General features: G+C 42.9%; 4 protein-coding genes across 13 annotated transcripts; 2 read left to right on the forward strand and 2 right to left on the reverse strand.

Moving 5' to 3' along the window:
• Window positions 1–53,462: 53,462 nt before the first annotated feature.
• slc25a47b (solute carrier family 25 member 47b) lies at window positions 53,463–74,142 on the forward strand. Of its 2 annotated transcripts, none has more exons than XM_078234114.1 (6): window positions 53,463–53,635; window positions 61,860–61,903; window positions 61,987–62,058; window positions 62,767–62,949; window positions 65,374–65,656; window positions 66,336–74,142. In XM_078234114.1, exons 1-6 carry the CDS (start codon window positions 53,599–53,601, stop codon window positions 66,623–66,625), a joined length of 909 nt encoding a protein of 302 aa, XP_078090240.1. In that variant the 5' UTR covers window positions 53,463–53,598; the 3' UTR covers window positions 66,626–74,142. The 2 variants fall into 2 exon arrangements, with proteins under 2 accessions (XP_078090240.1, XP_078090241.1); XM_078234115.1 differs by lacking the exon at window positions 53,463–53,635 and adding an exon at window positions 58,469–59,547.
• Window positions 74,143–83,221: 9,079 nt separating this feature from the next.
• Window positions 83,222–105,502, reverse strand: wars1 (tryptophanyl-tRNA synthetase 1). The gene is made up of 11 exons (XM_078234126.1): window positions 105,364–105,502; window positions 104,982–105,134; window positions 101,010–101,223; window positions 99,387–99,495; window positions 98,629–98,748; window positions 97,677–97,859; window positions 96,666–96,766; window positions 95,921–96,033; window positions 90,249–90,422; window positions 89,895–90,035; window positions 83,222–85,671 (listed from the first exon to the last, which is right to left on the reverse strand). The coding sequence occupies exons 2-11, from the start codon at window positions 105,072–105,074 to the stop codon at window positions 85,513–85,515; spliced, it is 1,407 nt and encodes a 468-aa protein (XP_078090252.1). The 5' UTR covers window positions 105,075–105,134; window positions 105,364–105,502; the 3' UTR covers window positions 83,222–85,512.
• On the forward strand, window positions 105,401–189,774 carry wdr25 (WD repeat domain 25). Of its 9 annotated transcripts, none has more exons than XM_078234124.1 (8): window positions 105,534–105,643; window positions 113,155–113,942; window positions 158,787–158,934; window positions 168,945–169,075; window positions 173,280–173,450; window positions 176,712–176,852; window positions 180,602–180,853; window positions 188,428–189,774. In XM_078234124.1, the coding sequence occupies exons 2-7, from the start codon at window positions 113,217–113,219 to the stop codon at window positions 180,821–180,823; spliced, it is 1,539 nt and encodes a 512-aa protein (XP_078090250.1). In that variant the 5' UTR covers window positions 105,534–105,643; window positions 113,155–113,216; the 3' UTR covers window positions 180,824–180,853; window positions 188,428–189,774. The 9 variants fall into 9 exon arrangements, with proteins under 9 accessions (XP_078090248.1, XP_078090249.1, XP_078090250.1 ...); XM_078234125.1 differs by having other exon boundaries at window positions 188,916–189,774; XM_078234118.1 differs by having other exon boundaries at window positions 105,617–105,819.
• Window positions 187,840–216,756, reverse strand: begain (brain-enriched guanylate kinase-associated). The gene is made up of 6 exons (XM_078233122.1): window positions 216,631–216,756; window positions 215,320–215,348; window positions 205,587–205,730; window positions 201,878–201,944; window positions 192,459–192,566; window positions 187,840–189,171 (listed from the first exon to the last, which is right to left on the reverse strand). Exons 1-6 carry the CDS (start codon window positions 216,754–216,756, stop codon window positions 187,840–187,842), a joined length of 1,806 nt encoding a protein of 601 aa, XP_078089248.1.
• Between the last annotated feature and the right edge of the window lie 71,602 nt (window positions 216,757–288,358).

Consider the following 288,358-nt stretch of genomic DNA (forward strand, 5'->3'; position numbering starts at 1 on the left):
TCAACTGATCCAGGAGTAATACAGAAATTCATTTTGACCCAAAACGCTGAGGGCCTGATAGTTTGGAAGCTGAGTAAGGCATCATTTATTCCTAAATTAATTCCTTAATAAAGAGTTAAAGGAGGAAATTTAAAATTTGGCTGCTTCCCAGGAAAATATTTATTGGAATTCACCTTACTTACAAGATATTTTTGGGAAAATCCAGTTACTATTCCTACTCTGGCCTCTGACTCTTATTTTCCTTTCCAAAGCTGGTCCTGGCATTTTCCCCACTTTGCCACTCTTGCGCAGATAAGAAATAATTCCTGCTGAGAACTAAGATTATAAGAAATAGGAGCAGGAGGCGGCCATTCAGCCACTTAAGCTTGCTCTACCATTCGATAGGATCAGGGCTGATTGGATTGCGAGCTTAACTCTATTTTCCTGCCTGCCCGCCATAACCCTCAACTCTCTTGTAGATCAAAAAGCTGTCTAACTCAACCTGTATTATGTTCGCCAAGGGAAAAAATGCTAAAGACAACAACCCACAGAGAAGAAATCCCTTCTCAATTCTTCCTTAAACTGTGTCCCCTAATTCTAGATTGCCCCACGAAGGGAAGACATCGTCTCAACCTTTACCCTGTCAAGTGCTCTCAGAATCTTTTTTATTTCATTAAGATCACCTCTCTTTCTACTAAACTCCAACGCTATAACATAGGCTCAATCTACTCAACCTTTTCTCATTAAACAACCCCTTCAACCCAGGAATCAGCTGAATGATCCTTATCTGAGCTGATTCCATTGCAAGTATATATCTCCTTAAGTAAGGAGACCAAAACTGTACACAGTAGTCCTGGTGTGGTCTCACCAATGCCCTGTATAGTTTAGAAAGATTTTTCTACTTTCATGCTCCATCCCGCCTTACAATAAAGGCCGACATTCCATTTACCTTCCTAATTCTTTATAGCTGCATACTAATTTTTAAATGATTCATGTATCGTGGGGACAGCAGAGATAATGTTGTCAGGACATCATTGCAGGTGATCCTCTGGCTGTAGTTGGATAGGTAAGAATTGAATGAGGCTAGGGCAGTTGACAAAAGGAGAAGTGTTGGAGGAGAAGGAGATGGTCAATCAGGTCAAAGGATGCAGACAGATCAATTCCTCTTGTCAATCAGTATTGTTCAACCTGTACTTAGCCACAAGGAAATCAAAGCAAGACTTTGGTAAATTGGCAATTATGACAAGGCAGACAAAAGATTTTCAGCAAATTTGTACAGATCTAACTTAGAAATTTAGCTTCAGGTAAGAGATCTGTCAAGATGTGCCAATGTCAATCTACAAATTGTGATTTTATTGATTTATAGCACAGTTAGAAGAGTACCCTCAAGATTCATGCAATCAAGATTTCTCTTATTGCATTTTTAGTGAGCTGTTAAACTGGGGTTTATAGCTTCCTTAGATAACGTCAGGTCATAATTTTGATTTGATTTATTGTCACATGTATTAGTATACAATGAAATGAATGTTTCTTGCATGCTTTACAGACAAAGCATACCGTACATAGGGAAGGAGAGAGTGCAAATGTAGTGTCACAGTTGCAGCTAGGGTGTAGAGAACAGGGTAGGTTCATTCAAAAGTCTGATGGCAGCAGGGAAGAAGCTGTTCTTGAGACGGTTGGTATGTGACCTCAGAATTTTGTATCTTTTTCCCGATGGAAGAAGAGAGTCCGGGGTGCGTGGGGTCCTTAATTATGCTGGCTGCTTTTCCGAAGCAGCGGGAAGTGTAGATAGAGTCAATGGATGGGAGGCTGGTTTGTGTGATGGATTGGACATCGTTCACGACCCTTTGTAGTTTTTTGCAGTCTTGGACAGAGCAGGAGCCATACCAAGCTGTGAAACAACAAGAAGAATGCTTTCTATTGTGCATTTGTAAAAGTTGGAGAGAGTCATAGCGGACATGCTCAAAAAGAGCTTTGGATATTGCAACACACTAGTTGTATTTTCTTGGAAGCATGCCCCAACATTGTTGATGTTCTTTCCATGACCTGCTGCTGTCTGTCACTAAAAATATCTTTTTTCTCTAACACCACCCCTCACTTGAATGATTAAATCACCATGAGGCTTTTGTGTCAATGTGTAAATGCATCACGTGCTATGCTTTATGAAAATACCCTGGGCAGAATTTTATTGATGGCACACTGTTCCAGACAGTGGAACCATAACTGTGCACCTTTTCCACTCTCTTGTTCTTTGTCCTATTTCCCACACCATTATAATTAGAATTTAAAGTGCCAATGGCATACAGAGGATACTTGTGTGAATCCACAGGGAAGCTTTTCAGAGATACAAACCACCGTCAGCTGACAATGCAGCAAATATGGGTGAGCTATAAAAGAGCCTCCGAGTCAAACAGGGAGGCTCTGCATCATAGCAAAACCTACCCGCCCAACTCCATTATTATTAATATAAAGACTTGGAGAACAAAAAGGGTGCAAGGGTGTATTTTTTAAAATTGAAATTTTGCATGTAAATATTTAATGTTATATTGACTTCATTTTATTCTTGCATCCATCACTGTTATTTGTTGAGACTAGCTTAGTTAGAGTTACGTGCACTGACATGCCTCATGGCATGCATTGATGACTCCAATGGAATTAGAGACATTTCTTTAATTGTGGAAGAAACAATGTTGTCTTTTTAATGTTCAACCTTTATTGAATGTTCAATGTTGTACTTGCCACTCTGTGGGATATGGCTAAACTTACAGGCTCAGCTGTCCCTCCCTTCTATGCATTGTAAAGGACAATGTCTGAGATCACTCTCAGCAGGGATGATTGAAATGTTACAGGTGAACTTTAAGCTCTGTACAGACTCTGCCAGCTTGAGGAGAACCCATGTTTGAATAGTACTGAAAACACCCTTGCGGCCCCTCATTTTCTTATCTTGACCATCATCTCTCCTCTTACAACAACCAGGATGCCAGATCCTTTCCACTTCACTCATCCATGCCCCCAATCCCACCCTCTGTCCTTCCATAGATCCCTCTTCCACTCCCCCATGCACCCGAACCCCATCCTCTCAACCCTCACCCCTGACTTGCCCATTCTGATCCCCAACCACCCTGCAAGCTGCATTCTCCTGCTCTCCTTCCCTGTCCGTCTGTCCTGTCTGGAGACAATACACATCTCTTTAACCTGTGCTTAATGCTCCCTCCACTCACATTGTCTGTATCTTTAAGACCTGGCTGACTGTAGAGATTCACATTCTAATCAGTATTCTGTAACTTGACTTTGTGTCTCTGTATGCCTTGTTTGAGAGCAGATATCCACTCCATCTGACGAAGGAGCAGCGCTCCGAAAGCTAATGGCATTTGCTACCAAATAAACCTGTTGGACTTTAACCTGGTGTTGTTAAAACTCTTACTGTGCTCCTTCCTTGTGCCAGAGTTCCTACAAAACTCATCTCCAAACTCCGTGGCCTGGGCCTCGGCACCTCCCTCTGCGACTGGATCCTGAACTTCCTAACTCACAGACCGCAATCAGTAAGGATAGGCAACAACACCTCCTCCACGATCATCCTCAACACCAGTGTCCCTTATTATACTCCTTATACACCTATGACTGTGTGGCCAAATTCCCCTCCAACTTGATTTTCAGGTTTGCTGATGACACCACCGCAGTGGGTTGGATCTCAAACAATGACGAGACAGAGTACAGGGAAGAGATAAAGAATCTGGTGAACTGGTGTAATGACAATAATCTCTCCCTCAACGTCAACAAAACAAAGGAGATAGCCATCGACTTCAGGAAGCATAGTGGAGGACATATCCCTGTCTATATCAATGGGACGAAATATAAATGGTCAAGAGCTTCAAGATTTTAGGTGTCCAGATCACCAACAACCTGACCTGGTCCCTCCATGCGGAAGCTATTGTCAAGAAAGCCCACCAACGCCTTTACTTTCTCAGAAGACTAAGGAAATTTGGCATGTCTGCTACAACTCTCATCGACTTTTACAAATGCACCATAGAAAACATTCTTTCTGGGTGTATCATAGCTTGGTTTGGCTCCTGCTCAGTCCAAGACCACAAGGAAATACAAAGGGTCATGAATGTGGCCCAATTCATCACTCAAACCAGCCTCCCACCCATTGACACTGTCTACACTTCCTGCTGCCTCAGAAAAGCAGCCAGCATAATTAAGGACCCCACGCACCCCAGACATATTCTCTCCCACCTTCTTGCATCAGGTAAAAGATACAAAAGTCTGAGGACTCATACCAACTGACTCAAGAATAGCTTCTTCCCTGATGCCATCAGACTTTTGAATGGACCTACCTCGCATTAAGTTGATCTTTCTCTACACCCTAGATATGGCGGTAACACTACATTCTGCACTCTCTCCTTTCCTTCTCTATGTATGGTATGCTTTGTCTGTATAGCGCGCAAGAAACAATACTTTTCACTGTATACTAATACATGTGACAATAATAAATCAAATCAAGGAGTAAAACCGCTGATCTCGGACAAAACAAAAAGCTCACCTTTAAACAAATATGAACCAGCTGCCACAAAATCTTGAAGGTAGGACCTAATTTAAAAGTGTTGTGTGCTCATGAGTATTAAAATGTATTACAAGTACAAACCTGCCACAAGACAGTGTGAGACATGACACAATGCAAACATGTAACTGAATAAACCTCTGCATCTCAAAATCACCATTGGGAATCAGAATTTCTCATGCTGCCTAAACAGTAATCTTGCATGCTGCTTTTCCTGCTCTTACAGAACAATAATATTCTACCTGATGTCGTTATTTATCTCAACCCTGTTAATTTGAAAGAATCAAGGCTCAAGCTTGATTATGGTGCTTCTTACAAGTGAGTAGTCTATTAATACTTACTGAATTTCGTAGCATTAAAGAATTGCTATTTTTTTTTGTTCACTCTTGAGATAAGAGCAAGGACATCATTAATTGCCACTTCCTAATTGCCCATGAGAATGTGGTTGTGAGGCATCTTCATGAACCACTGCAGTCCATGTGGTGTAGGTACACCTGCAGTGCTGTTAGGGAGGATCAAGTTTTTAACCCAGCAACAGCAAAAGAATGGTGATACAGTTCCAAGACATGATGGTGTGTGACTTGGAGAGGGATTTGCACGTGGTGTTCCCATGTTTCTACTGCCCTGGTCAGTGTTTGCAAGTTTGGAAGATGTTTTGGCGAGTTGCTGCAGTACATCTTGTAGATGTTTACAAATTCATAAGACATAGGAGCAGAATTAGGCTATTCGACCCATCGAGTCCGCTCCGCCATTTGATCATGGCCGATATGCTCCTCATCCCCATTTTTCTGCCTTCTCCCCATATCCCTTCAACCCATTACTAATTAAAAATCTGTCTAACTCCTCCTTAAATTTACTCACTGTCCTAGCATCCACTGCACTTGGGGTTAGCGAATTCCACAGATTCACAACTCTTTGGGAGTAGTAGTTTTTTCTCAACTCTGTTTTAAATTTGCTATCCCTTATCCTAAAACTATGACCTCTTATCTAGAATGCCCCACAAGAGGAAGCATCAGCTCCACGTCTACTTTATCCATACCTTTTGTCATCTTGTATACCTCAATTTGAGCTCCCCTCATTCTTCTAAATTCGAGAGAGTTTAGGTCTAAACTGTTCAATCGCTCTTTATACGACAAACCCCCTCTTCTCTGGAATCAATCTAGTGAACCTCCTCTGAACAGCCTCCAATGCCACTGCATCTTTCCTCAAATAAGGGGACCAAAACTATGCACAATACTCCAGGTGCGGCCTCACCAATGTCTTGTATAGTTGCAACAATACTTCCTTACCTTTATATTCTATTCCTTTAGCTATAAATGCCAACATTCCATTCGCTTTCTTTATTATCTGCTGTACCTGCATGTTAGTTTTCTGTGACTCTTCAATGAGGACACCCAGATCCCTCTGCACTGGAGCACCCCCGAAGTCTCTCCCCATTTAGGTAATAAGTCACCTTCCCACTGTGGCCAAACGGGCCACCTAAAATGGTGATTTACAGAGCATGCTGGGATAATTGGACAAGCACTGAAACAGCAGACTGCAGCTTAACAGACAGAGATAAACAGGCTGCAGCTCAAGGTGACTGAATACACAGGAAATAGGCCATCCCAAAGACAATGGACACTCTCTGGTCAAACAGACTTGTTTACCAGACAAAAGGGAGCCTTAACCCCTTATTTGGGAGGAAGGTGTGTTCCCTACGTGCCCCCAGCACCTACAGACATGGCCATTGGGGACACACCCAGAGATTGATGTGGCAGCACCCGATTGGACATTATCAATCAGGGTGATCAAGTCCTGATTGATTGATTGGCAATGGCCAAAAGGGGCGCGAAACCCAACAGGGTATAAAGGGTGCTGCACAACCAAGAATCTCTCTCTCTGACCCCACGAACGAGCTACAACAACGGTGACGGTCGCCAGCAACGACCAGCATGAGGACAGCCACCATATCCAAGAAGGAAGGAAGACCAGAGCGCCAGACCAGAGGACTTCCGAGGTACCACTACGCAGAGGACTACTGAGACCAGCGCACAGATAAAGGCCAATATCTGCTTGGATACTTGCCAGTCACGCAAAGTTGTCAAAGTCTAGTATTGGACTTGAACTTTAGTATTTTCTGTAAGATAATTTATTGTTGGTTGGGTGGGTGATTATTAATTGTGTGTTTTAAATAAATATTGGTTGTACTAACAAGAAGTCTACTCGCAATTCTTTGCCCATCGTATAAGGGTTAAAATAGACTGTGCAGCAAGCACAACACAATTTTTCCAACCAAAATGCATGACCTCACAGTTATCCACCTTAAGTTCCATCTGCCACATTTTGGCCCACTCTTCTAACCTATCTATATCCATTTGTAAGGTTCTTATTTCCTCAATGCAACTTACTGTCCCATTATTTTTGTGTCATCTGCAAATTTGGCTATAGAGCCTTCTACCCCTGTATCCAAGTTGTTAATATAGATTGTAAATAGCTGGGGCCCAAGGACCGAATCCTGTGGCACCCATTAGTTACTTCTTGCCATCCAGAAAAAAAATTATTCTCTGTCTTCTGTCCATGAACCAGTCACCTATCCAAGCTAATAAATTACCCCTCATCCCATGTGATCTAACCTTGTGAATTAACCTTTTGTGCGGCACCTTATCAAACACCTTCTGGAAATCCAGATATACTACAGCTACAGGATCCCCATTATCCACTTTGCTTTGTCTGAAGAACTCTAGCAAATTAGTCAAACGTGATTTGCCCTTCATAAAACCATGCTGACTCTGATGGATAGCGTTTCGACTTTCCAAATGCCCTGATATTTCTTCCTTGATAATTGATTCTAACACTTTCCCAACAACAGATGTTAAACTAACTGGTCTGTAATTTCAAACATTTTGCCTCCCTCCCTTTTTGAATAAGGGTGTTACATTAGCATTTTTCCAACCCACTGGAACCTTTCCCATGTCCAGGGAATTTTGGAATATTATAACCAATGGATCCACTATCTCTCCTACCACTTCCTTTAATACCCTAGGATGTAAACCATCAGGCCTGGGTGACTTATCTGCCCTGAATCCCAAGTTTGCTGAGTACCTTCTCCCTATCGATGTTAATTGTTCCAAGTTCTACCCTTTCTATTACCTCTGACTTGCTCGTTCCTATAGGAATAGTACTAGTGTCCTCCACCGCGAAACTGAGGCAAAGTTTCAGAGAATAGCATCTCTGCCATTTCAGTGTTCCCCACTATTAACTCTTTGGTTCCATCTTCCAAGGGACCAACATTCACCCTAGTGACTCTCTTCCCTTTTATATACCTATAGAAGCTTTTGCTATCCTTCTTGATATTGTGCTCTAGTTTTCTTTTGTAATTTACCTTAGCTCTTTTTATTACATTTTTAGTATCTCTTTGTTTATGTTTGAAAGTTTCCCAATATTCCACCCCCCCCCCCCTTATTATCTTTCTTCCTTACTGGGATATATTTTAGTTGTGAGGACTTGAGTATCTCCTTAAACAACTGCCACTGCTCTTCCGCTGTCCTACCTTTTAGCCTTCCTGCCCATTCTACTCAGGCCAAATCGGTCCTCATGCTGACGTAATTTCCTTTGTTTAATTCCAGAATGCTAGTGTGGGACTCCACTTTCTCACCCCCAAACTGAATTTTGAATTCTATCATACTGTGGTCACCACTCTCTAGAGCAGTGGTTCCCAAAGGGTGCGGCGTGCCACACTGGTGCGGCGAGAGAAGATGGCAAGTGTGGCGGGAAGATTCAAGGACAATCAAAGAAACATTTAAACATGGTTTAAACAAGCATTGTTTTATACTTTCTGGATGTCCCATGATCATATTATAAAGTAGTTGTGTTTTATGTTATGAATCAAGCACTGCTAGGAGTTGTTTTTTTTTTGAATGTATTTATCATCAATAAAAAATTCGGTGTGGCGCAAACAAATTTTTATTCTGAAAATGCGGCCCAGTGAAAAAAGCTTGGGAACCACTGCTCTAGAGGTTCATTAACTATGAGCTCATCAATGAATCCCTTCTCATTACACAACAACAAATCCAGAGTAGCATGCTCCCTGGTTGGTTCCATAACATACTGTTCCAAGAAATAATTTCTAATACATTCAATGAACTCTGCCCCCAGGCTACCCTTGTCAATTTGATTCTTCCAATCTATGTGCATATTAAAATCACCCATGATTATTTCTGTACCTTTCTTGGTTTATACTGTGCCCCACTGCAGAACTACTGCTTGGAGACCTGTAGATTACTCCTATCAAATACTTTGTCCCTTTGCTATTTCTTATTTCGACCAAGACTGATTCCACATCTTGATCTCCTGTGCTTATGTCATTTCTCATTAAAGCGTCCCTAACATCGATTCTGGACCCCATGAAGTCTCATGGCTTCAGGTTAAACATGGGCAAGGGAACCTCTTACTGGTTACCATGTACCATCCTCCTTCAGCTGATGAATCAATACTCCATGTTGAACAACACTTGGAGGAAGCACAGAGTGGCAAGGGCGCAAAATGCACTCTGGGTGGGGGATTTCAATGACCACACCAAGAGTGGCTCAGCAGCAGCATTACTGATCAAGCTGGACGGGTCCTAAAGGATATAATTGCTAGACTGGGTCTGCAGCAGGTGTTGAAGGAACCAACAAGAGGAAAAAAACATACTTGACTTCATCTTTACCAATCTGCTGCCTGCAGATGCAACTGTCCATGACAGTATCGGTAAGTGTGACCACCGCACAGTCCTTGTGGAGATGAAGTCCCGCCTTCACATTGAGAATAACCTTCATCGTGTTGTGTGGCACCACCACTGTCCTAAATGGGACAGACTTTGAACCGATCTAGCAACTCAAGACTGGGCATCCACGAGAGGCTGTGGGCCATCAACAGCAGCGGGACGGTACTCCAGCACAGTCAGATCTGCAACCTCGTGGCCCAACATATCCCCCTCGCAACCATTACCATCAAGCCAGGGGATCAATCCTGGTTTAATGGAGAGAGCAGGAGGGCATACCAGGAGCAGCACCAGGCAAACCTAAAAATTAGGTGTCAACCTGGTGAAGCTACCAAACAGGACTACTTGCATGCCAAACGGCAAAAACAGCAAGTGATAGACAGAACCAAGCGATCCCACAACCAACAGGCCAAATTTAAGGTCTGCAGTCCTTCCACATTCAGTCGATAAGGTGGTGGACATTTAAACAACTCACTGGAGGAGGAGGCTCCACAAATATCCCCATCCTCAATGATGGAGGAGCCCAGCACATCAATGCAAAAGATGAGGCTGAGGCATTCGCAGCAATCTTCAGCCAGAACTGCCAAGTGGATGATCCATCTCGGCCTCCTCCAGTGATCCCCAGCATCTCAGATGCCAGCCTCCAGCCAATTCGATTCACTCCACATGACATCAAGAAACAGCTGGAGGCACTGGATACTGCAAAGGCAATGGGCTCTGATAACATTCCAGCAATAGTACTGAAGACTTGTGCTCCAGAACTTACCGCTCCCCCGGCCGAGCTCTTCTAGTATAGTTACAACACTGGCATCAACCCAACAACGTGGAAAATTACCAAAGTATGTCCTGTACCCAAAAAGCAGGACAAATCCAAGGCAGCCAATTACCGCCCAATCAGTCTACTTTCAATCATCAGTAAAGTGATGGAAGGGGTCATCGACAGTGCTATCAAGCAACACCTGCTCAGCAATAGCCTGCTCAGTCATGCCCAGTTTGGGTTTCACCAGGTCACTCAGCTCCTGATCTCATTAGAGCCTTGGTTAAAACATGGACGAAAGAGCTGAATTCCAGAGATGAGGTGAGAGTGACAGCCCTTGACATCAAGGCCACATTCAACCAAGTGTGCATCAAGGAGCCCTAGCAAAACTGGAACCAGGAAGCAAACACTCCGCTGGTTGGAGTCATACCTGGTATATAAGGTGATTGTGGAGGGTCAGTCATCTCAGCTCCAGGACATCGCTGCAGGAATCCGTCAGGTTAGTGTCCTAGGCCCAAACATCTTGAGCTGCTTCATCAAAGACCTTCCCTCCGTCATGAGGTCAGAAGTGGGGATGTTCGCTGATAATTGCATGATGTTCAACACCATTCGCAATTCCTCAGATTCTGAAGCAGTCCATGTCCAAATGCAACAAGATCCAGGCTTGGGCTGACAAGTGGCAAGTAACATTCGCACCACACAAACGCCAGGCAATGACCATCACCAATAAGAAACACTTTAACCACCACCCTTGACATTCGCTGGTGTTACCATCACTGAATCCCCCACTGTCAACATTCTTGGGATTACCATCGACCAGAAACTCAACTGAACTCACCACAAAAACACAGTGGCTACAAGAGCAGGTCAGAGGCTAGGAATACTACGGCAAGTAACTCACCTGCTGACTCCCCAAAGCCTATCCACCAGCTACAAGGCACAAGTCAGGAGTGTGATGGAATACTCCCCCCACTTGCCTGGATGGGTGCAGCTCCAGCACCACTCAAGAAGCTTGACACGATCCAGGACAATGCAGCCCAGCTGATTGGCACCACATCTACAAACACCCACACCCTCCACCACTGACGCTCAGTAGCAGCTGTGTGTACTATCTACATGATGCACTGCAGCAATTCACCAAACATTCTTAGACTGCATCTTCTAACACATGACCACTTCCATCTCGAAGGACAAGGGCAGCAGATCATGGGAACACCACCACCTGCAAGTCCCCTTCAAGCCACTCACCACCCTGACTTGGAAATATATCACCATTCTTTCGCAGTCGCTGGGTCAAAATCCTGGAATTTTCTCCTGAACGGCATTGAGAGTCAACCCACAGCACATGGACTGCAGCAATTCAAGAAGGCAGCTCACCAACATCTTCTCAAGGGTAACTAAAGATGGGCAATAAATGCTGGCCAGCCAGCGATGCCCATGTCCCACGAATGAATAAGAAAAAAATTAATGATAGTAATGGCATTAAATGTCAATTGGTGATGGTTAGATTTTCTCTTGTTGGAGATGGTCATTACCTGGCACTTGTGTGATGAGTGTGCAATTGATATATTTTATATTTGAGAACTTCTAAAAATTCAACTTTTTTTAAAAAACAGGAAGTCGGTATTTCTGGAGGGAATGTAGCTCAGATGCTGGGAAGGCAGGATAATTAGTCGTTTTAGCCATTTACTTAGAGAGCTAATGGATTTTTGTTTATCGATGAAGATTTCCCCTGGGGTTTAGATTAGGTTTAGTGATAGGGTCATATGATTAATAGGAGCACCTAGGTCTGTGGCAGAGAAAAACAGCTTTCGGTTCTGGTTTAAAGACAGGTCTGCAAGCTGCTCCGATACTTAAAATCTCTCCGAACGCTTCAGGACTGACTATGTCTCTTATAGCAGGTATATTTATGGTTGTTAACTGTATTTCAAGTGGAAACTTAAGTCTGTAAGAGAATGTTGTTTATTTGGAACTGAAACAGTGATAAGTTAGAAATTAAAGTTGTTTCCTTTCATTTTTAAATTATTATTCGTCTTTTACTATTTAAGCTGCTTCATTCTGTTCGAGTTATACTTAAACTGTGTTATTAAATACTGTAAAAGATCCCAAGTGAAGCATTCTATCCTCACATTTTTACCAAAATAGAAAAATTGTTGGGGGTCTAGTCTGGCTTCCCAAAGTTTACTTGCCAGTTGTCAGCTAAAGCATGGATATTGTCCAGATCTTGCTGCATTTGGACATGGAGTGCTTCAGCATCTGAGGAGTCATGAATGGTGCTGAATATAGTGCAAATATCAGTGAACATCTCCACTTCTGACCTTATAGAACATAGAACATAGAACATTACAGCGCAGAACAGGCCCTTCGGCCCACGATGTTGCACCGACCAGTTAAAAAAAAAAACTGTGACCCTCCAACCTAAACCAATTTCTTTTCGTCCATGAACCTATCTACGGATCTCTTAAACGCCCCCAAACTAGGCGCATTTACTACTGATGCTGGCAGGGCATTCCAATCCCTGGGTAAAGAACCTACCCCTGACATCGGTTCTATAACTACCCCCCCTCAATTTAAAGCCATGCCCCCTCGTGCTGGATTTCTCCATCAGAGGAAAAAGGCTATCACTATCAGGAAAAAGGCTATCACTATCAGGAAAAAGGCTATCACTATCAGGAAAAAGGCTATCACTATCAGGAAAAAGGCTATCACTATCACTATGATGGAGGGAAGGGAAGATGGTTGGGCCTAGTATACTACTCTGAGGAATTCCTACAGTGATGTCCTGGAACTGAGATGATTGGCCTCTAAGAGCCACAACAGTCTTCCTTTGTGCTAGGCATCACTCCAACCAGAGAGATTTCCCCTAATTCCCATCGACTTCAGTTTTGCTGGGCTCCTTGATATCACACTCAGCCAAATGCTGCCTTGATGTCAAGGGTAGTCACTTTCACCTCGCTCTGGTCTAGTTTAGTTTCTAGTCAATGACAACCATGCATAATGTTGCTGGTGGGGGATTCAGCAATGGTAAAGCGTTTGAATGTCAAGGGGAGAATGTGATATGCTCTTTTGCTGAATATGGTCATTGTATGACACAAATGCCACTTGCTGCTCATCGTTCCAACTCTGAATATTGTCCAGGTCTTGTTCATGCTGATGTGAACTGTGTCAGTATTGGAGGAGTTACAAATGGTTATCAGTGAAAATCCCCAGTTCTGACCTTATGATAGGGAGAAGGTCATTGATGAAGCATCTGAAAATGGTTGGGTCTAGGACACTATCCTGAGGAACTCCTGCAGCAAACATCTTTCTTTGCGCTAGGCATGATTTCAATCGGTGGAATCCAATTCTGAGTGACTTCAATTTTGTTGGGCTCCTTGATGCCACATTCAGTAAAATGCTGCCCTGATGTCAAAGACAGTTAGTCTCATTCCATCACTGTTATTTGATTCTTTTGGCCATGTTTTAATCAAGGTTGTAATGAGATCTGGGGTTGAGTGGACCTGGCAAAAATCAAACTGAGCACCAGTGAGCAGATTTTTGTTGTGCAAGTACCACTTGACAGTACCTTTCATCATCTTGCTGATGATTCGAGAGTATACTGATGGGGCAGTGCTTTTTGTGGATAGGACAGAGCTGGACAATTTTCAACATTGTTGGGTGGATATTGTTGTTATAGCTGCAGTGGAAGAGTTTGGCTAGGGATTCAGGTTCAAGTTTTCAGTTACAGCAGGATTGTTGTATGAGAGATTGTGTTGACTAGGTCTGTATTCACTGGAGTTTAAAACATATAAATGTCTGACAAGGCTGGGCGAACTGGATGTTGGGATGATATTTCCCCTGTCTGGAGGATCTAGAACAAGGGGTCAAAGTCTCAGCAAATGGGGTAGGTCATTTAGGGCTGAGAGGAGGAGAAATGTCTTCACTCAGAGGGTGGTGAACCCATGGAATTCTCTACCACAGAAGGCTGTGGAAGCCAAATAATTGAATATATTTAAGCAGGAAATATTTCTAGGGATTTCTAGACTCTAAAAGGTGTCAGAGAGTATGGGGAGTGCGTGGGAGTATGGCATTGAGATAGAGAATCAGCCATGATCATACTGAATGGCAGAGCAGGCTTGAAGGGCTGAATGGCTTGCTCTAATTTTCTTTGTTTATATGCTGTCAGGGTCCATACCATTTGCTGCATCCAGTGCCTTCAGCCTTTTCATGAGATGGTGTGAATCAAGTTGTCTGACGACTGGCTTCTGTAATGCTGGGACCTCAGGAGAAAATCAAGGTGGATTAACATTTGACTTACTGGCTGAGGATAATTGCAAATACTTCAGCCTTGTCTTTCGCACTAATATGCTGTGCGCCCTCTCATTAAGGTTGGAGATGCTCGTAGAGTTTCCACCTCCAGTAAATTGGTTAATTCTCCACCACCATTCACGACTATGTGGCAAGACTGCAGAACTTGGATCTAATCCTTTGGTTGTAGAATCAATTTGCTCGTAGTCCTGTATCGTAGCTTCACTAGGTCAGTACTAATTTTTAGGTATGTTCAGTGCTGCTTTTAGAAAGTATTTTTTTAACTTCATCATTGTACCAGAGTTGATCCCCTGGCTTGAAGGTAATGGTGGAAAGGGGTATATGCTGGGCTGTGATATTAAAGATTTATTTTGAAAACAATTCTGCTGCTGCTGACGGTGCACAGCACCTCATGGATGACCAGTTTTGAGTTATTAGACCTGTTTTGAGTCTATTCCATTCCGTACAACGTGATAGAGGGTATCCACAATGTGAAGATGGGATGTTGTCTCCACTCAGACTGTGTGTGGTCACTCCTACCAATACATGGACAGATGCATATGCAACAGGTGGATTGGTGAGGGTGAGGTCAAGTCTGGCAGATATGTCCTTCAAAACTTGGTAAGAAGTTTAACAACACCAGGTTAAAGTCCAACAGGTTTATTTGGTAGCAAAAGCCACACAAGCTTTCGAGGCTCTAAGCCCCTTCTTCAGGTGAGTGGGAATTCTGTTCACAAACAGAACTTATAAAGACACAGACTCAATTTACATGAATAATGGTTGGAATGCGAATACTTACAACTAATCCAGTCTTTAAGAAACAAAACAATGGGAGTGGAGAGAACATCAAGACAGGCTAAAAAGATGTGTATTGTCTCCAGACAAGACAGCCAGTGAAACTTGTGTCAAGACTGCCAGACTTGACCTCACCCTCACCAATCCACCTGTTGCATATGCATCTGTCCATGACTGTATTGGTAGGAGTGACCACACACAGTCTGAGTGGAGACAACATCCCATCTTCACATGTCTTGTCTGGAGACAATACACATCTTTTTAGCCTGTCTTGATGCTCTCTCCACTCCCATTGTTTTGTTTCTTAAAGACTGGATTAGTTGTAAGTATTCGCATTCCAACCATTATTCATGTAAATTGAGTCTGTGTCTTTATAAGTTCTGTTTGTGAACAGAATTCCCACTCACCTGAAGAAGGGGCTTAGAGCCTCGAAAGCTTGTGTGGCTTTTGCTACCAAATAAACCTGTTGGACTTTAACCTGGTGTTGTTAAACTTCTTACTGTGTTTACCCCAGTCCAACGCCGGCATCTCCACTTCAAAACTTGGCCAGCTCAGTCAGTAATGGTGCTACCTAACCATTCCTGGTGATAGACATTGAAGTTCCCTTCTCAGAATATAATTTCTATTTTAAGTGTCCTCAGTGCTTCTTCCAAGTGGTGTTCAATGCGGAGGAGTACTGATTTTTCTGTTGAATGAGCATGGTAGATGGTGATTAGCAGGAGGTTTCATGGCCCATGTCTGACTTGATGCCATGAGATTTCTTGGGATCCCAAGCCAAGGTTGAGGATCTGGGGTCGCTCCCTCCCAAATGTATATAATAAATCAAATCAAAGTATACCACTGTGCTGTCACCTCTGGTGGATCTGTCCTTGTGCATCTGTCAGAATAGGCAGCTACTGGCCAAACAGTTGAAGACAAGTTCTGGAACTTTCTCCCTATCTTTTTCCCTTCAAGTACTGCTTAAAATCTCTCTCTTCCACCAAGCTGTTGTTCCTGTGTCCTTGTGTCTTCTTTCCTGATTTGGAGTTCATTTTTGTCTGGTTACATTCCTAAAAAGGACTTTGATATATTTTACTACAATAAAAGTGCACGGTAGAAATGCAAGTTGTCGATTAAATAAATCAGTCTGGGGAGCAAACATATTGCATTGATTCACAATCTCATATCATTCAATGCTGCTGCGATATATTTTTTAAATATTCCTTCATGGGACATGGGTGTTGCTGGCTGACAGAGGGTATTTAAGAATCAACCACATTGCTGTGAGTCACACATAGGGCAGACCAGGTAAGGATGGCAAATTTCCTTCCCTAAAGGACATCAGTGAACCAGATGGGTTTTTATGACAATCATTTCATGGTCATTATTAGACTTTTAATTCCAGATTTTTATTGAATTCAAATGTCATCATCTATGGTGGGATTCAAACACAGGCCCCAAGAGCATTACCCTAGGTCTTTGGATTACTAGTCCAGTGACAATACCACTATACTATTGTCTCTCCTTTACAAAGAAAATGCTGCAGGATATCTTTTTTAAGATTATCAGAAAAAGGAGCAGCTTGTTCCACCATTCAATAAGATGACGACTGACCTGATTGTGGCCTCAACTTTATTTCCCTGCCTTGACCTTTATATTAGAGCTAGGCTGCTCAGAGGTCATGTCAAAGAAATTCTTCATTTAAGGGTAGTGGAAATCTGGAATTTTCTCCCCATAAATGCTGCTGAGACTGGGATCATTGGAAAACCAAGATGGATAGATCGTTAGATAAAAGGTATGGATCCAAGGCCATCATCTAATTGAATGGTGGAACAGTCTCGAGAGATTGAATGACCTAGTGTTCCAATGTTACTAAACGTGAGGCGATATATTTTAGTAAAACCGAATAAGAATTGCACTTTTAGTCAGAGAAGGCTGGCTGATGAAGAAGAAAATAGGATTTGGAGGATTTGTGATTCACAATATATTAAAATCAACATCCCAAGCAGAAAATGCACAGAAATAAAGTTGGGTTTCACAATAAACAGTGTAGGATATAAAAGTTGACATGTAATGGTGAACCTACATAAAACCTCCCTCAGACCACAGTTGAAGGAGTGTGTGTAATTCTGGGCTCAATACTATAGGAAGGATGGTTAGGCAATAGAGAGGGTACAGCATAAATTTAACAGGATGATGCTGCTATGTGGAAATAGGAATATCCAAACTTGAATTGGGCCATTTTTTATTGGCACTGCGAGGTGATTTGAAAAAGTTATTTAAAATTCTGAAGGGATGAAGATACATACTCTTTCCGGTGATTAAGGGTCTAAAACGAGTTGCCTAGCTACAAGATCAAACTTAAAAGATTTAAGGCAGAGAGCAGGAGAAACATTTGCACTGCTAGCATTAGTGATTGAAACACAGAACAAACTGAGACTAGATTAGATCGATGGTAGAAGGTAATTCGAATGAAGGGATGTAGGAACAAGATGGACAAATGCATAAACCAGAAATGGGAACAGTAAACAAGGTCACTTTTCACATAGATTCTTAGCAATCAAGTGCAGAATATATACATTTTGTTGCTAAATAGTATGTTGAATAAAGTATAGTGAATTGTTACAATTGCATTTTATATCATAGTCATAAACGCACTGAGGACACCATTTGGCCCATTGGTTGCATGCTGGCTCTCTGTAGAGCAATCCAATCTCTCCTATGCCCCATCACTATCCCTGTAGCCCTGCAAGTTTATTTCTCTCATCCAATTTTCTTTTGAAATCATTGATCATCCTCACTACTCTCTTAGGCAGCAAGTTCCAGGTCATTACCAGTCGCCATGTAAAACAGCTTCTCACATCCACCCCTGCATTTCTCACCTAAAATCTTAAATCTGTGTCCATGTGTATCATGATATGGAGATGCCGGCGTTGGACTGGGGTAAACACAGTGTGCAAGGTAAGAGTCTCTGTGCCCTGTTTGAGAGCAGATTTCCACTCCATCTGACGAAGGAGCAGCCCTCCGAAAGCTAATGGCATTTGCTACCAAATAAACCTGTTGGACTTTAACCTGGTGTTGTTAAAACTCTTTCCATGTGTATCAGCAGCTAATGGCAACATTTTTTCTTTGGCTAAACCTATCATTAGTCTTGTACACTTCCATCAAATCTCGTCAATCCTCTTTGCTCCAAGAACAACTCCAGCTTGTCCCACCTAACCTTGCAGCTAAAATCTCTCATTCCGGAACCGTTCTGGTAAATCTCCTCTGCACCCTCTCAAGGATTCTCACACCTTCTTACTAGAAGGATCAGATGTGGGCACAATACTCTGTTGTGGACTAACCAGAGCTTTATATAGGCTCAGCATAATTTCCCTGCTTTTCTACTCAAGTTCTACTTATGAAGTCTAAGATCACGTATGTTTTGCTAACCACCCCCTCATTATGTCCTGCTGACTTCAAATACCCGTGTACATCTACCCCCAGGTCTCTCTTTAGAATGGTGCCATTGAGTCGGTATTATCTCTTCCTATCTCATTGGCAAAAAATGCATCACCGAATACTCCACTATTAAATTTCATCTGTCACTTGTCTGTCTATTCTGCGAGCCCATCCATGTCCTGTTGCAGTTGATTTGCATTATCGTAATAATTTTTCACTCTTCCAACTTGGGCTGTAGTCCAAGCATTGACCTTTGGGGAACACTGCTGTCTACCATTCTCCCAGTGTGAAAAGTAATCATTTTCAGTGAGGATATCCGAAGAATAATCTTTTTAGACTCAAAATGTTAACTGTTTCTCTCTCCACAAATACTGCCAGACCTGCTTACTTTTATTATCTCCTTAAATATCACATTTGCTCCAGCATGCCTCTGGAATTTGCTTTGGGTAAATGTTTTTATTCTGTGCAAGGTAAGTGTATTAGATAACTTGACGTTTCAATTAACAGTTAAAGAGGTGGGTGTGACAAATGTAAAAGGTGATTCTTTCACATACTTCTAACACTGACATATGCAAATTTATCTCACTTCAGTTTCCTTGTCCTAGACATAATTCAATCATCCATTTGATTTCTGGACAGTGTCATCGATTCTCAACTTTCCTGCTGCTAGATTTCTATGGGCCTCCTGACATTCGCTGTTAAATCTTATACATGTAGAGTAACTCCCTGTTTACAGCAATCAAAGATGTTTTTGCATTTCTAATACCTTCTTGCTTCATTTATTTATTTAATGGAATATGCATTCAGAGTACAATCCTAACCAAATTATGAACCACTACATCCTCTCGTTTCCTTCTCTACGAACAGTATGCTTTGTCTGCATAGCAAGCAAGAAAAAATACTTTTTACTGTATGCTAATACATGTGACAATAATAAATCAAATCAAAAATCCAAAGTGATCCAATTTAAAGGTGAGCCAAGTTCAGGTTCATTCACAATCATAATTTAGTTTGCAACTTAATTTAGCCTATTTTTCTAATTAATAGAACTAGCCATGTGGACAGGTGACTTCCTAGTTACAAAAATCAGTTTTGGCATTTACTTGTTTTTCAAGAAAGGAGAGTCCCTTTGTTCTTCCAGCGATAACATTGAGGCTCTTCCCTGTTCAATGGGCAAAATATATAGTCTGTTGAAAGTGAAAGGTAGAATAGATGCAATGGTCCTGTCTGAAATGCTGGGCCAGCATTTATTGCCCATCCCCAATTGCCCCTGAGAGGGCAACATTAGAAGAAAGTAGCTGAGAAAAGATTGAAATATTATGGAGATCTATTAAGGAGAGAGAGAATGCCTTCTTGAATCAATGATGTGGAGATGCTAGCGTTGGACTGGGGTAAGCACAGTAGGAAGTCTCACAACACCAGGTTAAAGTCCAACACGTCAAACCTGTTGGACTTTAACCTGGTGCTGTGAGACTTCTTACTGTTCTTGAATCAAAGCAAGGATTAATCCTCCACTATACAACTGTCAACTAATTATCCTTCTGCATTCCCTTACCGCTTGTCCACCATGTGCTTTAGCCTGTCCAATAATTCTATGCAGTGCCATCAAGCATTGGTGGCATGGCTGGTGAAAGTTTGCTGACATAATGGAGATGAAACTCCCAGAAAAGGGAACAGAAAGGCCTCAGACCAGATGGAAGGATGTGTTGGGAAGAAAATTAAACACAGCAGGATTTGAAGAATGGGGACTGACAGCAGGAATGGAGGAGGGTGACCCCCAATCTGCACTGTGGCAACGCCAAGTAAAATTGGAGAAACTGAAAGAAGAATATTGTTCTCTTCTGATTGTGTTTTTGACTGTTTGTAATAATGAGGACCAAACAAGGAATACTGCCAATGTTAAAATTTTATTAAAAAATAAGAAATGGAAGAAAATGGAAAATCAATCCTTATGGTTGGAAAATCAATTATTGAGAGGAAACAGGAACCTGTTCTGCAAATACAACCAACAATAGGGATAAAATGTGGTTTTAAGATAAGAAGAAAAGTTGGCACAAAAGTAGATAATTAGATTTCTGAGAATTAAAAAAGACTTGTAAAGAAAACAAAAGGTAAAGGCACAGTTACACCGCAGCATTAAAGAGGACATTTCAGAACAGGAGAGAAGTGGCTTAGAGGCAAAAACTATTTGTTCTGTTAGAAATTCTGCTGACCACCTACATATGGACATAAGAACAAGGAGCAGGAGCATGCCAATAAGCCCCATGGGTCAGAAATCTACTCCAACACAGATCAATTTGGATTTATCAACTGAACACACTGCTTTATTTGGTAGGCCTCATTCTGGACAACATTACTGATGGACAGCAATCAATGAATCTTCAAATTTAGCTGAAGGTGTTTATGTTTAGGGAATAACAACGTTTAGGAAGCAACAATGTTTATGGAGTAACAAAATTATGTTTAGGGAATAACAAAATCCTTGAAAAGGCTAAATTTAATAAATGTGTCCAGCAGTCAGGACAACCTGTAGACTCATTCATTAATGATCTACACAGGGATGGCTAAAGACTGCAAATACAGAGACTTAAAATCTGAATCAATTAGCGATAGAATAGTTGTAGGAGTAACGGATGATGCACACAGACATGCTGCAAGTGAAGGAAGATCTGAACTTTGAGAAAGTTATCCAGATTGCTGGGCAGCCTGAACTCTGTGTGCAGCACAGGTCCATTTCAAGAGACAAAAGTAAACCATGGTAGAACGCAAACCCCCAGTCCAGTTAGTTAAACAGCACAGAAACAGGAACAGTCCACGCCACATAAAGCAATACCCAAATCTACCAGTAGAGTGACCATGCCAGTGCTGTGGAGCAGAGTCCCCACAGGCAAGATCAGTGTCTTGCAACTTCAGCCCAAGGCTTTCAATGTAACAGAATTAGGTTGCTCGGCAAACTGTGCAAGGCCAAAACATTTAAGAGGACCCAAAGATGATTCATGAGGTTGAGACTGCAAACTAAAAGGACATACAGCCTAGGGCGGGGTCAAAAAATCCTGGAAATTTGTTTTGGAAAGCAGACATTTTGGTTAATGGCCATCTTGAAATTGGACAGGGGAGCCAGTGTTACAGTCCAGTCGGACAGAGAACTATGGTGCACAATCCAATGGCCGATGCCATCCGCAACACACCTATACAGAACAGGAGGCATAAAGCTCCTGATAAAAGGCACCCTACAGGCAACACAGGTACAAGGACAAAAGAATCTGAGGGGCCCGGTTTGTGGTCCACAACCTAAGTCACAAACTTTACATCAAACATAACCTTCTATATAATATTGACGATGTCAACCAACACTTTGGTGCCAGAAATATTTCAATGTCGGCTATTTTGCAGGGCCTCAGGAGGTAATTTGTTACATTTGACAATTTATTTGATCATGGTACAATGGTGGATAAACATGACAAGAGACTCAGCATTCTTAGAGCACCTGCAGGAAGCGGGGCTGACACTGAATGAGAAATGTGAGCCCTCCAAAACACCAGTTTGGTTCCTGGGCCACATCGTTAGCAATAAGGGCATCACAGTGGACCCATAGAAAACTAAAGCTCTTCGCGAGTTCCCAACACCATCCTTGACTCCAGACCTCCAGCGAATCTGGGGGACGGTGAAGCAGCTGGCAAGATATTTACCAAATGTGGCACAGGTCACAGAACCGTTGAGGCATCTGCTTAAGAAAGTCCAAGGATGGTGCTGGGACTCAGACCAAGAGCAAGCATTCAGTCACATCAAGGCGATGCAACTCTCCAGTGACATTCTGGCCCAATCTGACCAATTCCTGCCCACCACCATTGCAACAGATGCTTCTTCCACAGGCTTTGAAGTGGTCCTGTTACAGGAATAATTGGATGGAAGTCACTGAGTGGTGCACTGTGCTTCTAGAGGACTGTCAGACATGGAGTCGGGATACACTATTATAGAAAAGTATATCCGCGCAGTCATGTTGGAATGAAAAGTTTACAGACTACATCATTGGCCTCAAGGTCACAGTCAAAACAGACCATAAGCCATTAGGGTTACTGGGTGAGAAGGAGCTGGCAAAGATGCCTCCCAGGATTCAGAGTTTCCACCTACAGCTCACGAAGATCACCATTCAATATGTCCGAAGTAAAAACCAAGCAACTGCAGACACACATTCCAGGGCCATTTCAGTCCTTCCAACAAAACAGAACATCAATCCCATCAAAAAGCTGAAGCGTACTCCCAATTGACAAGGAGCCAGTCAGTGACCACAAATAAACCGCAACAGATTCACCAGGAACAAATATGTAATAAGGATTGTGTCCACATTTGCCATTACAAGAGTATGGTCTTTGTTGTGGTACTATGAAAGCTTGGTTCGAACAACAAAAAGAGAAACACTTTGAACATCCCATTAATACTAAAGAATACAGGGGAGGAATTAAGTACAATCACCATCACTTGAGGAGTAGTTTTAGGCAAACTAATGGGGCTAACGGCTTGCATTCTAGGATCCTAAAAGAAGTAGCTAGAGATAGTGGATGCAATGCTTGTAATTTTCCAAAAATCGTTGGATTCTGGAAAAGTACCAAAGGATTGGAAAACTGCCAATGTGATACCCCTATTCAAAAAGGGAAGGAGGTAAAAAGCTGGCAACTCAGGAGCAAGCATTCAGTTGCATCAAGGCAATGCAGCTCTCCAGTGATATTCTGGTCCACTCTGACCAATTCCTGCCCACCACCATAGGAGTGGATGCTTCTGACATCTATTGCTGGAATCAATTATTAAGGAAGAGCAGCACATTTGAAAAATCATAATTTAATCAAGCAGGATCAGCATGACTTCATGAAAAGGAAATCATGTCTGACTAATTTATTAGAGTTTTCAGGGAAGTCTCAACCAGACTGGATAGAGGGGAACCAGGAGATGTGTTATATTTAGACTTCCAGAAGGCGTTCAACAAACTACCTCACAAAAGGTTAAGTCATAAGATAAGAACCCATTGGCATGGATAGAGAATTGGCTCATGGGCAGGAAACAGCGAGCAGGGATAAGAGGTTCTTTTTCAGGTTGGTGACTGTAACCAGTGGGGTTCCACAGGAATCAATGCTGGGACTGCAACTGTTTACAATATATATTAATGACTTGGAGGAAGAAAGCAAATGTACTGTAGACAAATTTGCACAGGACAACAATAGGTGGAAAGGCAAGTCGACAGGGATACAAACAGTTTACAAAGAGACATTGATAGATTAAGTACGTGGGCAAAAAGTTGGTAAATGGAGCATAACGTGGGAAAATATGAAGTTATTCATTTTGGAATGGAGAACAAAAGAACAGAGCATTATTAAATGGAGAAAACTGCAACTTAAAAAGGGACTTGGGGGTACTTGCGCACGAAACACAGAATGCTCGCGCACAGGTGCAGTAGGTAAACAGGAAGGCTAAAATCCTGCTGAAAAAATCTCATACCAGGAGTTGGTAACCAAAGATTACCAGGACATCCAAGCAAGAAAGCAGGCCTCTAGAAAGAAGCAGCCTCCAACAAAAGATACCGCACTAGACACTTGCCACAACTATGACAAGATGACAAAGTCTGGATAAAGACCTTGAGAGAGAGGATACTATCATCAGGAAGGATAGTGATCAACCTCGGTTCTCTCTCATTGTACCTACTGTGGTGCCAGTCAGAAGAAACAGGAGTCTTCTTCTCATCCCTAGACCGCAGTACAGTGAAGAGACATCGAGGAAGATATCCAAATATCAGAACAATCTCCAAATCAACTGAGTTTACCTGCAACAGCAGAGTCCACCACTCCTCCAACAGCACTGCGAATGTGTTACATGGCCTCCAGACCACCTGAACCTATGAACTCAGAGACTTGAAGGGGAGAAATGGAGTAGTAATAATGATAAAAATACATGGGGTAAACTAGAATAACTTGAAGTACTTTGAGTAAAGACTTGCAGGTGGGTGTAGTATAAGGTTCTGTCAATATAGGGTTAATATAAGCGAATACATGACTCACGGCTAGGGGTCAGTTTGGTGTTGGGACAGAGATGAGTATGCAAGCAAGCTTGACTCCCCGCCATTCAGGATAAAAAAAATCTACTCCTCAGTATAAATGATCTGACCTTTGAATAATTTCAGAAGCGCAATTCTTTAACAATAATGCACAAGACTCAAGAGATTAAATAAAGGAAGAGTTTGAAAAGGAGATAAAATTGAAAAAATTCAATACAATGCCATCCCTTGAAATAGCAGGCAGGGAATTTCCAAAACATTTTAACTCCCAGCATTGTCATTGATAATTATCTACTTTTATACTGGTTTCCTTTATTTTTCTTTTGAAACAACATTATGTTCCTGTTCTTGGTTGTATTTACACATCGGATCCCGGTTTCCTCCACTAGACATTTGTTTTTCCAATCTCAAAGTTTCACTTTTGATTTTGAAAGCCGAATCTTCCTTTAGTGGGATTTGATTTTTGGCATTATTCCTTGTTTCAGTTTTCATTACTCAAAACAGTACTCGAGAAGTAAGTAATACCATATTTGATACAATACCATATTAGATAATAGAAGACTAAGGATGAGAAATAGAAGGACAAGTTTAGAATGCTTGTATGTAAATACACAGCGGTGAATAAGGTTGGTGAACTACAAGCACAAATAGCTATTTGGGAATATAATTTAGTAGCAATAACAGGATACAAAGTGTTCAGACGAGACAGGGAAGGAAAGAAGGGTGGTGAATGGTGGTACAGATTACAGAAGGCATTGTAGCTTTGAGAAAAAAGGGTGTCCTTCAGGAGACAAGGGCAGAATCTATTTGGTTAGAGCTGAGAAGCAAAAAAGATATGACCATACTAATAGTGGCATTTTATTGGTCTTCAAATAGGGAGAGCAAAATAGAGGAGCAAACCAGCATGGAAATCACAGGGAATATGTGAGGACTACAGCAAAGTGATAAATATTAATTAGGATAACATTAGAATAAAAGGTGAGGAGGAGGAGGAATTTATGAAATGCATTCAGTAAAGCTTGCTCGACCAGTATATTCTTAGTCACACAAGGAAGTTATTGTTGGATCGGTGCTAAGAAATGCAGTGGGCTGAATGGTCTAATTATCATTGGGAGAACACTTGGGCAAAAATGATTAAATTTAAGCTTATTTATTAGTGTTACAAGTAGGCTTATATTAACACTGCAATGAAGTTGTGATCATTGCATGAAAATCAACAGGCACTTGGAGAGGTTTGAGTTAATTAAGGAGGGTCAGCACATATTTGTAAAAAGCACATCATACTTGACTAATCTAACTGTATTTCTGATGAAGTTACAGAGAAGGTTGATGAAAGATGTTGTCTATATCGATTTTAAAAGTGTTTGACATAAAAGGCTGCTTAACAAAATTGAGCTCATAGAATAGTAGGGTCAGCTTCAGCTTGAATTAAAAAATGGCTTAAGGACAGAAAACAACAAGTAAATGGTCATTTTTGAGACTGGAGGATGGTGGACCATGGTGCTCATCAAGGTTCAGTTCTGCAATTATTGGTTTTCTTAATTACATATAAAGTCAAATTTCAAAATTTGCTGATAGTTCCAAACTTGGAATATTAAAAGTATAAATATTACTTGTGGCTGAGATAATGATACCAATTGACTGCAACAGAACATAGGCTAGCAGAATAGGCAAACAAGTGGCTGATGGAATTTTAAACATAGAAGTGTCAGGTAATGCATTTTGGCAGAAAGGACAGGGAGAAGCTCAATGACACAATTCGAAAGATTGTGGAGGGACAGAGGGACTTCGGGTTAAAGGCTGCAGAACATATAGAAAGAATAATTAGCAAAGCAAATGGGATCTTGGGTTTCATAAATAGAAGGTTTGAGAACAAAAGAAGGGAATTTATGCTGAATTTTTATAAAGCCTTGATTAGACAAAAATGCCCAATTCTGGTCACCACATTTTATGAAGGATGTGAGGGCCCCTGAGATTTACCAGAAGGGTTCCAGGGATGAGCAGTTTCTAACTTCAAAGTTAGGTTGGACAAGCTGGGATTGTTCTCCATGAAGCAAAGGAGACTGAGGGAAGATTTAATAGAGGTATACAAGATTATGACAGGTTTAGATGAGTTAGACAAAAGGAAGGTTATTCTCGCTAATTGATACAAGGTATAGGGGACACAGATTTAAAGATTTGGGCACGAGATGCAAGGAAGATCCCATGTCCCTTTTGACCTCCACTGCTTCGAGCTTCTCATTGTTCAGAAAATACTCTGTCTTATCCTTTTTAGGTCCAAAGTGGATGACCTTACATTTGTCTACATTGAAAATCACTAACGATAGTTTTGCCCATTAACTTAATCTATCAATATCTTTTTGTAATTTTACACTTCACTACACTGCTTACAATACCACCTTTGTATCAATGGCAAATTTGTTTGTTTTTCTATCCCATCATCTAAGTCATAAGAACATAAGAAATAGGAGGAGTAGGCCATCTAGCCCCTCGAGCCTGCCCCGCCATTCAACAAAATCATGGCTGATCTGAAGCGAATCAGTTCCACTTACCAGCCTGCTCCCCATATCCCTTAATTCCCTTATCGATCAGAAATCTATCTACCCGTGATTTAAACATATTCAACGAGGTAGCCTCCACCACTTCAATGGGCAGAGAATTCCAGAGATTCACTACCCACAGAGAAGAAGTTCCCCCTCAACTCTGTTCTGAACCGGCCCCCACTTATTTTGAGGCTGTGCCCTCTAGTTCTGGTCATAAATGAATACAATGAATAGGCGATGTCCCAACACAGATCCTTGCAGGAAACATCTAGTCATATTTGGCTATTTATAGTACCTGCCCAATATTTCTAATCTCTATCTTCTTCCACTCAGCCAATTTCCTAATCAGATCAATTCACCTCCAATTCCATGAGTTTCAACTTTAGCTAATAATCACCCGATCCTCAGTTAGAGATTCTTACAATTTTCCAGCAAGAGATGTTAGGCTAATTGGTCTAAGATTCGCGATTTCCCTGTCACCTTTCTTAAATAACAGTGATATGTCAATTTCCCCAACTAAAGGAATGGTTTCCAAATGGAGAGAATCTTGGAAGTTATAGTTGAGGCAACTGCAATGCTCAAACATACTACTTTTAAAACACAGCAATGGAAACCACCTGGTCCTGGGGATTTGCATCTTTAGTGCCAGTAATTTCACCATTAGTTATCTTGCTTACATTGATTCTGTTGATTCATGTCCCTGATTCAATAATAGTTTCCTTAAGAATCTTTGGCATGTTAACCTCTTCCTGTGCTATAAATAATCAGCACGTCCACCACTTATTTTCATTTACATCACTTAACAGTTTTCAAGGGGCCCACATTGATTCCGATCATCTGTTGTTTAACCCATTGTTTCTTAACCTAATTGTAAGAGTATTTTGTGTTGATTTTGATATCCCTCAAGTTTCTTTACATATTCCTTCTTTACAGCTCTCATTATTGGGTTTGTTATCCTTTTCTGCTCTTTGTTTCTTTCTTCATCAGAAACTGTGTTTTTCTTACCCAATTTTGTGTTTTTTCTCTTTTAGTTTTATAGTCATTGGGCAGATTTTCGTGGAGGCGTAGAAACTCCATGGGGCTTCAAAAATGCATAGGTTCCAGGTCCAGAGGTCCAGCCCCCATTTCCAATGCATCACATTTTTTACTAGGACAAGACAGGAGGCAGGGCATAATTCACGAGGGAAAACCAAACTCAGCTGGGCCATTTGAACTTGGTGCTGGGTTCAAACAGACCCTATCTTTGCTATAAGCCAAGACCTTGACCCAAAGTGTGGGAGTCACAAATTATTTGTGTTGTCATAAAGGCTTCAGAAGGGTGGATAAGGTTTGTATAACTGTCGTGATGTGAAGCTGTTTAAATGCCCAACCCTTTAAGAATGAAAAAGGCTGCAGGTGTCAGTGAGAGGAAAAACACCCCATTCCAGAAGTTACAATTGCTGTTTATTGACAATTATGAATGCTTGGTTGATTCCAATAATGTGGAGATGCTGGCGTTGGACTGGGGTAAGCACAGTAAGAAGTCTCACAACACCAGGTTAAAGTCCAACAGGTTTATTTGGTAGCAAATACCATAAGCTTTCGGAGCACAGCTCCTTCGTCAGATGGAGTGGATATCTGTTCTCCAACAGTGCACAGACACAGAAATCAAGTTACAGAATACTAATTAGAATGCAAATCTCTACAGCCAGCCAGGTCTTAAAGGTACAGATAATGTGGGTGGAAGGAGCATTCAACACAGGTTAAAGAGATGTGTATTGTCTCCAGACAGAACAGCTAGTGAGATTCTACAAGCCCAGGAGGCAAGCTGTGGGGGTTACTGATAATGTGACATAAATCCAACATCCCGGTTTAGGCCGTCCTCATGTGTGCGGAACTTGGCTATCAGTTTCTGCTCAGCAACTCTGCGCTGTCGTGTGTCGTGAAGGCCGCCTTGGAGAACGCTTACCTGAAGATCCAAGGCGGAATGCCCGTGACTGCTGAAGTGCTCCCCCACAGGAAGAGAACAGTCTTGCCTGGTGATTGTCGAGCGGTGTTCATTCATCCGTTGTCGTAGCATCTGCATGGTTTCCCCAATGTACCATGCCTCGGGACATCCTTTCCTGCAGCGTATCAGGTAGACAATGTTGGCCGAGTTGCAAGAGTAGGTACCGTGTACCTGGTAGATGGTGTTCTCACGTGAGATGATGGCATCCGTGTCGATGATCCGGCACGTCTTGCAGAGGTTGCTGTGGCAGGGTTGTGTGGTGTCGTGGTCACTGTTCTCCTGAAGGCTGGGTAGTTTGCTGCGGACAATGGTCTGTTTGAGGTTGCGTGGTTGTTTGAAGGCAAGAAGTGGGGGTGTGGGGATGGCCTTGGCGAGATGTTCGTCTTCATCAATGACATGTTGAAGGCTCCGGAGGAGATGCCGTAGCTTCTCCGCTCCGGGGAAGTACTGGACGACGAAGGGTACTCTGTCCACCGTGTCCCGTGTTTGTCTTCTGAGGAGGTCGGTGCGGTTTTTCGCTGTGGCGCGTTGGAACTGTTGATCGATGAGTCGAGCGCCATATCCTGTTCTTATGAGGGCATCCTTCAGCATCATGGTGAGCAATCACTGAAACAACTATATGATGACATCAACAAGTTCCATCCCACCATCAGACTCACCATGGACTACTCTCCGGAATCAGTTGCATTCTTGGACACACGCATCTCCATTAAGGACAGTCACCTCAGCACCTCACTGTACCGCAAGCCCACGGATAACCTCATGATGCTCCACTTCTCCAGCTTCCACCCTAAACACGTAAAAGAAGCCATCCCCTACGGACAAGCCCTCCGAACACACAGGATCTGCTTGGATGAGGAGGATTGCAACAGACACTTCCAGACGCTGAAGGATGCCCTCATAAGAACAGGATATGGCGCTCGAGTCATCGATCAACAGTTCCGACGCGCCACAGCGAAAAACCGCACCGACCTCCTCAGTGGATTATAAGTGATCATGAGTTGGCATGAAGAATATGAGGAGCATGGGGAGTGGATTGTGGGTGGTTGGGGGGCGATGTAGTGTGAGAGCTGAAGTACTTAAAATTGAACAAAACTAGGGCAAAATTCCAGAGAACCAAGACAGGCCTTTGAAACAGCCTGTATTGGCACTCAGCCACCCAGTTGGCTGCCTCTGATCTGCTGCCAAGGATGACAAGTCCAACTCTATCCTGCAGCTGAGCTCCAGGAATGAAATCTGGGTCTGATGGGGCACATTATACCAAGCTGGATTTACTGAGTCAAGATATTTCTCGATTCAAGCTACCTGCCTTGGTAAAGATCTGGCCCATATGGTGTCACTAGCAGCACAGCTGTTTCTGGACTCTTGTCCATGGCTATCTTTTTTGGAAAGTACAATTCCTGTCTTCAAAAGGTGTAAGCAAGTTCTATATCACATTAAATTGTTATCTGAACATTTTCCACTGATCTGTCATTTTATTCAGAAACAAATCATGCACAGTAAATAGTCATTAAATAGTTTCAGATTTAGCTTAAAAGACAAGGAGCATGTCAAGGTCATTGATAAAAAGTTGAAAAAAGTTAAAAGATTCATGCCATATGGTGAATATCACCAAATTCATGAAAAAAGATAGTAATTTGTTTCATTCAAAAAATGTCCAATTTTAAAATTGAACTTTGGTCAGTTTGAAAAGCCTTCTTTGCTGATGCCAGCAGAACCAGAAAAAATTGCAACTTGGAGCAATGGAACTAATTTTGTTCTTACATCAAAAGGGAGAAGTGAGCTGGAATCCAAAGGATCAAAGACTTTTGTTTTAGAAATAACCATGTGTGTGTTTAAGACGTGGAGATGCCGGCGTTGGACTGGGGTAAACACAGTAAGAAGTCTAACAACACCAGGTTAAAGTCCAACAGGTTTAACCTGTTGTTAGACTTCTTACTGTGTTTAAGACAACAGGAATCAATAAACAATGACAACGGGCTCCTAGTAAATAGCCTAAATATGTAAGGAGATAAAGTAAAGGCAATGCAAAGATGAAAAGTTATTAGATTGGGCCACACTGCTATATAACCTATCGCTACTTACTTACCAAATCAAACTCAAGAGACCCAAAGAAAACTTTTAAATGGGTGCACCTAAACCAACTCAAATTGTATCATCCTCATAAAAATAAAGTTACCCAATTAGAAGATGAGGAATGAGCTGTTAATTAATCACTGATTTTATTATCAGTTGCAGTATAACATTGCTATCTATCTTAAAGTTTTAAAGTTAAAGTTTATTTCTTAGGCTTACATTAACACTGCAATGAAGTAACTGTGAAAATCCCCTAGTCACCACACTCCAGCAACTGTTTGGGTACACTGAGGGAGAATCTAGCATGGCCAATGCACCTAACCAGCACATCTTTCGGACTGTGGGAGGAAACCGGAGCACCCAGAGAAAACCCACGCAGACACGGGTACAACATGCAAACTCCAGACACAGTGATCTAAGCAGGGAATCGAGCCTGGGTCCCTTGCGACATGAGGCAGCAGTGCTGACCACTGTGCCACCATCCCGCTCTTCATCTTATTTTTTATATCAAACAAACAGCCTAATGCTTACTCTAAATTGTACTTGGATCAGGTCTTCCATCTACAAGTGTGTTTTGGAGAATCCTGGCTTTGCAATTAACAATTGCAACTTCAAAGTATAGCACTCTAAAGTGATGAGGGCTGCCCATGCTTTCTGAAATGCAACAAATGGTTGGGAGATATTGTCACTACAGCAAACACACTTTAAGATTACCCTAGTTTGAAGATAGCTTCCTGATTATTTTGCTGTTGGTGGTGAAATGATTTTGCCTAACAATATCTATTGATAACTATTCTCATGAGATTATCACAGGTAACAAGGAAGTTAGATAAAGGAGAAACGGTGGACGTGATTTATTTAGATTTCCAGAAGGCATTTGACAAGGTGCCACATATGAGACTGTTAAATAAGTGCCCATGGTGTTAAGGGTAAGATCCTGGCATGGATAGAGGATTGGCTGACTGGCAGAAAGTGGGGATAAAAGGGTCTTTTTCGGGATGGTGACTAGTGGTGTGCCTCAGCAGTCACTGCTGGGACTACAACTTTTCACACTATACATTAACGATTTGGAGGAAGGAACTGAAGGCACTGTTATTAAGTTTGCAGATGATACAAAGATATGTAGAGGGATAGGTAGTATTGAGGAAGCAGGAGGGCTGCAGAAGGATTTGGACAGGTTAGGAGAGTGGGCAAAGAAGTAGCAGATGGAATACAATGTGGAAAAGTGTGAGGTTATGCACTTTGGAAGGAGGAATGGAGGCATAGACTATTTTCTAAATAGGAAAATGCTTAGGAAATCAGAAACACAGAGGGACTTGGGAGTCATTGTTCAAGATTGTTAAGGTTGTTCAAGGTTAACGTGCAGGTTCAGTTGGCAGTTAGGAAGGCAAATGCAATTGTCGAGAGGGCTAGAAGTTCTGAGGCTGTATAAGGCTCTAGTCAGACCCCACTTGGAGTATTGTGAGCAGTTTTGGGCCCCATATCTAAGGAAGGATGTGCTGGCCTTGGAAAGGGTCCAGAGGAGGTTCACAAGAATGATCCCTGGAATGAAGAGCTTGTCGTATGAGGAATGGTTGAGGACTCTGGGTCTGTACTCGTTGGAGTTTAGAAGGATGAGGGGGGAGCTTATTGAAATTTACAGAATACTGCGAGGCCTGAAAAGAATGGATGTGGAGAGGATGTTTCCATTAGTAGGAAAAACTAGAACCAGAGGGCACAACCTCAGACGAAAGGGACGATCCTTTAAAACAGAGATGAGGAAGAATTTCTTCAGCCAGAGAGTGGTGAATCTGTGGAACTCTTTGCCGCAGAAGGCAGTCGAGGCCAGGTCATTGAGTGTCTTTAAGACAGAGATAGATAGGTTCTTGATCAATAAGGGGATCAGGGGTTATGGAGAAAAGGCAGGAGAATGGGGATGAGGAAAATATCAGCCATGATTGAATGGTAGAGCAGACTCGATGGGCTGAGTGGCCTAATTCTGCTCCCATGTCCTATGACAGTGGGAGGACACTAGAACCATCCCAATAGTAACAGGTAATGCAGAGGTTATTAAAAATGGGGAGCTTAAAACAATCACTAGGGAAAAAGTACTGAGCAAGCTATTAAGATTAAAGGCAGACGAGTCCCCAGGGCTTGAAGGCCTACATCCCAAGGTCCTAAAAGAAATAGCAGCAGAGAGGCGGCATTGGTTACAATATTCCAAAATTCTCTGGATTCTGAAAAGGTTCCAGTGGATTGGAAAAAGCTCAATCGCTGGGCAGCCAGGTCCGCCGCACTGCTGCCCCTCCACCAAACTCCGGCCCGATCGCAGTGTCCAAAACCATTCCCAGGCCAGCCCCGACCCCCCTCCCATCCCAGAGCACCCCAATCTTCATCCCTCCCTCCCAACCCAGAGCACCCAATCTTCATCCCCCCCTCCCATCACAGAGCACCCCAATCTTCATCCCCCTTCCCCCCCCCCCCCCCAAGTAGTGACGATCCACTGGCAGACATCCCCCCCCCCCATTCATGGGAGGCAGACACTGCCCCCCCATTCATGGGAGGCAGATCCCCCTACCCCAGCAGACCACTCACCCCACCCACTCCGGCAGACCATTCCCCCCCAGCCCGCCCCCATCACTGGCCTCCAACCCCAACCAAGCTTGTCTGCAGAGTGGCAAGGGACCCACCGATCACTTCTAGACCCTACCCCCTTGGCACTGTACCCTAGGCCCTGTCCCCTTGACCAGAGGATTCCCCTGGTCATGGCACTTTGCCCCTTGGGCAGTGCCAGGGTGCACAGGCTGGCACTGCCAGGGTGCCCATGCCCAGGGGGCACCCCCCGCCACCCAACCCCCTGGGGGCCCCTCCGATTGCCCCCCTTCACTCCAGCAGGGTCTCCCACTAGTTCCCCGAAAGTGGGGAGCTACTCTAAACCCCAGAGTGAAATAGTACTGGCGGAGTGGGAGATGCTATCGGGCCCGATAATGACATTTAAATAACATTAAAAATAGATTAAGATAATTTACTTGGTGTTCCTGCACGAATCTCACGTATTGGCGCACGGGCGCATCTCCCAACCCACCAAAAAATTAGCGGGTCGGAACGGGAGAATCGCCCCCAGTGTCTCTGGACTTCCAGCAGGCATTTGATCAGATACTGCGTAAAAGGTTAATACAAAAGGCAAGATTAGATAGGGTTGGGGGTAATTTTTGGCTTGGATAGAGGATTGGCTACCCATCAGAAAACAGAGAGTGGGGATAAATGCGTCTTTTTCTGGTTGGCAAGCTGTAACTAATGGTGTTCCACCGGGTTCAGTCCTCCAGCCGCAACTATTTACATTCTATATTGACTTGGATGCAGGAATAGCATGTACTTTAGTCAAATTTGCAGGCGGCACCAAAATAGGTGGGAAAGCAAGTAGCAATAAGGAAATAAGAAATTTCCAAACAGATATAGAGAGGTTAGTGGGCCAAAACTTGGCAGATGAAATTTAACGTGAATAAGTGTGTTATCCATTTTGGTTGGAGGGATAAAAAGGCAACTTACTATCTAAATGGGGAGAAACTTCAAAACCTTTGATGCGAGGGATCTGGGTGTGCCCATGCACAGATTGCAGATAGTATGCAGGTGCAGCAGGTAATAAAGAAGGCAAACGGAATTTTGGCATTCATTGCTAATGGAAGAGAATATAAAAGTAGGGAAATGCTGTTGCACAGGGCACTGGTGAGACCACATCTGGAGTACTGCGCAGGATTTTGGCCCCCTTACTTGAGAAAGGATATAGATGAATTAGAGGCAGCTCAAAGAAGGTTCACTAGATTAATTCCAGGGATGAAGGACTAGTCTTATGAAGAGAGATTGAGCAGTTTAGGCCTATACTCGCTGGAATTTAGAAGAATGAGAGATCTAATTGAGATACACAAGATGTTAAAGAGGATTGGCAGGGTAGACATAGACCAGATGTTTCCCCTTGTTAGATATTCTAAAACAAGAGGCCATAGTTTTTGGCTAAAGGTGGCAGATTGAAAACAGAAATGAGGAGGAATTGCTTCACTCAAAAGTCATGAATCAGTGGAATTCTCTACCCGAGAGAGCAGTGGGTGGCAGAACACTAAACAAATTTGTGATAGCTAGGTTTTTAATTAGCAGAGGATGAAGAGTAATTGGAGCGGGCAGAAAGCTGGAGGTGAGTCAAAGAGAAGAGATCAGCTATAATCGTTTTGAATGGTGGAACAGGCTCGAAGGGCTGAATTGCTCCGGCTCCAATCACCAGACCTACCTCTATTAAATGTGCATAGTAGTTACCTGTTTGTTATAAATTACAGATTGACAGCAATAAAAAAATGTCGATTATGAGCAAGATATAAGATAGATTCACATGCAAGTAAAGTTTATTTGTCACAAGTAGGCTTACATTAACACTGCAATGAAGTTGCTGTAAAAATCCCCTAGTCGCCAAACTATGGTGCCTGTTCAGTTACACTGAGGGAGAATTTAGCGTGGCCAATGCACCTAACCTGCATGTATTTCGGACTGTGGGAGGAAACCGGAGCACCCGGAGGAAACCCACGCAGACACGGGAAGAACTTGCAAACTCCGCACAGTGACCCAAGCCAGGAATTGAGCCCGGGTCCCTGGCACTGAGGCAGCAGCGCTAATCACTGTGCCACCCTTGTACTTATTCCTGTACTTTTGGTATGCCATTCCATTCAATTATGTGTGCCTGATTAGTTGAAAATCATTGTGAATTTTCTATATTTGTTATATCTCTTTCAGCCAAATAAAGATTGTATTTAACAAACATTGAAGTGATTACATATTGTGGGAGGTACATCTATAATAACTTACACTTCCTTTGCTATGTTAATGCATAATCCACTAACATTAATTAGTTTGGTTTGGAATGTAAAGGTTAACCTTTGAATTCCAAGAGAAGGGTTATGTAGTAAGAAAATAAAATGAAATTTTGTACGAAAGGATGAAATTGGTTCCAGACAGACTACTGTCAGAGAATTGCTGATTCACACTGCGTGGCAGGTTTAGCGTCAATACTGATATAATCAAAATTAGTTGATGCAAGTCATAATTAATTCTTAAATATAAACCGGGTGGTGAGCCACAGAAGGTTCTTGATGAGGAGAAAAAGCTAAAAAAAGGTAATTGGCAAGAGTAAGGCTTTTGGAGCTGGGGGTTGTATTTAACATGGGCGGAGGATTGGTTATCAGAGAATGGGCATTAATGTGGCTTTTTTCAAGAGAATCAAGCAGTGTTGCGGCACTCCGATATTCAATCAATCAGTGCGGGGCCTCAGCTATTTACAATCTATATAAATGATTTAGATGGAGAGACAGAGAGGACAAAGTGTAATGTATCAAAGTTTGTTGATGATACAAACCTAGATGGGAAGGGAGGCTGAGGGGAGGACACAGAGTGCAAAGTAATATGGATGGGTTAAGTGAAGGGGGCTGACAAGATGGCAGATGGCAGAAGTAGTGAAGTGTGAAGTTATTCACTTTGGTCATAAGAATATAAAAGCACATTTTTTAAAAAAGCAGTGAAACTTATAAGTGCTGATGCTCAAAGACTCAGGTGTTCGCGTAGAGGAATGCAGAAAGTTAGCATGCATGCAAGCAATTAGGAAGGCAAATTAAATGTTTGCCTTTATTGCAAGGGGACTGTAGTATAAGAGTACATCTCTGGGATGAGAGGGTTGTCCCATGATGAGAGGCTAATTAAATTGGGTTAATATTCTCTGGAATTTAGAAGAATAAAAGGTGATCTCATTAAAAAGTATAAAATTCTGTAGAGGTGTCTACAATGAGATCGTCTCTGCTGGTTGGGGAGTCTAAAACACAGGGGCACAGTCTCATTTCAGACTGCGATGAGAAGAAATTACTTCACTCAAAGGGTTGCAAATCTTTGGAATTCTTTGCCCCAGAGGGTTGTGGATGCACCAAAGTTAAGTTAATTTAAGGCTGGAAAAGACAGATTTTTGGTTCTCTCAGGGATTAAAGGGATATGGAAAGCATATGGATTTGAAGTCCATGTCCAGCCATTATTGTACTGAATGGCAAAGTAGACTTGATGGGCTGTATGGTCTATTCCTGCTATTTCTTGTGTTCTTGTAAAAGTTAGCGATTAGGGATTTGCCTGGTATAGTAATTCCACACTACTTCTCTAATCACAAGATTGTACCAGTAAAAACAGACAAGTATTTTGTTCAGTATGACATAACATATTTACCTATACTGACAATTTGCAGTGGAATGGAGTCCATGCCAGATTAGTTATGAATTTGGCAGTACAAACAAGAGATAAACAGATTACAGCACTTAGACATTTTGGGATGGAGTTCCAGGATTTTGACCCAGGAACAGTAATGACAATATAGTTCCAAACCAGGATGGGGTGTGGCTTGGAGGGGAACTTGCAGGTGTCGGTGTTCCAGTGCATTTTCTGCCTTGTCCTTCCAGGTGGTAGAGGTTGTGTGTTTGGAAAGTGCTGTCAAAGATCCTCAGGTAAGTTGTTACATAATACTTATGAAACAATTAGCAGTTTTATAACCAGATAAATACATTTATTTTAATTGTTGGCCACAGTCACACATGCAGTCACTAGCTGTAAACAGTTTTGGGTGCAACTTTGACATGTCATGTAATCCACGCTGCATTTTTATATATTTTTATACAACTGGCAAAGCAAGTAATCCATAATCTTGGTTTATTTGGGGTATATTTAATGACATTTCAAGCTATGAAGCAGGATCAAAACAAAATGGAAAGACGAATAAATAGAAACACTGTACAAATGGTTAACTATAATCACAAGTGATTAGTGTTCATAGACAAGGAAAATGTTTTGTTTCAACATGTGATGGTTGCATATTGATTTTTTTTGTTGCTGGTGTTATTGCAGCCATTTTGCAAGGGAGTAATAAGCTCCATTACACACTTCAATGCACCTTAGAGATTGTTCTGCATTTCAGCAACATGAATGTGACTTTAATTGCACCCTTGAAGAAAAAGATAACTTGTTTTGCGAGAACATTGTTTTTAAACAAAGTAGGAATGAGTGTATAAGTATTTAGTTTGTATTTGCTCTTTACTTCTTAAGAAACTGGCATTTGCTTAATGCAGCCCAGAAATATATAGATTCACAAAGGAGCAGCACTCATGCTCCAATCACACCAACTAAGAGAGGGCAAGAGGTGCATTTGATGCGAAACCACGTTGGCAACAGTGAGACCAGAAAATCCTGCCAGTTGCCCAATGGTGGCTCACCTGCCACTGCCACGAAAGACATAGAAACATAGAAAATAGAAGCAGGAAAAGGCCTTTCGGCCGTTTGAGCCTGTCCCGCCATTCATTATGATCATGGCTGATCTTCCATATCAATAGTTTGATCCCACCTTCCTTCCCAAGTGCTTCTTCAACTATCCGATTGCTTCTTGAAAACATACAATGTTTGGCATCAACTACTTTGTGGTAGCGAATTTCACAGGCTGACCACTCTCCGGATGAAGAAATTTCTCCTCATAACAGTCTACCCGGTCAATGGGCGGCATGGTGGCATGGCTGCCTCACAGCACTAGGGTTCAATTCCCGGCTTGGGTCAATCTCTGTGCAGAGTTTGCACGTTCTCCCATGTCTGCATGGGTTTCCTCCAGGTGCTCCGGTTTCCTCCCACAGTCCAAAAGACATGCTGGTTAGGTGCATTGGCCATGCTAAATTCTCCCTCGGTGTCCCCGCACAGGCGGCAGGCGGAGCGTGGCAACTAGGGGATTTTCACAGTCACTTCATTGCTGTGTTAATGCAAGTCTACTTGTGACATTAATAAATTAAACTACCCTGTATCCTCACTGTGGTCCTGGACACCCCCACCATTGGGAACATCCTTCTTTCATCTACCCTGTCTAGTTCTGTTAGAATATTCTTCTGAACTCCAGCAAATACAATCCTAACCAAGTCAATCTCTCCCCATACGTCAGTCCTGCCATCCATGGAATCAGTCTGGTAAACCTTCTTTGCACTCCGAATAGAGCAATAGCCTTCTTCCTCAGATAAGGCGACCAAAACTGCACAAAATATTCCAGGTGTGGCCTCACCAAGGCCCTTAAAAATTGCAGCAAATCAACCCTGCTCCTGTACTCGAATCCTCTCACTGTGAAGGCCAACATACCATTTGCCTTTTTACTGCCTGCTGCACCTGCATGCTTACTTTCAGTGGCTGGTGCACGAGGACACCCAGGTCTCATTGCATAGTCATTCAGATGGTAATCTGCCTTCCTGTTTTTGCTACCGAAGTGGGTAACCTCACATTTATCCAAATTATACTACATGCGCCACTCAACTTGTCCAAATCACACTGAAGCATCTCTGCATCCTCCTCACAACTCACCCCCCCCCCCCCCCCCCCCACCCAGCTTTGTATCATCTGCAAATTTGGAGATATTACACTTAGTTTCACCTTCTAAATCATTATATATGGTGAATAGCTGGGGTCCGAGCACTGATCCCTGCGGTACCCCACTAATCACTGCCTGCCATTTGGCAAAAAGACCCAATTATTCTGATTCCTGTCGGTCAACCAGTTTTCTACCCATCTCAATACACTACCCCAATCCCACACGCTTTAATTTTACACACTAATCTCTTATGTGGGACCTTGTCAAAAGCCTTCACAAGTTCAAATAAACCACATCCACTGGCTCCTCACCAACTCTACTCGTTAGATCCTCAAAGAATTCCATTAGATTTGTCAAGCATGATTTCCCTTTCCTAAATCCATGCTGACTGTCTGACCCTGCCACTGTTTTCCAAGTGTTTTGCTATGAATTTTCCCCACTACCAATGTCAGGCTTACTGGTCTACAATTCTGTTTTCTCTCTACCTCCCATTTTAAATAGTGAGGTTACATTAACTATCCTCCAACCTGTAGGAACTGTTCCAGAGTTTATACTTTCTTGGAAGATGACTACCAACGTATCCACTATTTCTTGGGCCAATTCCTTCAGTACTCTGGGCGATAGATCATCAGGCCCTGGGGATTTATCACCATTCGATTCCATCAGTTGTCCCAACACCATTTCTCTACTAATATTGATCTCCTTCAGTTCCTCCTTCTCACTAAACCCTGTGTTCCCCAACATTTCTGGTATCTTATTTGTGTCCTCCTTTGTGAAGACAGAGCCAAAGTATGTATTCAGTTAGTTAGTCATTTCTTTGTTCCCCATTATAAATTCCCCTATTTTTGACAGTCAGGGACCTGCATTTGTCTTCACCAATTTTCTGCTCCTCACACACTTATAGAAATGTTGAGTCACTGTTTATGTTTCCCGCAAGCTTACTCTCGTACTCTATTATCCCTTCTTATCAGCCCCTTGGTCCTCCTTTGCTGAATTTTAAACTGCTCCTAATCCTCAGGTCTGTTGTTTTTGTTGGCCAATTTGTATGCCTCTCCCTCAGATCTAATACTATCTCTAATTTTCTGCTTGGCCACCTTTCCAGTTTTACTTCTGCGCCAGACAGGAATAAAGAATTGTTGCAGTTCCTTGAATGTTTGTCATTGCCTATCCACTGTCATCGCTTTAAGTAACATTTCCCAATATATCACCAACTCACGCCTTATATCATCATAGTTTCCTTCAAGATTCAAGACCCTAGTCTCAGAATCAACTATGTCACCCTCCACCTTGATGAAAAATTCTATCATGTTACGGTCACTCATCCCCTAGGGGCCCACACAACTAGATTGCCAATTATTCCTTTCTCATTACACAATAATCAGTCTGGAATGGTCTGCTCTCTAGTTGGTTCCTCAATGTATTGGTCCAGAAAACCATCCTGAATACACCCCAGGGATTCCTCCTTTACAGTGTTGGGACTGATTTAATTTACCAGTCTATATGCAGATTAAAATCATCCATAATTATAGATGTTCCTTTATCACATACATCACTAATTTCCTATTTTTCATTCACAACATCACCACTAGTTTGATGGTCTATATACAACCCCTACTAATGTTTTTTGCCCCTTGGTGTTTCTTAGCTGTACTCATACAGATTCCACATTGTCGGACCTGATATCCTTCCTCAGTAAGGTATTAATTTCCTCTTTAACCAGCAATGCATCTCCACCGCCTTTATCCTTTTATCTGTCTTTCCTAAATACAGAAAACCCCGGATGTTCGGTTCCCATCCCTGGTCGTTCTGCAGCCATGTCTCCATAATCCCAACTATATAATACTAATTTACATTTATTTGCATGATTAATTCATCCACTTTATTGTGAATGTTCCATGTGTTAAGGCACACATGGCAGGTGGGGCAGTAAATCCGCCCCCTTGGGTTAGTTATTTCAACGCTGAGGAAATTAAATCAAGTTCAGTTTAGATATAGCCATTAATCTACGGTGCTTGAGTGAACTTTTGTTTTGGCTTTATGTTTATTACAGTACTTGAAGCAATCTGAAACAGTGGTTCCACCAAAGTACTTCCTCAATTTCACCAATACTTAACATATAAACTAAAATAATTTGAAATGCAGAAATGCACAAAAATTGCTACCAATTACGATTCTTTAAAAATATTTGATTTTGAAGATCATTTTGTGGCATTTAACTACTTATGTGGTTACACCCTTCTATGATTCTGACAAAGAATTTATTTAGAAAGTTATATTTATTTATTGCCATAGTAAAAACATTCAATCTTTTTGCTGTTATTAGAGTATTGACGCCAGTAATAAATGAAGGTCACTCGTGTGCTTACTAGCTTACAGTGGCTCCTGGCAACATCTCGCATTTAAAATTCTCACCCTGCTGTTCATATTCCATCATGGTTTGACCCCTTATCTCTACAACCTCCCCGACCTCTAACACACTCCTAAAGCTCTGGGATTTTCCAATTCTGAGCTCTTCTGCATTCCGATTTCCTTTCCTCCACTGTCGGCCACTATGCATTCTGCTGTCTCAGCCCTAAGCTTTGGAATGTCTTCCCTAAATCTCTCTCCCCCTCACTCCTTCTTCGAGATGCTTTTTAAAACTTCTTTAACCAAACTTTTGGACACTTATCCTAATCTCTCCTCACACGGTTTATTGACAATGCTCCTGTGAAGTGCTGTTGGATGTTTACTCTATTAAAAGGTGTTATACACATGAAACAATCAGTTCTATGCCAGGTGATGAAGGGAAGCATAATTTGTTTCATTAACACCTGCAATAATGCCATTGCTACATTGATTATTTTCAAATCACAAGGTAATGGCACAAAGGTGTCATTCCATTGTCTTTTTAAAGCAATGTTTAAAGTTAAGGAAAAGTTTTCAATATTTTTGTTGATGAACTTTTCAGCCCACGGCATTTGTACCTCTCGTCAGTGTTTACCAAAGCAAAATCTTTATAGTATTACCCTATCTATAAGCAATTGCATATTATTGTTTTACGATTTAAATTATCTACAGAATTTCCTGACAATCAACTGCAAGTTATACTTTGATAAACATCTGGTCATTAATATCATATGTCAATAACATGGAGTATATCAGTAGTCAGTATTTATATTGGCAGGCACTTGGTTCAATAATTGTTCAAAACTTAAAACAAATAAAATGAGCAGTTAAAGTAACAGATATTTCAAAGTACTATAGTAATCTTCAAGCTGTAAAGCAGTAAAGCTTTTTGATTAGATTGCTACCTTATAATCACACCCAAGTTTCTATTACCTAAGAAACAGAAACAACGTAACATGAAGGCTCTGGTGGAACTTAATCATTTGGACTCTAGCAGTCTTTTATAGTGGAGTTAATTACATTGCTGGCTTTGATAATTGTACAATTATAGAACAGGTAGATCAATCAGATCACTTGCAATTCAAGAAGTTTCAGATATTCTGGGTCAGCCATTTATTTCATGGAATCCCCACAGTGCAGAAGTTGGCGACCCAGCCTAACGAGTCCACACCGGCTCCTCGAACAGCATCCCACCCAGGCCTTCCTCCCCAACCCATCCAGGCCTTCCTCCCCAACCCATCCCCGCAATCCAGTGCAACCAACAAAACCAATCCACCCAACCTACACACTAGGGGCAATTTATCATGGACAATTCATCTAACCTGCACATCTTTGAATTGTGGAAAGAAACCGGAGCACCCGGAGGAAACCCGCACAGACACAGGGAGAAAGTGCAAACTCCAAGTCACCCAAAGCCTTAAACTGGGTCCCTGGCACTGTGAGGCAGCAGTGCTAACCACTGTGCCACCCGTTTTCAGCTCATATCATAACATGCTAGTATTACAGCAACAGCTGTAGATGGCAGCAACAATCTTATTAACCACATACAGGGTAGTCCCAAAGTGAAAAAAATCAAAATTGTCTGTATTAGTAGTTAGTAGCAGCATAGTGGTAATATTACTGGACTAGAAATCCAGAAACCCAGATTAATGCTTTGGAGGCATGAATTCAAATCTCACCACGACAGCTAGAGGAATTTAAATGGAATTAATGTGGTTGACTCTTGCACGGTGTCATAGTGGTTAGCACTGCTGCCTCACAGCGCCAGGAACCCGGGTTCGATTCTCAGATTGGATCACTGTTTGTGCGGAGTTTGCACATTCCTCCCGTGTCTGCGTGGGTTTCCTTCCGGTGCGCCGATTTCCTCCCACAGTCCAAAGATGTGTGGGTTAGGTTGATTGACACCAAGGGGCTAAATTGCCCCTTAGTGTCAGGGGGACTAGCAAGGGCAAATGGATAGGGTTACGGGGATAGGGCCTGGGTGGGATTGTGGTCGGTGCAGTCTCGATGGGCCGAATGGCCCCCTCTACACTGTAAGGATTCTATGATACTAATGGATAAACTTGGAATAAAAAGTTAGTCTCATCAATGAAAGACATAAAACTATCAGATTGTTGTAAAAACCCATCTGGTTCACTGATGTCCTTCAGGGGAAAATTATCTGTCATCCTTACTTGATCGAGCCAAATGTGACTCCAGACCCACAGCAATGTGGTTGACTCTTGCACGGTGGCACAGTGGTTAGCACTGCTGCTTCACAGTGCCAGGGACCAGAGTTCAATTCCTGGTTTTGTTCACTGTCTGTGGAGTTTGTAGGTTTTCTCCATGTCTGCATGGGTTTCCTCCTGATGCTTCGGTTTTCTCCCACCGTCCAAAAGACATGCTGTTTAGGTGTATCGGCTATGCTAAATTCTCCCTCAGTGTACCCGAGCAGGTGCCAGAATGTGGCGACGAGGGAATTTTCACAGTAACTTCATTGCAGTGTTAATTTATGCCTACTTGTGACACTAATAAATAAACTTAAATTCTTAACTGCCCTCTGAAATGGCAAAGCGAGTCTGTTGTAGATGGCTCAGCACCAACTGCTCAAGGACAATTAGTAATGGGCAATAAATACTGGCCTTGTCAGTGACACTCACATCCAAGAGAATAAATTTTAAAATGGCAGCTTTATTTGTCTTTGCTTCCCCATTCAGCCTTTGTAGCAAACACTCCTCTACCACTTCCCTCACTACTGTTCGATATTCCCTTAGTCATGCTGAAATTTCTTTTACCTTTTATGTATAGCATCTAAAATTATTTTTGCTGGTCCAACATAGCTTCCTTTTCTCCAGCCTCTGTAACTCACCCCCAATTTCTCCCCTCTATTTTTCCACATGCTCTTTAAGATATTGACAATGTAAAACTCTTTTCTACAGATGTTGCAGGCTTGACTTTAAAAAAAAAATGCTTTTTTTCCCCTACTTTTCCAGATACTCCCTGCCACCACTGTCTCTTTTAAATCCCAAAAAAGTGTATTTCACGAATACTCAAACTGCTGCTGCAATCGAGGTCTGGACCTCCCTTCTACAACACATTGAAGAAATTGAGAGAAGCTCCAGGCAGAGGTTCACTGACTTCATTGCTGGAAGACGACTGCTACTAAGCAGACCAATGATCATGCCGAAGCAGCATCCTCAGCAGGTTATGGAGCAGTATTGAATAGTGCTACTGTCTCTCAAGTTAAGGCCATATCTCGGTAGCCAGTCCCCCTCAATCTCCTGACATGAGTAGTTGAAATGCTAGAAAGTGGACACGATCTGCCAGCCATTGATGTTGCACGAGTATGTATAAAGGGGGATGTTTAGGAATTGCAGATGAATAAAGGGAAGCCAGCTAATTAGTTTTCAGTAGGGGAATAACAAATTTGGAGGCCCGGTCAGGAAGTTTACAAATTAGGGGATCTTGCCTGGGGACCACACGTAATAAAGTGATGCATAATCTAAATAGTCAGGGAAGACATATGATCTGTTACAGGCAAGAACTAGTTTACTGGTCCCGGATTGGACAAACTAATGGGAGAAGCAAGGAAATCTCCATGGTGGCAGTCTCCTCAGAATGGTTTCTGGTCTCAGATCGGATGAACTGATGGATGAAGCTGATCGCTATCACTGAAATGGCAGTTTCCTGTTTTCTTCAGTCTACTTGAGCTAACTGAGGTGTTAGACCGGAACCAGCATTGTTCTCTCTCAAGAGTCCATTTATATACCTTATTATGCAATCATTTATTCAACTGTCCATTGGCAAGGAACGGATAAAAGGTAATTCCTTCTTTTCCGTTGAAAGATCATGAAGTCATCTGTGGTCTAAGTCCTGTTTCTCCCAAACAGGGACCTCAGCCACCTGGTTCTTGACTACTCTTATTCAAAATATCAGGAGGCTGTGGCCAGGGAAACAAGCCTATTTTCCTGCATTCTACCTGAAGTATCACCCCAGGGCTTGGCAGGAGAGGTATGACGGTGGCAGTAGTCCCACAGATCTCCCACTCACCTGACGAAGGAGCAGTGCTCCGAAAGCTAGTGGTGTTTGCTACCAAATAAACCTGTTGGACTTTAACCTGGTGTTGTGAGACATCTTACCATGTTCACCCCAGTCCAACACCGGCATCTCCACATGGTGGCAGTAGTACTAGTAATAACAGTCATCTGCCTAAGGCCAGGTCCGCTGCATATTTCTCTATGCCTCGTGGTCTTTAGTAATGATATTATATCCTGGTAAACATTCTTCAAGAATGCACCCAAATGATAGTACTCTGCTACACTGCGTTCACAAACAAAGTACACCCTTTTTCAATCACGAGATCTCTGATGCCAAGAAAAATACACATCAAAAGATGTTAAAAGTAATCATTTATCATTGTATAAAAAATAATTCCTAGTGAGAAATCAAACCCTGAAAGTGTTTCCTCAAAATTCTAATATGCAACAGCCCTTTTACAACTAATGGCTAGCAAATATTTCTGAAGATAATGCAAGCTTCGTGTTTAACATATTTTCTAATGTCAACTGGGATAGGAGGATGTGTGCTTTAAATGAATGTTAAAATCACTACAATAAGTCATTGTTCTACAAAGTGATTAAAGAGGTTAAAAGAGATTAAAATTTCTGGTTGCATTTGTAATTGAATTTGTGCTCTTAATTATGTGTTCTGAGCAACACAAAACCTGCTGTATTGTTACAGATTCCATTCTACTCCATCTCAATTACAATTGAATTAGGTCAATGCTACATTTATTAAAATACTAAAAACCTGGGCCTTGAATTTTAATCTGCTGAGTGGGCCACATATGTTTCTTCATGCATCACAGGTAATTGAGAAGTTACTAGGTGGCTATGCAGCTTTTTTCAATTGGTCTAGATTCGGATTGGGAATCTGAATCTCTGTAAATGGAGCGCCCTTCAAAAACACATAACCCCAAATTTCTTTGGTCATCAATCTGTCTGATGGCTAGATGTTTGACCAGAGATTCCCCCCCCCCACCCCGGTAACAGGTGAGTGACAGTGTAATAAACCATGTAAATTGGAGAATTGAGTAACTCTATCAGCCAATGGTCATCCCATGGTAGCTGAGTCCCTAGGCCATATGTTCCCAAGCTGGCATGATCCTGCAGCCACTCAAGGCTAGTTTCACAATTCCTCCTGGCCTCAACACAAAGTTGCCTATCAATGCTAGCCTCTCCAAGTGCGGTTGAAGGAATCAATCATTGCTGGTGTCACTGTAAAGCAATCTACCTCTTAAAAGGGGAGTTGCACCGTGGTTGCAAGCAGCATCAGTAGATGTTGTCTAAGAGCAAAGATGGCTGCAAGAGCTGTAGCTAGGCACTCAATCTTTGCGGGTCCCAACATGACAGCAGGGTCAGACCATGGCTACAGCAAGTGAAAATGCTGGTAGCAACCCCATCTCCTCCTTGTATTCTGTATGACAAACTGCTTTCAGCAATTATTCAGCTTCTCGCTTATCTGTTGCACTAAAAGCTAATCGTTATTTCCCTTTTATTCCAGGTGCAGAAAAAGTCAAGGCACTTGAAGAGAAGGGCAACCTTATTTCAGATGCATTCAATTTGTCTCAAGCATGCACTAGCTCAAACTGGCATCATGTGTACTTTGAACTTATCAGTGTGACCTGGCAGTCTGGAACACAGGTAGACTAGAAGGCTGGTGCAGAATAATTGAATTGTGGCTGCTACCAGGAAACTGGGCTCAGAACTGCATATTTATGTTTTGTCTATGGTCGCAAATCAAGGGATTGGTATTCCTTTCAAATGAGGAAGATATCAGCTGGTAGTGGTGAGCATGCAGGATAATGCGAGTACATTCGATGATCTTCTAAACTCTTGTGAAGCCTGCAATGTGTGCATCTGTTTCATTTGGTTCATGGAGGAAGAGCATTATGCATTCCTCCACGAGAAGTCAGCATTAGTTAATTCCCCAATGCAGCTTAACTGCAGGATGTCACTTGCTGCAGCTTGGAATGAGCTTGTGTTAAGGGACACACTAGCCTTGCTAAGCAAAGGTCTGATGCCCTCATTTGAGGCATCAGTTGTAGGCACTCTCCATTCCAGCCTCTTTGGTGAAGCACAGTCACTTCACACATTTTATAACAACCCACAGAGGTAAAAAGTGTTGAAGTTCAGCTGCAGATCAGGCCTCCTACCTTTTCACTGCTGCTAGTTCTCCTCCTCCAGCCTGAAAGACAGACCACGTGTGTGTGAAATTCCCAAGACAGTTATTTGGATAATCACAATAAATGACCCGAATGCCAATGTAAGTCAGATAACCAAGCTTGATACGAGTAAGTTTTGGATGACTTCAAGTTTAGAATGGTAGAAATAGGAGGGCAAGCAGGAACACATTGGAATAGTCCAGGATGAGTAAAATGCAAATCAAACTAGCAATTAATCTGTAGGGAGGAACTAAACACTTTAAATAGTGCTCTAGTATGGAATTGCCTAACTCTTGGCACCATGGTTACTGTGCTAATTTATCACATAGGTCAGACATTGTTGTGATTTATATCAATCAGGTTTCTCCATACTTCCGACACACTCCCCGAATGCCAAAAGAGTGTCGTAAGCAAAACACTTCTACGCTGGCACAAACATGCACATCACTCACCATGTTGGATCCTAAAGGTCCCATTTAATTGCCAAAAATGTGAATACATGGGAACCTCCAAAGAGCAAATTACATCTCAATAGAAGGGTAGTTAGGTGATTTCATGGGGTGTATAATAAAATAATCACGTAGACAAAGTGAACAGTGCCACCTAAAAGTGGAGCATACACAAAATAAAATACATCGTTCCATTCTACAAGATATTTTATGCTTCGAAATTGTTATTGCGGATCGAACACGTCAATAACAGTAATTTCTGCCATTAAACGCAAGGCCGATTAGTTGCAGTTTTTAGTTTCAATTTCAATAGCTTTTGCTTATTCAATTGGGTACATCATTACAAGCTAAATGGCACAATTGAGGACAAATTAATCAGATAAATAAGACCCACGCAGTTATTCGATTTAAAGGCCATCTATTGTGATTACCCAAATCAAATACATTGCTTCATTTAATGTAGTAACTGATTCAAAAACGCAATGGTATCTGCTACTACACACTAAAATCAATTTGTACAAAGAAATTAATATATCCAAACTGATGTGATGCAGATGATGGATATAAAATTTGGCGAATTAAAATAAATGTAAGTCAATAAAGATGTAACAATGTTAACAAAAACGTATTCTACCCAAGTTCAAAAAATCTAATTCATAAATCATGTGTATTACACAGCAACATTAGTTGAAATTTAGGTAATAGCGTATCTCATACAATCTGGACAAAGTTTGCCCAACCGCATACTCGTTCATTGCACCAGGCCGGTCCTTATCCCACCTTAACCATATTTCAGAACGAATTGCAGCCCTAGACTACCCTGCCGCAGTCATACATCAAAGCGCACTGCAGACGAATCCCATCGTAACATCAGACTACACAGCAGCCATTACCTGACTGAGTGCCTATTGTGGCTGACTCTCTCTCCACTGACTATTTGTAACACGAATGTTTCTAAATCGGGATATTTGCTGCTCAAAGAGCGAGTATCTACTAAACAGAGCAGCCGCATGTGAGACCGATCGCATCTTTTCCCAACTACAGCGTTCTCCCTGTTTCCCGCAGAACAGAAACCAGCCTGGGAATCCTGGGCGTTACATGATTATTTCGGAAATCCACAACTGCCATCAATGTGATTAGAATAAAGGGTCAGACTTGGCGAGCGGTGTCAATGTAAAACAGCTGGAGCTGTTTTGTTTTATTCAAGATCTGAACTTTTTAAGTAACATGCAGATATAAAGAAAAGCGATGAATGCAGTTGCATTTATCTCGAAAACAGAGGCTGGTTAGGGCGGGATCCGTGTCCAAGGGGCGGGGTCAGGGCACTGGGGGCGGGACCAGTGTTCATAGGGAGGATTTGATTTATTGTTGTCACATGTATTGGGATATATTGAAAAGTATTGCTTCTTGCCCGCAATACAGACAAAACATACTGTTCATAGAGTACATAGGGAAGAAGAAAGGAGAGGGTGCAGAATATAGTGTTACAGTCATAAGCGAGGGTGTACAGAAAGATCAACTTAATATGTGGTAGGTCCATTCACCAGTCTGATGACAGCAGGGAAGAAGCTATTCTGGAGTCAGTTGGTACGTGATCACAGACTTTTGTATCTTTTTCCTGATGGAAGAAGGTGGTAGAGTATGTCCGAGATGCGTGGGGTCCTTGATTATGCTGGCTGCTTTTTCAAGGCAGTAGGAAATGTAGACAGAGTCAATGGATGGGAGGCTGGTTTGCAAGATGGATTGGGCTACGTTCGCAACACTTTGTAGTTTGTAGGAGCGGTATTATCCTGGGGGGAGGTCAGGGCACTGAGGGCGGAACCAGTGTCCAGAGTCAGGATCAAAACATTGGGGAACAGAGACAGGGCACTGGAGGGGTGGGGCCAGCATCCATAGGGAGGAGCAGTGTCCTGGCGGCATGGCCATCTTACTGGAGGGCAGGGCCAAAATGCACAGGAGATAAATTCCAACCACAAAGAAAAATTGCAAAGGGAGACACACCATCCATGGTTAATTTAAAAACAGTTAAATGACAGTATCAAACTGAAAGAAAAAGCATGTAATTGTGCAATGATGCCTGGCATGTCAGACGACAGAGCAGAATATAAAAAACAGAAGAGGGTGACTAAAAGATTGAGGGAAAGTTAGAGTATGAGTGAAAGCTAGTCAGAGATATAAAAATAGATAGTAAGAGTTTTTACAGATATTTTAAAAAGAAATGAGTTAACAAAGTGAGTGTCCTACAGAAAGAGTTTAGGGAATTAATAATGGAAAAATAGGAAATGGCATATGAATTACACAGGTATTTGTATCAGTCTTTACTCTAGAGGATACAAGTAGCATCCCAGAAATAGCTGTAAATCGGGGAATGGAAGGGAGGAATTCAGTAAAATTACGATTACTAGGGAAGTGGTATTGAGAAAATTGTTGGAGCTGCAGGTTGACAAGTCCCTGGGTCTTGGTGGGCTTTAACAGAAGTGGCTAATGAGATAGTTCATAGAACTCTCAGAATCCCTACAGTGCAGAAGGAATCCAATGGGCCCATCGAGTCTGCACTGCCTCTCTGAAAGAGCATCTTACCCAGGCCCACCATCCCTTGCCCTATCCCCGTAACCAATGGCTAAACCACCTAACCTGCACATCTTTGGATTGTAGGAGGAAACTGGAGTATCTGAAGGAAACCTGATGCTGTGAGGCAGCAGTGCTAACCATTGTGCCACCATGCTGCCTGTAGTTGATGCATTGGTATTAATTTTTCAAATTCCTGAGATTTGGGGCAGATTCTATTAGATTGGAAAATAGCAAATGTAACTCCTTTATTCAAAAAGGGAGGGAGCCAGGAAGTAGGAAACTACAAGTCAGTTTAACATCTGTCTTGGAGAAGATGCTAGAAGCTTTTATTAAAGATATAGCAGGGCAGTTAGACAAATTCAAAGTAATCAGACAGGCTACACAGTTTTATAAAAGAGAAATAATGTTTGACCGATTTGCTGGAGTTTCTTTAGAGAGTAACAAGTGCTGTGGATAAGGAGGATATTTTGTACTTAGACTTCCAGAAGGCATTTAATAAGGTGCCAGATCATAGGTTATTGCAGAAAATAAAAGTTCATGGTGTAGCAGGTAACATATTAGTATAGACATAAGATTAGCTAATCAACAGGTAACAGAGAGTAGACATAAATGTGTAATTTTCCGGCTGTCAGGATATAAAGAGTGGTGGGTCACAGGGATGAGTACTGAGGCCTTAACTTTTTACAAATTATAAAAATAATTTGGATGAAGGGACTGAAGGCATGGTTGTTAAATTTGATGATGCAAGGAAAGTAAGCTGTGAAGAGGACACAAGGAAACTGCAAAGGAATATAGATAAAGCAAATGGTCAAAGATCTGGCAAATGTAGTATAATGTAGGAAAATTAGAAATTATTCATTTTAGTAGGAAGAATAAAAACAGCATATTATCTAAAGGGCGCAGGATTGTTGACATCTGAGATGCAGAGGGATATGGGTTTCCGTGTGCACAAATCACAAAAGCTTAGTGTGCAGGTACAGCAAGTAATTAGGAAAGCTAATAGAATGTTATTGTTTATTGCGAGGGGAATTGAAGAGCTATACAGGGCATTGGTGAGATGACACTTGGAGTACCGTGTACAGTATTGGTCTCTTTATTTCAGGAAATATGTAAACGCGTTGGAAGAACTTCATAGAAGGTTTACTAGACTACTACCTGGCATGGATGAGTTGCGTTATGAGGAAAGGTTGGACAGGCTTGGCTTGTAACCGCTCGAGTTCAGAAGAATAAGAGGTGACTTGACTGAACCATCTTAAGATCATGTCTAGTCTTGGCAGAATGAATGTGGAAAGGATGTTTCCTCTTGTGGGAAAATCTAGAAATGGGATCACTATTTCAAAATAAAGAGTCACCTATTTAAGACGGAGATGAAGAGATTGTTTTCTCTCATAGGTCGTCAGCCTTTGGAACTCTTCCTGAAAAGATGATTAAAGCAAAGTCAGGATATAATATTTTTAAGGCAGAGCTAGATAGAATCTTGATTTACAAGGTAGTGGAAAAGTTATTGGGGAAGATGTAAATCTGGGGTTGAAGTTACAATCAGCCCAGGGTCTGAAATACAATCTCTCGGCAGATGCTGTTAGACCTGCTGGTTTTTTCCAGCATCTTCTGTTTTTGTTTCAGATTCCAGCAGTATTTTGCCTTTAACTACAAACAATTCTCTACTTTTCACTGAATATTTAACCTTTTTAGTACCGCCGCCGATTAACAGTTGTTAGCATTAACAATTAAGGTTTATTACCAATTCTACCTCCCCGTCGAAAAATGAAAACGGTTTCTAGAATTCAAATGGCAATCTTCCCGCCATATTCCCTGACCGAGGGTTAGCCCGCACTCGGCTATTCCGCCGTCAGTCGGATATTTCCGTCCACACCGGGTTAGCGTCTCCCAACACTCGGCTATTTCCGCCCACGGCGTGTTCGTGCGTCCCAACGCTCGGTTTTTTTTCCGCCCATCGAGGGTGAGTGCCTCCCAACACTCGGCTATTTCCGCCCACTGCGGGTTCGGGCGTCTCAACACTCGGCTATTTCCGCCCACTGCGGGTTCGGGCGTCTCAACACTCGGCTATTTCCGTCACCTGTCGGCTATTTCTGCCCGTGGCGGCTTTGAGCCTTCCAACACTCGGCTATTTCCGCCATCTGTCGTTCGAGCCTCCCAACACTCGGCTATTTCCGCCGCCGAATAAGGCATTGCATGTTTGTTTACGCCATCACTCGGCTGTTTCCGCCAGCGGACGGTCGCGGGATCAGTTTCTGCGGCAGTGCTTTGTCGGGTGTTTATTAGCATGCTTGCAGACTGTGTTACATAACTGAAGTTAGTGGGACTGCCACTGTGGCTAGGCCTTTGTGTGACAGTTACAAACTGTCCATCACCCCGACAGAGCTTTGGAGAAGGAGGTGACATTTGGCACAAAATGCATTTACTTGACTTCCTAGCAGGGTGGGTTGCAGGTAAGAGATGCCAAACTTCAGTAAGTGCTTCAAAGTCAGAGAAGTATCCCCAATTTATTCTACACACGGAGTTATTATTCAAAGTTTGTTGTTAAAATGAGAAAGTTTTAAATTGATACACACGCGGAAAATATTCACCAGTTTTGATGTGTTCTGGTTATTATTTCAGCTTTTTATGGATTCGCTAAGAGCCTGTTCTTAAAATAACATTCTCAAGAATGTTTTTTGTTAATGAAGAATCTGGTCATTTTAAAAGCTGAATGGAACAAACGTGTTGGAATGAATTGCTTGCGGTTAGATTTGGTTTATTCAGTTATTGTTGGCGTTTGAAGGTCACCTGAGCAGCTGTGGATATTAGATATCTACACTAGTTTGTAAATGTTGTCATGTTCAGGGACAGTTTAAACCATTTTCCTAAGTGGCATTGATTCTTAGTTTGTGCAAACCCATCTCTTGTTATTGATGCCCTCCTTCCAGGGAGAGGCGTTTAGAAGCTGTTATGTAAAATGGATTTCACAAAGTTCTGCATGGCAGGTTAGCCATTAAACTCAAAGTTGGGGAAATTCAGGATAAATCTTGAATAGTGGGAAGAAATGGGGTGGTTAGCGGGGTCACGTCGGAGTGCGAGGAAGCTCTAACAGGGTTTCTCAATGCTGGGATCACACTGCTACTAATTAGTATCACTGGCTTATGTGATAACATAAGAAGTAAGGGCAGGAAATGTGGAAAATAGGAGGAGAATGCTCTTTGGCCCTTCGAGCCTACTCCGCCATTCAATATGATCATGCGGACCCTTTATCTCAACATCATTCTCCAATGTTCTCCCCATACCCTTTGGCATCTTTAAAGTCCAGAAATTTATCTATTTCCTCCTTTAAATATATTCAGTGATTTGGCTTCAACAGCCTTCCGTGGTAGAGATTCCAAAGGTTCAGCATCCTCTGAATGAATAAATTTCTCATCATCTCAGAGCTAAATAATCTATTCTGTATTCTGAGACTGTGACCCATTGTTCTAGCCATCAGCCAGAGGAAATAACATCCCTGCATCCAATATGTCCAGCTCTGTCAGAATTTTGTAAGTTTCAATAAGATTCCCTCTCATTCTTCTAAACTCAGACCTAGTTGATCCAATCTCTCCTCATACGACAATCCTGCCATCCCAGGAATCTGTCTGGTGAACCTTTATTGCACTCCCTCTATGGCAAGTATATCCTTTTTTAGATAAGCAGACCAAAATGGCACACAGTATTCTAGGTGTGGTCTCGCCAAAGCCCTGTACAGCTGCACTACGACATTCTTGCTCCTGTACTGAAGAAGTCTTGCAATGAAAGCTAACAAAGTATTTGCCTTCCTTACTGGGTGCTATTGCTGCATGCTTGCTTTGAGTGACTGGTGTACTAGGACACCCAAACTCCTTTGTACATCAACATTTCCCAATCTATCACTATTTAAATAATACTCGGCCATTCTGTTTCCCTGTCCGATGTGGATAACTTCACATTTACCCATTTTATACTGCATCCGTCACTCACTCCATTTATTTAAATAATCTTTAAGAATCTTAACTCCTCTCACATTCCCACCAGGTTTCGTGTCATCAGAAAACTTGGAAATATTACCTTTGGTTCCCTCATCCAAATCATTGATGTATATTATGAACAGCTGGGGCCTAAACATTGACCCCTGTGGGACCACTAGTCTGCCTGACACTTTGAAAAATACCCAATTGTTCCTACTCTCCATTTCCTGCTAACCAATTCTCAATCCATGTCAATATATTACCCCTAATCCCACGTGCTTTAATTTTGCACACTAAGCTCTTATGTGGAACACACACACAATCAGCATTTTCCTATTGGGGGATGGAGGAGTAAAGAAGGGGATGATGGTGATGACGAGAGGGTGAAATGGGGTGAAGGAGGGGATGGGGCATGAAATATGGGGGTAAAGAGGGGGATATGGGTAAATGAGGGGGGAATGGGGGTGAAGGAGGGTGAGATGGGGCATGATGGATAAGGGTGAAGGAGAGGGATGGGAGTGAAGGGGAATACGAGTGAAGGAAGGTGAAATGGGGTTGAGGTGGTTAAAGAACTGTGGTCCTGTGCCCACCATCCGGGTCTGACATTTACCCGTGCACACCTCCAATTGCAGCCCTGCCTACGTGACAGTTGTTTGGGTTCACGCTTTCTCAGATTCGAACTCCCAAACGCTGGGCACTAAATACTGCTGTCCATGGCAGAACTATGTCTCCATGAGGCACCAGGGGCTGGGCCTCCCTCTGATTCCACACTGATATTCTTCACAGTGCCACAAACCGCATGGATAATGTAGTTCCGAGCGGTGATTATGTCAGCAAAGAATTGTCCCCTCCTCTTTGATTGGCTCAGCAGAGTAATTGATATGTAAATTCTGGAAAGAATATCAAATTAGTTAAAGTTTATTCATTAGTCACAAGTAAGGCTTACATGAACACTGCAATGAACTTACTGTGAAAATCCCCTAGTCACCACATTCCAGTGCCTGTCCGGGTCAATGCACCTAACCAGTTCTGTCCCTGATTGGTTGTGAGAGACTCGCTCATCACTTTAGGGCTCCTTGTCGTTTGGAGACCCTTTGCCCAGGCACAGTGTGTTTCAATGTAAATCTGCCCCTGAGCTGGCTACAATTAATAAACAATGTTGTCTCAAACCTTGCTGGGAAAATAATGATGAGTTCTTGCTGCATGCCATTACTGATACTAAATTGACCAGCACATTCTGCCAATAAAGAGCTACATCAGTACTTGCTGGGCAGTTTGCTTCATTCTGCTGCTCGCCTTGCACAAACAACACCTCACTCTCAACCTCCCTTTTTCCAACATCATAATGCTAATGCAACCTCCCCAACAGAAAGGGAACCATTTAAACCGTTGAGTCTCATTCCTGCATGCAGTAAACTGTTGCTAAAGATTTTTTAAAATTTAAACTTTTAAGGGCATAAAATTAACAATGGGCTGTAGCAGCAGCCTGGGCTGGGCCAGAATGTTGAATGGTTATATCATGCCTTGATTCTAGTTTATGATGCTCACGAGACTAGAGTTAGATGATCGCTTGTACCTAATTGGGTTGTGGGGATGGGAGTGTTTACAGAGACAGGGAGAGGCAAGGCAATGGAGGGATTTGGATACAAAGGATGAAACTTTTAATATCATGGTGCTGCATTTCCGGAAGTCAGTGTAGATCAGCACACGCCAAGATAATGCGTGAATGGGATTTGGTGCAGATAAGAACATGGGGTAGCAGAGCTTTGGATGACCTCTAGTTTACAGTGATAAAACAGCCAGGAATGTGTAACATGTTCAAATCCAGAAGTAACATTGGCATGGATGAAGATTTCAGTAGCAGATGGAGGAGCAGAGTCAGGTGATGTTACAGAGGTGGAAATAGTCAGTCTTTGTGATTGCATGGATATGTGGTCAAAAGTTCGCCTTTGTGTCAAATTTGGCACCAAGGTTGCTAACAGTTTGGGTCCTGCCTCAGACAGTTGCCCGGAAGAGGGTTTGTAGCGAGGGAACGGAGATTGTAGCGAGGAGTGGAGATTATAGCGGGGTCTGAAGACTTCAGTCTTCTCATGTTTAGTTGAAGAAAATTTTTGTTCTTCTTGAAGTACTGGCTGTTGGACAATCAATCTGACAATTTATAGACCATGGAGGGGTTGAGAGAGGTGGTGGTCAGGTAGAGATGATTGTCATCAGCGTACAAGAAGATGACAGTGTTTTTGGATAATGCCAAGGGGTAGCAAATAGGTGGGAAGTAAGAGGGAATCAGGAATAGATCCTTGGAGGATTCCGAGGTGATGGTGCAGGAGTGGAAATAGAAGTCGTTGCAGGTGATTATCTGGCCATGAGTGGATAATTACGAATGGAACCAGGTGAATGCAACCCCATTGAGCTGGATGATGTAGAAAGACACAAAGGAGAAATTCAACCTTGATCCCTGATGCTGGAAGTGTTGATGTGGAGATGCCGGCGTTGGACTGGGGTAAGCACAGTAAGAAGTCTCACAACACCAGGTTAAAGTCCAACAGGTTTATTTGGTAGCAAATACCATAAGCTTTCGGAGCACAGCTCCTTCGTCAGATGGAGTGGATATCTGTTCTCAAACAGTGCAAACAGACACAGAAATCAAATTACAGAATACTGATTAGAATGCAAATCTCTACAGCCAGCCAGGTCTTAAATGTACAGACAATGTGGGTGGAGGGAGCATTCAACACAGGTTAAAGAGATGTGTATTGTCTCCAGACAGAACAGCTAGTGAAATTCTGCAAGTCCAGAAGGCAAGCTGTGGGGGTTACTGATAATGTGACATAAATCCAACATCCCGGTTTAGGCCGTCCTCATGTGTGCGGATCTTGGCTATCAGTTTCTGCTCAGCGACTCTGCGCTGTCGTGTGTCGTGAAGGCCGCCTTGGAGAACGCTTACCTGAAGATCCAAGGCTGAATGCCCGTGACTGCTGAAGTGCTCCCCCAGACAATACACATCTCTTTAACCTGTGTTTAATGCTCCCTCCACCCACATTGTCTGTACATTTAAGACCTGGCTGGCTGTAGAGATTTGCATTCTAATCAGTATTCTGTAATTTGATTTCTGTGTCTGTTTGCACTGTTTGAGAACAGATATCCACTCCATCTGACGAAGGAGCTGTGCTCCGAAAGCTTATGGTATTTGCTACCAAATAAACCTGTTGGACTTTAACCTGGTGTTGTGAGACTTCTTGCTAGAAGTGTGAGACATGGGGAAAGAATTGAGCTTTTAAGCCTCAAAAGGAGATATCTTGGGAGGTGATCTTGCGTCAGTGAATGATTAATTAAATGAAAAAGTAAATCTGGACAATTACCTTAAATTTAAATTCCTTTAAGTTGAAAGAGTAGGTCAAGGACCATGGATTCAAATAGTGGTCTCAAACTAGTAAAAATCAAATTTCGAAGTGCTGTCAGGAATGTCTACTTTGCACAGAGAGTAATTGATGTATGGGATGGATCCTGGACTAATAGAAGAAAAAAACTCTAAATCATTAAGATATAATTCATTATGTAATGGGAAGATTTTAGGATCATTTTGGGTGGATCGGTTAAGATGGGCCAATTGATCTTTCTTAGCCTTAATTAATTGTAATCCCTTCCTAATACCATTGGTCTGAATAAACTCCAGGGACTTGTTACAAATATGAACACAATCCTGGAGGCTCCATGACTAAACTCCTGAAAGATGCAATTAGCTACGCAAAAGAAACAATCTTCATAATTAATAAATAGCATTTTTAAAAATTACTGTGAAAATCCCCCGGAGTGTGGCGACTTGGGGATTTTCACAGTAACTTTAAAAAAAAATCAAAATAATGTACTAGCAAGTTAAAAAATATTAAAAGTCTGACACCCTGGTAGACTGCAATCTGGAAAGCTGAGATTTGTATCCTGTACGTGATTTGCTGATAACTCGTGCCAAAGCCACAAGCACATTGTTTGCATCCCCATAGCTTCTCTGTGCAATCGGCCATTTTAAGTGTTGGGTAAGTAATTAGAGTGGTTCATTTTAATTGAGATGTAACTTGATATTTTAGGAAAGTGATCACATTATATAAATGGTGATATTATTTATCTGTTTTTATACTGAACTTCGACTCATTAAAAAAATAATTTCAGCATGTGGTGACCCACTGTAACTGCATGTTGTATGCCTGGACACACCCCTGCTGCGCCTGACTCGAGACTCCTCCCTTTCCACCTGATCGAGGTATAAAGGTAACGGTTCCTCCCCTCTGCCTCAGTCTGACTACAAGGGTGTGTTCCAGTTCTTTGTGATTAAAAGCCTGTTGTATTTCACTCACTCGCTGGAGTCCTCGTAAATTGATGGTGCATCACAGCACAAAGTAGACTGTCATCTTTTTAAGTGGCACGCTAAAGGCAAAATTCATTTTGGCATTGTTTCCTTTTTCTAACCTTTTTCATTTTGGTTTCTCAGTAACATTTCTTGTCACGTTTTCAGATGATTTGTTTTTTGCTTGAGGGATCTATATCATTTTACAGATACTGTTAATTGCTGGAACATTCGGATGCAAAGTAAATGTGCTATGGCTATTATTAAAAAGGAGTTTGTAACTTCTGTGCACTTTCTTTTCTCTGGCATAGTCACTATGCACTTTTCACAGTGGCTTTTACAAACATTTATGCATCATTTCATAATGAATGACACAATATGTTGCAGAAACATTTTTGTATTCTTTTGATAGTTTTATTTTATTGTGTTTTTTGAATTTTTTTGCAAAATAAAGAATCAATATAATTTAATAGTAAGTTAATACAATTTTTTATCCTTTTGTACAGTACTTGTGTGCATCTTAACCCACAAGCTCTGTTATGTACTCTCATGTATTGGAAATAGTTGGTCTGAGGTTGCCCAGTATTGTCATATTGTGACATATCCTAAAATAACCTCAGCAGATTAACTACTGGTAAAATGTCTGATTTATCTGCAGGCTTGATATCTTTTGTTGAGTTTCCTATTTTTTTTGTTGCTATTGAGGGAAATCAACAGACCAGTTGAGTTAGGTACAAGGAATATCTATATTTTTATTCTAGCAATTGCAGCATTTGGAAACCAGCATCAGTAGTTTCCTGTCAATGAAAAGCCTGAAAACGCGTGAATTGCAATCCATCATCATAACCGTGACATCTCGGGGCGATCCTTCATTGTTTGCATGTACCAGTTACCCTATCTGGATTGCAGGAACATTAATATGAAGGAGAGAGACAACCCTGGTAGAAGCAGTGCTGATTTAAACCAGGACAAATTTGTCAAAACTTCTAATTTGAGAAATTAAAACATTTTTTGTGATTATTTTTGTGTTCATTAAATACGATTGTATTTGAGAATGATACAGTTTTTAAAATTCATTCATGGGACATGAGCTTCACTGGCTGGCTAACATTTATTGCCCATCCCTAATTGCTCTTGAGAAAGTGGTGGTGAGCTGCCTTCTTGAATCGCTGCAGTCCACATGCCGTGGGTTGACCCACAATGCCCTTAGGGAGGGAACTCTAGGATTTTGACCCAGCGACTGCGAAGGAATGGTGATATATTTCCACGTCAGGATGGTGAGTGGCTTGGAGGGAAACTTACAGGTGGTGGCGTTCCCATGTATCTGCTGCCCTTGTCCTTCTAGATGGAAGTAGTTGTGGGCTTGGAAAGTGCTGTCTTAAGGATCTTTGTTGAATTGCCACAGAGATTCTTGTGGATAGTACACACTGCTGCTACTGATCGTCGATGGTGGAGGGAGTGAAGTGGACCTTTGTGGATGTGGTGCCAATCAAGCCGGCTGCTTTGTCCTGGATGGTGTTTTTCATGTTAATGCATGCACTAGATCCAGAGTAATGACTCCCTCTTTTTATAATTACATTCTGGTAACTGGAAAATGGCAAAGGCTCTGACTCCAGCTGATAACCGGGTACCCGTACTGTCAGCCACTGGATTGCTAGGGGTAGCTGGGGTACTTCTAAAAATGTGCCTCAACCAATCTTAAGCTGTGTAGCAGACCAACCATCACTTTCTGGGAACAGTGTGAGACTTGAACAGATTTCGCTATGTATAGAGCATTACTGCACAGAAGAGGCCCTTCAGCCCATCATGTTCTCACTGGCCATCAAGCACCCATCCATTCTAATCCCATTTTCCAGCACTTTGTACTACTTCGATCAATTAGAAACAGTAAGAATTAATGCCACTTTGCTTAACACCCTGGAAAACTTTTCTAAAATCATAATTGAAATTTGGTTTCTGGAGGTGAAAGAGCAGATTGCAAACTGGGTTAGTTGAAGTTGAATAGAGGAAGCCTTGCTCTGAAGGAATGCAGAATGCAGGGCAAAACAAGGACCATCACTGAGTCAACACATGTACACCACTTGGGCTGGGATTCTCCAATCTTGTTCACCCTGCCCCTGCCAGCGAGAATGGAGAATTTAGCACTCAGCGAAAACTCCATTCACTGCAGCGGCACCGGAGAATCCCAGCCAAGGGCGAGAGCGAGAATTCCAACCTTAGTTTTTTTTTAAGTTTACAGACTGCAGTTAGTTAGTTTAGAAATGTTATGCAAGATGAGCATGTTGAAGATTTTCTATCGTGTAATGTTTACAATTAAAGTTCTATTTTGTATCCACTGATGTGAAATCTACATTGCCACCACAGGTGGACTTGCTACTGCTGTGGGATATCCTTTGGATACAATCAAGGTAGAGTATTTATTTGGGCTATTGACAGAAATTGTTCGTGCTTATACCCATGATATTGGAGTTAATAGCTGTTGTCTCACCAGGTGAGAATTCAGACACAGCACATGTACAGTAGTGTTTGGCACTGTATTCAATCAACATATCAAAGAGAGAAGGTAAACCTGAGTTTTTGTCAATTTGTGTATAACTTTGTGAAACAAAGAATGTTTATTTTAGAAACCTTCCATATCTTTACTTCTTTGCCTATGGCTGTCTTGGATATAACTGTGTTTAATTTGAAGTATTGCCAGAGGTTGAGCATTACAGTTTTCTAGTTATGAAGCAAACCCATCCTCCTCTGAAATCCATTTAGTTTCTATAAATTTATCACAAACTGTGTGGCCTTCAATTTGGGCCAACCTTCAATGAATCATTCCCAGTGTCGAGTGCTGAAATATCATGTTGCAACCTCAACCAATATAAATCTGTCTGCTCAACTAGAAGGCCAGGTACTACGCAATAACTACACAATAAGGTTTGAAATAATTTTTATAATTTGGCAAAAAGATGTTTTTCAATTTAAATATGCAAACAGGAACAGGAGTCAGCTGTTTAGCTCCTCAAATCTGTGCAGACATTCAATGAGATCGTAACTTCCTCCATCTGACTTGACTTCATATCCCTTAAAACACTTGGCGAGTGAAAATCTATTGATCAGAATGAAAATGATTAACTCAGCTAACTGCTTTTTGTGGGAGAAAAGTTCCACACTTCAACCATCCTTTGCACAAAGTATTTCCTAACATCTCTGCCTGATGGCCTGTCTCTGAATTTAATGTTTAATGAGAAAATCTTCAGTAATATTTGTTGTGCCTTTTACTCAGGTCTATGGATTTTATAAAGGAATGGCATTGCCTGTTCTGTCAGTGTCTGTTTGCGGTTCAGTTTGCTTTGGCACGTACAGAAATTGCCTCCATTTTTTAAGTCAGTTGCGACATAGTAGCTCAGATGTGAAACCAGCCAGACTTGATGTCTTCATCGCAGGTTGCTCTGCAGGGACTGCTGAAGTAAGTAACTTGTATGATAATTGGCAAATGAGTTCATGTATTGTCTTTTTTGTTGCTTAGGGTTACAGCCCAAGTTTTTTAAAATACTTTTCCAATTCAATCAAATCAAATCCAATTCAGAGTCTCAACAAGTTGAGACATTTCAGATCCAGGCTGACAAGACAGGGCGAGCGACCAAACCACCCTGTCCTGGGCCTGATCTACATGAGCCAAGCTGATTGGAGAAGGGGGAGGTTCCTCCTCCAAGACTTGAGCTCATTTGCGTCTTAGCCAAAAGGCCGAGATGCCGCTTTTAAAAATTGCTTCATATGAAACATATGAAGCTTCAATGTAACCTAATGACCTCAACCAAGTGCGGCCGACCATGGGCTGCCGACCATACTACACTTGATCTTAGCCAAAAGGCCTAAATTATCTTGAAATATCAAGGAGGGTAGTTGCTAAGACCATAAGTTGTAGAAGTAGACCACTACTCTGCCACACCATTCAATTAGATCACAACCGATCATCTGATAATCCTCAGGGTGCCATGCCCTCGATGTTCCGCCGACCAGTGGAACCAATCTAAAGCCCCTCTAATCTACACTATTCCAATATCATCCACAGCCCAAGTTAATTAGATTGAAGTTGGTTAATTCTGTACTAATGCATAAATTTGAGGGAGGGTGGGATCGTGCCATATATGTGCAACTGTCCTGTGAAACTTGTGACTTCTGATAAAATGTGAAGTGATTTCGGTGGCATGGTGGCACAGTGGTTAGCACTGCTGTCTCACAGCGCCAGCAACCTGGATTCAATTCCGGCCTTGGGTGACTGTGTGTGTGGAGTTTGCATTTTCTTCCTTTGTCTGCATGGGTTTCCTCCGGGTGCTCCAGTTTCCTCCCACAGCCTAAAGATGTGCGTATTAGGTGGATTGGCCATGCTAAATTGTCCCTTAGTGTCCCAAGATGTGTAGGTTAGGGGGATTAGCAGGGTAAATAGGCGGGATTATGGGGATGAGGTGGGCCTTGGTAAGATGCTCTGTTGGAGAGCCAGTGCAGACTCGATGGGCCGAATGGTCTCTTTCTGCACTGTAGGGATTCTATGATAAACGTTTGTCTTGAATCAGGTGATCTAGTGTATCCTAGCTAACTAAATTTGTAATGACATGATACTCTATACTTGTTTGCAGTATATCTTTCATCTTTTCTCTTAAGAATGTATCTGCTGCCAGTACTAAATTGGATCTATAAATTACCATAAGTTCTCCATTTTATTTTATGTAAAATGCTTCCTGATCACTGATTTAAACTGTTAACAAATCAGTAAGGGACTTCACAATTTTGTGTATATCTGTAAATAATTGCAAGCTGACCTTATGTACAGCAACTTTGGCTCAATGGTGGTATTCTCATACCTGAGTCAAAAGGTTTTGGGTTCAAAGCCAAACCTCATCACAACGTAGACTGACTCTAAATGCAGTACTGAGTGCTGCATTGTCAGGGTTTCTGTTAATCAGATGAGACATTAAACTGAGGTGAGCAGGAAACTATTTGGCCACCATGAGGACATGAAATGTGCGTGACAAATGGAAAATCATTCCGACTTGCAACCAACCATTCCAGGCATCCCCATCAAGTTCTTGAATCTGTGGGAAACACACTGTAGAAGTTTAGTTTATTTTGGATGGACAGAAAAGGAGGCCACCCTGATAGAGGGAAATATCACATTTAACCACACAAGGGAGTCGGTTTAGCTCAGTCGGCTGGGCAGCTATATTGCAACGCAGAGCAATTCCAGCAGCGCGGGCTCAATTCCCATACCAGCTGTAGTTATTCATGAAGGCCTGCCTTCTCAACCTCGCCTCTTGCCTGAGGTGCCATGATCCTCAGGTTAAATCACCACCAGTCAGCTCTCCCCCTCAAAGGAGAGACAGCCTGTGGTCATCTAAGACTATGGTGACTTTACTTTATTGTACACTAATTTGTTTAATATTGTATGGTTTTGTAGATTGGATAACTCTATGCAAATTAAGAGATTTTATGCAACTCCATATATGAACAGAACAATCTAAGGCACACAAAGTCCAGTGCTTAAGTCATAGATAGTTCTCGATAACCAATATTTATAAATTGATTTTTAAAAATGCTTCTTTTTAAAAATATTATGAATTTTGTCCTTAGCCTAATTTCCTCACAGGACACCGATTTTTAAAACCAAACCTAAATGTTGTAATGACTTCAACAAGGCACGTGAGGTTGGCCTCTTGGAGTATGAACTCCCTGATCAAGGTCATCACAAAAAGATGTCCCTGATCAAGGTCATAATTGCCTGCTCAATTGGGAATTCATACTCCAAGAAGCCAACCTCATGTGGCTTGTTGAAGTCATTACAAATGTATTCTTTATTATATTGTCATTTAAAACATTTTGATTTTTTTTTCAGGCTATGGTGTTTGCTCCTATTGACCTAATCAAAATAAGGCAGCAGAATCAAACCCATCCTCATCAGTCTTACCAAGGTCCTCCATCTCGTGACCTTTTATCAAAGCCCAAATACAGAGGCCCAATCCACTGCCTAATAACAGTAATCAAAGAGGAAGGAGTTTTAGGATTATACAGAGGTATTACTGCACTGTGGTTAAGAGACATCCCGTGTTTTGGATTATATTTTCTGGCATACTCCATTTTCACCGAATGGCTGACTCCACAAGGACAACATAAGCCAGGTATTTACAAATTTGCAATTGTTTCAAGTTCAGTTCAACAGATGATTTACCTAGGATAAAAGCAAATTACTGCAGATGCTGGAATCTGAAACAAAAACAAAAAATGCTGGAAAATCTCAGCAGGTCTGACAGCATCTGCGGAGAGAGAATAGAGCTAATGTTTTGAGTCTGAATGACTCCTTGTTAGAACTGAAGACAACAGAAACTAGGATGCGATTTATACTGTGGGGGTAGAATTGATAAAGATGTCATAGAGAAGACAAAGGGAATGTAAATGGTGGTGATCATGGCTAAGAAGGGTGCTGATGGCAGCCATTCGGAGATTATAGATCTCGGGTTGTCCTTTGACATTCTGCTTACCTTTGTTCTGCCATTTACACATTCTGATCTCTTAACTCTCCCACTTTGATGACCATGTCTTAAACCATTCATCTTCCTTTAAAACTCTCTTTAAAACCCATCTTTTTGACTAACCTTTCACATTTCTCCATTTTTAGCATCTATTTGTGTCTGATTACATTTCTGTGAAGCCTCTTACAAATCTTTTCCATGTTAAAAGCACTATGCAAATGGAGGGTGAGGTCTTTCAGATTTGCGTGAAATGGGATAGCAAACATATGGAGAAATGATTTTACATGTTGAAGATATCTCGAGTTAAAAGCTTTTTCTTCCTCATCAGATTGGTCAGCCATGTTGTTAGCTGGTGGATGTGCTGGCATGACTTACTGGACATTGGCAACTCCAATGGATGTCATGAAATCCCGAATGCAGATGGATGGCATGGGACAGCAGAGATATAGTGGTGTACTGAATTGTATCAGCGAAAGTTTCAGACAGGAAGGAACAAGAGTTTTCTTCAAGGGTTTGAGCTTGAACTGTGTTCGTGCATTTCCTGTTAATGGACTGACATTTGTAATTTATGAAACTGTTCTGGCATTCCTCAAAAAAACAGACTTAAAAGATTGGTGAGGTTCAAGAATCTCTGAAAACAGTATATCTTGCTGGTTTAAAAAAAATTCAAAACCAATAGGAAATGAATTTGATTTCACAATTATTTTTGGAACTAATTTTGACATTTGGAGAAATGTTACCTTGTTATTTTGAATGTTATATTTATCAGTGGTGATTCTTGGCACAGGCACCGACTGCTGTGTCATCTGTATGTGAAAGTCTCAGGTTAAAGTCCAACAGGTTTATTTGGTAGCACGAGCTTTCGGAGCGTTGCCCCTTCATCAGGTGAGTGAAGAGTTCAGTTCACAAACGAGCATATATAGACACAAACTCAATTACAACATAATGGTTGGAATGCGAGTCTTAACAGGTAATCAAGTCTTGACAGATGCAGACAATGTGAGTAGAGAGAGGGTTAAGCACAGGTTAAAGGGTGTGAATTGTCTCCAGCCGGGACAGTCAGTGAGATTTTGCAAACCCAGGCAAGTCATGGGGGTTACAGATAGTGCGACATGAACCCCAGATCCCGGTTGAGGTCATCCTCGTGCGGAACTTGGCTATCAGTTTCTGCTCAGCGATTCTGTGTTGACGTGTGTCAGAAGGCCGCCTTGGAGAACGCTTACTCAAAGATCAGAGGCTGAATGCCCTTGACTGCTGAAGTGTTCCCCGACAGGAAGGGACCACTCCTGCCTGGTGACTGTTGAGCGGTGTCCATTCTTCCGTTGTCGTAGTGTCTGCATGGTCTCGCCAATGTACCATGCCTCAGGACATCCTTTCCTGCAGCGTATCAGGTAGACAATGTTGGCTGAGTCACAAGAGTATGTACCATGGTGGGTGGTGTTCTCACATGAGATGATGGCATCCATGTCGATGATCCAGCACGTCTTGCAGAAGTTGCGGTGGCAGGGTTGTGTGATGTTGTGGTCACTGTTCTCCTGAAGGCTGGGTAGTTCGCTGCGTAAAATGGTCTGTTTGAGGTTGCGTGGTTGTTTGAAGGCAAGTAGTGGAGGTGTGGGGATGGCCTTGGCGAGATGTTCATCTTCATCGATGACACGTTGAAGGCTCCGGAGAAGATGTTGTAGCTCCTCCGGGGATGTACTGGACGACAAAGGGTACTCTGTCCGCCATGTCCCGTGTTTATCTTCTGAGGAGGTCTGTGCGGTTTTTCACTGTGGCACGTTGGAACTGTTGATCGATGAGTTGAGCGCCATATCCTGTTCTTACGAGGACATCTTTCAGTGTCTGTAGGTGTCTGTTGCAATCCTCCTCATCTGAGCAGATCCTGTGTATATGGAGGGCTTGTCCGTAGGGGATGGCTTCTTTAACGTGTTTAGGGTGGAAGCTGAAGAAGTGGAGCATCGTGAGGTTATCCGTGGGCTTGTGGTACAGTGAAGTGCTGAGGTGATCATTCTTGATGGAGATGCATGTCCAAGAATGCAACCAATTCTGGAAAGTAGTCCATGGTGAGTCTGATGGTGGGATGGAACTTGTTGATGTCATCATATAGTTGTTTCAGTGATTGTTTGCTATGAGTCCAAAGGAAGAAAATATCATCAATGTATCTATAACACAGATTATGCCGAGAGAACACTTCAGCAGTCACGGGCATTCAGCCCCTGATCTTCGGGTAAGCGTTCTCCAAGGTGGCCTTCACGACACACGACAACGCAGAATCGCTGAGCAGAAACTGATAGCCAAGTTCCGCACACATGAGGACGGCCTCAATCAGGATCTTGGGTTCATGTCACACTATCTGTAACCCCCACGACTTGCCTGGGCTTGCAAAATCTCACTAACTGTCCTGACTAGAGACAATACACACCTCCTTTAACCTGTGCTTAACCCTCTCTCCACTCGCGTTGTCTGCATCTGTAAAGACTTGATTACCTGTTAAGATTCATATTCCAACCATTATCTTGTAATTGAGTTTGTGTCTATATATTACTCTGTTTGTGAACTGAACTCTTCACTCACCGGATGAAGGAGCAGCGCTCTGAAAGCTTGTGCTACCAAATAAACCTGTTGGACTTTAACCTGGTGTTGTGAGGCTACTTACTGTGCCTACCCCAGTCCAACGCCGACAACTCCACATTGTGAATGTCCGGGCATCCACTACAACTGTTTTAGCACCATCCTGTGGACTCTGTTAGAGGATTGCTGTCTTCACATCTTCTAGATTGCACATTCCCTTGCCCTCCATGAGCTTTTTGTGGATATCACTTTGTCATCATGACTTTAATGGAGACATGAATGAAAAGTGATGATACTTATCCTCTTACTGCAACTCCCCTGCATGACTATACTTTTCACCACGTGCCCTGCTCAAACTGTGGCAGTTGTGGCTTAATCCTTATCTTTAAACCCGTGTTGGTCTGTCTCCTTATTCCTCTGGCAATTTCTTTTTTAAGCATCCCATCTTGTTTCATCCCAAGATGGAGAAATTGTCAAAGTGACAAATAACATTTTTTATCCACCCACGTCGTTATCAATCTATCGCAACCTCTGACACAGTTTATCACACCATCCACCCCCAGTGCCTCCCATTTGCTGTCTGATTAGGTGGACCTGCCCTTGTTTGTTTCCATTCTAATCTATTGAGTTGCAGCTGGAGAATCATTTGAAATGGCTTCCCCTCCCAGTCCTGCACTGTTAGCTTTGGAATTTCCCAAGGATCTACCCTTGCCCCATCTGTTTCTTACCTATAAGCTACCCCTCGGTGATATCAATTGAAAACACATCAGGTTCCATGTGTACGCTGATGACGCTTAGCTCTATTTTTGCTCTAATTGTTCCACTGTCTGATTTGTCAGCTTGTCCCACATCCAATATTGAATGAGCAGAAATTTCCACCAACTCAATACGGAAGATGTCTTTAGCCCCACCACAAACCTTGTTCCCTGAACTCTTTCCATACCTGGCAACTCCTTTTGCAAGGTGGGGCTGTGTTTGAGCCCAGATGGCTGTCCAAGCAGATATCCATATGGCTTACACCCTTCATAACATCGCTCCATTCTGACCCTACCTTGACTCACATAAAACCATCAGCCATCCTCTTGTTACCTTTAGGCTCAACTATTCCAATGCTCTGCTGGCCACTCACCTTCATCCTACATAAAGTTGTACTCTTCCAAAACTTTGCTGCCTATATCTTAAATTGTTCCAAATCTTGATCACTCATCATCACTGTGCTTGTTGATTTTCACTGGCTCCTGGTCTGACAACATCTCAATTTTAAAATCCTTATCCTTGTTTTCAAATATCTCCTTGGCCTTGTCTTTCCATATCCCTTTAGCCTCCACCAGCCCTTCAAAATCTCTACACTCTTCTAATTTTGGCCATTTGTGCATTCTTGATCTTATGGAAGGATTAGTGGTATGACAGAAAATCGGTCAGATTTTAACAATCAGCAAAGAATGACAATACAATTAATCAAGAGGGAGAAAGTAGAGTATGAAATAAAGCAGGCTAGTATGATATAAACAGATAGTAAGTGTTTCTGCAGTATTTAAACAGGAAAAAGGTAACTAAAGCTAATGTTGGTCCTCTAGAGAGAGTCTAGGGAATTGATCATGGGAAACGAGGAAATGGTGGAGGTATGTTGTGTCTGTCTTCATTGTAGAAGACTTAGTAAACTTTCTAAAGATATTTGAAAATTAAGAGATGCAAGAGAGGGAGAAACTGAAAACAATTGCCATCACCAGGCAACAAGTGCTGGGAAAACTATTCAATCTAAAGACTGACAAGTTTCCAGGACCAGATGGCCTGCATCCTAGAGTCTTTAAAGAAGTGGCTGCAGAGTTAGTAGAAGAATTGGTCATAAGCTTCCAAAATTTCTTAGATTCTGGAAGGGTCCCACCTGATTAGAAAATGGCAAATGTGACACCTTTAGTCAAAGGCGGAGATAGGAAGCAGGAAACTGGGCCTGTTAGTCTAACATCTGTCATATGGAAATTGCTAGAATCCGTTATTAAGAAGGTTAGAGCAGGATTCTTAGAAAATCCTAATGGGATCAGACAGAGTCATTATGGTTTTATAAAATGGAAATAGTGTTTATTTATTAGACTTCTTTGAAGATGTAACAAAGTGGATAAGAGGTCACCAGTAGATGTGGTGTACTTGAGTTCAGAAAGGCATTTGATAAGTTGCTACGTCAAAGGTTATTATACAGGATAAGAGCATGTAGTGCAGGGAGTAGGCATAACTGGGTCTTTTTCGGGTTGGCAAGCTGAAACTAATGGGATGCCACTGGAATTGGTGCTGGAACATCAATTATTTTCAATTTACATCAATGACTTGGATGAAGGGACTGAATGTTATGGTAGTTAAATTTGCTGATGAGAACAAGATAGGTATGAGGAGGAGGTAAATCGTCCACTGAGAGATATAAACCAGTTAAAAAGGCAAATTTGGGAGATTGAATACAAGATAAATGGTCAACATTTGACAGATCGAGTATAATGTAGAAAAGTGTGAATTTCTCCACTTTGACAGGAAGAATAGAAAAACAGTATACTATTTAAATGAAGATAGATTGCAGATCCCGGTGGTCTAACTATAAGGAGTTCATGGACTTTTTTGGTCACTGAGATCATCTGTCGTTGCCACATCCCACCCTTCCATTGGGCCAAATCTCCTCTATAGTTCTCTGCTACCTTAGCCCTGAACTCATATCTTTCTCTCGTGTTTCTCCTATTTCCATTGTGCCCTCTGTAAACTCAACTTGTCCATGAGATGCATTTCCTGCTCTTCGACTCTATTCCCATGAAGCCACTGATTACCCTACTGCTCTTCCTTGTCTTCATGTTATCAAATATTGTTAATACTTTTCTGTCTTCAGGCGCTGTCATCACAAAAAGATGTTCCTTTCCTCAAGTACCAACTCTTGATCCCTATTATCCTTACAAACCTGCACCATCTCAAACCTCCCTTTCCTCTCCAATATCCTTGAATTCTCAAATTCATGCCCATTATCAATGGAACTCTATGGTTGAATCCCTCCAAATAGATTTCCTCCTCGCCACAGTATCAAAGCAGCACTTATCAAAGTCACACATGGCATCCTATGTGACTGTGACAAAAATAAGCTGTGCCTTCTTGACCTGTGTGCAGCCTTTGACATGTTGGCTATATAATCCTTCTTCAACAATCCTCCATCATCTTCCAGCTGAGTAAGACTGCTCTTACCTGGTTATTCTTATCTAATTAAAGCCAGAGTAGCATTGGAATGACTTCCCACCCATTGTGTCTCCCAAGGCTGTATCTTTGACTCCGTCCTATTTCTCATCTACATGTTGCCCCTTGATGGCATCATCTGAAAGCGCAGCATTGGTTTCCACAAGTACGCTGACAATGCTCACCTCTAGCTCATCACCACCTCTCTCAGCTCCTTGACTGTTGTTAAATTATCAGACTGCTTATCCAATAACCAGTACTGAATGAGTAGAAATTTCTTAAATTAAATATCAGGACCACTGTTTTTGGTCACAACTTCAAATTCTGTTCCCCAGCTACTGATATCACCCATTCTCTGGCATCAGTCTAAGACTAAACCAGCCTTTTTGCAAACTTGTCATGTTTATCCAAACGATGATCTTCTGCCTACATTTGCACTATCGTTAAGGCTGCCAATTGCCTATCTCAGCCTGATTAAAACTTGTCTCAGCTCGTTTGCTGCTGAATTCATGTCTTTGTTGCCAATAAACTTTGCTATTCCACCACTCCTGACTTCCCTCTGTAAATTTGAAGTCATCGAAAACTCTGCAACCTATGTCTTAATTTACATCATGTATTGTTCCTCTGTCACCTCTGTGCTCCCTAATTTACATTTCCAAGTAAAGTCTAGGGGGGTTTTTCCCGTCCCACCCGCCACATGAATCGTAGTGGGTGGAGGGAGGGGCAGACCATGCAAAGATCCATTGACCTCGGACAGGATTTTCCTGTTTTGGGGCGAGCGCAGCTGGAAAATCCCATCCTAGATTTTAAAAGTCTCATCCTTGTTTTCAAATTGTTTACCCCTCCCTATCTCTGTAATCTCTACCAGCCCAGAACTCTCTTCTAATTCTGGTCTCTTGAGCATCCACAATTTTAATTGCTCCAACATTAGTGGCCGTGCCTTCAGATGCCTTACACCTTAAGCTCTGGAATTCCCTCTCTCCCTTTCATCTTGCTATCCACCTTCTCCTTTTAAAACTACCTCCTTAATCAAAGTTAGGTCATCTCCTGAGGTGACATGGTGTTGTATTTTGGTTTATAACATCGCTGGGATGTTTCTTGGGATGTTTTGTTAAGTTACAGGTCCTATATAGATATACATTGTTGTTCTTGAGTGGTCTAAAACTACAAAAGGAGTTACAGAGACCATTTATATCCTTAATCTGTGTGAATATTCACAAGTATTTTAATGTTTTGCAATAAGGACAAAGGGATTGGTAAATGTTAATATACATTGACAACTATCTGAAACTTCAGTTTATTTTTACAGTTAAGCTCTTGATCAAGCATTGCCTCAGTTTTAAAATTCTCATCCTTGTTTTCAAATCTGTCTGTGGCCTCACTCCTCCATATCTGTGTAATCTCCTTCAGCCCTACCTTCCCTTTGATCTCTGTCTTCCACCAATTCTGGCCTCTTGAGCATTCCCAATTAGAATCATTCCACCATTAGTGGCCATATCTTCAGTTGCCTAGGCCCTAAGCTCTGAATGCCCTCCTTGTTTATCTCCATCACTCTTTCCTTCTTTGAGGTACTCCCTAAACCTACCTCTCTGACCAAGAATTTGGTGAACTGACCTAATATCTCCTTATTTGGCTTGGTGTCAAATTTTGCTCCATGTAAAGTGCCTTGGGATGTTTTGTTATGTTAGAGGCTATATAAATGCAAGTTATATATTTTATAAATTACTTTCTAAATATTTGAATGTTAGCTTTATCTTTGTCTTTCTCTTTATCTTTGAATGAAATGGTCCTGGGTTCAAACCTCACTCCAGGATTTGAGTTCATATGTCATGATGCTCATTTGGAAAGCTGGTGTAAACATGATGGGCTGAATGGCCTCCTTCCATGCCGTAACAATTCCTAAGATTCTGTGATAATCTCCATTTTGAATTAGGGGAATTGCTGCACTGCCATAGATGCTATCTTTTAGTTCAGCGGAGGGCCCACTGCCTGATAACATGTATGCAGAAGTTCTCCATACCACTATTATAAACAAGAGCATGAAATCCTCCCAATTTCCTCCAATATTTATTCCTTCACCAACATAACAAATATATTAGTTATTTATTTCAATTGCTGCATGAGGAATCTTGCTGTGTGCAAACTGGCTGCTATTTATGCATGCAAAATGACAGTGTTTAGACTTGAAAGTAATTAATTGCTGTGAAGTGCATTGGGGCATCCAAGAATGTAAAAGGTACCATATAAATAATTGTTATTGATCAAAGACTGTACTTACAGAGGCAAGAAAAACATTGTTTATTTTCTGTTCCAGCTTTTTACAATGTAAATTTATAATAAATATACTTTGTGTTGCTTTTTCACTATTGGTCATTTTGGAATTTGAAATTACATTTGTGAGCATTTTAAAACATGCATCAGGTTGAATTTCTAAACATTAATGAAGAATATCGCAATCATGTGCGGCATTTTCTCACTGTGTCCTTCCTCTGCACTTTGTGACACCTGTACATACAACGTTTCACAAAACTACAATTTATTATCTTTCACACATTATTGCGAATCAAACAGGCAGTGCAAACAGTGTTTGCATATAAATTAAGACAAAAATGTGTTTCATATTATTTAGAAAATAATGTAAATGGCACAAATGGAAAATAAACAATTTTCACAACAGTTCCACTATATACTATACCTTCCACACATTGTAGGGCACAATGTAGTCTATTATCCTCTGAGGAGCAATTTCTCCCTGACCTGTCGAGGGAACCTATGAATGTCAGGGCATCAGTTACATTCCATGTAGTATTTGAAGGTATTTTTCTATTCTTATACTGGCACAGTGGTTAGCACTGCTGCCCCACAGCGCCACAACCCGGATTCGATTCCCACCTTAGGTCACTGTCTGTGTGGAGTTAGCACATTTTCCCCGTGTCTGTGTGGGTTTCCTCCAGGTGATCCGGTTTCCTCCCACAGTCCAAAGATGTGCAGGTTAGGTGGATTGGCCATGCTGAATTGCCCCTTACTGTCGGGGACAAGCTAGGGTAAGTGCATGGGGTTGTGGGGATAGGGCCTGGGTGGCATTGTGGTCAGTGCAGACTCGATGGACTGAACGGCCTCTTTCTGCACTGTAGGAATTCTATTCTATGATCTTCCTTTTTTCTCAAACAGTCAATAGCATTAACACAGGATGCACTTTACATCACATCAAATACAAGGGAGATCGACCAGTGGGTGTCATCCTGTCATTTCCATTTGTTCACATATGCTCCCTTTTCCCAGGTTGAGTTCTGTTGACAGAATCACAGAATACTAGTGTAGAAGAGACCCTTCAGCCCATCGAGTTTGCACTGATGCATGAAATGCTCTGACCTGCCCACCTAATCCCATCTGCCAGCACCTGGCCCATAGCCTTGAATGTTATGGCATGCCAAGTACTCATCCAGGTACTTTTTAAAGGATGTGAGGCATCCCACCTCCACCACCCTCCCAGGCAGCGCATTCTAGACTCTCACCACCCTCTGAGTAAAAAGGTTTTTCCTCAAATCCCCGCTAAACCTCCCATCCCCTCACTTTTAACTTGTGTCCCCTTGTAACATTTCCCTTCAACTAAGGGGAACAGCTGCTCCCTATCACCCTGTCCATGCCCTTCATAATCTTGAACACCTCAATCAGGTCGCCTCCCAGTCTTCTCTGCTCTCAGTCTTCGCTTCTCTACTTGGGGAAGATGGCTACATTAGGCCTGATGCTAAGCACCTGAGATCTTAAATGAAAGGATTTTATGTCGGATGATGGCATTTGATATTGCTCCCCATAATAAATGATCAGCGTAAGTAAAAGTACATGTATCATTGTGACATATTGATGATTGCTTGGGAGGTGGGCGATGGAATGTAGCAATAAAGGATACTCTGGTCCCCACAAGAGATGTCACTATATCTATCATGGATGGGGGAATAGAATGTTTTATATCCAATTTTTCACACTATACCAGATGTCGATATGAGCATTAAGTTACAAAGTGACCCAGTTTAAGTTGGTGAGCAAAACTGGCAGATGGAGTTCAGTGCAAAGTAGTGTGAGGTCATCAATTTTAGATTGTAGCAAATTGAGGAACAAAAAGATTTGGATGTACTTGTACATAAAACATTTAAAGCTACTGCACACTTACCTAAAGTACTCAAAAAGGCTAATGAAATGTTGACCTTTATCTCAAGGTGGTTGGAATACAAGATATGATTCAGTTATATAAAGCCTTGGTCAGAACCCATCTGAGGTACTACATTCACTTTTCAGCACTAAACAAGAAGGATTTATTGGCCTTGAAGGGGTTGCAATTCAAATTTCCAAACTGATACTGGAGCATAAAAGGGTTAAACGATTCGGATAGGTTACATAAATTTGGATTGTTTTCTTCGAGATTGAAGGATGATCCAATTGAGGTATTTAAAAGAAAAAGAGGATTTAATTGGGTAGATGCAGAACTCTTTGCTCCAATGGGGAATCCAGAATAAGGGGATACAACCTTAAATTGGACCTAGGCCACTTTGGATTAAAATCAGGAAGCACCTCTTTTTTCCACAAAAGCTAGTGAAAATCTAGAACTCTCTCCTCCAAAGCTATGGATGTTGGGTAAATTGAAGTTTTCAGGACTGAAAATAGTTTTAAAAGTTTATTTATTAGTGTCACAAGTAGGCTTACATTAACACTGCAATGAAGTTACTGTGAAAATTCCATAGTCGCCACATTCCCGGGTAATTATAGGCCGGTGAGCTTGACGTCCGTGGTGGGGAAGTTGTTGGAGAAGATTCTTAAAGATAGGATGTATGCGCATTTAGAAAGGAATAAACTCATTAACGATAGTCAACATGGTTTTGTGAGAGGGAGGTCATGCCTCACTAACCTGGTGGTGTTTTTTGAAGAAGTGACCAAAATGGTTGACGAAGGAAGGGCCGTGGATGTTGTCTATATGGACTTTAGTAAAGCGTTTGACAAAGTCCCTCATGGTAGGCTAGTGAAAAAGGTTGGATCCCATGGGATAAAGGGGGAGGTGGCTAGATGGGTGGAGAACTGGCTTGGTCATAGAAGACAGAGGGTGGTAGTGGAAGGGTCTTTTTCCGGCTGGAGGCCTGTGACTAGTGGTGTACCGCAGGGCTCTGTATTGGGACCTCTGCTGTTTGTGATTTATATAAATGATCTGGAAGAAGGAGTAACTGGGGTGATCAGTAAGTTTGCGGACGACACAAAACTGGCAGGACTTGCAGATAGTGAGGAACATTGTCAGAGGCTACAGAAGGATATAGATAGGCTGGAAATTTGGGCAAGGAAATGGCAGATGGAGTTCAATCCTGATAAATGCGAAGTGATGCATTTTGGTGGGAATAATGTAAGGAGGAGCTACACGATAAATGGAAGAACCATAAAGGGTGTAGAGACGCAGAGGGACCTGGGTGTGCAAGTCCACAGATCTTTGAAGGTGAAGTCACAGGTGGAGAAGGTGGTGAAGAAGGCATATGGCATGCTTGCCTTTATAGGACGGGGCATAGAGTATAAAAGTTGGGGTCTGATGTTGCAGATGTATAGAACGTTGGTTCGGCCGCATTTGGAATACTGCGTCCAGTTCTGGTCGCCACACTACCAGAAGGACGTGGAGGCTTTGGAGAGAGTACAGAGGAGGTTTACCAGGATGTTGCCTGGTATGGAGGGGCTTGGTTATGAGGAGAGATTGGGGAAACTGGGGTTGTTCTCCTTGGAAAGACGGAGGATGAGGGGAGACTTAATAGAGGTGTATAAAATTATGAAAGGCATAGATAGGGTGAACGGTGGGAAGCTTTTCCCCGGGTCGGTGGTGACGTTCACGAGGGGTCATAGGTTCAAGGTGAAGGGGGGGAGGTTTAACACAGATATCAGAAGGACATATTTCACACAGAGGGTCGTGGGGGCCTGGAATGTGTTGCCGGGCAAGGTGGTGGAGGCGGACACACTGGGAACGTTTAAGACTTATCTAGACAGCTATATGAACGGAGTGGGAATGGAGGGATACAAAAGAGTGGTCTAGTTTGGACCAGGGAGCGGCGCAGGCTAATTGTTCCTTGTTTCTCGTGGAAGTGGAAATGACTAGGGTTGGGAAGCATTTTCCGATCAGGGCCATTGTGATCTCCTGGACTCGTTTCGATCGCCTCGGGGTCGGAGAGGAATTTCCCAGATTTTTTTTTCCCCATATTGGCCATGGGGTTTTTCACTCTGGGTTTTCGCCTCTCCCTGGAGATCACATGGTCTGGAATGGGGGGGTGGGGGTGAGTTAATAGGTTGTAATGAACAAAGCATCGTAGCTGTGGGGGACAGCTCGGTGGATAGGATATTGGTATGTAGATAGGCTGGAAAATTGGGCGGGGATCCTGGATTCAGGATTCAATCCTGGACCGGGGAGCGGCGCGGGCTTGGAGGGCCGAAGGGCCTGTTCCTGTGCTGTATTGTTCTTTGTTCTTATTCCGGCACCTTTTCAGGTACACTGAGGGAGAATTTAGCATAGCCAATCCACCTAACCAGCACGTCTTTCGGACTGTGGGAGGAAACTGGAGCACCAGGAGGAAACCCACGCAAACACAGGGAGAAAATGCAAACTCCACATGCAGTCACCCAAGGCCAGAATTGAACCCAGGTCCCTGGCGCTGTGAGGCAGCAGTGCTAACCACTGTAACACCATGCTGCTGAAATCACTCGTATTTTATCAGCAGTCATAAGTTTCCCAGGACTGTTGCACATATATGGCAGGATTCTCCCCCAGCCCCAGGAGGAAACCCGCACAGGGAGAAAATGCAAACTCCACATAGACAGTGATCCAAACTGGGAACTGAACCTGACACTGTGATGCAGCAATGCTAACCACTGTGCCACCATGCTGCCCACTGTGCCATCCAGGTTTTAGTTAGGTAAGGATGTCAAATGATCTAGCTCAAAGGCATGCACATAGGGTTGAAGTAGAGATCAGGCACTATTTTTGCTCAAAGGGCAGAATGTTCCTATGCCAGGTGTAGTGTGGAAATTTGATATCCTTAAATCAGTTACTGATAAAGGCACACCTAATAATAACTTGTCAGTTGACCTTCACCAATGCTCCATTTACAGGATGAAGGCGAGTATTTTAATCATCAAACCAAAATGAAGCAGTAACCTAATTTTAAAAGTACATTTCTTTTTGTAATGTAACTGCATTTTTTGCACCTGTCAGTTTCATGGTACAGTATTATAAATTGATGTGTAAGGGTGGTTGGTATATTATGAACCTATTGAATCATATCTTAAAGCTACTGCCCCAGACTCCTCCATCACAATTTCTGAATATGTCCTGTCCCATTTGCAAGACAGACCCAGCAGAGGTGGCAACACAGTGGGAGGGAATGGCCCTGAGAGGCCTCACATTTACTCTCAATGCTATGAAGTCTCATGGCATCAAGCTAAACATAGACTAAGAAACTTTCTGCCTATTGCCATCTATCCCCCTCCTTCGGCTAATGAAGCAGTACTCCTTCATGTTGGACATCACTTGGAAGAGGTAGCAAGGATACAGAGTGCATTCTGGAGAGGGAACTTTCAGCCTCCATAGCTAATAGATTGGTGGCACTACTACTAACAGAGTTGGCTGATTCCAGAAGGACATATCAGATTGATTCAGCCAGTGGCACGTGCTGAGGGAATGAAGAGGGAGCCTACTTGACCTTGCCTTCATCAATCTACCCTTCACAGATGCATCTGTCCATAGTAGTATTGGTAGGGGGTGACCACTGCACTTTGCACATGGTAAAGTCCCATCTTCACACTAAAGAGATCCTCCATTGGGTTATGTGGCACTGGTGGCAACCTTCCATCTTGCCAGATGATGGTTTGCAGCATGGTCATCAACTCTGTTAAGCATTGCTTAGTGTTACTCACTGACATGGCAGTCTATACTGCAGATGGCAGAGGAAGTGGGCTGAGAAGGTGCAGGATTCAGTGGCCACTGTTTTCTGAGAGCCCTCTTGATCTGCTGAGCCAATATAATAATTCATGTTCACCAGTTAGGTAAATAAAAACTGCAACATTTATTTACGTATAACGATAATGCAGAGGCTTTGCATCCTCATAACTGTCAATTTCCAGAATTGAACTAATACAGAAGCTTGTGCTTGCTAGGGCAATCCCCACCCTGATCCCTGAGGCTCACATGACCCTCCAGTAGCTCACCCCTTAAAAGGGAATAAATACCCCTTGCACTCCTAACAGCTTTATGCTAGTAAAATCAACAGTTCCTGGAACAATTGCAGTAAAATCCACCCTAACTTAACACTGTAGAACTTAGGTTGTTAAGCACTATTGTTGAATCAGCTTGTTAATTCTTATCTAGTTATTGTTTCCTCTGTGGAAAACTACTGCATCTGTATTGAAAAGCTCATTAACAATTTTTAAACAAGTCTCAACATGCAATGGCATTTAAAAACATTAAACAGTTTTATTTCTTTTTCATGAGCAGGGCAATAACCAGGAATAATGTAGAGGAAGAAAACCTGCTTGTCAACTTGTCTCCCTGTTTACCACACATTGAAACTCTGTTAAACCCAGAAAACAGTCCCTCCCTGAGTATTCCTTTGGTAAAGCTGCAGCTGTTACTGCACTGTCAGGATGAGCAAGGTCTAACATTTTGAAAGGAAAGATTTATGATCCATGATCTGATCTAACAAGGAGGGGACCTTGAGAGAACATCTTTAATGTGTCTTTCTTCCTGCTGATGTTTACATTAGGAGAAGTAAGGATCAAATGAATTGTGGGTAAAGGTTTAGTAACTCTAACTAAAAGTTTTCAACATGTGCCTGTGAAAGTAATTTACATAGCTGATTCGACACGATCAGTCAGGTCACCTGGAAGTGAGACACAACAGTTAGCGATCAGGCATTGTTCACATAACAATGTTCTTGAAAACTGCATGGTTGTTAAGGGGGCGGGGCGGGCGGGGGGGGGGGGTAATGTTTAACAATGTTAGATTGTTTCTGAAGGAGTTTAGATTAAATTAGTAGAAATAATTCAAAGACATAAAAAGACATAAGTTTCTACATAGAATTTACAAGGCTGTAACCATAAGTTCATAAGATATAGGAACAGAATTAGGCCATTCGGCCCATCGAGTCCTCTCCGCCATTCAATCCTGGCTGATATGCTCCTCATCCCCATTTTCCTGCCTTCTCCCCATAACCCTTCAACCCATCACCAATTAAAAATCTGTCTAACTCCTCCTTAAATTTAATCACTGTCCCAGCATCCACTGCACTTTGGGGTAGCAAATTCCACAGATTCACAACCTTTGGGAGAAGTAGTTTCTCCTCAACTGTTTTAAATTTGCGACCCCTTATCCTAACATTATGACCTCTCATCCTAGAATGCCCCATAAGAGGAAGCAACAGCTTCACATCTACTTTATCCATATCTTTTATCATCTTATATTCCTCAATTTGATCTTCCCCCATTCTTCTTAATTCCAGAGTATAGGCCTAAACTGCTGAATCTCTCTTCATACGACAAACCCCTCATCTCTGGAATCAATCTAGTGAACCTCCTCGGAACTCCTCCAATGCCACTACATCCTTCCTCAAATAAGGGGACCAAAACTGTGCACAATGCTCCAGGTGCAGTCTCACCAATCAATGCCTTATATAGTTGCAACAATACTTCCTTACCTTTATATTCTATTCCTTTAGCTATAAATGCTAACATTCCATTCGCTTTCATTATTATCTGCTGTACCTGCATGCTAGTTTTCTGTGACTGAGAAAATACAATGCAACTCTGACAGAGAAACAGAGGAAAGAAGAAAAAGACTTTGACCACAATCACACACTGCATATGTGCAGCAGAAATATGTCCAACTCAGTCCTTGACGCAAATTCAGATTGCATTTTGGAATTGGCTGTGGGCAAGTTGGAGAAATACACTCCACTGGTTGGAGAGAAATGTTACTCAAAGGAAGATGGCGGTCGTTGTTGTTGAAGACTAATCATCTCAGTCCCAGGACATCATTGCAAAAGTTCCCCAGGGCAGCTTCACAAGCCCAACTGTCTTTAGCTGCCTTCCATAAGGTCAGAATTGGAACTGTTCACTGATGATTGCACAGTATTTAGCTCCGTTTGCAATTCCTCAAATAACAAATAACAAAGCAGTCCACATGAGCAAGACTAGGGTATCCAGGCTAAGGCTCATTAGTGGCTTTAAAATCCATGCCAAACAAGTGCCTGGCAATAAAATCAGAGAATGCTGGAAAAACTCAGCAGATCTGGCAGCATCCATAGGGAGAGCAAACACTTTTGAGTTATTATGACTATTCGGAGCAAAAGCGAGGGAGAAATTGTATTGAATTATATAATGTATAATAGGAATGGAACAAAGTAGAATTTCAGTGATTAATGCGACTGGGAGAGATTGTAACAATGATGTAGCAAACATCATTGTAGGTGACAAGTGGCCCAGTGCGGGAAGAAACACTTTGCATTGGGACAAAAAAATTTTTGTGATTATATAGGAAATGTTAAGATGGAGGAGAAGGGTCACAGTCTAAAGTTGTTGAATTCAATATGGAGTCTTGAAGGCTGCATTGTGCCCAATTGGAAGATGAGGTGTTGCTCCTCCTGTTTGTGTTGGGCTACTTGCAGCATTCAACGTATTCCACAAAGTGGTAGCCCAGTCTGTTTTAGTTTCCCCAATGTAGAGACGACCACATTGGCAGCAGTGAATACAGTAGACCAAATTGAAGAAGGTGCAAATGAAAGTTGGGGCCTTCAATAGTGAGGTAAAGGGGCAGGTGTTGCATCTTCTACAATTGCAAGGGAAGATGTCGTGGCAAGGGGATGAGGATTTGGGCATGATCGAGGAGTGCACCAGGGTGTCACGGAGGGAACAGTCCTTGCAGAATGCTAATGGGGTGGTTAGGGAAAGAAGTATTTTGTGGTGGCATCATGTTGGAGTTGATGGAAATGGTGGAGGATGATCCTTTGAATGCAGAGGCTGGTGGGGTGGAACGCTAGGAGAAGGAGAACTCTATCACATTTCTGGGAGGGAGAAAGGATGAGAGTAGAGGTGTGGGAAATGAGTCGAACCCGGTTGAGTGCCCTGACAGCCACAGGAGGGGGAAGCCTCGGATAAAAGGAAAAAGACAGACAGGTCAGAAGTGCCATTTACGAAAGTGGCATCATCAGAACAGATGTGGTGGAGGTAGGAGAAACCAGGAGAATCTAATTACATCCCTTGACATGGATTCAGTTACACACAACGCAAAGGTGTTTTCTTAAAGGTGGGCCCAGGTTCCTAAGCAACAGCTCATTCTGCCTCCAAACTGTTGTTTACTTTTCACATCATAAACTCTAAGCACACGAGAGAGACAGTTTAAAATTAAATCAAAAATCCCCATATGTGCAAACTCCTTTAAGAATGGATTTAATCAGAGTTTTAACCCATTTTTACACAGAAACATAAATTCATACCTTATTTCTAATATTCAATAATACAAACAGATTACTTAAAACTACCTCTGCTTCCTGACACATAAATGACATAGATACAAGAGTAGGTCCATAGGCTGGATATATTCAGTATTGAGTTGCTCATTATCCGATTCCCCCCCCCCCCCGCCCCCCCTGCAAAACCAACCTCCTCCCCGACTCTAAGCCTTTCCATTACCTCTAATGCAGCAGTCCAGAGTGATGGAATACTCAGAATTTACCTGGACAGGTGCAGCTTAAACACTCAAGCAACTCAAAATCGTCCAGGACAAAAGCTGTGCACGCGATCAGTTTCCCATTCACTATCTTAAACCTGTACTTCCTCAACACCCAGTGGACTGTGGTTGTAGAGTCCAAGGCTTCTTTGATATCACTTCCCAAACCCATGATCACCAACACTTAGAAGGACAAAGACAGCAGTGCATAAGAACACCATCATCTTCAAGTTCCCCAAGTCCTGCACCATCCTCACTTGGTCATATATTGCCAATCTTCAATCATCACTGGATCAAAATCCTGCAACTCCTCACCCAACAGCACTGCAGGAGCAACTTCACCACATGGAATGCAGCAATTTAAGGGAGTTCATCATTACCTCCTCAAGGGCAACACGTTTTCAGGAATAAATGTTGGCCTTGCTACTAACACCCATATCCCAAGATTTAGCCTTCATATCCTTCAATATTAATTAAGGTTTGAAATAAGAATTAGTCTATGAAGTCAAACACAAACAAACTAGATCTCTTTCTTCTTTAGAGGAAAACTGAATTGAATTGCAAGCATTGTTTCTTGCAAGTTATACTGACAAAACATACCGTTCCTTGTAGGGGAGAAGGAAAGGATAGGGTGCAGAATATAGTGTTGTAGTTACTGATAGGGCAAGGAGAAAGATCAGCTTAATATATGATAGGACCATTCAACAATCTTATGGCAGTAGGGAAGAAGCTGTTCTTGAGTCGGTTGGTATGTGTTTTCAGACTTTGGTATCTTTTTCCAGATGGAAGAGAGTATGTCCAAGCTACTTGGGGTCCTTGATTATGCTGGCTGCTTTCCCGAGGCAGCAGGAAGTGTAGTTGAAATCAATGGAAGGGAAGCTGGTTTGCGTGATGGACTGGGCTACGCTCTTTGTAGCTTCTTGTGGTCTTGTTTAGAACAGGAACCAAACCAAGCTGTGATGCATCCAGAAAGGATGCTTTTTATGGTGCATCTGTAAATATTGGTGAGAATCATAGTGGATATACCGAATTTCCTTAGCTTTCTGAGAAAGTAGAGGTGTTGGTGAGCTTTCTTAATTATAGTGTCAGCGTGGAGGGACCAGGACAGAGTGTTGGTGATCCGAACACCGAGAAACTTGAAGCTCGCGACTATCTCCACTTCATCATCTTTGATATAGACAGGGGCATGTCCTCCATTGTTTCCTGAAGTTTGATGACTATCTCCTTCATTTTACTTGCATTGAAGGAGAGATTATTGTCATTGCATCATTTCATCAGGTTCTCTACCTCCAGTTAGTCAAACTCATTTGCGCTTTCCCTACAGTCATGCAAGTTTCCCATTTTTCAGAAAATTAGCCAATTCTCTGTTTGTTTCCCTGCACAACACCGGAGACCCTCCAAAGTGCAGTAATGCACACAAAGGCTAACTGAGAGATGGAGTTGTAATTATCTACAAAGGTGACATTTTTGTTCAATGGGATAAAAGAAATGGTGCCTTATTATTCAGACTCCAGGGATTACGGATGTGCATACCAGTCACACAAGTGTAACAAACCTTTCTAAAGGGACCAATGTGAATGCTTTATAGAACACAAATGGTTTTCCTATTGGTAATTTGTGATGTTGATCATCTTTTAAAAACTCTATGAAACAAAAGTATGAAAATGCTGATTTCAGATATCTTTTCTGATCCATAACTTGGGTACCAAAGTGTAATCCTTTGAACCATGAAATACTCTATGAAAACTATTAATTAAGCATGTAAGAATCTATAGCAAGGCAAACCAAAAACCATTCAACTACAAGAGAAATCATTAAGACACTAATCACTATTTTTCTGGAAATAATTGGTTATAATTTAGTGATATTTATTAATATATTCTAAACATTCATCCATAATAATGTTACACATAACTTCAGCATAATGGTAAGTTTCTGATGAATTAAAATCGACTTGGTTCTCCATATTGAACTTCATGAATTCTGAAACTTGTCATTAAAAGTCAAACGCCAGTTTTCGGGGAGTCATGAACTGTTTCACCATTTCATCGGTCACCTGCTTGCGTCGTGTTTGGTGTGCTGCTATGATAGGCTGCAGTGTCTCAACGAGAATCTTCTTCAGCTCTCCTGTAAGAAGCTTTCCACTTGAATAATCCTAAATAAAAGAATTCTTAGAAGTAATTAATATGTATTAAAATTACTAAGATAATTATGGATGAAGGCGGCCAATCAGCTTATTTTAATTCAACCACCCTGAAAGATCCAGGGCAGGATTTTCCGGACTCGTCGCCCCGAAACTGGAAAATCCTGCCCAAGGTCAACGGACCTATCTATGGTCCGACCCTCACCCACTCTGATTCCCATGGCAGGTGGGACGGTAAAATCCACCCCCTTATAGGCTTTCCTTTGCAGCATACAATTCTTTAACTAAAAGTAGAATTTTCGCCTCACCAATATTTCTTTCCAAAACAAAAAGCCCGAGTTGCTTCAGTTTTCATAACTCAGACTACTGTAGATAGGTGCAAGCCATATGGCTGTTTGCATTATCTCTCATGACCGGAAATGAAAGCAGTATTCAAGTTGGAGTCTAAACAAAGCTGATAAAACTTGATTATTATCTCCTCTGACTTTTATTAGAGTGTTGACAATTTAGTTCAACATTCTAGTGTTTGTTGATGGCTTCGCTGTTTGACATGTTGACTGTGGTGTCTTAATAGTGTCTTTAGATTGTGAGAAACAGGAGCTGGCCATCTGAGGCTATTCTTTAAAATCATTGCTGGCCTTCTATCTCAACTCCACTTTCCCACATTGTACCCGCTCCATTGGTATCCAAAAATCTATCCCTCTCTTGAACATGCTCAACTGAACATCCACAGCTGTGCATGAGAATTCCAAAGATTCATAACTCAGAAGAAATTTCTCATCTCAGTATTGAATGACCGACTCTCCTATTCTGAGATTTTTAACTTTAGACTCCCCAATCATGGGGAACATCCTCCCAGCATCAACCCTTGTTTTAAATATTTCAAAGGGATCACTTATCATCCAAACTCCAGGGTATATGGGTCAAGTCTACTCAATTTCTCCTCATGGACCAATTCCCCATTTGGGAATCGATCCAGTGAATTTTTGTTGCATTCCCTCTGTAGCAATTATCTCCTTCCTCGGGGAAGCAGCCAAAGAAACTGCACACAGTACTCCCCCAAGTGTGATCTCACTAAGAACGTTTATATAATTGCAGGAAGACTTCACTCTTACACTCCAATTATTTTGTAGTAAAGGCTAACAATACCATTTGCTTGTATACAAGGACACCCAACTTCCTTAGATCACCAACATTTTCCAATTTCTTACCATTTAGAACAAGATTCCATTTTTCTATTTTTCCCGACCAAAGTGGATAACTTTACATTATATTGTATTCCATCTGCCACTTTCCCATTCATTTACTTTATATCCTATTGCAGACTCCCTGCGTTTTCCTCACAGCTTACTTTCCTACCTACTTTTGTATTTTGACTCATCCAAGTTGTGAGTCTCAATTGTAAATAGCTGAGGTCCAAGCACTGATCAGTGGGGTACCTCACTAATTACAACCTACCAAACTGAAATTGACCTGTTTGTTTCTACTGTTTTCTGATCATTAACTAATCCTCAATATGCGCAAATATATTATTTCCTACCCCATGAGCTCTAATCTTGCGCGGTCAAATAAAAGCAAAATACTATGGATGCTGGATATCTGAAAAAAAAATAGGAAGTGCTGGAAAAATGCATCTGGTCTGGCAGCATCCATGGAGATCAAAACAGAGTTAATGTTTCATGTCCAATGTGACTGCTTTGGAACTGAAGAGGGGTAGCAATATAACGGGTTTTACGTTGTTGAAAAGGGATGAGGGGGAAAAGGCAGGTGAAAAGTTTAAAGTTTATTTATTAGTCACAAGTAAGCTTATATTAACACTGCAATGAAGTTACTGTGAAAATCCTCTAGTCGCCACACTCTGGCGCCTGTTTGGGTACACCTGAGGGAGAATTTAGCATGGCCAATGCACCTAACCTGCATGTCTTTTGGACTGTGGAAGGAAACTGGAGCACCCGGAGGAAACCCACGCAGACACGGGGAGAATGTGCAGACTCCGCACCAACAGTGACCCAAGCCGGGAATCGAACCTGCGTCCCTGGTGCTGTGAGGCAGCAGTGCTAACCACTGTGCCACCCCAACTAAAATAGGGATAGTTAGAGGATGGGGGAGATTGAATGAGAAAGATGTCATGGAACCAAAGGCAAATGGTATTAATGAGAGTACGAAAGTGTAACACATTCTGCTTTTTGTTTCCCGACAGCACTGACCTTTATTCCGATATTCTTACCTGGACCAATCCTTTGTTTATTTAAAACTGTGTCATTGCCACTCCTTTTGGCTTTGGGTTCATGACAACTTTGTGATTTAATCTCTCCTGCCCTGTAATTTATCCTTTGTTTTTCTTTCGCTCCATCTGTTCCTCCCCCCTTTTCAACAGCATAATAGCAATCCCAACAACTCTGCGCTGCCAGACATGCCAAGGTTTTTTCAGCACTTTCAGTTTTCATTACTCTTGTGCTGTATCTTAATGAATGCTTTTTGAAATCCAAATACATTAATTGTTTTTCCCCTTATCTAGTCTGCTATTTACCATTTCAAAATACATAACATTTATCAAACATGCTTTCCCTTTTATAAATCAGTGTTGAATTAAACTCCCTGACATCAAGTTCTAACATTTGCCAAGTTGCTGATCTCAGGCTAACCAGTCTATAGTTCTACTTTCTCTCATCCTCCATTCTTGAATTAGCAGTGTTACATTTACTACCTTCTGATCTGACCAATCTAAAATCTGGGGAATTCAAGGAGGGGGATCGAAAACAGGAAATTGTAGGCAGCAGTATTACACAAGCTAATGGGGCTAAGGGCAAACAAATCTCCTGGTCCTGATGGCTTGCATTCTAGGATCCTAAAAGAAGTAGCTACAGAGATAGTGGATGCCTTGGTTGTAATTTTCCAAAAATCCTTGGATTCTGGAAAAGTCCCGGAGGATTGAGAAATCCCCAATGTGACACCCCTATTCAAAAAAGGGAGGGAGGCAAAAAGCGAGTAACCACAGGTCGATTAACCCTACGTTTATAGTTGGAAAATGTTGGAATCGGTTATTAAGGAAGTAATAGCAGCACATTTGGAAAATCAGTTAATCAAGCAGAGTCAGCAATGCTTCATTAAAAAATGTCTGACTAATTTATTAGCGTTTTCAAGGAAGTCTGAACCAGAGTGGATAGAGGGGAACCAGTAGATGTGTTGCATTTGGACCTCCGGAAGGCATTCGACAAGGTACCTCACAAAAAGGTAAAGTCATAAGATAAGAACCCATGGTATATTGGCACGGATAGAAAATTGGCAGGAAACAGTGAGTGGGGATAAAGGGTTTTTTCCAGGTTGGCAACCTGTAACAAGTGGGGTTCCACAGAGATCAGCGCTGGGACAGCAACTGATTACAATATATATTAATGACTTGGAGGAAGGAAGTAAATGTACTGTAGCCAAATTGCAGACAACACAAAACTAGGTGGAAAGAGAGAGATAAACTGCAGAAAGCTGCAACACAAAGGGACTTGTGCAGTTTGTGTTGGGGGAACTTGTGCACAAAACACACAAAGCTAGCACACAGGTGCAGCAGGTAACCAGGAAGGCTAATGGAATGTTGGCCCATATTTCAAAGGGATTGGAGTATACAAGTAGGGATGCCTTGCTGCAACTGTACAAGGTACTGGTGCGGCCACATCTGGAGTACTGTGAGCAGTTTTGGTCATCTTGTTTAAGGAAAGATATTGTTTAATTGGAGGCAGTTCTATTTTCCCTGAAGTTACTTTGATGACTAATGCCCTATAATGTTTGTTATGCTCCAAGTTCCTTCCTGTCCTACTCTGTTTAATTTGATCCAAATAACTGCCTTGTTCTCCAGCCTTGACATTCATACAATTGGTTTTGAATTTATGCTTCCCAGAATCTTTCCCCCACAACCAATTCACTAGTTTAAAGCCCTTTTATAACCCTGGTTACACGAGTCACTAGGACATTGGTCTCATTAAATAGAGCCCATCCCAGCAAAAGAGCTCTCTCTTTTGCCTGTACTGGTGCTGGTGTTCCATGAATCAAAACCCCTGCCTTCCACACCACTCTTTCAACCACTTATTTAACCACTTAATCTGCTTGTTCCTTTGCCAACTTTTTACCTGCAAGGTTCTGTGCTTTAATTTTGACCAGATCAGAATAAGATAGAGTGCTGGGGGTGGGGATGAATACGTAAGTGCTTAAAAAAGTTTTGGTATGAAATAAATTACACTGACCTGCTTTATTTTTTCCAGTTTCTCATCATCTTCTAGGAAAAAGGTCAAATACATGTAAGATACATCCACGTCACAATTCCCACCAAACTGTTGGTGTTCTTCAATAGTATCCTTACCACCTGAAAAAGCATGCTTGTTGACCTGAGGAAAAAATACATATAGTTGCGCATAAATATATTTATATTCTCTGGTTCACTTTGAAAAAAAAACATTTTTGACTCATACCTTCAAAGAACAGTATCACAACACAAGTTTGGACTAAACCTTGCTTATATGCAAGACGAACCACTGTCTTGATCACCAATTAAGGGAATAAATTTCTATCTTACATACTCAATATATGGTGAACATTACCTTTGTTTTGATCTGCTTTGGAGTATCTGTGAGGAAGATGGATGAGTTTGCATCACTGGCACTCATCTTGGTTTGTGCTCCTTGCAGAGCAGGGAAGAAGACAGAATGCAACAGTGCTGGTTTTGAATAGCCAATTCTTGGTGCAACATCCCTGGTCATCCGAAAATATGGGTCCTACGAAGAAGTAATACAAGTGGTTAAATAGAATTGGGGTTTTGCTCTCAAAGCTAATCTTAGAGCATGGAATATTAACAGCAGTCAAATTTAAGCAATTACAGGGACATAGTTATAATGGAAAGTAAACTTAGAAACATGAGATGAGCAGTGAGACACGAGGATAAAAGGAGCAGTAACTCAAGACTTGAGTTCAATAGCAGGAGTGGAACCAGAGGCAAGCAACAAGGATGAAAGCAGTGGCAGAGCGAGAACAAAATGAAAATTTAAAAGGTGTCTAGCATCTTTGAAAGTGGATAAATCACTAGGTTCAGAGGAAATGTATCCCGGATTGTTAAGGAAGGCAAGAAAATGAATAGCGGGAACTCCAATCATTATTTTCCAATGCTTTCTGGCTACAGGCATGATGCTGGAGAACTATTAATATTATACTATTGTTCAAAAAGGAAAGAATAGCTCAAATAATTACAGGCTAGCCAGTCTAAACTTGGTGGTGAGAAAATTATTGGAACAAATTCTGAGACATAATACTCACAATATAGAAAAGTGTGGACTACATAATGGACAGTTTGCATAGATTTGTTAAGGAAAGGTCATAGCTGACTAATTTGAATACATTTTTGTGGTGGTAATAGGGACTGTTGATAAGGATAGTACATTTGATGTAGTCAGCACAGATTTTAGCAAGGTTTTTGACAAAGTTCCATGTAAACTAAATGCTTCTGGGAATCAAGTGAAAGTGGTAAGTTGGTTCCAAAATTGGTTCAGTGGCAGGAAGCAAAGGGTTAAGGTCAATGGTTATTTTTATTGACTGGAAGGCTATTTCTAGCAGTGTTCTCAGGGCTCAGTACTAGGACGCAAATTGACTAATTAGGTGGGCAGGCAAATGGAGTTCATTCTGGAGAAAAGAGAGAGATTTGGAATGTTCGGGCAGGAAAAATAAGGCAAGGGAATATGCAATTAATGGTAGGATACTGAAATGTATAGAGAACAAAGGAACTTGCAGTTCATGTCCACAGGTCCCTCTGATAACAGGACAGGTAGATAAAGTATTCAAGAAGGCTTACAGAATTAATTTCTTTATCGACTGAGGCTTTGAATCAAAGAGCAGGAAAGTTATACCAGAAATGTATAAAATGCTAGTTTGACCCTAGCTAGAGTACTGTATATAGTTCTGGTCACCACATTACAGGAGGTTTTTGATCACGAGACAGTATACACAGATTTACGAGGATGTCGTCAGGAATAGAGAATTTTTGGATAGGTTAGAGTAATTTTCTTTTGGACAGTGGAAGCAGAGGGGAGATTTAATTGGTGAATCAAATTATGAGGTACATAGATAGAATTAGAGGGGAATGGAGTAGAAATGTGGGGGTCTGGAAAAGGGTAATAAGAGGCAGAAAGCTTCATTGCATTTAAAAAGCACCTGGATACATACCTGCGGTGCTGTAATCTACAGGACCAAGAGCTGGAATGTGAGATTAGACTAGATAGTTCTATTTCAGCTGATGGCAAGATGGGACAAATGGGCCTTCTACATCAAATCTAGGTTTCCTAAAATCTTGCATTTCACAATGTTTATTTACAACAACGTTGGCTTGCAAAACTAATCACTTTTTGTTAAGCTATGCAAAATATTATTAGATATAACATAAAGTCCAAATCATTTTAAGTTAAAATAAATTCAAATCTACGACACCAAAATTATACTTGAACCTAGTTGTGTAGAACAACTCTCTGCACCACCAAGTAGCAATATGAGAGACGAGAAACAGAAAATAGGAGCAAGGGTAATCCATTCGGCCCTTCAAACCTGCTCTGCTATTCAACATGATCATGGCTGATCCACTATTCAATGTGATCATGGCTGATCCTCTATCTCAACGTCTTTGACACCTTCAGAGTCTAGAAATCTATTTCCTCCTTAAATATATTCAATGATTTGGCCTCCATAGCCTTCTGTGGTAGAGAATTTCATAAAGTTCACCACCTTCCGAGTGAAGACATTTTTCCTCATCTCAGTCCCAAATGGCCTACCCCATATCCTGAGAATGTGAGCCCTTGTTCTAAACATCCCATGATGTGGAGATGCCGGCGTTGGACTGGGGTAAACACAGTAAGAGTTTTAACAACACCAGGTTAAAGTCCAACAGGTTTATTTGGTAGCAAATGCCATTAGCTTTCGGAGCGCTGCTCCTTCGTCAAATGGAGTGGATATCTGCTCTCAAACAGGGCATACAGAGACACAAAATCAAGTTACAGAATACTGATTAGAATGCGAATCTCTACAGCCAACCAGGTCTTAAAGATACAGACAATATGAGTGGAGGGAGCATTAAGCACAGGTTAAAGAGATGTGTATTGTCTCCAGACAGGACAGCCAGTGAAATTCTGCAAGTCCAGGAGGCAAGCTGTGGGGGTTACTGATAGTGTGACATAAACCCAAGATCCCGGTTTAGGCCGTCCTCATGTGTGCGGAGCTTGGCTATCAGTTTCTACTCAGCAACTCTGCGCTGTCGTGTGTCGTGAAGGCCACCTTGGAGAACGCTTACCCAAAGATCAGAGGCTGAATGCCCGTGACCGCTGAAGTGCTCCCCCACAGGAAGAGAACAGTCTTGCCTGGTGATTGTCGAGCGGTGTTCATTCATCCGTTGTCGTAGCGTCTGCATGGTTTCCCCAATGTACCATGCCTCGGGACATCCTTTCCAGCAGCGTATCAGGTAGACAACATTGGCGGAGTTGCAAGAGTAGGTACCGTGTACCTGGTGGATGGTGTTCTCACGTGAGATGATGGCATCCGTGTCAATGATCCGGCACGTCTTGCAGAGGTTGCTGTGGCAGGGTTGTGTGGTGTCGTGGTCACTGTTCTCCTGAAGGCTGGGTAGTTTGCTGCGGACAATGGTCTGTTTGAGGTTGTGCAGTTGTTTGAAGGCAAGAAGTGGGGATGGCCTTGGCGAGATGTTTGTTTTCATCAATGACATGTTGAAGGTTGGCTATAGAGATTCGCATTCTAATCAGTATTCTGTAAATTGATTTTGTGTCTCTGTGCCCTGTTTGAGAGCAGATATCCACTCTATCTGACGAAGGAGCAGCGCTCCGAAAGCTAATGGTATTTGCTACCAAATTAACCTGTTGGACTTGAACCTGGTGTTGTTAAAACTCTTACAGTCTAAACATCCCAGCCAGAGGAAATAACATCCCTGCATCGTCTGTCCAGCCCTATTAAAATTTTATATGTTTCAATGAGATCCTTCTCATTCTTCTAAATTTCAGCAACTCAATCTCTACTCATATGACAATCCTGCCATCGGAGGAATCAGTCTGATGAACTTTCGTTGCACTCCCTCTATGGCAAATGTGTATTTTTTTTAGATAAGGAGACCAAAACTGCACACAGTACTCCAGGTGTGGTCTCATCAAAGCCCTGTACAGCTGCAGTAAGACACCCTTGCTCCTGTACACAGTCTTGCAATGGGCAGCACAGCGCCTAGCACTGCTGCCTCACAGCGCCAGGGACCAGGTTCAATTCCCGGCTTGGGTCACTGTGCAGAATCTGCACCTTCTCCCCATGTCTGTGTGGGTTTTCTCCGGGTGCTCCAGTTTCCTCTGACAGTCCAAAAGACAGGCTGGTTAGGTGCAATGGCCATGCTAAATGCTCCCTCAGTGTACCCAGACAGGCACTGGAGTGTGGCGACTTGGGGATTTTTCATAATAACTTCATTATAGTGTTAACGTAAGTCTACTTGTATCACTAATAAATAAACTTTAAACAGGCCGTTTGCCTTCCTAACTGCTTGCTATAGCTTCATGCTTGCTTTCAGTGACTGGTGTACTACGACGCCCAGGGTCCTTTGCACATCAACATTTCCCAATCGTATACCATTTAAATCATACTGACTTATCTAATCCCATTGACATTTTCTAAGTATCGGTGTTATCGCATCATTTATAATAGCCTCCAGCATTTTTTTTAAAAAGCAGGGTTACATTTGTCACCCTCCAATCTGCCAGGAGTGTTCAAGGATCTACAGAATTTTGGAAGATGACAACCAACACATCCACTATTCCCATGGCCTCACCCTTTAGTATCCTGGGATGTAGATTATTAGGCCCTGGGGATTTATTGGTTTTCAGTCCCATTCATTTTTCACCACTATTTTTCTTTCTCATTAGACCCTTGATTCCTTAGCCTTTCTGGAAAGATATTTTTGTGTCTCCCTCTATGGAGACAGAATGAAAGTAATTGTTCAATTGCTCTGTCATTTCCTTGTTCTCTATTATAGATTCTCCTGTTTCAGGCTGTAAGGAACCTACATTTGTCTTCACTAATCTTTTTATTTACGTGTAGGAGCTTTTACAGCCCACTTTTATGTTACTTGGAAATTTATGCTCATACTTAATTTTTCCCCTCTTAAATCAATTTCTTGGTTCTCCTTTGCCGAATAGTGAACTCTTTTTCTCGCAACTTTATATGACTTTTCGATCTATTAACTTTAATATATTTTGTAAGCCACATTTGAGCCACTTTTCTTGTTGCATTTTTATGCCAGAAAAGAAAGGAATGTGTAACTGTTGCATTTGTTCGTTAAATATTAACCAATGCCTATCCACCATCATGCCTTTTAATGAAGTTGCCCAATTTATCTAGCCAACTCATGCTTTATACCTTCACAGTTTCCTTTGTTTAGATTTAGGACCCTAGTTTCAGATCGCATGTCTTCACTTTCAAAGCCAAATAAAGAATTCTATCATGTTATGGTCACTGTTGCCTAAAGGACTCCACACAACAAGGTTATTAATTAACCCTTTCTCTTTCCACAATGCCAAATCTAGTACAAAATGTTCCCTAGTTGTTTCCTCAACATACTGGTTTAAAAAGACAGCTCAAACACACTCTAGGAATTCATTTGCCATAGTATTGTTGCTAATTTGATTTGTCCAATCTATATGTTGATTAAGTCGCCCATGAATTCTGTAGCACCCCTGTTACATGCATCTCAAATTTCTGTTTAATGCCACCCACTACCTTACCCCTACTCTTTGGAGGCTATACACAACTCCCACTGACGTTTTCCACCCCTTATTGCTTCTTAGCTCCACCCAAACTTTGAGCCAACTATCCAAAATGGAAAGCCATTTCCAGGCTGATCTTCTGAACATCTTAAATAAATACTTTATATTTATTTAGCACCTTTCACGAGCCTCAGGACATTCCAAAGTATATCACGTTGTGTTAATGTAGGAAAATGTGGAGCCAAATTTGCATAGCAAGATCACACAAGTTGGTAAATGACCAGGTTTGTTGGTGTTGGACGAAGAATAAATGTAGACACTCTTTTGAATAATGCAGCTTAATGGTCATTGTTGCTGTGGTTTTGTCACAGATCTGGTGTCCTCTGAGCTCCTAGCCTCCAGGAAGTGTGTAATGAAAACTCACTTATAATTCAAAGGTGTGACACATTTCAAGCACATGTATTTTCCTAGCATTTAGCTCTGACCTGGTCAATAGCACAGGGAATGAGACACTGAATATCCTTTCGGCCATTAAAGATTTGTGGAAACGAGGTGCTGAAGGATGGAGCTGCCTGGATAGCAGGGAAACTGATCTTTCCTGTCAATTAAAAATATTGAGTTAGAATTTTAAAAATGCATTTCTTTACAAGAGCAGTCAAATGTAGTGATTAACAAAGTTAGATGTCTACCAGAAAAGACCTAATGTGATATGTTATCCTAATATACTTCAAAGAACACAGGTTATGTATATTTATATGGCTGTAATACACATGTTTATGTTCACATTGTAGCTCAAATATTAAACAGTCCCCAGACACGATGCAATAATTGTTCTCAGTTTAAATTGGTTTAATCGGAGATAATTAATGGAATGTCCATGGCATAATTATGAAAGATAAGGTTCTTGCAGAAATGAAAAAAAAATTATCTTGGTAGATTAGTGATGAGAACTTGGTGAAGTTGAACAAAGCTTTTAACTCCGAGGTCACAAGTCTGTTCATGGGGTTATGCAGTAGTTTTCAGTTTAAATGGTTACCAAGAGGTCTTCAAGTATGCTCGGAGAAAACATCCGATAGAAGTCACAATAAAACAACTGAGATTTAAATGGGACTCCCAGGGTGGGAGCAGACGCATAAGAAGTCTCACTGAAGATGACATGAGAATGATGGCTTCATTACACAAGGTCAAACTTTCAACTAAAATTTTGGAAATAAGCACCATTAATCTTACCTATACAGTCGCTATCTCCAAAGCCAAAGATCCCCTTCACTTGATTAAAAGTAACATGTTTCTGGATTTTAACCACACTCTGATAGAATCCTGGGCTCTGTCTGCAGCCAGAAGAGAATTAAAATATTACACTGTGTAGAACTGGGGGCAGGAATAATAAACACTTGATTTATAGTTAAAGAATAAGCTCAGTTCTAAAGTCACAAATTTTGATGTCATAATCTACCCGACTATGGTAGGGTAGTGTTTAGGTGTGTATCTTAGTGGTACATTTCTTGCACAGTGCACGGAGTTCCTACACACTGTGCCATGGAGTCAGGTACATTTTTGATTTCACTGAGAAGAGGCAGTGTTATCTGGGTTGACTTCACATACTTCCAGGAAGCCTGCTGTTGGAGGCTTGGGAGCAGGCGTCCAACCTGTTCCATCAACCAGGTAAGGCTTGGGTACACAGGAGCAAAGGAGGCCATATACATTGTAATAAATGCAATGTAGCACCGTTGACTCATACTTTGGTGTAGATTTCAATTCATTGCTTTAACGGCAAAGTAATTTTAATCACTTTCATGCTTTATGAAGTGATAATTCACTTCAATTATCTCTTTAAGGTAATAGTCTTCAGGTTTTTCCACAGATTATTTACAGTTTGGCAAAATTGTCTTCATTTTGGGCAATTTCCCATGCATTAAGACAAGACATTATGGCAATATTTCACTGTATGCCAAGTGGGGTGAGGAGGGAAGGTGCACTGTTACAATGTTACTTAAAACAAAGCACATTGTGGAGGACTAATCTCCAGAGGTAAAAGCACCATGCTACATTATTTTATTCAATAGTGTTAATAATTTCAGTATCACAAACACAAAATACTCTTACTTATTCCAAACTACACTTCATACTGAACATTTTTATATCGGTTACCAAATACCCTATATATTTCGAGTAAAATCATCTTTTCCAATGGAAAATATCAATAAAAACAACAGTGGTGTAATACTGCAAGGAATATACCCCATGTAATCCAGATCGGAGAAGATGAAGGTCTTATTCACATCAAAGCCACAAGCAATGATGTCTTTGGTATTCTCAACAGCATACTTATAAGCCTGTTCCAGTGTTATGTCTTTCCACAAGTATTTTTCATCGTCAGTCAGCTGAATTACAAGAGGTACATCAAAAACATCTTGGAGCCACCTATTTGATAGAACATATAGGCATGAACAACCCAAGTCCTTTTCATTGGAAAAATACAATCAATGGAATATCACTTCACTGGTCTTAAATTTTAAGTCAGCTGGGAAAACATTTCAAATGGCAGTAACAAACAATACTAAGCTTATACCTATAAAAAGCACCTTGCAAATTATTTACTTGTAAATTGATGGTCATGACCAAGTCAGCAGACTGCTGGATCGAAAATGAGTTTGCAAACTCTACACGTAGTATCCTCACAAAACTAGTAGCTTCTTCATGAGCATGGTTATAGAAGATCATTTGGAGCTCTGGAGCCAAGGTTGACTTAGCTTTTCAGTGGCCACCAGGTGGAGTAGTACATCAGCAACCCACCACATCTGGAAGCGGAAAGGGCTAAGCCAATTTGAGGCTCATTTAAGCACCGCCCTTCTAAAGGCAGCTCATCGCATTCAGGCTGGTGCTGTTATTCCGCAGCATGGAAACCAGCCAGCTGACATCAAATCTAGTCATGCTCCTCCTGGCCCCACAAAAATCCTAAATGATAACTGGGGTCATATTTCGCCAAACAGGCAGATAGATATTTGATTGCCTAAAGGTAAGCCCCTGGCAAAGATGTCAGTGGACAAATGTGGTGTTAATAAGGAAGTAAAGTTACCATTTCAATGCCAATTTCAGGAAGTTAAATCAAGGCCAATGAATATCAGAAGCATCCATAGGGGTTGCTCTCTTAGTGTACATATGTATTTGCACAAGTATTATCCAAACTTACTTTGTGAAGATAAATGGAATAAGGTGGCCCACATGCATAGATTCTGATGAAGGACCACGTCCTGTATACAGGTAGAATGATTTTTTTGTTTTAAAAGCATCAAGGATCTGGTGCATATCCCTAGGAAAAACGAATAGTCAAAAATACAACTTCAAAAATACTTTCCAGCTTTTCAACACAGATAGACAAAGTCACGGGCAATTTTCTGGTGTTGGGAAATCACGAAACAAACCAATTTTCAAATAAGTGGCATCAGTCTAATAATTCCATGCATCTTTAATTAATAATTAAAGTGCACTCCAGTTGAATTGATTACAGTAGCATTTTACTAACAGCAAAGTTACAGGATTCTACTGAAATAACTATTAGATTCACTTATTTTCACATATGTTCAAAGTATCAAGTGGCTAACTATATATCTTAAGGTGATGCTGAAACAGTCACTAAAAATGCTACAACTAAGTAACTTCATGACAGTTTACAACGCTTAACAAATGAGGAAGAGTGGCAGTTAATAGGATGGTGAACGTGTATCATGTCATGTTCAAGTATTACTAGTTTTACCCTTTGGTCTCAGTAATTCAGAACAGAAGATTATCTGAAAATAAACTAGTTCAGAATGTAACAAACTATAGTCCAGGCAAATTTAAGAAATGCCAGTTACTATAGTAACAACCTAAAAGAAAAGTCCAACCATTGGGAATAAGTCACATGCACTGAAGATTCATATATACACACAGAGATAAAGTTTTACCAACCGATGGGAGAAGAAGATGCCTCTGCGAAGAAAACGATGAGCTTTTTGACCAGTGACATGTTCTATTTGGTTAATCAAATCCTGATCAATTTTGCTGCTTCCAAACCGAACTGTAAAGAATGAAGAGGTTTTCAGAATCACTCGATTAGTGCAGTATAGTATCACAGGTATTGTAACAAACTGAGGAAACTTTAACCCCATATACTTATCCAAATTACAATGAAAGATAAAAGAATTAGTTTGATTTTCCAGCAGTGTGCAATAAGGCTGCAAATTAGTGAACAAAAATGAGGCACAGCAGATACCTTCCAGATACCTCCATGCACAAGTCTTATGATTGAAAGGTGCTGTAGCAACAATATCGGCATTAAAAGTCTGTAAGTGCCAGAGGATTTTTAAAATTTTGATAGCACATACAAAGTGTATTGTTTACTTTCTAATTAACATTTTTCTCCCTTCTCAAAATATACTTAAAAGATCATTTATCCTTTTCACATCATTCTTCATTAAAAGGTTTAGCTTTATACCAAATAGTTGGTTTGTAGCCAGTCATATCTATAGTGTCAACTGTAGTTGAATTGGTAGCACGTTCATCACGTAGTCAAAGATTGTGGGTTCAAGTCCCATTCCTATACATGAGCACAAAATTAACGCAGACACTCCAGTGCATTACTGAGCGAGCTCCGCACTGTCAGTGGTGCAGTCTTTCAGATCAGATGTTAAACCATGGCCCTGTCTGACTTCTCGGATAGATGTAAAAGATCCCACTGCATTACGAGGGAGTTGTTCTCTCTTCTTTTCCCACACCTCCACCACCCCCCAATCCGTGTCCTCGCCAATCTTTATTCCCCGTCAACACCATAAAAAGCAGATTATTTGTTTATCACCACAATGCTGTTAGTGAGAACTTGCTGTGTTCCCTATATTATAACGGTGACTACACTTCAAAAACATCTATTTGGTTGTAAAGTGCCTTGAGACCATGAAGGCGACATATAAAGGCAAGTCCTGTTTTCAAAAAGATAGAAAAATATCATTACAAATTATGGGAATTGCAGTTCAAGGCTGGCATTTATTGTCCATACATAATTCCCTGAGAAGGTAGTTGAAGTACATCTTCTTAAACCACTACCGCTTTTGTGGTAAATGTGCTCTAGAACGCGCTTAGAATTTGCAGCAGTTTGATACAACTGATTACTCTCTAAATTAGCCTAGCGAGTCAGTTAAGAGTAAATCACAAGGTGCAGGATTGGAATTACATCTCAGACTGACTGGGTAAGGACGGCAAGTTTCTTTCTCCACTGGTGAACTAGTTGAGTTTTCAGTTACCAATAACTCCATGGTCACTTGTATTGACACCGTCTTTTTCCTAAACAGAATTCAAATTCTCAAACTCACTCTCTGGAGTGAGAGCGAGTTAAATTAAAAAATAATTTAACGACTACATAATCATTCCTTCAGTACGCACTATTTTTTCTTCTACAAAGCCTTTGTGTTGTATGTTTTTTTGTTGCATTTTAGTTTCGAAGTAATGCATAACACTTAGCTAACATTCATTTCACAATGCTAAAATGTGCAAATTTAGATCACTTCCTATAACAATTAAAAGGAGAGAGATATTCACCAATCAACTTGTCATAGTCCACCCCTTTGGCACTGGATGTCTGCACAGTCCATGGATCCACATAGTCACCACCATGTTCTTCAACAGCCAGGCTGTTATTATTAACTGGTGTGCTGTTAGTGGGTGGAATACCAACCTTGTACTCCTGGCCTGTCAATGTTTTATAATCCAATTTCAGTGCCAACAGTTCCTTCACTGCTGCATCAATTTCTTCCTGCAGAAAAAGTGGCAGTTTGAAAAATGAAACTGAAAGAAAGGATTATGGATTATCTGCATTTCTTTAGTTATTTTCATCCTCCCTTTAACTTCCAAATCTACTGACTATTAGGAAGTCAGGAAGATGAACTAGTGACTTAATCCAGGCCTCTGCTCTACAACTGTAGAATTATCTCAAAGTACTTTTAAAAGGAAACAAAATATGTCATAAAATAAATTTTAAAAAGAATGGGCAATAAATATTCACTTTGATAGTGACACCTATATTCCAGGAATTAATATTTTAAAATGTGGTCAGAGGGTGGTGTGTGCTGGTGCACCTTTCAGCTTTAATTCACTAATAAAAAGGCGCAACTTCTGCCAACTTTTCCTTCCGAGTATAAAAATAATCTAAGTAGGAACCCAACTTCAGAGCACTCAGCTGAATGTTTAGGCCCCTTCAGGAATGGTATGGAGTTCAGTGGGTGCATAAATTGGTGTGGCTAGCTGCATACTAAATTCTCTGCACCATCCTACTCCAGGCCATCTTCCTAAATAGCAAATAGCCACTCACTTTGTTAAAGGTTAGTTAAGGCTTATTTTTGGAGGCCAACTGGAATATCCCATTGGGGGTGACCTCTTGGCAATGGACAGGGGGAAGTCCTGCTCTTTATTACAGTGCATCAACTTTGGTTGCTGTTATATGGTTATACAATTCAAGTTCTTGAAATGTATAAGCAGAGAATCACATTGTATCAATTTCCACCACACTATTATTGAGACATCCTCAATGTGATCATCCAGAGTAATCTTCAGCAATTAATTCCTATCCATTCCAGAATCCGCTCAGGTCCAGTTTTATAGATTGTTGTACGAGAGGAAAAATTTGTGTGGGTTTGCTGTGATTGTCACTGTGTGTTCTGGAATGAGGCAAGACTGGCTGTGTTAGAAATAAACTTGAACTGTTCCAAGCATAAATAATAAAATTTAAAAAATTAAACTACCCTAAAGAAGTGGAAGTACAATCTTTTACTTTAAAAAATATTTGTCGTGCACACTGCTCCTCTAACACTTATGTTAACCTTTGATAACAAATACCGCAAAAGCAAATAATTGAACAGAAATCTGATTGCAACTATACAGTTTTATAATCTGATCTTCTAGTTAAAGGAAACAAAGTTAATAAAATAGAAAATGCTGGAAATATACTCAGCTGGTCTGGTAGCATCTGTGGAGTGAGAAACAAAATTAACATTTCAGGTCTGTGACCTAAAGAGATGGTGCTGCAGGTGTTAGAGAACTGGAAAGAAGCCAGCAAACAGGGCCTTAAGGTAGTAATCTCTAGATTATTCCAAATAGAAGAATATAGCTGATGAATGCATGGCTGAAGAGATGGTCCATGAGGAAGGGCTTTAGATTTTTGGGCATTGGATTTGGAGAGGTGGTACCCAATACAGGCCAGAGAGGGTTGCACCCGAACAGAGCTGGGACCAATGTCCCTGCAGGGTAATTTGTCAGCACTATTAAGGAGTGTTTAAACTAACTTGGCAGGGGGATAGGAACCAGGAGGTAAAACTATAGTGTACTAATAATGCAGGGCTTTAATTATCCTAACACAGACTGGGACAGTAATATTGTGAAAGGGTAGAGAAGGAGAAGAGTTTCAGAAGTGTTCTTAGGAGATTTTTCTGGATAATATGTTTCAGTTCTACTAAGGACGAGGACTTTACTGGGTCTGGTGCTGGGAAATGACTAGGTCAAGTTGATGAGGTGTCAGTAGGGGAACGTTTACGTGCTCTTTTGGAGAGTTGGTGCAGACTCACAAGGTCAAATGGCCTCTTTCTTCACTGTAGGGATTCTGAGAAAGGTTGCCGGGACTGAAAAATTGATAAAGTGACCAGAACCAGAATAGATGCATCTGAGGAAAATGAGGAAAGTAAAGAAGGAATTGTAGCACAGGCCAGAATCTTCTAATCCTCCTTGAATACAAGGATGTGCCAGAGACTGGGGAACAACATTAGTCAAGAAAGGACGCAAGGCCAAACCCAGCATCTACAGCAACCAATTTATTGGGTGATGTGAAAGCTTTTGGAATCAATAATCCAGGACAAAATTAAAAGCCACTTAGACAAATGTGGATTAATTAAGAAAAGTCAGCATATATTATGGGTAAATTATGTTTAACTAACTTGATTTGTGTTTTTTGATAATATAACAGAGAAGTTGATAAGGGTAATGATGTGGTGTACATGATGTCCAAAAGGCATTTGATAAAGAGACACATAATAGGCTCGTCAGCAAAATTGACTCCTATAATAAAAGGGACAGTGGCAGTATAGATACAAGGTTAGCTGAGCGAGTGACAGGGGAGGACTGTAGGCAGTAGGGTTCCCAAGGGATCAGTATTAGGGCCACTGTTTTTCTTCAACCAAACTAATGACTTAGATAGACTTAGGTGTGCAGGGCACAATTTCAAAATATGCAGATAACACAAAACTTGTAATTGTGAACCGTGAGGACGATAGTGATTGAAGGGGTTAAACTGAAAGGGTTAAAAGTAGTAACAAGCAGGACAGAGGAGTGGGTCGGATTAACCACAGGTAGTCAGGTGCTGGAATGTATACATGCCTTGGGAGTGACTGGATAATACAACATTGTTTCACTTTCGATGATATTGGAATAGTGTAGATTAGATGGGCTTTAGATTGGTTTCGCTGGTCGTTGCAACATCGAGGGCCGAAGGGCCTGTACTGCGCTGTAATGTTCTATGTTCTATGAAAAAGAGCAGCACTGTGTAACTTGCCGATTGGTGTAATCACTTCATGTATATCATTATACATTATATGATTAATGAGGCATATAGAATCCTGAGCATTATAAATAGAGGCAGAGTACAAAACGAGTAAGTTAGGGTGAAATTCTTAATAATACCCCAATTGAAGCTGAACCAGTATTATCCAATTCTGGGTACCACACTGTGGGAATGATGTGAAGACATTCAGGAGGGTGCAGAAAGGATTCACAAGAATGGTTCCAGGGTGAGGGACTTCAGTTAGGACAGATAAGGTTGAGATATTTTATAGAGGTGTTCAGAATCATGAGAGGTCTGGACAGAGTAAGGGAGAAACTGTTTCCATTGGTGATAGGGTCAAGAGCCAGAGGACACTGATTTAAAGTGTTTGGCAAAAAAAAGGGAACATGAGGAAAAACGTTTTTCAGAAGTGGTTAGGTTCAGAAATGCTGAAGAGGTCATTCGATCGTAGTTTTTAAAAGGAAAGCAGATAATTAACTTGAGAGGATTTGCAAGGTTGGGAGGAAAAGGCATGGGAATGGGTCTAGCTGAGATATTCTCAAATCAAGCAAGCACAATCACAATGGGTCAAATGACTACTTAATCTATAATTCTAGTATGATCTATATCTTCCAATTTATTATTCTAAAATGAGAGATTTCTTAAACATTCAAGATAAATTTTACTTTTTTCTAGTATTTTTGTGGTGATCAATGGGTTTTCAGAGTTCAAATAATTAGTTTTGGTGTGGCAGTATGGCAAGAGGGGGGAGTTATGCTCCATATATTCATATAAACAGTACTCTTTATAAAAAAGGTTAAAAATTAAATAAACAGTTACTTAAAAATTTAATGAATATTTCACATTTCTTTAATCATCTTTATAAAAATGAAAGGTTTTGTAACATCAGTCCAATTTAAAAATCTAGCCAGATTTATCGAGGTTGTCACTAACTTTAATGTATGAATACAGTGCAGGTATTTCACCTCTGTTGCTTTGTTTGACTTTAGCAATCGGACAGTATCCCCTTGGGCAGCCACTTTCCCATACAATTCCATGGAGGTTGTGGGCGAAGACATTTCGCAGACAGGAAAAAGGGTTGACACTCTCTTCAAAGATCAGCCGCTGAAGGTTCGGACCTGTGAACAAGCCAGATGTGGGTTGTTAGCACTGCCAGAGATCCAGACTGTCAGTAAAAGCAACGTACTGCGGATGCTGGAATCTGAAAGAGAAAATGCTGGAAAATCTCATCAAGTCTGACAGCATCTGTGGAGAGAGAGAGAGAATAGAGCCAGAATTCTCCCAGAGGGAGAAGGACTCTCACTCCCTCCCTCCTTAACTCCCTCCCTCCCTCCCTCCCTCACTTACAGCCCTGATTGCATCAGAAAAGTGCGGATGTCGCGGCCTAGACGCTCCGAAATGAATCACCGCAACGCCGGTTAATCTTCCCCGCCACCGCCTCTCCCTCTCTGCCTCGGCGATGCGAAGGTTTCTTTTTCTAACGAAACGTTTCTCCGCTCCGATGCGGACAAGTTGGACCGGGACCCCCTGAGGGAGACGCACTGACATCCGGAACTGAACTTAAATCGGGTTTGTTGCTGGGGGGAAGGCGGGAACCGGAACGGACAGGAGGAGGGACCGGAAGTTGGTGGGTTTTTGGTTGAAGATTTGCTGTTGTCGGTGATAATAATATCTTAAATGTTTCCCAACACCTGAGGGATCCTATTGTCCTTAGTTTCAAGACTTTCTTTTGAAAATGGATCTATTGAATGGGAAGGTGGAGCGGGCGGTGTCAGCCCCAGTCTGAACTGGTCACAGAGTCAGGTACTCGGTGCTTGTATTAAGGATGAACACATTCGGCTCATCCTACAATGTAACTCACTGTCGCGTAGGGGCATCCTAGTAGATCTGATAGGCAAATTGTTCATAAAATAAAAATCAAAGCACTGAGGATGCTGGAAATCTGGAACAAAAACTAAATGCTGCTAAAACTCAAGAGGTTGGGCTAGTATTGTTAACTCTGTCTCCACAGAATGCTCATGATGTGGAGATGCCGGCGTTGGACTGGGGTAATCACAGTAAGAGTTTTAACAACACCAGGTTAAAGTCCAACAGGTTTATTTGGTACCAAATGGCTGATCACACCCAGCTCTACCTCACCACTGTATCAATTCCTCCATTGTTGCAAAATTGTTGGACTGCTTATCTGATACCCAGTACTGGATAAGCAGAAATATCCTCCAATTAAACAATGGGAAGATTGAAGTCATTGTTTTCAGTCCCTGCTTCAAATTCTGGTCCACAGATGCCAACATCATTGCCCTCCCTTTTGAGATGAAACCAATCTGTTTGCAACCTTGGTGTCACATTTGACCCAGAGATGAGCTTCCATCCACATATTCACACCATCACAAAGAGATTTCCACCTATCTGAACCAGTCACTTATTTTGTTTAACTGAGTTTTATGCTGGCAACCAATTTAAGATTAAAAACAAAATACTGCAGATGCTGGAATCTGAAACAAAAACAGGAAATGCTGGAAACTCTCAGCAGGTCTGACAGCATCTGTGGGGAGAGAATAGAGCCGACACTTCTACTCTAGCTGACCCTTTGTCAGAGCTGATAGCAAAGAAAATCAGCAGAGATTTATACAGTGAGGGGGGTGGGGATGGGACAAAGAGAATATAAATGAGGATGCAGAAGTCTACAAAGGTGCTAAAAAGTGCCCATTCAGAGGGCACTTCTGAATGCAGTGCATGAATAGCAGAACAGAGGTACAGATTGTTAAAGGACTGCCTGAGGAATGTGGCAATTGCCCTGAAAGAGGGAAGGGGGGCTTAAGAAGGAGGGCTGGAATGGCAAGTAGAAAAATGGAAGTGGGAAAGACGGATGATAAAATGGACGAATAGGATGAAACAAAATGAACTGAAATAAAATAAATAGAAACGGGGTGAAGGTGGAGGAGAGAGTTGTTGCTCTGAAGTGTTGAACTCCATGTTCAGTCCAGAAGGCTGTAAAGTGCCCAATTGGAAGATGAAGTGCTCTTCCTCCAGTTTGCGTTGGGGTCTACTAGAACATTGCAAAAGGCTAAGGATGGACATGTGGGCAAGAGAGCAGGGTGATGTGTTGAACTGGTAAGCGACAGGAAAATCAGGGTCCTGCTTGCGGATAGACCAAAGGTGTTTAGCAAAGTGGTCACCCAGTCTACGTTTAGTCTCTCCGTTGTAGAGTAGACTGCATTGGCAGCAGCGAATGCAATAGACCAGATTGAAGAAGGTACATGTGAATCGCTGCTTCACTTGAAAGGGGTGTTTAGGACCTGGGAAGGTGAGCAGGAAGGAGGTAAAGGGGCAGGTATTGCACCTTCTATGATTGCATGGGAAGGTGCCGAGGCAGGGGATGAGGTATTGGTTGTGATGGAGAAGTGGATCAGAGTGTCCTGGAGAGAGTGGTCCCTGCAGAATGCTGATGGGGGATTGAGGAGAAGATGTGTTGAACAGTGGCATCATGCTGGAGTTGGAGGAAATGGTGAAGGATGATTCTTTGAATGCGGAGACTAGTGGGGTGAAAAGTGAGGACAAGGGGGACCTATCCTGGTTCTGGGAGGGAGGAGACGGGGTGAGAGCAGTGGTCCGGGGGATGGGTTGGACGTGGTTGAGAGCCCTGTCAGCCATTGTGGGTGAAAAACTACAATTGAAGAAGGAAGACATATCGGCAGCGCTATTTTGGTAAGTGGCATCATTAGAACAGATGTGGCGGAGGTGAAGGAACTGAGAGAATGGGGTGGAGTCCCTACAGGATGTGAGGTGTGAAGAGCTGTAATCAAGATAGTTGTGAGAATCAGTGGGCTTGTAATGGATACTTTGATTTGAATTTGATTTGATTTATTATTGTCACGTATTCAGACAGTGAAAAGTATTGTTTCTTGCACGCTGTACAGACAAAGCATAACGTTCATAGAGAAGGAAAGGAGACAGTGCAGAATGTAGTGTTATAGCTATGGTGTGGATACTAATGGACAGTTTATCACCAGAAATGGAGACAGAGAGGTTAAGGAAGGGAAGAGAGGTGTCAGAGATGGACCATGTGAAGGTGATAGAGGGGTGGATATTGGAAGCAAAGTTGATACATTTTTCCAGGTCCAGATGAGAGCATGAAGTGGCACCAAAATAGTCATTGATGTACCGATAAAGGAGCAGTGGGAGGGGACCGGAGCAGGATTGGAACAAGGAACGCTCCACATAACCCATAAAGAGACAGGTATAACTGGGACCCTTGCGGATCCCAGAGGACACCTAATTTAAGATTGTCAGTTGGGCTCTTAGTGTGGCGCATTTGCAGGTGCTGGGAGCTATATAAATATGATGTGGAGATGCCAGCGTTGGACTGGGGTGAACACAGTAAGAGTTTTAACAACACCAGGTTAAAGTCCAACAGGTTTATTTGGTAGCAAATACTATAAGCTTTCGAGGCGCTGCTCCTTCGTCAGATGGAGTGGAAATGTGCTCTCAAACAGGGCACAGAGACACAATATCAAGTTACAGAATACTGATCAGAATGCGAATCCCTACAGCCAACCAGATCTTAAAGATACAGACAATGTGGGTGGAGGGAGCATTAAGCACAGGTTAAAGAGATGTGTATTGTCTCCAGACAGGATAGCCCGCAAGTCCAGGAGGCAAGCTGTGGGGGTTACTGATAGTGTGACATAAATCCAACATCCCGGTTTAGGCCGTCCTCATGTGTGCAGAACTTGGCTATCAGTTTCTGCTCAGCGACTCTGCGCTATCGTGTGTCGTGTAGGCCGCCTTGGAGAACGCTTACCCGAAGATCAGAGGCTGAATGCCCGTGACCGCTGTAGTGCTCCCCCACAGGAAGAGAACAGTCTTGCCTGGTGATTGTCGAGCGGTGTTCATTCATCCGTTGTTGTAGTGTCTGCATGGTTTCCCCAATGTACCATGCCTCGGGACATCCTTTCCAGCAGCGTATCAGGTAGACAACGTTGGCCGAGTTGCAAGAGTACTCTGTCCACCGTGTCCCATATTTGTCTTCTGAGGAGGTCAGTGCGGTTTTTCGCTGTGGCGCGTCGGAACTGTTGATCAATGAGTCGAGCGCCATATCCTGTTCTTATGAGGGCATCTTTCAGCGTCTGGAGGTGTCTGTTGCGATCCTCCTCATCCGAGCAGATCCTGTGTATACGGAGGGCTTGTCCGTAGGGGATGGCTTCTTTAACGTGTTTAGGGTGGAAGCTGGAGAAGTGGAGCATCGTGAGGCTTGCAGAACAGTGAGGTGCTGAGGTGACCATCCTTAATGGAGATGCGTGTGTCCAAGAATGCAACCGATTCCGGAGAGTAGTCCATGGTGAGTCTGATGGTGGGATGGAACTTGTTGATGTCATCATATAGTTGTTTCAGTGATTGCTCACCATGACTCCAAAGGAAGAAAATGTCATCGATGTATCTAGTGTATAACATCTCCGTTAAGGACGGTCACCTCAGCACCTCACTGTATCGCAAGCCCACGGATAACCTCACGATGCTCCACTTCTCCAGCTTCCACCCTAAACACGTTAAAGAAGCCATCCCCTACGGACAAGCCCTCCATATACACAGGATCTGCTCAGATGAGGAGGATCGCAACAGACATCTCCAGACGCTGAAAGATGCCCTCATAAGAACAGGATATGGCGCTCGACTCATCGATCAACAGTTCCGACGCGCCACAGTGAAAAACCGCACTGACCTCCTCAGAAGACAAACATGGGACACGGTGGACAGAGTACCCTTCGTGGTCCAGTACTTCCCCGGAGCGGAGAAGCTACGGCATCTCCTCCGGAGCCTTCAACATGTCATTGATAAAGACGAACATCTCGCCAAGGCCATCCCCACACCCCCACTTCTTGCCTTCAAACAACTGCACAACCTCAAACAGACCATTGTCCACAGCAAACTACCCAGCCTTCAGGAGAACAGTGACCACGACACCACACAACCCTGCCACAGCAACCTCTGCAAGACGTGCTGGATCATTGACACAGGTGCCATCATCTCATGTGACAACACCATCTACCAGGTACACGGTACCTACTCATGCAACTCGGCCAACGTTGTCTACCTGATACGCTGCAGGAAAGGATATCCCGAGGCATGGTACATTGGGGAAACCATGCAGACGCTACGACAACGGATGAATGAACACCGCTTGACAATCACCAGGCAAGACTGTTCTCTTCCTGTGGGGGAGCACTTCAGCGGTCACGGGCATTCAGCCTCTGATCTTCGGGTAAGCGTTCTCCAAGGCGGCCTTCACGACAGCGCAGAGTCGCTGAGCGGAAACGGATAGCCAAGTTCCGCACACATGAGGACGGCCTAAACCGGGATGTTGGATTTATGTCACATTATCAGTAACCCCCACAGCTTGCCTCCTGGACTTGCGGGCTGTCCTGTCTGGAGACAATACACATCTCTTTAACCTGTGCTTAATGCTCCCTCCACCCACATTGTCTGTATCTTTAAGATCTGGTTGGTTGTAGGGATTCGCATTCTAATCAGTATTCTGTAACTTGATTTTGTGTCTCTGTGCCCTGTTTGAGAGCACATTTCCACTCCATCTGACGAAGGAGCAGCGCTCCGAAAGCTAATGGTATTTGCTACCAAATAAACCTGTTGGACTTTAACCTGGTGTTGTTAAAACTCTAGCTATATAAATACACAGGGCCATGTTCTTTGCAGACAGAAAGAATTTGTACACACATTGTGCCTGTTTCAGCTAAACAAAATAAGTGACAGCCATTCACTGATTCATTCCTTGGTGAAATGCCTTGACTAATGAGTCAAACTGCCTGGTTTAAATTTCAAACAGTGCTTGGCAATTAACTTTCAGTCAACATCAACTGGCAACACCTCTACCAGTCAGAGTCCACTTGCCAACCAATCAGCACTCTCTTTTCATACAGTATAAATTCCTTGTTTTCCTTTACATTTGCATTCTTGCAAATTATTCTGATGATTGTAAGATGAAAAGCTTCAACAAAATGTCTCTTTTTTTCAACAATATTTGACAAACAGCAATTTGCTCATCTCCCACTGAGCCCTAATACCCCTGTGATGCATTAACCCTTCATCTTCCCATGATTCTTTTCCTTCAAATCACTCACATTCACTGCCTGCTCATTCCTGTATTCTCTCCTTCCTCCACTGTCACTGATCATAGTCTTTAAGTCTCCATTTAGTTTCCCCATCACTAGTCCACCTTACTGATTTTGAATGTGTTAAAGAACTGAAATATTTACTGGAACTATTCCATCCTCTATCCTTCCCTTCTCTTGAAATAATTAGTTGGCTTGTGAAATCAACTGTTTTTTGGACAATTTAACTAATATGCAGCAAAGTTGCTCTCTTACTCTTCTCCCTTCCCCCAGATTAATACAGTTTATAGATTTTATCAAACACTTAAATACAACAGAGGTGCAATTAGTTCACTGCTATTTTGTTTAGAATCGTAGAATTCTATAGTGCAGATGGAGGCCATTCAGCCCATCAAGGCTGCACTGACCACCATCCCACCCAGGCCCTATCCCCATAACCCCATGCATTTACCCTAGCTAGTCCCCCTGATACTGAAGGGCAATTTAGCATGGTCAATCCAGCTAACCTACACATCTTTGGACTGTGGGAGGAAATCTATGCAGACACGGGGAGAATGTGCAAACTGCAAACTCCACAAAGATAGTGACCCAAGCCAGGAATTGAACCCAGGTCCCTGGCGATGTGAGGCAGCAGTGCTAACCACTGTGCCACCCAAGCTTATACAAACAAGCACATACACGTGTCTTTAAATAAACATTTAATGTAACCTTTATCATATCAAAGCTTTTGAAATTTGTCTCTGTCAAAATTATTTGAAAGTCTTTTATGTGGCACTTTATTAGGCGCCTTTTATAAATTGGTGTATGTACTGCATTTCTTTATCAATATAATTATTTCCTCAAACATTTCTAATACATTTGTGAGTTTTTATACATCCTGACCTTCATTCATGTTGTGCTTTCTGGGTGAGTTTTAATTTGATCATGTATTATGGCCTCTAAAAGCAATTATACTGAGTTTAAAGATCTGCAGTTAAATCGATTAACTCAATTTTCCTCCTCCAGTATATTTTAATGGATTTTCAATCTTCTTGTCCCTAATGGTTCTATGGGGTCACTTTTAACTATGGTTCTATAGAACTATGGTTCTATGGGATCACTTTTAACATTTAAGAAAAATTTGGATGGGTTCATGGAAGAGAGGAGTGTGGAGGGATATGGTCCAAGTGCAGGTCAGTGACCTAGGCAAAAAATGGTTCGGCACAGACAAGAAGGGCCAAAAGGCCTGTTTCTGAGCTGTAATTTTCTATGGTTCTAATACTTTCCTTTCATGGCAGTGAATATGTCGTAAAATTTGAGTTTGGGTTTTGTGAATAGAGCTAATAAAGCATGGGACTAGTGAGTGTTCTATGTAGCCTTGCATTTCTGTATGATCTTTTAACATCTGCACAGCTGAGTACTGTTACAGCAGGGATATCTGGTTAGCTTACTACATTTGCTTCAAACACAAAAATCGCCTGGTCTCTAATGAAACAATGTATTTTTATTAGAAAGGAGAAAGATAATCCATATGTTAGTTTAGTTTATTTATTAGTGTCACAAGTAGGCTTACATTAACACTGCAGTGAAGTTACCATGAAAATCCCCTAGTCGTCACATTCCGGCGCCAGTTCTCATGCACTGAGGGAGAATTTAGCATGGCCAATGCACCTAACCAGCACGTCTTTCGGACTGTGGGAGGAAACCGGAGCATCCGGAGGAAACCCACGCAGACACGGGGAGAACGTGCAAACTCTGCACGACAGTGACCCAAGCTGGGAATCAAACCAGGGTCCTTGACGCTGTGAGGCAGCAGTGCTAACCACTGTGCCATTGTGGTAGAAAAATGGGCATGCAAAACATTGTCAATACTGCAAGCACTTATTTATTTTAGAGGTTAAGATAACCTTTTAGAGTATAAATATTAAATGAAGACACAAAAATCGTTTAATTTAAAAAGAAGAAAATTGCATCATAATGTCTAAGACGACAACTTTCAATCTTTCAATTAATGAGAATGTTATAATTGCAGGAAGCTCCATCAGATTCGCGACCAGAAACAGAGTGCACACCCTACCGATTACAGATTGCCATATGAATTCTCTGGTTGCCTATGAGTCTTCAGATTCTGAGACAGACAATGACAAAAATGAAGAAGCAACTTTTCTTCAGCGAAAAGATGATTTTGTTGACTCTAAATTTCAATTTCCGCAAGTATTTCCAACTGTCACAGGATCAGAACCTTCTCAATGTGGTTTAGAGCTCAAAGTTGCAGCCACTGGAAGTAGCAATGAGGAATACAACTGGTGGAGTAGACCGAATAATGCACAGAGACACTTCGGTGTCTCTCCTAGACCTCCAGACATGTCTTTGAAAGATGAGACATATTTTCAGTTTTCTAAAAGCAAATATAAAAATGCATTGGATCTGGTGAAGAAATCTGACAGAATTCCTACAAATATGGTGTCCTCAGCTCAGAAGAGATTATTTCCACACTCGGTGCCAGCTGCTGAAAATATTAAACCTTACATACCCAAAAGACTGAGGCAGAAAGAAGAAGTAACTTATGAAAGCAAAGACAGCACAGAAGTTGTAAACTCTGACATAAACCAGGCTGAAGAACAGCAGTTAAGTCGATTGAGTAGAATTTCGGACTTCATTAAGCCCTACCTGGAAACCCAATATAGAACTTCAGACATACCAAAACACTTGGTGTTTCACATCTCTCAGCACAAGGGACCAGTGACTACAGTGCAGTGGTGTCCTGTGCGGCAACACAGTCACTTGCTGCTCTCTGCCTCCATGGATAAGTCTATAAAGGTAGAGTTCCATTATGTAGAAAATAATTGCTGGGTATCAGTTTGTACTCAAAAGATGAATGATTAATTCTGTTAAAAGCCTCACTGGCCAATTAATACCTAATATATTTGGAAATATGAATTTTCATAATATTCAATTCAACCTAATTCACTTTCTTCCCTCTTCAAATGCATTTACAACTGGAATTTGAAACACTAATTTCATTGCTTTTGGACTAATATTGTAAGTAGTTTCATTTTTGAAATTCCAAAGCAACTGCTAAGGGCATGTGTCAAAAGAACACACGATATGATTGTAAGAACATAAGAATTAAGAGCATGAGTAGACCATTCACCCCCTTGAGCATGCTCCTTCTTTCAGTCAGATCATGGCTAATCTACCTCAGCTACCCCTTCCTCCTACACTCTCCCTATATCCCTTGACTCCCTTCATATCTAAAAAAATGTTGATCTGTGACTTGAATATGCTTATTGTCTGAGTATTCATAGCTCTCCAGGATAAAGAATTCAAAGCATTCTCAACACTTTGATTGAAGATATTCCTCCTCCAGTTAATCCTAAATGACTGATTCCTAATTCTGAGACAGTGAGCACTAGTCCTCGAGTCTCCAACTGGAAGCAGCTACCCTGTCAAGTTCCTTAAGAATCTTGGGGGTGATTCTCCGAGCCCACTGCATTGCTCCAGCAGCGCAATGGGCTGAGAGACATCAGGGAGGCTGTATAGCGGACTCCCCGCTGGGCGCCATGGCCTCCAGCCCCCAGCACAGAGCTGATCTCCATATAAAAATTCTGGTTTGAATATAATTGGTGGACCCGGGACTGAAGTCTCTGGGCTCACTAGCCACTCTCTCTCTCTCTCTCTCTCCCCCACCAACCGTGGCCCCCAGCCAGGAGTGGGTCACTCTAGCGGGGTTTACAACAGCACTCCACTAAAGGGGAGTTGGCGACCCAACCTTGCTGGAGTGAAGGGAGACCATTGAGGCCCCCCAGAAGGTCGGGGTTTGGAGGGGGTGGGGGTGCCCTCTGTGCATTGCCAGCCTGGCCCACTGGCACTGCCCACCGGCCTATGGGGGGTAGATCTGTGGGGGGTGGGGTGGTAGTGGTCGGGGCTGGCCCAGAGATGTCTGGGAAGCCAGCAATCGGGGCGTGGTGGGATTGGAGGGGCAGCACTGTGCTGGCCAGCAATCGAGAGGCCGTCAGTGTGGGGCTACTGCGCATGTGCCGATCTCCAGTCTGACAGATCGGCACATGCGCCGTGGCCTACCCAACACTATGCTGCCAGCCTCTTCAGCGAGAATAGACCCCGCCCACAGCTTTTTAGCGTAAATCTCCCTGAGGCACTCTGCAGTGTACAGACTGTGGGAGATTCATTCTGAAAATCCCGTTTAAAAATCCAGCGTGAGTTACTCCAGTTTTTATGCGAATTTGGCAGTTAGAATTTTTTTGGGACAATCCGGCCCTATGTTTCAGTGAGATCTACACTCGTTCTTCTAAACTCTAGCCAACAAAGGCCTAGTGTAGTCAATACTCCTCCATAGGACCATCCTATCATCCAAGGAATCAGCCTTGTTAACCCATCATTGCACTCCAGCTAAGGCAATCATATCCTTCCTTGGGTAAGGATACAAAGCTGAACAAATTACTCCAAGTATAAGTCCTATACACGTCCTTGGGTCTCCTTTACTCTTGTAACCCAATCCCTTTGTAATAACGGCCAGTTTGCTTTCTTAATTGTAATGCTTCAGTACGGTTTTATATACAAACCTATTATTACACTGCAGAAAGAATAGTTGAAACGTTTTTTTCCAGAATACACACAAGAGGTTGTGGTAACACCATGACTTTGAATCATGATCTATTATTCTATAAAAAAATACAACTCTGACTCTAATTACAGCGAATTAATGGTATAAAGAAATAGAACTGTCAGCCATGTGGATGTGGCCAGGTACAGATTTTAAACTGCTCCAGATTATTCTCTCCAGTCCTAACTTAGACCATATAATTATTGACGGGAAAAAATGCATCAAATTGTTACATTACTTTCTCTCATTATTTAAGTAGAATTGAGTTTGGATTGTTTTCAGGTTAAAGTTATTCTGGAACATTTTATAGAATTCAGAAAAGAAAACAGACTATGACTTTGCATCACGTCTAGTGATATCTTTATCCTTAATATAAAAACAAAATACTGCAGATGCTGGAATCTGAAACAAAAACAGAAAATGCTGGAAAATCTCGGCAGGTCTGACAGCGTCTGTGGGGAAAGAATAAAGCCGATGTTTTGAGTTTAGATGACCATTCGTTAGAGCTGAGAGCAAAGAGAATCAGCAGAGATTTACACTATGAGGGTTGGGGGGGGGGGGGCGAATGGGACGAAGGGAATGAGGATCCAGAAGGCTGAGAAGATGCTAAAAGTGTCAATTAAGTGATCAGAATGTATGAACGGCCCTTAATGTCCACTTGTCCCTTAATGGAAGAATGACCTGGCGAATAACTGAATGATGGCAGAGAAAATAACTGAAATAAGGTTATAATAAAATGATAGTGAAGCAATGTTACATGATTTGAAGGTTATAATGTTGTGCAGTTAATATAAACTGGACACCTTCCTTTTCAAATGTGCAAATGTCTTGCAGTGTATCTAGTGCCTTCAGAAACCTGAAACTCAGCTCCCTCAGTTCTTTCATATCACCTAGCTTTCCCACAGTTAAAATATTACAATTTCAAGCTGTGATATAAAATCATTCATAAATACCTTACATTCTGCAATGCTAATCGGAATCAGTTTCCTGTCGTATATTACCATATCTTTAATCTTTGGGTGATTCTTCGCTATGCTGGAAGGAGTCAATATGTTCATAATACTTGATTCTAATTTTAAAACTATTGAATCAATTCGTATGTTACCTGCAACTTCCTTCATTAAAATCTTATTTTAAAATTAAGGTTATACAAAGATGACATTCAAGGTGATTGCCAGTGGTATCTTGTGGTCATGAAACTTGTATGTTAACATATATGTCACATGAGGAAAAACATTTTTATGCAATGAATGCCTTGGATTTGGAATGACCTACCTCAGAGTGTGATGGAGCCCAATACAACTGGGGTTTTCAAAAGAGAATTGGATAAGAAAATGCACAGTTAAAGGGAAAGGACAGAGTAATGGGAAGAGCTATAAGACCATAAGACATAGGAGCAGAATTAGGCCACTCGACCCATCGATTCTGTTCCGCCATTCAATCATGGCTGATATTTTTCTCATCCCCATTCTCCTGCCTTTTCCCCATAACCCTGATCCCCTTATTAATCAAGAACCTATCTATCTCTGTCTTAAAGACACTCAATGACCTGGCCTCCACAGCCTTCTGCGGCAAAGAGTTTCACAGATTCACCACTCTCTGGCTGAAGAAATTCCTCCTCATCTCTGTTTTAAAGGATCGTCCCTTTAGCCTGAGATTGTGCCTTCTGGTTCTAGTTTTTCCTACTAGTGGAAACATCCTCTCCACATCCACTCTATCCAGGCCTCGCAGTATCCTGTAAGTTTCAATAAGATCCTCCCTCATCCTTCTAAACTCCAATGAGCTGGGTTGCTCTTTCAAAGAGCTGACACTGACACAACAGGCTGAATGGCCTCCTGTGCTGTAACCCCTCCATTATTCTATGAAACTTTAATTGGCTGTGAATCATTTTGGAACATCCCAAGATCATGAAGTTGTTAAACAAATACAAATTCCTTCTGACACCAAGTAGTCGCCGATCTGCATGCTCTCCGTTGCTGTAACATCCTTCTGTCAAATGTGAAGCCCAAAACTGCTCACAGCAGTTGTTTTACTAAGCATTTGTATAGTTTCACTGTCATTTCCTGACCATGATATTCTATACCACTTGCCGAAGTATACAGCTCACATTTTTTATGGCTTTACGTGAGATGGTTCTTTTAATGTCTTGTGAACCTGAAACTCAGCTCCCTCAGTTCTTTGCTATCACCTAGCTCTCCCACAGTTAAAATATAACTTTGTTGAAGCAAAATGTCAAACCACTTATTTACCCACATTAAATTGAATTTTTTCCCCATTCTTGGATCTCAAACCCCTTTGAGAAACACCCTTTACCCTCTATTCTCTCTTTCCTCCCTTGTAACCAGTTCTTAATCCAAGCTACTATTCTAATTTCATAACCTTAAATCTTCTCCAATGGTTTCCTAATAGTACCTTGTGCTACCTGCATCACATAGAATCTCAGAAGGAGGCCATTCGGCCCCCGAGTCTGCAACAACTTTCTGAAAGAGCACCTTGCCCAGGCACACACACACACACACCCCCCCCTCTCCCCACCCCCGGCCGCCTATCCACATAACCCTGCGCATCCATCACGGCTCATCCACCTAACCTACACATCTTTGGATAACGATTAAAGAGCAAATAACTATTTAATACTTTTCTAGTCTAAAAAATAGATGCGTTTCTCAGATGTGCTGAAATTATTTGTATCTTACTCGCCCTTAATCCTTTAGAATCTCTCAGTGCAGAAAGAGGCCATTTGGCCCATTGAGACTGGACCAACTGTGTATAAGAGTATCCTACCCAGGCCCTCTGCTCCTCCCTTTCCCAGTAATCGTGCACATTTACCATGGCTAATCCATCTAACCTACACATCCTTGGACATTAAGGGACAATTTAGCATGGCCAATGCACATCTTTGGACTGTGGGAGGAAACTAGAGCACCCAGAGGAAACCCACGCAGTGACTGTGTGGAGTTTGTACAGTCACCCAAGGCTGGAATTGAACCCGAGTCCCTGGTGCTGTGAGGCAGCAGTGCTAACCGTTGTGCCACCGTGCTGCCATGTATTGCAATTCCCATTTCACCATATTTGTCACCTCAAATTGCCAACTGAGGCATTTCTGAAATATTGTAGCTTAGAGTCATAGAGGTTTACAGCATGGAAACAGGCCCTTCAGCCCAACTTGTCCATGCTGCCCTTTCTTTTTTAAAACCCCTAAACTAATCCCAATTGCCCACATTTGGCTCATATCCCTCTATGCCCATCGTACCCATGTGACTATCTAAATGCTTTTTAAAAGACAAAATTGTACCCGCCTCTACTGCTACCTCTGGCAGCTTGTTCCAGATACTCACCACCCTCTGTGTGCAAAAATTGCCCCTCTGGACACCTTTGTATCTCTCCCCTCTCACTTTAAACCTATGCCCTCTAGTTTTACACTCCCCTATCTTTGGGAAAAGATATTGACTATTTAGCTGATCTGTGCCCCTCATTATTTTATAGACCTCTATAAGATCACCCCTCAGCCTCCTACGCTCCAAAGAAAATAGTCCCAGTCTATCCAGCCTCTCCTTATAACTCAATCCATCAAGTCCCGGTAGCATCCTAGTAAATCTTTTCTGCACTCGTTCTAGTTTAATAATATCCTTTCTATAATAGGGTGACCAGAATTGCACACAATATTCCAAGTGTGGCCTTACCAATGTCTTGTACAACTTCAACAAGACATTCCAACTCCTGTATTCAATGTTCTGACCGATGAAACCAAGCATGCCGAATGCCTTCTTCACCACTCTGTCCACCTGTGACTCCACTTTCAAGGAGCTATGAACATGTACCCCTAGATCTCTTTGTTGTGTAACTCTCCCCAACGCCCTACCGTTAACTGAGTAAGTCCTGCCCTGGTTCAATCTACCAAAATGCATCACCTCGCATTTGTCTAAATTAAACTCCATCTGCCATTCGTCAGCCCACTGGCCCAATTGATCAAGATCCTGTTGCAATTGGAGATAACTTTCTTCACTGTCCACTATGCCACCAATCTTAGTGTCATCTGCAAACTTACTAACCATGCCTCCTATATTCTCATCCAAATCATTAATATAAATGACAAATAACAGTGGACCCACTGAGGCACACCGCTGGTCACAGGCCTCCAGTTTGAAAAACAACCCTCTGTAACCACCCTCTGGCTTCTGTCAAGAAGTGGAGATGCCGGCGTTGGACTGGGGTAAACACAGTAAGAGTTTTAACAACACCAGGTTAAAGTCCAACAGGTTTATTTGGTAGCAAATGCCATTAGCTTTCGGAGCGCTGCTCCTTCTTCAGATGGAGTGGATATCTGCTCTCAAACAGGGCATACAGAGACACAATCAAGTTACAGAATACTGATTAAAATGCGAATCTCTACAGCCAACCAGGTCTTAAAGATACAGACAATGTGAGTGGAGGGAGCATTAAGCACAGGTTAAAGAGATGTGTATTGTCTCCAGACAGGACAGCCAGTGAAATTCTGCAAGTCCAGGAGGCAAGCTGTGGGGGTTACTGATAGTGTGGCATAAACCCAAGATCCCGGTTTAGGCCGTCCTCATGTGTGCGGAACTTGGCTATCAGTTTCTGCTCAGCCACTCTGTGCTGTCGTGTGTCGTGAAGGCCGCCTTGGAGAACGCTTACCCGAAGATCAGTGACCAGGAACAGTGACCACGACACCACACCACCCTGCCACAGCAACCTCTGCAAGATATGCCGGATCATCGACACGGATGCCATCATCTCAGTGAGAACACCATCTACCAGGTACGCGGTACCTACTCTTGCAACTCGGCCAACATTGTCTACCTGATACGCTGCAGGAAAGGATGTCCCGAGGCATGGTACATTGGGGAAACCATGCAGACGCTATGACAACGGATGAATGAACACCGCTCGACAATCACCAGGCAAGACTGTTCTCTTCCTGTGGGGGAGCACTTCAGCGGTCACAGGCCTTCAGCCTCTGATCTTCGGGTAAGCGTTCTCCAAGGCGGCCTTCACGACACACGACAGCGCAGAGTCGCTGAGCAGAAACTGATAGCCAACTTCCGTACACATGAGGACGGCCTAAACCGGGATAGAACAAAGAACAAAGAACAGTACAGCACAGGAAACAGGCCCTTCGGCCCTCCAAGCCTGTGCCGCTCCTTGGTCCAACTAGACCAATCGTTTGTATCCCTCCATTCCCAGGCTGCTCATGTGACTATCCAGGTAAGTCTTAAAAGATGTCAGCGTGCCTGCCTCCACCACCCTACTTGGCAGTGCATTCCAGGCCCCCACCACCCTCTGTGTAAAAAACGTCCCTCTGATATCTGAGTTATACTTCGCCCCTCTCACCTTGAGCCCGTGACCCCTCGTGATCGTCACCTCCGACCTGGGAAAAAGCTTCCCACTATTCACCCTATCTATACCCTTCATAATCTTGTACACCTCTATTAGATCTCCCCTCATTCTCCGTCTTTCCAGGGAGAACAACCCCAGTTTACCCAATCTCTCCTCATAGCTAAGACCCTCCATACCAGGCAACATCCTGGTAAACCTTCTCTGCACTCTCTCTAACGCCTCCACGTCCTTCTGGTAGTGCGGCGACCAGAACTGGACGCAGTACTCCAAATGTGGCCTAACCAGCGTTCTATACAGCTGCATCATCAGACTCCAGCTTTTATACTCTATACCCCGTCCTATAAAGGCAAGCATACCATATGCCTTCTTCACCACCTTCTCCACCTGTGTTGCCACCTTCAAGGATTTGTGGACTTGCACACCTAGGTCCCTCTGTGTTTCTATACTCCTGATGACTCTGCCATTTTTTGTATAACTCCTCCCTACATTATTTCTTCCAAAATGCATCACTTCGCATTTATCCGGATTAAACTCCATCTGCCACCTCTCCGCCCAATTTTCCAGCCTATCTATATCCTGCTGTATTGCCCGACAATGCTCTTCGCTATCCGCAAGTCCAGCCATCTTTGTGTCATCCGCAAACTTGCTGATTACACCAGTTACACCTTCTTCCAAATCATTTATATATATCACAAATAGCAGAGGCCCCAGTACAGAGCCCTGCGGAACACCACTGGTCGCGGAACACCACTGGTCACAGACCTCCAGCCGGAAAAAGACCCTTCGACCACTACCCTCTGTCTCCTTTGGCCAAGCCAGTTCTCCACCCATCTAGCCACTTCTGCTTGTATCCCATGAGCCTTAACCTTCTTAACCAACCTGCCATGTGGGACTTTGTCAAATGCCTTACTGAAATCCATATAGACGACATCCACGGCCCTTCCTTCATCAACCGTTTTTGTCACTTCCTCAAAAAACTCCACCAAATTTGTAAGGCACGACCTCCCTCTTACAAAACCATGCTGTCTGTCACTAATGAGATTGTTCCGTTCTAAATGCACATACATCCTGTCTCTAAGAATCCTCTCCAACAACTTCCCTACCACGGACGTCAAGCTCACCGGCCTATAATTTCCTGGGTTATCCCTGCTACCCTTCTTAAACAACGGGACCACATTCGCTATCCTCCAATCCTCAGGGACCTCACCCGTGTCGAAAGGATGTTGGGTTTATGTCACACTATCAGTAACCCCCACAGCTTGCCTCCTGGACTTGCAGAATCTCACTGGCTGTCCTGTCTGGAGACAATACACATCTCTTTAACCTGTGCTTAATGCTCCCTCCACTCACATTGTCTTTAAGACCTGTTTGGCTGTAGAGATTCGCATTTCAATCAGTATTCTGTATCTTGATTTTGTGTCTCTGTATGCCCTGTTTGAGAGCAGATATCCACTCCATCTGATGAAGGAGCACCGCTCTGATAGCTAATGGCATTTGCTACCAAATAAACCTGTTGGACTTTAACCTGGTGTTGTTAAAACTCTTATTCTGTCAAGAAGCCAATTTTGTATCCATTTAGATACCTCACCCTGGATTCCATGAGATTTAACCTTATGCAACAACCTACCATGCGGTACCTTGTCAAAGGCTTCTGAACATCAAAAGGATTTTGGTTTAAAAGAACCAGTGTAAAGAGTTCTCCAAACATGCAGTTAACTTGAGAACCATTTACTCTTAATTCGCTGGCAAAATGCAAGTGGCTTCTTCAGGGTCATAAGAACATAAGAAATAGGAGCAGAAGTAGGCCATCTAGCCCCTCGAGCCTGCCCCGCGATCATGGCTGATCTGAAGTGGATCAGTTCCACTTACCCACCTGATCCCCATAACCCCTAATTCCCTTACCGATCAGGAATCCATCTATCCGTGATTTAAACATATTCAACGAGGTAGCCTCCACCACTTCAGTGGGCAGAGAATTCCAGAGATTCACCACCCTCTGAGAGAAGAAGTTCCTCCTCAACTCTGTCCTAAACTGACCCCCCTTTATTTTGAGGCTGTGCCCTCTAGTTCTAGCTTCCTTTCTAAGTGGAAAGAATCTCTCCATCTCTACCCTATCCAGCCCCTTCATTATCTTATAGGTCTCTATAAGACCCCCCCTCAGCCTTCTAAATTCCAACCAGTACAAACCCAATCTGCTCAGTCTCTTCTCATAATCAACACACCTCATCTTTGGTATCAACCCTGGTGAACCTTCTCTGCACTCCCTCCAAGGCCAATATATCCTTCTGCAAATAAGGGGACCAATACTGCACACAGTATTCCAGCTGTGGCCTCACCAATGCCCTGTACAGATGCAGCAAGACATCTCTGCTTTTATATTCTATCCCCCTTGCGATATAGCCCAACATCCCATTTGCGTTCTTGATCACCTGTTGTACCTGCAGACTGGGTTTTTGCATTTCATGCACAAGGACCCCCAGGTCCCTTTGCACAGTAGCATGTTGTAATTTGTTTCCATTTAGATAATCCAATTTGCTATTATTTCCTCCAAAGTGAATAACCTCGCATTTGTCAACATTATACTCCATCTGCCAGATCCTCGCCCACTCACTCATCCTGTCCAAATCTCTCTGCAGAGCTTCTACGCCCTGCACACGATTCATTTTTCCACTTATCTTTGTGTCGTCTGCAAATTGCTTGGGACCTGTGTTTGTGACAAAAGTTGTGTTTCGAGCTGAATGTTTTTCTGCCCTTCATCCTTATCTCATTTCCCAATCATCCTTCCCCCTAAATGCTGGATGTAAAACCACGAGCACCAGTTGCTCTCTGGTATCTTGTTGTCATTCTTCACATGATTTTAGCATCAGCATGGTTCTGGGAGCATCTCAAGTCAGTTCAGTTTTGACCTCACCTCATGTCCATTACTTGTAGGGATCACTGAATAATGACCAGCAGGGACCAGACTAACTTATTTTGCCTCCAAGGAACAGGAGCCAATTGCTTTGCTGCCACTTGTTGCTCTGGTTGGGATTGGATAACCCAGCGAGGATTGAACCTGGGATCTTTCTAGCACTGCCTTAGGCATCAAGACATTGAGGTTCCTTTGTACTTTAAGATGTTGGTGAGTTAACTGAGAACAAAATGCAATGAGGGTTCAATTGATTGTTGTATTTATTTGTTTTTGTGAGTTGTCAACCTAAGTTTTATGGAGAAATTCTTACAAAATTCTTCATATTGATTTGCTTGTGTTGAGAGAAATCCCTGCTAGATGCATAGAGAGGTAAATGCATTTGACACTTTGCTGCTCATTTTCAGAAAGCAACATCTATATTTAGTGTTAGAAGTCTAGCATCAGATGTACACTTCCTTTCTGTATTTTTCTGTCAACATATACCATTGTAAATTATTCTGTCATGTTTCCCATTCAAACTTAGTCATTTGTCAATGAGTAGTTGCAAATTCAGGCCACGAGATGGCTCTCTCTGTGCATTAATTTGAAAATAATTTCTATGAACTCTGTCACCAAATCTGTGCATTAAAAATGCTATGGGCATTTTGCCAGTTCCTCTTGAAAATTAGGACTTTTCTTTATAATGGTATCTGATAAGAAAGTTTTGCTTTGGTATCATGTTCCACTGATTGTTGAATCTTATCCCGTTTCTGGGTGGATGCAGTTTTTGTGGTTTAAGAATCTGAGTCCTAGCGCTGATGTGATGAAATCTTTTTATTACACCTACAGTATTAACCTTTCAGTATGTGATGTTCTTCATGCAGGAATGATTGAGACTTTTTAGATTGTGCTGCTTAATGTGAATCTTGTGATATGTGAAAACATCATTTCAAAGTCAACCTAATTAAAAACTGTGCTTCTATTGAGAACTAGCACAGGTTTGTGGTGGATATTTTACAGCTGTTTGATACCACTGTTGACCAATATTACCATGTCCCTCAAGGCAAATGCACGAACTATCACAGTTTTTGGTTTTGAAGGAAGTAGTATTAAGTTCTACTTTTATTGGCCACAATCTTCCCAGTCCAACAGGAGAAGTTTTCAAGTGGGGGTCAGGAGGAGTATCTAAGGAATATGTATCAGGTCAACCTTCCTGGAGTTGGACTAGAACCTGCAAGAGGCTATCTGCCTGGCAGTGACGCAGCCAATCAGCATAATCAAATGTAGACGGATTTAACACACTGTTGGGATCTTCCTGATGATGGAAGGGCTTCGCACTGAGGGGCTTAGAGTGGCTGGCCTGAGTTGGTGTTAGGTGGTGGGGAGCAGCAAGGCAATGTACATATTCTCCCTACCCCCACACCCTACCAATACTGCTTCCCACCCTGACTGACCTGCTCGTCACATCCTCCCGTTCGCTATTTCCTTCCTGCTCACCTCTTCCCTGCTGCTTCTCTCCTCATCCTCCTACTCACAGCACAGAGAACATGAAGAGCTGATGCGCATGTTAGAGTCTTTTGACCTTGATGACAAGGATCTTGAGAGATAAGAAATCTTTATTGGGAACAAATTGAAGGCGTAAAAGTTGAGAATGATCTAAGCAATTTTATGAAGGTTAAAAGAGGGATTAGTTTTCTTCCGGATTTATCCAATTTGCATAGGGAAATTATTCATGGAGATATAGAAGACCTTCCTGGATTATTAGTTGGTGGTTACAACTTTGACAATATAAGATACGTCAATGATACAATTCTTATTGCCAATTCTGAAGAGAAACTGCAAAAGATTTTGGATAGAGTGATGAGTGAAAGTGAGAAGAAAGGATTAAGTATAAATCTTAAGAAAAGAAAATATCTAGTAGAAGCCAAAAAAAAAGCCATACTGGACTGTAAGATCACAATAAATAATGACAAGGTCACACTTGTTACCTGGGAAGTATGTTAACGTCGGATGGTACATGTGGCCAAGAAATCAGATGAAGGATTGGAATGGCCAAAGCTGCATTTCAAAAACTGAAAAAAGATTATGATCAACTTAAAATTAGTCATGAAAGAAAGCTGAGAATTCTAGAAATGCCACATTAACCACATTAACAAATGCCACACTAACCAATCAGAAGCGAGTTTTGGACAGAAAGTGAAATAATGCAGAAAAGAATTGAGGTTATGGACTTGTGGTTTTTGAGACAAACAACTTGAACAAGTGACAATACCAATGAGGAGGTGTTAGTAAAAGTACTCTGCTGACCAAAATTAGGAGCAGATAGTTGGAGTTCCTTGTGCACGTAATAAGGAAACATGATTAGAAAGTCTGATGCTGACAGGAAGAATTGAGGACAAAAGAGATCGAGATAGACGAAGAGTGATCTTTCTAAAGAGCCTCACAAACTGGATGAATGCACCATCGACGAAGGTGGTCCACCCCTTGAGAGCAAGATTGACATGGAAGTCCATGGTTGCCAACGTCCTCTTAGGACATGGTACCTGAAAAGGGAGGAGTTAGAGTTAGTGTTTTAGAGTTAGAAGTTAGACGTTTGATCAGTTAATGCCACTGATCTAATCATTCTGCTGCAGCTGCATTTGTAGAATTATTAAAGGAAGTTTGACCCCAAGTTTGACATGTTAAAAACAAAGGCATTTTAGGAAACTTTTGAAAAGTTTTAGATTCCTAGCCCAGATTTCCAAATAATAATGCAACGGTTCTTGTAACGTTTAAAATCATACATACTTCCAAATGGTATGTATCCCCAATTTACTTCTGTATGCATTATGCGATGCACTTCCTTTAAAAGTGGTGAACTGGTTTATTAGTTTATAATTCATAGATAGTTAATCTGAAATATCTGTAGGCGGAATACATACCACTACTTCCCCAAAAGCGGCCTCAACAGTCATTCTCATCACCACAACACACTCTGTCCCTGTTCCCCCTTCAATATTCATTAATTTACAGGAACAATGTGTCTCTCTGACCTTCAGTTTACACAAGCTAACCTTTCTCCAAATTCATGGAGACATTTTACCTTGCCTGATTATTATGTTTGTTGATGTGATGAAATGACTCGGCTATTTTCCTCATGATTCATAGCAGTTTAAGCTGAAGGAAACTCTCAATAAAGCTGAAATAATAAAGGTTGCTTTTTCCACATTTTCTATCAATTCAAAAGCAAACCTCTTTTGCTCTTTCTATTTGGAGCTTGTCAAACTGAAACAAAAAATCCTTGTTTTGAGCCATCATTACCAATCAACTTTCCTTCTGTCAAATGACTAAAATACAAGCTGCAATATCCAAACTCATGTGAGTTTGGAAGAATCTAAGAGTCATCACTATATCCTCATTGGGCTTGTGAACAAGGTAAATGGGTGTTTTTCTGGTTGGCGTTCAGTAACTAATGGTGTGCCTCAGGGATCAGTGTTGGAACCGCAATTGTTTACAATTTGCATAGATGATTTGGAGTTGGGGACCAAGTGTAATGTGTCAAAATCCGCAGATGACACTGAGGTGAGTGGCAGAGCAAAGTGTGCAGAGGACACTGGACGTCTGCAAAGGGATTTAGATAGTCTAAGTGAATGGGTGAGGATCTGGCAGATGGAGTACAATGTTGGTAAATGTGAGGTCATCCATTTTGGTAGGAATAACAGCAAAATGGACTGTTATTTAGATGGTAAAAAATTGCAGCATGCTGCTGTGCAGAGGGACCTGGGTGTCCTTGTGCATGAATCACAAAAAGTTGGTTTGCAGTTACAGCAGGTAATTAAGAAGTCAAATGGAATTTTGTCCTTCGTTGCGAGAGGGATGGAGTTTAAAAACAGCGAGGTTATGTTGCAGCTGTATAAGGTGCTGGTGAGGCCACACCTGGAGTACTGTGTACAGTTTTGGTCTCCTTACTTGAGAAAGGATATACTGGCACTGGAGAGGGTGCAGAGGAGATTCACTAGGTTGATTCTGGAGTTGAGCAGGTTGGCTACTGAGGAGAAACTGAGTTGACTGGGACTATATCCATTGGAATTCAGAAGAATGAAGGAAGATCTTAAAGAAACATATAAGATTATGAAGGTAATAGATCAGATAGAAGCAGGGAGGTTGTTTCCACTGTCTTGAGTAGATTTAGGACTGAGTTGAGGAGAACTTCTTCACCCAAAGGGTTGTGAATCTGTGGAATTCCCTGCCCAGTGAAGCAGTTGAGGCTACCTCGTTGAATGTTTTTAAGGCGAGGATAGATACATTTTTGAACAGTAAAGGAATTAAGGGTTATGGTGAGCGGGCGGGTAAGTGGAGCTGAGTCTACGAAAAGATCAGTCATGATCTTATTGAATGGTGGAACAGGCTCGAGGGGCCAGATGGCCTACTCCTGCTCCTAGTTCTTATGTTCTTATGTGAATAATGACTTAAGTGGCTCAATAATAGGCCTAGTTACCAACAGGTTGGTTTCCTGCATCGGCCCATTCTCACCAAGAACCTAATGGAACCCAGTTTCCCTGACAATGGGAATGGGCCATGCGGCTTCCCTGTGATTATCTGGACCCCACCCGCCATCCAGCCTGGTCTGGCAGGCTCCATTATATTCCATGTTTCAGAGTCAAGTTTTCTGGTTAATGGCTAACCTTATGATTTGTTATGGGGTTAGAAACCCTAATTTCCAGCAAGATGTACATTGCAGAGTGAACTTAACAGTATCAGTGAGAATACAAAGACAATGTTGCAGAATTATATATATGCAATTCTACATGTATTTGCTTGAAAGTTGTAATCATGACTTACATTTGTAGCCATGAGTTAAAACTACATTGCTAACCTATAGTGTTGGAACGAATAACAAGAGAATACACGGTCAAAAATTGTGGTGCCTTCCACTTTGCATTTGCCTCCTGAGGAACAGCGAACAATCAGCTTTTCAGAATAGTTCCCTGGAACTAGCATTACCTCATTTCCCACCTAGCATTGCTGTGAGAATTGCTATCAATGGCAACACTAAAATAAAAGTTGGTTGTACAGAACTCGATTATTGCTGTAACAAGAGACATGCCGCAAAGCTTTTTATCTAGCATGCATCAGGACAGACACAAGAATGCCAAATTTCAAAGGGAGCATACAAACATACAAGTTAGAAGCAGGAGTAGACTACTCGGCCACTCGAACCTGCTCCGCCATTCAGTGAGATCATGGCTGACCTGATTGTAACCTTAAGCTCACATTCCTGCCTACCCTGATAATCTTTCATTCCCTTGTTAATCAAGGATCTATCCAGCTCTGCCTTAAAAAAATTCAGGAATTCTACTTCCACTGAGGAAGAGAGTTCCAGAGACTCTCAAACCTCAGAGAAAAAAATCCTTCTAATCTCCGTCTTAAATAAGTAACCCCTTATTTTTAAACAGTGACCTCTACTTCTAGATTTCCCGACAAATGGAAACATCTGCTCCATATCCACCCTGTCAATGCAGGATCTTAAAGATCTTGAAGGTTTTGATCAAGTTGCCCCTCTTCAAAACTCTATCGGATACAAACCTAACTTTTCCACATAAGACAACCCACTCATTTCAGTATTAGTCTAGTAAACCTTTTCTGAATTGCTTCTTAAGCATTTACATCTTTCCTTAAATAAGGAGACCAATACTGTACACCATACTCTCACTGTACACAGTATTCCAGGTGTAGTCTCACCAATGCTATGTACAACTGAGGCATAACTTCCCCACTTTTGTAATCGTTCCCCGAACATTCTATTAGCTTTCCTAATTACTTGCTACACCTGTATAACAGCCTTTTGCGATTCATGTACTAGGACACCCAGATCACTCTGCACCTCAGAGCTCTGCATCTCTCACAATTTAGATAATAAGGTTTTTTATTCATCCTCCCAAAATGGACAATTTCACATTTGCCCACATTACACTCCATTTGCCAGATCTCCGTCCACTCACTTAACCTAGCTATGTCCCTTTGTAACCTTCGCATCCTCTTCACAATTTACTTTCCTACTTATCTTTGTGTTGTCAACAGCAAATTTAATGACTATCCCTTTGTCCCTTCATTCAAGTCATTTATATAATTTGTAAAAAGTTGAGGCCCCAGCACTGATCCATGTGGCACACCACTCATGATATCCTGCCAAACAGAAAGATACCCATGTTTCCTGTTAGATAGCCAATGTTATTCCTTGCACCATGAGCTTTTATTTTCCTCAATAACCTTTGATGTGGCACCTTATTGAATATCTTCTGGAAATCTAACAGTACATCGACCGGTTCCCTTTTATCTAGAGCACATGTGACTCCTTCAAAAATTCAATAAATTGGTTGCAATCGGTTGATAGAAGTCTATAAGATTATGAGAGGCATGGACAGAGTGAATAGTCAGAAGCTTTTTCCCTGGGTGGAAGAGTCAATTACCAGGGGGCACAGGTTTAAGGTGCGAGGGGCAAGGTTTAAAGGAGATGTACGAGGCAGAGTTTTTACACAGAGGGTGGTGGGTGTCTGGAACTCGTTGTCGGGGAAGGTAGTGGAAGCGGATATGGTAGTGACTTTTAAGGGGTGTCTTGACAAACACATGAATAGGATGGGAATAGAGGGATATGGTCCCCGGAAGGGTAGGGTTTTAGTTAAGTCGGGCAGCATGGTCGGTGCAGGCTTGGAGGGCCGAAGGGCCTGTTCTTTGTTTGTTCTTTGGTTAAATATTATTTTTCTTTTACAAAACCATGTTGACTCTTCCTGACTGCCTTGAATTTTTCCAATGATGCCTTCTTTAATAATCATAGAAATCATAGAAACCCTACAGTGCAGAAGGAGGCCATTCGGCCCATCGAGTCTGCACTGACCACAATCCCACCCAGGCCCTACCCCACATATTTACCCACTAATCCCTCTAACCTACGCATCTCAGGACTCTAAGGGGCAATTTTTAACCTGGCCAATCAACCTAACCCGCACATCTTTGGACTGTGGGAGGAAACAGGAGCACCCGGAGGAAACCCACGCAGACACGAGGAGAATGTGCAAACTCCACACAGACAGTGACCCGAGCCGGGAATCGAACCCAGGACCCTGGAGCTGTGAAGCAGCAGTGCTAACCACTGTGCTACCGTGCCGCCCTAACATTTTCCCTATGACAGGTGTTAGGCTAACTGGCCTGTAGTTTCCTACTTCCTGTCTCTCTCTCTTTTTGAATACAATTCAGACTGCATGAGAAGTTGGTGCTGATTGGTTGGCAAGTCATAGAACATAGAATATTACAGCGCAGTACAGGCCCTTCAGCCCTCGATGTTGCGCTGACCAGTGGTACCGATCTAAAGCCCCTCTAATCTACACTATTCCAATATCATCCATATGTTTATCCAATAACCACTTGAATGCTCTTAATGTTGAAAATTAAGTCAGTCCTAATTGGTCATAGCATGCCATGGCGAATGCACCAGGGATCTATTATACCCCACATTTTTGTTTAATTTAGAAACAAATGCCTGGACATGTGCCTTTGGCCTGGAGAGGATAGGTTCCTGTGTGTGACAATATGTAGCTTCCAGCAAGCATAAGTGAGCCACATTGCAAACCCAACTGATTAATTTTAAATTAGTTATTAATAATTCTCAGCACACTCGTGTCTTTTTTTTCAGCAATAAAGTGAGTTCTAATTAAGACGATAGCAATATTTATTCTAGTGAAACTTTGGTGGTGCAAAGGCTGAAATAGACCCCTCAATCAGTCAGGCCTGCACAGTTATACAAGTTACAAAACCTTTTATTACTCTGGTCATAAAATCAAATCTTTCAAAACAAGGATTTTGTCCTTGGGTTCTTTGTAATCACAATCATTCAGTTATATAGATCATGTATTTATATAGTGAACTTATTGTAGTAGAAAAATGTCTTGGCATCATAAAAATGCATGATCAATATAACTTAGTGATGATAAAACTGAAGAACCTGAGGATGAAATCCTTGAATTAGAATTCTGATTTTATCACCAGAGCTATGAAATATTTTATATCTGTACTTGCCTGTCTGCTGGAAAAGTCAGCCTCAGTCTTCATAACAGCGAAAATTCATTGGATTTGATTCTGTCTGATATTGGTTCTCTATAATAGATGAAATGATGGTCATAAAGTTCCATTCTAATCCAGATGATATTTTGATAATACCAAATATGACTTAATCATCAACCTTATTCATATCTCTCTCTCCCCACATATTGACACAGTGGCTCAATTTATGCCCAAGAAAATTTATTTTGGTTAACTGTGCATGCTATAAGGTTTCTCTGGTATGGTTCTAACTGCATTTAATATATCATGAAGTAATAAAGCACAGATGGAGACCAGTTTTTTGCACCTTGCAGTATGAAAGGTATCACTTCTAAGAAGCAAGATGTAGTTCCACTTTTAATGCCCTGCATTGACATCAATATTAGATGCGATGCAGTGCAGTTTAGAAGTTGGGTGCATGTTTGCTGGATTAGGGGTTTAGATGCTTTCACACCTCTGATATTCATGATCAAATTTCATCTGAATTAGTGGAATGTAATCTCCACTGTTTGCTAAGTGTGCCAAGCAGAATTCATTTTGGCAGCATTCCTAATGTTAGGATCCCAGTTGATGTTATAACTGGACGGGAAGATTCCAGAATGAAACCCTGGCTTCATAAGTACTTCTGATGCTTGAAGTTCCCCAAGTTTTAACTGAAGATCAACATTTACTAAGTTTACTTTTTCAAGTTTATCCCATAGACAGTTCAAATCCTTGATGAAATGTTCCACTTTGTTATAATGGAAGATCTTAGGCCTCCGATTGTCACTTTCACCCTCACCACCTTCCCTTTTGATCTGAGGTGAAATTTCCTGATCATTCATAACTGTTTCATCTTTTCCTTGACTATTTGTTTTCTTTTCTCCTTCCCACCTTCCATCTTTCTCATGTTTAAAATGATGACGGAAAAATGGTTTGGTTCTATGGACCAGTTCGTAATCATCAGCCAGCTCTGCTGCCTGTCCAACAATTTTAACATTTGGTTCTGCAACATGTGTCCTAATAAACAAAGGAAGTGAATCTTTAAATTTTTCCAGAAGAATCACCTCTCTAAGGGTTTCATATGTTTTCTCTATCTTTACTGGCCGTTTCCAACGGTCAAAATTATTTTGCTTCACCCTCTCAAATTCAATATGAGTTTGTCCAGGCTGTTTTCTTGCGTTTCAGAATTTCTGCCTGTACACCTCCGGAACCCAACCCATACGGACCAAGGACAGCTTTCTTTACTACATCATAATCAACAGATAAAAGCAAAATCCTGCAGATGCTGGAATCTGAAACAAAAACAGAAAATGTTGGAAAATCTCAGCAGCTTTGACAGCATCTGTGAGGAGAGAATATAGCCAATGTTTCAAGTCTAGACGACCCTTCGTCAGAGCTGAAAGTACACAAAATCAGCAGAGATTTATACTATTGGGGTTAGGGGGGCATGTGGAATTGGATAAAGAGAATGTAAATGAGGGTACAGAAGGCTGAGCAGGTGCTAAGAGTGTCCATTTTTCCACCAACTTCAACATGATGCCATTACCCAACACATCCTCCCCTCCCCTGTCAGCATTCCCAGTGACTGCTCTCTCTGAGACACCCTATTCCACTCCTCCATCACACCCAACACTTCACCCCCTGCCCATGACACCTTCCCGTGCAATCGTAGAAGGTGTAACACCTGCCCCTTTACCTCCTCCCTGCTCACCGTTCCAGATCCTTAACACCCTTTTCAGGTGAAGCAGCGATGTGGTCTACTCTACATCGGAGAGACCAAATATAGACTGGGTGACCGCTTTGCTGAAGTACTTCTGTCCGTCTGCAAGCAGGACCCAGACCTTCCTGTTGCTTGTCACTTGTCACTTCAACACACCATCCTGCTCTCCTGCCCACATGTCCGCCCTTGGCCTTTTACAATGGTCTTGTGAACCCCGTGCAAACTGAAGGAACATCACTTTACAGCCTTCTGGTCTGAACATCGAGTTCAACAACTTCAGAGGATGAACTCCCTCCTCCACCATCACCTTCACCCCATATCCATTCATTTTATCTCATTTCATTTAATCTCATTCATCCATTTTATCATCCTTCTTTCTCACTTCTATTTTTCTACTTTTCCATTCCAGCTCTCCTCCTTTCCACACCCCGCCACCCCCCTTCAGTGCAACTGCCACGTTCCTCAGACAATCCATTAACAATCTGTACCTCTGTTCTGCCATTGCCGCATTCTGGTCACTAAATGGACACTCTCAGCACCTTCTCAGCCTTCTGTATCCTCAATTACATTCCCTTTGTCCAATTCTACACCTCCCTCCCACCCCAATAATATAAATCTTTGCTGATTCTCTTTGTTCTCAGCCCTGATGAAGTCTCATCTAGACTTGAAACATTGGCTCTATTCTCTCCCCACAGATGCTGTCAGACCTGCTGAGATTTTCCAGGATTTTCTGTTATAAATCAACAGATACCTCTTCCTACAAAGATGCATATAACCTCACTAACTCTACCTACTAATTTACTTTGAAAAAATAACGTCTAAATTTCTTTTGGCCATTTCATCTGCTTAGCTACATTTTTAAAAGAAATAAAGAATGCTTCCACATCCTTTTTCTCAAGTTTTGGAAGAGCTTGTATAAATTTAAGTATTTCCCCACTAAGTTCATGTTTAGAACTATGTCCTACCTCAATGTGCTCTAGTGTCTCTGCTTTAACTTCCTGCATTTTAAGCTGAAATGCTCTCCTTTTCCCTTTCTCCCATTGCTAACTTTTCCATTTCCAATTCTCTTTGAAAAGCTCGCTTTTTCCCCGCATTTCAGATTTCTTCATTTCTATTTTTTCTCTCTTTTTCTTTCATTTTTAATTGTTTCATTCATCATTGAATTTGAGCTAATTCAATTGCCTCACTTTTTGGAGAACTTGGTCTGTCTGACAGCTCTTGTACATTTAAATACTTCATTATACTTTCAATAGTGTCAGCTTTACTTACCCATGCATGTAATCCCAACTCCAATTTATCTGCCAATTCAGTTAACTGGCTCTTGGTTACTTTCTGTAAACCAGTCAGAGTTGCATCTTCCATCTTTAGGAAAGTCTTAGCAATTTCCAATGCCAGTTTGGGCTGTAACCTATACAATATGCCTCACGGTAACTCCAGTTCCTATGTCCAGTATCTCAGTACCCCCACTTACATTTTTTTACAGATTCAAATAATAAATCTAACAATAAATCCCAGACCAATTTTTACTATTCAGCATCCAGTAACTTGCTTTCCACATTTCAAAATAGCCCAGCTTATTACTACTAATCAGCATCCAATAACCCTTTCTCCATATTTTGAAATCCTGCAAGAGCCCCCCACTTTTGTTGCAATCCCAGTTGATGTTATAACTGGATGGGAAGATCTCAGAATGGAGCCCTGTCTCAAAAGACCGTAACTGTTACTTTGTTTTATTAAACATGGGGAATCAGAGTCACAGGACAGCTAATTAAGTTTATGTGTTTGTTAGTGTCACAAGTAGGCTTACATGAACACTGCGGTGAAGTTACTGTGAAAATCCCCGAGTCTCCACACTCCAGCGCCTGTTCGGGTACACTGAGGAAGAATTTAGCATGGCCAGTGCACCTAAAGCATTTTGTTTTTATCTGTTGATTATGATGTAGTAAAGAAAGCTGTCCTTGGTCCGTATGGGTTGGGTTCCGGAGGTGTACAGGCAGAAATTCTAAAACGCAAGAAAACAGCCTGGACAAACTCATATTGAATTTGAGAGGGTGAAGCAAAATAATTTTGACCGTTGGAAACGGCCAGTCAAAGATAGAGAAAACATATGAAACCCTTAGAGAGGTGATTCTTCTGGAAAAATTTAAAGATTCACTTCCTTTGTTTACTAGGACACATGTTGCAGAACCGAATGTTAAAACTGCTAGATAGGCAGCAGAGTTAGCTGATGATTACAAACTGGTCCATAGAACCAAACCAGACTGTGGGAGGAAACCCACGCAGACATGGGGAGAATGTGCAGACTCCGCACAGACAGTGTCTCAAGCCGGGAATCGAACAAGGGTCCCTGGCACTGTGAAGTAGCAATACTAACCACTGTGCAACCGTGCTGTCCCTAAGTTTTGGCAACAAGACAAAAAATGTGTTAAACATGAAAAAATTGGATTATTCCTCTTCTCGCCCCTTAACTTAAATACACACACACTTTAAGATTAACACCGGTTTAATAAGAACATAAGAACTAGGAGCAGGAGTAGGCCATCTGGCCCCTCGAGTTTGGTCCACCATTCAATAAGATCATGGCTGATCTTTTTGTGGACTCAACTCCACTTACCCGCCTGCTCACCATAACCCTTAATTCCTTTACTGTTCAAAAATGTATCTATCCTTGCCTTAAAAACGTTCAATGAGGTAGCCTCAACTGCTTCACTGGGCAGGGAATTCCACAGATTCGTGTGAAGAAGTTCCTCCTCAACTCAGTCCTAAATCTGCGTCCCCTTATTTTGAGGCTATGCCCCCTAGTTCTCATTTCACCCGCCAGTGGAAACAACTTCCCTGCTTCTATCTTATCTATTCCCTTCATAATCTTATATGTTTCTATAAGATCTCCCCTCATTCTTCTGAATTCCAATGAGTATAGCCCCAGTCTACTCAGTCTCTCCTCATAAGCCAACCCTTTCAACTCCGGAATCAACCTAGTGAATCTCCTTTGCACCCCCTCCAGTGCCAGTATATCCTTTCTCAAGTAAGGAGACCAAAACTGTACACACTACTCCAGGTGTGGCCTCACCAGCACCTTATACAGCTGCAACATAATCTCACTGTTTTTAAACTCCACCCTCTAGCAATGAAGGACAAAATTCCATTTGCCTTCTTAATTACCTGCTACACCTGCAAACCAACTTTTTGTGATTCTTGCACAAGGACACCCAGGTCCCTCTGCACAGCAGCATGCTGCAATTTGATAATGAGAAAAAAAATTACTAAACATGAAAAAATTGGATCATGATACTATACCGCTTTACTCCCACCTTAACAAATGCACACGTATTTTAAGACTGGTTACAAAGTACATCTTAAACTACAATGGTCTCATTGACACAAAGTCCCTTTAAACACAGAAATTTGTTGCTGTCAAACACACACACTCCATTCTGAACCCAAGTTAGTGTCTGTGGATTTCTCCTTAGAATTTCCCAAAACTATGCTTTAAAACCTTCTTCCCAACAAGGTTTTCCGTTAGCAGTTTGCATTTTGAAATCCAGTCCAAATGACTCTTATACATAGCCTCTCCTCCACTTTTAACAGCAAATCCAGGTTTTACATCATCCCCTTTAGGATTTATTTGTCTTGGCTGCTGTACAAACTATTCACAATTGCTTTAACTCTCAATTCCCAGATGATGTCTTTAAAATGGCATCAAACTTTTGACTTACCTCTGAAATCTGCTTTCCTACTTTAAATCTGGTTGGTGCAATGGTCACTTTAACTTTGAATATTTTGTTTACTGTTCCCAAATTCTTATGAACAATACCTCGGTCTCTGTTCTCTTAACTTCAGTTATTCGAAGACGTTCTTTCTGTCCCTATTCCCTGGTTATCTGGTCAGTAATGGTTCTTTGGAAAGCCTACCGCTTTGCTGCACCCATCCTGTCCAGCCTTTCTTCTGACAGAGTTGAAAGATGTTCACTCCGTGGTGTCTTTCTTCAACTGTAATATATCCAGCTGAAACTAAAACTTAAAAGCTTTTCTACCTTACAAGACCCCTTACTACTAATTTATTTACTCTTAACATCATAGCCCTTTCTAAGTACAATAGAAACACTGTTGGAATGAGTCAAGCCCTACACATACAAACACCTTTGTCCAGCATGAATCTAACTATAGGTTTTACCCTTCCAGGCACAGAAACATTAAATTAAACCCACTGAAAACTGTACTTTATTATCAATGTTTACAATACAAATATAAATCCCTTAATTTATTTTCCTAAACTTATGGACATTAAAATTCCTCTAATTTACTACAAATTAACAATGATAATACCAGTTTTTTAAAAATTTAGGACAGTTGGGTGTGAGCCTTGCTATAGCTGATCAGGTTTGACATTAATGCTGTGCATTTCCTGCAAAATTTCTGTTTTCCATAGGACCCAGTCTGGATTGAATCCCATTTTCTAGAGGTGAAAATACACTGTATTTACATTGTCTACTCACTGGTTTGAGTTTGTAAAATCATCAAGCTGTATAGTTTACTCAAATGCTCATCAAATATTTGTGGAAGTCTTTTGAATATAATATGAAAAACATGGGCTAGAATTCTCCCCCAAAAATTCCAAGTGTCGAATTCTTGTGAAAACTGGAGTAAATCACGCTGATTTTTTTCAGCAGGAGTTTCAAAATGAATCTCCCACACTCTGTGCACTGCAGAGAACACCAGCGTGATTCACTCCAGAATTGAGTGGATGGGGCCTGTTCCTGCCCGGGAGGCCGGCAGCAGAGCGCTGAGTGGGCCACTGTGCATGGGCTGATCTTTCAGATCGGTGCATGCGCAGTGGCCCCGCGCTACTGGCATCCCAATTGCTGGCTCGCCCCGCGATCCCCACATCGCCGACTCTGCACCCCCCCCCCCCCCCCCCCCATTCCCGCCCCGATCACTGGCCTCCCTCCCTCCCCCACCGATCTCTATGCAGAGTGGCAGCGGGACCCCTCCACTCCCACTGATTGCACTGCCCCCAATTAGCAATGCCACGATGCTCCCTGGGCATTGGCAATTTGCCCCTTGGGCATTGCCGGGGCACAGACTGGCACTGTCAAGGTGCCAGTGCCCAGGGGGCACCACCTCCCCTGTCCACCCGACCCTCTATTGCCCCCCCTTCACTCCAGCGTGGTCGGGCCACTAGTTCCCCGAAAGTGGGGAGCTACTTTAAACCTGCTGGAGTGAACCACTGTGACGGGGGTGGGGGTATTGCGGGGAGATGCTAGCGGGCCTGGAGACTTCAGTCCTGGCCCTGCTAATCTCATTTAAAATCTATGGTAATACACATTACCATAATTTATGCACCTCCCTGCCAATTTCCGGTGCGGATATGATGCTGCCGGAAATCTGGCTCTGGGAGACGCCAGCAGGCCAGGATGCCCAGCGCAGAGTCTGCACATCAGGCCCTGCTGGAATTTCCTGGCCCTCTGCGTTAAATAATTAGTAAGAAGTTTAACAACACCAGGTTAAAGTCCAACAGGTTTATTTGGTAGCAAAAGCCACACAAGCTTTCGGAGCTCCAACCCCCTTCTTCAGGTGAGTGGGAATTCTGTTCACAAACAGAGCATATAAAGACACAAACTCAATTTACATGAATAATGCTTGGAATGCGAATACTTACAACTAATCAAGTCTTTAAGAAACAAAACAACGTGAGTGGAGAGAACATCAAGACAGGCTAAAAAAGATGTGTATTGTCTCCAGACAAGACAGCCAGTGAAACTCTGTGTGGGTTACAAATAGTGTGACATGAACCCAATATCCCGGTTGAGGCCGTCCTCGTGTGTGTGGAACTTGGCTATCAGTTTCTGCTCAGCGACTCTGCGCCGTCGTGTGTCGCGAAGGCCGCCTTGGAGAATGCTTACCCGAATATCAGAGGCCGAATGCCCGTGACCGCTGAAGTGCTCCCCAACAGGAAGAGAACAGTCTTGCCTGGTGATTGTCGAGCGGTGTTCATTCATCCGTTGTCGCAGCGTCTGCATAGTTTCCCCAATGTACCATGCCTCGGGACATCCTTTCCTGCAGCGTATCAGGTAGACAACGTTGGCCGAGTTGCAAGAGTATGTACCGTGTACCTGGTGGATGGTGTTCTCACGTGAGATGATGGCATTTGTGTCGATGATCCGGCACGTCTTGCAGAGGTTGCTGTGGCAGGGTTGTGTGGTGTCATGGTTACTGTTCTCCTGAAGGCTGGGTAGTTTGCTGCGGACAATGGTCTGTTTGAGGTTGTGCGGTTGTTTGAAGGCAAGAAGTGGGGGTGTGGGGATGGCCTTGGTGAGATGTTCTTCTTCATCAATGACATGTTGAAGGCTCCGGAGGAGATGCCGTAGCTTCTAATTAAATAATTAGCGCAACAGGATGGGAGAATCACCCCCCCATGGTTTCTGACAAAGCTACTGATGAGTACAGAAGAATAAAACTTAAAGTTTATTTAGTAGTCACAAGTAAGGCTTACTTTAAGGCTGCAATGAAGTAACTGTGAAATTCCCCTAGTCACCATACTCCGGCGCCTGTTTGGGTCAATGCACCTAACCAGCACGTCTTTCAGACTGTGGGAGGAAACCAGGGCATCCAGAGGAAACCCATGCAGACATGGGGAGAACATGCAAACTCCACACAGACAATGACCCAAGCCAGGAATCGAACCTGGGTCCCTGGGTGCTGTGAGGCAGCAGTGCTAACCACTGTGCCACCGTGCCGCCCCATATATGTTGTTTAATTCAGTAAATAGGATGGGCAGAGTGAACAAAGGCTAGTAAAGGGACAACATTGTTGAGTGTTTAGTATATACTTAAATACATTAAGTGAATAAGGCAAATGAGCTGAGGGCAGATAGGTATTTGAAAGTATGACGTCATAGCCATTTCTGAAATCTCTTGCCCAAAATCTTGTGTCCCCTAGTCCGTGTACTGTCAACCAATGGATTCAGCATTTCCATGTCTACCATATTCAAACCTGTCATAAGTTTGTACACTTCTTTCAATTCTCTACTCAATCTCCCTTGCTGCTCAGAGATTAACCCAAGATTTTTCAATCTATCTTTTAACTAAAATCCCCCAGCACTGAAGCCATTCGGGCACATCTCTTTTTACCCTTTCTAATCCTACTTCCTAACTCTTGGTCCATAGTCCTGTAGGTTATGTAAATGCATATCTAATTTTTTTTTTTTGGCTGCCGCAGACATGAAAGCCAAAAGGCTTCCTTCTGTGCCTTTGATTTTTATTTTTTTTTATTTCTTATCCTGAAAAACCAGGAGTGTTTTTGAGTTCAGCTAAGGATGATCGTTAAAGTGAATTTAAAAGTTCTCTCCAACTGCTGGTGAGATGTTATCATCAGGGAAGAGTGAATCATGTATTACAGACACAGCTCACTTTATTAATCTAAAGTGCACTTCACAGTGTTGTGTCAGATGGTGTGTAATCCTGGGACTGACAAGCGGTAAATGAGAATTGATATTTTTTTGGCATGCTGAAAATGTGGGGAATACAAGATGCTGTTACATTTATTTAGAGAATCCTGCCTAATTCAGGAGGTGCAAGCTAACAGTCATACTTAGCTGATTAAGGGCTAAAACACTGGTGAGATCATCAAACTTTTGTAATTCATTGGTAGCTACTTGGTGTCTATTATGAATTGCTGCACAGTTTATATTGAAAATATCTACTCATTTCAATGATTAAGTGCTTCACTGATTTTCTCTCCAAGCTGAACAATTTCATCATTAAAAATGTTTGCATTAAGTCTAAAAAATGTGAACTAGTAAAAATGTCCCACTGCAGATCTCTTGTCAATGCTGGATACTTGGAATTCAGTTATTTTTTCCAAAAAGTCTGTAATGTGTTGAGTACCCCAGTCGAGAACCCAAATATAGGACCTAACATTGACTTAATGATTTTTCTTCAATTGATTGCTGACTCACCTCCCAGTCTGCTCCATCTTAAAGCTTTATGGCCACACTGATTGGAATCCTGCAGATGCAGTTGACCAGCAATAGAAACTGTAAAAGGAAGTTGGCTTTTTTATAGCACAATAAATCTGGCATGTTACTATGATTCACACAGCAGTGATGGACTATAGTCAAAATGTTAAATTACTGAAACTGCAAATTGAGCAGTGGCATTTGATGGAAAGACATGCCAGCAGATTCTGTCACTTCTGTAAATAAAATTGCCTGTTGTGTGCTTAGATTGAAAAATCTGATCCATATTTGTGCCCTTGAGACGGGATTGTCATAGCCAAACATCTGATTACTAACGAGTGAGTCAGCTATGGAAATGCCATTCACGGAAGCAATGCCTAGTGAATAAATTCATCCTAAAAGATGACCATGTTGTTAAAATGGTTGTTGACACACTGATGGTAGAGGAGTTGGTGCAAAATGTACAATTATTTTTTATTGGACCATTAACCAGGTACACTTTGAAAGTGAACATCATCTCCAAAAAAAGTGGTCGCCACTGATAAGGAATTGTGTAAAATTATAAAATATTGACTCAGTGTTAAATAACTATTTAAAAACAATTTGAATGCCTGTGTGGAGGGAGTGGTTACGGGTGGAATTTTCTCAAGTGGGGATGAAGGGGGGGCTGTGGGGGAGACAGTTAATCTCACTGATCATTTAACTTTGCTGGTTACATGACAAGTTGGCACGTTTGCTTTCACAAGAACAATACAAAAGTAATTCATTGACTCTGAAACACTTGAGATATCCTGAGAATGTGAAAGGCACCATGCAAAGGCAAATTGTTCCTTAGAAAGGGTGTTCAACTGTGCCACAGTCAAAGATTATTTCTGTTTTTTGTTGCGAGTGTGATTGCAACTAATGGGAATAAAATGTGAGAACTCTGTCATTAGACAAATTACAACTGCCATTTTCCTATGCTAATGAATTGTACACCCTGTGATGCAAAAGGAGCTATTTAAAGAATTCTTACATCCACTAATAACCAGAACTGGCAACTCATTCTTCACTTCAGTATACAACATCTCTGTTCCATTATTTTAATATCTCGGCTTTCAGATGAATTTGGTATGTTAGTCTGATACATTGATTTAAACTTGCTTATTCTATTTAGTGTTCTTAATCATGATGAAGTATTATATATGTTTACACATTTATTGGCTCAGGCCTAATTTTATAAAATCTATGTTCCAAGCTTACCACATTATAAAGGATTCCAGAGAAACAGTTTGGGTTGTATGTAAATGAGAATACTCATCTTTTTATTAAATGACGGGAAATACATTGTACCGAATTTGGTTGACATTTTCTTAAGAATTGGAGAGTGTTTTCACAGAGGTTCAGGCCCACGTGTTTAATGCTGTTGTTTTACTTCTGGATGCAGCACAGTGAGGGTGCATTAAAAATTTATCACCTCAGTTGTGTTGTTTGTGTCCTACTCCCCCACAGATAAAAGTGATACCAGACACTTAAGATCCTGAATTTCCTGTAAAACTGCAGGAGCAGATCCAAGATGGAGCGGAACTGCCTTCCTAGTGTTGAAGTCCATGAGCTGTTCAGAAATCCTGGGGTCAGGGGAATTTAAGCGTTAAAGGCAAGTGCGCTCACCGTTCTGATTCAGTTGGATAAATGGAGAGGATAAGAATTTGTCTAGTCAAGTATTTTTGGTACCACAGGGCCCAGGGCGGAAGGGAAAAAGTAAAATCAATAGCTCTTGTAATCAGGCAAATTGTAAACTCAGCCTCCTGTGGTTTTTACAATAGTGGATGCCAGAGGCTCGCTGTAAATTATGAAAGTGTATTTTGTCTTACTGGCCTCGGTTGCATAATATTATAATGCTGCCCCGGTGGGCAATGTTAAAAGAACTGTTATTGTGATGGGGCTGAAAAGGGACTAACAGAACACTGGGTTCCACCCCAAATCTGACTATTCACCTTCCATCCCAACTGTCAATTAACACTACCATTCCCAGCCCAGCTATTGGGGCCTCAAAACTCCAAGCATTCCTGTACACTGGTACGATTCATTTTATTTTATTCATTCACTTAATGCAATAGACACCTATTAACCAGCATGAGCTACTAACTAGAACTAGAAGAACATTTATGAATTTGTCTGGTGCATTGATCCTGACTCCAAATAAAGAACAGCATGCTATACTCTAGTACAAAATAAGGTTGTAAAATATAGTATGCTTTGACCATAAATTTAACATAAGCACATTAATTTAGTTTAAATTATTTTAACTTTAAATTAAACTCAAATAATTCTTTATCTCATTGCTTATTTGTTGATCTTTGCAAGAACAACATATTAGGGGTACCACTGCTGCCTCACAGCGCCAGGGACCTGGGTTTAAATCCGGCCTGGGTGACTGTCTGAGTGGAGTTTGCATGTTCTCCACATGTCTGCGTGGGTTTCCTCCAGGTGCTCTGGTTTCCTCCCACAGTCCAAAAATGTGCAGATTACGTGGATTGGCCATGCTAAATTGCCCCTTAGTGTCCCAAGATGTGTAGGTTAGGGTAATTAGCGGGGTAAATGGGTGGGGTTACGGGGATGGGGGTGGCAGCGCCTGGGTAAGATGCTCTGTCGGTGAGTCGGTGCAGACTTGATGGGCCAAATGGTCCCCTTCTGCACTGCAGGGATTCTATGATTGTACTCTAGCAACGGAGTTAACTATAGTGTATCCATCTTGCCTACTGTTTCCAGAACTTTATAATAAGCCACTGCCACTGCAATGTCTATTTTTAGAGTAGTTTAAGTTCCATTTGCTCCATCCACCTTGAAGCCTTTTTTTAATGACCTAATAAGGATGTTAGCTCAGTCGGCGGGACAGCTGTTTCATGATGCAGAGTGAAGCTAATAGTGCAGGTTCAATTCCCATACCGGCTGAGGTTATTCATGAAAGCTCACCTTCTCAACCTTACCCCTTGCCTGAAATGTGATGATCCTCAGGTTAATACATCACCAGTCAACTCTCCCCTTCGAGAAGCAACCCATCGATGTCTGGGATTATAAAGACTTTACCTTTACCTTGGATACACCTTTGGCAAATAAAAATATAACGTTTGCTCAAATTTTAAGGGAGGATGGCTGAATGGGTAGTACAAATTATTTCAAGATCATCAAATATATTTCATTTCACTTTATTTAAAAAAAATTGTATTTCAGAGCAGACTTTTGTCCCATAATTTTAAACTAGACCGAGAGGAGATAGCGTGATAACCTAATACATTCCTGAAAAACAAATGTGTTGTACTGAAAGATCATGACAGTGTAATTCCACTTTAGCTAAATACTAAATATTGACAATATGTAGCTGAGAAAGTATTAAAATAAAGTAACTAAATACAGTAAAGAAGATTCATATTTTTTGCTCTCATTGTTCTCATTGCCTGATCCATTGTCTGGCTCCCTGGCACGGACCAAGGGACAAACTGGCAATGCCCAGGGGGCATCTTGACACTGCCTACTGGGCATCTGGCAGTGCGGGGGATTGGACCTATTGGGGGCAGGGCCTGTGGGGGTGAAATCAGTGGGGGAGGAGTGTCCCGCTTCCACTCTGCAGTCAGGATCGCAGGCAGAGGGAGGGAAGGGACTGATCAGGCTGGCCATTGGGGTCGGGAAGGGGATCGGGACTGTGGAGGTGGTTGGGACTTTGGGGGGGTGTTCGGGGCTGCCGGTGGTGGGAGGGAATCAGGAGATCGGGACTGCCGTTTGGGGGTTCGGGGCTTCCCAGAGCCATCCAGGAGGGCAGCGATTGAGGCGGGGAGGTGGTCGGAGGGTTAGTGTTGCAGGGTCGCAGGGCTGGACAGTGATCGAGCTGCCCAGCAATCGGGAGGCCGGCAGTGCGGGGCTACTGCACTTGTGCCCATCTGGCCTCTTCAGCGGGAATAGGCCCGCCCACTGATTTTTAATGTGATTCATGCCAGGCTCTCTGTGATGCACAGAATGTGGGAGATTCATTTTAAAAATCTCGCAAAAAAACCAGTGGGATTTACTCCAGCTTTTACGCCAATTCGGCACTTAGAAGTTTTTTGGGAGAATTGCGCCGAGGACTTTATTTCTGCACAGTTGCGGAATATAGCAATATTTCATATTTGCCGACTGATTCTGCTTCTTGGGTTTTAATTGTGTGCAATTCTGTTAATATTTAACATCTTGGCAAGACATAATCAAACAAAGTAGAGCTTAAGCAATCTGCATGGGGAATTTTATCTTATTAAGTGAACTGAAGCATGTTGATATTAGGGTCGTAAGTGCGTAAATTACAATTTATGAACAAATGAAGGCACTTGCAAAGTGAAGCCATTCATCACAGATTTGCATCAGCATGTTAATGCAACACATTAGTAATCTGTCTGCACATTTAAGAATGCAATATTGGAATGGTATAATAAGAAGCAATGCTTTTGTCTCTTTATAACAATGAAGGTGATTCCTTTCAGGGAGGGGTGACAAATGCTACATAGCATTTCAGTTCTGAGATTTTATTCACATTTTTCTTGCTTAAAGTACGTCATTCTGTAACCAGTGAAAATGGTTTGATTTAGAACAGCATGCAAATAAAAAGTCTTTAAATTACCTTATTTTTATCAGAGCTACAAGAATAAATTATCGTCTCTAAGATATTCAGTTGTTTGGTGAACATTAACAGTGAATAATGCTTGGTATTTTATATTCGTACGATAAAGGTCAGATACGATAATATCAAAGTCTGAAACATCTAATTTTCTGAAAATGTCACACAATTAATCATCTTTTCTCCCATTGTTTGAGTGTGACTGTGTTGGCTAAAGCAGGTCTAAATGACATTGTTAGGAGAAGGTGTTTCATCTGTCATTGTAATGCTGTACGTAGCTCCCTCTTTATGACATTCTGATGGCTATCTTGTCTCACAGGAAATTATTCATTTGTTTCAGTATCATAATAGTAATTTGCTTTTTAATACTCCAGGCAACGTTTCCAATTTAGCTTATCGGCTTTCTGCAATATATGTTGGGGGAAATGAAACCCTGTTTCCCCAATGTACAGGAACTTAGTTTTCAGTTTCTAAAATTTTTCCTGAGGACATGAGGAGTGCAAATGAGACCAGCATTGATTGCCCAACCCAAATTTCCCTTAGGAGTTGACAGTATGCTGCCTTCCTGAATTGCTGCAATCTGTGTGGCAAAGAAGCTACAATAATGTTGCTGGAGGTGGCAGTTTGATAGAATTGTAAGACTTGCTATGACACGACAGAGCGCTGTTAGTAATCAACCACTTTTGGTGCGAGAACTGTTGCACATAAGCCAGCTGGGAAGATGGTGGTGTAGTGGTGTTATCACTGGCCCAGGGTAATGCTCTGGGGACCCGGGTTCGAATCCCACCAAGGCAGATGGTGAAATTTGAATTCAGTAAAAATCAGGACTTAAAAGTCTCATGATGACCCTGAAATCATTGTTGATTGTCGTTAAAAACCTATCTGGCTCACTTCCTTCCCCCTTTAGGGGAGGAAATCTGCCAATCTTGCCTGGACTGCCCTACATGTGATGCTAGATCCACAGCAATGTGGTTAATTCTTTAAAACCACTCAGTTGAAGGGCATTTAGGGATGGGCAATAAATGCTGGTCCTTGATGCCCACATCCCATGAACAATTTTTTCAAAAGTCAACAGATTTACCTTCCCAAAGGACATTAAATAACCAGTTGGAGTGGGGTTTTAAAACCATTTATGACAGCTTTGTTTTTTACTGATGCCAGATTTTTATTTTGAGATTTTAAAAACTAAATACAAATTCTGAAACTGTCATAAACAATTTTTCTGAAAAATTAGTCATATTATAAAACAGCAGCTGCTCTATTCATGTCTGATTTTTATGATGTGGAGATGCCGGCGTTGGACTGGGGTAAACACAGTAAGGAGTCTAACAACACCAGGTTAAAGTCCAACAGGTTTATTTGGTAGCAAACGCCACTAGCTTTCGGAGCGCTGTCCCTTCGTCAGGGACTCACTTTAACCTGGTGTTGTTAGACTCCTTACTGATTTTTATGAACCAGAAGTGGGAAACATAATGGGCCCTATTTTACTATTTTGATCCTGAATGCTGGTTGGATTTGAAACTGGGAGTGTTTTCAGATCCGACTTTTAGACCCGTTCTTAGGTGCCCCCATACGCACTCTGCCTGAAAAAATATCAGCAATTCCGAATCACGCTGCAGAAGCCTGTAGGCGGGGCTTGATGTGCCTGACATCCTGCAGCTCCGATTGGCACCTCCAACAGCGCATGCGCAGAAAAAAAATGATAGAATGTGGCTCCCCTGCCACATCCCTCCCAGGCCAGCTAATGCCTCCCCCTGGTCCCCACAGACATTGCCCCACCCACCTCAACATTACTGACCCCCTTATCCCCCCACCTCCTGACACCCAGACCGATCGTGGGTCCCTCCCTCCTCCTCCCCCCCCCCCCCCCCCCCCCCGATCTCGGTCAGAGTGGCAGCAGAACCCCCTTGCCCGGTCCTCCCCACCGATCTCAGGCATAGTGACAGCGGACCCCCCCTTCCCCTCCTCTGATCTCAGGCAGAGTGGCAGCGGACCCCCCCTCCCGCCCACTGATCTCAGGCAGAGTGGCAGCGGAATCCCCTTCCCCCTCCCCCCACTGATCTCAAGCAGAGATCCGTTAGACGTTAGTTCCGTACCTCTTCTCTAACTGGAGCGCCCTAGTCTGACTTTTATGGAGCATGTCTGTTTCGTGCCGATTCTGGATGGGCGAACGCGGTGGTAAAGGGGAAGTGCCGGTAAAGTTGGGCGTGCAGCCCGTTAAGTCAATTTAAATGCATGCAAATGGCCGTCACGCCTGTTTCAGTCCCGTTCACGGCCATTTTCGGGCCTTGGAAAAGGGGGAACCGGCGTGAAGGCGGGCGTGGATCGCGCTACTCGCCTCACGCCCAACTTTATCAAGTTTTCGCGTCCGAAAACGGGTGCAATGCGATGGTAAAATCGGGCCCAACATGTGCAGATTAGACTTGGTGGGCGCAGGTCTAAATTTTGGGATGTAGTCCTCTTCAGGGGGCCTGAGTGGAGGGATCTGAGGGGGAGGTGGGGGGTCTGAGTTGGGAGGGGAGGGTCAGGTCAGATAAACCTCATGTCTGCATGCTGTAGGGGGGAGGATACTTCTTATTGCTGAGGGGGTTGAAGGTGCTTCTTTGATCTTCAGTGTCCAACACGCCAGGCTCTTGCTTGTGAGGACTTGTACCAAAATCTGCCCGATGCAGATCCCACTGGGCAGGCGGGTGAACAGCAAGGGCCATTTGACTCGGGCTTCAAGCCAGCTAGTTATATATAAATGTGTGCTTTTTAATATGCATCGGGTTCCCGCCTGCTCTAGCTAGGAACCTGATCGGGGCTGGCTGCGTGGCCTGGAAGGGTCGCAGAGGCTGGCAACTGGTGCAAAATCCTTTTTCCCGCCAACTCCTGATCCTGGGGGACATCACAATTTGCGATTGGGGCTAGCGAGCCATATAAGTGCTGTGATTGCAAATTTGCTATTTGCCTGCAATTGTCGGTGCCCTTCAAAGCAACTTATCATATGTGAAATACTTTGAGATCTTTATGGCCTACTCACTCCTTACGGTTTAAGTGTCTGATCTTATCTGTGCCATTATTGATTTGAAAGGCATGTACTTTAATGCAACAAAGAAGGAAAATTAAGAACAAAATTTATTTTTTCCCCTCCTCCATCATCATTGTAGCTGTTTGAAACCTGTGGAAAAAGGAACAAGAATAACTCCCTCCATCCTGTTAATTAAAAAAAAAATCTGAGAAGAATCAACCACTGTACGGTTTAGCCCTTTTTCCCATCATTCTTCTGAGGAAAGAAATTGCTTTTACACAGCACATTATTTCCTTTGGCTATCCCAAAGTTTTTTGCAATCAATGAATAGTTTTGAAGTGTAGTACCTATTGTAGCTGAATGTGGTAACCTTTCTGCACACAGTAAGATTCCACAAAGACCTTAAGATCTGTATAATTGAAAGTCATACAAAAGTCATACGTAAGGTGCATTGCATTAAATATTTAGGATGTTTATAAAAATATATTGGAAGGGCATTTAATTGTCATAAGAATGTAATGTTCTGGTTCAAGTTAGGAAGTTAGCCATGTTAAATTGCAGAATTTGTTCTTCTTCAAAAGGATATATAGCTCCACAAGTCACAGCCTAAGCACACTGAAATAAATAATTCACATTAAAATTGTGGAAACAACCATAAAGATCCAACAAAGAAAATCCCCCACAGAGCCCTGCCATTTTCCCAGCAGTCTGCAGTTGAAGTTTGGCTTCATTCCAGTGTTGGATATGTCACCCAAGCCTTTGTTGTTGGAGATTGCCAGACATTTGGTAATTTCTATATGTGAAGGAAAGAAGCATCATAAGAATTGTAGATTTCACCCTGATGTTATTGAATTAAAATGTTCTCCACGCACCAAGCTGACTAGGCAGAAGATTTACGACCAAGAGTGAGGCATAAGTATCAAAGAAAATCAGTGAATTAAGAAAAAAACATTTACTCAACTTAATTTGTTAAATATGGATTTGCAGTAAAGGTGTTTGAGTCGAGTTTTTTGTGTTGATGACATTTTTTTCATAACAAGGCTTCAGCAACTTGGCACTGAACCTAGGCACTGCAGTGGGGATCAGTAAGTTAGCTATGTCCACACCTTGGACATTGATCACTTACTTAAGTTTATAGTTGCTTGAAATTTAGTGGTGAGAAGGACTTCCTTGGTGCATGCAACACTAAGAACTGTAAAAGCAGTGGGCAGTAAAGATTGGGTCCAAAGATGTGCAGGTTAGGTGGACTGGCCATGCTAAATTGCCCCTTAGTGTCCCAAGTTGTGTAAGTTGGGTGGATCGGCCATGGTGAATGTATGAGATTACAGAGATAAGGCGGGGGAGAGGGCCTGGGTAGGGATGCTCTGTCAGAGAGTTGGTGCAGACTCGATGGGCCGAATTGTCTCTTTTGCATTGTAGGGATTCTATGATTCTATGTATCTGTCATAGCCATGAAAAAGTTGAGAAAAGATTTTTGGGGATGGAAGAAGGAAGACTAAATTGAATGAGTATCCATGATGATGCAGTTCATTACTTCACTGGTTCATTATTAAGTGTCCTGAGTTGAAGCTTTAATCATTATTTACTTTATTTTCCCCAGAGAAGTTTTGATTGTTAATATCCGTCGTAAAGCCACAACCTTTATTTGAAATTGTTGAAGAAGTCCAGATCTTTGTATGTTCAGCATGTAAAACCGTTATGAAGTATCCTTAATGATTTCTTATTAAAATCTTATTGTTAGCCTACATTAATTGCTCAGGTATATTTATTTTGCTTCTCAGATTGCTAATTAAATTGTGGCCATTAATCCGGGAACTAACACCTTAACAGCACTGTGGGCGTACCCAAAAGACATGGATTGCAGCGGTTTAGGTTGGTAGCTCACCACCACCTTCTCGAGGGCAATTAGGGGTAGGCAGATAATGCTGGCCAAGCCAGCGATGTCCACATCCTGTGAAAGATTTTTTAAAATTACCATAATCATACTGCTACAGCAAAACATTTTCTTTTCTGTGCAAACAAGTTGAGTAAAGAAAATACGTAAGTATAGAAGTAGTCTGAAGCGCTTAAGTATTTATGAAACTTAGTACAACCCACCAAGCACCTTTATTTGAAAGATGTGCCTTTTGTTGTTGAAGATGAAATATAATCTGTTTCTTCTTTAAACACTATGTTCAGTTGTCCTTAGCTAGGTAAAGCAGCAAGTGACCGAGCCATGCAAACCAGCAAGGTCCTAGTTTTTATCAGGATCTATGCTGGGTTAGTTGATTTCAATTTGGTCAGTGGAAATAGAGCTGCAGCAGTCTCTGTACTCCAGGGTTAAAATGAGCTGTAACCATCTTAATACCTACTAAAACTATCGCTAATTCACGTACATAAATCTTTGTTGAGAACAGCTTCAGGTGAAGCCCTGTGTTTTTATTCTTGCATTGTGGTTGATGCTATCACGACAGAATTTATCTACTTTTGTCTACTGTTTCTAACATTATTAAGATTCAGCCATGTATTATTGGTTTAGGGTCACATGTAGACCAGATACGTTGCCTCCCCTGGAGTACACTACAAGGCAGTGGTTCCCAAACTTCGATTTGTGAACCCCTTGGGGATGGAGCTCTCGGGTAATTACCTGTATTTTAAGTTTCATGTTTCCTGTGTTCCCTTTCCTTAATGACCTCTGGTCTAAAATCCTGAAGGTAAGGTGAGAAAATTGGACTGCCCTTGGTCAGGGCCTGGGAGAGGCAGGTCCAGATGGTGACAAACATCAGGAGCTAGTGGCGGATGTGGGCTCAGTGTTGTAATGGCATCCAGAGTGACGAGCCAGACCTGAAAGACTGTTTTTAATAAATGGAACCATTAGCCTGAGAGTTCCAATTAAAAGCCAGTTTCTCAGGCTAGTTGAACAGCTAGCCACTGCTTCTGATCTTTGGCAGCCTCATGGTTCTGATTTTGAAAAGATACCAAAAATGCAAAGGGCTGGAAGGAGAGAAGCAGCAACTATGAGTGTTCTTGGTTAAAGATTTATTCAAAGGCTGGTCTTTGGGGGGGGGGGGGGGGTGTGTGCGTGTGTGCGTGTACGTGTGCGTGTACGTGTGCGTGTACGTGTGTGTGTGCACGTGTGTGTGTGCGTGTGTGTACGTGTGTACTTGGGGTGACGTTTGAGCGTGCACTGAGATCCAAGGGAAAAGTACTTTGAAGGCGAGACTGAGACCCGAGAGGTGGATTCTTGTTGAAGCTGTCCGAATGGGAGTGACTTTTGGAGAGAATTCCAAGGTGAGTTCTTCAAATGTGGAGATTGGAAACTCTTGTTTAAAAAAAGTAGGTTTCAGTGACAACAGTTGGCTCAGGGCGTGACAAGCATCTGGATGGATTGTTGGGAAACACGCAGAATTTGCTTTGGTTACATCTGCCATTTACATGGAGTGAGGTATGTCTGACCACAGTTTGCCAGTTGATAGGTTTTACATACCTGTCCGGACTATTAAGAGCAAAAGATAGATATGGTAGATTGTTTTATCTTTCTGAATTTGTATGTGACTGTAAAGATATATCTGGGGTGAAGGAAACTGAATATTTGAACCATTTTCTTGTGTTTGTATTGTGATTATTCCAACCTTTTTGTCTGGTGTAATATAGTTCATTTTTCTTGTTTGATAAATTTTTAATTCTTTGTATTAAAAGTATATCTGACTCCTGTGAATTTGTTCAGTAACTTACCTCCACAATTTCTAAAGAGAATAAAAATTAGAATCTGTCTTGTCCAGTAATAAAATTGGCTGGGATTGTAACAAGTGTGATGGAATATCCTCCACTTGTCTGGATGAGTGCCACTCCAAAAATACTCAGGAAACTCGATGCCAACCAGAAAAAAGCAGCCTACTTACTTGGCACACCATCCACCAGCTTAAACATTCATTCCCCCTCACCCCCACCACCACCGATGCATTGGGCAGCAGTGTATTATTGACATGATGCACTGCAGCAATAGCCAAGGCTCCTTCAGCAGCTTCTCTCTAATCTATCACCTCTACCATCTAGAAGGACAAGAGCAGCAGATGAATGGGAATACGACTGCCCGTAAGTTTCCCTCCAAGTCGCACATCATCCTTATTTGGAAAGTTGTCTCCTTTCCTACAATGTTGCTGGGTCAAAATCCTGTAACTCCCTAACAGCACGGTGGGTGTATCTAGACCACATGAAGTGGTTCAAGAAGGCAGCTCACTACCACCTTCTCGAGCACAATAAAAGGTTGGGTAATAAATGCTGGCCGAGCCATGAGGCTCACATCCCATGAAATATCATTTTTTAAACAATTATTTGGAAATGATTTGTAATCTGCCAATCCTGGTTATTTGGCAAGTATTAAAGAAGAACTCCAGGAAGAAAGGTAGTTGCTTACAGATAGTGAAACACTGCATTGTTCATAAGAATGAGAATAGGTTGTTCGACCCAACCACCTGAATCTTCATGGAAGTCCATTCTCAAACCCAGTCTTCTTTATTTTGCAAATTGGATCTTGATCCAAATTGCTTTTGCATGTTTCAAATGATCTGGGATTTATTGCACTTGTTGGCACCCTGTTCCATAAGGCATTCATAATTATGAAAAAATTTGATTAAAACTCAGAAAGCCCCTTCTATTTCTATAATATGGCCCAGTACCCTTGCTGTACATATCTGAGAGGTTTATTTGGCATCAATCAATAATTGTCAATGTTCTCAACTGAGACTAATCACATCCCAATGTGATATACGCAGCATGTTTTCTGGAATGATTTACTGAATGGGAATGTCAGGAATGGGAATGTGTCTGACTTTTATTTATGTTCCTTATCCCAGGGACACTAACGGCTAATTAAGGCTCCTCCATATTTATTTCAACTAATGTTTGCTACCTCAGCTTAGAGCTTGGCTCAAACCTCGAGCAAGCTCAGTACAAAGCCATATGGTACATTGACCTAGTAAAACATTTGTAATGACTATTTTTCACAATCCATAAAACACATTTTATATTGTGTGATTATGGATGCTTTGATATAATGGCTGGAACTCTACCACCTCGCCCGCCATGGAATCGGCACGGGCGAGGGTCCGTCAACGGAAATCTCCGTTGACCTCGGGCGGCAATTTCCGGTCTCGCCCGAGCGAGGCTGTAAAACCCCGCCCTATACATTTTCAAAGCACAAGAACTAATTTTTCAAACATTATACAGCTTTCAAATCAGTAGGTAGCAGGACAGAATGATTTATGGCTGAGAGATTCAAAAAGAACTTCCAACCAAGAGAAGAATTCATTAGTGACCTAAAGATCAAGCCTGTTGTGTTTAGAAGCCAATTTAACAGACTTGGTTATGATGCATTGAGGTCACATTGAAAACAGCACATTTTTAACTTGGTGTTTGAATAATGTTGCCATGACAGAAAACAGCATGTCTCCATAATTAAAGGCTGGCACCTTACTGCAGCATTTGAGGTTGATGATAAAGGCGCAGATAGTCTTTTTTGTTGTTCAGGTAGTAAAGTAATTAAATGCTTATACAATAGACCATAACACTTTCAGGGCTTTCATCAATAGTAGTGGAGGTTAGAAGCCACCATATGCACTTCATTTGGGTTGCATGAACGTTAACATTGAATTTTTTTAAAAACTGAATATCTTATTCAGTTTAGGAAGTTTTATTTATATAATGCAACTGAAATTATACTACATTCCTGAGACCAAAGCAGGTTTTGCACTGCAACAGTTGGAGTGACCTAAGTTATACCAACCCCTTAATTAAAGTTTTGGGTGTGTGAAAATCACAGACTTTGTTCATTTCTGCAGTGCAGGGACATTCAAGTGATGATGCTCGCATGCTTCTATATTCATACACATTAGACGCGTTGTCAGTGATTAATATTGTGTGAACAATGCTATAGTCTTGTCAGCTACAGCTGTGGTTTTGCTGATAGCACTCTTGCTTCTGAATTACATGGGTCTGGGTTCAAGTCATATTCCAGAGTTTGTGCACAAAAATCAAGGCTGACACTACTGAGAGAGTGCTGCGCCATCGGAGGTACAGTCTTTCGGATAAGATTTTAAGCTAAAGCCCATTTGCTTGAATGGATGCAAAAGATCCCAATGCATTATTTTAAAGAAGAGCCGAGGAGTTATCCTTGGTGTCCTGGCCAGCATCCCTCAATCAACTTCACAAAAGATTATCAGTATCACATGCTGTTTGTAGTTTTTTCAGCACATAGAGCTGTCATGTTTCCTACATTGCAACAGTGACTACACTTTAAGAAGTACCTAATTGTTAAGCGCATGAGAAGTGCTATATAAATGTAATTTTTTTTTCTTGTACAGTCAACGAGCATCACTGGCATTCCAGTATAATATTAGAGGCCTGAGGATACTTTCTTTTCTCTTTGCCAATTTGGTCCATTCCACTCCTTCCTGGGTATATTTCCATGGGCACCATCTAGTAACTTGCGCACACAGCCATCAGACATTGTGTGTGCTGACAATGATTGCTATCAGACTACCTAAACACAGCGGCACCCCAGCAGTCTGCTCTTGTTCTCACCTGACAACAACATCCAAGTTCAGCAGCAGCTGCTAGACAGTGTTCAGTTTCTCCCCCTACTACCCACGGGTGCTGAAACCAAGTGTTGCTCCCTTAGCGTTGCTCTGCTTGAGATCAGCTAACTCAACACAGACTGGGAATTGAAGCTGGTACTTTTCTGGCAATGCGTAGGCTCGTTAATCTTAGCACTTGAGTGCTTGACGTTAGTCTTTCTGGGTCACTGGAATGACCCCGAAAGACTAACATCAAGCACTCGAGTGAGAAAAAGGAAAAACATTTTTCTACAAGAATGCAAAGTTAATGCCATTATTATGTTCCTGAAATGGACAGCAGTGGGCTTTGTACGGCATAAATATGTTGTCCGTGGAATTGCAGCAGATGTCTGCCAGGAAGGATTGGTTTTAATTTGGTGTAAAAAAAATAATCACTAATTATCTCTTCGCAGTCCACAAGCAAGTTGAATGATGAACGTCTGTATCTGCTTGGTTTAAATTGTCATTGTGATGAATTGTGCATACAGCAAGCAGTCCAATCATGGTGTTGTCATACACCACAAATTGCTCACTTGACACACTTGTACTTGGCAGCTTTTTAAAAAAAATGCAATGATGTACAGCAACAGGAATTGTGAATTGGTGCCAGAATTCCACTACAGTTCAAATTAAAATTTCATAATGGCCTCTCTCAATTCAATATAAATCAGTGCAAAATGTTAACATGTGAAGTGAAAATCTTCATGACTGAATACCATCTGAAATATTATAAACATTTATATTCTGTGCTTTAATGAACACAACTAGATTTCACTTTATGCTGAAGACTCTTGACAGTAACCAAAATCAATGAATACCTTTGATTAGTACACAAAGATTTAAATTAGTTTTTGGATTCCGATAACATTGTTAATCCATACAAGCCTCATGGTTTGACATTTTTTCAATCTATATAAGTCACTGCCTGCTTTTATGTTGTATGCATACGACTGCATTTTCCAATTAATTCAGTTCTTCTGCTTCTTTGCAACTCACTGGATAACAACAGTTAACCACAAGTGCAATGTCTGCAGAATCCTATGTGCCACAAGTAGAAATAAATGCTCATTAACTGCCAATATTTTCAGTTAGAAAAAGCCTTTTGGACTGACTGATGTTCAGAACTAATTTAAATCTGTGTACTAATCAAAGGTATTCATTGATTTTACAATGATTTTTACAATGAGAGAGGCCATTATGAAATTTTAATTTGAACTGTAGTGGAATTCTGGCACCAATTCACAATTCCTAACTTTATATTTTGGCCAAACAAAGCAATTAAAATTTCAAGTTTATTTTGGAATATTCATCAATTTCCATGACATTGCAAGAAACCTATTTCATATATTCTCGGTTTGCAAATATGAACTTATTACCTCATGAAGTTTTTACTCCTATTTTAACATATAGGAGATCTCGTTGTGTAGTTTACTTAGATCATCAAGGTATCCAATTTCTACATGCTATTCTTTATTACAGGAAAAAGATGTATTAATTTTGTTAGGGAATACAATAGAAGCCATGAATCGTACTGTTCATTATAAATTAGATTCCATAGTAATCATACTGTCTGAAGCAGTGAGTTGACGAAAAAAGGCAAATTCAAATTTCACAGAGTATCAGTGAGATATTAATACAATAATTACATTCTAAAGTAAAACTAATCATTGCAGTTTTGGTTGTTGCTTTTGCAATTTATTCATGAGAAATATGTATCAAAAGATCTATGTGAATCGTTATTCTTTGCATGTTCACGAAGGTTGAAATAATGTTCATCAAAATGCTCAGTCATGCCAGTTCATTGAGCAATTTCTTTGGAGCTCAAGTGAATGGCACTGATGGAGAATGTAATGACTGTTGCTGAACTGGTGGAGAGTTAAAAAGTTGTTTGAAGAACCATGCCCCTTTTGGTTGTTAAAGGTTCCAACCTCTATCCCTCAGCAAATTTGTATTTTCTGTATTCTCTGTCTTATGTGTTGCAATTACATTCCACACGAGTAGAGCCATAAATTGCAGCTGACATTTTCATTTGACTTTTAACCTTTTGCATTTGATGCTCCTCCCTTATTGCTTGGCCTGGACAGTTCACTTTCTCAAACTCCTTCACAGTAAGGGCAAGTACATCAACATCTAAAGCAAATGTAATAAAATAAACCTATTCAGTATCCTTGAAAGGGCGGTTTGACCATGGACTTAAATTTGTAATTGTTTTCCTGTCGTTTCTTGATTTTGAATTGTCAGCATTTTAGGGCTTTGTCAGCTTTTTGAAAGTTGCTTGTCAACATTTCTAGGTTCTCCATGCAGCGAATCTTTCTCTATTCATAACTTTCCACAATATTATTGCCATATAGTATTGCTGGGGCTTAATCTTAACCCTAACCTTAATAATGCTGGGGCAGCATGGTGGCACAATGGTTAGCACTGCTGCCCCACAGCGCACGGACCTGGGTTCGATTCCTGGCTTGGGTCACTGTCTGTGCGGAGTTTGCACATTCTCCTCGTGTCTGGGTGGAATTCCTCCGGGTGCTCTGGTTCCTCCCACAGTCCAAAGATGTGCAGGTTAGGTTGATTGGCCATGCTAAATGCCACTTAGTGTCAGGGGGACTAGCAGGGTAAATACATGGGGTTACGGGGATAGGGGCTGGGTGGGATTGTGGTCGGTGCAGACTCGATGGGCTGAATGACCTCCTTCTGCACTGTAAGGATTGTATATCCTATTGTACTGGACAGGTTGTCTTCATGGGTCTGTTCGAAGTAAGTTTGAAGTAGACTGTTAGATATGAACGTAATTAAAAGTTATATTTCTAGTCTCTTGTTTGTCCTTCCTGTAGATATGGGACGCTATAGAAACAGGCAGATGCTTGAAGACTTACTTGTGCCATTCAGAGGCCGTTCGTGATGCTCAGTGGTCATTGTGTGGAAGACAGATCCTCAGTGGTGGATTTGATTCAATGCTCCATCTGACAGATATTGAAACAGGTACAGTGCTGTCATCACCATTATAATTTTCACATGTTTTCATGTTAATGTTATAAGTAGTTCCTTAAGCTGATCAAGTTAAGACTGTTAAGGATGAAATGAAAGGCCATGCACATATTTCCCTTCCAGACTTTATTTTTCTTTCAAGCTTGAGATTGCGATTGCTTCTACCCCTGACTTTGAGATTCACGTGGCTGAGCTGTGAAGTTCTAAAAATATAATTATGTTTGAAAACCACATCTGCCTGGCAGATTTTATCACACTGGATATTTTCTCAGTGTTGGTCTGAAAGGATTAAGAGGGTAGTTTCTTGTCAAAATCTCTATCTTTAAAATATTTTCTCTAATTCACCAGGCTACATCTGCCATCGTGTGTCATAGATATGCAGGCTGAATTTTCATCTATGAGATGGGTAGAGGAGGTTAGCAAAATTCCAGATTTAGTGCACCCGCCTGGGGAGGTAGTGCCCGCAAAGGTGGGATCTTCATTGCTTTGGCGGATACAGGCTGCAGTCAGGCCAGTTGACCTGGGAAAGAGGTCATAGGCAGTGAAAGGCAATGCCAGGTGCCAGGCTGTTTAAAAGGTTCACTTTTGTGCTGTGGGACCTCATCCCAGTTGTAATGAAAAAAATAAGGCCCTCTAACCGTCACCTCTCACACCTCCTCACCCCCAACACACTCCCTAGCTTCTTCCATGCCATCGCATGTCGATCCACCCACCTCCATGACCAGGTTATTACCCTTGATCCACCTCCTTGGTCGTTCGTGCACCCATGCCAAGCTATGCCTCCCCACCCACCCTAACATGGCCCCTGATGTCTCTTATATCAAGCTATGGCACTTCCATGCCCAATGACCCACTGTACATTATAGAAGCGAATGAACCCTATTGTGACAATAGGATGTGTAAAAAGCATTCATAACTTTCCACAATTTTAAAAAGGAAATGTCCTTTGATACTTTTATTGCCCTATTGTAATCGCACCTAGTGCCCAACCTTTTTGCATGTGGGACAATATTTTTGTATTTTTTCTCACTCGAGGGGCCAATGAGCAAATTTTGGAAAGATAAGGTTTGACGCAATATTAAAATTAATTTTAAAAGTAGTGGAGGTATAAAAAAAAAGTCAAAGCAATAAATTGGTAATTAAAAAAATTAATAATTAATAAAGTTGACCATTTTAGTATGAATAAGTTTGTGCGTGTGTGATTGATTGATTGTATCTTGCTCACTCAGTCTCAAGGTGCTCACTCAGTGTGCATGGAACTGCCATAGTTTGACATGGGAGCATGAGGGACCATGGGGTGAGCTTGGCATTGGAGGCATGGGAGGTCATGGGGAGGTGGATGGAGGTGTATAGCTTGGCATAGGGGGCATGGACTTGCCTTTGATAATGTTCCTTCATGCAGATTATGGTTCACGACACCTTTGACATGAATCACAACTCTTTGAAAAGCTATATCGACTCCTTGAAAATTGAAGAGGACTTGGACATGCTTATGTCCACAATGGAGCCATCAGGGTTGGAAGTACAAGATGCAGGCTTACGCCCTAAATCAGCATGCACCCTTAAAAGCACTGGTGAAAATTGGAAATGGGGTCGGGAATCCCAGAATCAGGGTCCAGCCTCTGTTTTTAAAGGGTTCCCAAGTCATCATGACTTGGTGAAAATCCAGGCTGCCATTTTATAGAATCATAGAATCTATGGCACGGAGACAGGCCCTTCGGCCCAAACTGGTCCATGCTGACCAAAATGCCCATCTAAGCTAACCCCATTTGCCTGAATTTGGCCCATATCCCTCTAAACCTTTCCGATCCATGTATCTGTCCAAATGCCTTTTAAATGTTGTCAATGTCCCTGCCTCAACTACTTCCTCCAGCATCTCATTCCACATACATACCACCCTTCGTATAAAAAAGTTACTCCATTAATTCTTTCCCCTCTTAAATTAAACCTATGCCCTCTAGTTCTTGATTCCCAAACCTTGGGAAAATGACTGAGTGCATTCACCCTATCCATGCCTCTCATAATCTTATACACCTCTATAAGATCACCCCTTAGTCTCCTACGCTCCAAAGAAGAAAGCCCTAGCCTGTCCAATCTCTCCCTATAATTCAGTCCCTTGAGTCCTGGTGACATCCGTGTAAATCTCTTTTGCATGCTCTCCAGTTTAATAATATCTTTCCTATAGTAAGGCGACCAAAACTGAACACAGTACTCCAGGTGCAGCCTTACCAGCATCCTGTACAATAGCAACATAACTTCCCAACTTCTATATTCAGTGCCCTGACTGCTGAAGGTCAGCATGCCAAAAGCCTTCTTCACTGCCCTATCTACCTGTGACTCCACCTTTAGAGAACCGCGCACCTGAACTCCAAGGTTCCTCTGTTCCATGATACTCCCTAAGGTCCCACCATTCACCGTGAAAGTCCTCCCTTGATTTGACTTTCCAAAATGCAACACCTCACGCTTATCTGTATTGAACTCCATTTGCCATTTCTCGGCCCACTTCCCCAGCTGATCACGATCCTGCTGCAATTTTTGACAACCTTCCTCACTGTCTACAATACCATCCTTTAGTGTCATCTGCAAACTTACTGATCGTGTTTTGTACATTCTCGTCCAAATCGTTGATGTAGATAACAAACAGCAATGGGCCTAGCACTGACCGCTGAGGCACACCACTAGTCACCAGCCTCCAGTCCAACAAGCATCCTTCCACCATAACCCTCAGCTTCCTACCATCAAGCCGATTATATATCCAATTTGCCAGCTCTCCCTGGACTCCATGTCTAACCTTCCAGAGCAGCCTACCATGTGGAACTTTATCAAAGGCCTTACTGAAGTCCATATAGACTGCATCTACCGCCCTGCCCTCATCAACCTTCCTGGTTGCTTCTTCAAAGAACTCTAACAAATTTGTAAGACATGGGGCCGTATTTTACCATTTTGATTCTAAGTGCTGGGCAGACTTGAAACTGGGAGTGTTTCAGATCCGACTTTTAGACCCGTTCTGAGGCGCCCCCATACGCACTCTGCCTGCCAAAATATCAGCAACTCTGAATCGTGCTGCAGAATCCTGTGGGCGGGACTTAATGCGCCCGAAATCCTGCAGCTCCGATTGGCACCTCCAACTGCACATGTGCAGAAAAAAAATGATAGAACGCTGCTCCCCTGCCGCATTTCTCCCGGGCCGGATAATGCGTCCCCCTGGCCCCCACGGACATTGCCCCACTCCCAAAACATTACTAACCCCCTTATACCCCCACCACCCAGACTGATCGCAGGCCCCTCCCCCCACTTCCCCCCAATGATCTCAGGCAGGCTGGCAGTGGACCCCCCCCCCCCCCCGGCCCACCGACCTCAAGGAGAGAGCTGTCGGCACTTACCTCCTCAGTAACCCTCACTGATGGAGCACCCGAATCGGACTTATATGGAGCATGTCTATTTCGTGCCAATTCTGGATGGGCGAACGTGGTGGTAAAGGGGGAAGTGGTGGTAAAGTTGGGCATGTGGCCCATTAAGTCAAGTTAAATGCATGCAAATGCATGCACCCGCCGTGGAGAATAGGACCCCTCAAGGACCAATGTGGAATTGCACCAGTTTCAGGCGCAGTCCCAATTACGGCCATTTTCAGGCCTTGGGAAAGGGGGAACCGGCGCGGAGGCGGGCACAGCCCACGCTACTTGCCTCACGTATGATTTTACCAACTTTTCTTGCCCAAAAATGGCACAACGCGATGGTAAAATCAGGCCCATTATCTCCCATGCACAAAGCCGTGCTGACTACTCCTAATTAAACCCTGTCTTTCCAAATGCCTGTATATCTTATTCCTCAGAAGCTTCTCTAGTAACTTACCCACCACAGATGTTAGACTTACCAGTCTATAATTCCTACGTTTTTCTTTGCAGCCCTTCTTAAATAAGGGCACAACATTTGCTACCCTCCAGTCTTCTGGTACTTTATCGGAGGCCAACGATGATGCAAATACCTCAGCTAGGACTCCCGCAATTTCTTCTCTAGCTCATGCAGTGTTCTTGGATATACCTGGCCAGGGGCAAGAGATTTATCCACCTTCATACATTTTAATACGTCCATCATCTCCTCTACTGTAATGCAAACTGTCTCCAATATATTGCCATTAACTTTCCCAGGTTCCCAAGTCTTCATGTCTTTCTCCACGGTAAACACAGAGGAGAAATATTCATTGAAAACTTCAACCATCTCCTGAAATTCCACTTTGGTCCTTGAGGGGTCCTATTCTCTCTCTAGTTATTCTTTTTACTAATATATAATTTACATAAAGAATCCCTTTGGATTCACCTTAATCTTCTCAGCCAAAGCTACTTCATGCCCATTTTTGCCCTCCTAATTTCCTTCTTGAGTATACTCCTGTATCCCCTGTACACCTCCAGGGAATCCCTTGATTCCAGCGGCTTGTACCTGAGCCATGCCTCCTTTTTCCTGGCCAAACCTCAATATTTTTGGTCATCCAGGGTTCCCTACTCCTGCCAGCCTTTTCCTTAACCCTAACAGGAATATATAGACCCTGAACTCCAGCTATTGCACTTTTAAAGGCCTCCCACTTGCTGGAGGATTCTTTGCCCTCAAACAAGCTACTCCAATCAATCCTTGCACGCTCCTGTCTAATTCCATCAAAATTCACCTTGCCTAATTTAGAACTTGCACCTGTGGACCAGTTTTGTCCCTTTCCATAACTATTTTAAAATTAATAGAACTATGGTCACTGGTCCTAAAGTAATCCCCTACTGTCACCTCAATCACTTGCCCTGCCCTACTTCCCAAGATGTGGAGATGCTGGCGTTGGACTGGGGTGAACACAGTAAGAAGTCTCACAACACCAGGTTAAAGTCCAACAGGTTTATTTGGTAGCAAATACCATAACCTTTTGGAGCGCTGCTCCTTCGTCAGATGGACATTTCCACTCCATCTGACGAAGGAGCAGCGCTCCGAAAGCTTATGGTATTTGCTACCAAATAAACCTGTTGGACTTTAACCTGGTGTTGTGAGACTTCTTACTACTTCCCAAGAACAAGTCAAGTTTTCCCCAGTAGGACCCTCTACATGCTGCCTGAGGAAATTTTCCTGAACACACTTAACAAATTCCACCCCATCTAAGCCCTTAACACTATGGCAGTCCCAGTCTATGTTAGGAAAATTAAAATCCCCTTCTATGACAACCCTATTACTCCTGCAAGTCTCCCCACTCTCCCTGCATATTTGTTCTCCTAATTCCCGTTGACTATTTGGGAGCCTATAGTACAACCCCAATAAGGTCACCACCCCCTTCTTATTTCTTAGTTCCACCCACAAAGCCTCGCTGGATGATCCCTCAGTTATTTCATCTCTGACTACTGCCATGATGCTTCCCTTAATCAAAAATGCAACTCCCCTCCTCTCTTTCCTTCACCTCTGTCCTGTCTTAAGCACCTGTACATTGCAACATTAAGCTGCCAGTCCTGTCCCTCCCTTAGCCATGTTTCAGTTATGGCTATAATATCCCAGTCCCACATACCTATCCATGCCCTGCCTTACCTGTCAGCCCTCTTGCATTGAAACAAATGCAATTTAATCCTACAGATTTTACCTTTTTATTGCCTGAATTTAATAACAGTCTTAACCTTCATGGACCTAAAGAAGCAAAGTCTCAAAGATTCAATATCAGTGCGATTGTCTTCTTTCTTGTCATGTCTTTTTATCATGGGCAGCTTTACACCTCTTGTTGGGACACTTCCAATCATGAAAATAGACTCTTCTAATTTGTATTCTTGTTTCCTATGCCTTACTTGATTGGTTCTCTACTTGTGAAACTGAAATTCATGATTATACATGATGCATGTTTTGATTTAATCTGTATGATTTATACGTTTAGTGTCTGCAACTGCACACCGCATCATCTTGTTAGCTCGCTCTCCATTAAGTTCATGACATTTTTGTTAATAAGAAAGTACATTGCAGTTTGAAGGCATGGATATGTCGCACAGCTGATTTGTTCAAATCCTTTTTCAGAACCTCTGGTGATACTCATCCATCTCACCATAGCCCGGCTTGAGATCAGTAGTCAAACTCATTCTCGTCACAGTGGGGTTATTTGAAAGGTTATTTCTCTAGAGGAAATGACTCGTTTCAGGGCAAGAACAACTACTGGCACTCAGCTTATGCTCGTGAGAATGAGACTGGAAAAGGAATTTACAAGAAGCAGCTAATTGTAGAAGAGACTTGATTCAGTACCTTGTATGATCTAATTAGGATGCAGTGATCGTTAGCAAGCTATTGCGTGGAAGTAAAAATCACTTGAATAGAAATTTATTTTACTGTTTATAGTAAATTGAAACCAAAAGCAAGAAGGCCATTAAAATAATGTTGTGTTTCTCATTATATTCAATTAATTTATATCACAGCAGTTCAAATTTTTCTGAGGAGGGTACATAAGAACATAAGAAATAGGAGCAGGAGTAGGCCATCTAGCCCCTCAAGCCTGCCCCGCCATTCAATAAGATCATGGCTGATCTGATAGTGGGTTCAGTTCCACTTACCCGCCCGCTCCCCATAACCCTTAATTCCCTTAATGGTTAAAAATCTATCTATCTGTGACTTAAACACATTTAACGAGGTAGCCTCTACTGCATAATTGGGCAGAGAATTCCAAAGATTCACTTCCCTCTGGGAGAAGAAGTCCCTCCTCAACTCTGTTCTAAATTGACTCCCCCGTATTTTGAGGCTATGCCCCCTAGTTCTTGTTTCCATTGTAAGTGGAAATAACCTTGCTGCTTCTACCCTGTCTAGCCCCTTCATTATCTTATATGTCTCTATAAGATCTCCCCTCAACCTTCTAAACTCCAATGAGTACAGGCCCAGTCTACCCAATCTCTCCTCATAAGCTAACCCCCTCATCTCTGGAATCAACCCGGTGAACCTTCTCTGTACCCCCGCCAAAGCTAATATATCCTTTCTTAAATATGGGGACCAAAATTGTACACAGTACTCCAGGTGCGGCCTCACCAGTACCCTGTACAGTTGCAGCATGACCTCCCTGCTTTTATACTCCATCCCTCTCGCGATAAAGGCCAACATTCCATTTGCCTTCTTGATTACCTGCTGCACCTGCAAATTGAGGTTTTGTGATTCATGCACAAGGTCCCTCTGCACAGTAGCATGTTGTAATTTTTCACCGTTTAAATAATAGTCCATTTTACTATTATTCCTTCCAAAGTGGATAACCTCACACTTACCAACGTTATACTCCATCTGCCAGGTCCTTGCCCACTCACTTAGCCTATCCAAATCTCTCTGCAGACTCTCTGTGTCCTCCACGCAATGTGCTTTCCCACTCATCTTTGTGTCATCCGCAAACTTTGTTACCCTACACTCGGTCCCCTCCTCCAGATCGTCTATGTATATGGTAAATCATTGAGGCCCCAGCACCGATCCTTGTGGCACACCACTAGTCACTGATTGCCAACCGGAAAAGCACCCATTTATTCCGACTCTGCTTTCTGTTGGATAGCCAATCCTCAAACCACGCTAACGCTTTACCCCCAACTCCGTGTACTTTTATCTTATGCAGCAACCTTTTGTGAGGCACCTTATCGAATGCCTTCTAGAAATCTAAATACACCACATCCACCGGTTCCCCTCTGTCAACCGCACTCATTATATCCTCAAACAATTCCAGTAAATTAGTCAAACATGACTTTCCCTTCATGAATCCGTGCTGCGTCTGCTTGATTGAACCATTCTTTTCCAGGTGTCCTGCTATTTCTTCCTTAATGATAGATTCCAGCATTTTCCCAACTACGGATGTTAAGCTAACCGGCCTGTAGTTACCTGCCTTTTGTCTACCTCTTTTTTTAAACGGTGGCGTTACATTAGCTGTTTTTCAATCAGCTGGCACCTCCCCAGAGTCCAGTGAATTTTGATAAATTACAACTAATGCATTTGCTATTTCTTCTGCCATTTCTTTTAGTACCCTGGGAGGCATTCCATCCGGACCAGGGGACTTGTCTACCTTTAGTCCCATTAGCCTATCCAGCACTACCTCTTTAGTAATAGTGATCGTTTTAAGGTCCTCACCCCCTACAGTCCCATGACCGTCAATTATTGGTAAGCTATTTGTGTCCTCCACTGTGAAGACCGACACAAAAAACTTGTTTAAGGCCCCGGCCATTTCCTCGTTTCCTATTATTAAATCCCCAGAATTAAACTGGTGTGTAGTGATGTACGCAATCCAATACGATTGCTGACTAAAAGATAAATTGCTTATCTTACAGTAAACTCGGGATCTTTGTGCTATAGCTTCACTGAATTCAAGATGAGACCTCTCTAAAATCTTCCAATTCAGCAAAACATTCTTTCAGCTTTAATGTCATGTTTATTTTTCATATTTGCAAAAATGGTTTGGTTCTCTTTTAATTTGAGAAAAAGTTTTTTCAGCCCTCCCTTTCTAAGCAAGGAGAGATGGAGGGTGGTGGTGGGGAAGGGAAGAATAAAGTTTATTTATTAGTCACAAGTAAGGCTTACATTAACACTGCAGTGAAGTTACTGTGAAATTTCCCTGGCCACCACACTCGGGCGCCTGTTTGGGTCAATGTACCTAACCAGAATAAGAAGAAGCCACTGCTGACCACAATATACCAGTCCTTGCCTGCTGAAAAGTGTGCTTTTGTGGATGTTGGGGACAGGATCAAAACAGCTGTGTTATCTCCATGACTAAATAAACCACTGCAGTTGATGTTTGCTCCACAGGCTGGTACACAAACAAAGCTTGATCAGAGAGTGTCATGGTTGCTTTTTAAAATTTGGTTAACATTACAGGAAAAAATTATATTAACTGTAGAGCTGCTGCGTTGGCTTATGTTACAGGCCATATCAATACTGTTTACACCAGTGACAACTGATGAGGAATAATACTCCTGTAGTAAATGGCTGACTCTCCAGCAGGATGCATATTGTAAACGGCATCACAGAATAACAAAACAATAGGTTTTCATAAACTTCATAAATAGAATATTGGGGAACATGTGTGCATAGTGTATGACCAGTTGCCTCGCAGTTCTGGAATTTTCAACCATTTTGCAGGTTTTTTAATTACCAGTACTCCCTTTTACATAACCTTAACCTTAGAGGTTGTTGAATTCACAGTCTTCAGTGCCACCTGGTATTTCATGATGTGTGCAATGGCCTCCTTCCATCTACAAGAGATGATGGACATACAGCAAACAATCCATTTATGTGAGGTGCATTCATTTGGTGCACCTTTGCTGATAGCTGTGAAGACCAATCTTTGAGAGGCAGGCTCTGCCACAAGTGCCACACCTGAAACCACAAGCTGATGCTGGTTGCTGTTTCTGGCTTTGGCACCTTTTGCCAAGCAGCTGTAGCCAGCCATTGGTCATTGTGATGGTGTGTGCCAGCCCACAGGAGGTGTTGCCATTTCCCTCTTTCACCAGCTAGTGACTCCCAGACACAGTAGTCGATTTTTAGGGCCTCCATGTTTCTCTCCCAAGAGTTCCCTCACCATATAGAAGATCCTTGGATATGCGACCATCTTCCATTCTGCGCGCATACCTTGATCCACCAAAGCCACCTCTGTTTGATAAGTGCCGGCACACTTGGGAGCTCTGGTTTTGAGAGGACTGCTGCACTTGTGATTTTATCCTGCCAGGATATATACATCACGCACCATATAGAGTAAAGTTGCAAATTATCGAGCTTCTTTTCCTGATTGCTATAAGTCACCCATGTTTCATAATCACACAGCAAAGTGCTGAGAACACAGGCCTTATAAACCATCAGATCAAATGGGACTATTAAACCACAAGAGGAGTTTTTAAAGTTCTTAATTTGCAGTTAACTGCAGTGGCAGCTCATCACCACCTTCTCGAGGGCAATTAGGGTTGGGCAATAAATGCTGGCCTAGTTAGCAATGCCCACGTTACCCTGTAAATAGATTTTTAAAAATTAATAACGTCTAATTTTTGTTACTGCAGCTAAACAAATCATCAGTGTTCACAATGGATGTCAAATCACTTGCTTGGCTTTCAATCCTGAGAACCAAAGTGTCTTCTTGAGTGGAGGATTCAGCTCAACAGTGAAAGCATGGGATACAAGAAATGGTCAGGTACAATCAAGCTTTACCACTTACACACCCTTTTGATCTGAAATAATTTGAAGCAGCTAAGATTCATAGAAATTCATAGAAACCCTACAGTGCAGAAAGAGGCCATTTGGCCCATCGAGTCTGCGCCAACCACAATCCCACCCAGGCCCTACGCCCATATCCCTACATATGTCCCCACTAATCCCTCTAACCTACACATCTCAGGACACTAAGGGGCAATTTTTAGCATGGCCAATCAACCTAACCCACACATCTTTGGACTGTGGGAGGAAACCGGAGCACCTGGAGGAAACCCACGCAGACACGGGGAGAATGTGCAAACTCCACACAGACAGTGAGCCATGCCGGGGATTGAACCCAGGTCCCTGGAGCTGTGAAGCAGCAGTGCTAACCACTGTGCTACCGTGCCGCCCTGAAGTGAGATTTAATACTCCATCAGCATAGAAATATAAACTTTACAGAGGCATTGAGGCTCTGATGGAAGCACCAAAATAAAATTTAAAAAGCTAACCGTTTCTCCCTTTTTTCTATTATACACACAATTCAATTTCAAATATTGGTTGATGTAGTGGTTCAGCACAATGCCCTTGGCACTTTGGAAGCTGACTTCAGATTCAAGACTGATGTGTTGAACAACTCCTGGCTTTGAATATTTATGTTGGACGCAGAACCACTGTACATAAATTCTCTTAATCCAGCACTGAATTGGCAGATTCACTCAGGCCATGAGGATATTTAGTTTGGGAATGGTTATTGGAGGCTGGGGTGGAGGAATTAACCTGTTCTGAAGATTAAGGCAGACTGCTAGTTCAAAAGTGACTTTCATTCATATACTGTGTTTGAGATTATTTGATGCTGCTGTTGTGCATCCAACTGAAGAGGATTTTGTACAAGGATGTCTTGTACTTTGAAGAGCACAAAAAGCCATCAAAACAACCCCTGTGTTATCTTTTGTACCTAAGTGTTATATCATTAATTTAATGCATTGATCTTTTTATACTTCAGCAACACCTGTGTATATATATTAGAAGTCTTACATCTAGTGCGTGCATCATAGTTCAGAGTTTAATGCTTTATGATTGGCTCAAATATCATACTCCTAAAACAATAACAATCCACAACTGAAATACTTTCGGTTTGGTTGTTTTTGATATACCCAGGCCTATCCAATAAAGACAAGAAATTAACAATTTAATGACCAACTTCCCTGAGCAACACCAATTGGCTTCTAATTGACCTTAAGTTTGCCTCTGTATGATGCAGAATTAACTGTGACCAGCATTATGCTTTAAGCACTGTTTATTCATACTTTATGCCCCTAACATGAAAATGGATGGCAGGAAACAGAGTTATGTTCATATAGTCATAGAGGTTTACAGCATGGAAACAGGCCCTTCGGCCCAACTTGTCCATGGCGCCCTATTTTTGGACCACTAAGCTAGTCCCAATTGCTCGTGTTTGGCCCATATCCCTCTATACCCATCTTACCCATGTGACTGTCTAAATGCTTTTTAAAAGACAAAAGACATTTTATTCTGAGATTTTTATTTTTAAACCTGCTGCAGGGTTATTTTACAACCACATATTCAATTTTTTTGAGAACAGAATTGAATTAAGGCAAACACATTTATATTAACTTCTGAACCTAACAGCCCTGTGGACTAGCACTGCAATGACAGCGATTCAGGAAGGCAGCTCACCATTATCTTCTCAATGGCAGTTAGGGATTGCCAGCAAGTTCATATCCCATGCTAAAAGAAAATGCTGTTCTTTAAACGTTAAAAGCCATGTGTTTTGAATTTGAGGTACTTCAGGGTAGGAGGTGAATGATTAACTTAAATATTTATTATAAAATGTTATTTTAGCTATGTTTAAGGCACTTTCATTTTCAGAAGTGGGAGAATAAAAAAACTTGGGTTTATATAGCATTTTTCGCAACCACTGAATGTCTCAAGTCGCTTTACAGCCAATGAAGTACTTTTTGAAGTACAGTCACAGTGGTAGGCCTTGATGCACAGTGGGTAGTGTCCCTACCTCTGGACCAGAAGCTCCGGGTTCAAGTCCCACTTCAGGACTCAATGGCCACAGAAGCTGTGTTCGTAACGTGGTCAGACTGGGTGATTATCAGCCTGTAAATCCTCCCCATACACCTGATGACAGGTGATAAGATCAAGAGAGTTTTCTGGTCAGCCAAAATGCAGAGGTCTATGGTAAATCAGTAAACTACCTTCAAGCATATTCACGGACCAGTCTAATAGAAGTCTATGGTCGCCAAAGGTCTCATAGTGGATGATACATGAAGGAGGATAGTTATTGTTCTAATGTAGGAAACACGGCAGCTAGCTTGCACTCAGAAAACTCCCACATTTAACAACAAGATAATGACCAGATAATCTGTTTTTCTTCTGTGATGTTAATTAAGAGATAAATATTGGCCAGGATATTGGGATTAACTTCCCTACATGTCTATGAAATAGTGCTTTGGAATCATGCCTTGGTTTAATGTCTTATCTGAAAGATGGCACTTGCGACAGTGTTGTTCTCCCTCAGTACTTAAAAGGGTTATCAACCTTGATTTTTGTGCTCAATCCCTGGGGTGGGCTTTGAACCTAGACCATTGTGATTCAGTAAGAAGTCTCACAACACCAGGTTAAAGTCCAACAGGTTTATTTGGAATCACGAGCTTTCGGAGCACTGCTCCTTCATCAGGTGAGTGGAGAGGTAGGTTCACAAACACGGCATTTGTCGGCAAAGACACAATTGCAGATTGGAATTCCAACTTGTATCTTTATGCCAGTGTATGTGTCTGTTGTCTGTGTGATGTGTTTGTTGCAACAGTCAGGACGAGACATGTGTTTACCTTTTTTAATATTTTTACCTGGGTGGGGTTTTAGCACAATAAAATCTAACCTCTTTCTAATAGTGTCCATGCGGACACTATAGTTCAGAAAGCCACCACCACCTCTACTTTCTCAGGAGACTAAGGAAATTTGGCATGTCTGCTATGACTCTCACCAACTTTTACAGATGCACCATAGAAAGCATTCTTTCTGGGTGTATCACAGTTTGGTATGGCCCCTGCTCTGCTCAAGGCTGCAAAAAACTACAAAGGATCGTGAATGGAGTTCAGTCCATCACTCAAACCAACCTCCCATCCATTGACACTATCTACACTTCCCGCTGCCTTGGGAAAGCAGCCAGCATAATCAATGACCCCACGCATCCGGACATTCTCTCTTCCACCACCTTCCATCGGGAGAAAGGTACAGAAGTCTAAGATCACATACCAACTGACTCAAGAACAGCTACTTCCCTTCTGCCATCAGACTTTTGAATGGACCTACCTCGCATTAAATTGATCTTTCTCTATGTCCTAGCTATGACTATAACACCACATTCTCCATTCTCTCCTTTCCTTCTCTATGTACAGTATGCTTTGTATAGTGCGCAAGAAACAATACTTTTCACCATACATGTGACAATAATAAATCAAATCAAATTAAAAATTTTAAACTGAAGGAACCCTGCCTGACTTAGTTTGTTGCATTCAGCAACAAGTACATACACTGAATTGGCACATTCATCTTTATAAATTTAAATAAACTGATAAAGATTAACTAAGGAGGGGAAAAAAGGGAGAGTCCTTGCACTCTTCCTCACCTGGTCATAACACAGCCTTGGTCCAAACTTGGACAAAGGAGTTGAATTCCAGAGGTGAATTAAGAGAGTCCTTGACATCAAGGCAGCATTTGATCATGTGTGACTTCGAGGAGCCCTAGTAAAATGAGGTCAATAGGAATAGGAGCTGCAGTTTATACCAACTGCAAGATGCACTGCAACCACTCGGCAAACCTTCTTCAACAGCGTATCTGAAAGCCATGACATCTATTATATCTAGAAGGAGAGGGCAACATCTGCATGGGAATACTAAGTTCATGTTCAGGTAACACAGCGCCCAGACTTGGAAATATATTGTCATTCCGTCATAGTTTGTGGGTCAAAATCCTGGAACTCCCTCCCCTACAGCACTGTCGGAATTCCATCACCATGTCAACTACTTCCCCAGTACGAAAGGCATGCTTTTCAAAAGCTCGGCTCGTGGCAAAGGAAAAATATTTTTTCTGAAAGTTTCTTGTGTCTGGGGTGATGGGAAATAGATGTTTTCAATGTGACCCTATAACTTGGATTTAATATTTCATTCCAGGTGGTGAATGAATACAGTGCTGGAATACAGCAAACGCTTGACATTCTTTTTCTTCCGGGTGGAAAAGAATTTCTTACCAGCACAGATGCTGTAAGCAGAGACTCAGCAGACCGTACCATCATTGCCTGGGATTTCCAGACTTCTGCAAAAATATCCAATCAAATATTCCATGTAAGCTTAACAGATGTGTGTTTTTATTTATGTATTGAGATCAGTTGAATCAAGCATTTTCTGTTAAGTCGCACTACAGAAGTGCACTAGGGCGGCCCTGGAGCTGTGAAGCAGCAGTGCTAACCACTGTGCACAGTGGTAGCACAGTGGTTAGCACTGCTGCTTCACAGCTCCAGGGACCTGGGTTCGATTCCCGGCTTGGGTCACTGTCTGTGTGGAGTTTGCACATTCTCCTCGTGTTTGTGTGGGTTTCCTCCGGGTGCTCCGGTTTCCTCCCACAGTCCAAAAATGTGCGGGTTAGGTTGATTGGCCGTGCTAAAAATTGCCCTTATTGTCCTGAAATGCGTAGGTTAGAGGGATTAGTGGGTAAATATGTAGGGATATGGGGGTAGGGCCTGGGTGGGATTGTGGTCGGTGCAGACTCAATGGGCCGAATGGCCTCTTTGTGTACTGTAGGGTTTCTATGTTTCTATGTTACAGAGAGATGTGATGTGCTAGAAGGGTATAACACTCCAGCTGAACTGTTGCCCTATAGTTGTCTAATCAATTACGGGCGACACAGTGGTTAGCACTGCTGCCTCACAGCTCCAGGAACTTGGGTTCGATTCCCGGCTTGTGTCACTGTCTGTGTAGAGTTTACACATTCTCCCCGTTTGTGCATGGGTTTCCTCCGGGTGCTCCAGTTTCCTCCCACAGTCCAAAGATGTGCAGGTTAGGTTGATTGGCCATGCTAAAAATTGGGATGTGTATGTTAGTGGGATTAGCGGGATAAATATGTGGGGTTTTGGGGATAGGGCTTGGTGAGATTGTTGTCAGTGCAGACTCGATGAGCCGAATGGCTTCCTGCACTGTAGGTTTTCTATGATCTATGAATTGTAGCAACTACTGATTGTACAGCAGTAAAATGTTGCCAACTGACTTTTAGGGGGGGTTTTCCCATCCCGCTCACCATGGGAATTGTAGCGGGCAGGGGGTGGACCATGCAAAAATCCGTTGACCTCAGGCGGATTTTCTGGTTTTGGGGTGAGCGTAGCTGGAAAACTCCCCCTAAAAATCAGTTGGTAACATTTTACTGCTGTACAATCAGTAGTTTTAATATGATCTCAAATATTAATGCATTTAACTTTTTCAGTACTGCATGGGGAAACCACAAGACACCTTAGCTGAGAGGTCAATAACTGGGAAACCAATATTTAAAGTAATTTCTGAAAAGATTAGAGAATGTTTAGGAATATTTATTTCACCCAAAGCGGAGTAGACATCTGAAACTCATTGGCTGAAAAGGTGGTAAAGTTAGAAACCTTCATCACATTTAAATAAACAGTTGGATATGCACTTGAAGTGCCTCAACCTACAAGGCTTTGGACCAAGTATTGGAAAGTGGGATTAAGCTGCACAGTTCTTCCAGAAGGTGTAGACATGATGGGCCAAGTGGCCTCTTCCTGTGCCTTAAATTTTCCGTTTCTAAGTAAGTGCGTGCTAAGATATTGGCCCAGATCTAATGCCAAGATAATGGGCAGTTTAATGCACATGTTGTTATTGATGTATAAACCAACCAGCAACTTGTAACAGTGAAGTGCTACCCCATGAATTGTGAGTCATGACAAGCTACTAGATGCTTTGTGTCACTGCATCATTAGCCTTCAACATCCTTAAGTGTCAAGAAATTGGTGCACTTGCACAATAATTGCCTATTAAATATCCGCCACAGCAAGTTAGGGCTAGTACTTAGATTATAACCACCTTTTTAATAATGAGGTTATGTTCCTGCAGTGCTGCTCAACTTTTCCTGTCCAGGCAAGGAATAATTTAAACTGCGGAACCTCGTTGATGAAGGTTGTAAATTACTATCACCAGACTTTTAAAATTTAAAGCTTGAAATTTTTCCTCTAGATTCTGTTTTTCTTCTCTCTATTTGGGGTAAGTTTTCCAATCCCACTTGTCGCAGGAACCGTCACAGACTGGACAGAAAATTTGACTGCATCGAAAGGTCCATTGACTAAAGGCAGTAACTTCTAGTTTTGGGTGGGCGGGACCAGAAAGCTCCACCATTTGTCTTTTTGTATCTGATTTGATTTTAATTCATGCCATTCCCTTCTTTGTTGTCCCTCTATATTTCTCAGAATCCTTAACTCTTATTGGTTAAAAAAAATAAACTGTTGGCCCTGCCATTCAACCTTTTACAGATGCACCATAGAAAGCATTCTTTCTGGTTGTATCACAGCTTGGTATGGCTCCTGCAAGAAACTACAAAAGGTTGTGAATGTAGCCCAATCCATCATGCAAACACGCAAATTCATTGACTCTGCCTACACTTCCCACTGCCTTGGCAAAGCAGCCAGCATAATTAATGACCCCACATACCCTGGACATTCTCTCTTCCGCTTTCTTCTGTCAGGAAAAAGATACAAAAGTCTGAGGTCACGTACCAACCGACTCAAGAACAGCTTCTTCCCTGCTGCCATCAGACTTTTGAATGGATCTACCTCGCAATACGTTGATCTTTCTCTACACCCTATAACACTACATTCTGCACTCTCTCATTTCCTTCCCTATGAATGGCATGCTTTGTATAGCGCGCAAGAAACAATACTTTTCACTGTATATTAATACATGTGACAATAATAAATCAAATCAAATCAAAATTCATCAAGGTCCTAGATGTTTTCTGGCTTTAGTTGTGCCAATATCAATTCATATATTTCAGCATTATGAGATGTCCAGTTCCAACAAAATCTGGGCCAATATTTAACCATGCATTGATTTTGCCAAAGTGTGGCAAATGCTGAAAGTAATTCTTCCGTTCTGGCTTTACACATTTAGAAATGTTAATTATACCTTTATACAGTACTTAATAATAGAAAATGATATAAAATTATGTTTCCATAATCAGTACAGCATAACGAGTGCAAATTTGTGAAGCTGAGAAGTACATTTTTGAAGTCAGGATGGTTAATTGCGGAGGATAAGATAAATGGCATTCTATTGTCTAGAAATCAAAATACATTTTCATTGCAATTTTTCAACCCACACTAAGCTCCTTTGCCAGAATGGAAAGAGGGCAGTGAGAATTTTTAACAATGATATTTAGTGTGTACCGAATAAATTTTGCTGCCCTATTTCTCTGAAAGTAGCTAAATTACAAAGCCCTGAAGGAAATGGGCTTTGTAGCCTTTATCTATTTAAATGCGAAAACTGTTTGAGGCAGTGGATTCACATAGAATTTAATAGATTTTTTAAAAACTCCTTTTTCCCCTGTAGGAAAGATACACTATCCCATGTCTGGCTGTTCATCCCAAAGAATCTGTCTTTGTTGCTCAAACCAATGGCAACTATATGGTACTATTTTCTACGCAGCGACCATACAGGATGAACAAAAGGAAACGATATGAAGGACATAAGGTATTGTTAATAGATTATTTTGATTTTGGAGGAAAAAGCACCAAACAAAAATCTGCTCAGTAAATGCTGACTCTTCTCATTTGTCAGACCATTCAATAAGAGCATCATCAATAAGTTATGATGAGATGACAAGCTAGGATTTAATGGATTATTTTCCAACTACAAGCATAAAAATTGTTTATTAAACAGCTTTTCCACCTGACATCTTCCAATATTTCAAAGGGAATAGATAGACATTAAATACTTTGCACCTGTTTTTACAGTAGAAGGCACAAAAGAATCTTGTAAATATTGGGAGACCAAGGGTGTAGTAAGAATGGGAAACTTAAAGATACTAGGAAAGCTATAGTACTGGAGAAATTAATGGGATCTAAAGCTGACAGATCATAGAATCCCTACAGTACAGAAAGAGGCCATTCGGCCCATCGAGTCTGCACCGACCACAATCCCACCCAGGCCCTACTCCCATATCCCTACATATTTTACCCACTAATCCCTGTAACCTACGCATCTCAGGACACTAAGGGGCAATTTTAGCATGGCCAATCAACCTAACCCGCACATCTTTGGACTTTGGATAGATAGCCCACACCCAAAAGTTTAAAAAGAGGTGGCCACAGAAATAGTGGATGCATTGGTTTTGATCATCCAGAATTCCCTAGATTCTACAATTGTTCCCATGGATTGGAAGATAGTAAATGTTAACCCAGCATGTAACGAGGGTGAGAGGAACAAGGAATTATAGACCAGTTAGTCTGACACCAATAATAGTCAGCAAAGGGACATGATAACTAGCCTGTTTGCCCAATCATATTATAATTTTCAGAACATGGATTTCTGAAAGGGAAATCATGTTAGATATATCTGAAGATGGAGATAGCAGGATAGATAAGGGGGAACCAGTGGATATAGCACATTTAGTTTATCAAAATGTAATCATTCAGGTGCTGCATGAGTGTATTACGCAGTATTATGGCTCATGGGATTGGGGTAATATAATTATTGGAAAGTAACAGTTTAGCCTCCTTCAGATTGTATTACCCATTTTGATAAAGTTAGGCATTTTCTCCTATATTCACATTAGGACTTTTGGTGAAATTTATATTCATCAGAACTTTGAAACATTTTGCTAAACGTAATTCCTATATTATATTCTGTCTTTTGTTCTGACAAAGCAGTGACCTGAGAAGTAAGTGAGGGAATGTACAGGGTGTTCAAATATCCTCTAAAATTTCTACCTTTCATATTGGATTGCTCCTTATTTTGAAACATTTGATCGAAACACAGAAGACACCAATTATTCTTCCAAAGCTAATCCTTTCCATAGTTTTATCAATGAAAACAGATTAGTTATTGTTTGTTGGAAAGTTGCAGTGGATAGTAATGAAGTTAGTGATAGAATTTGTGCTTTCGAGTTTTTGTTTGTCGTTTGAATTGTTAGGCTAATGGAAGTAATAGTATTTCTACTTAATCGTTAATGGAAATATAAACCTTCCTGAAGTAGTTTTCTTCCTATCCAAACACCATTCTATTTTAAAAGAAAATCCTGCTATGACACCCAGGTCTCCCTCCAGCAACACGCTTGAGACAAAATTATTCTGAGAGATAGTTAGTACATCCCATATTCCACTGCTTATGTTGCATAATAGATTCAGGGTCCATGACACTGATGGTCTGTTCAGCAATGAGGATAGATTGGAGTGAAGAAAGCCAAGTGGACTTTTGATAGAGATGTCCAAAAGCATGAGGGGGATGGACGGAGTAGATAGGGAGAAATTGTTCCTGCTTGTAAAAGGATCAAGAACAAGAAGGCGCAGATTTAAAGTGATCTGCAAAATTAGCAAAAGCAATGCGAGGAAAAACATTTTTACACGAATGGTTCGGGCCTGGAATGCACTACCTTAAAGTGTGGTGTAGGAAGATTCAAGCACGGTATTCAAAAGGGCATTGGATGGTTATTTCTATTTAAACAACGTGCAAGGGTACAGGGAAAAGACAGGAGAGGGCACTGAGTCATAATGCTCATTTGACGAGCCAGTGCAGACACAATGAGCCGAATTGCCTCCTCCTGCACCATAGCATCTCTGTGATTGTTTTTTTTGTTGAGAGCAATTGGACCCATCATCTCAGCTTGGATCATTTGTTCAGGTATTTCAGGTAAATGAAGCTGGAATTTCTAGACTATTGGGAAGAATGGTTATTGAGATTTTAAGTGTCCCATATCAGTTTACTTAATTAGTATTCATTTGAATTGTGTGCTTGGAAGATCAATTTATTCAAAATTTGCACTCTACTTGGCTGAAAATTGGCTTCAGGAGTTGTTTTACAGCCAGTTAATTATCAAATGTCAAAGATGCTACTCTCAAGCAGTGGGGCTGTAGAGAAGTTTAAAAAATAAAGTCGGATAGTATAAAGAAGTAATTATAGAAATGTATTAGTATCTGGACCCACAGAGCTTCAGCAGAATCCATCCTTCCTGCCCTTTTCTAGTTGTTGTAATATTTTATCTTTAATAGCCACATTATTTTTGTGGTACAGATTGTTTTTGGTATTTTTTCCTTTCTCTTTTTGACTTACTCACATTCTAATTTCCCTACTGTTTCCCTTTCTTTCCCTCACTTCGCAGAGTCATAGAGGTCTACAGCACAGAAAAGGCCCTTCGGCCCATCATGTCTGCGCTGATCAAAGACAAACCACCCAACTATTCGAATCCCATTTTTGCAGCACTTGGTCCATGGCCTTGCTACAGTTTCTGTCAAATTTTCTCTTTGAGAATGTTTGGTTTTATCCGCCTTCTCTCATTCTTGCTCCTGCACTTTTCGAACTCTGCCTATCTATATGTGCACACTGCATATCAATATTTCTATGAAAATTTGTGCAAACACATTTAGAATGGAAACGGCCTATGTATTTGACAATTATTCCTAGTAACCCCTTGGGACATTTTATTACATTAATAATGCACAGTGGCACAGTGGTTAGCACTACTGCCTCACAGCTCCAGGGACCTGGGTTCGAGTCCCGGCTTGGGTCACTGTTGGTGTGGAGTTTGCACATTCTCCCCGTGTCTGCGTGGGTTTCCTCCGGGTGCTCCGGTTTTCTCCCAGAGTCCAAAGATGTGCAGGTTAGGTTGACTAGCCAGGATAAATTGCCCTTTAGTGTCCCGGGATGCATAGGTTATCGGGATTAGTGGGGTAAATATGTGGGATAGGGCCTGGGTGGGATTGTTGTCGATGCAGACGGGCCGAATGGCCTCCTCCTGCACTGTAGGGATTCTATGATAAAGCTGCTACGTAAATGCAAGTTGCTGTTCTTCTCTCTTTTTGGAATTGATCTGTGATGCAAGTGCTTATCAGCAGAAGCCCAGATGCTGTCTCCTGTTTGTTGCCTGCAAGCAAGGACTGCTTCATTATTTACAGACTTGCAAATGTTGCTGAACACTGTAGTGATCAATGGACGGCCTAATTTCTGACTTCGTGATGGGGAGAAGAACTTTGATGATGCAGCAAAAGATGGCTCTGAGCATTAAACCATTTCATCTTCCAAACCTTTTGTTTTTCTAATTGGATCCCTTGTGACAGACAAAGATTTAATAACTTAAATATTCTGATTTGGTTTTGCAAATTGCAAAATTCAAGTAGAATAGAAAACTTTGCTTCAATATGCTGCACTAACATAAAACATATGCAGTGACAGGGCTACATTAACCAGCAACATCATAATTGGTCATTTTTCTCCATATTTTTCAGGTGGAAGGATATGCAGTGAGCTGTGAATTTTCCCCTGATGGGACTCTAATTGCCACAGGAAGTGCTGATGGGACAGTCTATTTTTACAACTATCTGAATTCAAAACTAGTTCATGCTTTGCCTGCCCATGAAGAGGCCTGCATTGATGTCTCATTTCATCCTGTACACCCATCTATTATTGCAACTTGTGACTGGAGTGGAGAAATCAAAGTGTGGCAATGATAGCCTGAAAGTGGAAGCTGTATTTCAGCTGTAAGTGTACATTATCATTAATTATTCTGTCCCCTAATTACAAAAAAAATCACAATTGCCCAGAAAATTAGCAAAATGCAGTATTAATTTCCCTTTATTCACTGAGTAATTCACAGATATTAAGTTTGAGGGTCAAACAAGCCGAAAGAACCAGTATACTAAGGTCAGTGGTCAAGATGGATTGAGGCCAATATATCCCGACTCTTGCAGTGTGGGTAAGGCTTAGGCATATAGAATACCTACATTGTTCTGTAGTCTTAAATTATGGTCATGATTAAGAGAATCAATACTACTTTGCGATCATTTTATGCATTAAAAAGCACCAAAACAGTGAAACAAGCCAACATTTCAACAGATTGCGATATTAAGCAAGTTGTCTGAGTTGTGTATACTTGATTTAGTAATGAATCCTTCACAACAGAAGCTGGAATCCTACCTTGCAGCTATAACATCAAATGCCTGATGTCTCATGTATTTATAGTCTCGTACATTTATAACCGTCAACAAGCAATATATCATTGTTGAAGTGGAAACACAGTAAGAAGTCTCACAACACCAGGTTAAAGTCCAACAGGTTTATTTGGTAGCAAAATCCACTAGCTTTCGGAGCTCTGCCCCTTCGTCGGGTAAGTGGGAGTTGTGTTCACAAACAGGGCATATAAAGCCACAAACTCAATTTACAAAATAATGGTTGGAATGCAAGTCTTTACAAGTAATCAAGTCTTAAAGGTACAGACAATGTGAGTGGAGAGAGCGTTAAGCACAGCTTAAAGAGATGTGTATTGTCTCCAGACAGGGCAGTTAGTGAGATTTTGCAAGCCCAGGCAAGTCATGGGGGTTACAGATAGTGTGACCTGAACCCAAGATCCACACAATGTACCATGGCTGTCACCGTATGTCAGTAGATGACATTGATCCATTAGCTGTTGTACTGTTGAATCCTTTTTAGTGCTACTTTTGTTAACTGGTTCAGCAATTTGTGGAAACGCTTGCCATATCCCTGTGACCTGCAATGAACTGAGTGGAAGAGTCGGTAAAGGCAACCATCTGCTTGCTGGGCTGATCAGCAATCAAGATTCAACGATGGGCCTTGTACTGTGCAATATTAAAAATTGATTGTTGAACCTGGCAATATAAAATTAGGTTTTCATAAAACTGAATAAATGATGAATTGTTTGATTTAAAGAAAGAAATTAAAGTCTATATTAAGTATTTCTTAAATAATAAAACAAAGCAAATCCATCCATGGAAAATGATCACAAATGTTAAAAGGAAAAGCCCTGTGTCCCACCCAGGAGTCAGGAAGAATAAAACACATGTATGTCACTCAGCCAGTTACTTTATAAAATTATATCTTTTTCCTGTTTTACAAAATGGACAATTGCTGGGCTAAGATAACTGCAGCTGGTCACATGCTACTTTCTGGATGTTTCTGAGCAGTTTGAAAGCAAAAAAAAAGGCTAACACCTGACACTCCCTGCAAACATTCCAGCTACGCCAACACAGTGGGTTAGTAAATGAGAAGTGTGCCCAGCCAGCTACGGTCAAATGCAGCTGTTTGTCACTCCTAATGTCCATTGTGTGGTGTTAACAACCACACCGTTACCTGCTCAAAAACACAATGGGCATGATCTCACAGAAAAAATTCAAAGTGCTGGATGAGGGCGGCACGGTAGCGCAGTGGTTAGCACTGCTGCTTCACAGCTCCAGGGTCCCGGGTTCGATTCCCAGCTCGGGTCACTGTCTGTGTGGAGTTTGCACATTCTCCTCGTGTCTGCGTGGGTTTCCTCCCACAGTCCAAAGATGTGCGGGTTAGGTTGATTGGCCCGGTTAAAAATTGCCCCTTAGAATCCTAAAATGCGTAGATTAGAGGGATTAGCAGGTAAATATGTGGGGGTAGGGTGGGATTGTGGTCGGTGCAGACTCGATGGGCCGAATGGCCTCCTTCTGCACTGTAGGGTTTCTTTCTTTCTATGAGCAAGAAAACGGGAGTTATTTGTGCCGGTTTTTTAATCCTTTGGTCACAAACCAGCTGAACATTCAGGGAGTGGAACCCTTTCTGATCACGAACCACAGTTTTGGGGACCGCAGGACAACGTGCGTGCAATCGATAGCCCCCTGCACGTTCAGCATCCCAAGATGGCAGTGAAGCTTCCTGCTGGGCCTGGCCCACAGCAAAATTGATGTACTGGCCTGCTCGGGTGAACAGGGCTTCTGTCACCTCACGGACACACTTGTGGACCAAGGACTGTGAAATCCCACAGAGGTTCCTGCTGGCAACCTGAAAGCACCTAGTTGCGAAAAGCTTGAGGACTGCTGTGACCTTCACTGTCCCAAGGAGAGGGTATCCCCCCTGTCCCTCGAGGTGCCAGGTCTGCAAAGACCTGAAACAGGTGGCACACCATCTCTTTACTGAGCCGGAGCCTGCAGTGGCACACAGCGTCCATCAGTTCGTTGAAGGACACGTGTGTCCTGAAGTGTCAGGGTCACTGTCTCCTCTGTGTGTCCCTGCCCCCACCCCCGGGCTGATGGGTGCCCGCCTACTGTCCCCTAACCTGCGGCCCCCTATCCTTCTGCTGCAGCCTCTGGCGTAGGCTGGCCTTGCAGTGGCCAGATGTCTCCCTTCTCCTCTGCAGTCTCAAGAATGACCACCAGGACTACTGGCTCCATTCAGAAATCCACCTGGATATCGAGTGCCGTGGCTTCCAGGAATGGCTTGTAGTTCAGATCAGACGGTGCAGAAGCTCCCTCGTAACTATCACGGGATGGGTTTCCATCGAAGGCAGCATTGCAGAGTCCATGCACTGTGAGGAGCTATGTTAACACCTGCCGAGTGATAGAGCTGCTGCTTGTTACTGTCAATGAGGGTTGGGATGGAATGTCTGCAGTCAGTTACAGAGCCTGTCCAAGAGATAGATGGCAGGGTAACCGTGGTGACATCAGCGGGGTTGGGAGTCAACCTCACCTCACCTGGGGGTCGTTCAGTGGGCAATGGAGAATGCACGCAAAATGAGCCCCAGCCTGCAGCAATCCCCAACCGCTAGACCCCCAGACTGGCACAAGTCCACCCAAACCTCTGCACCCATGCAAGCCCCCCACCCGCACCATGGCAGTGGCTGAGGACCCCCCACCCCTCCCCGCAGCCTGGAGGTTGGTGCTCAGTGTTACTCCCCTCAGTCACTGCTGTGCGTGAACCACACTTATATAGAGCAGCTGTAATTCTTGCTGGCATCAGGTCTCACCAACGAGGTGGTTAATGTAATTGAGGGGTGATATAAGAACATATGAAATAGGAGCAGGAGTAGGCCATCTAGCCCCTCAAGCCTGCTCCGCCATTCAATAAGATCATGGCTCATCTGATAATGGGTTCAGTTCCACTTACCCGCCCGCTCCCCATAACCCTTAATTCCCTTAATGGTTAAAAATCTATCTATCTGTGACTTAAACACATTTAACGAGGTAGCCTCTACTGCATAATTGGGCAGAGAATTCCAAAGATTCACTACCCTCTGGGAGAAGTCCCTCCTCAACTCTGTTCTAAATTGACTCCCCCGTATTTTGAGGCTATGCCCCCTAGTTCTTGTTTCCATTGTAAGTGGAAATAACCTCGCTGCTTCTACCCTGTCTAGCCCCTTCATTATCTTATATGTCTCTATAAGATCTCCCCTCAACCTTCTAAACTCCAATGAGTACAGGCCCAGTCTACTCAATCTCTCCTCATAAGCTAACCCCCTCATCTCTGGAATCAACCTGGTGAACCTTCTCTGTACCCCCTCCAAAGCTAATATATCCTTTCTTAAATAAGGGGACCAAAATTGCACACAGTACTCCAGGTGCGGCCTCACCAGTACCCTGTACAGTTGCAGCATGACCTCCCTGCTTTTATACTCCATCCCTCTCGCGATAAAGACCAACATTCCATTTGCCGCCTTGATTACCTGCTGCACCTGCAAACTGAGTTTTTGTGATTCATGCACAAGGACCCCCAGGTCCCTCTGCACAGTAGCATGTTGTAATTTTTCACCGTTTAAATAATAGTCCATTTTACTATTATTCCTTCCAAAGTGGATAACCTCACACTTAGCCTATCCAAATCTCTCTACAGACTCTCTGTGTCCTCCACGCAATTTGCTTTCCCACTCATCTTTGTGTCATCCACAAACTTTGTTACCCTACACTCGACGATTGCGTGCTGCACTTAATAATGATATTGAAATCCATTCAAATGCATGCTAATGCGCGTCTCACCCACGAAGCTGTTCACGCCTGGAAAATGTGAACTGGGTGCATTTCCAATTTTTCACTTCGCACACATTACCACCCTCGCCATGCTGATCGACAGGCAGGACAAGGTCATAAGATCGCACTCAATGGGTTACAAGCAGGGGCCTCATTAATTGATTAGCTCAACCCGAAACCACCCTGTCACATGACCGAGACTTGAGGCCAAGTCTCATGAACTTGAGGTCTCGAGACACTGATTAAAAACCCAGCCGCGTGTGTAGACCCACAGCTATGAGTTTCAGAACTGCCAACTTGGCATGGTCGACTTGATCCCTGCAATGGCCAGCAGCTAGAGAATGCTTAACCAGCGATTAGCTATCTGAGCTTCTTTGACTTTTATCTTCAGTCACCGTTTGAGCTCAGAAGAGAAGCAGGACTCCAGGCAGCAGCCTGGAGCAGCAAGAAGGGTCCATGTCCAGGTTTAAAATTACCTGGCCCTCATTTGCACTGTGAACTACTGGAATATTGGAACTTCTGTGTCTGTGCCTCCATGTCTAATTCATCTCAATGTACCTTCCCCCATCATGGAAGTCCTCACTTCTGCAACTGTAAGCCTACTACGCTCTGAAGGAACAAGTCATTGGACTTTTGACTCTGGGTTGATGTAAAACTGGAACGCTTATTTTTATCATGGCCTTTCCCTGTGCCCTTTTCTTTCCCATATTCCTCGGTTAGGATCCCAGCTGATGTTACTACTGGATAGTCAGGTCTTAGAGTGGAACCCTGGCTCGATAGGTCGTAACTTTTATCTTTTGTTTAGAGACGCAGATGAACACAGGTGGAGAACAGCCAATAAACTTTTAACAAAAGAATAAAACCTTTATTAAACACATTGCTCTTTCACCCCACCATATCTTTACAGATGTACACGGATTTGTAAGGATAACACGTTATCAAAATAAATCTTATATTCTAATATAATACTCTAATATTCTCAATAAGGACATACAGTCCATGTAAACCAACAGGCCAACTGTGGTCAGACACACCACACTCTGAAACTAAGTGACAGATGCCACCCAGTTTCCAAACTCCACACTTGAAGAACAAACTTGGAATTTTCCCCTAAACAAAACTTTATCTCAAATGCCTTCACCAAGGACCCACCTCCAGGATTTCAATCCCTCCTTTCAGTATTCCTCTGCCTTAGATAGTCACATGCATTCAAGCTTCCACACAATCTCTCAGCTACCCAGCCATGCCAACGAAATACTACTGCTTCACAGGCTGTAATAAGATGGCTGGCTGGCTTTTCACCTAGCCAACTTTAAATCATTCTTGCAGCTGTCTTTAACTCAGAGGACTTTCTCTGATATTTTTAAATTTGCTGAACAGAACCTTGATCTGATTTCTCCACATTCCCACTATCCCCAAAACCTTCCATCCCCTTATCAAGAATTTATCCAGTTCTGCCTTTAAAATATTCAAAGACTCTGCTTCCATTGCCTTTTAAGGAAGCAAGTTCCAAAGATTCCCAACCCGCTGTGAGAAAAGATTTCTCCTTACTTCTGTCTTAAATTGATGACTCATTTTTAAATGGTTCTAGATTCTCCCAGAAGAGGAAATGTCCTTTCCACATTCACACTGTCAAGAGTCATCGGGAACTTCTTTGTTTTCATCAAGTCCATCCTTATCTTCTAAACTCTGGTGGTTACAAACCTAGCCTGTGCAATCTTCCAACGTAAGACAACCCACCCATTCCAGGTATTAATCTAGTAAATCCTCTCTGAACAGCTGCCAATGCATTTGCATCCTTCCTTAAATAGGGCGACCAATACTGGACACACTACCCCAGATGTGGTCTCACCAATGCCCTGTAGAACTGAAGCATAACAGTATTCAATTCCCCTAGTATCTATTAGTCTTAATTACTTGCTGCACTTGGATACTAACCTTTTGTGATTCAGACACTAGGACATGCATATCCCTCTTCAGCTCAAAGCTCAGCAATCTCTCACCATTTTGATAATATGTTTTTTCATCACTCATGCCAAAATGGACAATTTCACATTTTTCCCTATTGTACTGCATTTGTCAGATCTTTGCCCATTCATTTAACCTATTTATATTCCTTTGTGACTTCTGTGTCCTCTTCACAACTTTCCTATCTATCTTTGTGTCATCAATAAATTTAATAACCATGCTTTTGGTGCGTACATCAAAATTATTTATATAATTGGTAAAGAATTGAGGTCCCAGCACTGACCCCTGTGGCACACCATTCATTACATTTTGCCAACCAGAAATTGACCCATTTATGCCTACTTTCTATTGCCTGTTAACTAGCCAATCTTTTATCCACGCCAATATATGACTTCATACATCATAAACTTTTATTTTCCGCAATAACCTATTAACTTTATATTTGACCTTCGTAGGTCTCTTAATTAAGAACTAGCAAAACAAACTCTGTAACCTATTTACTCAGTAACAGAGAGAATGATTTATGTATTAAATGCAGACAGCTTTATCATTCATTATATGTAAGTGAAATTTCATTTGTGATCTAACATAAGAATTCAACTTGTTCAATCTGGTGGAATAAGAGTCTCTAGGAATTGTTTGTTAACCTCTACATAGGGATCAAATATTTCCAATCAATACATTTACAACCTCAATCAGGTAATTTTCACTAATGTGCTCCATTTGTGATTCTTTTGCATTGAAACACACAATACGTTATTTCCAACGTCATTGCATTATTAGTTTAGTAGATTTCCATAAAGTTGAGCCTTCATGAGGCTGTCCTTCCTGTAAAGGCCACTTACCTTTGATGGTTTTTCTTGTTCGCTGCTTGAAACAACATCACCCAAGGAAACATTATGGACCACAAATATCTTAATGGGATACCGGCGCAAGGACTTTACTGAAATGTTTGGAGCAACATCAACAATTCTTTTAATGTCAGCAACATTATCTGTATTTTTGATGTACGTTTGAATTGCATTCTTTTCATTTGGCAAAGTTTTAGGGTCATCTTCTGTGTCCTTGAGCCTAGATACGGAGAGACTCGCTTGTTTCTTGCAATCAATTTCTGAATAGGGTTGGCAGCTCATGGTTCCAAAACCGACCTCTGGAAAGTTATTCTGGCTGGTATCTTCTCCATCAGGGAAGCTATCTTCTCGAGTGAAAAACTGGTTTTCTTGGTTATTTGTTTTCTTCATCAGATGATTACCAAGCTGTTGTTTGGTATGGCTGCTCGATGAAATCTTTTCAGAAACCCTGTTTGAAGAAATATTTGTATAATGCATGTTGACTTTCTTACATTGACCCACTCTATTTTTTTCTAGATGGTGTACATTCCCTTCATCACCGTATAGTTTTGGGACTCTTACATCCTGAATACTCATCCAGGACACGTGCGGTGGTGAATCACTGAAATCTATTGGAAGAGTTGCAGAGCAGTGCTGAGTGCTATCCTGATAACCATGTGCCACATCTATGAATGGCTGTAGTGGCCTTGCCTGAATAAAACTATGCGTCTTGTTTCCTTGCTCTTCTGAAGAGTTGCATTTTCTTTCATAAACATTAGCTCTCAAACCAACTTGTTGGGTGGGACTCAAGGTGGTTTTGGCTTGTGTGGTCCCTTTGTTCTCAGCTGTCATGGTGCAGCTTAGAGAGTTGGAGGAACTTGATGTTGATGCAGCATAATTGGGAAGGGTCTCACTCGTGAGAATTTTATTGAAGTCTTCTGTTTCTGTGGAGCTATCTGTAAAGCTCTGTGTTTGAAAAAAATGCACATCTCTAACTTGCCTTCTGTCTCTCCTTTGTTCTGCAGGGCAGTCAAGAACTGTGTCACAATGATATAAATCGGAATTGCAGGGAAATCCTTGGTCAGATTTGTTAGTATTCACATGGCCATGTAAAACCTGTCTTGAGAGCGAGATAGGGGTGCCTGATAAACAGGTTGGTTCAGGTTTTTCTAAAACTTGATCTTGGGTGTTGAAGAAAGATGAATGAACCACAGTCCCAGGAATATCAGATCCCAAATTCTCTGTATACGTTCTGACCCTTCTCTGAATTTCTGCTGGCTGCTGTGGATAATAACCAAATTGTCAGGCAATCCCACAATGTGATTCATTCCATAGAAATAATGAACACAGTACAGACGCTTCAATTGTTCTATTTGACACTTGAGACCATGCAACAAAAATCAATTTTCTATCAACTTAAGGAGACTTGAACGTGTGAAGAGATGTGGCAAGGTAGAGGAGTTGACAGGATCTCAAAATTCTGTAGCCTGTGATGGCTAAGGACTCTCACCAATGATGGATCTTGTGAGACATTGCAGTGATATGGATCAAAAGTGCACGAGCAACTGGTTAGCACGAATTTCAGCAGCAGCCTGTGCTAATACACAGCACTGCACAAGTAATCATCTTAACTAAGTGGTAGGACTGCTGTATGAGCAATAAGCTTTGCCAGCGTTACTTACATCCTAGGAACAATTTTTAAAAACTGAGTGGTATGACACTGGGATGTACTCATTTGCGGTAACATCAAAGGAGCTTTTTCCTCATTGCAGACATTAATGTAGTGGTGCCGTTTCACTAGAATCTGTACTGTTATCTATCTTAAAAGTGGTGTGGAACCAATGATTGCCTTAACGTCCATTAAAGTACACACTGCAGACCTGGAGACAGCTTTTTTATTCTTTCACAGGATGTGGGCGTTTCCAGCTGGACCAGCATTTGTTGCCCATTCCCCTTTGCCCTTGAGAAGGTTCTGCTGAGTCTCCTTCCGTGTGCTGGAGGTACACCCACAGTGGTGTTAGGAAGGAAGTTTTAGGATTTGATCCAGCGACAGTGATGGATTGGCAATATGTCAGAATAGTGTGTGGCTTGGAGGGGAACATGCAGGTGGTGGCGATGTTCCCATGGATCTGCTGCACTTGGCTTTCTGGATGCTAGATCGAAGGTTAAAAGGTGCTACCAAAGCAGGCTTGAGGAATTGCTGCAGTGCACACAGCTGCCATTATGCATCTCTGATGCTGGGAGTGAATGTCGGTGACAGTTTAGGCAGAATCCAATGTTATGGCTTACAATCCATGAGGAGAGGACACCCCCAGTCAGAAGGGGGCTTCCAATGGAGGCGCCCTCCCAATCCTTCCTGCCCGAGATCGAGAATATTTCCTGTTTACCACCCTCAGTTAGCCAGCACTCACCAAACTGAAAATTGAGGTTCGCCATTAAATGGCTACTTAAGGACTTAAATAGGGGCAACACGGGCTCCCCACCTGATGTCCAACTTGCCTCACCATGAAATCACATCTGGGAAGGCAGGATCCTGGGGGGGGGGATGATACAACATTCAGGTATTGGGGGTGGTTACAGCACACAAGGAGGCAATTCAGTCCATTGTGTCCCTACTGGCTCTCTGTGAGAGCAATTTGCCTTGTGTCACTGCTCACATTGTCTTTAGTCTTCACCTCGTAGTGGACACCAGATCCTGGGCCCAATAGAATGATGGTGACTGGACATGACCTGCATGATGTAAAGCATCATGCCCCTGTCTTAGAGTTCTATGAAAATAGCACAGGACAGCAAGAACAGGCTGCTCAAGCTGATGCTGAAGAGAGGCAACCAGCAACAGGCCCTTCCCAGCACAAAGAACCACAGAAAGGAGGCCATTCTGCCCACCTTGTCCATTCCAACCCGAGAAGACCCAGATGCCTTTTCTAATCCCATCTTCCTGCCGACCCATAGCCCTGTAGCTTATAGCACTTAAGGTGCAGATTAAGGCACTTTTTAAGAGAGTTTAGGGTCTCTGCCGCTACCACCAACTCGAGCAGCGAATTCCAGACACACACCACCCTTTGCATAAATACCTTCTTCCTCACGTCCTCTCTGTACCTACTGCCACTTATTTTGAATCTATGTCCCCTGGTCCTAGAATTCACCACCAAGGGGAACAATTTTAGTCTGGCTATCATAAGAGAGAAGAGTGACAGTCTCATGAGCCTTTTGTACCATAAGAGCTACCAATGAGGGTGATAATGGTGGCACAGTGGTTAGCACTGCTGATACATTGCAATGTCCTTCCCATGTTCTCAAGAAGACCTCTATGGTTCTCTCAGTGACTACTCTAGTAGAGACATACAACTTGTAATATTTCTCAGCGTCTTTCTTGTCACTCACAAAATTATCACTATCCATAGAAACAAGGGGTAAGCTTATTTCCCAAAAACCATGTGCACACTTCACTTTCTTAGTTGAACAGATCAGAGGTTGGAATACCTAAGGATGAAGGCACCATGACAACAGGCCATACTGACTGTAGAATTCTTTGGAACTAGTAATAAATAAGATCTGTGTGGACTTTGTGAGGGTTATTATCTTGTGGTCACATCCACCTCAGATACTGTATCATTCTTTTTGTTTCTTTTCTGTATTCTTCCTCCCTTAAAATGATGAACAAGGGAATGCCTTTCAGGAAACTCACGTTGCTGAATCTAGGCCTCTTTAGATGGATGTGAAAATTCCCCAGATTTGGGATATCAGAGGAAAGTCCACCTTTGTAGAGGTGCACTGCAAAAGAAAACTGCTCCAAAAAATTACATAAAATGATACAAATAACTATTTAATATTTCTGTAGCCTAAAAAATTGATGCATTTCTCAGATTTGCCAAAACTATTTGTATCTTACTCACCCTTAATCCTTTGGAATCTTAACAGTGCAGGAAGAGACCATTTGGCCCATTGAGTCTGCATCGGCACTCAGAAACAGCATCACACCCCGGCCCTTCCCTCCGCCCTATCCCTGTAACCCTGCGCATTTACCATTGTTAATCCACCTAACGTACACATCCTTGGGTATTAAGGGGCAATTTAATATGGCCAATCCACCTAACCTGCACATCTTTGGGTATTAAGGGGCAATTTAGCATGGCCAATCCACCTAACTTGCACATCTTTGCAGTGTGGGTGGAATCGGGAGCACCCAGAGGAAATCCTTGGCAGGCATGAGGTGAATGTGCAGACTCCACATTGACAGTTACCCAAGGCCGAAATCAAACCTGAGCCCTGTGAGGTAGCAGTGCTAACCACTGTGCCGCCATGCCACCCTTTGGGAGCATATCAATTTACTGATGTTAGGAATCAGCAGGCAGATCATGGGGAGCTGTTGTACATGCCTTAAGAATATGGCACTGCCAATATGGGATGGAAATTAGGTGTAATTATGTTCCATCTGAATTTGGAGGCCTCCAATATCATTTCAGCCTGGAGGAGGTGCAGAAAATGGTGACCATATTCGACTTTGCTTTGCTTTATCCTTTGGTAAATGTGAGGCCCTGGGGTTGTGTTTGTTTGTTGGTACTCACACTGTTTTCTGTTAATTTATCCATTGTTATCTTGGCTTCCGTTAGCTGATTACACAAAGTGATTATTTTATGGCTGAGATTTCTCTTTTCCTCTTCATGCAGTTGTGCCTGTGTGTGGTACATAATGAATGAAATCAAATGTTACAAAGATGAATTATCTAGTCTTTTTGAATTTTATATGTACATCATATATATAATTTACAAGGAGCGTTTCATAATATTAGATTAAACAACAAAATAACAGTGCTTCATTAAATAGTAATGCACTGTTTTCATTGATATGAAATATTATACCTTGTCAAGAGATTCATTTTCAAATGAATTTACTTCAAATTTATCCAGATTGTGTTGCATTTATTGCAATAAATGAAATCACTATCAATAATATTTTGTTGGCATTGTGTTAATATTTAATTGGTCAATGTAGCAAGCTAGGAACATTTAAACGAATTTTCACTTTGTATAATGCTTCAGTAATGGTAGCCGACATAACAATATTCAGTTTAAGCATTTCAGTAGGTTCTTTGTTCGTCTTTACCTATACTTTACCTGTGAAGTAGGCCCTGACTCTCAAAAGCAAGCAGAAATACATTAACCTGCCTTTTCACTTCAAATTTCAGATTGCTCCTGTCACACCAATATCGTTTCATCTTAACCTTGACTCCACTCTTTCCTCCCATCTTTCTGCCACTTTGAGGTCAGAGGAGCAAAGCATGTCTTTTGTTTCCTTTTTGTTATGATGCATAGTCCGCCTCCGCCTCCATCCCTTAAGAAGCTAGTTACCAAGCTGTCTGCTTTTCCTTTGAACAGTAACCCAACCAATCCTTATCCAACCTTGCTTTGTTGAACCTTTCAAACTGCACAACTCAGTTTACTTACATTTCTGATATATTGTGTCACATTCAGAACCCAATTATCTCTGATCTTTTGTAGTACATCTGAAACAATTCTTTGTTCTGATTGTACTTGGCCCTTTCTAGCCAGTTCTTCCATTATTTTCATGACTTTGTGGGTGGCACAGTGGCACAGGGCACTGCTGCCTCACAGCGCCAGGGGCCAGAGTTCAATTCCGGCCTTGGGTGACTGTCTGTGTGAAGTTACACGTTCTCCCCGTGTCTGTGTGGGGTTTCCTCCCACAGTCCAAAGATGTGCAGGTTCGGTGGACTGGCCATAGTAAATTGCCCCTTAGTGTCCCAAGATGTGCAGGTTAGGGGGATTAGTGGGGTAAAAATGTGGGGTTACCAGGATCGGGCCTCAGTGGGATTGTTCTCGGTGCACACTCGATGGGCTGAATGGCCTTCTTCTACACTGTAGGGATGCAATGCTGCCATTTCCTTCAAGATAAGAGAATTTAACCAACTTTACTTTCAATTTTCATTCACTCCTCTCAACTTACATGGTCAATTGCTGAAACTTTCCTACCTGGACTTTCCTCTAACGGCAGACTTTCCACAAACACCCACTAGAAATCTGTTGACTTGATTATAAATAGTACTGTATTATGCTCTATCGTCACAGACTGTGAGCTAAGGACTAGGGAAGAGAACATGAGCAGACATTAGATCCATTTTTAACAATAGACAGGAAACATACAATTCTATTTAGAACAGCTTCTTCTTCAGTTGTCTGCCTGAAAGCAGGTCCTTAGCAATTCATGGTTAAGTGCCATGATTTATTTGTACCATGGTTAGGGTGAGAAAACAGGCCCTGAAGTCTACCTCAACCTAAACCAGGGATTGAACCCCATGCTGTAGGCATTAATGTGATCCACGTGCTGGCCATCCAGCCAACTGAGCTAACCAAATACCTTTTAACAGCTGTCGGTGCCTTTTTGTACTATTCCGTTCCCATGTCACAGAACCACAAGAGAATTTATGCATCTTAAAGTTTCAAGTTTATTTATTAGTATCACAAGTAGGCTTCCATTAACATTGTAATGAAGTTACTGTGAAAATCCCCTAATCGCCACACTCGAGTGTCTGTTCAGGTACACTGAGGGAGAATTTAGCATGGCCAATGTACCAAACCAGCACGTCTTTCGGACTGTGGGAGGAAACTGAAGCGCCTGGAGGAAACCCATTCAGACACGGGGAGAATGTGCGAACTCTGCACAGACAGTGACCCAAGCCAGGAATCGAACCTGGGTCCCTGGCATTGTGAGGCAGCAATGCTCACCACTGTGCCACCTACCTCTTGTACCAAAAAAGGCATAGCTGTCTGAGCTTTAAATGTTTGGAAAAATTATGCTACTTTTCACCTGTTGCACATAAAATTTCTAGCTCTTTATCCCACTTTGGTCATAGCCACTTCAGTGACTGCTTTATCCAACCAGAATTTCTGAAATGTATTCTTTTCCTGAGGTTGGCAGCAAGTTTTACCATGTTTTTTGTTCAGCTCCCATGTCTCCACTTTCAATCCCTTCTTCCAGTGACAGTGTCCCCTTTTCCGTGGTTTCTGTTCTCTTTGCTCCTGTATTCACAAGATCACCTGCCTTTTCTGCCACCTACAAAAATCCTACTACTAAGGATGTCACCTTCTTTATTTATGTCTCTGCTTTCAAGTGTGTTCATTATTCCATAACACTGACTTCCAACTGCCCTTCCCTGGTACTTTACAATTGAAACAGATACAAAATTTACTGATTGACATTTTTCTACACAACTGCCCCGGCACCAAATGTTCTTTCCATATGATATAGCAATTCACTTGTAATCCTTCCAATGCAATCTCATGTTTGCAGTCGTCTTTACAATGTGGAAATCACTTTGCTGAACATATGTTCTACCTACAAGCATGATATGCACCCCCCTATGAATTGCCAGTTCAAATTCCCTCCCGATTCTCATTCTGAGCTTTCTCTCAATGGCTTCTTCCAGTATCTCAGACAAATACAGTAAGAGCTTCCACAGTAATAGCACAAACTTTCTTCTAGCCGTTCTGCAACTCTCAGCTTTAACTCATGATTTTAGCAACTTAATATCTCAGCTACCTTCCCCATTTCCTTATGTTTAGTTGTTAATTCCATTTGAAACCTTTTGCAAGGTTTTTTGCAACTTTCACTGGCTAAGCTATTTTCATGCCCCTTTAATTCTTGAATGGCTTTTCATTGCCTCATTGAGATGATCTTTGTGTATTATCCACCAGTTTTAAAAATGAACTATTTTGCACGCACTTAAATTCATTGACAATCTTTCTGTGATAGGAGTCATTAACTTTAACTTCAGTTTAGCGCCTTTTTTCTCATTTTGTTCTTGTCTATTAAGGAACTGACTTATTTTCCAATTCTAAACTGAAGGAGGTATTTTCCCCTCCTGTTTCAGTTGAGCAGGTTTGGCAACAGGAGTGGAAAATCCTGCAAGAGATCCAAATCACCTTTCACGCCAACATAAAAGTGTGATGCGATTGCTCCCACCCCTCACCTATGACATAACAGGAATCTCGACATTCAATGGTGGGACCCCATTGGAATAAATTAGCATCTGATTATCAGGTCTCTATGCCTGATCATCCTCCGTTACATTATCCACTCACGCCAGCACGAGGGTGCGCCAACGTGAATTACGACAGGTCTCCCACAGCATGCACCTGATGAGCAGAACCACCAGAGGAGCTCAGGTGAGTGCATCGCTCAGGGCGGAGAGAGGGTCATGCACTAGCACTGCCTTGGTACTGCCTGGCCACTTTTATTTTCAGTCAACCAAGTGATACAGCAGTGAAAGCTGTCATTGGGGCCAACAGCTTCAACGCTGCTTTCCCTGCCTGCTGCAACACTCCGCATATTTAAGGGAAAATTCTGCCCAAGGCCTACGCTCAAAATACTCACATATTTTTCTGATTTCAGATGCTGATAGACTTACTGTATATTTCTGGCATTTTCTCTTTTGAATAGAAATGGTTAGTCTGTAATGATTGCTTTATAAAGATAATGATTGGTGATTGTTCTTAGAAACCATTTTAAATAAATAGTTCTGTGCCTACTTCCTTCCTATACAGTGTCTGTTACAAAGGAAGATTATGCAAGATCTCTAGTCTAAATGCAATGGTTAACTGAAGATTCCAAATAAGTTCATCACGGCGGCAGAGATTAGCAGTGCTAATATTTAATGTAATTGTTGTTTTCAGTGAAAGGATAGCATTGGCAATGCAGCCGGGTGTTAGGAGCGATAATGTTTTCTTAACCACAAGATAAATTCCCCAGCCTGCAGACATATTAAGATATAAAAATATCATGCAGTGACCTGCAATGTTAATATTTCTTAAAAAGTTATCCTTGTGTGAGTTTATCAGGATGAGGATGTCATTGTTGAAATAAATATTTTTCCAATTTGGGATCTCAACATCCATTTGTGGCATTACAAGCATAGGTGCATTATTATTATTATAAAATACTCTTTCAGCTCTGTGCAGAGGGTGGAATTTGCAGCTTCTTAAACCGTGTAATTCTGGGCAGGAAAAGTGTAGACTTTTGTTATAAAGTGTCATAAAGTCACTTAGCTGACGGATCCTGCCTTCTTGCCTCCTGTCAGCTGCTGATTTTATTTGGGAAAACTGGTGCATTGGCAACCAAAGTAAAACTGGCTAAACCAATGCCCTGTACAACTGAAGCATAACCTCCCTACTTTTGGAATCAATTCCCCTCACAATAAAAGCTAACATTCCAACAGTTTTCCTAATTTCTGCTACACCTGTATACCAACCTTTGATTTATGCACTAGGACACCCAGATCCCTCTGCACCTTAGAGCTCTGCAATCTCTCACCATTTACATAATAAGCTTCTTTTTTATTCTTCCTGCTAAAATGGACAATTTCACACTTGCCCACATTATACTCCATTTGCCAGCTTTCTGCCCATTATCTATGTCCCTTTGTAGCCTCCTTATGTCCTCATCACAATTTACATTCCTACCTATCCTTGTGTCATCAGCAGGTTCATTCTGAATTTCCCTCACCTTTCATGTGGCTTCTGCTTCCATTGTTCTGGACTGGATGAAATAGTTTGCTGTGGTCTACGTTAGCTACATTGCACAAAGCAGGAGCTAAGCTGAGATGTTCCAAACTTATTTTTCCACTCCTTTTAAACTTAAGGACATGGAGCACTAAATGTTGTTTCTACTCTTTCCCAAAAATGTATCTTAATCTCAGCCTCAGCATTATTTGCTGCTGCAGAGTGAATCCGACTTTTTCTTCTTCTAATTACGCTTATGGGCTCTTGGATGAAGTTGCCAATATAATGCTTACTTCTTAGCACTTTTCTGCTGTCTTTGTACAGTTAGGGAAATGGGTTCAGCTGGCAGAGAAAACAGATTTTCATCTAACCAGTCTGGATTAGATTTAAATACAGGCCCCAATAATGAAAGCGTAGTGTGCTACACCACTGTTCCATGAACTCCTCACTAGGATTTGAAAAAATGTGGAACAAGTACAAAGTCCATTTGTTCTCCAATTTATGAATAATATGCTACCACTAGCATCATTAATCTGCACATAATTGATCTTATACTTGCATCAATCAGCTGATTGCCTTGATATTCTTCAAAGGAGACAGTCATTACTCTGCACCAATAAATAAAAATGGTCACCTTTTACTGAAATTGTTCCCAGCCTCTTACGTGAAAGGTACATGCTGTGCCACATTCAATACAAACAAATTATTGTTCAATTTTCTCAATCCTTTAGCCACTATCAGTCAACCTGCAGTAGCAGCTTTCCATAATCAAAGTGAGTTTAGCTCAGCAGCAGCGGTGTGTACTATCTACAAGATGCACTGCAGCAATTCACCAAAGATCCTTAGACAGCACCTTCCAATCCCACGACCACTTACATCTAGAAGGACAAGGGCAGCAGATACATGGGAACACCATCACCTGCAAGTTCCCCTCCAAGCCGTCCTGACTTGGAAATATAATGCCATTCCTTCGCAGTCACTGGGTCAAAATCCTGGAATTCCCTCCCTAACGGCATTGTGGGTCAACCCACAGCACATGGACTGCAGCGATTCAAGCACGCAGCTCACTATCACCTTCTCAAGGACAACTAGGGATGGGCAATAAATGCTGATCAGCCAGTGATACCCATGTCCCACAAATGAATTTTTAAAAAGCTGCAGCTAAAAATCTGAAAACCACCAATGTGAGAGCAGCCAGCAAATTCAGATTTGAGACAGAAGCTGGTTTGGTCAACATAATGGACTAGATTTTACCCTGAGGGTGGTCTCCGGACAATCCAGCATACATTGCAGGGGTGAGCCTGCCTTTGCTTACCCGACTCACCCTGCTTAACTTTTGGGGTGAGGGCCCATTACTTAGTTTGGGGTGGGATTTGCCTCCATCTCCAAGAGGAAGTCCCATCTTATAGAGGAATCGGTCAATCGGGGGCCAGCATCTCCACGCACTGGCTGTGCCCATAAAACCGTGGCTGGGTCAGGAGTATGTAGACCAGTAGTGGGTAGGCTGCCGATGCAATGGTATCCTAAATTACAGGTCCACCTGCCTGTTTTTCCACCTGGGGGGGGGGGGGCGGGTTGGCGTTCCATTAAATCCAGTCCAATGTGTTCTTCAGGCTCAATCCTGATGCTGTACAGATCGTGTTAAACAAAACTTGTTACGGTGAATAGTGTTAAAATAAAATGAACAAAAGGCCCAAACAAAAAAGCTCCAAGTGACAGAAATGAAACAAAACTAGAATATATTAGAACCAGTCGACAGATGCTTCCTAGCTTACTGACAGTTCCCATCATTTTCCATTCTAATAATGAATAGGAAAGCAGTTACCTTAAATCAATGAAACTAATAGGCTGCATCACCAATAGCCACTTACAAACTAGAAAGGAATTTTGGTTACAGTTTCTATCAGGTCATTTTCTCTTTAAGTTCTGAATTTAGTTTGAGATTAATTCATAATAATGAAAAAACTGAGTACTTAGAAGAATAATGATAATCACATAGGTTATCAGTCAATCAACTCTGATATTTGAAAGCTACAATTTCACACATGAATCAGCACCTTCAATCCAATAATAAGAGATTGAATGCAATCTGCTTCAATTTCTGAATGTTGACATTTAATATGGATCCTGCTAAAATTATCCACTTTTACCAATTGGTGTTTGCGATGGAAAAAGACAGTCCCTGAAACCATAGCAACCTGACTTTGGGAAAACACTGTCCGCGAGATGTTTTTTGAGGGAGAAAAGTCACATGATATTTATCGCCATTCAAACTTTTTGTCAAAATATTTTACTGGTGCTCAATGCAACATGTTATACCGACCTTCTGTGCATCAAATGAACTGATATTTAATCTTATGTTTAAAGAGGTTGCATGAGGTGAAGAGATTTTTTAGCATTGGGATGTGCACCGGCAACCTGGATGTACTGGATTTTATAGGGTGCCTTATTCCCCTCTCCCCCACCGGCCCCTCTAACTAAAGTCGGTCATCATCTCTGAAACCTAGCTGCCCCACAGCGATATTACACTAGGAGCAACCTTACTTATTTCAGAGTGGGATCTGTACCCCATCTGAGAGGAACTCTCAACCTAGAAAGCCAATCTGATTGGCTGGCAATTTTAATCTTGTAGTCCCAGAAGCGCCAGGATCGAGCAGGCAGTCCCCGAGGACTGAGGGGTTCAGCAACGGGCATCAGATGTAATGGCCTCATTGGTAGGAGGATGGGGGCAAGGTGAAAGTGTGCCTTTGGCAGTGCCAGCCTGGCACCCTGGCACTGTCCACAGGCACAGTTGAGTTTGGTGGGGAGAGAGAGGGGGGACCCGCTGCCACTTTGCAGATCTCTGATCAGTGAGGGGAGGGAGGGGGGACTTTGTTCTGGTGGGGGCAGGTTGCTATAGGCCGTGAGGAGGAGGTGGGGCGAGGTCTCCTTTAAGCCATGGAGGCTGGCTGAGAGCAGCAGAAGCTGAGTGACAGATCTCTGCTGCTCTCAAGGCAGAGGAACCTGCATACGTGCAATTGTGCCCTCTGCTGCTCTCAGCCAGCTTTCGGGTGATTTAAGCCCCACCTCATCCCCTCCTGGAGAGAAATGGGGTTTTCGCTCTTTTTTCATGCACAGAGTGTATAGAAATCATAGAAATCATAGAAACCCTACAGTGCAGAAGGAGGCCATTCGGCCCATCGAGTCTGCACCGACCACAATCCCACCCAGGCCCTACCCCCACATATTTTACCCACTAATCCCTCTAACCTACGCATCCCAGGACTCTAAGGGGCAATTTTTTTTTTTAACCTGGCCAATCAACCTAACCCGCACATCTTTGGACTGTGGGAGGAAACCGGAGCACCCAGAGGAAACCCACGCAGACACGAGGAGAATGTGCAAACTCCACACAGACAGTGACCCGAGCCGGGAATCGAACCCGGGACCCTGGAGCTGTGAAGCAGCAGTGCTAGCCACTGTGCTACCGTGCCGCCCTTAGGATCGCAGATTTGGACTCACCCACGCAATGGATCAGAAACTCTCCCATTTTCATACTCGTTCAGGACTTAGAATTTTTTTTCATATGATCACCCCCTGGGTCTCCAGAGCAAGGCCCTGGGTCTCTGGATTACTAGTCCAGTGGCAATACCACTCCACCACCTCCTCTAATGATGCAATGCACATCATGATGCAGAGTCATATCATATTGCAGTGACTTGTAAATGTGATAAAATTACATGAATTAAATCAATTCAGAATTGAAGACCTGAGCTTGGGCTTTGACTTTCCTGGATGGTTTTAGACTTGGTCCAAACCCCTCACTTTCTGAAGTTAAGCTATCGCCCAGTAAAGCACTGTTAACTAAAAGATATTTCAAAGACATCAATGTGACTTAATGGAAATCTGACTCAAGGGATTCAGCACATCAAGGACAAAGCAAAACTGCAAAAGTCTTTATAGTTGGATCCCCTGGTAGGACACCTATTACAGATAACAGCTTGGATAATAACTTGTAGTATATTTAGCCTTGGAAAGGCCTGGAACAATTACAAATGCAACAGTATGTTGCCAGTCAGACGACTTATCTCAACGAGTAGTGTTTTGATCTTTTAAAACTTTATGGATAATATAATGGGATATCATCTGACACAATGGTCTTGAAAACTAAAGTGTAATTTTATGGAGACACGAGATAAGCCAGTTTCTAAAGGCAATTACAAAACAGCATTCCATATCTCTCTTATCCAGACACATTGCTGAAAGTTTACTAAATATTGAGGAATGAATAAGTACTCTTAATGGAATGGGAATTAGCCCTCACAGATAGCGGACTGAAGGTACAGGAGCTGAAATAGTCTAAGGTAAGTAGTTTGGAAAGATCAAAAAGGTAACAGTGCACATAAGCTAAGGCACGTGCTGAAGAAATACTCAAAAACAAATAGTTGTCCCACAAAACAATTATGTTATTGTGAATAACTGTGCTCACTCACCATCCTGTGGAGCTTATTTTCAAGATCCTGGTTAACTTGTTGCAATGCAGTATGATGTTTTTGAGTCCTAAAGCAGAGCAATGACAGGCTGTTGAAATAATTACAATCAAAATATCACTTTGTTCTTTCCCCCTTGGATTTGAATCAATGTGGATTGAATGGTGTTTCCAAGGGGCACATACTGAGCATGAAGTGGATTTGTAGCTTTGGTGAGAAGTGGTTTCGCTATTAGCATCAGCGAGGCAGTTAGTGTTAATGCCACTTTAACCCAGCATCAGGACCAGCCCTGAGGTAGCTGAGTGAGACTTAATCCCCAAAGAAGACAGCCTTACTCCATCTCATTTAGGATCTGTTGGATCATGAGGTCTGATTTACATTCTACGTTTAGAGGAGATGTGGAGCAGGAAATGCCTTCGACTGATGCAAAACGTGTGGAGGGTGAATTCACTCTAAGAAGCAACACGTCTGCATTGAAAGAATGTGGAATATATAAAATTTACATACAGCAAACTAAACATTTATAAATCATTCAATGGCACCAACTGCATAAAAGCATAAATATTTTTAGCTACATTGAGCCATTTTAGCCACAGTGCAAATTATTTGCTGCAGTAAGTAATTGCATAATCAGTTTTCTATTTAGTTTACGTAAGGGGCGATTTTGAGCCCGCATTCTCCGTCTGTGGGAAAGGCAGTGCTCAAAATCCGGAGAGCGTGATTCACGCCGGCGAGTTTCCGCGTTCTGATCTCTCAGGCCCCTCGCTGGTGGAGTGGTGGGAAATACATGCAGGACCACAGAAAGTTCACTTTAATACATTAGCATGTCATTAGCGAGCACTCTCTCTCCGGGACTTCATCCCTCACTGGATATTCAGCAGATGCTGATGTGACATCACGCCAACGCCATTTACAGCAAATCTACATAAGCGTGAACCTGGCCCTTTCACCTCCGAGAGGGAGGTCGGAGGTGAGTGCTCAGGCATCCAGCACCCTTCGCAGTGTGCACTGGCCTTGGGGCAGCAGAGAGGACTTGGGGGAAACAGATAAGTTCAACTCAGAGGTGAGGTTCTCAGAATCGCCATTTTGGAGAGAAGGGTCGGGAGAGGTCACTTGCAGCCTTTACCTTCCCTTCATGTCAGGGTGCCCCTTGTTTTAAAGGGGTTGTGAAGGCTGGTATGCAGGCAACGCTTCCCATGTCCTCCTTCCTGGGTTCCTATCCATATCGTAGTTAATGGAGTGCCCTTCCTAAGTGGGGGCTGATGAGAGGGTGGGAGGGACATAGCAGTGCCATTCTCACACTCCTCAGGAATGAGGCACTAGGTGAGCGCGGTAGTTCCCCCAAGCTTTGGGGCTTGAACAGACAGGGTGGAGACTGTGCGGGTGAATGAAGTGAAATTTATTGCCAAATATTCGAAACAAAATGGTGATCTATCTACACTTGTGCCTATTTTCACCGATGCCCACTAAATGCCAACGCACCTTCCTGACCCACTACATCTAGGTATACCTCCAGGAGCCACAACTGAGGTTGAGGTAGTCTGCTGACTTCCACACCTTTTTGCCTGAGATGGCCTTGTCGGGTGTCCGCTGGGGGGCTGGGACTAGAGGGTCCAGATTTGCTTTCAGGCAGCACAGATGTTTGATTGCTGCCCTCCTCCATGTCATGGGCTGGAGGTGTGTCGCTCGCAAGTTGGGGGTGAGGTGGGAGCAGGTGTCAGGTGGGCTGGAGATGTCCATGGTCCTCTGGCTGTTGGGCCCAGGGCTGAATTCCTGCTGATCCTCTTCCCTTTGGGTTCCTGGTACCTCTGTGCTCCTCCATAGGATGGAGAGCAGCTGGAGTGAGATCCAGAAGCCCCGCCATCCTCTGGCGCTGACATGCATGGATTCTCACCAGTGCCTGCACCATGGAGTTGCAGCCCCGCACCAGGGAGTGGACATCTTCTGTCATGGAGTGCAAGTCCTGCACCAAGGTCTCTACTGCGGACGCCAACCTCGCAGTGTTAGCCTTGGTGCACTGCAGTGACGGCACCTTTAGAATCAGAGGGAACATGTCGCTGGAATGTCGTGAAATTCGTGGGCATAAAAATGAGGCATAAGATTTGGCCCAAAAACATGCCAGCGTCGTCGGCGGGAAGCATTCCATTTTTTGTGCCAAAACCAACACTCTGCCATGTTTTGGTAAGATTTTGTCCATGAATGGTGTACTATATAGTATTGAAGCATTTAATTATTATTTCTTCTTACTTTGTTTCCATTTACAGCCATACATGTCACTCTGTTACAAAATAATACGGGTTATTTTATCGTATGATTTGGTCCTGCAATAGCCTTTCAGGAACGTTTGCATGATGCAACTCGGAGCTTTGTGAAGCCAATCTACAACTGATTCAGCACCTTGTCATGCAAACACCATAAAATTAGCCAATATAGCTCATTTTCAGCAACAGTGATCTTTTTTCAAAAGAAGTACTCATGAACGCTGCAGCGAGTGCCATTGGATGTTTGATTTTCTCTGAAATTCAAGCCTGCCGTGTATATTGCCAACAACTTCCACATTCTGACCCATTTAAAGTTGAGTGCTGCGTTATAGTTCATGTGACAAATTTCAAACCATATTTCAGGGAAGGAAACCTTGACAGAATCATGTTGAGTACACTTGTAAAAAGTGGGGATGGTAGCAGAGATTCATCATTCTTTGACAGAAATCCAGCCTGCCCTGTGAATCACCTTGATTCAGGAAGAATATGAATAACCAGGTGCTTAATGGAAAGGAGTTCCGCCATGGAAGTACAAATAAGTGCAAAGTGCACGCATAAGATGGTTGGAATTAGTAATAAGGCTACAAATCAATGGCATTCAAAAGCCACCATTATTGTACCTTTTCTCTTGCCAATAATTTACCAGCAAAAGTTGGCAAGGTTACCGAATGGGGAATCATATTTTGTAATCATACTGACATTTTTGCTAAAGTCATCAGCCAGAGGAATTCTACAGTCCTTAATCTCAATGTTATGACAAAATATTGTCTTAAGACAAAAAAGCAAAAGCAGCATAATTGGTGTTAAGTTGCACTATATTACTCAAATCCAATTGACTTTTTAAAAAAAGATAATGGCCTTGAAATTTGTCCTAACAATTTCTCCATCTGAACCCTCCAGATCATCTCCTCTCTCTCCCAAACACTCCAACCCCCTTACCTCTGATCGCCACCCTCCCTTCCAATCATTTCCCCCTCATTGGGTGTCAGTTGCCCCTGCCCATTCCAGCGTAGGAATTGTTCCCTCTCCCCAGCTTGTGCTGGCATGAACCAATTTCTAGCTCAGTGTTTGCTATTGTGGTCCAAATGGAATACAGTTCATACTAATACAAATTGTGAGTTGGGACCAAATTATATTGGTTTAAGACAGTAATGACCATTACTCACATTATCACAACATTAACACTGTCACAGTAAGCTCCAGAAATGTAACAATCCCTGCTTAAAAATACATCAAAATGATAAGCAACAAATTGTTACACAATTGGTTAAAATTAAATTGTGGTCATTGCTGCTTTTGGGAAACAATAGTCATTTTGTTTTACTTGAAGTGGTAAAATGGAAAACATTTCACAGGAATGTTTCTCCTGTTTAAAATATAGAGTTGAAAGTGTTTTGAAGTCCAATCAAATGTTTAATTTGTTTCTAAGGCTGGTTTCTCTGAAAATAAACCTGTGCAATTTTTCTGTCAAGTCTTTCAGCTCCTCCTGTGCATGCTGAAGTTCTGTCTCCAGGTACAGGCGGGTTGTGTCAGATTCTGACTCCTGCAGCTTGAGCTGATGTTTCTGTAGCTGCTCGTTCTGCTTTTGTGAATAACTGAAACGAGAAAAAAAAATACTTGTCATCGCATTTCCAAGTTTCACTGACATCCATGTTTCAGAATCACCCACTTCTAACTACTCAGGAAAGTCTATCCTTGGAACATATTATCACCGTCCAGATCTTTCCTGCAGCTTTACTGATGGAAAATTTCTGTTTCCACATCTATAATAGTTTTTGCCTGTCCGCACATTTCTAACTGGTTGCTGTGTTGGTTTGATGGACAGAGTTTGGCACATGTGGAGGCCAATGCTTGGTGCCAGTATCAGCAACAGGGGGGGTGGGGGTTGGGCTGTTGGCGCGGAAGAAGAACAACAGAAAGTATGGGAAGCGAATGACAAAGTTAACCTGGCTGGAGGGATTGGGAAGGAGGGGGAGGTGGATGGCAGATGTAGCAGCAGCATGGGAGAACAGGTAATTGTTGGAGGGAAAAAAAACAGAGAAGGTGAGGGGAATACAACAGCAATGTTCCCTTGCTGGAGAGGTTGGGGAGGTGGGGGGGGGGGGGGGGGGGGGGGAGGATGCAGGGTGGGGGGGGGGGGGGGATGCGGGGTTGGGGGGGGGGCGGGCAATGGGCACCCTCAATCAAGAGTCGTGCTTATTCTGTTCTTCAAGAATTCATAATAGGATTAATCCTATGGATCACACTGCAATGATAGAATGGTGAAAAGATAAAACTTCTAGATTGTTCTGAATAATGTCCACTTACAGGAAATACCTGTAAATAGTCCTCAAAAATCCTAGATTGCAACAATATTTGAATAATTTGCTGTGATGCAAGTGATTTATTTAGAAAAGTAAATGCAAAGATTATAATATGGTTCAGCTCATGCAAGTGTTTACATCTGCACTAGTAATAACCAATTAAAGTTTCAGATATGAATGAATGTTGTGAAATTTATAGAAAATGTTGGTAATCGAAGCATCACAAAATTAGTTCCTTGCAGGTAATAATGGTACTGTAATGAGTTGTGAGTCTAGATATGAAAGTTTGCAGTATTCCCATTTCCAGGAGGAATTGCAAAAATGTCTTTTTATTAATCTGCAGAAAGTGGGTGTTGCTTCACTGACAAGGTCAGAATTTATTTACCCTTTCCTAACTCCACTTGAAGGTGGTGGTGAGCTACCAAACTGAAGAGCTTCGTCACTCAGTTAAGAGTCAACCACATTGCTGTGGGTCTAAAGTCATAGACAGACCAGACTGGAAAAAGCCGGAAGATTTCCCTCACTGAAGGACATTAGTGAGCCAGATGGATTGTATGGTCATCATTACTGATACTACTTTTATATTCCATTCCCCTGCAATAAATTATACAACACTCCATTTGCCTTTCTAATCACTTGCTGTACCTGCATACTAACTTTGTGATTCACGTACCAGGACACCCAGATCCATCATGTACCACCAAGTTCTGCATTCTCTCTCAATTTAAATAGTATATTGCTTACTTATTCTTCCTCCCAAAATGGACAAGTTCATATTTCCCCAAATTTTGCCCACTCACTTGACCTATGTCCCTTTGAAGGCTTCCTGGGTGGAATTTTACGAGAATGATTTTAAGTGTCCAGCTAGCGTGAAAATGAGAGAGTTTTCACGCCCAATCTTATGGACTTAGACATTGAAAATATGGGCTTGACCATTTCTAGATGTTGCAGGGAGTAGGCTAGGCTTACTTCACCAGTCAGCCTGCAGAGGGAGCTATTGCACATGCGCAGACCTTTGTGTCTGCACATGCGCAATAACAACTGCAGAGGGAGCAATTCACATGCACAGACCCCTGATTCTGCACATGCACAATTCCACAGCAGGGATCTGAGACAGAGAGAGAGCTGTCAGGTCCCTGCTGTTGCAAGCATCCTCACAAGCTCTTCCCCCCACCCCCCACAATCGCGGGGACTCATGGCCGGTTGTGAGCCCGGACACTGCATAGACATGGAGCCACCGTTGCCCAGAGTAATCATGCTTTCCTCCTCCCCACCGATAGTGGCAGCAGCCCCCCTTCCTCCCCCAATTGGGCCACCCCTTCAGGCTCTGTGCCCAGAGGCCCCGCCCCACAAATCCCCCTCCACAGCCCCCACAGGCACTGCCCAGTGGGCAATTCCAAGGTGCCTGGTCGGCATTACCAAGGTGCCAGGCTGGCAGTGCCAAGGTGCCAGGCTGACAATGCACAAGGGAAACCCCCTTGCCCCCGGCCTCCCTGGGGGGCCTCAATGGCTTCCAGTGCTACCGACAAGGTCACAAAGGCTGTTCCCCGTTCATGTGAAGCAGGTGCTTTGCTCGCCAGAGAGAACGTCTTCTGGCAAGGCCATAAAGGCAAGCGAGCCCGGACAATTGAGCGCTGCCATAGAAATTAACATTAAGACAAATTGCCATAATTTATTCAGTCTCTCACCCACTTTCGATGAGAGGCTGACCTCACCAGAAATCGGCTCTCTTAAGTGCTGAGAATTCGAGCGTGATCCTGATTTCTCGGCTCTCACGATTTTACCGGCTCGTTCCGTTCATCGATGGGCGGAGTGAGCCGCTAAAATCCCGGCACTTATGTCCTCTTCGCAACTTACTTGCGTACCTATCTTTGTGCCATCAGCAAGTTTAGCAACTATAAACTTGGTCCCTACATCCAGGTCATTGATATAAATTGTAAATAGCTGAGGCTCCAGATTGATCCCTGGGACATTCCATTCGTTACACCTTGCCAACCCAAAATAGACCCATTTATCCCAACTTTCTGCTTTCTGTTAGCTAACCAATCCTCTATCCATGCTAATATGCTACTCCCTACACCAGTGATGGGCAACCAAGGCTAGTGAGGGGCCAGGAAAGTGACCCTGCTTCACCTCAGTGGGCCGCAAGATTGAAATCAGGTTTGTTCACTAACCATGACCCCGTGAATAAGATTAAATGCATTTAATACAGTTTGAATATTTTTTAAAGAGTTATAGAAAATGCTTAATCATTTATAGATTAATAGAATTGTCATCAATTTCAAATTGTGAAAACAGAAGTAATATTTACACATTGGATGCAGAGGGAGTGCATGGCTCTCACAGTCAATGTTTTGTGCAATCACATGCGCCTCACTTATCTTTGCTTTACGTGCGTATAACTTCAATCATACGGAGAGGAGAAAAGCTACGCAGAGGGAAATTATCAGAATGTGGTCTTGTGTGTGAGCAACAGTCAACAAAATGTCTCATGGGCAGCACTGAGAAACCAGATAGGCTGCATATAATCTCCAGACTGCAGCTTGCCCACTACTGCCCTACTCCTTGAGCCCTTATTTTCCAAACGATATGACATCATGTCAAATCCTTTCTGGAAACCGAAGTATAGCACATCCATGAATTCCCCTTTATCCACATTGCTTGCTACCTAGAATCAAAAAATCCCTACAGTGCAGAGGTAGGGATTCAGCCCATCGAGTCTGTATCCACTCTCCGACAGAGCATTTTCCACAGTCCCTATCCCCACGCATTTACCATGGGTAATTCCCCTAACCTACACATCTTGGGATGCTAGGTGGCAATTTAGTATGGCCAATCCACTTAACCTGGAGTGTGAGAAGAAATTGGAGCACCCAAAAGAAACGCACGCAGACACGGAGAGAAGGTGCAAACTCCACACAGTCACCCAAGGCTGGAATCGAACCTGCGTCCCTGGCGCTGTGAGGTAGCAGTGCTAACCACTGTGCTCAAAGAACTCAAATGAATTAGTTGAACATAATTCCTCTTTTACAAAACCATGTTGACTCTGCCTGATTACATCAAGATTTTTTAAGTCCCCCACTATAACCTCCCTAATACAGACCAAAAATCCTTTATCCATACATCCAAAAATTGACCACATCCAAAAACCCAATTTCTCTAAACAGCTATGCAGTTAATTTTTATGTTACTAAAGCAGCATGTTAACAGGTAAGGGTGTGAGAGTTGGCAAATGGACTAACAACCTAATAGTCGTAGATGATAGCTAGCCTAGGCTTAGGCTATTGTAATGTAAGTAGAATTAGGCCTAATGTATATATGGTAGATTCCGAAAACTGAAAATATCTGAATATCAAAACACAATCCTCCCCAATGGTTTCAGATAAAGGAAAGTCAACCTGTAATAGATTCCAGCAATTTCCCTATGACAGCTGTTAAGATAACTGGCCTGTACTTTCCTATTTTCTGTCTCTATCCTCATAAGAACATAGGAAAGAGGAGCAGGAGTTGGCAATATGGACCCTCGAATCTGCTCTGTCATTCATGGATGATCTGATTGTGGTCTTCACTCCATTTGCCTGCCTGCTCCCACCTCCGCTCCCCATAGCCCTTGACTCCCATGTAGATCAAACATCTGTCTACTTTGGCCTCGAATATAGTCAATGACGCAGTCATTCTGGGGTAGAAAATTCCAAAGACAAATAATCTATTTTTACCACTAAAGTGGACAACCTCTCATTTTTGTACTCCATCTGTTAAATGTTTTCCCCACTTACTTAACCTATCTATATCCCTTTGCAAATTGAAAAAACCCAGAAAATGCTGGAAAATCTCAGCAGGTCTGACAGCATCTATAGAGACAGAACAGAGCCGACACTTCGAATCTGATCCAGCTCTAGCGAAGGGTCATCTGGACTTGAAACGTTGGCTCTGTTCTCTCTCCACAGATCCTGTCAGACCTGCTGAGACTTTCCAGCATTTTCTGTTTTTGTTTCAGATTCCAGCATCCGCAGTGTTTTGCCTTCATCCCTTTCCAAAACTTTGGCTCAGATTTCCATGCCAGCAATCATGTAGGAATGGAGGTGGGAGATTTAAAAATGGTGGACAGGACCTGATTCTGGGATTCCTGCTCCCATTCCCGGTGTCCTCAATTTTCAGTGGCATGAGAAAATTGCCAGCTCTATTTGTGGAGTAGCACTAGCTTCTGTATGACTCATGGTCCACAGCCCACCAGAGGATTCAGGAATCATAATTTGGATTTGGGAATCTTTTGAAAGGTAAGGTCAGGAGGCCTTACCCATGCCCCATCCATGACAATGCATGCCCTCTGCCCACCCACCCCCCCCCCCCCATGGCCCCTCCATGCCAACTCATGTCATTTCCATGCCCACTCATACATTATGCACTATGTACAGAACCAGTGAACCCTGTAGTAACAATGCCATTGCGGAAGGGCTGAAAAAATGCATTTACAGTTTTCTTTTTAAAAAATTGTTGTTTCTACAACGCTTGCGAAGTGTCATTTAATCAGGCTTTTAAAGAATCAATAACAGCTGCCATTAGCTTTTGACACCTTTTTATCATGTACAAATAAACAGTGATCCACTGAGTTTATTGTAACATAAGCTGCCACTCAGGCTAAGTTTTCCCTTTTCCCCAGCTGTGTCAATAACATAAAACTTTTTATGGGAGTCTGGGCTCTCAGCCAAGTCTCATTATGCATTATCCTCTGTTAATAGAATTAGCCAATCTCCTTTTCCTGTTTTTACACCTTTCCAAAATGTCAACTATTTTAAAATATTGAGTTCCTAGCCTTGGTCACATTGCAACTGCATCTCCATAATGGCTATCATAGCAATTTACTTCATTTGAGCTATTAATTCATCTATCTTTATGCACAGTATTCGTAACTTCAGTTAAAGAGCCTTTAATTCTGTCTTTTCCCCATTTTCTCTACTCTTTCCTATTGTTCTGCACTCTTTTGTTTGTATGCTCTGCCCCTTCCTGATATACTCTGCTTATCAATTCCCATATCACTATCCTATACTACTGCCTTGTTTCTTTCTCATTAACCTTACGTTGTGTGAACCCTCCACCCCTTTCTACTATTTAGCATTTAATTTTGATGCAATTAAATCCAGAATTCTGTTTTATTCATAACTGGCAAAGGTCACATTGCTTCTTATCTACTTTCATATCCAAATGCTTTTCAGCTTAAAACTTTTGCATCCTATTGGTCAAATTGTCATAGTGGTTACTATGTGTCCAGGGCTTTATTAATACTATTATTAATAGTAATATATTATTATCACATTGCATTATTTAGGCTAACAGAACTCTGTTATCTTAGCTGCAACTTTTACTGAAAATCATTTGTGCTTTGTGTTGAATGTTATAGAATCATAGAATTCCTACAGTACAGAAGGAGGCCATTTGACCCATTGAGTCTGTACCAATCACAATCTTACCCAGGCCCTATTCCCGTAACCCCACACATATAGCCTGCTAATTACCCTGACACTAGCTTGGACAATTAATCTAACCCGCACATCTTTGGGCTATGGGAGGAAACCAGAGCACCAGGAGGAAACCCACGCAGACACAGGGAGAATGTGCAAACTCCACACAGACAGTGACACGAGGTTGTAATTGAACCCGGGTCCCTGGTGCTGTGAGGAAGCAGTGCTAACCACTGTGCCACCGTGCCACTTCAAATAGCTTTTGGTTCCACGTCAAATAAATGCAGAAAAATGTCTCCTTCGAGCCACGCTGAAAGAAATAATGTAAAACTCACTTCAAGGTCTTCAGAGATTAACTATTAGGAAGCAGATAAGAAAGTCATTCACTGTATTGCGGGAATATTAATACTGAAGGTTATAGTCCTTGAAATTCCATGACACTGTGTCTCTACCGGTCTAAAAGCTTCATTTTGTGTTCCACAAGATTCTAGAGTTAAAAGGAAGTTTGCTGTAATCCCCTGATGTGGAAGCTCGTTATTAAACCTTTGCATCCTCTGTTTTGCATATGTTTATGTACAATTTTGCTTCATTTGAAGTATTTTTATTCCATCCTGCATTCCATTTGCTAATTTGTATTTTTTATCTCTAATGTCAATATTCCTATATTTTTTTTATCGCACATTATCCGAAAAGAAATATTTTGGATTATTGCCTCTATGAGCTACGTAACAATCTGAGATTTTTTTATAAAGGGTTTCCGCTGCATTTCAATGAAGGTGGGATAGAAGTCCTGAAGACATTTTCAGCCTACACTTTTAGTTATCGGATCACAGGATGTGTGTTGCTGGCTAAACTAGCACTTTGCTTGCCCACCCCACTCGCCCTTGAGAAGGTGGTGGTGAACTGCCTTCATGGTCTGCTGCCGTCAGAACAGACAATGCTTGCAGACTTCGCCTTCTTTCTTCTCCTGACCCACATGGCTTTAAATTGAGGGGGGGTAGTTATAGAACCGATGTCAGGAGTAGGTTCTTTACCCAGAGGGTGGTGAGGGATTGGAATGCCCTGCCAGCATCAGTTGTAAATGCGCCTAGTTTGGGGGCGTTTAAGAGATCCGTAGATAGGTTCATGGACGAAAAGAAATTGGTTTAGGTTGGAGGGTCACAGTTTTTTTTTTTTTTCTTAACTGGTCGGTGCAACATCGTGGGCCGAAGGGCCTGTTCTGCGCTGTAATGTTCTATGTTCTATGTTCTATGTTCTATATGTCTACAGTACCTCTTTGTTGATTGCTGGAGTTCATTAGAATCTGTGCCATCAGCTTCATTCATTCAGATGCATTAATCAAATGTGTATTGGACCTGCCCTTTATTTACCTTGTATCCTATCCTCTTCTATTGTGACTTTTTATGGAAAGTTTGCCTCTCCTTCCCCTTAAATAGGACTGTCTATCAACGGGACTTCCCCAGGCAATATCTTGGCCTAATTTCTAAATTAGACATAGATCAATACCAACCAGTTCCTCTTATGTGTTTGCCAGTGATTGTATAATTTGGAGAAAATTTAAAGAACTTGTTTTTGTTTCCATTCAATAAACAATTATAGTGTTACATTTCATTAAATTAGATACTCATGTCCAATAATTGATAGTTAGAGGTTAATGAAGTAAAATTTCATCTTATCCTGCTCTTTGAGCGGGGAATGGTAACTCGTGACCACATGCTGGTTCCACTGGAGGTGGGCATCAGGAAAACTTAATGCTCCCATCTCATTTATCCAATTGTAGAGTGAGACTAGATAGGTTTCTTACTTGCGGGTGCCTTCGCAAACAGTGTTGTATTAAGGAAATGGAGTGCAACAAGTGTGCTTTTCTTAAAGGCAGTCTCTCCCTCTTAAAGGAACTGCGCTGAACAGTGTTGTTGGAACTTAAAACATGGAAAGTGGAACACTAAGGCAGAGAGAGGGTTTCAGAGTCACAGATACAGCACAGATTAGTGGTGGAGTTTGGAAGGGGAGAGATGATGAGGTTCCACAGGAAGGTGGGAGTCAGGAGGCCTTCAATCCACCCTCGGATAGAATATCAACTCTTGGAGTCTGTACCCATGCACCTGGCAGCAGTATCACAAGAAGTGTAATGATCTCATTCAGGTGGTCAACATCATTGAATGGATCCTCACCTGACATCTCCTGTGCACTGCACCGCCAACCACTCTCATCTCTCAATCATGCCCCCCCTACCCATCAGTCACCCAGCAACACATTGTGGCACTCACGGCTCAGGGAACACATCCAGATAATTCTTTGCCCACCTGGCAATGCTGCCAGTCTCACATCAGCTGCTCGCTGCCTTCACATCCCTCCAGCTATTCTGCAGTGGCATGCACATCACCCAAACTTAACGCCACATAATCACTGACATCTGGCTGTCTGTCTTGCAAGACATGATGGCAATGGCCAAAGGGCATAACCAAAAGGGATAAAGGAAGCCTGAAACTTCTGAGCCTTATGGAGGAGATGACTGTTAGCATATGGGGCTGACTGCAACACAACCCGTAACATCTGGCATCATCCAGGATGACTGTGTTTTAATCCCTTTCTCAACACACTCTTTTTCTGCTATCTGCCACAATGAGCATGCTTCTGATGGTGTGACCATGAGGTCTCTATCCCTCTTCCCTCCCCTCTATCTCTCACCCGCCCTTCATACCAACACTCTCCTTCCAATTTTGCTGCATGGACCTGCATGATACAGACTGGGTATCTTGACGTTGTATCACCTTAGCGTTTCCTCACAGCCTTCTGGTAACTGGCACGGATGCTGTTCTCAAGAGCTATGCCTCAATATTATGGAATTGAAAGACCCAGCTGTAGTATTTGTCATCTAAATTTCTGAAAGCCATCCATCATGCGCACTTATTTTCAATTCAATTCAATTGTGAATTTTATTCACACATTTAGAGCAAATTAATGAAAGCATGTAACAGACTGCACACTTACCAGGTACCTTTGAAATATCTTTTTCAAACCTCAGGAGGCCTTTGTTCATTTATCAAGAAACACTAAATATGACATTTGCATTGAAGGAACAAAGTTAAGGAAATTCAATATTCTAAACATTAAAGCTGACACTTAAACAAAAATCAAAATTATGATTTGAATATATAGCAATTGCGGGTATCCATGATATACTAAGTTTAAAAATTCCGCTTCCAGGTTAGTAATTTAAGATGCTGGGATTGGAAAGTCAGCACAACCTGAACACTTTATAATTAACAGCAGTAGGGAAGGAAGCCAGATTCTAAATTATGCTTTTACCCTGTCACCTCCCTTAAACATTATGTGACTATAACTTTATTCCATCAAGATATTTTCAATTATAATTATCTGTTTAGGTATGAAGTGCTAAAATTAGCAACAGATTAACATACCTTATTTTCTCCATTTTGGCAGCTGGAACCTGAAGGAAAATTAAATTAGAAAAATACTGAAGGCTTTGTAAAGGTACTCACACACTCTTCGAGAAGGTCATTTGGAAAGGGTTTAAAATGATAAATGTTTCTAAATCTGTAATAAATCCATCCACATGAGTAAGCATTATTAATGTAGGAACGACGCACAGTTCACTCATTGGGTCTACAGTTGTGATATAACTGAATAAATCAGAGCTTGGGCATTACAAAATAGCTCTACAGCCATTGAAAAGACTGTGTCTGTAGAAATATATGCATAGCCAGGATTAAGTAAAGTAGAGAACATTTTTTGGGAGAAGGCAGGAAAGGAATAAACTATCATGGAATACAATAGCACTGGGACAAATAGAATTTTTCTGTTTTTTTGTTATCTTTTCAAATAAGAATCTTTAATCTTTTGTAATTGTACTATAAATACCTGCCATTTTAAATGTTGACAGGTATGGCTTTATTGAATTTATTCAACATTCAGACAGTGGATAAGAAAAAAGGGCAGTCGTGTGCATCTAATCCACTAGTGCTTATTTTGTGCTTTCACCAATGATGGATTTTCTCCATTGAGTCAATTTTAACTCCAATGCAGCATGGACAGCCTGCTCATTGAGACATTGCTTAACCAGACCCATAGAGTCATAGAGGTTTACAGCATGGAAACAGGCCCTTCGGCCCAACTTGTCCATGCCACCCTTTTTTTTAAACTCCTAAGCTAATCCCAATTGCCTGCATTTGGCCCGTATCCCTCTATACCCATCGTACCCATGTAACTATCTAAATGCTTTTTAAAAGACAAAATTGTACCCGCCTCTGCTACTACCTCTGGCAGACACTCACCACCCTCTGTGTGAAAAAATTGCCCCTCTGGATACTTTTGTATCTCTTCCCTCTCACCTTAAACCTATGTCCTCTACCCAGTGAACGGCTCATCCCAAATGGATGGTAATGGTGCAAGTCTGGGTGGAGTGGGGAAGTTGAAATCTCAGAGAGGGAGTGCTTCAACCAAGGTTATTCTAAAATGGAAATTGGGGTCCCATGTGTGTTAAAGGACGCTGACTGGCATATTGAAAGGAGTCTACCCACTTCGATGCTTTTGTCTCTTAACAGTATGCCCCTCTATAAATGGGAGTTGACATAGAATTGACATTAAGTGAAGCAATTAGACTACCAGACTCATTTTCAGAGAATTATCAGCCCATTAATGCTGATTTTTGACGCGTTAAAACTCACCCACTATTGTTTGTCAGAATATGTAGATTTGAATTTTAAACTTACTATGTTAATATTTCCAGGTAAGGATGAAGACCTGGATTTGAAGAAAGTGCTGTTTGGAGATGGCATTAGCCGTATGACAATCAGTGGTCTTGTTCCATTTGAATTTTTGAAGGCTTTCTGCTCCATGCTAGTGCAGCGGTCCCGTGGAACAGTTTTTTTCCGATGAGCTGACCTCTCCTGTACAGACTTCACTTTTGATTCAGTCTGTGCCTGTCTCTCGTTGGATGTTTCCCTCGCACTCTGGCTGCTTAGTGAATCTTCTGCATATCTTGAAGGCCCTCTGTAAATGAACTGGCTGAGATGAGTTCTATACCTTTTGAGGTTTTAGCTTCTCTGGATCCAGAAGAGACTTTGCTTTCACCAGCAGCTTGGTTTCTGTCCATTTGCTCTAACCAGAGCTTTGACTCACCACAAAAAAAGATTTGATGGTGCTGAATCGTGTTGTACGTTGCAACCTCTGCTCTTGGCTCTTCCTGGATGGACATCACATCACTTTCTGCACCTTTTATTTAAAACTGCAAATTAATCAAATTTTCTAAAATGCTGAATGTTTATCTCTAATCCATCGCTGTGGATATCAAAGCAGTCTTTACTTAGGCTGTGATGCTTTGGACAGCAATCCCTTCCTGATGTGGGGAGCAGCTTTGCAGGGAAAACTCTCTTCACTGTCCACTGTCAGAGAATGGAAGGCAGAGGAAAACAGACACAACTCTGATCTTTTCCATTGTCTGCTGCGTGTTGTTTTGAATGGCTGAGAGATGGGTCACTTTGTGTCCTCAGGGTAGTGTCTGAGCTCCTGGATATTTGTCAGCAGAAACATCTGATCAGCCATCACTTGAATTAATCCTTGTTTGAAGTGCCCCAAGAATGATAATCTGGCTTTCACAACTGGCCGGTCACTGATGGAGGTGTTGAAGCTATGTGATTTGATGTCCCTGTGTCACAATCATTTGGTTTCCTGAAGCAAGCAGACAAAACAATGGCAGAAACCTCCTGTTTTAATCTGAGACCTAATTTCCGCCAATCTGCATTCAGGCTAAATGCCTAGTTCCAAAACATGAGCAATCAATTGTAACAGCAAATTACTTTTGCAGTTAGACGTGTGAGTCAACTAAATCAATGCTCGATGCATTAAAACATGGCAGCTTTTCAAGGACACTGAACATTCTGCGTAGACACTTCACACTAAATTGATTAGAACGGTCACATGATATTCTGGTGTGCCTGAAGTTGAAAGAGGATGATATAAGTCAATTTTTAATTTTGGAATTATAGATTAGCATGCCCTACTTTGTGAGTGCTCATTGGACGTGACAGCAAGTCTCTTGGGGATGTTCTAACTTGCTTCGGAGTTCAATTATAAAGCCATTTAGAAGCCTTGTTTTGAAGAGAAAGAGACTTAATCCTACCCAGCTAAATATTCTTTGAGCACAAATGAGATGAGCAATCAATTCAGAAAACTCCATGTCAATTTTTCCTGACAGTAATTGTGAACTCACAAGTCATAGAATGTGCCTAGAATTGCAATCAGTGCTTTATGATAAATGAGTTGCAATGGTTTCTGGAGTGGCTTAATACGCAGTGCTTAAGATATAATGATTGCTAAAGCAGTTCTCCCAAACAATGATTGCAATTTGCACTTTGGGCACATTTAAGTAGTGGTGAATGGTGCAGGGAGATGGTCCTGGGGGTGGCGAAACTCAGCTACTGCTACAAGAACCAGGCCTAGGCTATTTTAACTCTTCACTTAAATCCCACTGGTCAACCTTCCACCCATTGGGAAACAAAGAATTATTGTGCAGCCTGGCGGCTGCTCACCAACACGGTGGGTCATCTTGCAGTGTAGAACGCCTCTTGTCCAGGGAAGAGTAGGGAGCCTATGGAAAGCAGGATCTATGTTTTCCATTTGGGACCCAGAACAGTATTCCAGCTGCACTTGGTGATGCGCGATTGATTCACACGGGAGGCTAGGATGTACCCGGGAATAAAGGCTTTTATTCACAACAAGATTGGAGCACACTACTTAACAAGATTATCCCAGACTAAGGGCTACTAGGAAGTAGCAGTGACCTTTATACTCCTGTAAGAAGGCGGAGCCGAACGGAGTGTACCACATAAACAATAATAACAGGTGGAACACCCAAACCCTAACCCCAACAGTAACAAGAGTAACATATGTACAAGTACCCATAGTGGCAACCATCTATGGTTCACCACACTTGGTCATACCAAAGAAAAGTCTCTGTGTCCCAAGCTTGCCTGCCATGAAAGCGACAGCTTTCCCACTCAGGCTGGAGTTAAAATTGCTGTTGGCTGCCGATAATATACAGATCATATAAAGCAAGAAATAGGTTAAGATTGGAATGCTGGGATCTTGCTAATAATCCTGTTGGACTTTAACCTGGTGTTGTTAAAACTCTTACTGTGTTTACCCCAGTCCAATGCCGGCATCTCCACATCATGCTGGGATCTTGCCAGGTAAGTAAGCGGTTTGGTTTTACTCTGTTACTGCCAGGTTGGTTAGATTAAAATTATCTCTAAAATCATTAGAAATATAGAAAAAAGAAGCAGGAGTAGGCCATTCGGCCCCTCGAGCCTGCTCCGCCATTCATTTTGATTAGGGCTGATCATCAAATTCAATATCCTGATCCCAGCTTCCTCCCATATCCCTTGATTACTTTAGCCACAAGAGCTTCATCTAATTTCTTCTTGTTAGCTCTCACTTCAGGGGCAGCATTTTCCGTTCTGGAGTACGGGATGTGTGGCAGTAGCAGAAATGAGATGGCTGGTTAAGTACGATCTTGCACTGTTCAGACCATTACATATACATTTGTGAGGAGCTTGGTGAATCTCGTGACGGGTCAGGCAGGAAGTCATCATCCCCATCTTTACCTCAAGAGTCAAAGGCCCTGGTGCCATTTAGAGGGCGCTCAGGCAGTCATTCACTCACTCCAAGCCAGGAGCTCTAGATTATTTGTCCAGAATGTGCCAGAGCAGACAATGGCTGGTATTTTATGACTTCGCTCAGGCGAGGCTCATAAAATTCCACCCGAGGCCAATGCAGAATTCCGTTCTGCGAGCCTCGCCCGCCCCGATCCCGGGGTGGGTGAGGCGGTAAAATTCCGGCCAATATGTGGCTCCACAGTTCAGCGATGCCTTCCTGCACCTCCTCCAGGCTGTCCAGGAAAGGTGGGAGGTCCTGTTTCCCAGAGATGGTAGCGAGAGACCCTCCCATGTGAGCACAGGGGCCTGGGAAGAGGCCACAAGTGGAGGTTGTTGCCCCTGGGAGCCACAAAAAAACTGCCCAGCAGTGCCAAAAAGGAATGAACCACTTTGGTGGTGCACATTCTTGACTACACTTGGGACCATTATCTGGTGGGCATATCGCTGACATGGGTTCACAGCTGATCGAGGAAATGACAACTGGTATCTCTGACACTCAGAGGACTACTGGAGACCAGGCCCCTGCGGAGCCCCATGCAGATGACAAGCCTCTAGTCTTGGCCATAACATATCAGATGGGGATGCAAAGGCTGACAGGGGAACAAAAGGCAGGGAAACCAGAGGCCGTCTGCAGACTGAACCAAAGACTAGAGTCTGTCCATGTTCCATACAGTCTGCCTCCGGCATACAAATGCTTAGCTGCCCCAATGGAAAGGGTGGCAGCCACCTTGGAAATGGAGGTCCAGCAGAGCACACATTTGCTGCATTCTATCAGACTAGCAGAGGATAGGCAAGAAGGGAGGGGGGAGGCACCCTAATCTCCCTCCAGGTGTCCCAACTCATCAAGGAGTCAGGGAGGTGTCATTGCACACTAACCAGGAGGAGTACTTCCTACAAAGCATCCTGGGGTCTTCACCCAGGGCACTATAAGGATGTCCTGCCATTCAGTCTCCCTCTGCCAGTGAGAGGATTGGCTCCAGCATGTCAGGTCTTTCCTGGGCATGAACCTGATCGTGTCATCGGCGGGGGTGGGAAGATTATGTTTGGAAATCTCACCAGCACAAATCCCGTTTTGGTCCTGTCATGAGATTTAGCAGCCATTATGGGATATGTGCCCATGGCTAGCGCAGTCGCTAAATTGCGGCCAAAGGACGGAATTTTCCAGTCTCCCCTGAAGTGTGTTTAATGGCAGGTGAGGGTTTCATGACGGTTGGACCTTCTGCTCTGAGCCATCATGGTGGGTCACAATTCCCACCAGAGGCCAGCGTGAAACCAATTTTCGCCCCGCTAATGGGATGCAAATGATGGCCAGATCGGAATCACCCTCTCCACGCCCAATCGTCTGCAACACCAGTGGGAAATCATACCGCTCCAGAACATATCTGAACCAACATAGTATGTAACTGCCGACACTTACCGTAAGAAGGCCTGGGAAAGCTCACTGAGGTGAGGAGAAGATTTGAATTTCAGCTGCGATTTTATGAAAGATGGAATCAAAATGCCACGAAAGGTTGAAAATTCAGTCGACAACACCACGAATATGGAACCAGCCATAAAAACTGAACTCATTGTCTGGCTTGATATCATCTTGAAAGTGGTTGTCAGTGAACCAAAGTTAATGTTCACTGTAATGTCACAGAATATACTTTATTGCACATTATACAATAGGTTCCCTGAAATTCAAAGTAAAGCAAGATAAAATTCAATTTACATAACAGACTTGAAACTTTATGTAATAAGAATGGCTCAGACTCATTGAAGTAAGGATCATGTAATGTGGGCTAAGAGGCATGGACAATGTAATCTTTCCTTGTCAACTGTTTTATTGATTTACAAAAAACAAATTAATTCTGTCAAGTCAAAGTATGAGTCTTTTATTTTAATGTAAGGTGTACGGGAATGCAAGTTCTAATCAATTACCTTACTCCACAATTATAAATAAGCTCTGCCAGTCAATCAAATTAAACTATGGATAGGTCATTGAGATAACTGGTGTTGGATTTTTTTCCTTGCAGTATGATATTAAATTGAGCCAGGGAGAGAGTAGGATGTTGCTGGTGTTGCGAATGGAAATTTAAGTTTTAACATCAGTAGCAGCCTCCTAATCGTGTTCACACGACTGAATCCAATTCCAGCACTTTAACAAGAACAAATGTAATCCAATGTATCTCACTGACACCATTCAATCTTCAAAATTTGTTTAAAAAAAATGAACCACTTAAAGTAAGATCATGGTGTAGCCAGTGAATAGTAAAATTTAAGTTTTACGGAGCACTCACAGTCCAGGAGAAGCTAATGAGAGAGACAGGAACAATTTAAAATGGGACCTAACAACAATCATAGAATCCCTACAGAGCAGAAGAAGGCCATCCGGCCCATTGAGTCTGCACCGACAACAATCCCGCAACCCCACACAATTACCCTGTTAATCCCTCTCGAGACTAAGGGGCAATTTAGCATGGCTAATCCACCCATCTTTGGAGTGTGGAAGGAAACCGGAGCATCCACAGGAATCCCACGCACACACGGGGAGAAAGTGCAAACTCCACACAGTGGAGTGACCCAGGGCTGGAATTGAACCCAGATCCCTGGCGCTGTGAGGCAGCAGTGCTAACCACTGTGCCACCATGCCGCCCAACATGAAGGTTGTTGCGAGCAGCTTTCACCAAAGAAAAATTTGGTTTTATTGAAGGAATATACAACGTGAAAAAACAAAGTTTCGATCCTGAGAACATTATATAAGCGTGATTAAACCAAGCGGTTTTGGGTGGATGGTGTTGCTATCTATTCAATGGAGGAGGTATAATAGCAGCAGGTTAGGTCAACTCAAGACAGTTAAACAACCTGACTATTTCTGCCAAATGAATAAAGTTAAAATGATCTCTCTATAGACTTCATAGCATTAACAAAAACATGGTTGCAAACTGGACAACAATGGAAAACAACCAGAACATAATGGGCTAAATGGGAAAAATAACAATGTCTTAACAAGACATTCCATTATCAATGTGCAAATCGCCCAGAAAATTCAGGGGACTAAGAGGTAATGCGAGAATCTCCAGAAATTTAAATTTCCATCCACAACACCAGCAACATCCCACTCTCCAACTGCTCAATTCAGAGGACTAATAGGTAGTGTGAGAATCTCCAGAGTTTACTTGTCAATTTACAAACACAAAGGCAACTATCCCCTAGTATCCCCACGCTTTATAATAGCTTGCTGGATTTGCACATTTAATTGCCAATTAAACTTAGAATCATAGAATCCCTATAATGCTAAAGGAGGCCATTCAGCCCACTAACAACACTAAGGGGCAATTTAGCATGACCAATCCACCTAACCTGCACATCTTTTGACTGTTGGAGGAAGCTGGAGCACACTGAGGGAACCCATGCAGACACAGGGAAAATTGCAAGCTCTGCATAGATAGTCAGCTGAGGCTGGGATTGAACCTGTGTCCCTTACATTGTGAGGCAGCAGTGCTAACCACTGTACCACCATCCCAGCCATGGCTTGCCACAGAAAGCTGGGACTGGAACTTAATAGTAGAAGTATTATACCTTGTTTAACAATCTAACCCTTGTTACTGCAATGTCAAATCAGCCAGTCTGATCCAGTAAAGAAACGATTTAAACTGCTCAATCTCATTTCTGCATACAGTCAAATGTTATTCAAGCTTTTCCTAAATAAAGTAAGGTTTTAAATGTTTTTCTTATTGTTTTTATCTTTCTCTTTTTCCTCATAATCCAATGTTTCTCGTTAGTAATATTTTCCTTTCGTAAATCCATGCTGACTTTGTCTGATTATACCACTGCTTTCCAAATGCTGTGCCATGAATCATTGATAATGGACTCTAGCAACTCCCCTACCACCGATGTTAGGCATGATGTGGAGATGCTGGTGTTGGACTGGGTGGCCACAGTAAGAAGTCTCACAACGCCAGGTTAAAATCCAACAGGTTTATTTGGAATCACGAGCTTTTGGAATGCTGTTCCTTCATCAGGTGAGGTGAAGGAGCAGCGCTCTGAAAGCTCGTGATTCCAAATAGACCAATGTTAGGCTCACTGGCCTATAGTTCCCTGTTTTCTTTCTACCTCCTTTGTTGAATAGAGGGCTTACATTATCTACCCTCCAATTTTAGGAACCATTCCAGAGTCAGAAGAATTTTAGAAAATGACCACCAATGGATCTACTATTTCCAGGGCCACTTCCTTAAGTACCGTGGGATGAAGGTTATCAGGCCTTGGAGACTTATCTGCCTTCAATCCAATCAATTCCCCAAAACCATTTATTTACTAATACTAATATTCTTCATGTTAATGAGCAGTCCTGGTCAATTAATTTCTAATTCTGCCCATGTAATCAGACATACACTGCTGGCACAATGCCAATTCTGGACCCAGAAAGGGGCTGACACAACCTTTGCCCTCATAGGGGTGGCACGGTGGCACAGTGGTTAGCACTGCTGCCTTACATTTCCAGGGATCTGGGTTTGATTCCCGGCTTGGGCCACTGTCAGTGTGGAGTTTGCACGTTCTCCCCCTGTCTGTGTACGTTTCCTCCGGGTGCTCCGGTTTCCTCCCACAGTCCAAAGATGTGCGGGTTAGTTGATTGGTAATGCTAAATTGTCCCTTAGTGTCCCAGGATGCGTAGGTTAGAGGGATTAGTGGGGTAAAAATGTGGAGTTATGGGAATAGGACTGGGTAGAATTTTTATCAGTGCAGAGTTGATGAGCCAAATGGCCTCCTTCTGCACTGTAGGGTTTCTATTTTTCTATGGTTTCTATATCCTGTTTGGTAGTTTTTAGAACATCCTGAAATCTCAGAGACTTCTGTGTACTTGCATTGAAATGATTTTTGTTCTTACTTTCTTAGTCACTCTCTTCTCTGACATCTGTCCATGCCATTCTAATTTAAATTATGATTATGATTAATGCCAATATTTTAAATTATGATTAATGCCAACTTCACGACTAGAATGTCACTGAACAGCTGAAAGCTGTATTACTTATTGAACACAGCGAGGAATTTATTTTTACAAACACCAAGATTTCAAAATGAAGGTGAACCTGTGATTTCAAACAAGGTAGTGGCTGCATTTCGGGGGTGCCTTGGTACGCTTTCCCTTCACTTTGTAACAGTGTCAGTTAGTAGTGTGGTCTTTGCCCAATGGCCATGTTAAAATCTATGTTGGTTGGTTTTATGTTTCCTTTGTTCATTGGCACAATAAGCATCTCTGACCTAAAGTGTCCCACCACTACTGTTCTCTAAGAGAAGGATGGGGGTTCCCCTCTCAGCCCCAAAAATGTACATTTCCTATTGACCTACAAGCCTTCATTCAGTGAGCACCTGAATTCAGTGAACAGGGTGTGATAGAACCCTCATTTCTATTTATTGTCAACAAGGCAAATATCACAACATGGTTGTCTGGAGGTGCTGACAGCTCACACAAACTGTTCTGATGAGGGCTGAGGCCCAATTTCAGGTTAGCCTTGGACCACCCAGTCAGGATGTATATGTTGCCTGTGCCGTGTCAATGTGGGGCCTGAAAATCGGCTCAAACAAATTTCCATCCTTCTGTTCCATGATTTCAATAAATAAAACTCAATAAAAGCACTTAGTAAGGTTTCCAAGGGCCAATGTAAGTCAAAGTGCAGGCAGAAATGATAAGAGCACTGATATCCTTTTCTCACTGTTTTACCTCAGTGTATTTATCCATAGGTTTAAGTAGAGTTGCTTACAATTATTTATTCTTTCTTTTCATTCAGTATCAGTACCAGATGTATAGCTCATCATGAACAGCCATTCTAGGAGCTCAGCAATCTCACTGGTGTCAGAGAAAGAAATACCACAGGATCTACAAAGCTCTCATTGACATTCAGCACCCATACATTATTGTCCCAGAAGAAGCTACAGAAAGGCAATCTCTGCAGCAGACGGATACGTCAGTTAGAGATAGCTCAGGGTACAGCTGCCAATTGATTAATCATCAGGGCCTCGATTTTGCTTTGAGACTAAACTTGCAGACGCAGAAATCTGAAATATGGCAGAGGTCAAATTTCAAGCTATCAATCCAGTTAAAGTATGTGCCTGCAGTGCAGTCTGTTTAAAGTGCTGCTTTGCTCTACACAACCCCCACCCCCAACACAACCCCCACCCCCAGCACAACCCCCACCCCCAGCACAACCCCTACCCCCAGCACAACCCCCATCCCCAGCACAACCCCACCCCCCTCATCACATCCACCCCCAGCACAACCCCCACCCCCAACACAACCCCCACCCCCAGCACAACTCCCACCTCCCTCACCACCCCCATCCCCAGCACAACCCCCATCCCCAGCACAACCCCACCCCCCTCATCACATCCACCCCCAACACAACCCCCACCCCCAACACAACCCCCACTCCCAGCACAACCCCCACTCCCAGCACAATCCCCATCCCTAGCACAACCCCCACCCCAGCACAATCCCCACCCCAGCACAATCCCCACCCCAGCACAACCCCCATCCCCAGCACAACCCTCACCCCCAGCACAAACCCCACCCTCAGCACAACCTCCATCCCCAGCACAACCCCCACCCCAGCATAGCCCCCATCCCCAGCGCAACCCCCACCCCCGCACCACCCCCACTCCCAGCACAACCTTCACCCCAGCACAACTCCCACCCCCTCACCACCCCAGCCCCCTCACCGCCCCCACTCCCAGCACAACCTTTACCCCCAGCACAAACCTCACCCCCAGCACAACCCCCAGACCCCTCACCGCCCCCACCCCCAGCACAGCTTCCATCCCCAGCACAACCCCCACCCCCAGCACAACCCCAACCCCCAGCACAAACCCCACCCCCAGCACAAACCCCACCCCCAGCACAACCCCCACCCCCCACCACCCCCACCCCCAGCACAACCCCCACCCACCACCACCCCCATCCCCAGCATAACCCCCACCCCCCACCACCCCCACCCCCAGCACAGCCCCCATCCCCAGCACAACTCCCACCCCCACCCCAGCACAACCCTCACCCCCAGCACAACCCCCACCCCCCACCACCCCCACCCCCAGCACAACCCCCACCCCCAGCACAACCCCCATCCCCAGCACAACCCTCATCCCCAGCGCAACCCCCACCCTCAGCACCACCCCCACTCCCAGCACAACCTTCACCCCAGCACAACCCCCATCCCCAGCACAACCCCCATCCCCAGCACAACTCTCACCCCTCTCACCACCCCCACCACAACCCTCACCCCCAGCACAACCCCCACCACCCCCACCCCCAGCACAGCCCCCATCCCCAGCACAATCCCCACTCCCCCACCACCCCCAGCACAACCGCCATCCCCAGCACCAGATGTGCAGTTAATTCCACTTCACACCACTGAGGTTGTGATTGAGTTACAACTGTTAATGTTGATGAGGTTCCCTCTGCCTTTTGCAGAACAATCAATTTCGACCTGCAAGGGTCGTAAAAATCTCCACTGCCAGGGAGGTGGCAGGTTGGAGCCAGGAGGTGTAATTTTAAAATGTTAATTTCCCCTGTGGGGTGTGGGTGTTAAAATCAACGGCATAGTGTGAGATTAAAATGCCCAAAGAATCAGGTTGTGGCATTTGCACTCATAGAATCCCTACAGTGCAGAAGGAGGCTATTCAGCCCATCAAGCCTGCACTGACAACAATTCCAGTAGGAAGTCTCACAACACCAGGTTAAAGTCCAACGGGTTTATTTGGTAGCACAAGCCACCAGCTTTCGGAGCGCTGCTCCTTCGTCAGGTAAGTGGGAGTTCTGTTCACAAACAGGGCATATAAAGACACAAACTCAATTTACAGAATAATGATTGGAATGCGAGTCTTTACAGGTAATCAAGTCTTAAAGGTACAGACAATGTGAGTGGAGAGAGCGTTAAGCACAGGTTAAAGAGATGTGTATTGTCTCCAGACAGGACAGCCAGCGAGACTCTGCAAGCCCAGGCAAGTCACGGGGGCCACAGATAGCGTGACATGAACCCAAGATCCCGGTCGAGGCCGTCCCCATGTGTGCGGAACCCGGCCACCAGTCTCCGCTCAGCGATTCTCCGTTGTCGTGTGTCGTGAAGGCCGCCTTGGAGAACGCCCACCCGAAGATCAGAGGCCGAACGCCCGCGACCGCTGAAGTGTTCCCCAACAGGCAGAGAACACTCTTGCCCAGTGATTGTCGAGCGGTGCCCATTCATCCATTGTCGCAGCATCTGCATGGCCTCCCCAATGCCCTGTTTGTGAACAGAACTCCCACTTACCTGACGAAGGAGCAGCGCTCCGAAAACTGGTGGCTTTTGCTGCTAAATAAACCTGTTGGACTTTAACTTGGTGTTGTGAGACTTCTTACTGTGTTTACCCCAGTCCAACGCTGGCATCTCCACATCAAGACATCAATTCCACCCAGGCCCTATCCCTTTAACCCCACGAATGTACCCTGCTATTCATCCTGACACTAATGATCAATTTAGCATGGCCAATCAACCTAACCTGCACATCTTTGGACTGTGGGAGGAAACTGGAGCACCCGGAGGAAACCCACACAGACACGGGGAGAACCTGCAGACTCCACTTAGACAGTGACCCAAGACCGGAATCGAACCCGAACCCTGGTGCTGTGAGGCAGCAGTGCTAACCACTGTGCCACCGTGCCGCCCCTATTCAATTCAATTCAGGATGGATATGCCTGAAGAAAATCTTTCCAGATCATAAACTGGAGTTTCAAATAATTGCAACAGTTAGGCTTATTTAAACTTGACAAACTGGAAAATATGATGCCAACTCATTCGATGTGAAAAGAATCCACAGATCAAGTGACAGATTGTGGGCGATTCTCCGGCCCCGATCACACAGGGACAAATCCCGTTATGGCCGGACACTCTCGCAATGGGGGGGTCATAACAGGATTTGCGATGGGGAGACCATATTTTAAAATTCTCCCCACCCGGCCGGCAACATAATCTGGTTCACAGCCTCGCTGGGCATGAACCAGATTAGCATACTTTAATTCTCATTTAAATATCCAGAATCCACTTTAAGTCGCACTCACCTGGCTCCTGTAACTCTCCCACGCATCCGTGCAATATGAAGCTGGTGAGAACCGCTACTGGTCTCCACAAAATGGAGGCGATGAGCACGGCAGGGGGCTTGGAGGCCATTGTAGTCCGAGGGTGGTCAGGGACATGGCTAGACAGTGGCCTGGCAGTGCCCCCTGACACCCTGGCAGTGTCAAATTGGCAGTGCCAAGATGCCAGGGGGTGGCGCCAGCTTTGCACTGCCAAGGGCAGGGCCTGAAGGGGCGGGGCTTTGGGCAACCCCATAGCAGGCTGTCCCTTACTTGGTGCATGGGCACTGGTTCAGGTGATTGGGGCATGGCTACGATTCTGGCGACTGGGGGAGGGTGAATCTTTGCTAGCGAGAATGTCCACATCCCCCAAATTCTCTTATTCTCTGTATAGTAAAGAAGGATCTTACTTCCAGAGTTCTGCAATAGGTTCATCGCCGGCTTTCTCTATAGTTTTGTTCACCTTGGATATTATCTCCTGGTGTAAATCTTCAATACTTTGGGAAGCATCTAACCTCTTCCAGTCTAGGCTTTCATCTTTCATCAGCTCTTCAAACTGTTTAAGCACCAGCTCCTGGAAGATACGGTTTTCATATCGCTCATCGCCAAAGCCCCCTCATTTCATGGCTATCGAGGGGTTAAGATGAAGGAAGAGGATTACATCAGGCTTTGGGTGGGTGTCTAAAGCATTATTCAGAGATTGGGGTGTCCTGATCCCTGAGGAGCCAACCGTGCTGTCGTCTTTATGCCCCACACATCTCATTCAAGGCACAAACCACACTTTATTTATCCAGTCACAGCCATGGGCGCAATTTTGAAGTTGAGATGCCGGCGTTGGACTGGGGCAAACACAGTAACGGTTTTATCAACCTCCCAAATAAAAACTCCGAATGTGGGGGGATTGTGATCGGGATGGCCTCGACCCACCTGACGGGAATGGCACTGTGTTTCCCATCTGACGAAGGAGCAGCGCTCCGAAAGCTAATGGTATTTGCTACCAAATAAACCTGTTGGACTATAACCTGGTGTTGTTAAAACTCTTACCGTGTTTCCCACCAGAGACCACACTTTGAAAATCTTCGGGAGAATTGCGGCCATTATCTCATTCTTTGCATTTTGACTAGGTCAAATTTGTTCCCAAATATGTTTAGATGTACAGACGTGAAAGTATTTGAGGTTGGGGAAGTCAATTTGGGATAATTTGTGAATAACAGCAATAATATGATGTGTATGGCAAACTCTTTTGTTCAGATTCTCTGCTCTTGTGTTTGAATCAGCATTCACACACCCAAACTCCTCAATCATTGTAGCACAAAGAAAGAGACAAAAGGCAGCTCTTGGAAATGAGTAAAATGGGTCCGCAGATAGCAGCAAGGAGACAAACAAATCTCCCAGCTGAGATCTGGATTTGCTCCATTTCCTGTTTCATTATGAGTGCCAAATACCCACGTTCAGAGTACAAAGCTTTATCAATTGAGAAACCATGTGAGGCTGTAGAAATCCAGGAATGTTGCCTGCTGATTGTTGTTTACTGATAATGCTCTTCTGATCAACATAAATTAGTCTGGGCAGGATGTTGGTTCCATAATACACCGGGGAATTGCCAGAATCAGAATTAGCATTTTTGAAAGTGTCTATTTAAAGACCAGTCCAGAGGGATTGTCTGAATTCTTTTGTAGACAGAAGAAGTAGATGCCTCGAACCAAACATCTGTGAGTTGAAGCTATCAGGAGATTTGCTCTTTCAAAATCAGCTGGCATTTAGCTTCTCCTGAACTAGAGGGAAAATAAAGGAAGCCAGGGCTGGAGGAAATGGTTAGAAGCCACACTGAATACCGAGAATGAAACTCGAAAGACATTTTTTGATGCAATTTGGCTACATTTCCAAGAAGAATCTTTACACCATTCTTCAAAACATTTCAGCTTTCTAACATATTTTTACATTCTGGGTGGAAATTTCCAGTCCCCGCTTCAGTGTGTTTAATGGGGGTGGCGGGGGGAGGGGGGGTGGGGGGGAGGGGGGGCAGTGGCAGTGTGGGGCAATTCAACAGGAGCTGAAAAGTAGCTTTCCTGCTAATGCAAAATGATAGCTGGAACTTGCGCTCCTGTCCATTTTAGTGGATCTTCTATTTTCAAGAGCTTCCAGGAGGTCCACCTTCTATCTTCAATGTTGGATCAGTTGATGCCCAGGCGACTTCTAAATATGACTCCTGGATTTGATAATGGGGCACAATCCATCCAGACCACTCCGCTACGCAATGCATCGGGAAACCCCTGACTGCTTAATTAATTAGGCCAGTGTTGTGTGATATGGTGCAAATTCCCACCGGCCTCTTGTGGGAAACTCTCCTTGTTTCTGTCCCTGCCACAGGACTTTGGGTGAAACTTTGCACTCTGTGCACAGAGTGCCGGCTGAGGCAAGAGAACTGGTGTATAGCTCTCCAGCAGCTCAGCTGAGTTTTCTCTCCGGATTCTCTGGCACTTGGTGCGCAAAAATCTGGAGGTGTGGTTTTCGCTGTCATGGGGGTGGGGTGGGGCCTAGTAGATAAAGGATCTGTGCTAAAATAAGTACTCCCCGCCCTCCCCATGGATACAGGGAACACCCTCCCCCCACATCACCCCCCAACAAGCACTGGGGCAACCACTCACCCCCCCCCATGGGTAAGCGGAACCCCACCCGGGGGCAGTGCCAGTCAGCAATGCCAGGACACTGCCTGGGCATGTGCCTCTCCCCCTGGGGACTATAGTTACCTGTGCACCACCGGCAGGTTCCCCTCAACTGCCTCACGATTTTCAAAAGGAGTTGTAAATCTCACTGACATGGGGGGAATTCTAAATGTGGGGGGATCTTACGGCAGCCTCCTTCTGCAATGTAGGGATTCTATGGATGCTATGGTAGCCCGCTAATTATATTAAAATGTATTTAAATGAGGTTCCCACCCTTTCTCGGCAGGAACCTTATTACATCACCGGTGAGGGGGTGGGGAAATCAGAAAATAAGGTCTCACTAATGAGAACCTCGTTTTCCAATTCTCACTAGATTTTAAGCTACGTTGCCATTTGAACTCACAGCTAACATGGGTACAAAACCACCCCCTTAGTCCCAGAATAGAAAATTCTGCCCTGTGTCTTTAAATCTCTCATTCTGATAATGGAATACTTATGAATCTAAATCAAAGTCTGCAGAATTTATTAGTTAAGTTTTTTTTTAAATCTTGGTGTATAGAGTCACAGATTTGATGGTTTTCTGAATTAGTTTTAGACTAAAAGAGGTGCAGGAACCCATAATAATACCTTACAGCTTCTTTTACCTCGATAAAAAGACTGCTGTCATTTTACAGAAAACATTTGCAGCAAATGTCCCAGGAAGAAAAATGGAATAAGTGCCAAATCAACGGGAGTTTTGATCTCTGCTGAATTCTGAAATGGCTCTGTTTTTACCACAATCTAAAATAACACCGGGAGCTGTTTGCTTCACTTTGGGGCCATCTGTTCCTAGACATACCCCGCAGATTTAACACTTTAGATAGCATGCTTTTGAAGAATACTTTCTGTGTGAGCTACTGTTTCCAATTTGCACAAGCTCAAAATAAATCTGAACTAATATCTTCAGTTTTATATGCTTTTTGCCTTCATGAACCTTTCATTACACATTTTTTTTCTTCCCTGCACAGTGACATAAGTGATAAGGATTATCCATGAGAATGAATTGAATATAAATGGCGCATGCACTTTGAACCAGCCTGGAGAATGACCTAGATCCCAGGTGGCCCTGTATTGATGGAGTTCACGGCAGTACTATCGTGTAATATGGCACGATTACAGGAAAGTAGAAAGAAACTTAAGCAAGGAGTAAGAAGGGCTAAAAGGGGTAATGAAAAAGCGTTGGCCAGCAGGATTAAGGAAAATCCCAAGGCTTTTTATACATATATAAAGAGCAAGAGGGTAGCCAGGGAGAGGGTTGGCCCACTCAAGGACAAGGGAGGGAATCTATGCGTGGAGCCAGAGGAAATGGGTGAGGTATTAAATGAGTACTTTGCGTCAGTATTCACCAAAGAGAAGGACTTGGTGGATGATGAGTCTGGGAAAGGATGTGTAGATAGTTTGAATCATGTTGAGATCAAAAAGGAGGAGGTTTTGGGGTTCTTGAGAAACATTAAGGTAGACAAGTCCCCAGGGCCTGATGGGATATACCCCAGAATACTGAGAGAGGCAAGGGAGGAAATTGCTGGGGCCTTGAGAGAAATCTTTGTATCCTCACTGGCTACAGGGGAGATCCCAGAGGATTGGAGAGTAACCAATGTTGTTCCTTTGTTAAAGAAAGATAGCAAGAATAATCCAGGTAATTACAGGCTGGTGAGCCTTACATCAGTGGTAGGGAAATTATTGGAGAGGATTCTTCGAGACAGAATTTATTCCCACTTGGAAATAAGTGGACATATTAGTGAGAGGCAACATGGTTTTGTGAAGGGGAGGCCGTGTCTCACGAATTTGATCGAGTTTTTCGAGGAAGTGACAAAGATGATTAATGAGGGTAGGACAGTGGATGTTGTCTACATGGACTTCAGTAAGGCCTTTGACGAGGTCCCTCATGGCAGACTGGTGCAGAAGGTGAAGTTGCATGGGATCAGAGGTGAGCTAGGAAGGTGGATACAAAACTGGCTCGGTCAAAGAAGACAGAGAGTAACAGTGGAAGGGTGTGTTTCTGAATGGAGGGCTGTGACAAATGGTGTTCCTCAGGGATCAGTGCTGGGACTTTTGCTGTTTGTAATATATATAAATGATTTGGAGGAAAATGTAACTGGATTGATTAGTAAGTTTGCGGATGACACAAAGGTTGGTGGATTTGCGGATAGCGATGAGGACCATCAGAGGATACAGCAGGATATAGATCAGTTGGAGACTTGGGCGGAGAGATGGCAGATGGAGTTTAATCCGGACAAATGTGAGGTAATGCATTTTGGAAGGTCTAATACAGATAGGAAATATACAGTAAATGGCAGAACCCTTAAGAGTATTGATAGGCAAAGGGATCTGGGTGTACAGGTACACAGGTCACTGAAAGTGGCAATGCAGGTGGAGAAGGTAGTCAAGAAGGCATACGGCATGCTTGCCTTCATCGGCCGGGGTATTGAGTTTAAAAATTGACAAGTCATGTTGCAGCTTTATAGAACCTTAGTTAGGCCGCACTTGGAATATAGCGTTCAATTCTGGTCGCCACACTACCAGAAGGATGTGGAGGCTTTGGAGAGGGTACAGAAAAGATTTACCAGGATGTTGCCTGGTATGGAGGGCATTAGCTATGAGGAGAGGTTGGAGAAACTTGGTTTGTTCTCACTGGAGCAACAGAGGTTGAGGGGAGACCTGTTAGAAGTCTACAAGATTATGAGAGGCATGGACAGAGTGGATAGAAGCTTTTTCCCAAGGTGGAAGAGTCAATTACTAGGGGGCATAGATTTAAGGTGCGAGGGGCAAGAACTGCTAAGAAATAAGGGGATCAACCCTAGTTCAATGAGGAGTGCAGTAAAACATGCAAGAAGCAACACCAGGCATACCTAAAAATGAGGCTGAAGCATTTACAACCATCTTCAGCCAGGGGTGTCAGGTGGATGGCTCTCTGACTCCCCAAAGCCTTTCCAGTATCTACAAGGCACAGGTGAGAAGTGTGATGGAATATTCCTCACAGGCCTGGGTGAGTGCAGCTCCAATAGTCAGACGCTCCACCTCATGAACATAAGAAATAGGAGCAGAAATAGGTCCATCAGTCAAATAAGATCACGACTGATCTGATCATGACCTTTAACCTCCACATTCCTGTCTGCCCTCAACAGTCCTTCACTCCTTTGTAGATCAAAAACCTGTCTAACTTAGTCTTGAATATATTCAGTGGCCCAGCCTCAGCAGCTCTCTTAGGTATAGACCACGAAAGATTAATGACTTCAACTCCATCTAAAATGGGAAATTCCTTGTTCTGAAACTATGCTCCCAAGTTCTAGATTTTGTCTACAATTTTATCTTCTCAGCGTTTACCCTGTCAAGCCCCCTCAGAATTTTATACATTTTAATAAAATCATGGGCAGAATTTTACGACCTCATCGTGCCTGTTTTGTGGCAGTGAACTGTCATAAAATCGGGCGTGATGTGACTAGCGGGAATGGTGCCTGTTTTCACCCCCATTCCCATTTTACCCCCAAAAAATTGACGCAGTCGGCACCCCACCCAAAACGGGTGAAATGTCAATTTGCATTTTTTTGCATTTATCACAATGTCATAAGTGAGCTTCACTCCCAATCGTCCCAGCTCACCCGCCTTAACCATCTCGTTCACTGCAGCCGGATCGATCAATAGGAAAACACCTCCTCTATAAAAGTCGTGTTCAGGCACTTGATCAGTGGGGGTGAGTGAGGAGGTAAGTCTCCGCGTTCAAACTGCTCTGTGCTGCTCAGGGAGGCTTGTTGTGTGGCAGTCATGTTGCATTTTGGGTCAGGGAGGCCTGCGAAGGTGTGGGGGTTTGGGGGGCTGTTGTTGCTCCTGGGGTCCAACCTTGGACTCTAAGTACGGACCCAGCTCAGAGCGCTGACCTCGGGTTTTGGTGCTGACTCTGGGTCCTAGTGCTGGCAGCAGCAAGCACAGTTGCTGATGGGGGATGGGCTGGAAACTCTGAAGCGGCAGTGCTGCAGCCTCAGGACTTGTCAAGCAGCATTGTCTGTGGCCACTACTGTAAGGGTTCTGGGTGTGTGTTTGTGAATGGGAGGGAATGGGGCTGTTACCATTCTGGGATTTGTTGGGGGGGAGGTATAGGGAGTGTGTGGTGCTGGGGGTGCTATGGGAGGGTATGGGGAGTGTGTGGTGCTGGGGGTGCTGTGGGAGGGTATGGGGAGAGTGTGGTGCTGGGGGTGCTGTGGGAGGGTACGGGGACTGTGTGGTGCTGGGGGTGCTGTGGGAGGGTATGGGGAGTATGTGTTGCTGGGTGTCTGTGGAAGGGTATGGGGAGTATGTGTTGCTGGCCTGGGAGCGAGCAGAGTTCTTTAACCTCTCCATCTGTCTCTCCCTTTCCCCAAACTCCCATCTCCTTTCAGATTGACAAGATGGCTTTTGCAATGCAACCCATTGATCTTGCTGTTCTTTTGGTAGCTGCTGAAGATGAGGAGGAGGAGCAGTGCGAGCAGAGGAGGCTCAGGTCTTGCCACTCACAGGAGTAGAGAGAGACAGCTGCCAGAGGCAGAATGTGGCTACCATTTGCCCTGAGGTAGGGGGCGCAGGAGAAGAAGGGAGTAGAGACCCCGGCAGTTCCGCATGCAAAGATGTTTCATGCATTGGTTCTTTCTGAGGTTGAGGTCAAAGAATTTCTTCCTAAAGTCACCAGGCAGGTAGGGCCTCCTGCTAAGTGATTTTCTCCGCCTCTTCCATCTTCCTCTTTGAGCGGCTGGTCCAGCTCTACATGACCTCTCTTTCCTCCCAACCAAGTTCATGATGTTTTAGCAATCCATGCATCTTGGGAAACAATGTTTCAGCACAAGTCTTTTTTTTTAAATGAAGTGCTTCAGTATTGGCCAGATCATTCCCTTTAGATTACATAAATTTCGACCAAACTCCAAAAACACACACTATTGTACCAGTAGTTAGCCATAGAAAACATCCAGCAACTAACGTGTAGGCTATTTATGATTCCTTTAATTAGCATTGGTGGGGACGGAGGGATCTTCTTTCTGTTTAACATCATGTCCAATTGCACGAGCCTGTTGGCCTTAAGTGTACAGTTGGAAAATGGTGGCACGTGTATCCAGTATCATTATGCACTGATTCACATCATGCTGTGCCAGCACTCTATGCTGCTGCTGGTACTCATTAGGTGCACATACAAAAGCCCCTTTGCTAAGATGGCATGTGTGCTTCCTGGAAGAACTCTGTATACGTTTTGGACTAAATTTTTGAATATTAGGTGGCCATGAAGCATCCAAAAATGGATGCTACCTACCTCAGTGGAGCCCCCAATCTCTTGCTAGAATGCCCATCCTTTACAAGAGAGATATAAATGTCCTGATAGAACTGGGCTTAGCTATGATGCCACTTTTCATAGAAAGGAATCATAGAATCCCTACAGTGCAGAAAGAGGCCATTTGGCCCATCTAGCCTGCACTGACAACAATCCCAACCAGGCCCTATCCCTGTAACCCCATATATTTACCCTGCTAATCCCGCTGACACTAAGGGGCAATTTAACACGGCCAATCAACCTAACCTCCTGAGCATCCGGAGGAACCCACGCAGACACGGGGAGAATGTGCAGACTCCACACAAACAGTCACCTGAGGCTGGAATCGAACCCGGGTCCCTGGCGCTGTGAGGCAGCAGTGCTAACCACTGTGCCACCGTGCCGCCCTCACATACAAATAACCTCACATACAAATGACTGGTATTAGAGGGCTTCCAACGCTGGCATCTCCACATCATTAGAGGGCTTCCACAGGCTTTGAGTCTGTGTTTTCTTCAGAACAGGGAGAAAATTGGATCTGTTTTTCAAAAAGATGTTTTGTTTGACAGCTCCAGTTATAGGGCCGCAATCACAACTATTCTAACCCTCCCAATTTATGATACAAGTCCCTTGTTACCACATTTCTTCTTTGTATCCATTCAGTTCTAATCCTTTTCCTTTCAGAATTATCATATGGCGGTCACAATGAGGGCCCCTCATGTCTTTGCTATATTTCTGAAACCCCCTGCACCTTCTTTCACTGTGACGTGAAGCAAACTGCCAGCTGTCTGCACAGCTGAAGTTAATAAGTGAAATGGATGCAGGTTCAAGGAGCAGGTTGGAGCTTGGAAGACTATTGACTTTCCACTCAGTAACTGGAAGATTTATTAATACAATCTGAGAAGAATGTAATATTGGAGAGAAGTACTATTCAAGTGCTCAAGAAGCGAAGTACTTACACCAAGCATATTGATCCAAATTCAGAGATGTAATGAATTTTACAAGGCAAGGCCACCGACTGAACTTATAACCTGGATTTCACATTCTAACCACAGGACTCCTTTTTTAAAAAATTTGTTTCTGCTGCTTTCTCACCCGCAGGCAGCCTGATTGACAGGCCTCTAAGATTAGAACCCTGCTAGGTGGGGTTGCGGCGTAGTTGGATGTGATGGGGGATTGGGATGGTTCACTTGCAGGGATCAGTCGCAGGGTGTGGTTCTAGTTGTGGGGGTGAGGATGATGGCTGTGGGGCATGAGGGTACTCGGGAGGTGGGGGGAGGGGGGCGATGAGAGGGGGGGAGCAGATGGTAATGGTGTGGTCTGATTGTGTTTAAGGGTGGGTGCAGATTGTGATGGGGGGATGAACAGACAGGTTACAAGGATGGTGTTGGGGGGAGGGGGAGGAAGCTAGGAGGGTGGGAGGGGGTCCAATTTAATTGGCAGTTTGGGCCTGGAGGCAATATTTATTCTTTCTGGCCTGCAAGCAATGCTGTAAAGATGCCTCATGGACTTAGTACTTCTCTTCTTTAAGCTACCATATTTCCCGAGACCTGGGGAATCTGGCTGAAATGGCCACTGTTAAAATGAAGAAAAGCACTCTCATTATAATGTTTAAACACTCAACCATCCTGTGGGTAGATTGATTGGTAGGGGATTTTCACAGTAACTTCACTGCAGTGTTAATGTAAGCCTACTTGTGACGCTAATAAATAAAAATTGTCCACCCCTCAAATTACCCTGGAAGGGGAAGGTGCCTAAAAGATTTCAGCAGCAGGTGAAGTTACCCATGTCACGCCTCTACTAGCAACGCGAGTGTTATTTTCCACTAACAGCTGCTGTCATAACAAAATGACATTCTGTCCACCATACAAATGAGTAATGTGGGATATGAGTATCGAGCAGCAGGTTCACCACAGGCAAAACTCAGAACATTATGTCTAACATTAAATGTGATCCTGTGTTCGGACAGTACTTGCTGAACAATCCAGAGTGTGCTAAGAATTACACGAACAACCAGCTTAAGTTTATCGGTTTTGCTTGCAATGTGGTTTACTTATGATTGTTGGAAACCACATGTATCATAAGTATGAACCTGTCTACTTCAGGCAAAATAAATATAAGACTATAAGACCATAAGATATAGGAGCAGAATTAGGCCACTTGGCCCATCAAGTCTGCTCCGCCATTCAATCATGGCTGATATTTTTTTCATCCCCATTCTCCTGCCTTTCCCCCATATCCCCTGATCCCTTTATTAATCAAGAACCTATCTATCTCTGTCTTAGATGCACTCAATGACCTGGCCTTCACAGCCTTCTGCGGCAAAGAGTTCCACAGATTCACCACTCTCTGGCTGAAGAAATTCCTCCTCATCTCTGTTTTAAAGGATCGTCCCTTTAGCCTGAGGTTGTGCCCTCTGGTTCTAGTTTTTCCTGCTAGTGGAAACATCCTCTCCACGTCCACTCTATCCAAGCTTCGCAGTATCCTGTAAGTTTCAATAAGATTCCTCCGTTATCCTTCTAAACTCCAACGAGCACAGACCCAGAGTCCTCAACCGTTCCTCATACGACAAGCTCTTCATTCCAGGGTTCATTCTTGTGAACCTCCTCTGGACCCTTTCCAAGGCAAGCACATCCTTCCTTAGATATGGGGCCCAAAACTGCTCACAATACTCCAAATGGGGTCTGACCAGAGCTTTATACAGCCTCAGAAGTACATCCCTGCTATTGTATTCTAGGCCTTTCGACATGAATACTAACATTGCATTTGCCTTCCTAACTGCCTACTGAACCTGCACGTTAATCTTAAGAGAATGTTGAACAATGACTCCCAAGTCACTTTGTGTTTCTGATTTCCTAAATATTTTCCTACTTAGAAAATAGTCTATGCCCCCATTCCTCCTTCCAAAGTGCCTCACATTTTTCCCCATTGTATTCCATCTGCCACTACTTTGCCCACTCTCCTAACCTGTCCAAGTCCTTCTGCAGCCCCCCTGCTTCCTCAATACTACCTATCCCTCGACATATCTTTGTATCATCTGCAAACTTAGCAACAGTGCCTTCAGTTCCTTCCTCCAAATCGTGAATGTATATTGTGAAAAGTTGTGGTCCCAGCGCTGACCCCTGAGGCACACCACTAGTCACCGGGTGCCATCCTGAAAAATACCCCTTTATCCCCATCTCTGCCTCCTGCCAGTCAACTAATCCTCCATCCATGCCAGGATCTTACTCTTAACACTTTGGGCACTTAACTTATTTTACAGTCTCCTATGCGGCACCTTGTCAAAGGCCTTCTGGAAATCTAAATAAATCACGTCCACCGGTTCTCCTTTATTTAACTTCCTTGTTACCTCCTCAAAAAGATTCAAGCAGTGCACTTTTTTGAATTAAGCAAAAACAAGGAGGCAATATTTCACGACTTCATTCTCTATGGTAACACCTTGACCAATCAGAGTCAACTTGCCAACCCAATAAGCATCATTTTCTCAGATGGAATAAATTGTTGCTCCCTTTGAAATTTGGCATTCTTCTGTTTGTCCTGATGAGTGCAAGATGAAAAGCTTCGACAGTAAGGGCAGGATATTACGGCCTCGCTCGACCTGAGACCAGAAAATCCCGCCCAAGGTCAACGAACATTTCTATTGTCCGCCCCTCGCCCACTCCAATTCCGTGACGGGCGGGGTGGTAGAATTTCCACGCAAGTCTCTTTTTTCAGCAATAACTGCTAGATTTGATAGAAAACTTCAAGTTCTGATGAATATTTGATCAGGGTTAAAGCTTTTTTACAATAGGAATTGTCTTTTCCCTTCAGCAGGAGAGTCCTTTTGGATACAGTTCAAGGTATTTGTTTATGGAACATAAATCAAGGCTTGCTGCCTTGAATTTTTTGATCAGTCTGACAATATGTGTCCAGCAACAAAATTTGCCTGTTGGCTGTGCCGCTTCCGATTAGCTGCTGTGCTCAGTGTGACAAGTACTAATTCAAAATACAGGACATTTTGGCATCAGTTGACAATGGTGAGATCAGGGTGATAAATGGACCAATTTGCAGATTAAGTATCTGTTGTTCATAAAAGGCCAAGTACAGAAAGTACTCAGCCAGTTCACGCTTGCAAAACCCAAAACAAAATGTTTACTGTCAGATGTGATTCCGTAAACTTGCTGAATAATTCTGAGTACACTGATAGCTATACCAACAGCCAATTTAAGGCAACCAGTTGAACTCGTGACGTGGCTCATTGTCACTTGCTAAAAGTGGCATACATTCGGAGTAGAATCGTTCTCTGCAAATGAAAGGTATATGTTCAAGCCTTGCACTGTTTCCGAATTACCAGTGAATTGGTGAGCCCTCCCCATTGTTTTTTCCATGGCAATGCTTCAGTCAAATGGAGTTGACTCGCCAACCAATCAGCACCCCTTTTCTCCTGTCATGTAGATTGTTGCAATCATCTGGAGTTTGGCATTCTTGCATTTGTCCTGATGAGTGCAGGGCGAAAAGCTTTGGCAGCATTTTTCTTTTCAGTAATAATTATGTAACAGTTCAACAGCAGCCTTGTAAAGTGACAATTTATTTGCATTGAGCAAGCAACACTTTCATTCACGTTTAATTACAGGTTTGGATTAATAAACACGTTGGTACGGATTTATGCAAATTTATCCTAGCCTTTTCTGGAGGGTGAAATTTTTACGTGCGACATTATGAAAGCCTTTAGCAGGTTGTCACTGCTTTGTGACATTTATAGCAGCTCAAAGTGGCTGGAATGTCAACGTAATGCAATGTAACAAATTGCAAAAGGCAGTAATGCCAGTGCCCTTTCAGTTAGTAGGCAAGCTTAACTTTAACAAAGAACTTTAATTCCTGAAATCTGGGCCATTCTGTTCCTGCTTTATACTGAACCAAGTTTTTTCAGGAGTGTGGCTGAGGGGATTGCTTAGTTACAATTCCTCCATCATTTTGCTACCTGCGCTTATGGGAGTCATGTCAATCTATAGAATGGGACTGCTTTCTCTCCGGATTTCATTGAGAAATGTATGAACTGGGAGGCTTGCCTGAATGAAGCCTCGGTGATCTATTTGATGCGGTAGTGAGATCCTGTCCAACTAAGGACAAAGGTCAACTGAAGCCGCCTGCAAAGATCCCGGACGCTTCATAAAGACTGAAAGCACGGGTCGTTTTCACAACTAGAGATAACACTCTGCTCCTTATTGCTTTAAAGTGCAAATATTCAGCCAACCCCCACTCACAAATCCCCAACATGCAACCTTTTGAGGCATCAGAGAAATCTCAATGTCACCTTATAGACCTTTAAACCCAAGATCATCATAGAATCATAGAATCCCACAGTGCAGATGGGGGCTATTCGGCCCATCGAGTCTGCACCGACAACAATCCCGCCCTATCCCTGTAACCCCACGTAGTTACCCTGCTAATCCCCTGACACTAGGGACAACTTAGCATGGCCAATCTACCTAACCCACACATCTTTGGACTGTGGGAGGAAACTGGAGCACCCGGAGGAAACTCACGCAGACACGGGGAGAACGTGCAAACTCCACACAGACAATCACCTGGGGCCAGAACTGAACCTGGATCCCTGGTGCTGTGAGACAGCAGTGCTAACCACTGTGTCACCGTGTCGCTCATGTGTTAGAAATGTTTGTCCTCTCTGATGTTGCACTCTTAGGTTCTTCCTGGTAGTCTGGTAGCTTCCATTTTCTCATCCTTCTTTTCATAACTCAGGAGCAAAGGCATTCCAATTGGGAAATGCATTAATCCTAAACCAAAATATAAAAACTATCCACAGCTCACTTTAAACAGTTTTGTAAAACTTCAGAGCTTCAAAGGCCAAAAATCCTGCAATAATTTCACCAAAGGTGCTCTGCCATTCAGGGATGCTTCTGTGTTGCTTTTATATAATGGTGCTCCTCACTGTTGAGTCTGTTGAGGTGGCAGCTTGGCTAAACCCACCCGCCCTCATTAACTGTGGTGATGTGGGCACAAGGTGGGTGGTTATTAGACCGCTTTATTTCACTTTTGCTGCCATCGCAAAACTATCTGAAAATAGGTGGCATTCAAAAGGAGAATCCAGTCCTCTAACTTCACAGTGACTTGATCAATCGCCTTTAATATTAATGTGTTAACCACAAAAAGCTATAGTACTTAACACCACTATTCTGTTATAGAAACCTTACAGTGCAGAAGGAGGCCATTTGGCTCATCAAGTCTGCGCTGATTCTCCGATTGAGCACTCTCGCTAGGCCCATCTTCCTACCCAATGCCCATAACCCCGCTCATTTACCATGGCTGATCCACCTAACCTGCATATCTTTGGACACCAAGGGGCAATTTAGCAGGGCCAATCCACTTATCCTGCAGATCTTTGGACTGTGGGAGGAAACCGGAGCACCCAGAGGAAACCTATGCAGACACGGGGAGAATGCACAAACTCCACACAAATAGTGACCCAAGGCCGGAATCGAACCCTGGTCCCTGGCGCTGTGAGGCAGCAGCACAAACCACAGTGCCACTGTGCGTCTTTCTATTCTTCTTTCAAAATGCTTTAAAAGTTCTCATTATTGTTCCACTAAGTTAATACAGTCTACTCACTGTTTGGGTTTAAATTTAAGTTACTGGTCTGAAAAAAAACGACTTTCCTTTACCACACCAGCGGATTAATCTAAGATCATGAACTAAAAGTTGTGACTTAGAAGTGAAATAGAAGCAGAAAGCAGTAAAAACATTTTCTTCAGCAGCTTTTGCTCACAAGATGTATAATTATGGAAACACTGTTATTTGGGAAAGACAATTATATGCAAAATTAAACTAAAATATGTAATCCTACAACTGAGACTCATCTGACTGAGGCATTCATTCATAATTCATTTCTGTATTGGAGGACCATCAAAACACTCACGCAAATGGCAAAGTTCAATGCCACCGAGTTTCTTTCATAAAAATTCGGCAGCTTCGGAACAATGCAAACGATGCTGAAATGCCAATGCACGCTTGCCTCCTAAGAGAACTGCTTTCTGGAGGTGAACCGCACTGCAAAGTTAGAGTTCTCCAAGGCATTGGATCATTTCACACAATAATCCTGCTGAGACATTCTAAATCAGCAGGCTTACTGCTGCAGAGGGAATGCAATAAAAGATGTAATTTTCTTCAGAGCAATAAATCACGGTGATTGAAAAGCTGAAAGAAAAGGGCTGCCAGAAAGATCCAGTTAATTTATCTGTCCTATGATTTAGGATGCCAGAGTGCATATATTGTGGGAAACATAAATCTGCTGTGCACATATACAAAACAAATTCTAATTTGGCAGTTTTATACTGCTGTTGAAACCCTTATCCACAGTACTTCTAGCCTTGACTTCTCCAATTCTCTTCTCGCCAGCCTGTCACTATCCAGTCTATGTTGAATATAATGGTGTCCTATAGTTTCCTACACTGGAATTTAGCATTTGTAAATGTAATTAAAGGGCCCAACACCTATTTGAGGCTCCCATCACAACTCTGATTTGCCATTAAATATGACGCCCGTTGCATTCAGGAATTGAAACTACGTGTAACAGGCCCTAACCAACAATGAACGACTTTACATCCATACATACCTTAATGTGGATCAAGGAGGAGTAGGAGTGCTCCTCATGACTCTACATTCACTAGAAGAACATGGTCTACTAGCTGCTCTGAAATCATCCCTGCCTTTGACCTCCCCCTCTGATGAACCCCCGTTGACCAGGCCGCTGATCTTCCCCTAGTAGTTTCCTTCCTCCCTTACCTGAGGGCCATTGCTAGTGATGCAGTGTTTCAATCTTCAACAATGCTTCACCAGTTGAGTTACTGCAGCTCACCCATTTCATCGAAATGAGAACCAAGGCGCAAAAACAGGGGCGCTATGGGCCTCACCTTTCAAGCACAGGGATTGCACCAATAATGGACTTGCCCTAATTTTGAGGCCAGTTTCCCAAATATTCTGTATATTTTAATTTGTCCTGGAGAGGAACAAATTCTCCTTTTGTAAGAAAAACTTTTCCAATTTAGCTTAATTGCATTTAAACTGTTTAATTTTAGCATTGGGGGGGTTAATGTGTATTTCTCCACTATTGGTGAGGTGAATTGCTCTGGTGTTGAATTCAAAGTGTATTTTGCTCAACTTATGAGGTGTTGAGTTCGATGTATAAACAATTAGGTAGATTTTGTGGACAGTACACAAGTGTGTGCGTGTGAGTGTGTGTGTGCCTCTGTGTGTATGTGTGTGTGTGCCAGTGTATGTATGTGTGTATGTGCCTCTGTGTGTGTGTGTGTATGTGTGTGTTTGCCTCTGTGCATGTGTGTGTGTGCCAGTGTATGTGTGTGTGTATATGTGTGTGTGCGTGTTTGTGTGTGCGTGTTTGTTTGTGCGTGTGTGCCTGTGAGTGTGTGTGTCTATGTGTGTGTATGATTCTGTGTGTGTGCCAGTGTGAGTGTGTGAGTATGTGCATGTGCACGTCTGTGCGCGTGTGTGAGTGTGTGTGCGCGTGCGTACCTGTGTGTGCTTATGTGTGAATGTGTGTCTGTGCGTGTGTGTGTGTGCCTGTGAGTGTGTGCGTGCGTGTGTGTGAGGGTGTGTGTGTGCGCCTGCGCATGTGTGTGTGTGTGTGCATGTGTGTGAGAGTGTGTGTTTGTGCTTGTGTGTGTGTGTGCCTGTGCATGTGTGTGTGTGCGTGCCTGTGCATGTGTGTGTGTGTGCGTGTGTGTACGTGTGTGTGTATGTGCGTGTGTACATGTGTGTGTGTGAATGTGTGTGCCAGTGTGTATGTGTGTATGTATATGTATGTGTGTGTGCGTGTGTGTGTGTGTGTGTGTGTGTGCCTGTGTGTATGTGTGTGTGTATGTGTGTGTATGTGCTTGTGTGTGTGAGTGTATGTGTATATGTGTGTGAGTGTGTGTGTGAGTGTGTGTGTTTGTGTGCCCTTCTGTGTGTGTGAGTGTGTGTGAGTGTGTGTGTGTGAGTGTGTGTGTGTGTGTGCCCTTCTGTGTGTGTATGTCTGTGTGTATGTGTGCATGTGTGTATGAGTGTGTGTCTGTGTGTGAGTGTGTGTGTGTGAGTGTGTGCGCCCTTCTGCGTGTGTGTGTGTGTGCCCTTCTGTGTGTGTGTGTGTGTGTGAGTGTGTGTGCCCTTCTGTGTGTGTGTGTGTGTGTGTGTGTGTGTGTGTGAGTGTGTGTGTGAGTGTGTGTGTGTGTGAGTGTAGGGATCTTGTTGTATCATCTTGTCGCTGCTCTGTTAGCAATAACCAGAGTGCTCAGCATTGGCATTCCATGGACTGACTGAAGTCTAATAGATTTGGAGGAGAAAAAGGAATTGTAAAGCAGAGAAAACAAATTAACTTGAGAAGCAGAGATTTCCCAGAGTGGATGGATTAAGGGGACAGCTCTGGGCAGCTGTCAAAAATTATCCATGGCAGCTGTACTTTCCGTCATATTGCAATCCGGGAAAGGAAAAGCCTTCAGATGGAACTGGCAGAGGGTTAGGGAGAAGGAACAATCAGCAGCCAAGTGCTCGGAGATATCAATCAGTGACTGCTGGACTGTAAATCTATAAAGTGTGGAGTGGGAGGGGAATTTTCCAGACAAAGGGAGGGAGGTTTGCATGCGTACATGCTGGAGGAGTTAAATCCACTAAAAGTGACAGTAGGTTGGGGTCCTGACATTATCTTTTGGTTTCATCGGGGGAATCACATGGCTGAGTTGGGACATTAATTAATGTATTTAAAAAGCCAGTTAAATACTGATTTTAATCCTCAATCCTGGATTCCTGTTTCCTGACCTGTCAGCAAATAGCCAGAGTCACCATGGCCAGTGCACAACAGTAACACCAGCTTCTTCAGTGAGCCTGACAAGCTGAAGGAACTTTGATCAGTTACACTAAAGAGTTTCAGCCATGGCGAAGCTGAGAGGCTGCTGCTCCAATCATTTCTTCTCTGAGAGGTTGCTGTCACTGCTCGACAGGTGATTGCCAATTTCTTGGAAGGCATTTTATCTTTCCAGCACTTCAAAAACCTTCAGCTGCATCTCTCTGCTGCCAGCCATCATCACTGCATGGGAGCAGCTTAAGTAATGAGCATGGACGCAGAGCTCCAGCTAGAAGGAGGTGAGATCCTCAACGTAGGTTCAAGCACAGGGTCAGGAGTGTCAAATCTAAACAGCAGGTTGCTGCTGGCACCTGCAGCCTCCCAGAGCAAGACCTTATCCCTAATGGAGCATTCTCTGTGGCTGATAACTCCTGTCAATGTAAGGCCTCCCCACCATCCATTTTGATTCCATTCACCTGTCATGGACCAGAGTGAATCCAGAGTGTAACATTTCCAAAGAGCAGCCTCCCAACGGAGTATACTGGACAGTTTTCCTGTATGGCAAGTTCATTCTGCAGCAGGGATTTTCTCTCCATCAGAAAGTGCAGGTGTGAGCAGACCCCTTTGAAGTCCTCCAATAGAGAAATGTCAATTTCACTGGGGGTAGGGGGATCCCTTCTCCACAGCTGTTCACTCAGTCTTATGTATTAACACAACTTTTATTTGAAGTCTCTGAGCCTCCCTAGAAAGCTGAAATAATTGAAACCCACCCTATTCCATTGAAAACATTTGATCTCTTTCAATTTCATAGTACAGTGCTTTGAAATAGGTTTTGATTGATAACTCAGTGGTTTTCTACTCAGCCTCCAGGCAGCTGTTTATTTATGTTTCCCTTCATGTTTGAATGCATCTCAAGTCCCCCATTGCTCCTAACTGCAATGTTTACAAAGATTCTAAGCCTGATTGACAACTGTAGTTTCTTCAAAGGGAATAAGTGGTCTGCAAAAAAGGAAGTGAAACCACTTAAGTGAGCTTTTTGAGGCAGCAAATAGAAAGTTCTATAAGAGAGGAGGCATACTTGACCTAGTTTTAGAGAAAGAAGCTGGGTAGGTGGTAGAAGTGTCAGTGGGGGAGCATTTTGGTGATAGTGACCATAACTCAGTAAGATTTAAGGTAGTTATGGAAAAGGACAAAGATGGACTGGAAATAAATGTTCTGAATTGGGAGAAGGTTGATTTTAGTAGGATAAGACAGGATCTGGCCAAAGTGGACTGGGAGCAGCAACTTGTAGGAGAATCAACATTAGAGCAGTGAGAGTCATTGAAAAAGGAAATAGAGAATACAAAGCTATCATGTTCCTGTAAAGGTAAAGGGTGGGACCAAAAATCGAGAGAACCCTGGATATCATGGAAAATACAGGATTGGATAAGGAAAAAAAGGAAGGCTTATGGCAGTTACAGGGATCTGAAAACAGTGGGTGCCTTGGAGGAGTATAGAAAGTGCATGGGGGTCCTTATAAAGAGAATCAGGAGAGCAAAGAGGGACATGAAAAACACTGGTGGGAAAAATAAAGGAAAATCCCAAGGGATCTTATGGGCAAAAGAGTAAACAGGGAAAGAATAGGGCCCATTAGGGACCAAAGTAGCAATGTATGCTTGGAGCCAAAATACACAGGTGAGGTATTAAATTAGTATTTTGCATCTGTTTTCACTATGGAGGTGGACAATGTAGGTACAGAAAGCAGGGAGGGGCATTGTGATATTATTGGACAGATTAGCATTAAGAGGGAGGAGGTGTTAGCGGTTTCAGTGGGCCCAGGTGAGATGTATCCTAGGCTGCTGCTTGAGACAAAAGAGAAGATTACAGGGGCTCTGATTAATTTTCAAATCCTCTGTAGGCACAGACAAGGTGCCAGAGGACGGGAGAACAGCTGGTGTACCATTATCCAAGAAGGGAAGTAGGGAAAAACCAAGTAATTACAAGGCAATGAGTCTAACATCAGTGGTAGGGAAATTATTGGAAAAAATTCTGAGGATAGAATTAATCTCCACTTGGAGAGGCAAGGGTTAGTCGAGGATAGGCAGCATGACTTTGTCAAGGGGAGATTCATTGGTGGTATTTTACAGCCCCGCTCATCCCGAAACGGGAAAATCCCACCCAAAGTCAGTGGACTTTTCCATGATCTTCCCTTCGCCCGCTCCGATTCCCGTGGCAGGGCGGGGCGGTAAAATTCCGGCCTATGTCTAACAAATCTTTTAAGGCGATGACTAGGTGTGGAGATGAGGGCAGTATGGGTGATGTAGTCTCAATGAACTTCAGTATGGCCTTTGACAAGGTCCCATATGTCAGTAAAAATAGACAAATAGCTGAAACCTTGTGTGGATGAGAGTAAGATGAGTATCTAAAAGGAAGTATTTAGATTAGTTGGCGGGACTAAAGAAGGACAAAGTCCCAGGGCTCAAAGTTATAGGCCTTAGGATCCTGAAGGAGATGGATGTTGAAATTGCAGAGGGGTGAGAAATTTTGAACCTGATTCTACCTTCAAGTGTATTGGGTTTGAATGGGTTCAAAGTGGGCACAAAATGTATCTGAGTTCCACTGTGTAGATATGTGCTGGAGGATGGGAGAATGGTCAATGTAGCACCCACCTCTTCTTAAAAAGGGGCAATCATGCTTGACAATATTCCATGAGGATATGATGGAAGATGAGATGTAGTGAATGTGCACATGGACTTTATGAAAGTCTTTGACAGGATGAAAGACTGCAATTTTTCAAGAGCTGCTGCCACCCTTATCCCCTGCCCACTTTCAATCATAGTCCTCCCTGTGTTGGAGAATAATATCCATGGAACTCATACACATTCATGTCAACTAATCTTGCTCAACCTGGCTCAATTCAGATCATCTTCCTGGGCCGGGATTCTTCCAAAAATATTCAAAGTGCCAAATTTGTGTAAAAACTGGAGTAAATCTCGCTGGTTTTTAAGCGGGATTTTCAAAATGAATCTCCCACAGTGCATCAGGGAGATTGACATTGAAAATCCGGGGGTGGGGCCTATTCCCACTGGAGAGGCCGGCAGCATAGAGCTGAGTGGGCCACTGCGCATGCCCCGATCCATCAGAGTGGAGATTGGTACATGCGCAGTAGCCCACACTGCCGGTATCCCGATCGCTGGCCAGCCCCACGACCTCGCATCGCGGCCCCCCCGCCCTCCCCCACCCCTCTGAGCACTGGCCTCCCGGATGTCTCTGGGCCTGCCAAGATGTTCCCCTCCCACCACTAGCCCCGATCTCCCTGACTCTCCCCCCACCCCGGCAGCCCCCTCCCCCAGCCCGATGGCCAGGCCCGATCAGCCCCTTCCTTCCCTCAGCCTGCAACCCTGATTGCAGAGTGGCAGTGGGAAGCAGCACCACCACCGATCCTCCCCCATAGGCCCCCCCAATAGGCCCTGCCCCTTTTGGCCCCACCCCTTGGCACTGCCTGGTGCCTGGTGGGCAGTGCCAAAGTACCCTGTGGGCATTGCTGCTTTGCCCCTTGGGCAGTGCCGGGGGCCAGGCTGGCACCCCTCCTTACCCCTGATCTCCTGGAGGGGCCTCGATGGCTCCCCTTCACTCCAGCAGTGTTGGCCCACCAGCTCCCCATTAGTGGGGAGCTGTTGTTAAACCCCGCTGGAGTGAAACACTCTTGGCCGGGGAGGGGAGAGGCTAGCGGGCTGAGGGACTTCAGTCCTGTGCCCGTGAGTGACGCTTAAAAACAGATTTTAATATTTAAATCAGCTCCGCACTGATTTCGGGTACGGAGCTGACGACACTAGACATCCTGGCCCCGGAGATGTGCGGAAGCCGTGGCGCCCAGCGGGGAGCCCGCTAAACGGCCTTTGCTGATGTCTCCCACTGTTAAAGCAGCGCAACGGGCTGGGAGAATTGCCCCCCTGGTCATTCATTCCCCTAGTAAGAAGTCTCACAGCACCAGGTTAAAGTCCAACAGGTTTATTGGAATCACAAGCTTTCAGAATGTTGCTCCTTCATCAGTTGAGTGAGCGTCCACGCACTTGATGAAGGAACAGCTCTCCGAAAGCTCGTGATTCCAAATAAACATGTTGGGCTTTAACCTGTTGTTGTGAATCGTCTAACTGTGCCCACCCCTGTCCAACACCAGCATCTTCACATCATGGCATCCATTCCCCTACACACAGCAACCCTGGAACTATTTTTTCCAGGTCTCTGATGTGGCGATCTGTGATTACATCAACTGAAACCTAACTCATGTTGAAACTAGCAAGTGAAATTGCTATCAGTGGTACTCTCAGCTGTTTGATGTTCCTCCTAATTCTAAACTGACAGTCTAAACCTATCAGAATGATTTTTCTACTGTCGAAATTCACACAGTGATGCCTTTTTCATCTGCATAACAAACATATTCACGAAGGAGTTTATAGAGATGCTGTGAGAGTAACCTTAATAAAAAATAAATAAGTTGTTGGAAAATCTAATTATCATAGTTGATACAAATCAATAATTTACGATGCCTTTAAATTATCTTCCACCTGTAAATGAGAAAGAACTTTAATGAGATAACTTTCATAACCCATTTTATTGCAAAACAGAGCACGCTAATATTATCTTTCATACTGAAGTGATTAAAAGCACATTTGATGGTTATATAAATATGACATCGAATCAGCAACTAAGACAATTGCAAGACATAATCAAAACATCTTTGACACAGAGCAATTTGACCATGATTCATGGCTGGTGTATGGTTGGTAAGCAGAAGGTTGGGGAGCAATACATCTGAAAACTCACACAAACAAATAATGAAGGCGTGCTTGAGTGATCAGAACAAAATATTCTGCTGTCGACTGTTGATGTCATTTTCGGGCCAATTATAATAGATGAGCCAATGTAAAGGCCAATGGAGAAGCAGTTCAAAATATTATATTCAATCCATAAACGGCAGTATTTTCAGAGGTGTCATGAAAGCTTTTTAAAATAGCCGGCTGTGAATCATCGGTAGATTCATGCCTCATGAGGAATCCTAATTTTAAGATTGTCAACCCTTCAGGAATGGAAGATTGATTTCCTAAAGGCTGCTGTGAGCAAGCAAAGGGAAATGTAGGGGCATCAAAAACACCAGTGGGCTGAATTTCCCAGCCCTTCCCACCGGCAGGATCTTTAGGTCCCACCAAAGGTGACCCCCCCCCCCCCCCCCCACAACCCACCCCCCACCCCGCAACAGGTTCCCTGGCTACATGGCTGGTGAGCAATGCAAATGGCCATTAACTTTTGCAGGACTGGAAGGTACTGCTTGCAGCCCGCAAGCTGTCTCCGCCGGCAGATAACCTGCCGCGGGGGGACTGGAAAATCTCAGCCTGTGTGTTTTTCTGCAAATTTTCTTTCAACGTTTTTTATCATTAGATAAGAAATAATGGGAGTGGTCATTAAAAAAAAAGACTGTTTGACTGGGTGGAACAATTGGAGCCGAGGAGTATTGTAATGAAACTTTCTGGAATGCGTCCAATTGAAGTTGGCACCCCTTATGAATTTCAAATCCCTGGCATTTTAATGGATGGTAACTCATTGTTCTCAGGTGAGATCTGCCGTACCTCTAAGAATCTAGATGCTCAAACTATTCCTTCCCTCTAGGGAGAAATTGAAAATTCTGTAAGCCTGTCCCTATAAATATATATATATATATAATATATATATATAAAATATGTATGTGTATATATATATATATATATACATACACACACATATATTATGCTTAAGGGAAAGCTCAGAATTTTGGAGAGCAGGATAATTACTCATTTCAACCTTACAAGTGTTTATTTTAAGTGGCGGTTATGGACCTTTGTTTACTTAAGTTCCCCCGGGGATTTCTGATCAGAGTGATTGACAGGGTCATGTGATGATGTGGTTAATGTGCAGAGCTGGGTCTGTAGCAGAGAGAAAACAGCTTTTGCTGAAAGCAATTCGTTGCAGTTGAAGCCTGGTTGAAGTTAGAAGGATTTTGCAGGCTTCTGGAACCTTACCTCTCTCTCTAAAAGTTCCAAGACTATTAACAAATGTTAAAGCAAGTATGCTTGTGTGTGCTAACTATATTTATTTAAAAGTGGGCTTAATCTATGCATGAATGTGGCTTATTTTGAGCTGGAACAGTCATAAGCTAGAAAGTAAAGTTGCTTCCTTTCATTTTTAAATGGTGTTCAACTGTTAATGGTTAAGCTGATTCATTTGTTAGAGTTATATTTAAACTGTGCTATTAAATAAAGTTTGTTTTACTATGAACGATCCCTATTTTTGTCACTGGAATCATTCCTGGAGATAAATATTGTACCTCACCTTTACACCAAAAAAAGAAAAATGTTGGGGTCCTGATGTAACTTGGGGTTCTGGTCTAGGAACCTAACTGCGATTGGAGATTTTCACCTTCCATCACCCAGCAACTGACAGAAAGCTCTGGGGTCATTGGATCATCCTGGAGAAGTCAGTAAACGAAGATTATAACTTCCCTATGCAGCCTTTAGCTAACACCCAAGATCGTGCAATACATGTGAATCTATTCAGTTAGCCATTTACTGGGGCATTGAATAGTCATTGTCCTTGTACAATGGGACAGCAGGATCTCCAGCCTCATTACAGTTTTGTCCACTGGGGAATCACAGGTTAACCAAAGGCAGTGAAATGGGAGTAGAAACCATCTGCAACGAGTTCCATTTTGTTACGGAGCGACGATTACATGAATTCTTCCAGGGAAAAATGATTGGAAACTTTCAGCAGAGTAGAAAATGGGCACACTTTCTCAAGTCTAAATCCAGACAGCAGGCAGAATATAGGGGGTGGGTGGAGTATGTGGCTTCATGGCTTGAATTCTAAGGGTGGATGTTCTGCAAGGAAACATAATGTAGAGTAAATGGGGACAAATTATATCAGATCTCTGACCCGACAATATTGTCCAGGAGTTCCCTGTGTGGATGATACTGAGCCTTACAGACAAACATACAAAACAGGAGCAGAAGTAGGCTAATCGGCCCCCTGAGCCTGCTCTGCCATTCAATAAAGTTATGGTGGCTCTGTTTATGCTTTCCATTCCACATTCCTATCCATCCCGATAACCTTTGATTCCCTTGTCTAACAACAAACCATCTCTGCCTTTAAAATAATCGATGACCCCGCCTCCCCGTCTTCTGAGGCAGAGAGTTCCAAAGTTACACAATCCTCTGAGAGAAGAAACTTTCTCCTCATCTCTTTCCACAAGGACAATCCCGAATATTAAAACAGTGCCCCTAGTACTGGACTGTCCAACGAGAGGAAACATTCTTGTCCATACTGTTCAGGATCTTGTATACTTCAATCAAGTTACCCTCACTTATCTAAACTCCGGTGGAAAAAAGCTCAGTTTGTCTAACCTTTCTCATAAGACAACCCTAGCCCTAACCCTAACTTGCTTTTCCAGGTATATATTATTCTAGTAAACCTCCTCTGAAACACCTCCAACACATTTACATCCTTCCTTAAATAAGTGGTTGGATCAGACCCAGAGTTAGAAGGCTAATGAGACAGGTGAATGTGCCCCTTACCCTTTAAGCACTTCTTTTCTGTCAATATCGAATTACAAACATTGTTGGTATGGTTTGTGTTGGGACTTCCCAAGGCTGGACAATCAGTGGCAGTGCTGGAAGATCCCTGAAGATCCAAAGAGGCTGAAGACCGGTTTGTTTCTCCCTCCTCCCATCGACCCTGACCACATCATGATTTCCAGAGGTCAGAATTCAGAGGTTCCTCAGACTGACATTGAGGAACATTGGAACAAAAGCAAATGGGGGAGAAATTAGTGCCCATTTATTGAGCATCACAAATGCGCTTAGAGCTCCAAGACGATCCATGTCACATGCGTCTGCATCTGTGGGACGAATTGTGTCTGAGGGGGGCAGTGAAAATCTGCAGAGCAGAGAATCATAGGGGGGGATTCTCCCAAAAAGTTCGAAGTGCTGAATTCAAGGGAAAACTGATGTAAATCACAATTGTTGTTTTCAGTGGGAGTTCACACTAGAATCTCACACACTCGGTGCAATGCCGAGGTCACAATCGTGAATATCATTAAAAGTTCAGGGGGGAGGGGGCCTATTCACACCGGGGACTGACAGTTCCGGGTCTCTTCGTATGCACAATTGCCCCGATCTGTCAGCTTGCACTTTGTTGGCCAGCTTGATCGCTGGCCAGCCCGGGACCCTCGCAGCGCTGCCCCTCTAGCCTCCCCCTCACAGCCCGATCGTGGCTCCCACGACCATTCCCAGGCCAGCCCCAACCCCCTCCCATCCCGGAGCACCTTAGTCTCCACCCCCTGCCCCCCACCACCCCCGCAGCGACAATCTAATTCCGGCAGATGCCACTCCCCCAGGAGGCAGACATCCCCTGGCAAGCTTCCCCCACCAGCAGAACCCCCTCCACGTAGGGCAGACCTGCCCCCAGCAGACCACCCACCCCCCCAACCCCCCCCCCCCCCTCCCCCAGTCCACCCCGACCGCTGGCCTTCCTCCAGCCCCAAATGATGCCATTGCGGCAGCAGGAACCTCCACCCTCACCGATCGCCCCTAAGCCTCACCCCCTACTCCCTGCCCCCTTGGCACTGCCCGATGCCCGGTGGGCAGTGCCAAGATGCCCCCTGGGCATGGCCATTTTGCCTCTTGGGCAATGCCAGGGGGCATAGGCTAGCACTGCCAGAGTGCCTATGCCCAGGGGGTACCATCCCCTGCCACCCGACCCACTGGTGGTCCCGAATTCCCCCTTCACTCCAGCGGGGCTGTCCCGCTAGTTTCCTGAAGCTAGTCTAAACCCCACCGGAGTGAAATTGCACTGACGGGGTGGGACCTGCTCGCAGGCCCGGAGACCTCAGACCCGGGCCTAACAATGACATTAAAATAAGATTTAAAATAGTTTAAAATCACTTACCTGCTGTTCCTGCCGGTTTCCAGTGTGGTCCCAACTGCGCCGGATAGCTGGTGCTTGGAGATGCTCCCATGTCGATTCTCCAGGCCCGACCCGCGTCAGGATGGGAGAATCGTCCCCGTGATGTCACTCAGCATACAACATTGATTTGACACCAGCAGTGCCATTTTGGAACTCTTTGGGTTGGAGAGGGGGGCCTGGGTGGGATGCTGTTTCAGAGAGTCGGTGCAGTCAATGGGCCTGATGGTCTCCTTCTGCACTGTAGGGATTCTGTTCTGTGGTTTCCAAACTCACTCTCTCCCACGTTGCGTTATTCTTCACTCTTTCTCAGGACAGAATCTCTGTAAGCATGACTCCCAGCATCTGCTCCTGCAATCTTCTCTTTAAAGGGTGCAGACTAACTTTGAATGATGCTATAGCCACTCACAGTATTGGCCTCCTTTAGATGCAGCAAACCAGTGCGAAATGTGGTTATTGCTGGCTCTATGCAGCAATCATTCAAATGAAAAGGCAGCACACAGTTGGCATGCAGCCTGCATTGCGAACAATGGGCGTAGATTAATCATGTGCAGCAAACCCTGTGTCTGATCTCCGGGGCTGTATAATTTAGCCCTCATATCTCTGCATCACAAAACACAGGAAAGAACAGATCTCTGTACATTAAAAACAAAGATATTGTAGCATCCATTAAATTGTCTATATGCTGTGGAAAATCTAATTTGACTGATCCAAAACTGAACAACCCTGACCACAGAGTGTAGGAAAGTCATTAACCACTTCAAAGAAACTTAGTTAAGACTGAAGCAGTTTCTGGGAATTATCATCACTGGAGTAAAAATAAATGTTCACATTTACAGCTCTGATGTTCAAACAGCTGAGACAGAAATCATACGAAATGAAGTTACGTTGGTTAACGCTTGTGGTGCTGGAGATCACATTATTTTAAATCAGTTTTGAAAACAGTTGAGTGCAAAACGAGGAAGCCGAAGTGGTACTTTTGTAAAGATTGTTTTAAAATAGGTATCGTTATCAACTTAAAGATTAGAACTTAACTACCCCACTCTGTCCTGCTTTGGCAGCTTTTTATATAGAATCATAGAATCCCTACAGTGCAGAAGGAGGCCATTTGGCCCATTGAGCCTGCACCGACAACAATCCCAACCCAGGCCCTATCCCCATAACCCCACATATTTACCCTGCTAATCCCCCTGACACTAAGGGGCATGCTGCTTGGTTTAAACATTGCGGGTGGGATTCTCCGGCTGTCCTCGCCCCAAAACCGGAGAATCCCGCCTGAGGTCAATGGACCTTTGCGTGGTCCACCTCCCCGCCCGCTACAATTCCCGTGGCGGGCGATGCGGGAGAAATCCCCCCGCCTTTTTACTCAGTCAGACTAATTGATTGCTACTCTGCCACAAGTGCAGTTTTGTTTGGGGAATGGGACAGCCTCCTAATGTTTTATCAGCTTAGGGGAGAATATATATAATATATATATATCCCAAAACCACTGGGAAAGACTCTCAACCGAGAATCGTTTACCTCTTGCCTGAAAGACAGATCACCAAAGATGAGGACTTTGTGCTTCCGTTTGCCCATTTACATCAACTTTCTGGCAGCTTTTTATATAGAATCATAGAATGCCTACAGTGCAGAAGGAGACCTTTCAGCTCATTGACAACAATCCCAGCCAGGGTCTATCCCTGTAACCCCATGTATTTATCCTGCTAATCACCCTGACACTAAGGGGCAATTGAGCATGGCCAATTAACCTAACCCGCACACCTTTAGATGGTGGGAGGAAACCAGAGCACCGGGAAAAAACCCATGCAGTCACAAGGAGAACATGCACACTGCACACAGACAGTGACCCGAGGTCGGAATTGAACCCGGGTCGCTGGTGCTGTGAGGCAGCAGTGCTAACCACTGTGCCACCGTGATGCCCCCAGACTGCTGCCCAAAAGAGGGGAGAAGCTGTATATATATATATATAATGGGATTCTGCACCTGATCCAGATTGGAGCTTTCGAAGACAAATGGAAGAAATTGGTTTGGCATAACTGTGTCCAAGCCAAACAATAGTCTGTTGCCAGCCTGCTTTTGTCCTCCCCAGAATCTGTTTCGCTTGTTTATCATGATTTTATGCTGTTTCAAGCTTTGACTATTTTATTTCCAGTCCTTCAGGGGAATATATCTTACAGCCAAATCTTCTTTTCTTCCTAACTGTACTAATCTGCAATTTACTGTGACATCTAAATAACTGGTAGAAAGTGTCATCAGTTGTTCAGTTCAGAGCTCCTGACTATCGTACTTGATGGAGCTGTTGCAATATTATTTAGATTTATTTTGACAACCTTTGATGACAACATCGAGTGCTTCTGCCTCCAATCAGGAAGGAGTGATAGTTCTACATGGTTGTTATCAACATACGTCAATGTAAAATATAAATCAGGCCGAGTGGCTTGGATGATACCAAGGGCCTCCCGGCCTTCCCAATGATGCTCACACCCCACGATAGAATATTAAAAACAAACCTATGTATATATTTACTTCGGGGTCTTATCATGTAGATAGAGTTTGGCTGCAATTGTGACAGGAGAAGTCTAGGCAGCCACACAGTAAAAGATCTCAAAGAGGAATTAAACCTGACATGTCTATTTTCTATGTTTTGTTTAATCTAAGGTCACCATGGATACTATTTAAAGTAATTGACACCTAAAGTGCTGAAGTCTTGTACTATTAATGTCATTCACATTGTTTTGTGTTAAAATTGAAGACATTTATTTTAGAATCAAGATTTTATAACATAGTGCTTTGACACTTGTTATGGAAAAGAAAGAGAGGTGTTATCATTTCTCCCTTTTTTCCCACCTCTCGACCGATCATAACAATTTGCATTTTTGAGAAGGAGTGTTTTAACCCCTTGAGTGCTGTGACTTTAAAGAACAGAAACAAAACAGGTTTACGAGTAAGTTAAAATCATAAGAAAGGATTAATATTTATTTCTTATAAGACCCGGAAAGTAATTGCAACCAACACCCATTCCGCATTCACACAGGCAGACACACACATATACACAGATATGTATACACACACACTCACACACATACACACACGTACACGGACATGTATACACACACACATGATGTGGAGATGCCGGCGTTGGACTGGGGTGAACACAGTAAGAGTTTTAACAACACCAGGTTAAAGTCCAACAGGTTTACTTGGTAGTAAACACCATTAGCTTTCGGAGCGTGGCTCCTTCGTCAGATGGAGTGGAAATGTGCTCTCAAACAGGGCACAGAGACACAAAAATCAAGTTACAGAATACGTTGCAGGAAAGGATGTCCCGAGGCATGGTACATTGGGGAAACCATGCAGACGCTTTGACAACGGATGAATGAACACCGCTCGACAATCACCAGGCAAGACTGTTCTCTTCCTGTGGGGGAGCACTTCAGCAGTCACGGGCATTCAGCCTCTGATCTTCAGGGAGGCGTTCTCCAAGGCGGCCTTCACGACACACGACCGCGCGGAGTCGCTGAGCTGAAACTGATAGCCAAGTTCCACACACATGAGGACGGCCTAAACCGGGATGTTGGATTTATGTCACATTATCAGTAACCCCCACAGCTTGCCTTCTGGACTTGCAGGCTGTCCTGTCTGGAGACAATACACATCTCTTTAGCCTGTGCTTAATGCTCCCTCCACCCACATTGTCTGTATCTTTAAGATCTGGCTGGTTGTAGGGATTCGCATTCTAATTAGTATTCTGTAACTTGATTTTTGTGTCTCTGTGCCCTGTTTGAGAGCACATTTCCACTCCATCTGACGAAGGAGCAGCGCTCCGAAAGCTAATGGTATTTGCTACCAAATAAACCTGTTGGACTTTAACCTGGTGTTGTTAAAACTCTTACTGTACACACACACACACAGACATGTATACACACACATATACACACACACACATATGTATTCAGACATGTATACATACACACACACATACACATGCACACACATGCACACACACACACATTTAAATTACTTAAAGCCCTGAAAGTTAGTATTATTCTTTCTGCAAGAACATTGACAAATGAATTGCAGGACTGGAAATTCACATTCTTCAAATTCTGATGTAGGGAAGGAAAGGTCGGAAGTTTTTCTGGTGATGAACCCACACAGGTACTCCAAGCCACAGCAGGTTTCTGACTTTTCTGCCAATGTTGCAGTTAAGCATCTGGAGTATAGTGGAGAAATATAATCATGCAGGTAAAACAAATAAGCCCCACTTCTCTGTCAATGGTGGTTTTGTTTAGACGGTGTCCTTTCTTATGCTGCCCCCCCCCCCCCCCCCCCCCCCCCCCACTATGATCTTCATATCTCATATCCTCTTTTCAGGGCTGTTCTTAGAATTTATAAGATATTTGTCATCTCAAGTCAGTTTCTATCATGTGATAACTGTATCGATGTTTACCATTGTCTACATTGCGTCAATTGATAAGCAATTTGCCACACAACAGAGGATGCTGGTATCCCATCAACATTCCAGCCACAATTTGTTGTTGTCATTTCTCTTCCCGCATCCTTGTGGTGTACATCTGTTTCATAGAATCATAGCATCCCTACAGTGCAGAATGGAGCCATTCAGCCCATCGAGCCTGCACCAACAACAATCCCAACCAGGCCCTATCCCCATAATCCCATGCATTTACCCTGCTAATCCCCCTGGCACCAAGGGGCAATTTGGCTTGGGCAATCAACCTAACACACACACACACCTTTGGACTGTGGGAGGAAACCGGAACACCCGTAGGAAACCCACGCAGACACGGAGAGCAGGTGCAAACTCCACACAGACAGTCTGTTTTCATAGTGTGATTTATCCTGGAACCGGTCACTAGGCTGTTGCCAATGGCTTATAACTTGAAGGCGCTAGCCCACATCAAGCATGGTTGGCCAGGGGTCTTTCCCGCTCTTACTGCCTTCCGGCTGGCATGTTGGAAGGACTTTGCAGGTCAAACCGTGTTGGCCGTGCTATGAATGCACTCTTCTTAGCCATCAAGTCCTGCGGTGGGACGCAAAGCCAGAGTTTCTGGTTCAGAGGAAAGAACACTACCCATTGCACGATAAGACCACTGCCAGCCGCAAATAAATTCCAAAAATATCTTTATTTGCAATCCCATCTTCATGGGGCCAGCAAGTCTAACAGGCATTCTTAGTTTTAGTCTCTTCAGCTAAAATGGAGAGGAGCAGGCATCAACATTTAAATAGTCTTCCCAGGTGTTAAGTAACTTCCCAGAGATATACCCAGATGAGTCTGACCCTGTGTCTGTACAGAAACCACAAAATAAGTTACCTGACTTTATGGACTCCATTTTCTGAAGGTAAATTGTTCATATCCGTTGCTCCAGTAAAAAGTAAAAATGTCCATGGTCTTCATTTGCTTACCGACATGTGACATGAGTGTGATACCATAAAACAAACCTCATATGAGCAAATTAACATCTTGGAGGACAGGACAGATGTGGCTGAGAGAATCAGGGCCAATATCAAAACTGCTCAGTGAAGCCTTTGGAGTGTTCTTATAGTGCTTCCCTTGACCACCATGAGAGCACACCCTAGGCTCAAGCTCGCTATAAAGATTTGCTTTGGCACGCGAGTGTTCCTGTGAGCATTGTTGACCCATGACACTGAGGAGAACAAGTAGACTGGGGGGCCCACAGGCATTTACAGCATCGTAGAATTTCTTCCAGTCTTTGAGGTCTGCATATGACTAAGTTTGTTTGCTTTCTGGTTCAGCAAAGTCTCCTGCATTTCTCTTAGGTTGCACTGGACAGTCCTGTGGATGCTTCGGTAGGCATCATGTTTGGATAGCAATGCCTTGTCACTGAGGTGAAACCTGAGGGAGTGAGGTTTCTCCTCCATTGTTTTGTGGATTACCTCATTGTTTTCACTGAATTGATTTTGGTGCTTACAAAAGATAAGACCAAGGACCTCTCTGGAGCAGTGGAGTACACTATATCCCTGAAGATCACACTGCCATACTCAATGCAGTGTCTATTTTTGCTGTACACAGGGGACTCCTAAAATACTCTGAAAGAGATTGCTTCATGATTGCCTATTTGAATCTTGAGACCTGGCAATACTTAGAGTAATAGAGTCATAGAGGTTTACAGCATGGAAACAGGCCCTTGGGCCCAATTTGTCCACGCCGCCTTTTTTTTTAAACCCCTCAGCTAATCTCAGTTGCCCGCATTTGGCCCATATCTCTCTATACCCATCATACTCATGAAACTGTCTAAATGCTTTTTAAAAGACAAAATTGTACCCATCTCTACTACTACCTCTGGCAGCTTGTTCCAGACACTCACCACCCTCTGTGTGAAAAAATTTCCCCTCTGGACATTTTTGAATCTCTCCCCTCTCACCTTAAACCTATGTCCTCTAGTTTTAGACTCCCCTACCTTTGGGAAAAGATATTGACTATCAAGCTGATCTGTGCCCCTCATTATTTTATAGACCTCTATAAGATCACTCCTCAGCCTTCTACGCTCCAGAGAAAAAAGTCCCAGTCTATCCAGCCTCTCATAACTCAAACCATCAAGTCCCGATACCATCCTAGGAAATCTTTTCTGCACTCTTTCTAATTTAATAATATCCTTTCTATAATAGGGTGACCAGAACTATACACAGTATTCCAAGTGTGGCCTTACCAATATCTTGTACAACTTCAACTTCTGGACCTTCATGCACCGAGATGTCTAGGGGGATGGATCTTGATGTTTAGCTTCCAAATGATCAGGTAGTTGTCAGTCCATCAGTCAGGCTTTTGCTATCTGTGCATCCTGCTTGTCCCTGTGCCTGGTGAAGACACAGCTCACTAGATGATAGAACAGGGATGCAACCAAGACACCTTGTTGTGATTAGAGCAGCGTATGATGATTAATAGCTCCAATTCAGCACACATCTTCTGCAAGAGGAGGCTATTTTTGTTGCAATTGCTAAACCCACTTAAGCATTATCAGATGATCATTAACACCCTTGGGAAGGCAAGTGAATTGATTGACGAGATAGTTCATGACACTAACATCTATGGCAACTTCTTCCTTTCCATGGCCATTCCAAAAAATGCATAGCCTGCACTGATTTCCTTCAGCTGACTCTCCTTGGGTTTTTTCCAGTCTCACTGAGGGCCATGACCTGGCTGTTGTACCAATCCAATTCTTCTCTCAGGTCTGTTGGCTCTGGCAGTGTCCATGAGGATGTGGACATATCATGCTCCAATGGTGGTCAGTATCACCTTACTTTCTGTTTTGAGATTGACTTCTGATCACACTGATGGGACCACTGTGTGGTAAACCACTGTTAACTTATTACCTGTATATGTGACATGCCTGGACACATCCCTGCCGGCCCTACCCGAGACTCCTCCCCCACCTGGTCCAGGTATGCTCCCCACCCCCCTGCCTCAGTCTGGACCAGTTCATTGGCATGGGTGTGCTCCAAGTCTTTTGCTAATAAAAGCCTATTTGTTCTTGCATACAAACTAGTCGTTGCTCGATTGATGGTGCATCACACTGCCAGTTGCTGATCAAGGAGGTGAAGCAGGCAATCTTTAGGGCACCTTTCCTAACCCCTTCTTCAAACTGGAGAGGTGAGCAATGTGGTCTGGGAAAGGGCTTCTCAATTTCAGTGAGCTTTTGTGTTCCGCCTCTGCTTCCTTCCATTGAAAAGTGGCCTGAGCCATCTGTATGCAGGTTTGTAGCTACAGCTCCCAGTGAATCTACATCTGCTACTGTCACTCACCGGTTACCACAGGATTTGTGACAGATAGATGATGGATGTCAGATAATGGAAAGATGATGAACGTGACTTGGGCATGAATTGATTATAGTGAGGGAGAGTTGTGCATTGTCAGCCTCACTCACTTGTCCTGACTGACCTTAGTCCAGTGACAAGGTGAATCTAGAGTTCTTGCAATGGATCCAGAGGCAGCGGATGACCAGTTTGTCTTCTGAGTCAGGTCAACATGTTGCTGACCTGCCTTCCAAACCATTGGACCTTAGCTAGGCCTCATCTGCCCATTCCTCCAGAATCAGTCTTTGTTTGCCAGGATAGACAAATCCCTAAATTGATGAGAGTAGAAGCCTTAATGGCGACCATAGAAACATAGAAAGTAGAAGCAGGAGTAGGCCATTCGGCCCTTCGAGCCCGCTCCACCATTCATTTTGATCATGGCTGATCATCGAATTCAATATCCTGATCCTGCCTTCCCCCCATTTCCCTTGATCCCTTTAGCCCCAAGAGCTATAGCTAATTCTTTCTTGAAATCACACAACGATTTGGCCTCAATTATCTTTGTTTGGTTTAGCAGGCCTGTCGAAGTGGTTTCCTGGGGTGGGGCTGCTGTCACATGCTAACGACACTTGGAACCACAGGTAAGAACTGGGTGAAGGTGAGGACAAATGCAGGGTGAGCCACACTAAAGCATGCAGTGAACTTACTTGTGTGGGGTGCTACACCCCCCGCCCCCTGCCCCCCCACACATGCACACACTGCTATTTAATGGATATAACAAGGAAACAAATGAAGCAGTAGATTAACTAATTGTTTAGAATGAACACGTCAATTAGGATCATTTTGTTCGTCCCAGATGCATTTCTAAGTTTCATTTTGTCATTGAAAACTTTTAAAGTAAACTTTTTAATTTCTGGCTACAGTGGTAAGAATTTGTGCTGGTGCAACTTGTATTTTTATTCTGACCCAGCAAGCCCTATAACCCTGGGGCAGTGCTGAAGTGATATCTATACTGCCGTTGTGTGTAATTGCTGTGTAGCACTGCATGTTCAGGCAGTAATGATTTTTTATCCTAGGTTTATGTGTCTCCAGGCTGATGTACAGGCCAATCCATTGGGTTGGCTGTTACTGAAATCACAAATGCAAGCAGTACTATGTACATCGCCAGAGTGGCTGGAGATGTAACTGAGGATCCAACCTGCCATGAGATCAGAAAAATTCTGTTTAAATCAAGGCATCTCCTGACAAGTAAAAGCTATCCTGTTAAGTATTTGGCCTTTAAAAAAAGATTTCAGAGCATTGCGACACAGGACATTATGTTAAAGGATATTAATGGTTTTGTAAACATTGCTATGATATTTGTGGGTGACAAAAGGCAGTCAGCATGCCCCGATCCTGCAGTATGTTCTGATTAGAGAATGATAAAATAATAGAATCTTACAGCAAAAGAGGAAGGCCTTTCAGTTAGGCCTTTGATATTGCTGCCCATCCAGTCCCACTTGAGTGTTCTTGTCCCATACCCTTACAAACATCAATGGTGTCCAGTGTCACGATGGCACAGTGGTTAGCACTGCTGTCTCACAGCGTCAGGGACCCAGGTTCAATTCCGGCCTTGGGTGACTGGGTGGAGTTTGTGCATTCTCCCCGTGTCTGTGTGGGCTTCCTCTGTGTGCTCCAGTTTCCTCCCACAGTCCAAAGATGTGCAGGTTAGGTGGATTGGTCATGCTAAATTGCCTCTTTGTGTCCCAAGAGGGGGGGGGGGGCGGTTTAGCAAGGTTACAGGGTTGTGTGGGTCTGGGTAAGATGCTTGTTTGCAAAGTCAGTGTAGAATTGATGGGCCAAATGGCCTCCTTCTGCACTGTAGAGATTCTAAGATCTCAATCCCTGTTGATCTTCTATGATCGAATTCCCTTTGAAAGTTATTACTGAACTTACTTCCACCATCCCTACATCCAAAGCATTCCACATCGTAACATCATTTAAAATAGGTATCCTCATCATCCCTTTGGCTCAGCTGCCAATTATTTTAAATTTGATAATATTTTTATGATGAGTTTCTGTCATCCTTTCCCTTTAGATTGAATAATGTTTAATCACTTGATGACAAATCTTTTCCTTCAAGGTATTTGGCGTTTGTAGTATATTTCCTGCTTTCATTCTTATTTTTCAATAGTATGTTCCTTTGAAAAACATCTCTTTATTATGCTCAAACCCGACTTTTGATTGAACTTTTCAGAAAGCTGATTGATTCCTTTTGATCGCACTCTTTTTTATTTGATAAACTCGATTGAGTTCCTGGAAATACACTTCAGAGCTATAGAGAGGGAGAAATGTGGGAGATTATATACTGTATAAGAGGGGGTGGAGCAAAGTGGAAGGACAGTTATAAGTGGGACTCACAAGAGATTGGACAAAGATGTGTAGGGCATAAGACAGAGGAAATGTTAATGGAAAGCACAAGGAATATGAAAGGTTCTGACAGTGATGTAAGTGGAATGTGTTAACAGGATAATAAAGGTCAGTGCTCAGTGAAAGAAAAACTTAAGAACAAGTGACAGATGACCCAGTGGGGGAGGAAGGGAGTTTGTATTGGGTCAAAGAATGTTTGGATTAAAAAGGGGGGCCAAGATGGAGGAGAAATATTGAGTCTAAAGTTATTTTGGAATCGACTTGGGAGTCATGGAGGGAACAGTCCCTGTGGAAGAGTGACAGGAGGGTGAGGGGAAGATGTGTTTTGTGATGGCGACATGCAGGAGTTGATGGAAATGGCGGAGAATGGGATTTTGAATGTGGAAGCTGGTGGGGTGAAAAGTGAGGATCTATATTTCCCTCACCCCACCCCGGTCAGCATTCCACAGGGATGCTCCCTCCGTGATGCCCTGGTCCACTTCCTTTATCATCGCCAAGTCCTTACCCCATCCCACAACATGTTGATTTGCAATCGGAGAAGGTGTAACAGCTGCCCCTTTACCTCCTCCCTCCTCACTGTCCAAAACCCCAAACACCCCTTTCAGATGAAACAATATTTCACCTGCACCTCCTTCAATTTGGTCACCATGGGAGATGTGGCAGCCCTGCCAAATGTTCACTGACTTGCGGTGGGACCTGACAATCCCAGCAGTGGACAGAGTCCGAAAACTGCGCCCATTGAAACATTGTGTACACTTGAAAGAGTACAATCTTATCCAAGGAGCCCAGCCCAGAGGATGCCCGCCCACCATACAGAGGGCTGTAAATGTACAATACCGGGTCCGGATAACAGAACAAAGAACAAAGAACAATACAGCACAGGAACAGGCCCTTCGGCCCTCCAAGCCCGCGCCGCTCCCTGGTCCAAACTAGACCATTCTTTTGTATCCCTCCATTCCCACTCCATTCATGTGGCTATCTAGATAAGTCTTAAACGTTCCCAGTGTGTTCGCCTCCACCACCTTGCCCGGCAGCGCATTCCAGGCCCCCACCACCCTCTGTGTAAAATACGTCCTTCTGATATCTGTGTTAAACCTCCCCCCCCCCTCACCTTGAACCTATGACCCCTCGTGAACGTCACCACCGACCTGGGAAAAAGCTTCCCACCGTTCACCCTATCTATGCCTTTCATAATTTTATACACCTCTATTAGGTCACCCCTCATCCTCCGTCTTTCCAGTGAGAACAACCCCAGTTTACCCAATCTCTCCTCATAACTAAGCCCTTCCATACCAGGCAACATCCTGGTAAACCTCCTCTGTACTCTCTCCAAAGCCTCCACGTCCTTCTGGTAGTGTGGCGACCAGAACTGGGCGCAATATTCCAAATGCGGCCGAACCAACGTTCTGTACACCTGCAACATCAGACCCCAACTTTTATACTCTATGCCCCGTCCTATAAAGGCAAGCATGCCATATGCCTTATTCACTACCTTCTCCACCTGTGACGTCACCTTCAAGGATCTGTGGACTTACACACCCAGGTCCCTCTGCGTAACTACACCCTTTATGGTTATGTGGCCGAGGGAATAAGCATTGGCTCTAGTTAATATTTGGCTATGTGAATTCCAGCCAGGGGCAGGCAGATATTTGAATTCCAGTCATGTTTGAAGTTGCTGAAAAATAAACAGCCAGGAAAGCTCAGTAACTGCAAGAATAAAAGGGAATTTTACTGGACTCTGTCGCATGATTACAGTTAATCATAGCTTGGAGTTTGTGGTTTTAAAGGGATATTTTAAAGCTTGAGGATCACACAACATTCTCCTTGTAACCTGTAATCTCTCTTCCAATATTGCAGCAGCAAAGCATGTTTGATTAAATGGACTTCTCATAGGAAGCTTGAAACAGCTCGCTGAGGGAGGATCTTTGTCTCACACATTGATTATGTCTGCCCATCTTTCTTCTTCTTGTCAGGTGGGCTGTTGTGATAGCCTTTCAGTCTCCAGCTGTTAGCCACATGTTTCACAGATGCAAAAAGAGTGACCCTGAGCGGGGGTCGTCAAGGTCGATCTAGATTCTGGACGAGCAGACCTTCCTGATTTCACTGAACCAGGAGTCAGTCTACACTGGATGGGGATGAATTTAATTCCTGGGCCCAGGGTCCAGACGGCAAAAGTAGGGAGTGAGGGCCAAACTTCCATTTACGTGCCAAGGAGTTGGCATGCACGGTGATGGGGACGGACAGGAAATGGCCAAACACTGCATGAGGCGATTGCAAGGCAGCTCCGGCTGAGTCGTATAAAAAAAAACCCAGGATAAGCATACAGGATCTGCACATGAGGCGGTCAGGTGTGGGACAAAAGTTGCTGAGTTCATTGATCATCGAATCCCTACAGTGCAGAAGGAGGCCATTTGGCCCATCGCGTCTACACTGACCACAATCCCACTCAGGCCCTATCCCCATAACCCATGCATTTACCCTAGCTAGTTCCCCTAACACTAAAGGGCAATTTAGCATGGCTAGTCCACCTAACCCGCACATCTTTGAACTGTGGGAGGAAACCGGAGCACCCGGAGGAAACCCACGCAGACACAGGGAGAACATGCAAACTCCACACAGACAGTGAGCCAAGCCGGGAATTGAATCCGGGTGTCCCTGGCACTGTGAGGCAGCAGTGCTAACCACTGTGCCACCGTGCCGCCCTAGGTAGGATATTGTCTGGAAGCCAAGTTTCATCCCCCTTTGCAGCTTGAAACCCTCATCATTTACCCTTCATAACTGCATGTCATCTCCTGAGTCACCTCCCTGTCCCATCACTCATAGCTCTCACTTGCTCTTGGATCCTCCCCCAGTCTCTCTCCCTCTCTCTCTGCTTCATTAAATGCCTGAGGAGAGATGAAGAGTGGCCCCATGGATTAGCGATGCCTCACTGCAGGTTCCTGCTCAGGCTGTCCAGGAAGGGCGGGGACGAGCTCTTCAACACGGCCGGGATTGAGATTACAGAGGACGTGAGAAGCATGGGAGTCAACCAAGATCCCAGCTCCAGTGCTGCAAGCGAGTCAATGACCTCTTTCAGACTGCCAAACTCGGTTTGTTTTCACTTGAACGCCGGAGGCTGAGGGGCGAACTGATAGAAGTTTACAAAATGATGAGAGGGTTGGATAGAATGAATAGTTGGAGTCTTTTTCCCAGGGTAGAAATGTCAATTAAAGGAGATGTAAGGGGCAAGATTTTTACGTAGAGGATGCCTGGAATGCACTGCCAGAGGAGGTGGTAGAAACAATTTAAGAGGCATCATGACAGAAACATGAATAGGTAGGGAATAGAGGGATAAGGACCTTGGAGAGGTAAGAGGCCTTTAATTTAGAAAGGAATCATGTGCAGGCTTTGTGGGCCGAAGGGCCTGTTCCTGTGCTGTATTTGTTTTTTGACAGCTTAATGATGTCTAAGCAGTATACACCATGAGAAGTGGCAATCCATTACCCTGACGGTGGGCAACCTGCGACCCAGGGACCACATGTGGCCCATCTGGATTCTGAATGTGGTCCACGAGACACTTTGTTAACTGTTGCCCTGCGCAAAGTTGCCACATTTTGTCATCCACGTAGTTTTTTTTCTTACCAGTATGACTGAAGTGATATGTATGTGAAACAAGGGCATAAGGTGAGGTGTGTGCTGATTACACGCAACATTGACTGTGAGAGCATGTGCTCCCTCTGTGTAGTTGAGAATTCTGATTAATTCTAAATACCCAACATGAGGATAATTAGCAGCTAATGTTTTAATATGTGGTTTGAGAATAATACAAAATATTTAAGTAACATCTTAATAATGTCTCTAACAAATGAATTTGTAACATGCCAGTCAAATGAAAGATGTTTTCATGAAAGATATCAGCACAAGTCAGGCACAAATTATGCAACAAAGTAAATTACCCAGGCCGGGTGATAATACCAAAAGATAAAGGCATCTTTTGGTATTAGAGCTGGTTTAAACTGGTTAGAGAAATGCTGAATCATAAGAAGCCATTTTTGGGAGAGACCTTCCGTAAAACGGACAGACAAATGACAGATCAATATTTGAAGGTGTCAAAATATGGTTAATTGAAGGATATGCCATTGTTAGATTGACAGAACAGTGAATGAATGAAATTGCTTTTAATTAAGTGCTGGCCTGATTAATCTGATAACAAAAACTATAACCAATTCTGCTCTTTGGTATGAAATCGGAGATCTTTTGTGACAGCCTGCTAGCTCATTAGCTGCGTAGGTGGAACCATTGATCTCCCATTTTGGCCAAAATGAGATTTGTCTTGTCCTAATTGTATGTTTGTCTGAATATTGCTAATTTGTAATGTTTTTGATTCTAACATTTCCATGTTTTAATAAAACCAGTTTAAGAATTTCATTGAACTGAATAAACTTTTTTGCCTTTGTGAAATGAAATGTTTAATGAAAAGATTTTGTCTGTAAATTAATCAGGCCACCTAAAAGAATTTCCTACAACACAAGCCTAAATATTTCTTCTGTATTTCATCTGAAGTTGATAACTTAGGGTTAGGTTGATTGGCCATGATAACTTGCCCCTTAGTGTTAGGGGGACTAGCAGGGTAAATATGTGGGGTTACAGGGATAGGGCCTGGGTGGGATTGTTGTTGGCGCAGGATCGATGGGCCAAATGGCCTCCTTCTGCACTGTAGTGATTCTATGACAGTTCTATTAATATATGAATGAAAAGGCATTTTCTATAACTTGTTATGAAATATTTGGCGTGTATTGAATCTTATTCAAGGGTGACAGTTAGAGAGCATGCCCAATTTCAACCTCGCGACCCAGCGATGAAGGAGGGCCATTCATGCGGCCCCTTCCTAGCCCAGGTTGCCCATCACAGCAATGCACCAATATCCAGGCTGGGAGGCTTAATTAATTCTTGAGGAGAACTGAGTAATTCCATCTTGGTGTTATTATATTCATAATACATTTTTAAAATGTTTTAAAACCGTATTTTCAAAATTACTGTACCAAAACTTTTAACCACTTAAATGACCAACTCTCAAAATAAATTTTCTCAATCCCCTGGATTTATATTCTGGAAAGAGAAAGTAGATTGCTGGAAGGGAAGGCGAGATTAATTCTGGTCGAACTCACAGATATATTTTTCCCGCGGTTTCCACAAATCTCTGAAAGAATATTAGAAAATGCTGCAAATGCAATTAAGGTTCATTGCTGTCTCAGAATAAAAACATTAGGCGTATTGGCAGTTGTCGAATACAGATTCATTTAGCATTTTAAAATCTATGACGATTATTTTCTTGTTAAAATGAGCTCAGTTACTCAGTTCCAGATTATTAACACAAGGCAAGCGAAGCAAAAAAATGAGAAGTTCAAGGTGCTGAAACACTAAAGCATTTCAAAGCTGAACTAAAATTGCAGCCAACTGCAGGTCAATTCTAATCATGGCATAAATTCGATATTTTGACATATCCGATTAACATTGTTGCAGCATAAATGTCCCCTTCCCAGTAAGCGATTCCTTTCCTGGAGGTTATAACCGATATGCAAATCGAACAGCTGTGCCACAGCAATTCATGTTTTAAGCACAGAACAGTCCGGTTCAGCAGCACCAGAGCGCACCCAATCCAACAGAAACCCACATGATGCTTGTGACCGTTTTGTGCTAAACCTCACCAAGGTCAGAGCTCAATTCAGAGGTTAGCGAAACAATCCCTGAAGAGGGAGCGAGTTTCGTTGTGCTGTTCTAAGACAGACTGTGAAGAGAAGGAGGAAATCCCGGGGAGTAGGCGGAAAGTTGGCCTGCAGAGAAAAGAGAAAGAAGCAGGAAAAGAGGGAAGAAAAGTCTTTAGGAAGCCAAAAATAGTAATAAATGGCAAGGAGATCTGGAATCGCCAGGAGAAATGAGAAGTTAATATTGAGATCTTAAAGAGAATGAAAACCCTACCAAAGGCAGTGGGAGTAATTTTGTCTTTGTGTGATGGGGTAAAATGGGTGATAATGACAACCTATTTTCCAATGCTGCTGATTTTTATTTTAATTGCTGCTGATTCTCTATCACACAGTCCGAATTACCTTCTGAGAAAAGATAGGGTGGAAATAAACAGGCAAAAAATAAATGTGATAATGGAATTGAAATTGTGAGAGAAATCCAGATTGGAATAAAACAGTCCTTCACTTGAAACCTCACCAGGATATACAGCACAGATTTATGACAAATTTATTTTTCTGATAGAATTGAACAGATGCAACCTCTCAATTTGCACAGTAAAGGGATAGATTGCATGAGGCACATGTGTAACCTGCGGCTCAAAATTTATTATTTTGCTTTTGTTGTTATTTTGTCCTAACTCTCCAGCATTTAAAATATTCTGCTAGGTTAGATACTTGAGACATCTCTTCTCACATTGGGATTTATTTTGGCCACATCTGAAGTACAAGATCATTACAACCCTCCACATTTACACCAGGTATTAGCTAAAGCTCTGATCAGTCAAAAGCAATTACCTTAGATTGTACATGTATTGTGAATACTGATGGGTTTGATTGCCAATGTATTTAGAGTAGTTGTAAATCTCATTGTTGGCATAGATTCCAAAGGGAATTTATTTAACTTTATTAATGAAAATGTTGTGTGTCTTTCACAATGCAATTCACTTTGAAAGCTGCTAATTGAATAGCTTCCAGTTAGGCTGAAGCTAACAATGTAGGTTGAACAAATTGAAGACGATATGATGGTGAGTCATAGTCAAGAAAATGCAGCAAACACAAGCCTAGAGTGTGGATTGTGGCCCAGGTAAGTATGCAATCCGGGGCAGCATGCTATCCACTCCCAAGGAAGCTGGTAGCAGGACTACAATAAAGTGACCCTCTAGACCTAGATGACCTAGTGGTATTATCACTAGACGACTAATCCAGAAACTCAGCTAATGTTCTGGGGACCTGGGTTCGAATCCCGCCATGGCAAAAAAGATCTGGTTCACTAATGTTCTTTCGGGAAGGAAATCTGCCGTCCTTACCTGGTCTGGCCTATATGTGACTCCAATTACACAGCAATGTGGTTGATTCTCAACTAGGAATGGACAATAAATACTGGCCAACCAGTGACGCCCATGTCCCATGAATGAATTAAAATAAAGTATGGCAGGCGTCAGTTGTGGCCTCAGAAGCAGCTCACCGATCCCTATAGAGAGGTCAAGATTAGTCAGCTTGGACACTGCTCGTGTTAAGGTGAGTGTAGGGTGTAGGGAGTTTGGCGTTGGAGTCAGTTGTATAGGAGAAGGCAAGTGGATTACTGATTCCACAGTAAGGTAGGTGAACAAAATAAAAGTTCCCTTCAAGGACTATTGGTTTGGCTGACAAAAACCTGAGAATACTGACTCTGACAATGTGAAAGAAACATGTTTTGTAAAGGGGGCCTTAACCAGGTATTAGGATCCCTATGGTCCTGACACCAGTTTCAGGCATGTGTCATAGATGCCTATGGAGGAGATTTTTGTCAATAAGCGATGACACACTTCCAAACCAGAATGAACTGCTCAGTCCAACCATTATTATACGCTCCATACACTCACTTTGCACCTGTCAAATAGGTGCAGCTAGATCGAATATACAGGTCTTAGCCGTTAATGATTTTCAGTCAAGCTTGGGCATGGCTTCAACAGAGAACCAGTACCTTCAATTAGCTTTATTCTTGAAACTGTCATTCACAAATGCTGTTTAGACTGAATGTCATTGATCGAATCGTATACAATCCGTACACTTTGGTGACTTACACTCCGGAGCTGCATATTAACTTATAACTTATAAATTATGATTTAAAGCATATTGACCTAAGATAGAATAATGTCTGGCACCAATTTAGCTACAATAGATAACTCTGTAAAACCTGTGTAATGCTTAATGCGACAATGCATTTAATCACTATACCTGAAATGGGAAAGGTTTAATTAACTATTTATTAGCAACCATGACCTCATTGAACAGCAGAGCAAGCTTGATGGACCAAATGGCCTTCCCCTTATTCTATTTCCGGTGCTGTTTTGTTCACTAAGAAAGCAGCAGTGAGGACTGAATATTGCAGCATTTCTCTGAGTGTCATTCAGCCCCTCAAGGGCCATTATATTCTCACCTTACCTTCACAATGATTTTCAGAAACTCCAGAGACCCATGGCCACGATGTTAAATTGAAAATGGTGTAAAAATATCACTCTAATTGACTATTGTTTTCGGCTCTGAGCTGGCAAGCTGCTAAAGCTTTCTCCCTGATCCAGCCCAGGACAGCAGAGGACATGGAAACCTGGCCAATCTGGTTAAAAGTACAAAAATAGAAGCACGCATCCTCCTTAAAAAGTTTCAACAACTGGTCTCCCTCCTGAGAAGGGATTAGCCTCTCCTTCTGTTGTCTTTAAACTCAAAATTCAGAGGGTTTGAGGCAAGGTTGGTTCTCCTGCTTTAGAAATTTAACATTTCAGCCATCCAGAAACTCGGCTAATGTTTTGGGAACCCAGGTTCGAATCCCACCACAGCAGATGGTGGAATTTGAATGAAAAGAAAAGTCTGAAATTAAGAATCTACTGATAACCATGAAACCATTGTCGATTGTCAGAAAAACCCATCTGGTTCACTAATGCCTTTTAGGGAAGGAAATCTGCCATCCTCACCCAGTCTGGCCTATGTGGTTGACTCTCAACTGCCCTTGGGTAACTAGGGATGGGCAATAAATGCTGGCCAGCCAGCGACGCCCATGTCCCATGAATGAATAAAAAAAAGATCAATATTCCCTGTGGACCCCAGGTAACAGCTGCTTGACCTCAGGGATTTACAAGTAGAAGTGACTAAATTGTTTGTAAAATTCAGACTCCAGTGCCAGAATTTTACCACCCTGCTCACCATGGAATCGGAGCGGGCGAGGGGCGGACAATGTCCGTTGACCTCGGGTGGGATTTTGCAGTTTCAGGATGAGCCACGCTGTAAAATCCCCAGATCCCAAATCAAATGCCACAAATTCTTTCCCCTTTTGTTCAAAAGATATTTTGCTCTGCAGCAAAGTGTGGTGTGTGATAGATATGCGTTGGATGCAATATACATATATTAGCATTGTAATAGTCTCATTTGGTAATGAGGGAACAGTAAGAATTCATTTTAAGCTGAATAAACGCTGGGTTATTGATGCACATCACGCTGTGTTTGGGGAGCTGTCTGGCAATTTTAATCAATAATACAATTTCTGCCGATATCACTGTTAACAATCCATTATATGATGAAAATGATTAATATACGAAACAGCATGAGTAGGCTATGATTAGCGTCAATTGTGGCTAACAGGAATTTCAGCATTTAAATGCTCCTTTCTCGTATCCAGCTAGAGGCAATTTTCCTAATGATAGCAAAACTGTTGATTATAATTTTGTTAATCAACAGAATGATGCACAAAAGGTTCAATCTCTAATTTAACTTTTTTTTAGTTCTTTTTTCAATTCTTGAAAGTACTAATTCCTCTTGAGGTGCAATTAGAATGTTTTGTCGATGGGGGAGGTGTCAAAAATGGGTGCAGGGATTTTTCTTTAAGCTGCCACTAGTCTAAATGACTGCAGCATACAACCATTGCTAGCCATACTGTTCAGTAAGGGGCCAGTTCCTTGATTGGCTAACGCCACTTATAGCTACTCTGCACTGCTTATGCAAAAAAGTAGCATCCTCCTACCCAATCCTCCTCCTCCTTCATTTCTCCCTCGCTCTCCTCCTACACCCTCTTCTGATTTACAAGCTGCAGATAGTATTAACATGTACCTCCTACTTTATCCCCGGACATACTCTCTTCCACCGGGAAAAAGATACAAAAGTCTGAGAACACGTACCAGCCGACTCAAGGACAGCTTCTTCCCTGCTGCCATCAGACTTTTGAATGGACCTACTCTATATTAAGCTGATCTTTCTCTACAGCCTATCTGCAACTGTAACACTATATTCTGCACCCTCCTTTCCTTCTCCCCTATGTACTCTATGAATGGCATGTTTTGTCTGTTGGACTTTAACCTGGTGTTGTGAGACTTCTTATTGTGTTTACCCCAGTCCAACGCCGGCATCTCCACATCATGTTTTGTCTGTATGGCACACAAAATACAATACTTTTCACTGTATCCCAATACATGTGACAATAATAAACCAAATCAAATCAAATCCCTGCACCACACCCTTACCCTTGTGCCTTTCATTTCAAATACCCAAGAAATGAATCCTGGTCAGGCATCGGAGGCAACATAAGAAGATACACACATTCGTACTCAATTTCATACTCACTGCCACCAGGTCAGAAAATGACACTGTGTAAGGATAAATTGGGATCTGCATGTGGCAAGATACTGGGTGTGAGAGATCTGCAGCCAGGGCTGGGGCAAGTATATTGTTATAAATTTTGGATATCTCACAGCTACGTAGAGGTGACACTGGTTTTTATGTGTGTAACAGATTTATTCACAGTGCTTTAGAATGTCTATTTTATGCTTCAAACTTTAGCTTCTGACTCCTCCTACAGTTTGCCTGTTTTTTTCTGAATCCATACCCAGATTTAACCAGTCAAGCACAGTGAGCGTCAATAGTAAACAGACTCATGTAATCAAACACAGAACAATGCAGAGTGGTCTGGTCTAGCGATTTGTCACCGACAGGTTATTAGGATTGCGGAGGCACTGCCTCAGGGGAGGCAGCACGGTGGCACAGTGGTTAGCACTATTGCCTCACAGCGCCATGGACCCGGTTCAATTCTGGTCCCAGGTGACTGTGTGCAGTTTGCATGTTCTTCCCGTATCTGCGAGGGTTTCCTCCGGATGCTCTGGTTTCCTCTCACACTCCAAAGATGTGCAGATGAGGTTGCTTGGCCTGTGGAGGGTGCAGAATAAAATTGAGTCTGTTTACTATTGACGCTCACTGTGCTTGACTGGTTAAATCTGGGTATGGATTCAGAAAAAAACAGGCAAACTGTAGGAGGAGTCAGAAGCTAAAGTTTGAAGCATAAAATAGACATTCTAAAGCACTGTGAATAAATCTGTTACACACATAAAAACCAGTGTCACCTCTACGTAGCTGTGAGATATCCAAAATTTATAACAATATACTTGCCCCGGCCCTGGCTGCAGATCTCTCACACCCCATAAAATTGCCCTTGAGTGTCAGGCAGATTAGTGGTGTTACGGGGATAGGGCCTGGGCGGGATTGTGGTCGGTGCAGACTTGATGAGCTGAATGGCCTCCTTCTGCACTGTAGGAATTCGAAGGTTCTATTCTATGAGTGACAGTGACTCTGAGAGACCACTTATCATCCCATTTCTGCCAAACTACTAGTTTCCTAGTCTCCTGGTCAGTCATCAAGCCAAACCAGCAACTGCCGCCTGTGCTGAGATGGTGTGATCGGCAGTTGTGTCCTTTCGGACTGTATTCAAATATCTTTAATTGGGATGGAAATCAAATCCAATTAAAGCAGTTCTTCAAGGTGAGAACTTCAGTTTCTCTGCTGTTGTTTGTGCAATACAAATGTTTAATATCACTGAAGATTCAGAGTTAAAAACTTAGTAGATAGACAAGTAAAGAATTTAACATAAGGCAGAATTCTCGCAAAGTGCGGTAATGACCATCAAAAACCATGTTCAACTCGTCAGCTCCAATGGTGGCTTTTTGTGCCATATTGTTCACTTCAAACATCATTAATTATTCATCAACTGGGGACACGTCATATTGCTGGTGGGCTGCCTCAGATTTACCCGTGACCTCAGCGCTCTGTAACTCCGGCAGCTATATTACACGGTGCCCCTGCACATCATTCATACTCTCTGCAGCTTAAGATAGTTCCACAGAAGATAACATCCAAAGGCAAGAAGCAGGCAGTGCCCAAATTTAGTGATGCTTCACAGGGGACTGGAACACCTCTGGAACATGTTCAAGGCCCATCGTGACATCCTCTACCCACATTCTGGATGCAGGTGTTCCAGCAAGGTGACGTGGGAGGCGGTGGTCATTGCCAGTATCCTGCAGAAGAGGTCAGCTACCCAGTGCAGGAAGAGGATGAATGACCCTCTCTGTTCTGTCAGGGTAAGTTGACCATCTCATCACACTCAACTCACACACTCACAGCCCATCACACACTCACAAGGATCTCACTCACTGCCAACTCAAGGGACATCACCACTCACTCTCACACATCCTCACATCTGGCCTCATTGCCTCTGTAGCGTGCATCCTTATCTTGCCCAGGGCTCAACTCACCAACCATACATTCCAAACATTCTTACCATCTTTCCTCACATGCGTCTTACTCACACTCTCCATCTGTCTTCATGCAGGACAAGCTGGCTCACAATAAACGTGGGAGGGCAGATGGCAGCTCCATCTCACTCCATCTGTCCCTTCTCCTCAGACTCAGCCTAGGGTCCTTGGGCATCCATAGGAATGAGGACCAGCTGCTGGGCATCTTAGGGCCATTCACCCAGATAACTCTGGGAGTGTCCAGCTGATCCAAATCCCCTCTTCCTGTGACCCTATCATCTCTAGCTCCACAGGTTAAGGTGGGTAAATCTGCACCACAACAGGACAGGGCCCTCCAGCTCTCCAAGAAATGCCCGCCAAAGTCATCACAGACAACAGGGTGTGGAGTCAACAAGCTGCCTCCAGCTGTGCTCTGGATATTGGGGAAGCACCAGGATATAGCAACAGGGTAAGGGAAAGTGAAAAAGATTTAGTTGCATAATGTGGGCACGGGTGTTAAACACATGTAACTCATGTTCAGAGATGTAAATATACTCCCAATCATTTCATGTGTCCTCTTGCCTATGCCTCCTCTTTATGAAGAGCTGTGTTAACGTCAGTCCTGTGTATGCGTAACCTTGGTTCCTGCACAAACACATGGCAATTGTCTCTATCCTGGGCCTCTCTTCTGTGCAGTTCTTACCATGTGACCACAGTGAGTGTTATATTTCACTGTCAATCTCCTTATCGGTACTGCCTGCCCCTTAATGTAAAGCGTGATTGTTTCAAGAACCCCATTCCCATGTGTCACTGGGTCCCGTTATGTGCATTCGTTGCTCTGCATCATTGAGGCAGAGGTGTCTCTCTATCTTGTCTCCATTCCTGAGAGGGGAAGGTGCGGCATTATAGGAGAGATGTGATCAGATATGCAGAAAGCTCATGTACCATCCAACTCCATCTGCCCGCTATCTCTCGGCAGCCTTTCAATGCCATGAGCCTAATAACAGAGCTTACATGTTCTTCTCTCAGCCAGACAGATTTCTGTAATCCGTCTCAGTGAAAGATGGGGGCACCTTGCCACCTCAAGGTGACAAAGCAATGGTACACCTGTGCGCAGGCACTGAGACAGCCAAGCGTCTCTCACCCTGCAGTTTTGTCTGTAGCAGGGAGAAGAGTCTGTCACTGGTCTGGTAGACAGCAATGTGTATTAAATTACAAAAATTAGTGGGGGGCTGCAGGCCTCAGGCCTACAGGGTTGTCACTTGGGAGATGTTTCAGAGATCTCCAATGGAGCCCTGGAAGGAGCCACTGCCGTATAAGTTGAGTGCGGCGTTACATTAACTGCGACTGGCAATGGGTGTCCTCCCAGTCCCTGTGTCACCACATCCTGCAGAATGTGGCAAACGATCAGATCCCTCACTCAGGCATCTCTGCCATTGGTTCTTACTCGTCTGCCAATAACACGTGACGTCTATACACCTGGGGTTTAACAAGGGGTTCATGGCTCTCTGAGGGTCATCCTCTGCATCTGGAGGAGAACCTGCTGCCTTGTGGCCTTGAGGGTTTGGCTCTTCCCATTGGAGAACCAGGTGCCTCCTTTGCATTCTCTCCTTCTCTCCTGCTTATAACAATAATGCCGGCAGCGACAACACCAGGCTCCATCTTCCTGATGGTCTCCTCACTGCTGTATCAAAGAGAGAAATGCAAGAGTCAGTGTTTCTTTGTAAAGGTCCACTTTTGGTCAAGGAATGGCCTGTGATGGCAGCCTCACGGCCTCTCTGTGCATTGCGGAGAGTCCTAGCCCCTGAAATAATGCCCAATGTGGGATGTGCATGAATATTTCCCCAATTCCCCTCCCAACCCACATGACCGACTGCCGGCAGCTTTGACCAGGCAACTGGATGTTCTGCTTTCCGCTGAGGTGCTGGGATCATGTTGACCTACACTCCAAAATTGCACAGTATGACTTTGAAGTGGGAAAAATATACAGATGGGTACACATAAGATGGTTGCCTGGCACACAAACAGTCACCTGGGAAAGAGACATTAAACGGGCACTGACTTTCAGTACAGACAGCCACCAGAGATTAAAACATAAAGGACAGACAGCTATTCAAAGTTAAACATGCAGGAATCAAATCCTACAGGAAGCCAGCCAGGGCTTAAGGATAAAGACAATAGGGATAGATAATGAGATTTACTACAGGTGGGATCGGGAATACATAACTGCAGGAAAACCAATTATTGTAAATTACTATATGAATAGGCCGAAACTAAAACCATTGATAGCCACTGACGTAGGAAATGTATCCATTCATAAGACAATGCGATGTTAACATGCTTATATCTGTATCTGTCTGTATTTGTCTATAACGATGTGTTGATGTGTTTAACAATCGATCACCTACTTGATTACAACGATGTGGTAATGGCTAGATGTCCGGTCCATCTATTGTGTAAAGGGTATAAAGATGGACCGCTTCTATTGTCTCATTGAGAGAAGGCTTGCTGCTTGTTAGTACCTTTTCCCCACAAAGTTTCGTTAAAATAAAACTGTATTCTTGAAACCTTCAAGCTTGACCCAGTGGTACTTTTCCCACAACAACCTTACCATGAGCGTGAATGTTCAGTGTGTACATTATAGTAACTACGCGGGTTCGGTGGCAACATTTCCAAGAAGATCCTCGAGCTTGTCCAATTGCCCAATAGTTCAGCAGTTGCATGATATTCTGGTATACCTGAAGGCTGCATACAAGGTGACTAAAACTAGGGCAACAATCATTGCCACTTTGAGGGATCAGTGTTATTTCAATGGGCATAATTGCTTCATTTGTCTGACTCCCTGCATGTCGATTGAGCAGCTACTAATCTGTCTCAGCTGTGGCTGTGTCTTCATCTTGGAACTAACATTTCAGTTGGGTTGTTGTTTAGTTCCCACCTCCCTCTCCCAGTCATGTGTGTGTGTGTGTGTAATCTTGCCCACTCTCTCCATCTAGATGAAGGCTGTGCTCTACTGCCCATTCCCTTCCCTTCCTGTAGTCATATCTGGCCCCTTCCATAATGGAACCCAGGCCCTTCCGTCCCTTCCCTGACTGTCTGGCCCTTTCCCCCAATGGGTCCATTGCCCGACAGTACATTTTAAACTGTTCTTGCCACACTTTGGCGTGGACGCTGCAGAGACTGGCCTTAGAGAACCCCCCCTTCCTGAACCCAAGACGGTGGAGCCTGCGAAGCCTGGCGCTGAACTGCAAGCGCACTGCTCGATGGACTTCTTGCAAACTCACCTCGGAGTCCTGAGTGAAGTGCTGTGCATCGTTTAAAAGCTGCTGTGAAACGTGTTGGCTGGAATCTTCCCACTGTTCACACCGACAGAATTTTCCCATCCTGAACGGAGACATGGTTGGCCACCATATTCTCCGACCTCGCTGCAGCAGGAGCGTGGTATGAGCGGTGGGGGTTGGGTGGGGGAGGGGGTTAATATTGCACCCTTAAATGCATGCCAACATGGAATTTAAATTCCATGTGGGGGGCCGATTCTGGCAAGTAGGCATTATAATGAGATGCTAATGTAAGCTAATGACATTCGGCAGCGGGAAATGCAGCCCGTCATTGGAAACACAAAATCACTTGCTCATTTTACATTATCGGGAATCCCGTTTTGAACCTCTTGATGGGATTTAGCCCTCGCACCCACCATGGTGCCCATCCTGATTGGGAGCAGAAAATCCTGGCCATCATTACTGAAAGGCAGGATTTGAAACACACTTAATATAATTCTGCCCTTCAGCAAGATTTACATTCTGCATTGTGACAGCTGCCAGCAAGACCTCGATACAGGAAGAGAGTGATTGCTTTGCAATCCTTACTGTAGCATTTTCTTGGTCTAATGTCTGTTTTCATGAATTCCATTTTCCAGGTTTGCTTTTTTGTTTCTTTTTATGTGCACTGCCAGCTTGGGATCCTGGCACTTCCTGCCAGGCACTGGGCCTTGCTAAGGGGTGGGACCTAAAGGAAGGGGGCTGGGCCTAAGGAGGGGCAGCGTGTGGGGAGCCTGGGAGCTGCGCACTCTGCAATGGGGGATTGGCAGGGTGGCGTTCGACAGAGGGGTGAATGGGGGCAGTGGTCGGCCGGGGGGGCTGAACAGGGTGGGTGGGGCGATCAGCCGGGGGGTGGGGGCGGTGAACCGGGTGGCAATTGGCCAGGAGTGGTGAACAGCATGGTGATTAGCTGGGGGCGGTGAATGGGGTGGCGATCACCATGGCGGGGTGATCAGCCAGGGGATTGGGAGGGTGAATGGGGGAGGCAATCGATGGGGGTGGCGGGGTAGTAATTGGAGGGGTGGTGATCAGGGGGTGGGAGTGCGATGTCTATGGGATGGGGGGGAGTGAGATATTTCCCAATGCACTAATTATGTACACTTGTACACAGTTAGTGCATTGGGAGATCAGATGCATGCGCAATAATGCCTTCTGCATTCAGCATCCGGCTTCCTGGCATGAATAGACTCCATCCACTCCCCCACTGGAGAGAATTACACTTTGCCTCGTGTATTTCTCTAAGTGGCGTAAAATTGGAATTTTTCTCTTGCGAGAAAATGGGTCTGAAGCTCTTCCATTTTCACGCTCGTTTGGCACTTAGATTTTTTTTGTACGATCACCCCCGATGTGTTTATTCAAGACCCCAATTTCTTACATAAAGCAGAGTGGCAACAACTGTACCATCAATGTACATGTAGAAATAAATAAGACCAGTTTATGACCAAATAATGAGGATTCAGCAGACATCAGTGACTTGTGCATTTACAATTCTTAATTGACTAGAACTAGCTAGATTCAATAAGCCACAGTTGTGCCTTATGCTTGTTTTTATTAGAGGATAGGATTATGTGATTCTGTGAATACTGACAGTGGGAATTATTATTACTTTTCCACTTTTAACTAATCAAATGAAATCTTAAGGGCTCTTTCATGCTGTTCTATATTGAGAGCCATCACAACAAATTGAATCATTTGAAGTAAGTCCAACTTGAAGACTCTGCTGCAGATCAGCTGAATAAAATAGAGCTAGCCAAAAGAGAAAACACTGGAAAATCTCAGCAGGTCTGGCAGCATCAGTAAGGAGAGAAAAGAGCTGACGTTTCAAGTCCAGATGACCTTTTGTCAAAGCCTGGCTCTAAAATAGCTTAGATCCTAGCTCTAAAATAGAGCTAGAATCTCGGTAATGATCAAGCCAGAACCTGCAGTGTTGGAGACACACAATAGACAAACTATACAAATATTGTTTTAAAAAGTTTGCTAAAATAGTGTTGATATGAAAATATATTGCGATGGCTTTCTAGTTGATTTCTACTTGGGCAGTTCACCAGTTCAAGAAAACTGCAGCATATTTCAAATTATTATATATATATTCAACACATCTAAGCCAACAGCATATCTCAAAAACAATTTTAGAGATGAGGTGGCACAGTATGTGAAGTAATGTACTTTTTCCCTTCATTGGACGAGGAGCAGTTTGCATTTTGTTTGAACAAAATGGTTCTTTTAACTTTCTGATAATGGTGGTCCCCAGAATGTAGATGGTGAGGAATTCGCAACTTGGTAATGTCATTAAAGGTCAAGGGGAGGTGGTTAGACTTTCCCTTGCTGGGGAAGGTCATCGTCTGGCACTTACGTGGCATGAATGTTACTTGCCACCAGTCAGTCAGAGCCTAATGTCAACCATGAGGGCATGGACTACTTCATTATCTGGGGAGTTGCAAATGGAACTGAATACTGGAACCATCAGCAAACATCCCAATTCTGACTTTATGATTGGGGGAAGTTTTATTTTACTGTTCACATTTTATTGCAGCGTTTAAACCAGAATCATTTTTATCATCGATGGGTCAAAATCCTGGAACCTTGTCACTAACAACACTTTGGGAGTAAGTTTACAGTACAGACTGCATTGCTACTGGTGAGCAACTCACCACCACCTTCTCAAGGGCAGTTAGTGATGGGCAATAAATGCTGGCCTAGCTAGTGACATCCACATTGTTTGATTCAAAAAACCCTGTCACCAACAGCAACAAGAGAGTAATTAAAAAAATCAACCAGTCTGTGTTTTTAACAGATTTATGTTTATTGGGATGTGGAATTATCAATAAATAATGTTCAACAAACACTGTTTTCCATTTTCACGAGAAGTTTAAAGGATTCCTCTAGGATCAACACAACATAATCAAAGCAACATAGTGGGGCCGATTTTACCAAATCGGGACTAAGTGCCGGGTCCGGTCGTCAAACGGATCCGCGCCCGGCAGCCGCGCTCCAGTGCGCCCATACGCCTTTTTTCGCCGCTGGTCTATTGGGTGAGGCTTAGCGCTGTTGGATCGGCCGGCACTCCAACTGCGCATGCGCAGTTTGGAACAGACCGCAGGCAGCGCGCCCGGGTGCTAAAGGCAAAGCAGCACAGACAGCAGAGAGGATGAAAGGAATTCCCTTTCGAGGATAATGTCCACGTTATAATCACAGGAACTAAAAACCTGACAGTCCAAAATCTGGGATAATATTACAGGACAGGGATGGGGGGATATACATTTTGAAATATTATCCCAGATTTTGGACTGTCAGGTTTTTAGTTCCTGTGATTTGGACATTATCCTCCAAAGGGAATTCCTTTCATCCTCTCTGCTGTCTGTGCTGCTTTGCCTTTCCCTGGGAGCGGGAGGATGGAGAAGGGGAGTGACATAGTCTCCCCTGGGGGGGGGGGGAATGGAGAAGGGGAGTGACGTGTCTGCCCCTGGCAGGCGGGGGGGGTTGGGTTGGGTGGGGGATCCCTCCTCCAATCCCTCCTCCAATCCCTCCTCCGGTGGGGAGGAGGGATCGGCCGCAGACTGGCAGCGCCCCCCCTCCACCCCCAGGGCAGACACGTCCCCCCGCCCAGGGTCAGACACGTCACTCCCCTTCTCCATGCTCCCCTCCACCCCCCCCCCAGGGGAGACACGTCACTCCCCTTCTCCATCACCCCCCCCCCCCCCCCCAGGGAAAGGCAGAGCAAGGCCAGGAACGTGCAGGAGGCTGTCGACGGACTTTAGATTGGAAGGATGGTGGAGGGAGACCAGCGATCAAGCTAGGTCGGGGGTGTGCCTCCCGGGGGGGGTCCGATCCCGGGGGGGGGGGGGGGGGGGCGGGGGTGTCTGCCGGCAGGGCCTGCCTCCCAGGGGGGTCCGATCGGGGGGGGGATGGGCTGCCGGGGTGGTTCGCGGGGGGTGGGGTCCGCGAAGGATGGTCGGGGGGGATTGGCTTCGGCGGTTTCCCTGCTGTATTGGAGTCCCATTCGGACTTTTATTTAGCAGGTCGTTTAATGCGCGGACGCGAAATGGGCCGCAACCTGGTAAAGTCGGATTCGTCAGTAAAGTTGGGTGCAAGCTTCATTAAGTCGATTTAAATGCATGCAAATGCATTTAAATCGTCGCGCCGGCTGATTCGGGCGCGCGCCAGACCCGTGCCCGGATCAGGGCTCGGTAAAGATGTGATCTGCCATGAGTCGGGTGCAGATCGCGTTTTAGGCCCGACGCCCCTTTTGGGCGCGAAAGTTTGGTAAAATCGGGCCCAGTGTGTAGATTAGAACTGAGCTGTGTTAAATCAAAATCTAGACCTTGTCTGTTTGAAAATACAAACTAAAGCATGAAAGATACAGAAAATAGGAGCAGGAGGAAGCCATTTAGCCTTTCGAACCTGCTCCGCCATTCAACACGGTCATGGCTGATCGTCCAACTCAATAGCCGAAACCTGCTTTCTCCCCATAACCTTTGATCCCATTCGCCCCAAGTGCTACATCTCGCCACCTTTTGAAAACATTCAATGTTTTGGCATCAACTACTTCCTGTGGTAATGAATTCCACAAGCTCACCAGTCATTGGGTGAAGAAATCCGTCCTAAATGGTCTAACCCAGTCTACCCCGAATAGAAAGCTGTCTGTCAAACATGATTCTAAGAAATATTGAACATTCAGGTTGTAAATAGTTATTCAATCTTGGGAATAAAGTATGGCTGGAGAAAATATCCGATCTTCCCTCGAATTAATCGTGTAATCTGGCCAACTGTTAGGTAGGTTGCTGGGAGGACTCTGAGTAAGTTCTTTCATTTTGCAAGAAATGCTACTGTAGCCAAGGCAAGAAGGCAAATGTTTAAATGAAGGAGGAAGATAAATTGTGTTATTGTTGCTCATATCAACCAAAGACTAACAGAATCCATCATTACCTGTACATTAATGAGAGGCAGCAGTGTTCCTAATGTTTTCAAATTAAAGCAAATTTAAGCTTTCTCTTGCATTTCTACATGGTGACCACTGTTAAGCTAATCCAGTGATGCAGCATCTTGTCATATCACAGTGATTAACAGTCATTTATATTGCCAGAAACTGAAGGCCAAAAAATGTGAACGTTTTTAATGAAATCAGAATGAACCACCCTGTGTGCCAGAATTCGTTTTCAGACCAGGAAAAGTGAAAATGTCTTGGAATGTAATTCTCAGCACATAATGAAATCCAGCCAGACTGACCCCTGAGATATTTTAGCATTTAAGCAGAGTTATTAGCTTAATGTTGTCGAAAGGTCATCAATCTTAAATGTTAACTCTGTTTTTCACTACACAGCTACAACCTGACCTTCGAAGGGCCGAATGGCCTTCTCCTCCATCTATTTTCTATGTTTCTATGGCCTGCTGAATATTTTCTGTTTTGATTAGGCAGCACAGTGGCACAGTGGTGAGCATTGCTGCCTCACGGCGCCAGGGACCCAGGTTCAATTCCCGGCTTGGGCGACTGTCTGCGTGGAATTTGCACCTTCTCCCCGTGTCTGCGTGGGTTTCCTCCGGATGCTCCGGTTCCCTCCCATGTCTAAAGATGGGTTAGGTGCATTGGCCATGCTAAATTGCCCCTTAGTGTCAAGGGGACTAGCTAGGGTAAATGCATGGGGTTGTGGGGATAGGGCCTGGGTGGGATTGTGGTCAGTGCAGACTCGATGGGCCGAATGGCCTCCTGCTGCATTGCAGAGTACTATGATTTCCTGTATCTGTAGTACTTTGCTCTTCTGATACTTGACTACATTGTCCACACCATGCTTTTTGCCACTATTACGAAACATTAACAGTTAAATGTAAAATATGAGGGCACAGCTCGGGTTTGTGTGTGCGTTGCACATTATGATAATTACATGAGAAGCACTTCTCCCTGTTATTATGCGATGGGTACAATCTGAATATGCAGTAGCAGCAGCCGAGGGCACCCACCACCTAATGTACTCACAGCGTTAGCCCTTATATTTACTTCTAATTACAGTTCGTGCATTTCTAAAATCCCTCGTATAATCTGAAAATCTGACAGCCACGTTGCATGTTATGTGTCAGGATTATACAAACGTATATTTGAGTTAGTTTAAAATGTGCTTTGGGTTACACCATGCTTTTAATGGATTTCTATCTTTGGAGAGGGCTTTGTGTATATAAAGCCAGATGGAAGGTGATTAATATGTGAATGGAGATGCTCTTTCCCCCACAGGCCAAATAACAGACAATTTATTAGTTGTCTGGATATTCAGAAAGACACATTCATTGGAATTTTACCACCCCGTCCACCATGGGAATCGGAGCGGCCGAGGGGTGGACAATGGGAATGTCCATTGACCTCGGGTGGGATTTTGCAGTTTCGGGACGAATGAGGCCATAAAATCCCACCTATTGTATTTGGTCTTGTAAAACTTTTATTTCTGGTCTTCTGTGAGAGTGGTTCTCAAAAATCAAAACACAAATGCTAAATAACCAGGCAGCAAATTGTTGTGTGACGGTTGAAAAGGCAGAAGATTTCAAGGAGAAAGTTTTCAGTGTGGGCGATATGCACATATATGCTGTATTGATTAAACTATGCACCTCTGATTATACCTATTGCTCTGTACTCCTTGCTGCAGCAGGAAGCACCTGAAGTAATAACAGCATCATACTGCGGATGCTGGAATTCTGAACTAAAAGTAGAAAATGCTGGAAAGACTCAGCGGGTCTGGCAGCCTCTGCGGTGAGAGAAACAGAGTTCACGTTTCGTGCCAGTGTGAATAATGAGGTACAAGGGCAGGAAGGCCATCTCACCTCTCTGTCTCATACACAGGCTTCAGAAAGACCTGCGCCTACAGCAGATACAGAGAAAGCTCAGCTTCCCCTGAAATAAACCCTTAGAAATACCAAGTCAAAGCCCAATGGGACACAACCCCACAATTTGGTCAGTCCCTTTTTGCACCTCCGTGAACTGGATATGTCCTTGGATAAAAGATCAAGAAGATCCATGGTATGGAATTTTACAGTGCGGGAGGAAACAGTGATCCAGCGTACCTGGAACAGCTCTGTGGAAGAGCTATCCAGTTAATTCCTCTGCTCTTTCCATATAGCTTTTCATTTATTTTCTTTTCCATTTTGCCAGCTATTATTGATCCTGTTTTCACAGTTTTGGGTATGACATTTCA

The sequence above is a fragment of the Mustelus asterias genome, chromosome 18 (genome assembly GCF_964213995.1).
Source record: "Mustelus asterias chromosome 18, sMusAst1.hap1.1, whole genome shotgun sequence".
Classification (NCBI taxonomy): Eukaryota; Metazoa; Chordata; class Chondrichthyes; order Carcharhiniformes; family Triakidae; genus Mustelus; species Mustelus asterias.

Excerpts from the sequence above, each read along its gene's own strand:
- slc25a47b (XM_078234114.1), top strand. The coding sequence starts at position 53,599 with ATGCATTTACTTGACTTCCTAGCAGGGTGGGTTGCAG. Across the intron at positions 53,636-61,859 it reads CCTAGCAGGGTGGGTTGCAG|GTGGACTTGCTACTGCTGTG; the intron begins GTAAGAGATGCC and ends TTGCCACCACAG. Across the intron at positions 65,657-66,335 it reads ACAAGGACAACATAAGCCAG|ATTGGTCAGCCATGTTGTTA; the intron begins GTATTTACAAAT and ends CTTCCTCATCAG.
- wdr25 (XM_078234118.1), top strand. The coding sequence starts at position 105,765 with ATGGGAAGGTGGAGCGGGCGGTGTCAGCCCCAGTCTGAACTGGTCACA. Across the intron at positions 105,820-113,154 it reads TGAACTGGTCACAGAGTCAG|GAAGCTCCATCAGATTCGCG; the intron begins GTACTCGGTGCT and ends TTATAATTGCAG. Across the intron at positions 176,853-180,601 it reads AACGATATGAAGGACATAAG|GTGGAAGGATATGCAGTGAG; the intron begins GTATTGTTAATA and ends CATATTTTTCAG.
- wars1 (XM_078234126.1), bottom strand. The coding sequence starts at position 105,074 with ATGTCTTCGCCCACAACCTCCATGGAATTGTATGGGAAAGTGGCTGCC. Across the intron at positions 99,496-101,009 it reads GGACTATGACAAGTTGATTG|TTCGGTTTGGAAGCAGCAAA; the intron begins GTGAATATCTCT and ends CATTCTTTACAG. Across the intron at positions 97,860-98,628 it reads ATTCCATTTATCTTCACAAA|GTGGCTCCAAGATGTTTTTG; the intron begins GTAAGTTTGGAT and ends TCTATCAAATAG.
- begain (XM_078233122.1), bottom strand. The coding sequence starts at position 216,756 with ATGGAGCAGAAAGCCTTCAAAAATTCAAATGGAACAAGACCACTGATT. Across the intron at positions 201,945-205,586 it reads TTGACAGAAAAATTGCACAG|GACTCAAAAACATCATACTG; the intron begins GTTTATTTTCAG and ends GCTCTGCTTTAG. Across the intron at positions 192,567-201,877 it reads AAAATAAGCTCCACAGGATG|GCACAACTGCATGAAGAGGA; the intron begins GTGAGTGAGCAC and ends TACCACACACAG.